At 42.1% G+C, this 288358-nt stretch overlaps 1 protein-coding gene across 3 annotated transcripts; it reads left to right on the top strand.

The window, feature by feature from the left end:
- Window positions 1–100270: 100270 nt before the first annotated feature.
- On the top strand, window positions 100271–234549 carry ATP10B (ATPase phospholipid transporting 10B (putative)). Of its 3 annotated transcripts, none has more exons than XM_068980548.1 (22): window positions 100271–100545; window positions 101943–102137; window positions 120939–121143; window positions 149418–149503; window positions 153393–153499; window positions 157476–157607; window positions 161397–161524; window positions 163838–164054; window positions 165202–165440; window positions 183364–183555; window positions 184967–185567; window positions 188272–188381; window positions 191166–191292; window positions 194368–194552; window positions 201044–201365; window positions 203657–203733; window positions 204988–205113; window positions 217514–217714; window positions 219056–219136; window positions 220422–220526; window positions 227434–227621; window positions 234105–234549. In XM_068980548.1, exons 1-22 carry the CDS (start codon window positions 100271–100273, stop codon window positions 234547–234549), a joined length of 4344 nt encoding a protein of 1447 aa, XP_068836649.1. The 3 variants fall into 3 exon arrangements, with proteins under 3 accessions (XP_068836649.1, XP_068836648.1, XP_068836650.1); XM_068980547.1 differs by having other exon boundaries at window positions 163802–164054; XM_068980549.1 differs by lacking the exons at window positions 100271–100545; window positions 101943–102137 and adding an exon at window positions 103547–103932 and having other exon boundaries at window positions 163802–164054.
- The last annotated feature ends 53809 nt before the right edge of the window (window positions 234550–288358 follow it).

Here is a 288358-nt window from a genome sequence, read left to right as displayed (position 1 = left end):
TTTCTGCATCTTGCAGACTTGCTTTGATAGGACTAGGACTGGTGACACTTGTTTCAGTGAAAGCAAGAGTGTAAATAGTGAATAGTTTTTCGTTTTTATTTCTTAGAGGATATGGATTCCTTTATGGTGTCAAGATGAGCTTTATTAAATTACCATTCCTTCCTCCAACCAATTTAAACAAATATCCATTAACTCATTGGTAAACCAGATGGCAAGCATATGCCTTAAATTTTCATATATACATATACACATGTATATATATGAAAATATGTATATATGGATATATATGTATTCCCCAGAGCAATATAGGAACTGTCAAGGTGAAAATCACTTAAGATGTATTCTTAGCCACAAGTAACAGAAAACAGATTCAAGTTGCCTTAAATAATAAGGAAAAGATTATTAGTTCTCATAGCAAGATATCCTAAAGTAGGATAGGTCTATAATTGGTTAACTGAGTAGCTCAAAATGGTCATCATGATCAGGGCTCTAAGCTTCGGTTTCTTTCATTTATATTTTTACAAACCTTTCCAGAAGTCCCCTTCAGGCTTTTACTCACATTCATGAATCGGAATTTTGTCACATAACCTTGCTTAAATCAGTCCCTGGCAAAGCAGATGGGACGACAGTGATTAGCTTAGACCAGTCATTCATCTCTTCCGGAAGCTAGAGAGGGGACCCACATGCTCTGATGTGAATGGTCATGCAGAGGAAAGTGAATATCTGAACAAAATTCAAATCCTGTTATAAAGCAGAAAGGAAGATGAATGGTTATTGTTAAGGCTACAAGGTGATACTGTGCACACCTCAGTGGTGCTTCCTCCACGATGCAAACTTTTACAGGTACCCAGTCTTCAAGGCATCATATACTCCATCACTAAAGAAAGAGCAGGCCCCCAGCCTTGGCTCACCTCCCCCCACGTCATGGATAAAACTGAAGAAATATTTAGACCTACTGTTGACTCTGGATATAAAAGCCAAGGCATTATCATTGTACCATATGCAGACTGTTTCTCCAATTTGCATAATTATAAACTCCCCCTCAAAGAGTAAACATTGCTGCCAACTTAAAAAAAAAAAAAAAACTACAAAGCAGTATTAAATATGCATTGCTAATTTGACTTTTTAATTTGTCTGGGATCTCACAGAGACATGCACAATTCTAGATACTGAGAGCTTAATAAAACCTTCCACCTGCCTGAAAGAACTCAACAGCAATAGAAAATCTAAAACTCAAAAATTTTTAGCTGAAGAATATGAGTTGATGCCTGAAAATTACAAGTAGGAGTTAATTCTATTAAATTGATTCTCAAATTCATTATTCTGGACATTGACTACCATCACTCACGTTTAGGAAATTGCTCTGTGCAGCCAGAGGAAGATAACATTCCTCAGATGTCTTCCTCTGCATTTGAGTCACTTGTGAGCTGTGTGTGGTCTTAAATTTAAACATTTATGAGAAGTGACTGAAGAGGGGCAGAAAGACTTTCCTGGCCCCAACTCTCTCTCTTATTGATCTGCCTAAAATCCCTGACTTAGATCTCAAAAGTTTTCAGCTACAGTATAGATATGCTTCCTGGTCACAATGGAATATTAAGCTATTCTTATACACCTCAATTTAAGCATATCCCTTAGCCCCAGTGACTACTGAGACACACGATACCAATGTGTTTATACATAGACAAAAGTCCTCCTGGATCTATAGTAAAAATTAAATACACACACACACACACACACACACACACATATGTGAATACTTACATACAATGGAGATACATATTATGTTTAAACACACAACGCACACACATACAATGTTACATAAGTGAGTTTCTTTCTACAAGTCATTCTATAACCTACTTTTTAAAGTCAACAATACATTATAGACATCTTTCCATTGCATTGTGCATGTGTCTACATTTTTGTTTACCACTGATGTATATTACATCTCAGGAGTGAAAGCTAAATTTTTTACTCAATCCCCTATTAAAAGATATAAGTCCCTACTTGCTAATAGTTTTACTATTTTACAGTATACCAAACATTCATGGGCACGGAGACCTTTCTCCACACAGATGGTTCTCTGTTTAGCCAAGTTTCTAAAAGGGTGATCATTGGGTCAGTGAGAGACCAGACAGCTGTGTTAGGCATCATAAAGGACTAGAATCTCAACACTGCCGTGAGTCACCAGAGCATGGGCCCTCATGGGGTCATTGGATATGCCTGTTAGGTTTGGGTTCCTACAGAAGGGGAAGGTTAAATGACAAGAGGAAGAAAATGAGGGCAAAGTGCACCAACTGTGAACTTTCCTAATGCCATATTTTTATCTTGTCCTACTATGGAACAATTAGGGGATTATTGTTATTACAGGCAATTATATTCATTTTTGTGTTTGAGTAATGGTCTGTCCATCGTCTGTCTAGACTGTAAACTCCCTATGGGTAGAAACAAAGTCTGGTTTTGTTTTGTTGTCCATGAATACATATTGAAAGCCCAACATTATTTGCAGTACATTGCTGGGTAAGTGTTTTGGGGGTTTAAGAGTGAATTAATTACATAGAAATATTTCATAATGGAAAGAAGTTCCTAAAGAGTGAAGTGTCTGGAGAATCTATGCTCTTCTTAATCTCACCTGGCCCTCACCATCACTTGTTTTATTATAATCTACATTCCAAAACAGTGGAAATGGCTATGCAACTCCAGGTATTCCTCTAGTATTTTAGAGCAAAAGACGATTCTGCCTCAGAAAGTATTGTATAAGGAGCAGATTGTAGTAAATGACCTTAGGGATCAATCTATTTTTATAACCAGCATTTGATTTATTTTTACCTTTCTCATTCTAAACAAGATGTGGTTCTATGAGGTTATGAAAAATCTAAGGGATGGACTTAGAGATGTAACTATACACACAGTTCTATCCACTGTAAAATGAATGGGTTCTGTAATGTTGTACCAGTTTGATTTGCTCCAAGACACATCAGAAAGATAAGATTTTTTTCTCTTTCCATAAATGATATTTATTTGCCTTTTCTATTTTCATAAATGTCTCCTGCCATAGAATTCAAGGCTTTATCTGAGATTCTTTTTTTCAATCTTTTACATTGGAGATAGTTGATTAACAATGTTGTATTAGTTTCAGGTATACAGCAAAGTGATTCAGTTATGCATATACATGTATCTATTCTTTTTCAAATTCTTTTCCTACTTGAAAGTGAAAGTTGCTCAGCCGTCTGACTCTTTGCGGCCCCATGGACTATATAGTTCATGGAATTCTCCAGGCCAGAACACTGCAGTGGGTAGGTAGTCTTTCCCTTCTCCAGGGGATCTTTCCAACCCAGGAACTGAACCAGGGTCTCTTGCATTGCAGGCAGATTCTTTACCAACTGAGCTATCAGGGAAGCTCCTTACGTATGATGGCAGGTGTTTTTATTTTATATACATTCATAGATCCATTCTGATAATTTATAGTCTCTCGTGATGAAAGACTTGGTTTTCCATTAAAGGCCTGTAACACAAGAGGAAGAATGAAAAGATAAGAAATATTAATCAGATCAGAGTTTGCCAAATATTTCATCTTAATTGCTCTCCAGGAGCAATTAATAGCTTCCTGGAGATCTGTTAAGAAGGATTCTGAGGCTACATTTGGGTTCATCAGAAAAAAATATTTTGTGATCAATCAGATGTCTGCTATAGTGAAGTGAGTGAATGTTGCTCAGTCGTGTCTGACTCTTTGCGCCCCATGGACTATACTGTCCATGAAATTCTCCAAGCCAGAATACTGGAGTGGGCAGCCTTTCCCTTCTCCAGGGGATATTCCCAACCCAGGGATCGAACCCAGGTCTCCCACATTGCAGGTGGATTCTTTATCAGCTGAGCCACAATCACTATTAAAATGTATGGAACACTTCCGTCACTCCAAACATAGATGTCTGCTATGGGTATGGGATAAAGCCATACATCAGCACATAATGTTCCATACCAACATTTACTAAATCTTCGTATGTCGTGTACCGTCAAGCTACTTGCGTGCTGTCTTAGTTGTCTATTGTTAAATAACTAATTGTCCCCAAATTTAATGGTTTAAAAGAATAATATTTGTTATCTCGTATTTTCTGTGCATTGTGAATCTTTGAGCAGATTTCCAAGTTTCTCTGTCTCAGGGTGTCCCACCAGGATACAATAAAGGTTTTGGCCAGGACTACAGGCTTCTCAGAGTCTTGAAGGGGAAAGGACCCACTGCCACGTTCGCACGGTAGCCTTGAGTTCTTCAGCACTGTTGCAGTAGGGTCTCGGTTCCTCAGCAGCCATTGTCCACAGGCTGTCCTCTGTTCCTTGCCTGAGTGCCCGCTCCACAGGACAAGGGTGCAAGAAGAGAGAGAGGATGCCAGCAAGAAGGAAGGCACAGTCTTTTGTCACATATCCCCTCACCTTTGCCTATTGTACTCATTAAATATCAGTCAGTTTGATCACTCAAGGGGAGGAGAGGATACACAGGGAATGAATACTAGGAAGTGGAACTAATTCCGAGCCCTCTTATAAGCAGCCTACCATACACGCTTTACTCTGTTTAATCTTCACCTTGACTTCTTAAGATAGGTACTATTATTATTCCATTTTTAAAAGTCAGGAAGCAGGCATCGAGAGGCAGTCATATTTATTCAGCATGACATAGGGACAGAGCTGGGATTTTGACCGAGGTCTATCTGGTTTGAAAGCTGATGTTATTGTCACTATGCCTTTTGCCATCTCTAGAATTATATATCGGAGAAGGCAGTGGCACCCTACTCCAGTACTCTTGCCTGGAAAATCCCGTGGACGGAGGAGCCTGGAAGGCTGCAGTCCATGGGGTCACTAAGAGTCGGACACGACTGAGCGACTTCCCTTTCACTTTTCACTTTCATCCATTGGAGAAGGAAATGGCAACCCACTCCAATGTTCTTGCCTGGAGAATCCCAGGGACGGGAGAGCCTGGTGGGCTGCTGTCTATGGGGTCGCACAGAGTCGGACACGACTGAAGTGACTTAGCAGTAGCAGAATTATGTATAGAATGGACTTCAAAATATTTTGACCGTGAACTCCTACTAGCAAAAGCTTTCAGAACACACCTTTACTATATGCATATGTATTTATAACATGCTTCATAATGTATAATTAAATATGAGTTCAGTTTACTGCAAAAAGGGATTAGAAATTTCTTTTATCCAAAAAGTTATTAAAAATACTTTTATCCACACTACAGAGCATTGTTTTGCACTCCCTGAGGTCTCGCCCACGTTGGAGACTACCAAGATAACTCTGTTCCAGCTGCGACATCCTGTGAGCCACAACTCTCTAGTGAACATCAAGGGGGTTGATGAGACACGGCTGAAAGCCTCTGCTACTCAACCACTGAAAATGGAGAAATTGGCTGTCAGCCTTCTCCTCCCCTCTCTGATGAGTGTTAGGAGGAATATTGAATGAAGGAGTTTAGACAATTCCTTCTTCTTGCTCAGTGTCATCAAATCAGTTAAGGAAGGATACTGCAGGATCTGAACAACTTTCTCCCAGCCTTGGAGCCCTAAGGCTTCATTGTGGGAGGGAAAAAAAGATGCCTTTAAATCAGCCTCCTAATCAAGCTTGAAAGTGAAAGTGAAAGTGAAGTCGCTCAGTCGTGTCCAACTCTTTGCAACCCCGTGGACTGTAACCTATGAGGCTCCTCTGTCCATGGGATTATTCCAGGCAATAGCACTGGAGTGGATTGCCATTTCCCTCTGGAGTGGATTGCCATTTCCTTCTCCAGCGGATCTTCCCAACCCAGGGATCGAACCCAGGTCTCCCGCATTGTAGACAGATGCTTTACCGTCTGAGCCACCAGGGAAGTCCAATCAAGCTTGAAGGATAGAGAAAAGTTGAGATGCAGTTTCCAAGTGAGGCTCTATATTTTATAAAGACCTATTTATTGCTGTCTAAAAATCATGTATGTGTTTATTTGAGATAGGTAATTCATGCACATAGTAAAATATGTTTAAAGCATTTTGGATATTTAGTGACAAGTAAGCTTTGGGCTTCCCTGGTGGCTCAGATGCTAAAGAATTTGCCTGCAATGCGAGAGACCTGGGTTCAATCTCTGGATCCAAAAGAATCCCTGGAGAAGCAAACAGCAGCCCATTCCAGTATTATTGCCTAGAGAAATCCCATGGAGAGAGAAACCTGGTGGGTTACAGGCTGCAGTCCACAGGGTTGCAAAGAGTCAGACAACTGAGTGATTAATGCTTTCACTTTCTTTTACAAGCTTTGTATAGAGCTTGCCTTCAATTTTTCTGCTCTCCTCTCCTTAAATAATCACTTTGCGTGTGTGTGTATCCTTCCAATGAGAATCTCTATTCAAATATACATATGAATACCCCTTATTTTTTCTTTTTGTAACTCAAAAGGTATACACACTGATCTACACCTTGGTGTTTTTTCACTTATTGTTTCTTGCTGATGGTGTTATATTGGTATACACAACACCTGCTCATTCTTCTTAATGGGCACATAACAGTTTATAGTATGAATGAATCAGAATTTATGTATCAGTCTCCTATGGGTGGATGCTTAGATTTACTTTGATCTTTTGGTCTTATAAACAAAGCCGCGATAGATACCTCATTTAGAGAACTGTTTTGGAAAGCATTTGGCTTTTAATGTTGGTGTCTAATAGCTTTTGCTGACCACTTAAGAACCATATTATCACTGTTTGAACCAGGCTGAGGGAACAACACTGAATAAGAGTGACATATAACCACCTTCTGGACTTTTCCAATGTAATTCTCTGAATTACAGTGCTCCCCTTGCTCTGATACTTAGTACCTTAGCTAAATAAGCCCACAATGCTGATAAGAGAGAAAAGTCCTATGTGACTTTCCTGAAAGACATGAGAAGCTAAGGTCCCTCTCTCCATCTCTGGATTTTGCAGTACAATCCTAGGAAACAAGGGTAAAAACTCCACTCCAGATTAGCTAATAGGGTTTTTCCAGGGAGGTATGGGTGGCCTTGAGCAGTGGCAGGACGGTGTGGTAGGAGAGCACCAGTTTCCAGGTCAGTGTGCTTGGACTGCCCAGGTGGTTTGCCCAAACCAAGATGTTTAGTGCTGGGGCATAGCCTTCTTTGGGGAACTTCCTGGGTGTAATCCAAAACCTCCTCTTCCCGTACCCCACTCCCCGGGCAGGGAGAGATAATAGAGATGGAAACCACTCCAGGTTACTAACTGGCTGTTTAAATAAGCAAAGAAACTTACTTATGAGTTTTGTCTTGAGTGGCTGCAAAACAAATGGATTTCCTTACCCATCTTCCAAATCTTAAAAGTTTATATAGAGGCCTTAACTGGATTCAGTCATGTACGCAGTCCAAATGGTCTCAACAGCATATTACTATCTCAAGGCTGTGTCCTTGGACAGCTTCTGTCAGCAGGAAGGCAAGAAGACCACACATTCCAGGGGCAGAGGTGGGGGTGATGAGCATCTGACTGCCTGTGTCCAACTCACAGATAAAACTGGTGGTCACGTCTTGTTGATAAGCTCCCCTAGCAGATACAGTCATCAGAAAATGGAGGATTGGATACTAGCCAGGCACAGACCATAGATGCCAACCCTAGGGGTTGTTTAAGCAGACCCTTCATCAGTGACCCTGTGTCAACATCCTTCCTGTAGCTCTGACTCTCTCTGCTCTCTGGTCCTCTTTTCTGAGCGAGACTAGATGACCTCTGAGGTCATCCATCTCTGGCTTTCCCCAGATTTGTGATTTGCTGTCACACATGGCGGGAGAAGTCAGGCTCAGGCATCTGCCTTTATTTTGTTGGATGCCCATCTTGTCAGATCACTCAGAATTCACCAGCTATGGAAATCTGCCCCTGTCTCTTGCCTTCCTGACCAGCTGTATATGGGAATGACTCACAGTTGCCCAACTGAAATGCCTTTTGAAGACACATGTTTGCATTGATATTCAAGTCAGTATTCTGGCCAGGGTGACAGACACATACACTGAAATCCCAGCCTCTGAGTTCTGACTGAGCAAGATTTTTCACATGTGGACAAATTGCTATAAGCATACAGATGACTAGGCTGACTGTATCCTTTCCTTCCACTGAGTGTCATGGAGGGAAAATCCTTAATAATAGCAACAGTAGCCCCTACGTTTAAGTTCCTATTTTATGAGTTTATATGAGACATGGAGCATCAGGATGGATAGTTCAGGACCTGGTGTCAGCTTAACCGATCTGGACTCTCATCTCTATTATTCAGTAGCTTATTTCACTCAGCACATTTCTTGATCACTCAGTACATCATCTGTAAAAACAAACACACACATGAAAAACACCAGTAACCATACTTACCTCGAAAGGGATAGTGTAAGGATCAAATGAGGCAGCCTATGGAAAGTACTCAGCCCAGTTTCTTGGTGCATAATAAACACACAGTACCAGTTAGCTATCTTTTTCTAGCTGTCCCTATAAAATTTGTTGTTGTTCAGTCACTCGGTTGTGTCTGACTCTATGACCCCAAGGACCACAGCATGCCAGGCCTCCCTGGCCTTCACCATCTCCCTGAGTTTGTTCAAACTCATGTCCATTGAGTCAGTGATGCCATCCAACCATCTCATCTTCTGTCGCCCCCTTCTCCTGCCCTCCATCTTTCCCAGTATCAGGATCTTCTCCAATGAGTGGGCTCTTCGCATCAGGTGGCCAAAATATTGGAGCTTCAGTTTCAGCATCAGTTCAGTGAATATTCAGGGTTGATTTCCAGGTTGATTTTCCAGGATTTGACTGGTTTGATCTCCTTGCTGTCCAAGGGACTCTCAAGAGTCTTCTCCAGCACCAGAGTTCGAAGGCATCAATTCTTCAGCACTCAAGCCTTCTTTATGGCCCAACTCTCACATCCATACATGACTACTGGAAAAACCGTATCTTTGATTATACAGACCTTCATCAGCAAAGTGGTGTCTCCGCGTTTTAATATGCTGTCTAGGTTTGTCATAGCTTTTCTTCCAAGGAGCAAGCGTCTTTTCATTTCATGGCTGCAGTCACTGTCCACAGTGATTTTGGAGCCCAAGAAAATAAAATCTGCCACTGTTTCCACATTTTCCCCATCTCTTTGCCATGGCACCAGATGCTTTAATCTTAGGTTTTTTTGAATGTTGAGTTTTAAGCCAGCCTTTTCACTCTACTTTTTCACCCTCATCAAGAAGCTCTTTAGTTCCTTTTCACTTTCTCCCTTTAAGATTGTTTCTCCCCATTTCATAAATATGCAAACCCAGAAGCAGAGAAGGTAAAAAAATGCCCAAGATAAAAGTGGCAGAACTAGAATGTAAACTTAGGTCCACCTGTCTAATTATTCAGATAGTTATAGGATGTTTGCTGTGTTCCAACCACTGGTGATAAAGCAAGAAAGGCACGGTCGTGGTCCTCATGGAGCTGAAAGTCTAAAAGGATGTGATGGATCCTTCACTGCCTCCCACCACTGCCTTTGCAAAGCTGCCCCAGGATACTCTTGACAGTAACTGCAATGGCTCGTGTTTATTGGGTGCTATTTTGCTCATTTAATCTTCTCAGTAGCTCTGGGAGGTAACTACTATTATTATCATCATTTTACAGATTAGCAATCTGTGGCTTGTAAAAAGCAGAATACCTTGTCAAGGTCATGTAGCTTAAAAATGATGCAGCTTAGATTAGAACCCAGGCAGCATCCTAGCACAGTTCATTATGTTATTTCCAAGGAGGCATTACCAACTCAATGGACATAAGTTTGCACAAACTCCAGGAGATAGCAAAGGACAGGGAAGCCTGGTGTGCTGCAGTCCACAGGGTCACAAAGAGTCAGACATGACTGAGCAACTGAACAACAAAAAGGTGACTTGACACTGGGGTGGGAGCTAGGGCTGATGTTACTGATGTTACTAGATGTTACTGATGCAGCCCACATCTAATCACATGTAAAATATATCTGCTTTTTTGTGCTCTGAGCTCCTACAGTAAAAAAAAATTCTAGATTTTTTTATGATTAGCCATGAAACATATCAAGTGCAATATAATTAAAATCAGGCAGTGGGACTTAAACCCACTTTGCTCTCTTAGGCCACCTAGTTGCATTTTCAAGGATTCTACATCAAGAGAAAAGCTCCTTTAGTTCAACCAGTGGTAGATACTGGCCATCTTCAGCATATGCAAATTGAGTTTGACTTGGGGAAATGCAGACACGCATGGAGACACCCTGAGGAGATGGGTGCAGGGGCAGGGCCTGCCGATTTCCACAGAGCTGCTGCAGATCCCAGAGAGGGCTGTGTTCAAGACTAAGCAACTTCAGTTCTGCCTCTCTGATTTGGAAGATCCATCTGAGTCTCCACAGGTACCTCATGGGTCCAGGAGCCAGTGATGCCAACAATAAGTAAAATGCTGCCAGTGTGATTTCCCCCATTGGCTCCCTTTATTTATGGCTCACAGTTACCAGCCAGCGAGGGAGGGTCTGCACACCCCGAAGGCACTGTTAAGATTGTTGACAGAAGTGAAAACAAGGCTCTCTGCAGAAAACAAAGAGGCCTTGCCCTCTACAAACAGTCACAACCAATGATAGAGCCTGAGCTCAGAGCTGAGTTACTTAAAAAAGGGAACACCCAGCCAAAACAGACTAGATTTGTAATCTTGTTCCCAATATGGAATTAAGAACCCTAAAACACCATGGGGTCTCAAAGACTCAGACACGACTGAGGGACTGAACTGAAAGCAGTGAGTCCTTCATGGACCAACCCCCAACCTGCCTCCTAGGGTGGACAGTCAGCTCAGGTATATGAAGAATGCCCCAGGGGTGCCAAGGAAGCCCAGCAGAGGTGACCAAGCCAGGTATTGGCCAAGGGTATTATCCCTTCCCGAGGCCTTGCAATTCAGGAGTCTCCTTTGAGCCTTGTGGCTCCAGGGGAGGACACAATGTTTTCACTTGTTTTATGCCCATGCAGACTCTGAATATCCAGACAGGTTATGAGATCTGCATGCAGCCATACTGTGATTTGATGAAAGAAACAGAGCCAGCTCCAATCTCTCTGCTCCTGATGCCACTTAGACCTCAGCTTCATCTTCAGGGAGATGTGAGGGTACAGGCCAGGCGCTTGGCACAGCCAGTGCAGCCTGGGAAGCCCTCAGTCCTGATTAGCTGTCATTAAGTGGCCAAGACCTTGAGTAGCTCTTCCTGTGGGGCCAAAATGAAGACCGATGTCGTTTAGTTTGTCCACCTCCTGGGGTTAGGCTGGCGAAGCTTCTAATGAATCACAGTAGAAGAACACATCCTTCTCAATTAAAACCATTAAGAAAGCCTGCTACATCATCCTACCTGCAGAGGAAAACACTGAATTGCGAGTCTGTATATGAATAAACATGAGAAAAAGTTGTATCTCTGATGATTCACAAAGCTAACAGGAGGCTTTACAATGGCAAATGGCCCAAGAGACTTCAGGCCCACCATATTGGGTTTTTCTAAAGTCATTTTCACTGTTGCTAATGGAAATACCATGTTGTGACCTAGATGGATTCTGCAATTAACCATCAAACAAACAGTGAGTTCAGGCCGCATGGGACAGGACTCTCTGACTGCCAATCACATGACTGCTCGCTCAAATAGAGGCAGATGTTTCTGGTACCCTGAAACGCCCCCACCCAGAGCTGGCGACTGCACTGGTGAACCATAAATGGTTGCAGAGAGTCAGATAGAATGGGATTGGAGGCTATGTGCCACTTTCTAGCTGTGGGACACTGGGAAAATATTAACTGTTCTGAGTCTTAAATTTCTCAACTATAGAATGGAACTTAAATGCTACCTAAAAAATGGCATATACAGTATTTAGCTGAATAAATGGGCCATCTCAGAAGCTATAGAGCTACCATTCTAATAGAGTGGTATTAGATACCATCAATACCTTTCTGGAAATAACTCCAGAAATAACCTCCCACAGAGGTTCCTAAATCTGCTTGAGCATCAGTATCAAGTGTGGTGCTTTTGAAAAATGTAAAAGTAGGCTGGACCCCAGACATTTCTATCCCATGCAGCCTGCTTTTATACTCTAGCTTTGGAGAATTCCATGGACAGAGGAGCCTGGCAGGCTACAGTCCATGGAGTTGCAAAGAGTCAGACACGACTGAGTGACTTTCACTTTACTCACTTTGTAGACCTCCCTGCTCATTTGATATGTGATGACAGAGTCTGTTTAGGACAAAAGTACAGTGTTTCCCATGAGCAAAGACTACTTTTCAAAGTCTGAGAATAGGGACCAGGCTTCTGTGTTTTGCAAAGCTTCTTCAGCAATCAGGTGAACATGAGACCTTAAGATGACCGTGGTGCACATCTGACTTAAGCCCTAGAGAGACTAAGAAACTGCTGGTCACAGAACTATTAGCTAGATAATAATAACAACAAAAACAACAAACAACCTCAGTTTTTCTGATTTCCGGCCTAATAAGCTTCTCATCAACTCAGTACAATATAATTAAGAACAAGATGGTTTTTGTGGCTGATTATCTCAGGTGTAATCCACGAGGTCCTGGTATCCACTGTGTCAGCAACTGTTGAGAGCTATCAGCCACTTCCTCACTGAGGATTCACTGGGGATTTCTGTCAGAGCCACAGACCCAGGGATATTTGAGGATCTAAGTGCTCAAGCATCACTGACTTGCACCAAGGAGGGCTGGCTGTTTAGGACACAAGGTCACAGCCCAGATATCCGAGCTCCATCTACAGATACTACTGCCAGGTGACTTCCTGGATGATAGACCATGTGCCCAGCAGGAAATGAGCCAATCAGAAGCAAAGTTGGCATGCAAACCTGTACGGGGCGGCATGTATAGCCCATATAGCCTGAGGATATGCTAAGTCACTTCAGTCCTGTCCAACTCTGTGCAACCCCATAGGCTGCAGCCCACCAGGCTCCCCCATCCCTGGGATTCTCCAGGCAAGATCACTGGAGTGGGTTGCCATTTCCTTCTCCAATGCATATTTGTTATTTTGGTGGTGGTAGAGTTTCACTGGTATGTTAAAATTGATCACATGCTGCATTTTAAATAAATTCAGTTTATGGTATATCAATTATACCTTAATAAAACTATATTTAAAAAAATATTTAAATTTAAAACCTTGAGAAAACCTACTTTTCCCTAAGGTGACCATGTGCCAAGTATCTGATATAACTTAATGAGCAGTCTTAGGAGGTGATACTCTTGATTGTCCTTTATTCTTATTTATCCTTACTTTTTTTGTGGTTTGTTTTAAATTTAAATATTTTTTAAAATATTGTTTATTAAGGTATAATTGATTTACCATAAACTGAATTTATTTAAAATGCAGCGTGTGATCAATTTTAACATACCAGTGAAACTCTACCACCATCAAAATAACAAATATATTTATAGCTTTCAGAAGTTTCTCTCACTCCGTCCCAAACCATTATACTTCTGTTATTTCTTGGTCTGACTTTTTTCATTCAGTATGATCATTTTAATTTTATCCATTTGGCTACATGCATCAATGTTTCTCTTTTTATTGCTGAATAGTTTTCCATTGTATAAGTGTACACACATTTATAGTTTATTTATCATTGGTAGACGTTTGTATTGTGCCTGAAAGAAAATGAAAGTGAAAGTCACTCAGTCGTGTCTGACTCTTTGCGACCCCATGGACTTATACAGTCCACGGAATTCTCCAGGCAAGAATACTGACGTGGGTAGCCTTTCCCTTCTCTAGGGAGATTGAACCCAGGTCTCCCACATTGCAGTCAGATTATTTACCAGCTGAGCCACCAGGAAAGCCCAAGAATACTGGAATGGGTGGCCTATCCCTTCTCCAGTGGATCTTCCTGACCAAGGAATCAAACAGGGGTTTCCTGCATTGTAGGTGGATTCTTTACCAGCTGAGCTACATGGGAAGCCCATTGTATCGTGCCTAGCTTTGGGTTATTAAAAATAGACCTGCCCATTTTATATAAATATTTGTAAGAGTATATATTTTCTTTCTTTCCTCTTTTTTTAAAAAAATAGCAATGAAATGTCTGGATTATATTATAGATGTATAAGTTTAACTTTTTAAAGAAACTGACAAACTGTTTTCCAAAGGGTTGATATCATTTTAACATTCTCACATTCCCTGGAGCATTCTAGTTCTTCCTTATTTTCGCCCAAATTGGATATCATCCTTAAATTTTAGCCTTCCTAATAGGTGTGTATTTTTATCTTGTAATTCCCACCTCCCCATCTATATGCCTTTTCTTTCTTTTCTTGCCTTAATGCAGTGCCTGAGACTTTCAGTGTAACGTTGAATAGCAGTGACGAGAGAAGACATCCTTGCTTTGTTCCTGCTTTAAAGCAAAAGCATTCAGTTTTTCTCTATCAACTGTGATAGGAGATATGTGTTTTTTTAGATATCCTTTAAAGGAGAAGGCAATGGCACCCCACTCCAGTACTCTTGCCTGGAAAGTCCATTGGATGGAGGAGCCTGGTGGGCTGCAGTCCATGGGGTCGCTAAGAGTTGGACACGACTGAGCGACTTCACTTTCATTTTTCACTTTCATGCATCAGAGAAGGCAATGGCAACCCACTCCAGTGTTCTTGCCTGGAGAATCCCAGGGATGGGGAAGCCTGGTGGGCTGCCATCTATGGGGTTGCATAGAGTTGGACACGACTGAAGGGACTTAGCAGCAGCAGCAAAGGTTAAGAGATTTTCCTTATATTGCTAGTTATTGAGAGTGTTTATTTTGAACAGATGTTATGCTTCTTTTTTGGTACCTATTGAGATGATCAAACATTTTTCTTCTTCAGTCTGTTAATGTAATGAATTGTAATGATACTGAACCAGACTTGCCTTCTTCTGATAAACCTTTCTTCATTGTGATGTATTATTACTCTTATACATTGCTAGATAAGAGTTGCTAATATTTTAGTGAAGATTTATTTATTATCATTGTAAGGATGAGGATATGTAAGCTTGGAGGTTGAGGATCACAGGTCTGAGATGAGTATAAAGGCATATAAAAAAGAAAGATGGAAGATTCCTACCTTTACTAATGTAAGCAAAATTTGTTTTTAATGCCATGACTGTTAATAATGACTTTGCCTTTAAATAATAGAATATTTGTTACCCTTGATATGTCTCTAAGCTCCAATATCCTCAATTGTAAAATATGGATTCATAATGTATCTGTGGTATGAAGACTTCTTAAGATTGTAAAGATTAAATGACTTAATACATAAAAAGCACTTAGCACAACGAATACGTCATGGTTGTTCAATGAATGTTACATATTGTTGTAATTACTGTTATACTATGGATTTGGTCTTTATAAGCAGTAAAATTTACTGAAATCTAACAGTAGAAAGCACAGTAGGTAACTATGTTGAATGCATTTATATAGAGAGTAATATCCAGACAAGAATACTGGAGAGGGTTACCATTCCCTTCTCCGGGGGATCTTCCCAACCCTAGGATAGAACCTGGGTCTCCCACATTGCATGCAGATTCTTTACCATCTGAGTCACTAGAAAAGCCCACACATAATAATAACATTACATTTATATAATATGGATACCATATAGGGCTTTACATACAGTATCCACTTAAAAAAAAAAATTCTGTGTAACACATTCCCAGAAATGTAGCCTAAAGCAGCATGTGTTTAGCATGTCACAATTTCTCTCTGTCAGAAGTCCAACAAGTCATGGCTGGGTTCTCTCCTCAGCATCGTTCAAGGTTCAATCAAGGCTTCATTTGGCTGTGTCCCTTTCCAGAGGCTCTGGGAAAGACTCTCCTTCCAAGCTTCTTCGTATTATTGGCCAAATCCAGTTGCTTGCCATTGTAGTACTGTAGTCCCCATTTCCTTGTTAATCATCAGAACTCTTAGAGGTCTCCAACATTTCTTACCCTTCTATCCATTTTCAAAGCCAGCAATGGAAAATGTCTTTCCCATCAAATCCTTCTCACACTTTGAATTTCTCTTGCCCGGAAGAGCCCAGTCCCCTTGAGGGGCTCACCTTGTCTGTCACACACCCAGGATAATCTGTCTTAACCTGTCAGCTGCTTTAGGACCTGAATTATAACTGCTGAGCCTTCTCTCTACAGTCCCTAAGATAATATTTGATTAGACAGGAGACTGCAAATGTAGACCTGCGGCCAGGAATCTTGGGCACCATCTTATAAGTCTTCATACCACAGATACATTTCTCATCAACTGTGACTTAAAATAAGATGGAACTATAAAATAATGAGAGTGACTTCCTTTTAATGTGCAGCTTGTAAAATAATTCATTAAAGATTATTCTCATTGTTTTAAAATTATACCCCATATGTGGGACATCCAAGCCCCTTGGCTGACATTTAGCAGATATGAGGGTTAAAGATGCTAATGTTAATGTTTTATTAGACCCTCTAGGAATAATCTCAATAATCTCATCACTGGCTGTCACTTAACCTTTTTATGCCTGTTTGATCACCTGTCAAAGAAAGAGATGAACATTTACCTCGCAAGGCTCATATGAGAGTTTAAGCATCTGGAGAAATGGTTATGCTGATGAACAGTTGTCATTTCCTGCAAGTTGACCAGGTGCAAGTGCTGCACACCAGGGCATTAAGGTGTAATTGAAGGTGTGTGGCCCCAGAACTGTGTGGCCCCAGACCCAGGATTCAATCCCTTCCCTATCTGCTTGGGTAAATTTTTAACCACTCAGTGCCTCAGTCACTTTAGGTTTTAAGTAGTCATAAAAAGGATGGAACATGGATGATAATAAATGACAGTGGTCCACCACACAAATGTGGACCAGTCTTGGCATCCATATATGGCAAGCGTGTAAATATGGACCTTGTGGTGATAACCATTTGCTTCCAAAACTGCACTAATTCAAGCACCACCTTCATATTTTTTGTCCTAAATGCACAGCATCTATTTGTACTACCTGCATACCATACATTCTTGTAAATCAACTTTTTTTCCTTATCCGTGAGATCATGGTTTTGATGAGCTTGTTTCAATTTTTCCCTAAGCTCATGTTAAAATAAACACATAACTGCTAAAACTGCACTGAGCAAAACTGCCATGTACATCACAAGAGATAAAAATATTGCAGGTTGAGCAGCGATGCAGCGAAGATTGAAAGGCCCCTTCTCAGGGAAAAACAGTGCCCACTGAGGCCCCTGAGAAAGAAAACGGAGAGCTACCCAGATTTTAAACAACTTGATTTTGTTTTTTGAGAGAGTCCCTTGAAATTGAATTCATCTGATGTTTAAAATATGCCTGGGGAATAGAAAAAAAAAATGTATATTTACTTAAAATGAAAATAGGCCAGGGCCAGAATTTATACTCACATCTAGTTCTAAGGTCCACTTTTTTTTTTTTTTTTTTCCCCATCACAACCAGAAATGAAGCCACTGGGACTGGGAAGGAGCTGAAGGGAGGGGCGGTGGGGGCAGGGGTTGAGGAGTGGGCACAAAAGAAGAAAGATAAAAATGCAGAAAAAGAGTGGCTTGCAAGTTAGTATTCAGAGACAGAAAAAAGAGACAGGGAACTTTAGGGAAGTGGGGGAAAGGATTTGGTAAATTATTAAGTGACTATAAACCTTTCTTGTAACTCCATATTTAGGCTCCTCTGGCTTTTAAAATGCAGTTACTATTTGTCTTTGTATGTTGTTTAGGTGATTGACAGCTCTTCAGCTTTCTTTTCTCTTAAAGACTTTAGAATCCCTTTCAGAATCCACTCAGTATGGTTGCCCACTAAGGCAAAATTGTGACCTGTACAAACATGTTCGTAATCAGGGAACCGTGACTATGGAATCTGAAAGTCAGGCTGGGATCCTAAACTCTGAATCTCTCTCCTTGATCTAAAAAAATCACCATGCTAATTATAGTATGGTAACCAACTGAAAACGCTATTGAACATGAAAATGAGATGGTTTCAGTGCTTCTTTTTACCCTTCCACTCCTTGCTAAGTGGTTCTCTGGAGGTGAATTTCTTACCGCTATTTGCTTCAACAACTGGAATTAAGCGTTCTGCCTTTGCCACTTCCTGTCCTGAGAAGTACCACAGCACTGATGGCCCAGTACCTAGGGAAGAGCACTTTTGTTTTATCTTTTAATTAGACCCTGACATCTGGTGTGGACTGTGAGTGCTTATTTGCACACCTGCTGGCTACTGGCTAGAAAGGAGCCCAGCCTATCTGGAGATTACTAGTGCAGATGGAAACTGCTGTCATTTAATTTAATAGAGCAATTGTGTGGGCCTTGTAGAACGTGGCACCCTTGTGAAATGGGGCCCGGGTCTCAATTTCAGGTACTCTGAGCAGTTCCTTCTGTAATGCACACGTCACCTCTTCTGTCAATCTCTATAACCGATACAGTCAGTTAGAAGAGGAGCTTAGCAACTGAGCCATCTTGGAAACCTTTTGGGGGAGAAGAGATGGTGGGGCTCAGGGGAAGGGATTTGACTCATAACGACAAGGAAATTTGCCAAAGATGTAAATGATCGTCATGCCTCCTCTGTTAAACAGATGTGTTGTGCGCCACTCCAGCCTCATCTAACAAGCCTCAGTCTGCCAAGACGCTGCAGGAGGGGCACAGCTGTGCTGAGACAGAGGCAGGTGTGACAGGTCTTCAGGGTGGCCTCGTGGGCACTTGTGTCTCTGTGCCTTTGCGCATGGTCCCTTACTTCCCCACGATGGAGTGCCAGCTCAAGCCTGAGGCTTCGGTTTTATGCAACCTCATCTGTAACATGTGTTTGTTTCCCGCTGTATCCCCAAGACCTGTCTCAGAGTCCAACGCAGTGTATGTGCTCATTAAGCCGTTATGGAAAGAATGAATAACAAGTCAGCTGAGATCGCATTGCCAGACCACTGAGACCCACTAACTTCCTGAATGTCTCCTCCTCAGTGTTCTCAAAGCTCTGCGCCCACCCTGGGTACCTTGCTGGAATATTCCACCTGTCAACATGGTCACTGGCTATAGGGATGTTCTTGCTTGGCTTACACTGTTTCCTAATTATCTTATGTCCCAGGGGAATCCCAAGTGGTGTTCAGTTTAATAGAAGAGACAGACCACTTGTAACTTAGTGACAAGTGATACAAAACAGAGTAATGCCTAACGTATTGGTACTAATTCAGTATTGGAGAAATTGAGAGAATTCTCTTTTTTTTAACTTATTTGTTTTTAATTGAAGGATAATTGCTTTATAGTATTGTCTTGGTTTCTAGCAAGCATCAGCATGAATCAGCCATAGGTTTAATTACCCATGTCCCCTTCTACTTGAACATCTCTCCTACCTCCTTCCCCGTTCCATCCCTCTAGGTTGTTACCAGGCCCTGGTTTTAGTTCCCTTAGTCGTACAGCAAGTTCCCATTGGCTATTTCTTTTACATAAGGTAATGTATGTTTCCATGTCACTCTCTCTACACATCCCACCCTCTCCTTCCTCCCCCACCAGCTGTGTCCGTAAGTCTGTTTTCTGTCTGTCTCCATTGCTGCTCTGCAAATAGGTTCATCAGTACCATCTTTTCCAGATCCCATATATACACATTTATTTGTCTCTTTCTGACTTCACTCTGTATAATAGGCTCCAAGTTCATCCACCTCATTAGGACTGATTCAAATGCATTCCTTTTTATGGATGAGCAATATTTCATTGTATATATGTACCACAGCTTCTTTATCCATTCATCTGTTGATGGACATCTAGGTTGCTTCCAGGTCTTCGCTATTGTAAATAGAGCTGCAATGAATATTGGGGTACATGTGTCTTTTTCAACTTTAGTTTCCTCAGAATATATGCCCAATAGTGGGATTGCAGATCATATGGTGGTTTTATTCCTGGCTTTATTCCTCTCACTCTTTGAGAAGAGAAAGAATTCTTGTGGTCCAGAAAAATGAGACCGACTTTGCTATAGGACTTGAGTGTGAGCATTCAGAGAAACTGTGGCAAGTTTTCTAGATAAAGAGGCAAGGACACATAAAGCAGTTAACAGCGTGGATTATGGACGAACGTTGCTTACATTCTCAGCTTGACCACTCACCAGTGAACTATATTTGGGTAAATAGCACAATCTATCTAAGTTTTACTCTTCTCTTTTTAAAAATGGGAATAATTGTGGCTATGCCACATACATACCAGGAAAAAAAAAATAGGATTAAAGGAGGCAATATGAATACAGGATTTAGAAAAACTCAAGAAATATAGAAAATGCTCAATATTGGGTTGACCAAAAACTTCATTCCAGTTTTTCCATAATATCCAGAAGTCCAAATGATTTTTTCTTTTTTTTTGTCCAACCCAATAAATAACAAGGATATTGAGAGGAAGGGAAAGAAGACCATAATGATGATGTCAACAATAACTAAGATCTCAAAGTTAGAAGATTTGTCTGACTGGAAACAAGGAAGGAGACAAGTGCCCGGGAAAGGAGTTTGAATGAAAGAGGGCTTGAGGAATCCAACACAAGGAAACCTGGGAACTGGGAAGGGACAGAGTACTGAGAAACAGACATTCAGGACAGGAAAGAACAAGTTTACTTGCAGGGAATGCATGGAAGCCGCTGTCAAACCGCTGAAGTTCATGTGCACTAAATGCAAAACACAAGTGTTTATAGGAAGGTATCCCCAAATCACCAAGCTAACAAGTTCACATTTGTCTGTTCAGGGTGGCAAAACAGTGACGCACGCGTGGAGTTACCATATGTAAAGAGGTCAGGACATCTCCATAGACATCAGCTTAGCAATATCTGGGATTATATTGCTTTGTGAGGGTTTCAAGGCTTACGTGAAATAATCAATGTTCTGATATATTGGGGTTCAGAAGCAGGCAGGGTAACCTGTTATTTTGGAGGTTTTCTCAGAATGAGGTCCCCCCTTCTCTCATACTAGAAAGAAGAGTGTCTAGTTTTGTTTCTACTGAAGAAGTGAAGTGAAAGTCACTCAGTCATGTCCAACTCTTTGCGACCCCATGGACTGTGCAGTCCTAGCCATTCCCTTCTCCAGAGGATCTTCCCAACCCAGGGATCAAACCCAGGTCTCCCGCATTGCAGGTGAATTCTTTACCAGCTGAGCCACCAGGGAAGCCCACTGAAGTAAGAGCTGTAATCTGTTTCATGTGCTGTGTGCTTAGTTGCTCAGTTGTGTCTGACTCTCTGTGACCCCATGGACTATACAGTCCATGGAATTCTCTAGGCCAGCATACTGGAGTGCGTAGCCTTTCTCTTTCCCAGGAGATCTTCCCAACCCAGGGATCAAACCCAGGTCTCCCACATTGCAGGCAGATTCTTTACCAGCTGAGACACAAGGGGAGCCCATCCATTTCACAGCTACAGATATTTAATTCCAAGTTAAGGATTTTGGTGTCAGACATGGGTCCAAATCTCAGAATTACTGTTATGAATTCATACAAGTTACTTAATCTCTCAGAAGCACAGTTCCTTCATTTGTTTTAAAAAAAGAATTTTTAAAAAATACCTCTCATTTCTTATTTAGAGATTAAAATATAAGTAAGGGCTCAGCACAGTGCCTGACTCAGGAATCAGAGAAAACTAGTCTTCTCACATTGCTTGAAAGCAGTGTTTCCTCAGCTTATCCTTGTACCTTAGGAAAAATTATTCAATGGTGAGAACATTGACCCAGAGGATCCTGGGGGGCACCCCGCACTTCCTGGGTTACCTTGGACAATTGCCCAGAGACTGCGGGGGTCTGGGGTGGGGGTGGCAGGTGTCCAGTTCCATCTGTCTTTTGCTCTGTGTGAATGTGTTTGCATGTATGAAACAGCACCAGTGTTGTCCTCAAATCAGTCTTCAGCAAAATGAAAAAAAATTTAAGAATATATAATACATTTTGTATAAGGTTAAATTTATTTAACTAAGGGATTATCATTTATTCTAACAGCATGTCCTTCCTAATCTTCTTAACAGAACAAAAGCATGGTAAGAGTGAAAGTAGCTTGGGTTTTTGTTTTGATTTCATTGAGAAAGTAAACACTTGACCATCATAGAAAGAAGAAAGATAGTGCCAAATCATGTCCGACTCTTGTGATCCCATGAAGGGTAGCCTGCCAGGTTCCTATTTCCATGGGATTTTCCAGGCAAGAATACTGGAGTGGATTGCAATTTCTTTCTCCAGGGGAACTTCACGACCCAGGAATTGAACCCAGGTCTCGTGCGTTGCAGGCAGATGCTTTACCGACTGAGCTATGTGGGAAGACCATCATAGATCAGCTCCCAGAATTTCTTTAGAAACGTTGTTGTATCATATACTCCAAAAGGATGGGCACGCTAGTCTGGGAAGTAGAAAATCCTCATTTGGCTGACCAGGGCAGATGAGGTGATCACAGTGTGTCTTTGGGTTTCGATAGGCAGCAAGGCTTCCTTGGGAAAGAAGGATTTTAACCTGCTCAGTTATTGATTATTTGAAGCTGCAACCACACAATTTAAAACCCAGTCACACCTCCTTTCACCAATACTGCTGTTCTAAGTGTTTGCAAAGTGCTTGTAAGCAGTAAGTAAGTAGAGATATTGACTTGTGTGCTGAAGGTAGCAGGTGCTGTGATAGCCCAATTTGCCTAGAATAAGGATGGAAGTTCATTTCTCCCTTTACATTTAAAATTTTGGAAATGTATCCTAAAACTGCTGGTACTGTCTTCTGTTATCCAAGGATGCAACTCTGAGAATGTTCATGAAAGAGCTGCAGACAAGGTCTGAATGCCTCTGGGAGTGGCCCGGATGCTGCCTCTGCAGTTGTGGGTGTGGTAGTGACGTCAGTAGATATGCAAAGATGCCAGAATTCTAATTGACAAGCAAAGTCTAGGACAGAGTCAGAGCAAGCCTGGGGATGAGTGACTGTATTCACCCCGGAAACAAAGTTGAAGAAATTGGTGCAACATGTGGATTTCCACTTCAGAAAATCACTTCTAAGAGATAAAAGAGCCTGCCTTTGGAGAGGGGGTAGGGTACAGAAGGAGGGCTCTGGCAAGAGCAGACAGTTGGATATTCCTTTTGGTGCAGACATATTGACTGTCCTTATACTGCCTATTGCCAGAGTTGTCTATAAAACATGCACTCTGATGTTTGGGAAGTCTAAATAGAAAGAACTCGAATGTTTACCCATGCTTTACTGAGTTCAGTAAAACACAAGAAATCACGATTTTAAAAAAAAAGAAAAGATTCTAACTCTGATGTATTTTCTTGTTGTACATTCAGTGAAAGATAATTAGACACATCATTCATGGGTGACAAAACTATTCTCTTATTATCATGTTTAGAGTGTTTGAATAAGCTATTTGATGCTATATAAGCTATTAGAATGCTCACCTGTGTTTCTTTCATGAAATAATTTAAAACTAAGGTGTTATTCAAGAATGAATTATCATCCCATAAGGGGTTTTGAAAAAAAAATTGTAGGTTGATCTACTAGACAGATACCAGGCAAGGTTTTTCTTATCAGGAAGAATGCAAAGTATTTGAAGGTTTCCAGGTGCCTGGGCTTCCCAGGTGGTGCTAGTGGTAAAGAACCTGTCTGCCAATGCAGGAAGCATAAGAACCGCAGGTTCAATCCCTGGGTCAGGAAGATCCCCTGGAGAAGGGCATGGCAGCCCCATTCCAGTATTCTTGCCTGGAGAATGCAGTGTACAGGGAGCCTGGCAGGCTGCAGTCCATAGGGTCGCAAAGAGTCGGACACCACTGAAGTGACTTAGCACATGCACACACATGCCTAGAACTCCATGCATGTCAGAGAAAAAGAGCTTAAAAGGACCATGTAAGGCAAGTCCAACATTCTTTCCCAGATTCTTGAATAAAAAAAAAATTTATTGGTCAAAGATACTCTAAATTATTATGGATTGAATTAATAATTTGATGGTTATTTTTCAGTCCAGAAATCTAAGAGACTCAAATCCAGCTCTACTAATCATCCTGCCACTTTATAGATTCCTCAAGAAAATTGTGTACAATGGCTAACAGTAAAAGTGTTGCAAAGTACTACATCATTGATAGCTTTGGGAGTAAAAGGAATAGGCTGAGTCACAGGGCTTACTCAGGACTTTATTTTTCTTACCTGCTTATCTCTCACTTTCTCTGTCTCTGTGTCTGTCTTTCTCTCTCTCCTTCCCATCTAAATCTTGACCTGGTATTCCAAAATATGCTGGAAGGAAAGAGAGGTGACCAGACCCAGGAGAGGTCCAAGTTCATTCACTTATTTGGGGACACCGGATCAGAAAAAGAAGAGAGGCTGGAAACCAGGGGATAGGACTGCCTACGTCTGCTTACCATGCAGAGACCAGAAGGCAAAAGTGCAAGAAAGAGGCTAAAGCTTATCAAGGTTCAGTGACCTTGACCACTAGTGTTCTCCTTGTCAGTTCTTTGATCAGTCAGGTAAGCATCTTCGCTTCCCTCCCAGAGGTCCTGGGAAGAGAAAGGACAGAGAGGCCCAAGCTTTCCCATGTAGGAAAGTACTTCTGGAGTGCAGGTGTTCCTGCCTCTATAATAATAACAACAATACTCACCATGTACTAAGCATGTACTCTGTGCTGGGTGCTACTCTATCTCACTTAATCATTACAGAGCCCTGTGGTGTGGCAGAATTTTACCCATGTTACAGAGGAGAAAACCGGGATTGAGAAAGGTCAGGCTTTACCTCCTTTGAGTATCTGCTTATTATCTAAATGCCCACTGTGATTAGCCACCTAGTGTTGACATATTTTAGAAAATTCACATTCACCACCACCTCCAGCACAGACAGCTTGCATCTCCCATGATTAATTCTGACCATAGTGAAGTCCTTTTGCTATTGAAAATGCTGTCTCCCTGCAGCTTGCTATACTGAATCCCATTTGTACCTTTTATGGCAATGGTGCTCAACCACATTGATTTTTTTCCCTCATAGACAGTTGACGATGTTGCACACATTTCTGGCTGCTACGCTTGGGAAGGGAGTGCTACAGGCAGTCCACGTAGAGTGCCAAGGTTCTTGCTAAATACTGTATACAGGATAGTCCCCCACAGCAGAGAATTGTCGGGCCTAAAAGGTCCGTAGTGCTAAGACTGAGAAATCTGATTCTGTTGCCACACAAAGCAAGCTGAACTACTTTCTGTGTTAGCCATTAGACTGTAAAGAGCAGTAACATCAGGTCTAGCCACCCCCTCACACACTAGCATCCTTACTGCACTGACTCTCAAGTCTTCTGTTACCTTCCTTTTTTTAACAATCCCCTTTGTCCAGAAATGGAGGCTTAGAAGACTAAATGAGCTACCCAGGATCAAATACTAGTGAACGACAAAGCCAGAACTAGACGCAGATGACCTGATTCCTCTTTCAACCATCTTCCAATGACATCATGTACTAATCTTTCAATTAGTTCATCGGGAATAGAGTGAATACTACCCATCCCAGTATTCTTGGGCTTCCCTTGTGGCTCAGCTGGTAAAGAATCTGCCTGCAATGTGGAGACCTGGGTTCAATCCCTGAGTTGGGAAGATCCCCTGGAGAAGGGAAAGGCCACCTGATCCAGCATTCTGGCCTGGAAGTCCATGGGGTCACGAAGAGTTGGGCACAACTGAGCAACTTTCACTTCACTTTCAATAGAGTGAAGAATACATTGTCTCCATTCTCACAAAGCTTATACTCCAGTGAACATCAGCCTAATATATTCCCTGAAAGTGTTAGTCGCTCAGTCGTGTCTGATTGTGACCCCATGGACTGCAGTCCACCAGGCTCCTCTGCCCATGGAATTCTCTAGGCAAGAATACTGGAGTGAGTAGCCATTCCCTGCTTCAGCGAATCTTCCCAATCCAAGGATCAAACCCAGGTCCCACACACTGCAGGCAGATTCTTTACCATCTGAGTTACCAGGGAAGACCGGCGTGTTCCCTACCCATTTTTAAATCATTCCCTGTTATCATTTGATTTGGTCATGTCTTCTTTTAAAATCAATAAAAAGATTCTAACAATCAAGACCCTTGGGGAAAGCATGACTGCTTTCAAGTCAAAGGTGAGTCTGTGCACATAGATTAATAAAACAGAAGAGAGAGCCCTGTCTATTTAGGTTTTCTGCCCATTGTTTGATTGAGTTGTTTGCTTTTTTTATATTGAGCTACATGAACTATTTGCATATTTTGGAGATTAATCCCTTGTCAGTTACTTCATTTGGAAAATATTTTCTCCCATTCTGTGGGTTGTCTTTTCATTTTGTTTATGGTTTCCTTTGCTGTGCAAAAGCTCTTAAGTTTATTTAGGTTCCATTTGCTTATTTTTGTTTTTATTTTCGTTAGTCTGGGAGATGGCTCCAAAAAGATATTGCTGTGATTTATATCAGAGAGTGTTCTGCCCATGTTTTCCTCTAAGACTTTATAGTATCTTGTCTTACATTTAGGTCTTTAACCATTTTGATTTAATTTTTGTGTATGGTTTTAGAGAGTATTCTGTTTTCATTATTTTAAATGTAGCTGTCCAGCTTTTCCAGCACCACTTATTGAAGAAACTGTTTTTTCTCCATATAGTTTTGCCTCCATTGTCATAGATTAGTTGACCATAGGTGCATGGGTTTCTCTCTTGGCTTTCTATCCTGTTCCTTTGATCTCTATTTCTGTTTTTGTGCCAGTACCATACTGTCTTGATGACTGTAGTTTTACAGTATAGATGCTAGAAAAAAATTGTATTGTCATATGCAAAATAATCTTTCAACCTTACTTATACCCTAAACAAAAAATCATAGTTGATTATAAACCTAAATATGAGATCTAAAATTATAAAACTTCTAGAAAAAAAATAAGAGGAAGATCTTAGTGACCTTGGGCTTGGCAAATATTTCTTAAATATGACACAAAAGCCTGAACTGTAAAAGAAGAAAATCAAGAATACAGATTTCACAAAACCTAAAGCTTTATACTTTAAAAGACACTGTTACAAAATTAAAAAGCAGTCTGTAGACTGGGTGAAGATACTTGCATGAGATATATCCAACACAGGCCTTCATCTAAAATATGTACAGAATTCCTGTAGCCTATCTTCCCTGGTAGCTCAGCTGGTAAAGAATCTGCCTGCAATGCAGGAGACCCCAGTTCAATTCCTGGGTCAGGAAGATCCTCTGGAGAAGGGATAGGCTACCCACTCCAGTATTCTTGGACTTCCCTGGTGGCTCAGCTGGTAAAGAATCCACCTGCAATGTGGGAGACCTGGGTTCAACTCCTGGGTTGGGAAGATCCCCTGGAGGAGGGCATAGCAACCCACTCTAGTATTTGTGCCTGGAGAATCCCCATAGACAGAGGAGCCTGGAGGGCTGCAGACTATGGGGTCACAAAGAGTTGGACATGACCAATCAACTAAGCATGCACCTGTAACCTGACAATGAGTCACACAATCCAGTTTTTAAAAGGGAAAAGATTTGAACTGATATCTTACCCCTTAAAAAAGTTTACTGGTGGTAAAAAGCACATGAAAAGCTGTGTAATCTTTCATCATTAAGGAATTGCTAATTAAACTGCAATGATATACCACTATGACCCACTAGAATGGTTAAAAAAAAATTTTTTTTTAAAGACTAATCATAGCAAATATTGTCCAGAATGTGGAGCAACTAGAAATCTCACACACTTCTGATAGTAATCCAAGATGGAAAAATCCCTTTGTAAAACACTCCAGCAGTTTCTCAAAAAAAAAAAGAAAAAGAAAAGAAGGAAATTAAACATACACCCACTATTCAACAAAGCTATTCCCTCCTAAGAATTTACTCAAGAGAAAAGAGAAATATATCCACACGTGTAAATAGGTGTTCAGAGCAGCTCTTATTTATAATAGCCCGAAACTGAAAACAACCCAAATGTTCATCAACAAGTAAATAAATAAGTAAATTGTGGCATATCCATGCAGTAGAAAGGGACCAATGATTGATACACACAAGATATATGAATATCAAAATAATTATGCTGAGTAAAACCTAGACACATACCCCCACCACTATCAAATACAAACAAAAATCTATACGGTGTGGTTCCGTTTATATAAAATTGTGAAGATTGTAAATCATCTATAAGACAGAAAACAAATCAATGGTTTCCTGAAGGAAATGGATGGTAAGGCATGGAGACCTATAAAGGGGCAAAAGGAAGCTTTGGGGATGGTGGACATAGTCATCATCTTGGTTGCAGTGATGCTTTCATGTATATAGACTATGTCAAATTCATTACATTGCATACCTTAAAAACACATAGTTTATTGAATATTAAATCCCAATAAAACTGTGGAAAAATTAAATAAATTAAAATGAGTATCAGTTCTATGTACTTTGGCTCTCTTTTCCCATTTGAGAGGCTGCCACCCAATAAGTCGCATCTGTTTCTGTCCCTGTAGTGCTAACAGGCTAGCAAGACTGCCTGCTTCCCTTAGGGACAGCCAAGTGTGACCTTCCGGCCTCTGTCATCTCTAGGGCAGTTCTGCTGGTGCCTTCATTCAGTGGCCAGCCAATCCACAAAGAACTGAAAATGCACACTTCCTTAGAATTTGCACATCAGTGACCTAATCTTTGTCACAGAGTACAGACTGAGTTACACCAATCATTGTAAAGTCAAGGCATAGCTTGGAGGTCACACAAGACCCAATCTGCTAAAACACAGTGTCTGAGCACATCTTTCTCTTCCACAGACACTTGCAACACATCATCCTGGAGTTTCATTTCACATCTTTATTTGTACCCCTGATTACATGTCTTTAAAAGCTTACCTGTTTTGACTTTTCATCGTCTCTTTCCTAAACTGGAAACAATAAAATCCTGAGCCAGATTAAAACCACAGATCATCAAAACATTTATTTCCTAGCAACTTTCTTCTCCGTTAAACATGCATTCAGTAATTAGGAATTGACATGATGGCATTCAGAAAGATGATGCTGATGCTCTCTGATAGATTTTTGTCATCATACCATCAGTTTCCTCCATGTCTGTATGTATATAAGAGAAAATGGCTATAAGGTATACTATACATGAGAGACTACAGTAGAAATTACCGCAAATTTTGGATTGTAATGTGAACTCAAAGCCCATTTGCATAATTTGCTAGTTACATGACTTAACGGCAAGTGTTTTATCTTTTTGTGAACTTCAATTTTCTCTTCTATAAAATGAGAGGATTGTTATAAGGGTTTAATAAGATATTTTCTTTAAAGAATTTTGTAAATTAAGCCATAGTATTTGAAACAACTTAATCTAGCATAGTTATCTTAAATTAGCAGTGATCTATGTTTAAAAAGCAACTTGTAGCAAAAGGAACTACTTGTAACAATGTTTCCTGAAAAATACCCCTTAACTTCCTAATGACTTCAGGAAAACACCATCTTTCTCACAGCACCCTGTTGTTTTTAGGCTAGTCTCTCGGACAGGGAGGCCTGGCGTGCTGCGATTCATGGGGTCACAAAGAGTCGGACATGACTGAGCAACTAAAATAAACTAATTATAATATTCAGATTTCCTGAAATTATCTATGGTAAAACTAGTTATAGAAATTTTATAATTTAAGGATAATATTTTTATCTTCAGTCTTATATAATATTGTAACTTGCTTACAGCCATCCCTAGATTTGGGGCAAAATACTCAATAATATTTCCACTGGAAATAACTGAAAGTGGAGAAAAGTTTGTTAGTTGTATAGTGTCCAGTGAAAAGCGTTACTATCTTAATTTGGCAGTATACTGTGTTTGCTGGTGCTATTTTTATACAATGAAGCAAATAGCCTTCAGGAAAATAAGAAACAGTTTAATAAAAAAATATTCAACTTCTTGAAAAACAAAAGAAACCAGAGTGCAGTCATTCAAATCACAGGATCTGAAGTCAGTCTACATTTCAACCCTGATCTTGCCACTTACTTTGTAATATCTTATGCCTTGATTCCTTCATCTGTAAAAATGAGGGTCATAAGAGCACGTATAAGGCTGGTATGTGGATTAAATTAATTAATACATAAATATAAAATGTTTACTCTAGTACTGGCACAAGAAGACTCAACAACCATTAGTTGCCATCAGCCTTATTCAGTTATTTGTGATGATCTGTTCCATTTAATAGGTGTTGCATAAATGGTAGGCATCATCCATTTAAAATCCTCTGTCTCTTTCAGTTTTCAAAACAGCTTCTCTATCCTACAGCTATTCCTGAAGTGCTCCCAAGAAAGCCTTAACATTCTCCAGATCACAGTACGAATAGCACTTTTTCTGTGTGTGTATGTGTTGCTTAGCAAAGCAAATAGAATAATAACTAATGTGAGATTTTAATTATTGTGTGTGTCAGTAGTGCTGCTTTGTAAATCAGAGTTAATTAATTCTGAGTACTTGCTACTTCTTCAATCCTCCTACCAGCTCAGGAGCAAGCGTGCTATTTTCTACGTCAATAACGAGGGTGCTTCTAGAAAGAGTATTCAGAACAAGCGGGTGCCATCTACATGAGAGCAATTTCACGACTGGGAATATAGACTTGTCATCAGTTCTACCTAATGTATGTTTCCCAGAAAAGGACAAGCTGTTTCCTCACTGTAATGTTAGATAAGGGCACAGCCTCCCCCAGCAGCTCTCTTTCACCTTTTCCTTCAGAAATTGGTCCAAAGTTTTTGAATCAATTATTTTGTCTTAACAATTCTTTAAAGCACTCCTTCATATAAATGGATCTGGTTATTTATTTGGCTGTATGTGCAATGGTACTCTCTTTTATTTACCTAAATGCATGATTTTCAAACCTACAGTGTTTACAAACAACTAAATTTTGCATGGAAACATAATTCATAAAGCAAAAAAATTGAGGAGCTAAGGAGTGTAGATTGAAAAATGAAACCAGTGGCCACCCAGCCAAACCCCACACACACTCCTGTCCCCTACAGCTGCCCCTGCAGTATTTCCAAGAAACCCCATATTCTTCATATCACACTTCAGAACTTTTCATCCTAAACTACGTTTCTTCATTAAGTTTTCAAGAAAACTTTATCGCTGTATTTGTGTATTTCATGACAAGCCCACCATTCCTTTGATTCCCTTGATCATGCTTCTGTCCATTTCAGTCAGGTTTAAAATACATAGAACCCTCCTCCTTTCCAAAATGATAAACTTTACATTTTTTCAATAAATTAAAAAAAAAAAACCTTCTTTCTATCCTACCATCATTCTTTTTACCATTGTAATGATTAAGAAAAAGAAGAGAGACTGAAGGATTCACAATTCTTCAGTATGGAAAGATACAGCAAGCAAAACTTTGGAATGACTGAAGTCTATGAAATCATCATGGATCTGAAGAGGAGGATTTTTTTTCAGCCAATTCCTCACTTGGTTAGGTTGGGGGAGAGGAGGGAAGGGTTTTCCTTGTAGCTTAACAATAAAGATCCACGGAGAGTAGAATTTATTGCTGAGGAAACTATAGCTCAAAAATAGAAATCGCTTTGCAAGAAACTGAGTGAATAAACTAAGATAAGGCTATAAATGTTCATTACTCATCAGTCTGGCAATGGCAAATCTATGGCCCGTGTGCCCCACTCTCACCTCTAATGCCCAAGGTACGGATCCCTGATGATCATGGCATAGGTCCAGCCTCAGGATCCTTCATAACACAGTGTTCCAGGCAACCACTACATATTAATTAATCAGCATCAGCATGTGGTTTGAAGTCTCTCTGCCAATACTGATCTAGTCCAACCACCAGATTTCACATATAAAAACAGAAGCCCAGAGGGTAGACAATTTGCCCAATATCACACAGCTAATTAGTGATGGATAGCTATGCCTTTCACCAGCACAACCCAGGGCCCATTACGCTGAACGTCTGAGAACAGTTGTTGAGCTCTGAGAATTCCTGTGTTCTTACCCCTTGAGTCCATACATAGGGAGCTCTCCTAATTTTTTGTTTTCAGTCCTACAGTTGTCTCACAGTGTTTGTTCCACTGTAGCCTTTCAAAACTGATGTCACTTATATCATATGTGAGAGACAAAATCTAATGAAATCCAAGAGCAGTGGCTTTGCCTGACCAACTCGAATAAGGCTGATAGTTCTGCTTTGCTATTTTACGTGCTGCATGAGCTCCAGAATGCAGTCTAACCTATTGAACCTCAGTTTCATCCTGCAGAGGATAAATATCTGCAGAGGATAAATGTCCATCTTGCAGGGATGCTCTGTGATTAAACCAGATTCTGAATGTGACAGTGCCTAGCATCAGGCCCAGAACGTGGTAGGTAAATATTTATCCATAAGAATTTTCCTTTCTCCCCTTACTCCTTCCATTTTCCCTTCTCTTCATATTTGGTTCTACACATTATTAACTCCTTGACCTTGGGCAAGGTCCTTAACCTTTTTGAGTCTCTGTATATATATTGTTAAAACAGGATTGCTTTAGTACTGACCGAACTGTCTTGCTGTGAAGACTAAATGGGGTTAGAACATCAGCAGCAAACTCAATTCACAATTTGAGTATGGACTCACAATATGAGTACAGAGAATCTTCTAGAAGACTCTAGTTTTCTTGCACTTAAATGTCTTGCCTCAGAGACTTTTCCCATGAATATTTATATTATGGCCAACGAAGGAGGTGACTACCATCAGAAGGTCCAGCTCTCTCCTGAAAGGCTGTCCTTTTATGATGGGTAAGAGTCATTGAATTTCAAATTTAAAGCCCTGAATTTTCATGGAGCCTGTCACGAGCTTGCTCTTTGACCTTCAGTAGGTCATTTAGCCTCTCTGGACATCAGGGTAATCCACCGTGCCCACCTCATTGCATCAGCAACCCAAATGTGAAATGACCCAGGGAAATCTAAAGGCCATGTGGAAGTAATCAGATTTTTCTCTTTTTCCTAGAACAAAAAAATGAGGGGGACCTGCCCCCTGGAGTTTGAACTGGCTCAAGTGAATCTTTATTTTCTTGTATGCACAAATGACTTTTTATGTAAAGATCTTTTTCTTTTTAATGTAAGATTGGAAATGTGGCTGCCCTACTTAGAGTCTAAGCTGGCTCTGAGCAGCCGTCTTTAACTCCTACACATGTAGCCAATTAGAGGATATGCACTGATCCTGGGCCTCCAAGAATCTTCTTCTGATCTTTACAGTTAAGCCTTCATGTTTAGAGAGCCCCTGAATTATTAGGTGAAATGACCTAGTTCAGCCAGGACAAAAATGCAAAACACATCTTCCCTTCTACCGGTTCCCCCAACACACACACACACACAGAGGCATGTGTGCACACACATGTACTCCTTGCTCCAGGCCCCTCTGCCAAAGAGTTCAGAATTCCCCCAGCCAAGCCTTTGAGGGGCTTCAGAGTGACAACCAAGGGGGATGGTACCAGTGACAGTATCAGTTCGGATGAATCATTCTGATCAGCAGCCAAGAGTTTCTGGAATGGAAAGGAATGAAAGCACCAGGTAATTGAGGATAAGTCCTCTGGGCTATTAGGTATCTAGTAGATGGTAAGATAAATCCTCATCTTTTGCTAGTTATGGAAAAAGAAATACAGTTTTCCCCTGCAAAGAAAGTGGAAGGACTAGACCGTAATCGGTTACCATGGCAACTCAAATCCATTACGTGCTCAGTTCATCCTGTCACTATGGAAGACTCAAGGAAAAAAGAAAACAACACTAAGCTTCTCTCTGTTTTTTGTCAAATGTTTTGAAGTGGCATGAGCCTGAAACAACTTTTTATGAGCGGAAAGGACAGGAGAACGTGAGAAGGAGATAAAGGTGGGATGGAGTCTGGAGGCCACTGGGGACATGTTGAGAGGAGCTCGCTATTGCCTGAAATGGTCAGTACCAGTGAAGCTGAGAGGGAAGGAAAAGAAAGCACTAAATATTTATTGAGTGCCCACCACATGCCTGGTGCAGGGCTTGATAATGAACAGTCTGCAGCCTCCTAGAGCTCTCTGTCTGGAAAAAAAAGACAGCTAAACAAGCAATTAAAAATGTAAGGGGCAGATTGTTCCAGGGCATAAGTACAGGGGCGATGGGAGTAGGTGGCTGATGGTGCCGACCTGGGTATTTTTGAGGGGAGAAGGGACAGTAACAGGGTTCTTCGTGTGCTGCCACTCCCAGATACTTCTTCTCCCGCATGGATAAGACAATGAATTAATAAACTCTCCCCTGTACTTTCACCATTTGTCAATCCTCTAAGGCAGCCTTGAGCACAGAACCTGAATATGTTTACTTAATTTATGCTCCCTCCAGCCAGTGCCATAAATTACTCTTGAGGAACAGAAGGAACATGGATTTGGATTCAGATTACCTGGAGTCAGCACTGATATCTACTAGGTGTGCAATCTTGGTTCAGTCATTAAACTTCTGAGAGGCTCTACTTCCTCATGTTCATTTATCTGGAAGATTGATGAGAAGCCATGATAGAGGGTTTGGGGATTTTTGTTTTGTTTTGTTTCGTTTTATTGAAGTATAGATGATTTACAATGTTGTGTTGATCTCTGCTATACAACCAAGTGACCCAGTTATACACATATATGCAATTTTTAAAATATTCTTTTCCATTATGATTTATCCCAAGTGGTTGGATACCATTTCCTGTGCTTTAAGAAAGTTTGTAGTATAATCAGAATTAAGCTGGCAACAGAGTGCAGGAAGATTCTGGAATCCAACAGTAGTAGTGGAGGGAATGAGTGAAACATAAAGACAAGAGTGTGGGTGATGGATTAGACAAGATGAGTGCCCGTGGAGAGGTATGGATGTGTTCCAGGAATTCTGTAAAGTAGAACCAAGAGAAATTATTGAGCATCAAAGGGGTAGAGTGGAAAAATGAAGCCCAAGTTGCTGGGCAACTGAGTGAATGGCAGAACCATTCACTAAGTGATGAAGGTATAGGTTTGGCACCATGTTGGTTGGTTAGAAAGAAGCCAAGTTGATTAAGTCATCTGAAGCTTTTAGAATGGCACTTGTTAAGCTTTTGTGTGAGACTGGTCTGTAAGTGTGCCCCAAGTTGGAAACAGGCCTGGAAAACTATGAGACACTGATACTTTTAGCTTAAGATATGATGAGGGATTCTAGAATGGGATTTTATGTAGACCCCACCATCAGGTTTGTAAGAGCAACCACAGCAGAGCAATTCAGAGCATCTTCTTACTCTTTCTTTAATAACAATCTACATTCCTTCTCTACCCTCCATTCGGGCTACTGGCACATAAAAGATCGGAGCTCATCTGGAGACTTGGAGGAAGAAGGAATTTAATTCCCATGTTGCTATTTGCACCGATACCCAGGAACTTAGCCTTTGTGAAGTTCAACATCCTCAGTAAGCTTTGAAGAGTGCCAAAGGCAGGGCATGTTGGAATGACATAGAATGTGTGCAAGTTGGGTTGTCTCTGGTAGTAGTCTGCCAGTTGGCTGGCTAGAGGATGCCACCTGTGACCCTCACATGTGCTCACTTATGCTGTATTCTCTCTTGCAGCAAACCCAGTGCTGAACTCATCTTCTTCCAGTGGTCAATAGCCCCATTTCAAAGCAGCACTCATTCCTTCATCCAGCTCTGCAGGATCTTGGCTTCTGCCAGGAAAGTACATGAAGTCAAAGGGTGTGGATTTGGGACCCACTGCCACAACTAGCTGAGATGTTTATCTTGAGCAACTTTCTTCATTCTCAGAGAGTATCCTTCTCTGTGTGGCAGGGATAATAGTGACAAGAGAGGGCCCCACCCCACCCAGTGGCAATGAGGAATAAATAAGGCGTGGTGCAGGAAAGAGGTGTGGAACTGAAACAGGAGTTGGGGTTTGACTCTTGTAGCATGGAGAGGGCTGCTGGATTGTAGAAAGAGAAAGATTCAACCTCCTGCCACCTCCTTCCTGCTGTCATGCAATGAGGAAAGCATTGTCTCAGGGTGACCTTGAATCTTAGGTGGAAGGGCACTGAGGTCTGAGAAGATAGAATTCTATGTAGATAGTGGGGCTACTACTCCTAGGTACTTCTTCTCCCTCGTGGATAAGACAATGAGTAAATAAACTCTCCTCGGCGCCTTCACCGTTTGTCAGTCCTCTAACGTAGCCTTGAGCACAGTCCCCAAGGCTGTGGTTAGGTACTTTGCACTCCCTCCAGGCAATGCAATATGTCACTCCTAGAGGAACAGAAAGAACATGGCTTCAGATTCACACTACCTAGATTCAGTCCTGACATTTACTAAATGTGCAGTCTTGGTTAAGTTGTTTAACTTCTGTGCATGTCTACTTCCTCATCTGTAACAAAGAGCGATTATCCTTCTCAAATGTTCTTACAAGGATTAGAGGTAATTTCTGTAAGGTTCCAAGCACAGGGTGGAGCACACAACAGACACTCAATAAGCAGTAGCTATATTCTTGTATTTATATTCATTTATAATAATTAAAAATAAGAGGATATACTTCTGCAGACCCTCAGCCCACTGTCTCTCAAACTTTCTATCAATTACTATGACTGTATAAGGATTTCTCCCTAGTCAGAGAGCAGCATCCAGATTCAGTGCTTCATGAAACCAGTTGACATCAGAGAGGCTTAGGGAAAAAATCCTGTCTCTGACTCTATCCCTGTTCATAAATCTCAGCTCTCACTGTTCCTCTGGCTTCTAGAAGTCACTCCTACCTCTCCTGGCACCTCTGCAGGAGCCATGTCCCATGAGAAGGGGCGGCATGGGATGGTCAGACAGAGATGGTCAGAGGCAGGACAGCTGGAAACTCATGTCTATCTCGACCCCGGGACCCTTGCGTACCCAGTGGCTGTGTAAAGGGTGGATGAAGGATATTTGGTTTTAATTGGGAAATGCTATCAATTATCCTAGGCTCATTTAAAAATCCATTAGTATCAGGAAGTGGACAGATTAAGTAATGAGGAAAAGGGAGAAAGCTGTCAGCACGCTGCTTTGCAGGGACCAAACAGCCTGTCTAAGCTTCACCAGCAAGGGCTGCGCTGAATGCTAAGAAGCTGCTAGAGTCGATTTTGAGATACTGTAGAGGAAGAGGTGTCGGGGCCAATTCACACAAAGTCCTGGGCAGGCCTGTTGTTCTCACAGCTTCCAAAGGTGGTACTGCAGTGATGAGTGCTGGGATTTCGGGCTCCCACAGCTGTTTCTGGCAGCCTCGAAACTGTGCCGCCCAGCAGTAACCTTATCAACACCCACAGATAGTCACTCTCCCATGTCACCTCCCCACTTGCCAAATTCAGAACTGCATCCAGGGTCTTTTCATCCTGGGAGACATGAGTCAGGTTCAGAGTCCATACTGGACCAGAGATAGACAGGGAGAAGGCGGATAGAGGTGTCTTCCTAGAGGATGGATGAGAGAGACAGGGAGGCAGAAACGAAGGAGGACAAAGATGAAAGCAGGCTCTGAGAACCGGAAGTGAACAGGATATGTGACAAGGTTGTGTATTAGTTTCTTAGGGCTGCAGTTCACAACGTGGCGGACTTAAAGCCGCAGACGCGTTACTCTCTCACACTCCTGGAGGCTAGAGGTCTAAAGTCGAGGTATTTATGGAGCTGTTCTCCCTCCAGAGCTTCTAGAGCAGAGTCCTTCCTTCCTTCTTCCAGCTTCTGGTGGCCCTAGATGTTCCTTTCAGCTTTGCATGGCCATCTGTCCTCTGAGCCTGTACCGATGTCTCTGCTCCTGTTTCTTTCTTTTTTTTTTTTTTTCCTCTTAAACTTTTTATTTTATATTGGAGTGTAGCCAATCGACAATGTTGTGATAGTTTCATGTGAACAGCAAAGGGACTCAGCCATACATATACATGAATCCATTCTCCCCCAAACTTCCCCCCATCCAGGCTGCCACATAACATTGAGCAGAGTTCCATGTGCTATACAGTAGGATCTTGTTTGTTATCCATTTTAAATAAGGACACTGGAATAGAGTCCATCCTAATTAAAGATGATCTTATCTTGATAGTATCTTCGAGGGAGATCCCTATTTCCCAAATAAGGTCACATGCAAAGGCCCTGGGGATTAGGACTTTACCATATCTATGGGGGTTGTGGGGGAGGACACAGTTCTACCCATTAGAGGCTGTTTTGTTTGATTCATTTAGTCCAGTACTCTTGAAGGCCCTGAGGAAGGCTGGAAAGACCCTGGTTGTAATTGTAGAGTCACACATTCCAGTGTAACATAATACTTAAGTACCATAATAAAATTAGTTATGCAACAGGCTGCAGAATAGGAACACTGATGGTTGTCCCTTAGCCTTGGGGTGAGGATGAACTAAAGTCCTTGCCCCAGATAAGGGTAAAGGCCCCTCGGCTCCATCCATGGTTGCTCTGTGGGACTGAGGTCCAGGGAGGCCAGACCTTCCATGGAGCCAGGAATCCAGATTTCTATGTGAAATTTTTTTTTAACTTTAACAACTTTTTTTTTTTTAATTTTGGCAAATAATTTTTTCCAAAATGTGATGCAGGCCAAACTAAGCCCATCTGCAAACTAAGGACAGTCATGAGCAGCCAGTCTGCCCACACTGGCAAAGAGCCTTAGGTTCAAGTCCCAGGCTTGTTACTTACCATGTGACCTTCAGTGATTCATCTCACATCTCTGTACCAGGTTCCTAGTGGGGCATGAGGCAGTCTCCAACACCCCATATGGTATGGTGATAGGTGATGGTGAATATTTCAAGGCATGGGGTACCAGGTGCATGCCAGAAACATACAGAGTAGTTTGAGGAACAAGCCTTAGACACTGGGAACCTGAGTGACCTCCTGAGTTGCTCTGAGGATTATGTAAGTGGATCAGTTTAAGTCCACTGGAAAGTGCCTGCCCCAGCCTCACACTGAGTAATTCCTCTTCTCATGCTATTACCCCTCTCAGGACTCCTCTCTGAGTCAGACTTAGTGGCTGCTTTAGTGGTTTTAAATGCACGCATTCCAAATGCAGAGATGTGAGGGAGATATAACTTGAGTTGCTAGGAGAGAAAGTCCTAGAGTGGAGACAGAGAGAAATATTTCAATTCCTGCTTTCATGCTGATGATAATAGCTCACTGTGCAGATTCTACATGCGAGGGCCTGTGCTCAGAGCTGCTGGGGATTATTTGCAGTCCTCATGCCAATCTTCAGAGGTAGACATTATAATGACTTCTATTTCATTGATGAGGAAACAGAAGCAGTAAGTCCAGAGTTTCGGATGAAATCTCCCAGTTCCTTTAAATTGTGGCAGCCCAGTCAAATATTTTTCCAAACTAAGCCCATCTGCAAACTGAACCGAGCCCCATGGCAGCCTTTGCAATCTTTGGTCAAGAGTCTTGGATTCCAGGTCTAGTTCTGCCATTCTCTGTGTGACCTTGGGTAAATCACATAACCACTCTGGATGATGGCTGCAAGTTATTGATGCTCAATAACTTGCAGAGGTCACAGAGCTTATAAGGGGTAAAGCTCAAGATCTGAACCCAAGCCGTTCAAGATCACAGAATGTAATCACTATAAATGTAAACAATCTTCAATATGTGTTCCTCTTACTCTTCTAAGACCCTCTACCAACCGAGCTACCAGTTCTAAGTGATGATCCAGTTCTAAGGATGATGACCTAGTTGCATTGGCTAATACCTTTAACATATTCCACTGATGGACAGTAAGAATGAAAGCGAATAAATGAAGGGTTGCAGAGACTTCTTTCAACGTGAAGGGCAAAGAAGAGGTGGGAACACTCCCGTCAGTGCCGCATCATTTGGCCTGAGATTGCATCCTTGAGTGTTTTTTTCCTCATCCACGTGACACTCTTGATTCATGCTTCAGAATAAGAAGAGTCTGGTGTTAATATTGGGTGTCATTTAGTCTTAAAAGCTCTTGATGTGAAAATGAAGCTGTCCACTGGTTTTTCAGTTTTATTTTTAGCAGAAAACCTTAAAAAAAATGAAACCTTATATAGAATGCCAGCACATAGGACAGAATCAGCTGGTGTCCATTATGTACTGCTCCAGCATAATAATGATGATGAAGGTAATAATAGCAGCAGCTAATCCTTGCTGAGAATTTGTTGTGTGCCAGGCACGATTTATTATAAGACCTGACCCTGGGGCTTACTTGGTGGTCCAGTGGCTAAGACTGTGAGCTTCCAATGCAGGGGCCCTGGGTTCAATCCCTGGTCAGGGAACTGGATCCTACATGCCGCAACTAGGAGTTCAATCAAGGATCCCACATGCCACAACCAGGACCTGGTGCAGCCAAATAAATAAATAAATTTTTTTTTTTAAAGAAAAAAGACCTGACCACAGTACCTCATCAAAGCCCTACATCATCTCTGTGAGGAACTGAGCTCCACAGATGTTCAGTAATTTGCTCAAGATCACAGAGCTCAGCCTGGGAGTTAGGCAGACTGCCTCCAAGGCTCACAGCCTTTCCCACCCTACTGCTCTGCTCTCCACCCTAGTTAACTCCAGATGCACCCAAGTAAGAAGATGCTTGTTTCAGAGGAGAGCCGCAGTGATACAGAGCCATGCCTTTGCCCTTATGATCCTGAGTCATTGAAACCCCAGCTTGATTTTACTATCCGCAGGGTCTCCATCTGTGGGAAACATTTCTCTTCATTGACAGTTACTAGGCCTGTCCTTGTATCTCAGTCTTAGCTAATTTGTCTTTGAGATGCCCCAACAGATCTTTCAAAGAGATAGTCATGTCTGCCTCAAAAAGTAAATTCGAAGTCAGAAACACAGACACAGACACAGACACACACACACACCCCTTTACTCTCCAAACTTGGTGAAAATATGTCTGGAGTGGTTAGAAACAGACAGACCCCAATCCACTCACTGGATTTATAGAAATAAAAGAGGATATGCAGTGAACGCAGGAAGAGGGTGGCCGAGAAGCCCAAGAGGCTTCTTCAGGGAACCTTGGGTTCTGGGAACACAGAACAGAAAGCCGTTAGACAGGAAGAAACAGGCTTGTCTGAACCCTGGCTTCTCTGGGACCTCCCAGAAAGTATTTAATTTACATGATTAGGCTGGGGCTGATGGCGTGATTAGTGATAGGTTAGACCTCCCTGGAGCTTTATTTTCTTTACAGTTTACTAATAAAATGGAACTTTTAAATATGGGTCTTAAACATTAAATTTCTAGACAGTTGAGCTAAAACAAATTCCTGAGTCCTAGTATTATTGATATCTAAGGCTGGATGATTCTTTGCGGTGGGAGCTGCCCTGGGCACTGGAATATCTTTAGAAGTGATTCTGGCCTCCACCCTCTCTGGGCCACTAGCATGACCCATTGGTGACCACCAAAAATTGCTCCTCACATTGCTAAATATCCCCTAGTGAAAGTGACAGTGTTAGTTGCTCACATTAGTTGTATCTGACTCTGCAACCCCATGGACTGTAGCCCACCAGTCTTCTCTGCCCATGGGATTCTCCAGGCAAGAGTACTGGAGTGGGTTGCCATTTCCTTCTCCACAGGATCTTCCCAACCCAGGGATTGAACCTCTCCTGCATTCCAGGAAGACGCTTTAACCTCTGAGCCACCAGGGAAGCCAGAACCTGAAACCAGGAAATGCCTAAAGACCCACCCAAACGTCCCCCAAATCACCCTCCCCATTTTCTTTTCTTAGGCACTTTCACAGGACCTCCCCCTACTCCCTCACCTTTCTTTTTCTAAAAATCACTCCTGCCATCATTTGAAGTGGCTACACTTGAATTCAGAATGACAGGAAAGAAAATATCTTGTTCCTTGGTGATATTTATTTGCTCAGCAGGTGAAAAGCAAAGACTTGCAAGAAAGAAGTGAATCTGTGATGCAGCTGAAGTAGCTATAACCCCTTTCTCACCACCAAGCATTAACTCTTTATTTTCTGAGTGCCCAGCATGAAGGAAACATTCCTTTGGGATTTAAGGATTCAATAGACTTACTGACCTTTTTTTCTTAATCAACAAAGATTGAAGTGTTTACCCTCAAGTCCTCTTTTTTCTGAGTAGATAACCAGCAACGAGAGGTCTGGGTAATGGTTTTTTCTAGGTACTTAGTATGACATGTAGCATCATGTTTACACCCTCAGTCTGGAAATGCACATGCCTGGATTTTCATCCCAACTCGGCTGTTTACTAACTGTGAGAAAAACATTGTCACCTCACACATACTAAGGCATTCTCTTCGCCATAAGCACAGATGGTCCCTGTGCTAGCTAAGCCTTGGGAGACCAGGAAGAGATATTATTAAATTCTGAGTCAGGTTTCCAGTGGCTTGATATTACATATCAGTTTATATTAATATGTCTTGGCTTAGAGAATAACTCTATTATCTGACCTATATGAGCTTCAGATTTCATTTCTGTATTTCTTCTTCATAGGGTTATTCTAATGATTCCATTTATAAACAATATGACAGACTGAACTCAAAGCCTAGCATCAATAAGGTACTCAATTAATAGTTGTGAAAATAATGGTTATTTAAATGAAGATAATGGGGGTCTATGCAGAGCAGTATAGCCCAGCATTAGCAATTAGGAGACCTAAGTCCCCAGATTTGTTCCTAAATATTATCTTGTACAGCTATCTCAACTGCTGAAGCACAGTTTCCAATCAGGTTAAAATGGAGTTAATATTATTTGCCTATAATTGCTTAGAAAGATGGTGAGAGGCTCAACTGAGCATTAGGGAAGAAAGAACCGTGAAAAATGTAAAATGCAAAACAGATTGAACTGCTAATAATTTTTTCATTCTTTGCATGCTGTTGTTGCTGCGGTTGCTTTTCATCCTGGTGGTGGCATTTGACAAGCTCACTACTCATAGGCACTTCTAGCACATTCCTAGACAAGGAGAGACTGCCAGAAACCATTGCTCAAGCTAACTCAAGGCTGAATCAGGATCAGGACCCAAGTCTGTGACTTCAGTCTGGTGTCTTTCTCCTTCACAGAATGAGAGTGTCCTACAGAGACTGGACCTTGTACAGAGGCTAGAATTACTGACAAGTGGCATTTACAGAATGAGAGGCATTAGACGATTCTATGTAGCTTTTCTGTTTTCTAAACTTACAGAAGCATTTCTTCAGAGCTAATTCTCTTTCCTTCCTTTTCTAGCTCTGCAAGGTAGAAGAGTATTCAACTGTTGACAGCTAGTGATGTGCTTACCCTGGGAACAGTTCATAAAGACTGACTGCTTCCAGGAGAGCCCGGGAGAGGGCTCAGTCCACTAACGGAGGCAGTCAAGATTGCCTGCAAAATAAACATGTAGCTTCTTAAAGATCATTACTAGACATTGACTAGCTCCCTGATGGAGACTGGCCAAAGGAAGTGAGGATTGGGGAGGTCATGTCATGCCAAGTCATGCCACGACTTTATTAAGACCCACTGAGGTGGGAGCCAAGTTGGTTAGAGAGCTGGCCAGAGATGGTGACCTCCCAAAGCAGATCAGTGACTTGCCAGGGATGGAGACCAAGCAAAGGTCCAGAGACTTACGCTCCTGCTACTCCTTCCTGTAGCGCTCACCTGGGAAAATGTAGCAAGTGCAAGAATTCTTGATATTTTCAGGCTTCCTATACCTGGCAATGACTAAAGTTGTTAAGTCACTTGAGGACAGGCAGTGCCAAGGGGCCTTTGTCTAATTCAGCCATGTTTGGGGTTGAGGCCACACGCCACTGCTGTACTGTTACAGAAGGGAACAAAAAAATCCCGTGCTAGAAATTGTTTCCTTGCTGCTGTTGTTGCTGTTCGGTCGCTCAGTCATGTCTGACTCTTTGTGACCCCATGGACTGCAGCACACCAAACTTCCCTATCCTTCACTGTCTCCTGGAATTTGCTCAAACTCATGTCCATTGATGTACTATGTAGAGTACATCATGAGAAATGCTGGGCTAGATGAAGTACAAGCTGGAATCAAGATAGCTGGGAGAAATACCAATAACCTCAGATATGCAGATGACACAACCCTTATGGTAGAAAGTGAGGAAGAACTGAAGAGCCTCTTGATGAAAGTGAAAGAGGAGAGTGAAAAAGTTGGCTTAAAGCTCAACATTCAGAAAATGAAGATCATGGCATCCGGTCCCATCACTTCATGGCAAATAGATGGCAAACAGTGGCTTGACTTTATTTTTCTGGGCTCCAAAATCACTGCAGATGGTGACTGCAGCCATGAAATTATAAGATACTTACTCCTTGGAAGGAAAGTTATGACCAATCTAGACAGTATATTCAAAAGCAGAGACATTACTTTGTCACCAAGGTCTGTCTAGTCAAGGCTATGGTTTTTCCAGTAGTCATGTATGGATGTGAGAGTTGAACTATAAAGAAAGCTGAGCGCTGAAGAATTGATGCTTTTGAACTGTGGTGTTGGAGAAGACTCTTGAGAGTCCTTTGGACTGCAAGGAGATCCAACCAGTTCATCCTAAAGGGATCAGTCCTGGGTATTCATTGGAAGGAGTGATGTTGAAGCTGAAACTCCAATACTTTGGCCACCTGATGCAAAGAGCTGACTCATTTGAAAAGACCTTGATGCTGGGAAAGATTGAGGGCAGGAGGAGAAGGGGATGAAAGAGGATGAGATGGCTAGATGGCATCACCGACTCAATGGGCATGAATTTGGGTAAACTCCAGGAGTTGGTGATATACAGGGAGGCCTGGTGTGCTGCATTCCATGGGGTTGCAAAGAGTTGGACACGACTGAGCGATTGAACTGAACTGATGTCCATTGAGTTAATGATGCCATCCAACCATCTCATCCTCTGTCATCCCGTTCTCCTCCTGTCCTCAATCTTTCACATTGTGAAGATCTTGTCCAGTGAGTCAGCTCTTTGTATCAGGTGGCCAAATTATTGGAGTTTCAGCTTCAATATCAGCCTTCCAATGAATATTCACTGTTGATTTCCTTTAGGATTGACTGCTTTGATCCCCTTGCTGCCGAAGGGACTCTAAAGAGTCTTCTCAAGCACCATACTTCAAAAGCATCAGTTTTTCTGTGCTCAGCCTTCTCTGTGGTCCAACTCTCACATCCATACATGACTACTGGAAAACTATAGCTTTAACTACACAGACCTTTGTCAGGAAAGTGATGTCTCTGCTTTTTAATACACGGTCTAGGTTTGTCATAGCTTTTCTTCCAAGAAGCAAGCATCTTTTAATTCTGTGGCTTCAGTCACCACCTACAGTGATTTTGGAGCCCCTCAAAATAAAATCTGTCACTGTTTCCACTGTTTCCCCATTTATTTGCCATGAAGTGATGGGACTGGATGCCATGATCTTAGTTTTTTGACTCTTGAACTTTAAGCCAGCTTTTTCACTTTCCTCCTTCACCTTCATCAAGAGGCTCTTTAGTTCCTTTTTGCTTTCTGGCATAAGGGTGGTATCATCTGCATATCTGAGGTTAGTGATATTTCTCCCAGCAATCTTGATTCCAGCTTGTGTTTCATTCAGCCTGGCATTTCACATGATATTCTCTCCCTAGAAGTTAAATAAGCAGGGTGACAATACATAGCCTTGATGGACTCCTTTCCAAATTTTGAACCAGTCCATTGTTCCATGTCTGGTTCTAACTATTGCTTCTTGACCTGCATACAGGTTTCTCATGAGGCAGGTAAGGTGGTCTGGTATTCCCATCTCTTTTAGAATTTTCCACAGTTTGTTGTGACCCACACAGTCAAAGGCTTTAGCATAGTCAATGAAGCAGAAGTAGATGCTTTTAATATTAGAAAAAGATAAATGAATAGAAGACAAGAGATGAACCTGATACCCTTCAGGTATTTGAAAGAAAGGAAAAGATGACAATTTTTTAACCTGGCTTCATAAAATAGAGCCAGGGCCAGTAAATGGAGGTCATGGCAAGGTGACCCACATTTAGAAAATTGACAGTTCAGTGGTCCAAAATGGAGTAGTTTTAGTATTAGTAAAAAATAAATAAAAAGAGATGAACCCAATACCCTTCAGGTATTTGAAAGAAAGGAAAAGATGGCATTTTTTTTAACCTGGCTCCATAAAATAGAGCCAGAGCCAGTAAGTGGAGGTCATGGCAAGATGGCCCACATTTGGAAAACTGGCAGTTCAGTGGTCCAGAATGGAGTGGAATGCTTTGTGACATGACAAGTTCCTCACTTGAGGTGTCCAGGCTTGGACTGGTACTATTCTGTGTATCCTTAGGGTTCTCTTGAGGTTCAGTAAAGTCACAGCATACCTAGAAATCAGCCTTGAAATTGGCCCTGAACCAAAATCATAGTTGGCCAGAATTACTTTTGAGAATCCTTGAAAGTGAAAGTCACTCATTTGTGTCTGACTCTGTGACCCCATGGACTGTATAGACTATATGAACTGTATGGACTATATATATGAATTCTCCAGAATACTGGAATTGGTAGCCTTTCCCTTCTCCAGGGGATCTTCCCAAACCAGAGATCGAACCAGGGTCTCCTGCATTACGGGCAGATTCTTTACCAGCTGAGCCACCAGGGAAAACCAAGAATACTGTGTTGAGTAGCCTGTCCCTTCTCCAGGGGATCTTCCCAACCCAGGAATCAATCCAGGGTCTCTTGCATTGCAGGTGGATTCTTTATCAAAAGAGCTATCAGGGAAGCCACAGCATACGTATAAATCAGCATTCAAATAGGCCCTGAACCAAGATCATAGTTGGTCAAAATTACTTTTGAAAATCCTTTAAATTGTCCATAAAAACTGTACATAAATATGATTTTAATTTTCACCCTGGACAGTTAAGTTGCCTCTAGGAACCATATTGTTCAAAAGGGATCTTCACAAACTTGAATCACTTTTAGTGGGGTTAGGTGTTTGAGGATTAGGAATTGTGGCTGTTCACCTCTTTCATCTGTTCTCGTGCTCAGTGAGTGTGTGGAAAGGCAGGGGGAACCACTCAATTATTTAAATTAATGTATATTTATGTGTACATGAGATATGGTGCTTATAGTTGATTGTGCCAATTTAAAATTAGATATGCTGCTTATTAATCTCATAGGATGAAAGCAGAGATGAAATCTGGACCCACCTGTCTTGGTGGCTGAGATGGTAAAGAATTTGCCTGCAATGCAGGAGACGTGGGTTCCATCCCTGGGTTGGATCCCTGGAGAAGGGAATGGCTACCCACTCCAGTATCCTTGCCTGGAGAGTCCATGGACAGAGGAACCTGGTGGGCTACAGTCCATAGGATTGCAAAGAGTTGGACACAACTGGATGACTCACAGTTTTGTAACCATCACCACCAACAAGACATAGAACATTTCTATCACCACCAAAAGTTTCCTTGTGCCCAGGCTCCTTTGCACTCAATCCTTTCCTCCTAACCTTAGAAACCACAGATCTGATTTCTGTCTATATAGTTTTCCTTTTTTATAAATTGCACATAAATGGAATCATATGATACCTAACAGTCTTTTGTGTTTAACTTCTTTTCAGTATGTTTTGAGATGCAATCACATTGTTGAGTTTATCAGTAGTTCCTTTTTATGACTGACAATCCATAGTATCAATACATGGCAAGCTTTGGGATGATTTTTTTGTTTTTTTACTTTATTTTGCTTTACAATACTGTATTGGTTTTGCCATACATTGACATGAATCAGCCACAGGTGTACATGAGTTCAGATGATTTTTTATTAAAGTATAGTTGACTTACAGTATGTTTCATATGTATAGCACAACTTTTCAATTATACACACACATATACATATATGTGTATATATATATACACACACATATGTTATGTATTCTTCAGCTTCTCTTCCCTTATAGGTTATTACAAATTATTGAGTATAATTTCCTGTGCTATACAGTAGGCCTGTGTTGGTTATCTATTTTATACATATTAGTGTATATATGTTAACCCCAGCATCCTCATTTATCCCTCCCCACCCTGACAACTTAATCTACTCATCTGTTGATGGACATTTCAGTGGTTCCCAGTTTTTTACTATTATAAGTAATGTTACTATAAATATGGGCTTCCCTGATAGCTCAGTTGGTGAAGAATCTGCCTGCAATGCAGGAGACTCCCGTTCAATTGCTAGGTTGGGAAAAGCCGATGGAGAAGGGATAGGCTACCCACTCCAGTATTTTTGGGCTTCCCTGGTGGCTCAGCTGGTAAAGAATCCATCTGCAATGTGGGAGACCTGGGTTAGATCCCTGGGCTGGGAAGATCACTGGAGAAGGGAAAGGCCACCCACTTCAGTATTCTGGCCTGGAGAATTCCACGGACTGTATAGTCCATAGGGTTGCAAAGAGTTAGATAGAACTGAGTGACTCTCACTATAAATATAAGCATTCAAGTATTTGAATGAACATGCGTTCTTTTTAAATTAATTTTTATTGGAGCATAGTTGATTTACAATGTTTTTAGTTTTTGCTGTACAGCATAGTGAATCAATTATACATCTGGATATATCTAGTCTTTTTTAGATCCTACTCCCGTATGGGTCATCACAGAGTAGTATTGAGTAGAGTTCCCTGTGCTATGCAACAGGTTCTTACTAGTTATGTAGTTTATGTACAGTAGTGTGTATATATCAGTTTATCCCTCCCCCCACATTCCTCCTTGGTAACCAGAAGTTTGTTTTCTACATCTGTGACTCTGTTTCTGTTTTGTAAGTAAGTTCATTGGTACCATTTTTTCAGATTCCACATATAAACAATATCATATGATATTTTTCTGGCTGAGAATAGTAATCTCTGGGTCCATCCTTGTTGTGACAAATGGCATTATTTCATTCTTTTTTATGTCTGAGTAGCATCCATTGCATATATGGACTATGTCTTCCTCATCCATTCCTCTGCCAATGGACATTTAGGTTGCTTCTGTGTCCTAGCTATTGTAAACCATGCTGCATTGAACATCGGGGTGCATGTACATTTTCAAATTATGGTTTTTTCCAGATATAATATGCCCAGGAATCGGACTAGTAGTCCTATCTTTTTTTTAACGTTTTTAAGGAAACTCCATACTGTTTCTTTATATTCCCACCAACAGTGTAGGAGGATTCCCTTTCTCCACACCCTCTCCAGCATTTATTGTTCATAGATTTTTTGATGATGGTCATCCTGACCAATGTGAGGTTATTAGTTTTGACTTGCATTCCTCTGATACTTGGGCTTCCCTGGTGGCTCAGCTGGTAAAAAGTCTGCCTGCAATGTGGGAGACCTGGGTTTGATCCCTGGGTTGGGAAGATCCCCTGAAGAAGGGAAAGGCTACCCACTCCAATATTCTGGCCTGGAGAATTCCATGGACTGTGTAATCCATGGGGTTGCAAAGAGTCAGACATGACTGAGCAACTTTCAGTTTCATTTTTCTCTGATTCTTAGTGATGTTGAACATCTTCTCATGTACTTTTTGACCATCTGTGTATCTTCCTGAGAGAAATGTCTATTTAGATCTTCTGCCCATTTTTTGATTGAGTTGATTGCTTTTTTATATTGAGCTGTATAAGTTGTTTATATATTTTTGAGGTTAATCCCTTGTTAGTCACTTTCTTTGAAAATATTTTCTCTGATTCTGTGAGTTTTCTTTTCATTTTGTTTATGATTTCTTTTGCTGTGCAAAAGTTTTCAAGTTTAACTAGGTCCCATTTGTTTATATTTGTTTTTATTTTTATTACTCTAGAAGGTAAATCCAAAAAGGTACTGCTATGATTTATGTCAGAGAGTGTTTTACCTATGTTTTCCTCTGAGACTTTTATAGTATCTGGTCTTACACTTTGTCTTTAATCCACTTTGAGTTTATTTTTGTGTATGGTGTTAGAAAGTTTTCTAATGTCGTTCTTTTACATGTTGCTGTCCAGTTTTCCCAGCACCACTTTCTGAATTCACTATCTTTTCTCCATTTTATAGTCTTGCCTCCCTTGTCAGAGGTTAGGTGACCTTAGGTGTGTGGGTTTATCTCTTGGCTTTCTATCCTGTTCCTTCAATCTCTATTTCTGTTTTTGTGCCAATACCCTACTGTTTTGATGACTGTACTGTAGTCTGAAGTCAGGGAGCCTCATTCCTCCAGTTCCATTTCTCTGTCTCTGAGTGGTGTTCAGGTCTTTTGCATTTCCATACAAATTTAGAAAGTTTTTGTTCTAGTTCTGTGAAAAGTGCCATTGGTAGTTTGATATGTATTACATTGAATCTTTAGATTGCTTTGGATAGTATAATCATTTTGACAATATTGATTCCTCCAATCCAAGAACATGGTATGTCTTGCCATCTGTTTGTGTCATCTTTGATTTTTTTCATCAGCATCTTACAGTTTTCCAAGAAAAAGTCTTTTGCCTCCATAGGTAGCTTTATTCCTAGATATTTTATTCTTTTTGATACATTGGTAAATGGGATTGTTTGTTTAATTTCTCTTTCTGATCTTTCGTTGTTAGCATAGAGAAATGCAAGGGATTTTTGTGTATGAATTTTGTATCCTGCAACCTTATCAAATTCATGGGTGAGTTCTACTAGTTTTCTGGTAGCTTCTTTAGAATTGTCTGTTTATAGTATCATGTCATCTGCAAACAGTGACAGTTTTACTTCTTTTTTTCCAATTTGGATTTATTTTTTTTTCATTCTCTGATTGTCATAGACATTTCATGTCTCTGTCAAAGCTATGTTGAATAAAAGTTGCTAGAGTGGACATCCTTGTCTTTTTTCTGATCTTATAGGAAATGTTTCAATGTTTTACTGTTGAGAATGATGTTTGCTGTGGGTTTGTCATATATGGCCTTTATTTTTTTGAGGTAGGTTCCCTCTAAGCCCACTTTCTAGAGAGTTTATATCATAGGTGAGTACTGAATTTTGTTAAAAGCTTTTCCTGTATTTATTGAGATGATCATATGATTTTTGTTCTTCATTTTGTTAATGTCATGTATCATATTGATTGATATTGAAGAATCCTTGCATCCCTGGGATAAATCCCACTTGATCATTGTGTATGAGCCTTTTACTATGTTGGTGATTTTTTTAATTTTTAATTTATTGATTTTTATCCATTCTGACAAATTCTGCATTTAGAATGTTAACTTCCTTAATATATAATATAATTTTTATATGATTGTATTTTAGCCTAGCATTTTGCTATTTTCAACATGAACCCTTTGGTTTGGCTTTGTTGTTCCTGTTTCTAGCGATTATTTTAATAATATTGAAAATTCCATTTTATTTATTTCTCTTGGGTTTTTTCCCCCACACTTCTTAATCTTTTTCATGGTTTTTTTAAGTCTTAAAATCCTTAACTTTTATTGTATTTTAATGTGTAACCTAGAGTTAATGTGTACCACTTCACGTAAAATGTACAAGCTTTGAAGTCGTGTAATTCCATTCTTCTACTTCCAGTTGTATGCTACTGTTATATTTATGACATCCACTTACATAAAAATCTCAGAAGGTACTACTGCTATTTTCCCTTTATACAGGCACTTGTATTACAAACAAATTAAGAAGAAAAGAGCCAAAAAATCATGTTTTTCACATTTACATAGATATTCACCACTTCTGATACTTTTTATTCCTTTCTGGGGATTTGAGTTTCCATCTGGCATCATTTTGCTTTAGCCTGCAGAAGTTACTTTAGTGTTTTCTTATAGTGCTTATCTGATACTAGCAAGTTCTCATAGTTTTCTCTTATCTGAAAATATCTATTTTGCCTTTATTCTTGAGGAATTATTTTTGCTGCTTGTATAATTCAGCTCTATTTTTAAAGCTCTTTAAAGATGTTTTAATATTTTCTGGCCTTTAATCAAATCAAAATTCTTATATATGTATTGTGTCATTCCTTGGCTTCTGATAGTCATGGACATATTATGACCTGATAGTCTTTTTCATATTTATTCTGGTTTAGTGAGATTAAATTTATTCTGGCTTATTGAGCATCTTGAATATGCAAATTTGTTTCTTTTTTCAAATTCAGGAAATTTGGGGCCACTATTTATTTACATATTTTTGTATACCTTCTTTGTTCCTTCTTGTCCTTCTAGGGTTTCAATAACATGTACTTTCGACATTTTTTTATATTATTCGCAGGCTTCTGAGACTCTGCTCATCTTATCTTTGTTCTTCACTTTGGATAATTTCTATTGCTCTCTCCTAAGATTCACTAACTTTTACCTCTGTCATTTTCATTTTATAGTTGTATCTGTCTAGTGAATATTTTATTGCAGATATTTTAATTTTGGTTGTAGAATATTAATTTTTATACATTTTTATTGTTCCCATATTTATGCTAAGATTTTTACTCATTGCAAGCACATATTATTTTATATCATTGAAGAGGGTTATCATAACTGTTAAATTTCATGTCTGCTAATTCTAAAATCTGGATCTTCTTGAGACTCATCTTAGTTGATGGCCTCTTCCTTTGAGAATTGGCCACATGTTCCTGGCTCATATATATTGACTATCCTGTACATCGTGAATGTTAAGCATGGAGACTCTTTTAAACTTTAGACTTTTTTTTAACATGTAGCTTCTTTTCTTTTACGAGACATTTAACTTGGTTGGAATTAGACTACAGAGTTTCCTTCTTGGGAAGCAGCTTCCATATCAGTTCAGCAATTTTTGTTTGTTTTTAGTCGATCTTCTTGGGTCTGTTCCATGTGTGCATAGTTCAAGGGTGAACCAGAGATGTGGGAAGACAGAGCTTAAGGATCCCCTCTCTGGCTCTTCCCCTTCTGGAATTACTCCTCTTTCTTTCTGTGGTGAGCATGATTTCCCCATTCTTAGTCCCTACCCATGCCACAGAAACAGAGTTTTTCTCACTAGCACCCCCACCAGCTGAACAGGTGTCTTCCAACAAAACCTCCTCCACTTCTGTACCTTATCACTTCAGTGTTAAAATTCTCTTCATTGATAGAGGAACTTGTTGACACATAAAGCTTTCTATTCGTCTTGAGTTCTCCTAAGGTTAGATTTGCCAGCACCCCATTCCTCTATCACTCACACCTTTCCCTTCGTTTCTGAGCTGCCTCTCTCTGAGCGCCTTCTTCAGTGCGTCTTTGTTATCCACATCCTACCATCTAAGTCCTAACTCAGACTCCACCATGAAACCATCATCCATTTTATTCCCAGTTAACAATCGTCGTCTTCAAGCAAAGTTTTCTTAGAATTCCAGTGGTTACATCACATATAGTGTCTTAGATCATTATTTACTTTTTGAATTAAAGATGGTTTTTTCCTCACAATTGGCTTAAACTCCATGGCCACAAGAAATATGTCTTAGGCAATTAGCTTTTACCCTCCATGATAATTAAGGGCAGACAGATCAAGATTAGATCTAGATTATGCTATGGATTTACTATATATTTCTGACACGATACCTCTGTAACTTCAGCATCCTAATATTTTAAGTATACTTAATAATACCTGATTTATGAGGCTATTTTAAGATAAAATTATTTCCCTAGCACAAACACTCTCCTGTTCTTCTTTATAAGTGTTTTATAACTTCTTTTTCCTCAAATTCCCAACTCCTTCTTCCCCTTCTTCATTTTCAACCAATGAATTTTTGCTTCTTATTTCACTAAGAAAACTGTGAACTTAGTAGCAATCAGAAGGAAACTTTCACACATTTCCCAACTAGTCTACCTCCCCACCTACATCTGTGCCCATTTTCTCTATTTTTCTTCTTGTTAAATGTCAATGCTCCTACCTAAGGCAGTTCCTTTACTTTTGTATTTAATGTCCTTTCTACTCAAGGACATTGTTTCTGCAGTATCTTACTCTCTCCTAGGTCATCAGTTTTCCACCTCTATTCAGTCATCACCATTAACATACCACCATGCTATGACAACTCCCCTGCTTAAAACAAATCAGATTTCTCCTAACCTTATATACCTTCCATTGTTCTACCCCCTATTAACAGTTTTCAAGACTTGTCTGGACTCACTCTTTCATTTCCTTGCCACCCATTTTCTACTCAGTCAGTGTAATCAGGCTCTTACATCTATCATTCAGTGAGCATATTTCTTGGTAAGAGCTCCATAATGGCAAATCCCATCCTAGTCATGAGTCTTCATTCTTAACTTCCTTCACTGGTTTTCAGAACCCTATTCTCCCTTGGTTCTCCTCTTACTTCATTGGACACTCTTTCTCAGTGTCCCAGGATTCATTTCTTAGGACACTACTCAGCACCCACTATATAGATGATCTCATATTATCCCATGGCTTTAAATGTTACCTACACATTGATTACTTGAAAATATATATCTCCAACCTAGATCTTGCTACCAGATTCCAGAGTCTATTTGAATCAGATAGTTATTAGTTAGGCACTCAGTTCTCAAAAGGTCACCTCCACTTTGATAATTAAACCTACATAATTTTTACATATGTAATTAAACCAACATAATTAAACCTCAAACCTACATATCCAAAACTGAGTTTCTGTCTTCATCTTCCAATCCAGTTCTTTTGGTAGCCTTCTCATCTCAGTGTTTAAGAACTCTATATAATTGCTTGTGACAAATACTGCCCTCTGGTCCTTGACTTTACTTTCTGTCTTACCCCACATGGAGTACATCAGGAAGTCCTTTGGGCTCTTCTGAGTATATCTGTAATCTGACCATTTGTCAGCTTGGGTTTCAGCAAGCTCTGGGAGTTAGTGATGGATAGGGAATTCTGGCGTGCTGCAGACCATGGGGTTGCAAAGAGTCAGACACAACTGCCTGTCTGAACTGAACTGAACTGACCATTTGCTATTTCCATTGCTTACTGATCTAAACCACAATAATCTCTCAAGTGGCAGTATTATTTCAGTAACCTCCAAACTCTCCTTCCTAGTTCTATTCTTCACTCCAGCTACACTGGCCTCATTTTTCTCAAAAATGCAAGCTTGCTTCTGTTTGGGGGCATTTCACTGGCATTTTCCCTTCATGGAATTCTCTTCTGTTAGGTATCCCCATGGCTTTACCCATTTACTTCTAGTCTCTGTAAATGTCACCTTGTCCTAGAGGCTTTCCTGATCTTAATGCATAAAATAGCAACCATATACCCATTACCTAGTTCTGTTACCCCACTTTATTTTGCTTCATAGCACTTATCACTGTCTGAACTATTGCATAGTTGTTTCATACACACCCACACACACACACACACATACACGCACACACACTGGAGACAGGATTTTGTTTTGCTTTGTTTTTACAGCTATAGCCCTAGCACCTAAAGCAATGCCTGACATATAACAAGAATTCAATAATTGTTATTGGGTGAATGGGTGAATAATACAAACTGAAATCTTATCACAGTAACTGGAGTATAGTTAACATTTAATAAATCACAAGTTTTATAATCAGGCACTGGATAAATATATGTTGATTGAATGAATGAGTTTGTTCAAAAGTAGCAAAAAGAATTTTATCTATATAGAGCTAAGATCAAGATCTTGATCTTGTGTCTTACCTCCTGATCGCTTCACCAGGTTCTACATCCAGATGTTATGTGTCCAGGGTTCAGAAAGCCATTGCATCATGCTCATGAAGGATTCTGACTTGGGGTAAGATTACCCTAAAAAATGATTGCAAAGGTGTCAACAACAGCTATCTGCTCACTTGACAGACAGAAAACCCTGAGCAAAGCCAAATTCACCCACAGAGGATCATTTCAGATACAGTCATTATAACAGATGGCTGGGTCAAGACCACATGGCTGCTCTGAACTTACATTAGAAGCATTTTTACTCCCCATGTTTTTCCAAGACCTACAAACAGCAAACAAGGTTGGATCATCTCAGTAGGTGACCTGGGTTTATGACCTATATTTAAAATGAACTGAAAATAATAATGAAAGAGACTAATGTCACATGAAAAAGTAGCTTCTGCATCTTCTCTGCAGATTCTGTAGTCAAAATCTTTTGGGTTTTTATTTTTGTAGGGGGGAGGCTACATTTCTTTGGTTAGCTTCCTTCAAACTAGAGAAGATGTCCAAAAGGCTTTTATAAGAACGTTCATGAGGTCTCACACAGAATCCAAAGCATGGCTGCACACAGACCTCAGGAAGGGCAGGGCCTGGGGCAGCCCAGCAGCCTCAGCAGTGGAGGTCCAGGACCCCCTCCACCAGTGTGCTGCCGTTTGAGGGACTCCCTGTCATTGCCAAGTCATGAAAGAATTTGATTGGCCTGGCTGATTTTGAGAATGCACTCAGGTCCAACCAGCTGTTCCAACCAAATGGCTAGACAGTGGTTCATATAGTAGAAACCTGAGGTGGGGGTTAGAGGGGTATAGTTTTCATAAAAGGAAGGATAATTGGAAAAACACCCTTGTAAGTGTCTAGAAGACCTAAGGGAGAGTGCAGGGCAAATTCAGCACCCTGAATATGAACTGAACTGAACCACACAGTTATGGGCACCACACAGCATGAAGGAGAAAAATGCCTTGAGGACTCACTCATCCAATTCAACAATGAAAAAAAATGTTGATTTCTCCCAGCAGCTCATTCAGACTTAAACATGCAACAGCTAGGCACGCTCTATGTAGCATGTGTCATTCCAACTACGGTCAGGTGAGAAGAAAGTGCATTATGAAGCCAAATAGATAACTTCCATTCTTGTTGTGTGGTCCTGGGCTTATGTGTGCATGTGTGGTCAGTTGAATCTGACTCTTTGCAAACCCATGGGCTGTATAGTGCTAGGTTTCTCTGTCCACTGACTCTGTGTCCCCAGTCCCTTGCTAGGCTTCTCTTCCCGACCCAGGGATTGAACCCATGTCTCTTGCATCTCCTGCATTGGAAGGCAGGTTATTTACCAACTGTGCCACCTGGGAAGCCCCTTGGGCTTATGACTTTATCTTTATTCATTTCAGGATCCTCATCTATATGGCAGGAAGAGTAGTATATCCCCACACAGGATAAGAATGAAGTGAGATAGTGGGGCAGGGCAGGAGTCGGGACAGACTTGAGTCTGAGAGATGAGGTCAAGGCTAGCCCTGCTGTCCATCAGCTGTGAGGCCCTGTGCAAGCTCACTTTCTTGGACCTGCATGCTCTGTGTCTCTAAAACAAAGACAAGTGTGCCCATCCTGGGCTTTGGCAGCATGAAATGAATTATACAAAGCACTGCATTCAGCCTAACAGTGTGAGGGCTTAACATTGTGCTTCTTAAAATCTGTTTTTAAGTAATGGTGCTTTGAAAAATGTAAAATATCTACAGGTGTACACTGTGATTTTTTTTATTTTATTAATGTCACCACTACTACCATCAGTATCACCACTGATTCAAGAAAGCACAGTAGAAATAAAGATGAATATAGTTTCAAAGGATGAGCTTACCCTTCCTTCTTCAGAAGGCTCTTCCTTGCTACCAAGTAAGGTAAAAATGCTTTGACAGACAAGACCATTCATTCTCCAGTCTCTGTCCTTCCAACCTCATCTCTTGCACTTTCTCTCTCTCTTGCTTGTTCCTGCCGCTTGCCCTGCTATACTTCATCACCCAGGCTATGAGCTGTCCCTAGACATATTCTGTACTTAAAAACTCTGTGTCTTCATTCTTGGTGCTTTCTTCTCTTGGAAAGGTCATTTAACCAGTCGCTGTCCATTGGAATTCTTCTCATTTATTTGGCTGTGCCAGTTCTTAGTTGTGGCATGTGGGATCTAACTCCCTGACTAGGGATCAAACCCAGGCCTCTTGCATTGAGAGCATGGAGTCTTAGCCACTGGACCACCAGGGAAACCCTCCACTGAAGTTCTTATTTCTAGTTTGAATAAAACTTCCTAGCAGGCCCTTATTACAGCTACTAGTCCTGTTACTTTTTGAGATATTTGTTCACCCTTTCAAATTTTGCTTGTCTGTCTACTATTTAGCCCTTATTTTATTTAGATTTTCTGTGAAGTTGTTCGTGTGACCCAACACCGCACCTTATTAAGGTTCCCTTTAGGGCAGGACTGTGTCATGATCATCTTTGGGGTCCCTGTTGGCTAGCACAGTGACTGACATAAAATTGGGACATTAGAGTTGTTAGAAGGGAGAGAGGGCAGGGAGGCAGAAAAAATGGCACTCCAATCTGCTCTCTGTGGACCTCAATCTGTGATCATGATAAGTATTAGCCCTGTATTCTAAGCAACTGAAGTTCCTAGCTTTGCAAGAATATCTAGAAATGGAAAAATAAAGTCCTCTTCTAAGCCTGCATAGAGTTGTTACTTTTTCCATGCTGTCAGACTAAAGAATCTTAGAAAATCATAAGCCTTAAGGGACCTAAGAATAACAGTGTCTCCATATTATAGTGTCTGTGACCGCCATGTCCAGACCAGCCTTTCATCAACTCCTACCTGCCATTTCCGGGTTTTTCTTAGCTTTCACTTTCTTGCACTTGACCACTGACTTCATGTCCCCAGTCCCTTGCTAGCCCAACCCAGTGTGATAGTGGCTCATTCCAGGATTTGTTGCTGAGAAAAGAGAGGAACATGGACCAAAAGAATATTGCCAATGCAAGGAGTGAGGAAATCCACAAAGTTAAAGGGAGCACAGTCCATCAGCCCACCCGCTCCTCTTATACCAACTGCAAGTTTGGAGGTTCCCAAGACCACCTTCACTGGCAGGACTCAGAGTCCACTGAAAGCTGTTACATTCAAGGTTGTAGTTGACAGCAAGGAAAGGATACTGAGGAAAATCAGCCAAGGAATCATGGGGCAGATTCCAGGGAAGTTCCAAACGCAGAGTTCCCATTGTCCTCTTCCCACGGAACTGTGGTCAGCATTACTTTCCCAGTATCGACGTATAACAACATGCACAGAGTATTGCCAACCAGAGAAGCTCCCTCCAGCCTTGTGTCCAGAGTTTTTACGGGGGCTCCATCCTGTAGATACAGCTGTCTGCCCACATGGCTGAGCTAGGCCCCTCTGGACACTGAGCTGACACTACATGACCCAAAGCGTCCACCCTAGATCATGTTGTTAGTCTCTCTGACATGACCCAACATCCCCAGGCAAACAGAAACACTCACACATGACATTCCGAGACCTTCAAGATTATTTCCCAGAAGCTGAGGACAAATAGCTGACCTCTTTGGGGCAAGGGTAAATCCTGCACTCTGCAGAGCCCAGCATAGACACCCTTCCTGACTGTCATTACCCCCACTTCAGCATGCTGGGAAATGCATGAACTTCGAACCAGACAGGCCTGTGCTGGCTGACCATTTATCCTTGCGTGACCTCACCAGTCACTCACATCTATAAGCCTCAGTTTTCTCTTTTGGAAAATGGAGGTAAAAATGCCTGTGCCTCACAGTATTTGAAAGGATTAGAACTGATGCTTTTAGGGAACTTAATATAGTTCTGATGTGTAGTAAGTACCCAACAAATGTAATAACCTTTTCCTGTTCTTCAATTCTTTTTTCATCCTCCCCCTCCTCTTTCTCTTTTTTCTCTTCCTCTCTCCCTCCTTCCTTCCCTCTGTCCCTCTCCTTCTCCCTATGCTCTCTCCTTTTCCACCCTTCCATCTTCTCTCAGGATAGCAGAATGTCACTTCAACTTGCTGTGACTAAGGAAATGCCACCTCAAGGGACCCAGGTTTGCGCAGCAGCTTTGGTATACCCTGCTGATATCTGCTGATCAAATCTAGTTGTCCTGGGCTGGAATAAATAGGACCTAACACATTGTAATGACTTAGCTCCATTCCAGATCTGGTGTAAACTGAAGATGAAAATGTGTTTTCTAAAAATACCAAGGCTGCTACAGATGTCTGGGCCTGTTTCACCTCTGGTTACACAACAGTCCTGCCTGGGCATCTCTACTGAGTTCACGTGCCAGGAAACTACCCTAAGGACAGCCCTGCCTCCTCACTAGTGTTAGCACCGCCCACCCACCACATAGAGAGGTTAAAGCACCCAAGACGGATACTAAGTGAGTTATGAAGCAAGGTCTTAGCGAGACCAGAACTTGCATCATCTGGGTTAGGCATGTGTGACTCTCAATAGCTCTCCTGATGTTGCCTGGAATTGTTCTGTGGTTTTGGAAAAGCCAGACCCTCTTCCAAACCTCTGTTCTGTGACTGAGATCATGCTTCCATGTACACTCTCCCCCCCCAGATACCTTCTCCTACAGAGCTACCATCATGAAGAAGAATGTCCTGGGTTAGGGTCTCTGTTTTCAGACTGCTGAAGATCTGAGTCACAGATCTTGCCAGTTTCTCTCCCTGCACCTCTCCCATGAACGTGGCATTGGGAATGGCCATTGATAAGCTGCCTGCACATTTGCTCCCTGAGAATCCCGTGATCAGCCTGTGACAGCCCCAGAGATTAGAGCTGCATACGATAAATGCTGCTGCATTGACCTTATTTTTCCTGCCATGTTTAGAGAGAGAAAGTCACTTGCCTGAGTTCTCAGGCATTTTTAGTGAGGAGATAGAGAGACTGATGAGGGTAATCCATGAAGACTGAACTGCAGAGCATGAAAGCAAACATTTTGCTTTCTGTACCTGCAGGCTATGTTTATGCCTGACTCTTGTTTAGTGTCAAAGTCAGCTTCCCCTGTAAATATTTCTTCCTTCCTCATCTTGTCTGCAAACATTCCTCCTATTCTTCCTCTTCTAGATCAAGCATCACTGTCCTTTTCAATCTTGATTTCTTCCTTCATTCGTTAACTCAATATTTACTAAGTGCCTCTTACATACAAAGAACTCTTCCAGGCAATCTAAAAAATGAAATGGACAGAACAGGCAAAAATCCCTGCTTTCATGTAGTTTATATTTTGGTAGTGGGGAACAAGTAATAAGTGAATAAAAATTAGTAAAAACATGTATCAATTGATGATAAATGGTTTAGAGGAAAATTGTAAGGAAAAATGATAGATTTGGGGCTTAGAGGGCTTGTGGTTTTGAATATTAGATTGGTCAGGGAAGTCCCAGTGGAAAGACGACATTTGAGTAAAAACCAGGGGAGGTGATCAAGGGAGCCCATTGGGGCTATCAAGACAGAGTCATGGTCTTTGAGATGTTCTATGGCAGGAGTGCCTAAGAACAATTAGGAGGCCAGCGTGGCTAGAGCAGAGTGAGCCATGAGGGGGAGGGGGCTGAGAAAGGTGATCAGAGGGGAGAGGAGAGGCCAGAATACACAGGGTGTGTTCAGCAGTGATGGCAGATGACTAAGGAATACAAGCACGGAGGAGTTAGTTACTTTTTTCTCTTTGTTGTTCAGTTGTCAGTGTATCTGACTCTTTGTAACTCCATGGACTGCAGCACGCCAGGCTTCCCTCTCCTTTCCTATCTCCTCAAGTTTGCTCAAGCTCATGTCCATTGGGTAGGTGATGCCATCCAACCATCTCATCCTCTGTTGCCCCCTTCTCCTACTGCCCTCAATTTTTTACTCTGGCCATATGGAAAGCCACTGAAGAGTTTTGAGTGGAGTTGTGAAATAATTTGATTTCTATTTTTCAGAATGACTATAACTATTATTTCTAGAACAGACTCCAAGGAGCCAAAGTAGAAGTGTAACAACTTAGGAGCTTATTGCAATAAGCCAATTGAGAGGTGATGGTGGCTCAGGCCAGGGTGTATCAGAGGAGATGGAGAGAAGTGGTCAGATTCTGTAAATACAGTTGACCCTTGAGTGACACAGTTTTGAACTGTGCAGATCCACTTATACATGGAATTTTTCAATAATAAATACTACAGTACTATGCCATCCACAGTTGGTTGAATCTACCAATATAGAACCACAAATACATAGGAGTCACATACCCCAGGGGCCCGTTATTTGACTGCAGGAAGGGACAGTACCCCTAACCCCTGCTTTGTTCAAAGGTCAGTTGTATATTGAGGTAGAGGTTTCCTGATTGATTGTATGTGTGTGCTCAGTTGTGTCCAACTCTTTGCAACACCATGGACTATAGCCCACTAGGCTCCTCTGTCCATAGCATTTCCCAGGAAAGAATACTGGAGTGGGTTGTCCTCTCCTTCTCTAGAGGATCTTCCTGACCCAGGGATTGAACCTTATCTTGTGTCTCTTGCATTGGCAGGCATATTCTTTACCACTATGGCCAACTAGGAAGCCCAACTGATTGTACGTGATTAGATAATAGGGTATAATAGAGACAGGAAAAAAAAAAAAAAAAGAGAAATAAGAATGGCAAGCATTTGGCCAACAACTGGAGGGATAGAGTTGTAATTTGGGAACAAATTATGGTTTGTTTTCTCATCTGCCAAATGGGTAAATTAACTAAAATGTGAAAGGTTGTTATAAGCACATGGCTTAGAATCATTCCTGGTATGTAAAACTCAAGTGTTAGCTACCAGTTTAGGATTATCCTCCTTTCCCTGCTTGCTTCCTTCAGAGAACCAAGAACAGTCTGCTAGGATCTTGTTTATTTTTCTTTGTCATCCATCCCCTCACCAGAATGGAAGCTTCATGAAAGCAAAGATCTCATCTGCCCCAAGTTCATGCCATATCATCAGCTTCTACAAGTGTTTCAACTTTAATATATGCTTGATAAATACTTACGAGTAAAAGCATGAAAGGATTCAACACTCAGACAACCTGCATTTCCCATGATATATCTTGGCATCTGTTTCTTGCATTCATACTGGTCCATTTATGACTTTAGAAAATGGCATTAAGGAAGGGTTTTCTAAAAGGTGGATCAGGGACTTTCCTGAGGCTCCAGTGGTTAAGACTTTGCTTTTCAATGCAAGGGGTGCAGGTTTGACCCCTGGTTAAGGAGCTAAGATCGAATATATCTCATAGCCAAAACACCAAAAAGCAAGACAGAAGCAGTATTGTAACAAATTCAATAAAGACTTTAAAAATGGTTCGCATCAAAAAAGAAATTTTAAAATATAAAAGAAAAATTAAAGGTGGATCATGCAAAGGTTAAATAGTTCATTCAGAAAATCCTCTCTGTACTATGCCTTGATGAAGGAAAAAGTTCTAAGTATCGCCATCAACAGGAGCTCTGAGATTCCAGACACCACAATCTATGCTCCTCCTTCGGAGGCTGAAATCAGTGCATTCCGTTCTTAATTAGCAGAGCCGCTGCCCTGCCTCCACCCCCCCGGTTCCGCTGTCAAGATGTCGCACATCTCTGGGTTGGCTGCCCATCCCAAGACAGTTCAGCTCTCTGTGCATGGCTGGAGGAAGGCAGGAAAAGGGCAAGGAGCCAATTATATTGAAATGGAATCTGGTCTTTGGAGGCCCCCTGTCAGGGTGAAGAGTTTTGGATGTTCCCAAAGATGACAGATGTTTCTTTATTTGAGCTGCTCTCAGAGGTTAGAGGTCATTTGTAAATAAGATTTGCTCCATTTGGTATGGCAAGTCATGTTCTTCGAGTCTTATTTTTTTTAATCCCTGAGTCTTTTTCTCTGTGTTTTGACATGCTCACTGCCCGCAGAAAGGCTCTTTGGTCTGGAATGAATATTTCATGTCCTTGGGAGCAGCTGAAGTAGCAATCAATTTCAGGGAGGGTACCAGTGATGAGCTGACATGGTGCTAAGACAATCCAATGGGAAGGATAAGATAGAGCAACTGGGGTGATGAATGAATAGATGAATGAGTGAAGGAGTAAATGAGTGAAGCCTCAGAATTATTTCCTCTGATTTTAGCTGGCAGGAGAAGTAAGCTAGATTCTATTGTTTAGTCTTTACTTTGATGTCCAAGAAAGTTTGTCTTTGTATAGATGATATTCCATGGAATATTATCTTCAAGTAAATAATAACCCATTCAGAATATAAATACAAATTTTAATGCAAATCAGGGAATTTTTTTAAATCGGGTCAATGGACTTATAAGTATCCATGAAATGTATGAAATATGTATACATTTATATATATTATATATATATATATGTTAACCACTTTGAAAGGAAACACTTGGTATGGGGCAGTCATTTCTCTAATATTTTTTAAACTTTTTATTTTATGTTGAAGTAGAGCCAATTAACAATGTTATGATAGTTTCAAGTGGACAGCAAAGAGACTCAGCCATGCATATACATGAATTCATTCTCCCCCAAATGCCCCTCCCATTCATGCTACCACATAACATCGATTGCTCTAATGTTTTAGAAACTGTTTTTCATGTAATCCCCACAACCCTAGGAAGGAGATGTTGTTATTAATACTACCCCCACAGAAGTAATGTTACTGAGATACTGAAAGGATAAATAGGACTCACAACTAGGGAGTGGCAGGGCTAGGGTTTTAATTTTGGTAGTCTGGCTTTAACTCTATACACAGTGTCATGGTAGGGCAAGGAGAAAGCATGGATGTGGAGTTGTTTTTTGGTTTTGATTTATTAAGGAAGTTATATTGAAAGAAATCAGAGCATCTCATAGACTCTGAGGTAAAGAAAGCAACTACCTTCACAGGAATTAGAACCAGAGGTCAAGTCATCAGGAATGTCTACAGCCATCTATCTGGTCTCTTAGATTTTCTGTGTGTTTTATCTGTAACACTGGCCTGTGAACCCATCCATCAGCATAAACATGGCCCTTTACAACTGATCAACACACAACTTGAGCTTCTTAGTCTCTTCTGTCTGGATGTCATATTTACCTCTCATCTGTGACTCTGAACATACTAATGAATAGTCTAAATGGACAGAGTTTGAAAGTTTAATCTCCAGCAGCTTCATTGGAAATTTTGAGTTGCCCTGCAGCAGCCTGTTTGGAACTCTCCATTCCATGCTCCTTCCTTCATGCCATGATACTTATGGCAATAGACTTGGGCCAAGATGGGGCAAAATTATGAGGTTTAACCCAGGGATGAATCCATTTTATATCTTGAAACCTCATTTCAATATTCAATCAATATTACAAATCAGGTCAATATCAACATAGTACCTATGAAGGCTCCTTACTCAGAAGTGTTAATATTTGGTGAGGAGAAGAATATGTCACCTCCAGAATGTGCATGAGGATTATTTTGAGTTGCAGACAACTGGAACCCACAAATTTAGAAAGAGCATTTTACCTCCCCCTTAACTGCCTGATCCACACAGTCAAAGGCTTTGGCATAGTCAATAAAGCAGAAATAGATGTTTTTATGGAACTCTCTTGTTTTTTGATGACCCAGCAGATATTGGCAATTTGATCTCTGGTTCTTCTGCCTTTTCTAAAACCAGCTTGAACATCATGGAGTTCACGGTTCACGTATTGCTGAAGCCTGGCTTGGAGAATTTTGAGCATTACTTTACTAGCATGTGAGATGAGTGCAACTATGTGGTAGTTTGAGCATTCTTTGGCATTGCTTTTCTTTGGGATTGGAATGAAAACTGACGTTTTCCAGTCCTGTGGCCACTGCTGAGTTTTCCAAATTTGCTGGCATATTGAGTGCAGCACTTTCCCAGCATCATCTTTCAGGATTTGAAATAGCTCCTCTGGAATTCCATCACCTCCACTAGCTTTGTTCGTAGTGATGCTTTCATAGTGCTTTCATAGTGATGCCCACTTAACTTCACATTCCAGGATGACTGGCTCTAGGTGAGTAATCCCACCATCGTGATTATCTGGGTCATGAAGATCTTCTTGTACATTTCTTCTGTGTATTCTTGCCACCTCTTCTTAGTATCTTCTGCTTCTGTTAGGTCCATACAATTTCTGTCCTTTATCGAGCCCATCTTTGCATGAAATGTTCCCTTGGTATCTCTCATTTCCATGAAGAGATCTCTAGTCTTTCTCGTTCTGTTGTTTTCCTCTATTTTTTTGCATTGATCACTGAGGAAGGCTTTCTTATCTCTTCTTGCTATTCTTTGGAACTCTGCATTCAGATGCTTATATCTTTCCTTTTCTTCCTTGCTTTTCACTTCTCTTCTTTTCACAGCTATTTGTAAGGCCTCCCCAGACAGCCATTTTGCTTTTTTGCATTTCTTTTCCATGGGGATGGTCTTGATCCCTGTCTCCTGTACAATGTCATGAACCTCAGTCCATAGTTCATCAGGCACTCTATCTATCAGATCTAGTCCTTTAAATCTATTTCTCACTTCCACTGTATAATATGCAAAGCCTTTGACTGTGTGGATCACAATAAACTGTGGAAAATTCTGAAAGAGATGGGAATACCAGACCACCTGACCTGCCTCTTGAGAAACCTATATGTAGGTCAGGAAGCAACAGTTAGAACTGGACATGGACAACAGACTGGTTCCAAAGAGGAAAAGGAATACGTCAAGGCTGTATATTGTCACCCTGCTTATTTAACTTCTATGCAGAGTACATCATGAGAAACACTGGGCTGGAAGAAACACAAGCTGGAATCAAGATTGCTGGGAGAAATATCAATAACCTCAGATATGCAGATGACACCACCCTTATGGCAGAAAGTGAAGAGGAACTAAAAAGCCTCTTGATGAAAGTGAAAGAGGAGAGTGAAAAAGTTGGCTTCAAGCTCAACATTCAGAAAACGAAGATCATGGCATCTGGATCCCATCACTTCATGGGAAATAGATGGAGAAACAGTGTCAGACTTTATTTTTGGGGGCTCCAAAATCGCTGCAGATGGTGACTGTAGCCATGAAATTAAAAGACGCTTACTCCTTGGAAGAAAAGTTATGACAAACCTAGATAGCATATTCAAAAGCAGAGACATTACTTTGTCAACAAAGGTCCATCTAGTCAAGGCTATGGTTTTTCCTGTGGTCATGTATGGATGTGAGAGTTGGACTGTGAAGAAAGCTGAGCACCGAAGAATTGATGCTTTTGAACTGTGGTGTTGGAGAAGACTCTTGAGAGTCCCTTGGATTGCAAGGAGATCCAACCAGTCCATTCTGAAGGAGATCAGCCCTGGGATTTCTTTGGAAGGAATGATGCTAAAGCTGAAACTCCAGTACTTTGGCCACCTCATGCGAAGAGTTGACTCATTGGAAAAGGCTCTGATGCTGGGAGGGATTGGGGGGAGGAGGAGAAGGGGACGACCCAGGATGAGATGGCTGGATGGCATCACTGACTCGATGGACATGAGTCTGAGTGAACTCCGGGAGTTGGTGATAGACAGGGAGGCCTGGCGTGCTGCCATTCATGGTGTTGCAAAGAGTCGGACACAACTGAGCGACTGAACTGAACTAACTGCCTGAAAGAATTTCTATAGGAGGCCTGTACCCAGCAGAGAGGGCTTACCTGGTGGCTCAGTGGTAAAAAATCTGCCTGCCAAGTAGGAGACATGGGTTCAGTTCCTGGGTCGGGAAGATCCCCTGGAGGAGGGCATGGCAATCCACTCCAGTATGCTTGCCTGCAAAATCCCGTGGACAGAGAAGCCTGGCGGGCTGCAGTCCATGGGGTCACAAAGAGTCCATTATGACTTAGTATCTAAACAGCAACAACCCGGAAGAGAACTATTAATATTACCAGAGATAACTTTTTTATATCAGAAAGACTCATTTGTATGGAAGGGGAAAAAATATTTGTTTACCAAACATTTGCTGTTCTCATCTTCCTGTAAATTGTCTTCCTCCCTTTTGAAAACCCAAATCCCTGCCCTCTTCTCCTTAGCTCAGGATGGTATATAAGCCTCAATTACCTGACTGCAGTGAGTCTCATTTTTATGGGCCTTTCATAAGTATAAAATTTGTTTTTCTCCTGTTAATCTGTCATATGGCAGTGCAATTATTAGACCAGCCAAACAACCTAGAAAGGAAGAAGGGGAATGTTTTCCACCCCTACACATTCCATAAGAATGAGCACCATTGTTCATGAATCCCTAGGTGTTCTGATGCATTCCTATCCTGTGATTCAACGAGAGCCCTGTGTGTGCTGTTCCTCACCTTACAAGGTCCACCTGGAAGCTTCTCACATTTATACCATTCTTATCACGTCACACACAGAAACACTTCTCAGCACCCACAACTTGCATGTTAAAGTTGGCCTGCTTGCTTACTACAACAAATGTAGGCATTCAGACCAGTTACCCACTGAGTGAATTGACACCAACAATAATTAGAAAAGGCAAAGAACCCACACACCTACAGTCAATCTTTGACAAAGGAGGCAAGAATATACAGTCAGAAAAGGATAGTCTCTTCAGCAAATAGTGTTGGGAAAGCTGGACAGCCACATGTAACTCAAAGAAGTTAAAACATTCTTTTAACAGCACACAAAAAACTAAACTCGAAAGGACTCAAAAACTTAAATTTAAGTCATGACACCATGAAATTCCTAGAAGAGGACATAGCCAAAACCCTCTGACATAAATCATCTATATTTTCTTAGGTCAGCCTCCCAAGTCAATAGAAATAAAAACAAAGTAAACAAATGGAACCTAATCAAAATTAGAAGCTTTTACACAGCAAAGAAAACCACGAGCAAAAGAAAAGACAACCTACAGACTAGGAGAAAATATTTGCAAGTGATGCAACTGACAAGGGCTTAATTTCCAAAATATACAAATAGCTCATACAACTCAATAACAAGAAAAAACAAACAACCCAATCAAAAAAATGAGCAGAAAACCTAAATAGATATTTATCCAAAGAAGACATAATCAATAGGTACCTGAAAAAATGCTCACATCACTATTAGATAAATGCAAATTGAAACTACAATGAAGTATCACCTCACATTGGTACGAATGGCCATCATTAAAGTCTACAAATAAATTCTGAAGAGAGGTTTTTTTTTTTTTTTTTCTCCTCTCTCTCTAAGAGAAGGAAACCTTCTTACACTGTTGGTCAGAATGTAAGTTGGTACAGTCACTATAGAAAACAATATGGAGGTTCCATAAAAACTAAAGATGGACTTACCATGTGATCCAGCAGTCCCAGAGAAAATTCTAATTCAAAAATATACATGCTCCCCAGTGTTCACAGCAGCACTATTTACAATAACAACTCATGGAAACAAGCTAAGTGTCCGTGGACAGATGAATAAGAAAAATATATATCTTCTTTATAGTATATATATGATGAAATACTACTCATCCATAAAAAGAATGAAATAGTATCATTTGCAGCAACATGGATGGACCTAGAGATTATCATACTAAGTGAAGACAGAAAGAGAAATACATATGCTATATGACATCACTTACATGTGGAATCTAGAAGTATAACATAAATGCACTTATTTACAAAAGAGAAACAGACTCACAGACATAGAAAACAAACTTAAAGCTATCAAAGAAGAAAGGAGATGGGGGGAAGAGGTACACTGGAGCTTGGGATTAGCAGATATGAACTATATAAATAAAACATAAACAAGGTTCTACTGTGTAGCATAAGGAACTATATTCAATATCCTGTGATAAATCATAATGGAAAAGAATATTAAAAAAGACATAATGGGCTAAGTCATTAGGTGGAATTGGAGAAGGCAATGGCACCCCATTCCAGTACTCTTGCCTGGGAAATCCCATGGATGGAGGAGCCTGGTGGGCTGCAGTCCATGGGGTCGTTAAAATTCGAACATGACTGAGTGACTTCACTTTCATTTTCAGTTTCATGCGTTGGAGAAGGAAATGGCAACCCACTCCAGTGTTCATGCCTGGAGAATCCCAGGGACGGGGGAGCCTGGTGGACTGCTGTCTATGGGGTTGCACAGATTTGGACATGACTGAAGTGACTTAGCAGCAGCAGCAGCATGAGGTGGAATAATTTTTGATCACATGGCTTTATGTGCAGATATGCAAATCATACACTTCTCCACCAAAGCTACACTTTTTTACCAAGACAACATTTCTCTGAAAAGCTGGCAGCAGATGTGATGAAATACCAAAGTTTTCAACTGGAGTTTAAGGATAGTTTGAGATGTTCAAGAAGGCCATAAACTTAGTGGTGGTTTAGTCGCCAAGTCGTGTCCAACTCTTGTGACCCCATAGACTGTAGCCTTCCAGGCTGCTCTGTCCATGGGATTTTCCAGGCAAGAATGCTGGAGTGGGTTGCCATTTCCTTCTCCAGGGGATCTTCCCAATCCAGGAATCAAACCCAGGACTGCTGCATTGCAGACAGATTCTTTACCAACTGAAACTCAGGGGAAAATAAAAATGCATAAAAGAGCTAAAACTCTTCAAGAAGACAGTCATCACAGAGGATTTTATGTCATAAAGCAAGGATCAATATTGCCTGGTCAAAGCCTGATTGCAGAAGTTTTCAGGCATATTGACTCATAGGAAAAGTTTAAGAGTTGACTTTAATCTGAATTCAGTTCAGAGGACCCTAGAGCAAAAAGAGAGTGCTTAAAAAGCTTGTTAGAGGATATTTGCCAGAAAAAGAAGCCAGCACTTTCATTTCAGACTTCATTGCTCTCAGATTTTTGTAAATTCTTTTCAATAACAGAAAGAAAGTACAATGCAGTCTTTAGATTCCCTATTTGATTTTTGCTTCTTAATAAATGTTTGCAAAACACATATTTGAAGGATGCAAAGAACCGACTCATTGGAAAAGACCCTGATGCTGAGAAAAATTGAAGGTGGGAGGAAAAGGGGACAACAGAGGATGAGATTGTTGGATGGTATCACCGACATGAGGGACACAAGTTTGAGTAATCTCCAGGAGTTGATGATGTACAGAGAAGCCTGGTGTGTTGAAGTCCATGGGTTCACAAAGAGTCAGACACGACTGAGCAACTGAACTGAACTGAAGGTTGCTTTGTCCCTCATTTATTTTTACTACTAGTGTTGGTATTTTAGGGTATGCCAAGTTTCCATAGGGTAATACCAGTTCACAGCATCCTTCCCATGGGAAATAAGGACTCACATTAAGTCAACTAGAGTTGCCAGCAGAAAACAATTAGCTTAGGAGCTGCACCTTAAGTATATTCAGAGAAGCCATAAGATCACAGTGCCTCAGGAGTAGTTACAGGATCTTTCCTCAAAAAGGAATGTAACTTTTTTCCTGCCATTCTTTGGAGCCGCAATTCAGTCTGTGAAACGGGGCAGGCTGGCCACCGCACTAGCAGAAGCACAGATTTTGAAGCCCAAGACACCCGCCTTTAAATCCTAATTGGGCTCCTTGTGATATATTTGATCTTCAATAGGTCACTTAACCTTCTGGGACTGAGTCTCTTCATTGTGAAATGGCAAGAATAATACTTCCCTTGCAGCATGATGGTAAGTTTCAGCGATAATGTACTTAACAACACCTGGCACATAGGTCAGACCAAACAAATGGTGTCCATAGTTATTTTGGTTTTGATGATGAAATTAATGAAGTTTTTATTTGAGGTATGAGATCATTTTTAAGCAGCAGTTGCCGGTATTCATTCTCTGTTCACTGGTGCCAAATAGAAACGTGGAGACAGGGTTTTGGGTGAAATAGAAAAGAGTAGCTTTTATTGCTTTGCCAGGCAAAGGTGGCCACAGTGGGCTGATACACCTCAGGGTGTGACCCACCCTGGAGGGGGTAGTAAGGAATTTTAACAGTGTTCAGGGAGCAGGGCATGATTAGCTCGTGGACAATTCTCAGACTGGTTGGCATCAAGTTGAAGTTCCAAGTATCACCAACCATCTTGTGTCAACCAATCTAGTCTATGTACTTGTGGTCAGCAGTTTTTATCTGGAGGAGGATCTGCTTCCCATAAAAACAACTCAGGAGTGTTTGTGTCGGGCCTTTATCTGTATCTTTCAGGGAACAGTGAGTTTGGCGATTCTGCTACATGGCAGATTTATAGTCTAAATTGTTACCAGTTGCCCAGTCCAGCAGCTGTTCTTTGTCTTTACATCTTCATATTTCCCGACTATTAACCCTTGCGTCTGCATTTTACTTCAGTGGACCAGCACACAGGGTCATACATGGTTTCACAACCTCCTGGCTCTTTAATCTGTGGCTCTCTGGAATACCCCCATACAATTCTAGCCCATTGTTATAAATCCCTGAATTTATTTGATCGTTCCTCTCAGTTCTGTTCAGCTCTTCAGCAAGAACTGTGTGGGCAAAGCGCTGGGGCAAGGTGTGCAAACATGAATAATGCATTGCCCTCAAGGAACTTAAGCTATATTTGTGTTTATTGTGCTGAGAGCTCAGTCCCAATTCAGAGGGCACCAGTGAAACTCAGTCCTCTTGAGGTTACTTGTTTATGTGTTCATTTGTTTTTTTAGCAGACATTTTTTTTCCTGCCGTGTGTCAGCACCGTGTCAGATCTTGCCCCAGACAGTCTCTGTCCTCAAGGAGCTCTCAGAGGGGCAGCAGAGGGAGCAGGCAACGAGCGCTGGGCCCATTTAAAGCTCAGGGAGGACTGACAGTAGGGAAGTTAGTGTCTGTACACTCTTCCTGGCCAGAATTCCACCCTGTGTGCCTGGCATATCCTAACCCCACAGGGATAACACTGAAACTACTAAAAGCTCTTTGGGAAACCCTTCTTATGTCTTTAGCTTCCAGACCAAGGCCCTGCTCTGAGAAAATTGCTTTCTCTTTTGCCTCAGTCTGGCCCTCTGTGGCCCTTCCAAACTGAGACCCCCACCAAGCATACGATAACACAGCCTGTTTTTCCATGCCTGTCCCAGCATCCCACCTTATCCTTGGCATCTTGTTTGGATACATCCCAAGGAACCCTTCTTAGAAGTTTTAGCAGGAGATGGGGCAGGGATGTCAGACACAAGTGAACAAGAGAAGAGCTGGTTACGAGCCCAGGTCCAGAGGCCAGACTCGTGTGGCTTCCCATCTGGACGGTGGGATCTTCAGAAAGATATTCAATCTCTCAGAACCCTATTCTCCTCTTCTGTCACATGGAAATAATAATTATTCTTAGATCCCAGGGCTCTTGTGAGGATTAAATAAGTTAATGCTTGCCTAGGCCATAGCTTAGCACTTGACATTTGATAAGCTCTCAACCAATTTATTCCCATTGAAGCAGGCACACTCCAAAAATGTTGCAATTTGAAACCAACTGCCTTAAGATCAGTGAGGGCTTGAGCTTTCAACAGAGGAGTTGGCTCTGGGGAACCCTTCCCTACAAAACAAGAGGAAAATGAGAAGGAGTGAATAAATCACACCAAAGAAGGAGAGCATTGAAAACACACATAACACACCCCAGAGACACACGAGGCCTTACCCTCCACCCAAATGATCACAATTTAAGTCATTTTTGCTTCAGGTTGTTTTTTAAAGTTGAGATACAGTTGAAGTTTATTGTGTAGCCCTCTCCTTCTCCAAACCTAATTATTGCTCTAAAATTGATATTATTCCAATGCACATTTTTTTATCATAATCAGTTCACATAAGTTATTCAGTAGTGTCCAGCTCTTTGCAACCCCATGAATCACAGCAGGCCAGGCCTCCCTGTCCGCCATCAACTCCCAGAGTTCACTCAACTCATGTCTATTGAGTCGGTGATACCATTCAGTCATCTCATCATCTGTCGTCCCCTTCTCCACATGTCCCCAATCCCTCCCAGCATCAGAGTCTTTTCAAATGAGTCAACTCTTCGCATGAGGTGGCCAAAGTACTGGAGTTTCAGCTTCAGCATCAGTCCTTCCTGTGAGCACCCAGGACTGATCTTCTTTAAGGTGGACTGGTTGGATCTCCTTGCAGTCCAAGGGACTCTCAGAGTCTTCTGCAACACAACAGTTCCAAAGGGTCAATTCTTCAGCGCTCAGCTTTCTTCACAGTCCAACTCTCACATCCATACATGACTACTGGAAAAAACCCATAGTCTTGACTAGAAGAACCTTTGTTGGCAAAGTAATGTCTCTGCTTTTGAATATGCTATCTAGGTTGGTGATAACTTTCCTTCCAAGGAGTAAGCGTCTTTTAATTTCATGGCTGCAGTCAACCATCTGCAGTGATTTTGGAGCCCCAAAAAATATAATCAGCCACTGTTTCCCATCTATTTCCCATGAAGTGATGGGACCAGATGCCATGATCTTCCTTTTCTGAATGTTGAGCTTTAAGCCAACTTTTTCACTCTCCTCTTTCACTTTCATCAAGAGGCTTTTTAGTTCCTCTTCACTTTCTGCCATAAGGGTGGTGTTAGCTGAATATCTGAGGTTATTGATATTTCTCCCGGCAATCTTGATTCCAGCTTGTGCTTTTTCTAGCCCAGCGTTTCTCATGATGTACTCTGCATAGAAGTTAAATAAGCAGGGTGACAGTATACAGCCTTGATGTACTCCTTTTCCTATTTGGAACCAATCTGTTGTTCCATGTCCAGTTCTACCTGTTGCTTCCTGACCTGCATATAGGTTTCTCAAGAGGCAGGTCAGGTGGTCTGGTATTCCCATCTCTTTCAGAATTTTCCACAGGTTATTGTGATTCACACAATCAAAGGCTTCAACATAGTCAATAAAGCAGAAATAGATGTTTTTCTGGAACTCTCTTGCTTTTTCCATGATCCAGTAGATGTTGGAAATTTGATCTCTGGTTCCTCTGCCTTTTCTAAAACCAGCTTGAACATCTGGAAGTTCACGGTTCATGTATTGCTGAAGCCTGGCTTGGAGAATTTTGAGCATTACTTTACTAGCGTGGGAGATGAGTGCAATTGTGCAGTAGTTTGAGCATTCTTTGGCATTGCCTTTCTTTGGAATTGGAATGAAAACTAACCTTTTCCAGTCCTGTGGCCACTGCTGAGTTTTCCAAATTTGCTGGCATATTGGGTATGGCACTTTCACAGCATCATCTTTCAGGATTTAAAATAGCTCCACTGGAATTCCATCACCTCCACTAGCTTTGTTCGTTGTAATGCTTCCTAAGTCCCACTTGACTTCACATTCCAGGATGTCTGGCTCTAGGTGAGTGATCACACCATAGTGATTATCTGGGTCGTGAAGCTCTTTTTTGTACAGTTCTCCTGTGTACTCTTGCCACCTCTTCCTAATATTTTCTACTTCTATTCAGTTCAGTTCAGTCACCCAGTCGTGTCCGACTCTTTGAGACCCCATCAACTGCAGCACGCCAGGCCTCCCTGTCCATCACCAACTCCCAGAGTTCACTCAGATTCACGTCCATCAAGTCAGTGATGCCATCCAGCCATCTCATCCTCCGTTGTCCCCTTCTCCTCCTGCCCCAAATCCCTCCTAGCATCAAAGTCTTTTCCAATGAGTCAACTCTCTGCATGAGGTGGCCAAAGTACCAGAGTCCATCTCTCACATCCATACATGACCACAGGAAAAACCAAAGCCTTGACTAGATGGACCTTTGTTGGCAAAGTAATGTCTCTGCTTTTGAATATGCTATCTAGGTTGATCATGGCTTTCCTTCCAAGGAGTAAGCGTCTTTTAATTTCATGGCTGAATTTACCATCTGCAGTGATTTTGGAGCCCCCAAAAATAAAGTCTGACACTGTTTCCACTGTTTCTCCATCTATTTCCCATGAAGTGATGGCACCGAATGCCATGATCTTCGTTTTCTGAATGTTGAGCTTGAAGCCAACTTTTTCACTCTCCTCTTTCACTTTCATCAAGAGGCTTTTGAGTTCCTCTTCACTTTCTGCCATAAGGGTGGTGTCATCTGCATATTTGAGGTTATTGATATTTCTCTCGGCAATCTTGATTCTAGCTTGTGTTTCTTCCAGTCCTGCGTTTCTCATGATGTACTCTGCATAGAAGTTAAAAAAGCAGGGTGACAATATACTTCTATTAGGTCCATACATTTCTGTCCTTTATTGAGCCCATCTTTGCATGAAATGTTCCCTTGGTATCTCTCATTTTCTTGAAGAGAACTCTACTTATTCCCATTTTGTTGTTTTCCTCTATTTCTTTGCATTAATCACTGAGAAAGGCTTTCTTATCTTTCCTTGCTATTCTTTGGAACTCTGCATTCAGATGCTTCTATCTTTCCTTTTCTTCTTTGCTTTTCACTTCTCTTCTTTTCACAGCTATTTTTAAGGCCTCCTCAGACAGCCATTTTGCTTTTTTGCATTTCTTTTTCTTGGGGATGGTCTTGATCCCTGTCTATCTCCTGTACAATGTCACGAACCTCATTCCATAGTTCATCAGGCACTCTATCAGATCTAGTTCCTTAAATCTATTTCTCACTTCCACTGTATAATCATAAGGGATTTGATTTAGTTCATACCTGAATGGTCTAGTGATTTTCCCTACTTTCTTCAATTTAAGTCTGAATTTGGCAATAAGGTGTTCATGATCTGAGCCACAGTCACCTCCCAGTCTTGTTTTTGCTGACTGTATAGAGCTTCTCCATCTTTGGTTGCAAAGAAAATAATCAATCTGATTTTGGTGTTGACCATCTGGTGATGTCCATGTGTAGAGTCTTCTCTTGTGTTGTTGAAAGATGGTGTTTTCTATGACCAGTGCGTCCTCTTGGTAAAACCCTATTAGCCTTTGCCCTGCTCATTCTGTACTCCAAGGCCGAATTTGCCTGTTACCCCAGGTGTTTCTTGACTTCCTACTTTTGCATTCCAGTCCCCTATAATGAAAAGGGCATCTTTTTTGGCTATTATTTCTGAAAGGTCTTATAGGTCTTCATAGAACCATTCAACTTCAGCTTCTTCAGCATTACTGGTTGGGGCATAGACTTGGATTACTGTGATAGTGAATGGTTTGCCTTGGAAACAAACAGAGATCATTCTGTCGTTTTGAGACTGCATCCAAGTACTGCATTTTGGACTCTTTTGTTGACCATGATGGCTACTCCATTTCTTCTAAGGGATCCTTGCCCACAGTAGTAGATATAATGGTGGTCTGAGTTAAATTCACCCATTCCAGTCCATTTTAGTTCACTGATTCCTAGAATGTCGACGTTCATTCTTGCCATCTCCTGTTTGACCACTTCCAATTTGCCTTGATTCATGCACCTGACATTCCAGGTTCCTATGCAATACTGCTCTTTACAGCATCAGACCTTGCTTCTATCACCAGTCACATCCACAACTGGGTATTGTTTTTGCTTTGGCTCCATCTGTTCATTCTTTCTGGAGTTAATTCTCCACTGATCTCCAGTAGCATGTTGGGCACCTACTGACCTGGGGAGTTCCTCTTTCAGTGTCCTATCGTTTTGCCTTTTCATACTGTTCATGGGGTTCTCAAGGCAAGAATACTGAAGTGGTTTGCCATTCCCTTCTCCAGTGGTCCACATTCTGTCAGACCTCTCCACCATGACCTGCCCATCTTGGGTGGCCCCACATGGCTTGGCTTAGTTTCACTGAGTTAGACAAGGCTGTGGTCCGTGTGATCAGACTGGCTAGTTTTCTGTAAACCCATAAATAGTATATCATATTCTTTTAAACCTTATCCAAATGGCATTTACGAGAGAAACTTCATTGCCTACTCAGTATTTGTTTATTAGCTGGCTTACTTCAATATTCTTTTCTTTGCAGAACGTGTAGTGTGTTCTGGGCAACAATGCCTCCAACTCAAGGCCTTCATTTCCCACCTTGACTTCTGCTAGAGAGGTAGCCAGTAAAACAAAGGTGAAGGTCATTGGCCAGGGCTTCTGGGCTGATCCTTTTTAGGGACTCATTTGCCAAGTGTAGCATTGTTCTTATTCCCCTTTTCCTCCCTCCTACCTGGAATATAACTGAGGTGGATGAAGCTCCAGAGGTTTTCAGTTCATGACACCCCTGGAGGTTGGACGCCAGTGGTAAGCAAGGTGGAGCACAAAGGGCTGAGTCCCTCATGACCTTAGAGCCTCTGCATCAGCCAGTCTTGCACTACCTGCCTCAAGGTGTGTCTTGTGTCATAACTAAATATTGCAGTTAAGGCATGTTTTCTTCCTGTGATTAAAAGCAGTTGAAGCTAAGCCTAAATAGTAATGAATCATACTATATGTATCATCTTCCAAAATGAATCTCTTTTCAGGATTATATTTTCATTGCTCAGCATTCTGTTTATCTTATGAGGCAGGTTAGGGCTTAAATCACCAGTGCTAGAATTAGACTGGCTGGGTCACAGCCCAACTCTGGCGTTGACAGTTATGTGAGACCTTAGATAACAGCTTAAACTTCTCTATCTTCATTGCTTGTCTATAGAATGGGGATGATCATAGTACCCCATCACAGGATTGGCAAGAGAATGAATTGGGTTAATATTCACATGTAAAATGCTTAAAGTTGTACCTGCAGCAATATCATAAGTAAACCTATAGAGACATACTATTATTTTGCTGCTTATCTGTGATGATATAGTTCCATTTTAATTGCCATATAATATTCCATTTTATAGACATGCTCTAATTTTTTTTTTTACTCTCTGTTTGATGCATTTTTGTTTCTTGTTGTTAGCTTTTACTGAATGGTGATGCACTGAACATTCTGAACATGTCTCCTTGTTTATCCCCATACGAGTTTCTCCAGGACATCTACCTAGAAGTAGAAATGTTGAGGCTAGGGGCATGTGTGCTTTCCACCTGACTCAATAAAGCTAATTTGGTTTGCAAAGTGAAACACAACAACCTGTGTAAGAAAATCCCCATTGAATCTCATTGTTCCCAAATCCCAAGGTAATTCGACTTCTTGTTTTTTGCCATTCTGATGTTGTAGCAAGGTATCACTTGTTCTTGTTTAAATTTGCATTTCCCTGATGAGTAGGGAAGCTGGAAATAATTATATGGTTTGGAGCTATTTGGATTTTGTCTTCTGTGAACAACCTGTTCCTATCAGTTCTCATTTTTCTTCAGGGTTGTTTTTCTTCCCCTTTTTGAATTTGTATCTGTAATAATGTTACAAACATCTCTTCCAAATCTGTGACTTGTCTTTTCCCATCTTTGGGGGCATAGATATTTTAATTTAGTCAAATTTATCAAACTTTAATTATTGATGTCTGTGCCTTAAAAGAGTTCCCCCTCAACCTCAAGGTCATAGGGACTTTCTCCTCTATTTTGTTTTATTTTTTTATTTCATTTTTTTTAATTTTTATTTTTACTTTATTTTAATTTATAATACTGTATTGGTTTTGCCATACATTGACATGAATCCACCACAGGTGTACATGCGATCCCAAACATGAACCCCCCTCCCACCTCCCTCCCCACAACATCCCTCTGGGTCATCCCCGTGCACCAGCCCCAAGCATGCTGTATCCTGCATCGGACATAGACTGGCGATTCGGTTCTTACATGATAGTATACAAGTTTCAATGCCATTCTCCCAAATCATCCCACCCTCTCCCTCTCCCTCTGAGTCCAAAAGTCCGCTATACACATCTGTGTCTTTTTTGCTGTTTTGCATACAGGGTCATCATTGCCATCTTTCTAAATTCCATATATATGTATTGCTGTTTTTCTTTCTGGCTTACTTCACTCTGTATAATCGCTTCTCGGACTTTTGGCTAAGATCAAGTGTAGTATTTTGTTTTAAATTTCTCTCTCCAGGAAGGAAGTCTTGACTGCAGCTGGGATATATTTTTTATGTGCAGCATGAAGTAGAAATTTGTTGTTTCTATCTGAGCTAACAGTGATCTCAACACTATGGATTGAGCAGTCCATCTGTCCACCCTGATTTGTAAGGCGACATCTGTCACATATTAAGTCCCCATATGTACACGAGTCTGTTGCCCAGCTCTCTAGTGTGTATCATTTGTCTGCTTGCTATCCTGGTGCCAACACACACTGCCTGAGTCTCAGTCTCTAAAGGGTCTTTAGTCCGTGAGAAGCTTGGTTTGTTGGCATCATGCAGATAAATCAAATCACAGGATGAGTTTTCCCCTGACCAGACAGCTCTTCCGGCATTATGTAGGACAAGTCTCAGTGCCACAGGGACATAGCAGAAGGGAGAGAGACATTTACTTCAACTTGCCTCTTCCTTCTCTTCTTACTATATGCCCTGTGGTGTTTCAGACTGCAAAACCCATGCATACATCTTGCCACCATCAAAGTTGGCTCTATGTGATGCTATCCTCAACACTGCTGAATAACAAAGCCATTTTGTCTTTCTAATGGTCCAAAGGAAGGGAAAGTTGCCTAAATGCAATATTTATAGCCTGGATAGTTATGGAAGCACTTGTGAGAGAAACCATTATATTGGAGATGTAAGAAGTCACCAAATCCCCACATGCACAACTCTAAAAAGATTGAGAAAATTAGAAATAGATTATCCACTCACCAGATGGGGTGTTATCTCCTTGGCTTGTTCATGAAAGGACAGAATGAACTGATTAGGAGGTGGGAAGGCAGCTGAGTGTAGCTACCTACATGTGTTAATTTGCTTTTATCTCAATTTTCTCTATCAGAATAATATGCTAAACAAAGGGCCCCAGAGAGAATGCTGATTTTGCTTTATTAATCAGATAACAAAGCCCCTGCAACACCCTAAGTAATGTTGAAATGGTTGCCAACCCCCTTGGGCACCAGGAAATGTCAGTGGGTCTCCCTCCACAGAATGCAATCAGAATTCAATCAGACAGAGCATAAAAAGCAAGGCCCAGTGGTTTTCTCTGAACATCCAGGAACTCTCACCAAGGACTGAAGTTTAATGAAGACAGGAGAATTGGGCCTCAGGGACCAAGTCTTCAGCACGGGTAAATTTCGTGGAGGCATGTGCAGCCCCCAAGCTCCATCAGGCAGTCCCGCCAGGGAGCATCACTCTGCCATTCTCCTTCAGGCTGACTGTGACTGATGGATTTATCATTGGGCTGCAGCTCCCCTGCCTCCCAAATGGCTCAGCAGTAAAGAATCTGTCTGCAGTGCAGGAGACACACTGATCCCTAGGTGGGAAGGATCCCCTGGAAAAGGGAATGACAGCCCACTCCAGTATTCTTGCCTGGAAAAATCCCATGGATAGAGAAAGTGAAGTCACTCAGTGGTGTCCAACTCTTTGTGACCCCATGGACTGTAGCCTGCCAGGTTCATCCAACCATGGGATTTTCCAGGCAAGAATAGTGGAGTGGGTTGCCATTTCCTTCTCCAGGGGATCTTCCCAAGCCAGGGATTGAACCCAGGTCTCCTGCATTGCAGGCAGACTTTTTACCATCTGAGCCACCAGGGAATCCCATGGATAGAGAAGCTGGCTACAATCCATGGGGTCGCAAAAAGCTGGACGTGGCTAAGCACACATGCTGCTCCCCTGTCTCCATGGGCCTTTGTCATTTAAGCCAGACAATATTTAAACATCTGTGAAGCCTGTTTTCCTCCTTTCTTCCCATTTCTCTTTTGTCTCTTTTCTCTCCTCTTCCATCTCTGGGATTGTGGTCTTACCATAGGAAACCACAGTCATAGTCTGCTTTACAATCTGTTATTTTTTTCTTTTGGCCTCGTTACACATCATGTGGGATCTTAGTTTTGACCAGGAATTGAACCCGTGCCCCTGCAGCAAAAGTGCAGAGTCTTAACCACTGGGCTGCTAGAGAACCCCCTCTGCTTTACTGTCTGGTAGACCTCCATTCAGTCATCTGATTAATGGGAAACAAACATTAACAACTGTGTCTGTTATTCTCCAGAAAGCCATATGTAGATCTGTGTGTCCCTATCCTGAAGATAAACTGTGTATATTACAAAAAAAGAAGAAGAGTATGTGATGTTGTCACGTGCCATTGTGAAGTCTCTTTCTAGAAATTTGCTTGCCTGCAGTTCAGTTGGCCATAAAACAACCAAAGAACCCTTCAGAGTCCAAAATGAGGCAAGAACCTAGTGATCCGTGATTGGCATGGGTCCAAAGTTACTGCCCTGAGGAGCCAGCCCCCTGCCCACCCACACCAGCTCAAACCTCTTCCTGAGTGAGTAAGATAGGAGTGTGGGTCACATGAGAAAGTCACTTAGTATCACTTCAAATGGGAATAAAGGACTACGAAAACAATCCACAAACCAGTGTGTAACTGATTGAGTCTCTTGCTGCCAACGATCAAGTTATTGTGGTCCTGGGGTTAGAGTCTGTACTTCTTTCTAATTTGAGATGCTTTGTGATTTGAGAAGTTTTAAAATGCCAAGGTAAAACAAAAATAAAGTTTATAGTTTAGTTAATTGTATTGGACACTAATTTCTCATTATGACAAATATTTTCTAGTTTTGTAAGGGTAGGAGAATCTCAGATGAAGGAAATCTCTGTACTACCTTTGCAACTCTTCTATAAATCTAGAATATTCCAAAATCAGATGTGTATTTTTAAACAAATAAACCAGGGCAATCACAGGTGTCTAAAATTACAGGAATAAATATAAATGGCTCACACTGACTTAGAAAAAACCAAAAGCCAAGTTCTCCACCTATACATTAGGAAACTGATGTGAACTTTACCACTGATAATTTCCGTGACCTTGAGCAAGTCACCTAACCCATCCTCATTTAATTTATTATTCCAGAGAAAAAGGGCAATCAGACTGATCTGCAAAATATGGAAAAGTTCAGAATTATCCATTGTCATACTCTCCAAGCCATGATTTCACCAAATACAAAAATTCAGTAGAAGCAGAATTACTTCTGCATATGTTCTGGTTAACCCGGGCAATTTCAATTTCAGTATATCCAATTATCATGTCATTTCTAAGAGAACAAGTAACTAAAGAGTTAGGAATGAAGATGGTATACTGGAAGTAAAGATCGGTGTGACATAATATGGAAGGATAAGGAATATTGAAAGCATATGACTTATGATCTTAGAACTGCACCCTGGGTTTGTAGGGAAAGCTTTTGCCGAGAGGTGTGAGAGCCTTTAGTTAAAAGTACTTTGATCAGAATTCCTCCTGAGCAAGGTTAAGGACATGTAACAATCTGTCATGGGAAGGAAGTTTCAGCAACACTTCCCCCAGTAATTTGCACATCTCAAAAATCCAGTCATTTAGAGTCTCTGAGATCTGAGGAGCCAGAAATCAAAAGCTCTGAGTCATAAATCAGAACAATTTTGTTTTCATGCTTCATAACAGATGTTAGTGACAAACAAAATTAATTTCAAGTTTTTCGTCTTAGGGGAGGCGAGCATTAAAAGGCTGTAGGGAGCAGATTCTGAATGAAAGTGTACTGTACCTATGGTTATTTTAAAAGGTAAATGTCCTTGATATTGACACTATGTAGTACAGTACGTTGATTGCTTTGTTCAAAATATTTTGTATTACACTCTCAAATTTGCTCACAAGGAAAGGGAACTTCTATGAGTTCTAAAGTTCCTTAACCACAGATTTACCTGAATGGGTGTATTGAGGAGCTTAACACCTACAGCTGGGGAGAACCACTGTGGTACAGACCTAGCCTACCTCAAAGAACTGTTTGAAGGTAAAAGGGAATACAGTCATGCCTCATCTTACTGCACTTCTCAAACAGTGCGTTTTTTTATAAGTTGAAAGTTTGTGGCAACCTTGCTTTGAGCAAGTCTATAGATGCCACTTTTCAAATAGCATTTGCTCACTTCATGTCTCTGTGTCACATTTTGGCAATTCTACCAGGATTTCAAACTTTTTCATTATTGTGATATTTCTTATGGTGACCTGTGATCAGTGATCTTTGATGTTACCATCATATTTGTTTTGAGGTGCCACAAACCACACCCATATAAGACTTTGAACTTGATTATTAAAATGACAACAAAGGATTTAGAACATTACATAAGCTTAGCTGATAAAGCCGTGGCAGGGTTTGATAGGATTGACTCCAACTTTGAAAGGCATTCTACTGTGGATAAAATGCTATTAAGCAGCATTTCATGCTACAGAAAAATCGTCTGTAGCAAACCTACCTCATTGTTGTCTTCTTAAATTGCCACAACCACCCCAATCTTTAGCAAGCACCACCGTGATCAGTCAGTAGCCGTAGACATACTGCAATGGCACACTTAATAGGCTGCAGTGAACTATAAACATAACTTGAAATGCCTTGGGAAACCAAAAGATTCTTGTGACTCGCTTTATTTTGCAACAACATTCACTTTATTGTGGTGGCCTGGAACTGAACCTACAATATCTCCAAGGTACACTTGTAATAGAGTTGAAGTTCTCTGAATTTTTTTTAAATATTAATAATATTGATATATAAATTTTTTATTAGAAAAATCAAGCATGTCTTGGTGCTTATTACCGCACTGGGAAAGGAGGTATAAAGTGCTGATTGCTTCCAGAGCACACTGGTGGATAAACTGGTGATGGATGACTCTATAGAGAGACTCAATGCCTACAAATACAAAAGTGTAATATACAGAACTAGGAGCTAAGATGGGATAAGGTCAGAGTACTATGAGGTGAATGAGTAGCTCATCAAATGAAATTATTTTTGAAATGTTGTATCTCAAATATACAACAAGACAAAGGATGGCTTTCTGGGGGAGGTGACATCTAAGTCCTAAAAAATGAATGGAAATTAGCTAGGCTTTGGGGGGATGGGAGCTGATGGTAACAGCACTGGTGTGACAGAGAAAGACAGACACAAGAGGAAATAAAATAATTTCCTTTGGCTAGAATAGAGCATGAACAAATGAGAGATTAGCAAAAGATGAGGCTACAAAGAGAGGCCATCTCTAGTTGATGGAGTTAAGGAGTTGTAAGTTATGTTACAGTTTTGTTCCTTATCCTGTCTGAGGGAAATTGAAGCCAGAATGGGTTTTGAGCAAGGTTATGACATAAATGAATTGACAGTTTGATGACATCTTTCTGACCTCACTGTGGAAAAACAGATTGGAGGGAAGAAAAATTGGAAGCATAAGGACAAACTGTGATAAGTAATCAAGACAAGAGATGAGAGTGGCCTGGACTGGTATTGTGGTAATCAGCCCAGGAAAGACAGGACAGAACTGACAGATGTATAGAAGTTACAACCAACAGAACTTAGTAATTAGGGACATTGAATGAGAGAAGAATCAAAAACTTGAGAAATGAAACTGTAGAATTGCCATTCCATGGAGCTAGGAAATAGGAGGTAAGAGCAGATGTAGGAGTAAAGATAATGAGTTTATTTGGAGGCAAGCTGAGCTTGATATTCTCAAGAGATGTCCAAATGGTGATGTCCAGTAGACGGATGGATCTTTCCTGAAGTTCTCCCTACTTTGAGAATCGAAGTTTGGAACATATGGAGGCCTTTTGAGAACCTTGTCCATTAATATATTAATCTAGTAACAGAGGAGAAATAATAAAAGGAGAGCATCAGTTATAATAAGAGAATATCTTTGGAAATAAGAGAATGTTCAGTCCAACACATGTACAAGAGAGTAACTCAGCCAAAGCAGATAAGAAAGCTCCATTTCTGAAAGGAGAAAAGATCAGCCACTTAACAATGATGTGCTGTGAGGTCACTTCCTTTTATGGATAGGCTGGCATCTGAGGAGGAAATAATCTGCCATCTGTCAAGATCCCTCATCAGGGTCACTCATACCCTTGACTTCAGAAAAGGCACAGTGAACTAAAGATACAGTGAAAGTGTGGGAGATATACATGGGCCATGCCATTACTGGTCCAGTTCCTCCATTTTATAGAGAAAAGAATTAAGATTCAGAGTAACTGACCTGCCCATGGTCACACAGCTGATTAGCAGGATCTGTAAGCCACATGTCAATGGCGTCTTACTTTGCCCTTTGAAACCTATGTGAGGTCAAGTTGAACCCCATCCCATATCCTATGGAAAACCCTGCACCATCACTTCCGCCCTCCCCGACTTCTGTGAATTCCTGTGGGACTGATGTTTCTCCCAGTCACCTCTAGTTATCCTTTCCAGCATTTGCTAAGTTTCTCACTCTCTTCTTTCTTATGGCTCTTTTAGCTTCTCCCCTTGTCATTGAGCCAGATATGGAGATGACTCCTCCTTGACTTCTAGACCCCTACCCACAACCAAATGATACCAATCAGTCAAGGCCACTCTGTGTTGTAAAGTTTTACTAACAATTTTAAAGTAACTTGGATGGATAGTGTATCATATTATAATATCGTACATATTTGTAAGTGAATATTGTTTAAAGTACCATTTATACAATGAAATATTATTCAGCCATAAAGAAATAAGGAAATCTTATCATTTGTAACAACATGGGTTATGCTAAGTGAAATAAGCCAGAGACAAATGCTGTATGATCTCACTTGCATGTGGAATGTAGACAGATTAGCAGTTGCTAGAGGTGGGTGTGGGGGGTGAAATGTGTTGTTGTTTAGTCACTAAGTCATGTCTGACTCTGCGACCCCATGGACTGCAGCTCGCCAGGCTTCCCTGTCTTTCATTATGTCCCAGAGTTTGCTCAAACTCAAGTCCATGGAGTCGGTGATGCCATCCAACCATCTCATCCTCTGTTGCCCTCTGAAGAGGGTCAAAAGGTACAAACTTAAATTAGGTCATGGGACTGTAACATACAGCATGGTGACTATAGTTAATAATATTGTATTGCATATTTGAAAGTTGCTGAGACTACTAGATCTTAAAAGTTCTCATCACAAGGGGGAAAAAAAACCATTTTGTTACTATATATGGTAATAGATATTAACTAGACTTCTTGTGCTGATCATTTTGCAAAGTATACAATTATAGAATCATTATGCTATACATCTGAAATATATAATGTTATTTTGATATGTCCATTATACCTCAATTTTTAAAAATAGCCTCTCTGCCTTTCTTTGACAACCAAGAACCAACCTGCTGCTAGCTTAATCTCATTTCTCATGCTTTTGCCTACTGAGTCTCGCTCCTTCCTTTTCTCTTTTCCACTTAATTCTTGTCCCCTTGCCATTAATCCCAGGTGCTAATCAGGAGATGTTCCCTCCCTAAGGAAACTCTGGAACCACTTGTTAAAATATTCATTTTTCTCACCCCACTTAACAAATCTGGTCCTACATTCTTTGCATATGCCAGATGACTAGTCCATTTGACCTTGTAGAAGGCTCCTCCCAAATTTCCCAGGTCCTGCTCCCTGTCTGCCCCCACCTCACGCTTTCCTGTGCTTGCTAGTCAGCATGCAACTCACATAAGCATGCATGTGTCTTGAGTGAAGTGAACTGAGCCCATCAATGTGTACTATTGTCTTTTAATTGCTTTTAGACCTGCAGACTTGGAACTTTCTTCACCCTTCAGCTCAGCACTGATTTATTCAGCTTCTATGAGCAATTTATTCACTTTTAATTAGATCCAAGTTAATTATTTTGTCAGTAAAACAAACCAAAAGAATCTATAAAACAACTTTTAAGTGAAATCACATTCCTGCCTGGGGGGATATAAAAAATGAAATTATGCATCTCATTTTACCTGCCTCTTGCAAAGACAAGATTGCCCACATTGTCTTTTTATTTTCCAAAACGTTTTGTCTTTCATTAAGGAAAAGACATGAGAAATCAGGCTTGGAATAGAGAGGAGAAAGTGGAAAAAGTTATTTTCAATGGAGAGCAGGTATGGGAGTGCATAAGTTAAGTGTTAGTTGCTCAGTCATATATGACTCTTTGCGATTCCATGGACTGAAGCCTTCCAGGCTCCTCTGTCCATAGAATACTCCAGGCAAGAATACCTGAGTGGGTTGCCATTCCCTTCTCCAAGGAATCTTCCCAACCTAGGGATCGAACCTGGGTCTCTTGCATTGCAAGCAGATTCTTTACCATTTAAACCACCAGAGAAGCTCCCATACATGGGAGTGCATAGGGCAGGGCTTCTCCAGATCTGCTGTTGGCCAACCCCTGTCCTAGAATGTTCTGGGAACTGTTTAAGAGAGCAGGTTTCCCACCCCAGCCACGGAGCTTCTGATTCATTAGGTCTGAGAGGTGGGGATGAGAGATGGGGCTTCTTTTTTCTTCTTTTATTAAATTTTTATTTTTACTTTATTTTACTTTACAATACTGTATTGGTTTTGCCATACATTGACATGAATCCACCACGGGTGTACATGCGTTCCCAAACCCCCCTCCCACCTCCCTCCCCATAACATCTCTCTGGGTCATCCCCATGCACCAGCCCCAAGCATGCTGTATCCTGCATCAGACATAGACTGGCGATTCGATTCTTACATGATAGTATACATGTTTCAATGTCATTCTCCCAAATCATCCCACCCTCTCCCTCTCCCTCTGAGTCCAAAAGTCCGCTATACACATCTGTGTCTTTTTTGCTGTCTTGCATACACGGTTGTCATTGCCATCTTTCTAAATTCCATATATATGTGTTAGTATACTGTATTGCTGTTTTTCTTTCTGGCTTACTTTACTCTGTATAATCGGCTCCAGTTTCATCCATCTCATCAGAACTGATTCAAATGTATTCTTTTTAATGGCTGAGTAATACTCCATTGTGTATATGTACCACAGCTTTCTTATCCATTCATCTGCTGATGGACATCTAGGTTGTTTCCATGTCCTGACTATTATAAACAGTGCTGCGATGAACATTAGGGTACGTGTGTCTCTTTCAATTCTGGTTTCCTCAGTGTGTATGCCCAGCAGTGGGATTGCTGGGTCATATTGCAAGGAAAAGAATAAAATACTTAGGAATATATCTACCTAAAGAAACTAAAGACCTATATATAGAAAACTATAAAACACTGATGAAAGAAATCAAAGAGGACACTAATAGATGGAGAAATATACCATGTTCATGGATCAGAAGAATTAATATAGTGAAAATGAGTATACTACCCAAAGCAATTTACAAATTCAATGCAATCCCTAAGGAGATGGGGCTTCTTACTTGCCTATTCTCTCAAATTCTGAACTCATGCCTGCTTCTGGACACCCAAGCCCTCATCTTCACTAACTGGCCACTTCTGCTTCTCCAGGAGGCTTTCCTTGTCCTTTCTATTCAAACAGCTTTTCTTCTATCCGTGACAACTACCACGGCTTGCTGTCTGCACTTATTCGGTTCCCTATTGATAGCCTATGCATTCCCCTGTCCTGTGTGTACTTCTCATCTCTATAATTCGTTTGTTAGGTCAGGAACTCTCATTACAGATCAGTCACTCAGCACTGAGCCCAGTCCCCTGTCTGCACTCTTGGGCTCCCACTACCACACCAGTATTTCCAACCTTCCAGAGCCCAAAGATCCCTTTTATCATCAGAGAACTTTACAACCTCTACCTGAAAATTGCTGTAATTTTAGTTTTTGTGTGACTTCCCTGTAGCACAGACAGTAAAGAATCTGCCTGCAATGCAGGAGACCTGGGTTCAATCCCTGGGCCAAGAAGATCCCCTGGAGAAGGGAAAGGCAACCTACTCCTGTATTCTTGCCTAGAAAATTCCATGGACAGAGGAGCCTGGCAGGTTACAGTTCCTGGGGTCACACACAGTCAGGCACAACTGAGCGACAAACACTTAGTAATCATGGATTGAGAAAATGCATAGTAGCAAAATCCTATTGTGAAATCAGTAATGACTTTAGACAAATTTATAATATATCTATCTTAAAAGTAACTGCCACAACTTCCCTGGTGGTCCAGTACTTAAGACTTTGCTTTCCAATGTGGGGCATTTTCGTTTGATCCCTGGTCAGGGAGCTCAAATCCCCCATGCCTCATGGCCAGAAAAACCAAAACACAAAACAGAAGCAGTATTGTAACAAATTCAATAAAGACTTTAAAATTTATCCACATCAAAAAAATCTTAAAGTAACTGCTAAACTTTAGAGACTCGCATGCAGCATAGAATGTGTTCCATCTACAGACTATGCCAGGAGGGCATTGAATACTCTGACCTTTGCGTCAGTGGCCGAGCTCAGGGGAAAGTATAAAGACAAGAGTTTAGGGGCTATCTCTTGGCCTCAAATTTGAAGTATGACACCCAAGTAAAAGGTGTCAGGGTGTTTGGAAAATGTAAACTCTGTTTTCAGCTAATAGCAGTAATGACAGGTCTGACCATGTCATGTTGTCATCTTCCACATTATTCCAATAGCCCTCACTGGATTCATCTGTTGTTTAACTCTCCGACTAAATGTCTTTTAATTTGGGACCTGGCAGAGAATGGCTAATACCCACCAAAGATTCTTTGTGCTTCCCAAGTAGCCCAGCTTCCTTTGCAGTCAGAGTGAGGCTGTGTGACTGATTCTGGCCATTTGACTCTGAGCAAACTAATGTTATTCACTTATGGTTTCTTGTTATCACTACACTTAAAGCCACATGTTGAGATCATGTTGTGGACAGGGAGTCTGGATCCATGAGTCTCTGGATGGGAGCAAGTTATATGGACCTCTAGACTCTTTGTAGGTTGTGCTAAACCACTGAGATTTGGAGCCTTATTTGTTTCACAAGCTAGTATAGCTTTTGTTGCTGTTGTTTAGTCACTAAGTCATGTCTGACTCTTTTCGACCCCATGGACTGAAGCTCACCAGGCTCCTCTGTCCATGGGATTTTCCAGGCAAGAATACTGGAGTGGGTTGCATTTCCTTCTCCAGGGGATCTTCATGACCCAGGGATTGAACCCATGTCTCCTACATTTGCAGGGGGATTCTTTACCACTGAGCCACAAGGGAAGCCCCTTGCATAGGTTAGCCTGACTAATATATAAAAGTGAAAAAAGAGCTTTTAAGGAACTGCTAAATACCTAGATCCATGCACCTAGAAATAAGAGGGAGAGAGAAGGAGAGCTTGGGTATTTCAGAATACTAAGCAGGAAGGAAAGAAGTAGGCAGGAGCTGCATCATATGAAGAAATGTAGGCCACAATGAGAAGTCTAGGTTTTGTGCAAAGGCAACCATAAAGAGCATAAGAAGAGAACTGACGTGATTTAATTTTCACTTTAGAAAAATAGCTCTGGCTGCTGTGTGAAGGCTAGATTGGAAAGGGAACAAGCAAGACTGTAGGAGCCAGTTAAAAGTTTGTTGCAATTCATCCAATACAAGGGATGCTAATGCCTTTTATTAGAAAACAGTAGAAATGTTGAGAAGCAGATGGATTTGAAGAATATTTAGAAGACAAAAATGGATATGCCAAAAAGAGATTGGCTGTAGCAAATGAAGCAAAAATCAGAGGTAATGACTAGATCCTTTGACTAGGTCCTAGTGGGAAAATCACTAGGCCATTCAGGTAAGACCTAAATCAAATCTCATACAGTTATATAGTGGAAATGGCAAATGGATTCAAAGCATTAGAACTGATAGAATGCCTGAAGAACTATGGATGGAGGTTTGTAACATTGTACAAGAGGTGGTGATCAAAATTATCCCTAAGGGAAAAAAGGCAAAATTGTCTGCAGAGGCCATACAAATGGCTGAGGAAAGAAGAGAAGCTAAAGGCAAAGGAGAAAAGGAAAGATATACCTATCTGAATGCAGAGTTCCCAAGAAAACCAAGGAGAGATAAGAAAGCCTTCCCCAGTGATCAATGCAAAGAAATAGAGGAAAACAATAGAATGGAAAAGACTAGAGATCTCTTCAAGAAAATTAGAGATACCAAGGGGACATTTCATGCAAAGATGGAAAGGACAGAAATATAGGACAGAAATGGTATGGACCTAACAGAAGCAGAAAATATTAAAAAGAGGTGGCAAGAATACACAGAAGAACTCTATAAAAAAGATCTTCACAACCCAGATAACCACACTAGCGTGATCACTTACCTAGAGCCAGACATCCTGGAATGCAAACTCAAGTGGACCTTAGGAAGCATCACTACAAACAAAGCTGGTGGAGATGATGAAATTCCAGCTGAACTATTTCAAATCTTAAAAGATGGTGTTAAAATGCTGCATTCAATATGCCAGCAAATTTGGGAAACTCGGCAGTGGCCACAGGACTGGAAAAGGTCAGTTTTCATTCCAATCCCAAAGAAGGCCCGTGCCAAGTAATGTCCAAACTACTGCACAATTGCACTCATTTCACATGCTAGCAAAGTAATGCTCAAAATTCTCCAAGCTAGGCTTCAATTGTACATGAAGCAAGAACTTTCAAATATTCAAGGTGGATTTAGAAAAGGCAGAGGAACCAGAGATCAAATTGCCAACATCCAATGGATCATACAAAAAGCAAGAGAACTCTACAAAAACATCGACTTCTGCTTCATTGACTACGCCAAAGCCTTCGACTGTGTGGATCACAACAAACTGAAAAATTCTTAAAGAAATGAGAATACCAGACCACCGGAACTGCCTCCTGAGAAATCTGTATGCAGATCAAGAAGCAACAGTTAGAACTGGACATGGTACAACAGACTGGTTTCAAATTGGGAAAGGATTACATCAAGGCTGTATATTATCAACCTGCTTATTTAATTTACAAGCAGAATACATCATACAAAATGCTGGGCTGGATGAAGTACAAGCTGGAATCAAGATTGCTGGGGGAAATATCAATACCTCAGATATGCAGATGACATCACCCTCATGGTAGAAAGCAAAGAACTAAAGAACCTCTTAATGAAAGTGAAAGAAAAGAGTGATAAAGCTGGCTTAAAAGTCAACAGTCAAGAAAACTAAGATCATGGCATCCGGTCCCACCACTTCATGGAAAATAGATGGGGAAACAATAGATATAGTGATAGACTATTGTCTTGGGATCCAAAATCACTGCATATGGTGACTGCAACCATGAAATTAAAAGATGCTTGCTCCTTGGAATAAAAGCTATGGCCAACCTAGACAGCATATTATAAAGCAGAGACATTACTTTCCTGACAAAGTTTCCACTAGTCAAAGCTATGATTTTTCCAGTAGTCATGTACAGATGTGAGAGTTGGACCATAAAGAAGGCTGAGCGCCGAAGAATTGATGCTTTTGAACTGTGGTATTGTAGAAGACTCTTGAGAGGCCCTTGGACTGCAAGGAGATCCAACCAGTCAATCTTAAAGGAAATCAGTCCTGAATATTCATTGGAAGGACTGATGCTGAAGCTGAAACCCCCGTACTTTGGCCACCAAATGCAAAGAGCTGACTCATTGGAAAAGACCCTGATGCTGGGAAAGACTGAAGACAGGAGAAGAGGATGACAGAGGATGAGATGGTTGGATGGCACCACCAACTCAAAGGACATGAGTTTGAGCAAGCTCCAGGAGATGGTGAAGGATAGAGAGGCCTGATGTGCTGCAGAACATAGGGTAGCAAAAGAGTTAGACATGACCGAATAGCAATGATCCTTTGGGTAATTGAAGGTGCTATTCATGAAAATAAGGACTGTTGTAGCCAAAATGAATTTTGGGGAGAATCCAAGACTTCTAGATATGTTAAAGTTGTGATACCCAGCAAATCAATGGAGATGGCAAGTAGGCAATGGGATTACCCCCGTCCAGTGCCCATGAATGAGGTTTGAGCTCCATATACACTGAATGGGAAATCAACTTGCCATATAACTGGTGATACCATAAACACTAATGAACTTGGAGGATAATAACGTTTAACAAGGCAGACTACAAAAATAATCTCATCTGTTTAAAAAAATAGTTATCCTTGAAAGTCTGTTGGAGTAAGGCTTTCATGGACTTAGAAGCTAACAGAAAATCAATCAGGTACAAAAGCATCAGCTAGACTTATGATGAATTCTGAGCGGGGCATGTTATGATACCTAAGTCTTGTAAAAATCTGTCTTTGATTATTCCTTTCCCACACAGGTTCATCTATAAGGATTTCATTTGTCAAGTATTTTCATTATCTTCAACAGAGTGGTCCACAACCTTTTCAGCACCAGGGACTGGTTTCATGGAAGGCAGTTTTTCCATGGACCAGGGAGATGGGGGTGGTTTTGAGATGATTCAAGGGCATTACATTTATTGTGCACTTTATTTCCATTATTATTGCATCAGCTTCCATCACAGATGGAAGATCAGGCTTTAGATCCTGGGGATTGGGGAACCCTGTTCTACAGAACTGCATCCCTTGCTTAATTTTAATATTGAAGGTGATTGCTGTTTCTTTCTCACTCCCCAACTCCTTTCATGCTGGTCCCCACTTTCACCAACCTCTAAGGCAGCCATCCCCACCCAACTCTATGCAAGGTTCTTCAGACTCAGTTCTTATTCAGTATTGCTTCCTCTCTGGAGGAAGGCAGCATCTGGCATCCTAATTATAGGACACGTTTTGTAGTCTGTGAATGAGGCACAATCACAGCTCTTGCCCTTCCCTTTGGGGAGGACAGAGCACGTCCGGTGCCTGCAGGAACTGTGAGCACACACCAGCTGTATGTAAACTCCTGTAGCTGAGTGCACGGCCAGTGAAGGCTCTGAAGTTGAGCTGTCCTCGAGGCTTCTAGCCTAGCTGAACTCTGCTGCAGGATAAGGTCTCCCTTTTGACCATTCTCCCCTTTGACCATTCCTTTCATAGGAAGCTTTACTGAACTTTCCTGGGCAGGTCCCAGAGCTAGAAAGCTTAGTGAATGGCTTTCAAACCATGATTTCTGTTTCCTGGCCTGCAACTAAACGTATTTTCTTGAATCAAAAATGCTATCAATTGAATTATATTGTAAGGATAAAAAGAAAAAAAAAAAGAAACATAACTATATATAACCATATCAATAATGTGACATAAAGAAGTCCCTGGTGGTCCAGTAGTTAAGACTTCATCTTCTAATACAGGGGGTGCAGTTTCAATCCAGGGTTGGGAAACTAAAATCCCACATGCCTTGTGGCCAAAAACCAAAACATAAAACAAAAGTAATTGTGTTGTGACAAATTCAATAAAGACTTTAAAAATGGTCTACATCATAACAAAAACTTAAAATATGACATATCCTGGGTTCAAAATACTAAAGTGTGTGTGAGAGAAGGTGAAGGGATTATATCTTGGATTCTAGTAATTGCAGGTTTTCCTGAAAAGGAGCAGAAAGAAATGACAGTTTCTATGGAGACAGTATTCTATTTCCTTTATTTTTGTTTCTTCATCTGTAAAATGGGTATGAGTAACGTAGATAGACAACTACATAGGGTGAAGGCCATTTCCTCAGGCAAATCCAATCAAAATAAATGGAAAAGGCAAAATGAATAAGAAATTCATAAGAGTATTTATTGAAAATCTTTCCTTGATCTAGCAAAATGTTTGGGGAATGGATAGGGATGTGGTCAGTAGATTTTTTCTTTAATTCAGGGCTGATGAAAAACCTTTTGTTGTTGCCTTTGTTGTTTTGAGGCTGATGAAAAACCTTTTGTTGTTGCTTTTGTTGTTTTGAGTTTTGTTCCCCAAAACTTCTATAGGGAACAAACACCTTACAAAACATATTAGCAGCCTTTCCTGCAGTAGTTGGTAAGCTTCAGATAATGAAAATGACTGATACTGAGTGATTGGTGATATTTCTGAACCTGATTCCCAGACACCAGACAGAGGTATAGATGGCCTGGAACAAATGTAGTAGTAACAGGCCAACAGTTTTCATTTTGATAAAAGTAGGTCTTAAATTAGTATCTATTAAAAAAATAATGTGTGTCAAGCCCTAATTTCTAATATTAATGTTTTAGCACAAAGCCAAAAGTGATTAAGCTTTTTAAAAGTGAGTTGACTTAAAATATACTGCATTTAATAAAACAAATAATATTACGGTACACCAAGAATCAGAAAGGTGACTCAAGAATGTTTGCAATTTGGGGAAAACTGATGTAATTAAATGATTTAAAGACACATTAACCCTAGACTATTTCTTCTATGGTGGTATTGTTTAACTCAGTGTCTAACAGGAAATTGTTTTTGTGAGTTTATACTATTTGTCCTCAGGGTGGAGTGCTTTAAAAACCCGCCAAACTTTCTTACATTCTAATTAATTCTAATGTCAGGATAGTGTACTATTTATCAAGAATCTAAGTGTAGATTTAGTTTTATAGGATCCCTCCATCCCCTGGCCCTGACCAACTGATATGCTTTATAGAGAACTGTACGTGAAGGGAAAATAATTCTCTAGTAACCAATTTTCCCGTTTATAGTCCCACTTGGGTCTTCTTTCCATTTTTAAATTCAACATGTTTTCTCTAGGTGCAGGAAGTTTGCATGTGTGACTTCTTGCTAAGTTGCTCACTTACTTCCAGACACATACACATGTATTTACACACATATAACACACGCTCACTATTTCATCCAGTTACCTGTAATCCCTAATCTCAACTCAATGAACTCTACCTGCTCAGGGACAAGGTCATATCCTTCTGTCTTGCAGTCACACAGTACCCTCTTCTCTTTTGTGGCCCTTATCCTGATTAGTGAATATGTACCTCTTTCTATCAGTGTGTGCTTAAAATCTCTCAGCTAAAGTTTAGGAATTCCCCTAAGTCAATTAAGAATATGTTCATGATATTAGAGATAGGAACAATTTCTTAAATAGAATGCAAAAAGCAGAAACCATGAAATAAAAACTGATTAATGGGTTATTAAAAATAAATAAATTAAAAAAAAATAGTAGAATAAAATCTCTCAGCCTCACTAGAATGCAAGCTCCAAGAGGAAAGGGATAGATGTCTAAGTTTTACTCACCTGGTACAAAACAAAAAGTTCAATAAGTGTTTTTTTTGTTTACTTGTTTCAATGAATAACTGTTTGAAAAGTAAAAGTGTTAATCGCTAAGTCGTGTCCGGCTCTTTGCAACCCCGTGGACTGTAGCCCACCAGGCTTCTGTTTAATTGACCCTTATAATAAAAATGGAATTTTCTAACGATGGGGTTTAGTTGAGTTCATTAAAATGTAAAAGAAAAGAACTAGAGTTAATTGAAAATGTGAGCCAAGCAGAAAGGAGTAAATTTGGGAATAAGAACAAAATTTGTTAACAATCTGTAATTAAGCCAGTATTTTAGACCCATGATCCACCATAGAAAAATGGTCCCTCCACACACCCCCATCTAGAGGAAATCCTGCCCAGTGGAAAAGTGATATTAATACCCGAGAGGATTACTGCTACAAGCAGAGGTGACCCGAGTGTTAATTAGCAAAATAAAATAATTCCCAAGTTTATTGTTAGTGGGAGGTGTCATGTTGAAAAATTAGAATGAGAGAGAGACTTTACAATTGGAAGAACCTTAGAGAGTTGCTTCAGATATGCCCCTCCCTTTCTGAAAGCAGTTAAAACCACACCTCAGATAAAAGGATTACACAACCCCCCTTTGTTTCCTGTTCTATTTTTGGAAGGAAGTAATTTATCAGGAGCAAGGGGGAAGCAGGGGGTCAAGGAGTTTGTCCATCTTGCCCCCTCCAGCCTGTTCCTTGGCGCTTCCAGCAGAGCACAGCCTGGGGCCCACAGTTCTGGTCCCTGGGTCCCTGAGGGACAGTCTCCAGGGCTTCTTCCTCTCAGCATCATAAATAGCCTTAATAGGCCACCTGGCCCTTACCATCTCTACACCCTGGCCTTTTTCTACTTGTCTCCTACTTCATGGCCTCCATGGGAGAGTCCTGTGAATTTTGTTTCTAGAACCAGTTCTACCTGGAACACCCTCTTACAACCTTCTACCTAACTAAATAGTGTCTATATATACATACACATATATGTATACACATACAGACAAACATATTTTTTTCTTAAAAAAAAACCAAAACTTTATTTTGTATCAGAGTATAGCTGATTAACAGTTAACTTCCTACCTACTTCCCCTGATCGACCTGTGCTGGTGGAGACAGGACTCTCATCCCTCCAGCCATCCAGCACCTCCGTGCCTGTTTGCATTTCCTCCCTGTGACTCTCGACTGTGCCAGCAGCCTGGACAGCTTAGAAGCTGACCTCTGGTGTCATTGCAGTTGGTAGTCAGAGAAGACAGTCTGAGGACTCTTCCCCAAAGGATGGTATTTTTTTCCTCCCCAACTTTACACTTTTTATTTTGTATTAGGGTATAGCTGATTAACAATGTTGTGATAGTTTCAAGTGAACAGCAAAGGGACTCAGCTATACATATGCATGTATCCATTCTCTCCCAAACCCCACCCCCATCCAGGCTGCCACATAACATTGAGAAGAGTTTCCTGTGCTGCACAGTAGGTCCTTGTTGGTTATCCATTTTAAATATAGCAGTTACGCGTATTGTTTTCTGAATCATTGAAATGTCTTGCCCCTTTACCCATAACTACTTTAGGATGGATTTCCTACGAACAAGAACAATTTCTTATATAAGCGCCATATATTTATCATCATCAGGAGAGTTAACATTATTAAAATCCTGTTTCTAATCCACACTTCATGTTTAAATTTTCTCCATTGTCCAGTAATGTCTTTTATATCTCTTTGATCTCCCCCTGTCCAGGAGCCAATCCAGGATCTCACATGACATTTTAACCTTCTTTAATCAGAAACTGTTCCTCTGCTTTTCTTTGACCTTTGACATTTGAAAAACCTAAGCTGGTTATTTTATAGACTAGCCCTCAGTTTGAGATTTTTCATTGTTTCCCTGTGACTTCCACAAAAGCGATGTCCTTCTCAGTATATTGTGTCAAGGGGCTTAAGATATCAAGTTATCCCCAAATAGGTGATGTTTGCTTTGATCTCTTGGAGAAGCTGGTGTCTGCCATATTTCTCTACTACAAAGTACTTCTCTTTTTTAAAACAATTGTAATTAATAATTTGAAGGAAAGAGACTTTGAAGCTATGCAGATATTCAGCTCCTCATCAAGTTTTCATCTACTAATTTGACATCCATTTTATATCTGCTTTATTTTTATGGAAGATTAGTTAACATTGTTAATAAAGAAAAAAAGGAACATGATATGAAAAATGGACTTTCTAAATTACCTTACCTAAAATACCTGCATCTCCCATATCAATCCAATCTTCCGTTATGAAGATCTTATCACATAAAACTGAGAGATGTCTCATATGTATGGCTTAGCCAAGGCAAGATTTCTCATTTGCATTTTCTATTCTATTCATGAATGATCTTTTCATTTCCTTTTCTTTTACAATAATAATATTTTATAAAAAAGAATCCACAAAAGGGACATTTATTTTAATAATGAGGAAAAAGATATATATTATTATTTCAATCTTATCAGCTGTCAAAATATTGCTTTTGGTCACATCATGATGGGCATCAGTAATTGCATTTACTTTTTCATGCTTGATACAAGGGCTCACTTAAATCTCCAAAGAGCTTCTTGTAGCCTTGGGGTCTATGAATTGGAAATCATTCGGATTGATTAAAGTCATGAGGAGAATTAGGATAAGGGTCAGATCATAGGAGCAACAGGAAGATAAAATATTACCATTTAAACGAGAAATGGAACTTTTTCTCCTTTAGTGAATCCCATTTTCAATGACAGATGGAGTTGGTCACTGTGAGATTAATAATACCTGACATTCACTCATCCATTTATTCAAAAGAAAATCATCCTGCAAGCCTACTAGGTGAGAAGAAAACTCTGTACAACTTCTAGCCTTATAAATTATGTATTTTAATAGATTCTTCTGGATCTCTAAGCAGAATATGGCCAAAAGGAACCTTGGAAGCTTGATTATAGGTTCTATTAACATGTTATTGACTGGGGGGTTTTTGCAGAAATTAACACCTATGGCTAGTCATTTGTTATTTGAGTGAATATTGAAATGTCTCTGGTCAATAATGTTCAGGTAAAAAAGATGTGTTAATATGTCTCTAGTCAATAAGTTGTTAGAAGAGCTCAGAACCTGGAATACCCTAGAAAAAGCAGCCTTCTTCCTCCATCTCAGACCAAGCACTCAATTTTAGAAACCACCAAATGGAAAGGAGAGAAAGAAACCCCCACCCCTGACAACCAAATCAGAAAAACCCCGCATGTTCATAGAAGCACATTTAGTGAAGTCCACTCACCTCAGGCCCAAATTTCCTAGAAATAAACTTTCTCCTTTGTTTCACCAATTATTCTTGTGAGGTTCTGACCACAGATGAGGTTCTCTTAAATATCATCAGTATCAAAAACTTTAGAGAGAGAGAAAACCTAAAGAATAAATATCTTTCCCCTTAAGACACATCTCCACTTACTTCATATACTGTCTAATTTGTTCCTCACAAAAAGCTTGTGAAAAAAGTCAAGTAAGACTGCTGCTGCTGCTGCTGCTGCTGCTAAGTCGCTTCAGTCATGTCCTACTCTGTGCGACCCCATAGACACCAGCCCACCAGGCTTCTCCGTCCCTGGGATTCTTCAGGCAAGAACACTGGAGTGGGTTGCCATTTCCTTCTCCAATGCATTAAAGTGAAAAGTGAAAGTGAAGTAGCTCAGTCGTGTCCGACTCTTAGCCACCCCATGGACTGCAGCCCACCAGGCTCCTCCGCCCATGGGATTTTCCAGGCAAGACTAGATCTCCTCATATTCTGGTGAGGAAACTGAACACCAGAGAGGTGAAGGGACAGTTTGGAGTCAGGGATGAATCAGAGCTAGAATTCTGATCCCTGGGGCCATAGCCCTCCTGGCTATGCTTTTGCCCCAGTGAGTATACTTACTCCCCATACCACCCACCAGCTTAAGTGCTTTCATAGTACTTTTATTTATGTGATTTTTTAAATTATTTTTTAATTTGGCTGTGATGGGTCTTTGTTACTGCTCACAGGCTTTCTCTGTTGTAGCAAGCAGGGGTTTTTCTCTAGTTGGAGTGTGCAGGCTTATCACTGCAGTGGCATTCCTTGTTACGGAGTGCAGGCTGAGTAGTTGTGGGGCATAGGCTTAGTTGTTCCCCGGCATGTGGAATCTTCCTGGACAAGGGATCGAACCTGTGTCCCCTGCATTGACAGGTGGATTCTTAACCACTGGACGACCAGGGAAATCACTATCTATGTGATTGTTTGCTGAATGTCTCTCACTCTATCATATAAGGATTATAGGAATTAAACCTATTTTTCTCACCTTATGTTCCACAGGCTATCTTGGTTTTGGATAGACACATGGATGGGCCAATATCCCACCTGTTTCTTTTAAGCATAGCCATGTCTTAAGCTGACACAACACATATTTCTCCTGACCACGGTAACCTCCTGTGTCCTTTTTCAGACCGGAGCTTGCTACCGGACATGGCCCTCTCAGTGGACTCGTCTTGGCACCGGTGGCAGCGGCGCGTCAGAGACGGCTGCCCCCAGTCTCCGTCAGAAGCCACGCCGCTGCTGCTCGCAGAGAAGGAGACGCGGAACTACAACCCCGCGCAGCAGCGCGTCGTTTTCCCCAACAATCACGCGTTTCACCAGGACTGGGCGAAGTTCTCCAGGCGATACTCCAGCAACAGAATCTGCACAACCAAGTACACCCTCTTCACCTTCCTGCCCCAGAATCTCCTAGAGCAGTTTCACAGGTACACGACCGCCTGGCTGAGCGCTGTGTGCTTTAACCTTGCATTTGCCACTTGGGTGAATTCAGAAGTGCTGCTTTCTGGGCTACCTTTCCTTTAGTATCCAGATGCATGTGCCTTGGGAGGCTTTGTCATTCGTTCACTTGCTCATGCAATGTTTATCAGTTTCTACTCGGTGTTAGACTCTGATGCTGGAAGGGATTGGGGGCAGGAGGAGAAGGGGATGACAGAGGGTGAGATGGCTGGATGGCATCACCGACTCAATGGACATGAGTCTGAGTGAACTCCGGGAGATGGTGATGGACAGGGAGGCCTGGCGTGCTGCGATTCATGGGGTCGCAAAGAGTCGGACATGACTGAGCGACTGAACTGAACTGAACTGACTCGGTGTTAGGTCTCTTGTGTTGTGTATTAGAGATATATGAGGGAGACACACACACACACACAAAGACGCATTGTCCTGACTATGTTGTCTAATGAAGAAAACCAGATGTTAATTTTAGGAATTATATGCCTGCTAAGTCACTTCAGTCATGTCTCTTTGTGACCCTGTGGACTGTAGCCTGCCAGGCTCCTCTGTCCATGGGCTTCTCCAGGCAAGAGTACTGGAGTGGGTTGCCATTTCCTACCCTGGTGGATCTTCCCAACCCAGGGGTTGAACCTGTGTCTCTTATGTCTCCTGTATTGGCAGTCAGGTTCTTTAGCACTAGTGCCACCTGGGAAGCCCAGAAGTTATATAAATTGGTGTAAGCTGTAATTCAGATAGGCACTTCCAAGGAGAGGTAGGTGTTGCTGTTAGAATGAATACAAGAGAAATCAGGCCTAGTTAGGAAAGTCAAGGAAGACTTCTAGGAGGAAGGGACAGTAGAAGTCTAATCTGAAAGAAAAGAATGCATTAACCAGGTGGAAAGAGGCAGAGAGAAGTCAGGAAAGGGAGCCGGAAGAATGTTCTTTCAGACAGACCTTTATGTGTGGAGGCCCTGTGGCTAGAGGGAGCAAGATGTACCTTGGAAAGCTTAAAACTTGCAAGTCATTGTTTTGAGATAATATAGGCAAAATTACATTTTAATTATAAAGCAAAGTATGCATCCAGACATTATCCTAAATTTTGTAATTATTAGCACCTACCATTTATCGAGCAACTACTACACTCTGGAACCCTCTATTGCATACATAGTAAATATCTTCCCATGTAATATGTATAGGAAACCTATAAAGTACATAGTACTATCTTCATTTTAGATGGATTTGACTTCAAAGCCCTTACCGTGACGTTCAAGGTGACACTGAAAGAGAATGTCATATTAGTTAGTAAGAGCTAGTAGTAGGGAAGAAATAGTGTTTCAACCATATTTTTTCTTCTCCATAGTTTTCACTCACACCTTTCTTGCCCTCTCCAGATGGGCTAACCTCTATTTCCTGTTCCTGGTGATTCTGAACTGGATGCCCACCTTGGAAGTCTTCCACAGGGAAATAACCATGTTACCATTGGCCATCGTCCTGTTCATCATCATGGTCAAAGATGGCCTGGAGGACTTCAGGAGATACCGCTTTGATAGACAGATAAACTGCTCCAACATCCAGATATACGAACGGTAAGGGCAAGTATTCCTCTGTTTTCTCTGTGGCAAATGGATTGTGTAAACTTATTAGCATCCTCCAAAAGCTGGTCTCTCTTCTCACTTTCTTTTTTTTTAATTCACTTAATTCAGTGATACTCATCCAGGGCTATTTTCCCATGCAAGGAACTTCTGAACTGTTTTGGAGACATTATTGGTTGCCATATTGGGAAGGAAGGTCCTACTGAAATCTGGTGGGTAAAACCAAGGATGATGCTAAACATTTTACAATGTACAGGAAAACCTCCCACAACAAAGATTATGATCCTGCCCAAAATTTCACTAGTGCTGAGATTTAGAAACCTTAATTTAACTCATGTAAACACCATATTAGGCCTTCCCTGGTAGCTCAGACGGTAAAGCGTCTGCCTACAATGCGAGAGATCTGGGTTCGATCCCTGGGTCGGGAAGATCCCCTGGAGAAGGAAATGGCAACCCACTCCAGTATTCATGCCTGGAAAATCCCATGGACTGAGGAGCCTGGTAGGCTACAGTCCATGGTGTTGCAAAGAGTTGGACACGACTGAGTGACTTCACTTTCTTTCTTTATAAACACCATATTATTAAACCTAGGATGTTACATTATTAAGAGGAGGATAGAAAGCTCAGGACCTAAACTCTAGGGATTTCCACTGTGGGCCATAGGCTAAGATGCCATGCTCCCAATGCAAAGGACCCAGGTTCAGTCCCTGGTCAGGGAAGTAAATCCCACATTCTCCAACTGAAGATCTTGCATGCCACATTTGAAAGTCCCAAGTGTTATATGAAGATCTCAAGTGCCTCAACTAAGACCTGGCACAGCCAAATAGTAGACAGAGAGATAGATAGTTGTGGTTGTTTTTTTTTTTTTCTTTCTTTAAGAAATAAACTCTGAAATTGACTGAATCATCTCAGGAGACCAACTTCAGGAACAGCTCTTTGAAGACTCATGAGAAATGTCTCCCAAACCAGAAAATATATACTATTTTTAGAGCATCTGTGGCTCTTGGCTGTAAATCCTTGCCTTTAGAACTTAACCAGGTAGGTTTTAGGACCCAGAGTTGGCACACCTGTTCTGGGTTGCCTGGGGTGGAAAAGGAAGCTACCTGTGAATGACGTCTGCATTCCGACAGGTGGAGTCTCAACAAGTAGAAGGAAGTAACCAGTGAATACACACCTGTTCTCTGCAAGCTCTTTCCTGTCATCCTTCTCCCTTAGTGTTTATATACCGGCTTTTTTATTTTTCGTTTTCCTTCTGAAAGTAGAGAAAAATTTTCAGCCAAGAAGGCAAGTCAAAGATGTCATCACTTGCTGGCAGCTAAACAATGGAAATGATCAGAAAAGAACCTCTTTTATGGGAAACTCGAGTGTCCTGCTATAAGAATTAGAGACAGGACTGAGCAGAAATGAGAAAGGAAGGCAAGAAAAGGCGGAAAAGGAAAGAAGACAAGAAACGAGTAGTGGTTTCCAACCTGCTCTTTGAAAGATGGGCCCACAAAGAGAACCCCAACAGACATTATCGTGGGAATCAAATCAAGACCAGCAAGTACACTGTGTTGTCCTTTATACCCAAGAACATCTTCGAGCAGCTGCACCGGTTTGCCAACTTCTATTTTGTGGGCATCGTGGTTCTGAATTTTATCCCCGTGCTCAATGCATTCCAGCCAGAGGTGAGCGTGATACCAATCTGTATCATCCTGGCGGTCACTGCCATCAAGGATGCCTGGGAAGACCTCCGGAGGTACAAATCTGATAAAGTGATCAATAGCCGAGAGTGCCTCGTCTATAGCAGGTAAAGCCAAACACCCGGGGAAGTCTTGACCCCAGCTCTGATCTTTCTGTGGCTGCTGCCACCGCAGCAGCTGTTTATGAAAGGATGGGGTAGGGAGATAGCATTATTTCATTGTAGTGAAGCTGTTTGATTCTCCACAATGGGGAAAAACAGAAAACAAAAGAAATTGAGATTTGAGTCCATCATTTGTTAAAACTAGGAGATCTTTATTTATGTGACATTTCCTTTGCTGTGTAAATGTGTTAGGTGTTTAAGAATCTTGCATAAATTCACATTCATTTTGGTTGAGTGTGGCCATGAGCATGTTGGTGCATGTTTAGAGACCCTCAGAGAAAAGTGGCATCACTGTTTTTGAGGGGAATAGTAGGCACAGTATTAGAGACTCAGCCCCGGACACACTGCCCACATTGAACTCTGTCTCCATCAGTCATTAACTCTGATTAACACCTTAGGCAAGTGACCTAACCTCTCTGAGACTCATTTTGTCATCTGTAAAACTGGAACACTTCCTGAGGTGGTCATGAGAGTTGAGTGTAATAATCCTTATAAAGTACTTAGCACTGCTCCTGTTGTATGACAGTCAGTATAGAAGCTGTCATGGCTTTATTTTTAGAATGTAAAACTCATATTAGCTTCATCAAGACTGCCCTTAAGCTCTCTCTCCAATGTCCCAGCCCAAACAAAAACGGTTCACCACTTGTCTTGCCATGCTATAGAACATAATTTTATATATGCTGTGGTTTTAGAAATACTCCATTGAGTCAATAGCCAGACTGGGTTGTTGGGAAAAGGACATGCTCCCAATCAGTAAGGGAAGATAGTTGAATTATCACGTATCTCAACTTTATGACAATTCCTGTAGTCCAGAAAGAAGCAAGGGAATGGAGTCTGGGCTTGCAGTGAGATTTCAGTGACAAAGAGTGCTTTCTGGTCTGGCAATGAGACGCCTTAGATGAGTCAGTCAATTGGAGCAGGTGAGGGCTTGACTTTCTGCCAAGTAAGAATAAAGTCCATCTCTCTTGAGAAGCACCGTCGCTCTGACTTGTTCCCTCTGATACCATGGATCCCAGTTTAGCAGAAGTTGGTACTGTCACTCTGGTCCTTCTTGGGGTGAAAGGAGCTTGCTCCAGGGTGTGCCTCACAACTATTCAGGGGCTGCTGCTTTCTAAGAAGCCCTCTTCCCTGGGGAAAAACATGTAACTTATCGACTTAGAGCTGACTGATGAGAGGGTTTAAGAGCCAGACTCCACTCAGAAAGTTGTAGCCTGGGGAAGCTTCTCAGGATATCACGTAATGCAAAGGACTCAGCTGTCCCTCGGGCACCCCTAAGAGAACCTCCATACCCTCCCCTCAGCAAAAGATGAGCTTCTGGTTCCTGTGCCCGCAGGGCCACAGTTGCATACCTAAGAATATTAACCTGAAGCCTTGATGTTCTCACCCCTTCCCCCCGGCTAGATCTAACTGTTGAATGTGATTAGCACACTGAATACCTAGAGTTGAGATTGAATCATTCCTCAGCTTTGAATAAGGAAATTATTAAGAGAGAAAAAATAGCTGTTGCAGTGTGTCACTTTTCCCAAGGAGACGTTTTTTTTAAAGAAAGCATTGTTTCTGTCTTGTCACCATTCAACACCCTTCCCTCCACTGCCCCATTACGTTTGGTTTTGGGCTTTTATTTTTTTTTTTTTTCTGTCTTTCTCCTTTGTTTCCTTTGTTGTTTTTCCCATAGAAGATGCCCTGTGAAGCAGGGACATGTGCGGACTTCAGTCAGCTTGGTCCTGCTCTCCCTGCTCTGTTCAGAGCATCCCATAAAAATGGGCCTGTTCTGGGGTAAATCAGTCAGACTGACCTGTGCTGGGTGCTGGCCTGATACAGACCAGGCTGTTGTCATTCTGCTCTCAAAATAACTTCCAGAAGAACAGCAATAAATGGAGGTGATAACAATCCAGAGAAAAAGACATTTATTCCCAGGCCACTGGTAGAGAGGGACATAAAGGTTTTTCTTTTTTATTTTTTCAAACATATAATATCATTTTATTTTTTTCTTAATAATATAATTTCAGAGATATCTTCTCAAAATTGTTATACATCAATTTTAGTAATAATAATGGGTTTGATCATTCTTAATTATTTTAGTGAATCATAGTTTAACCCAGAGAGTATTTGAAAACCAGAATCTAAGTTCAATTTATTTCAATACTTGATTATCATAGTTGTCAGGACTTAAAAATTACTTTGGGAATGCTTATATCATGCTATATGTACTGGGGAAGACTTTTTGGTTATTGATAATATAAATACAAATTCTTATTTTTTTCAACTGAACTGTAGTTAATTCACAGTCTGTTAGTTTCAAGTATACAGCAAAATGATTCAATTATACATATCTATGTATTCTTTTTCAGATTCTTTTCCATTTATAGATTATTACAAGATGTTGAGTATAGTTACTTCTGTTATATAGTAGGTTCTTATTGTTTACATAAGGGAGTTTTGTGGTAGTATTTCCCAAAGTGTGTTCAGTGGAATGATAGTGACAAGAAGTGGTCTCTGGGAAAAAAAAAAATTCATGAACAGAGAAATGTACACTGGCCCTCCTAGACCCAGGGCTCATGAAAGACTAAGAAAAGATTACAACAAATCTGTTCATCTTTGGTTAACTCAGTGTTGTTCCAAACTTGTAAAATCTTGGAAAGATTTTATAGTATCTCAATTTGGGAAATTTTAATTTTTCCAGTATTATGAAGTAATTGACTATAAGAACCAGGCAAGTGATTAAAAGGAATGGACCAGATATAAAAAAAGAAAGTAATATTATTGACATACTGATTGATGGCAACTGACACTTGACATCAATGCTAGGATGCAAGAGGGAGTGGTGGGAACTGTGGCAAACTGAGGCGGGGCATGCATTCATCTTAGGAGACAGAACTGGCCACTGAGCTCCAGCTGCTTACCATGTGGAAAAACAGGCCTAATGTTGCCAGACTGTTTGAATGATATTAGGGGGAGCTAGAATGGCACCCCACTCCAGTACTCTTGCCTGGAAAATCCCATGGACGGAGGAGCCTGGAAGGCTGCAGTCCATGGGGTCGCTGAGGGTTGGACACGACTGAGTGACTTCACTTTGACTGCATTGGAGAAGGAAATGGCGACCCACTCCAGTGTTCTTGCCTGGAGAATCCCAGGGATGGCGGAGCCTGGTGGGCTGCCATCTATGGGGTCGCACAGAGTCAGACACGACTGAAGTGACTTAGCAGCAGCAGAAATTAACAGTTTTATTTGAAATAGCCTGATTTTTTTTGGAATGGGGTCTCTCCTGTGACTTTGTTGCTTTGTGCTAAGTCTTTGTTGCTTTGCATAGGCTTTCTCTAGTTGTGCCAAGCAGGGACTACTCTTCATTTTGATGTGTGGGCTTCTCATTGCGGTGGCTTCTCCTGTTGCGAAGCACAGGTTCTAGGGGCACAGGCTTCAGTAGTTGCCGCCCACAGGCTCATAGTAGTGGCTCTGGGCCCTAGAGCGTGTGGGCTTCAGTAGTTGTGGCACACAGGCTCAGTATTTGTGGCTTGTGAGCCCTAGAGCACACAAGCTTCAGTAGCTGTGGCAGACAGACTTAGTTGCTTCTTGGCATGTGGGATCTTCCCTGACCAGGGACTGAACCTGTATCCCCTGCACTGGCAAGTGGATTCTTACCACTGTGCCTCCAGGCAAGTTCTGAAATAACCTGATTTTTTAAGTGTTGACAACTGATACATTTTTAAAAACTTCAGACCTATTTTATTTGACCTAAAATTCTTACTTTGCCTTTGAGCCCCCTAATTTGTAACTTTCACTTTATAATATTAGAGGAAGTTAGAATCGCTGCAAAAGAATAATTAGATTCTCCTTTTGAAGATTTATCTTCAGTGAGGGAACATCTCTGTAGAGAGGTGGTATGAACTTGAAGCAAGAACGCAGGCCTTGGTGTCAGAAGGCCTATACTCTAGGCCCAGATCTATATCTAACTACTAGTGGTAGCTTAGAAAAGTCCTTGAAATCTTTGGGTCTCAGCTTCTACTTTTGTAAAACCCAGAAGTCAGACTAGATCTTGTCCTGTGGGATGAACTTTGAAAGAACAGAACCCACAGCCAATTAAACCTGGAAAATAATAATTACTTTATAAATCTCTTGAGTCAAACAAATGAACGTTAATAATAAAGATTCTGGGAGAACCTTCAGTGAGGAATTATCCAACTTTATTGAACTGTTGTGTCAGCTGAGATACTCTTTACGGCAAGAAGTGGAAACCTCAGCTCAAACACTTTTAAACAATGAAGAGATTTTGTTTCTTCAGTTCAGTTCAGTCGCTCAGTCACATCCGACTCTTTGCGACCCCGTGAATCACAGCACACCAGGCCTCCCTGTCCATCACCAACTCCTGGAGTTTACTCAGACTCACGTCCATCGAGTCAGTGATGCCATCCAGCCATCTCATCCTCGGTTGTCCCCTTCTCCTCCTGCCCGCAATCCATCCCAGCATCAGAGTCGTTTCCAGTGAGTCAACACTTCGCATGAGTTGGCCAAAGTACTGGAGTTTCAGCTTTAGCATCATTCCTTCCAAAGAAATCCCAGGGCTGATCTCCTTCAGAATGGACTGGTTGGATCTCCTTGCAGTCCAAGGGACTCTCAAGAGTCTTCTCCAACACCACAGTTCAAAAGCATCAATTCTTCAGCACTCAGCTTTCTTCAGAGTCCAACTCTCACATCCATACATGACCACTGGAAAAACCATAGCCTTGACTAGAAGGGCCTTTGTTGGCAAAGTAATGTCTCTGCTTTTGAATATGCTACCTAGGTTGGTCATAAATTTTCTTCCAAGAAATAAGCGTCTTTTAATTTCATGGCTTCAGTCACCATCTGCGATGATTTTGGAGCCCCCAAAAATAAAGTCTGACACTGTTTCCACTGTTTCTCCATCTATTTCCCATGAAATGATGGGACCGGATGCCATGATCTTCATTTTCTGAATGTTGAGCTTGAAGCCAGCTTTTTCACTCTCCTCTTTCACTTTCATCAAGAGGCTTTTGAGTTCCTCTTCACTTTCTGCCATAAGGGTGGTGTCATCTGCATATCTGAGGTTATTGATATTTCTCCCGGCAATCTTGATTCCAGCTTGTGCTTCTTCAAGTCACTACAAATGTCCTGAGGTGGGCAGGTGATCAGGCATAGTTCAGCCAGTCAATCGGTGGTATGCTAGCTGCAGCACTTAGCTGTCCTTTTCATTTGGTCCCCCTCTATGCCGTCTTTACCCTCAAGCAGATTTCCCTCATGGTAATGAGATGACTGCAGCCGCTCCAGCCTTCACATCTACATAAAATAACCCACAAAGGGAGAAACAAAAGGACTTTTGGAGGCATTCTCAGAAGGTTCAGGAATTTTACTCCCCAGATCTTCTTTACCTCTTAGTACCTTCTAGAACCCGAGAGGATCACATTCCCATCCCTTAACCAATCCTTGTGAGCAGGAGCTGAGATTATTCTAAATAAGTTATACCTGAGTCACAGAGCCCAGGAAGAAGGTTCACCTCCCTGAAAGCATATGGGCTTCCCAGGGAAGGTGAAAAATCCTAACGAAAACATGAGTCATTTCCAAGAGAAGGAGGAGCAGATGTTGGAGAGGCCACCTCCATGTCCTCAATACTGTCACCTTAAAATATTTCTGAGCTTCAAGTCCTTGTGAGTTATTTTCCACATATTAACAGGAACAGACACACTTTGGAACATTCTGTAATATAAATCCCTAAAGTTCTTCCAACCCTGAAGTGGATTAATTCTATGAAAGACCCCAGAATAGCAAGCCAGAAAATGTTAGATAAATAACTGATGATGAGGAGCATTCACTTCTACCATTCGATGGTATATGACAGAATTTCAGGCAAAGAATACAAGATCTGAGAGGACATTTTTTTTCCCTGAGAAACACTATAAAAGCTTATATCTCAAGTACCAGTTCTATCTATTTTGTCTCTGATTCACACATTTGAGGAACTGATGTCAAATGTCTTCATTTTTGTGCAGTTGAATACTAGGACCTTTAGAATTTTGCTTCCCCTAATCCCATGCATCATCCAGCCTAGACTTATTTATACTGTGAGCAAATCTTTTTGCAAACAGCAGAATCCTTGTTAACAGAATTACAATCCTGTTAGAGCATTTTCTTTTAATATAGCCACTGTGCTTGTGGTCTTAAGGTGACCCATTAATCAGATTTATGGAATGACTTCAAGGAGAGATTAGCTTCAGAATTGTATTAGCTTAGTTTCTCCCAGGGCTCAATTTAATGAATCTAGAAACCATACCCAGCAAGAGATTTGTAATTTTCCATCGAGCTTAATACATTTTTATTGGTATTCAGAAAACAGGCAAGAAGGAAGCAGAAGTGGGAAGCAAAAAAATCCGTGAAGGTTTTTGTCACCATATTGTAATGCAGTAAAAGCCTTTCAGTGTTTCAGCAGCCAAGCACACACTTATTCATCTGTTCAGCAGTCTCAAGTAGGGACCAAGTGCATGCGCGTGAACATGAAGACCCTTTGAGCCTCGAAGGGCTCTCGGTCCATAGGTCATGAGGAACTGGTAAACAACTACAGTGTCCCCTGCCTGTGGATAGAGGGTCACAGTCATGCATGGGCTGCAGGGACACATCTGCCTGCCAAAAATATCAGAGCCAGCCAAGGGAAGCCTTCCCTGAAGAGGTGACATTTCAGGAGGTCACTGAAGGATGAGCAACTTTCAAACAGGCAGAGAAAACACGTCAGCTCACAGCCTGACCTATCACCCAAAAGTGGTACCTGTGACTTATTCTGGTACCAAAAGACCAGGATCAAGAGATGTCAGGAGCTTAGGTGAGAAATGGTTCCAATTAGAAAGTTTTATTTCATTTTATTGGCCACATTCATGCAAGCTCCATGATTTGGTGATGGACAGAGAAGCCTGGCGTGCTGCAGTTCATGGGGTCACAAAGAGTTAGACACGACTGAGCAACTGAGCTGAATTGGCCACACTGTGCAGCTTTTGGAATCTTAATTCCCTGACCAGAGATCAAACCTGGGCCCAGAACAGTGAAAGCTCTGAGTCCTAACCACTGGACTGCCAAAGAATTCCCTGCAAACTTTTAAATTCTGACTTTTTACCGAAACTTGGAGATGCTCTTTTCTGTCAGTTGGCTTCTATAACATAAAAAGAATTGCCAGTGCTACAGGATTGTGGCCAGTCTTCTGAAGCATGGTCATGAAGGCTCCCAGCCACGGTGAGCTCTGTTGGAGAAGGCAGATGCCTGGCCTGCAACCTGGTTTTATTTGTATGTCAGTTTCCTTCCATGCTGGAGACCCCTGGAAACCCAGAGAGTTGAGGAGACCAGAGATCCTGATCCTGGGTCTGTCACTATTAACTCCATGACCTACTTAGGCAGTCGTGGCCCCATTTGTCTCATCTCCAGTGATCATAGTCCCTCTATGGTACATTTTGTGAAAAGATGACATGTGAAAGAGTTTGAAAGTAACAGAGCTATAAAAATAACCAGACGGTGCAGTTCCAGAGGAGGGCACATAAAGTGGCCTCCACAAGATGTTTAAAATGTGACGTCTTACTGGACACTTGGAGTCAAGGACTTTGGTGTCACACCTGGGCTTGTTTCAGAACTGCCACTTCCTAAATGCATGGACATTTGTAGTTACATGATTCCTGCAGCCTCCATTTCATCTTCTGTAAAATGGGACCAGTATTAGCACCTGTCTCCCAGGGTCATGTGGATTGAATGAAATAATCCTTATAAACTGTTAACTCAATGTCTGCACTATAATTAGCACTACATTATTATTTTTTTTATTTCCAGTCACTTCAACTCTAATTTTTTCAAAGCCAGGTCCAACCTGAACCTTCATTTTCCTTGCTACATTCTCCAGCCATACAAGTGAGGAATTGCCTGTTTTATTGGCATAGGTCACAGGCATTCACTGAATCACATTTTCCATTGGGCAAGGTAACCATGTTTTAAAAGCAGAACCTGTGTTCTGTTCTCTCATTTCTCTTTTATGTGGCAGGACTTAAAATCTGAATTTGGGAAACCCTTCTAGAACCTAGACCTCTCTCTCCCAAACCCTTTCCATAGCACTCCTGAGTACACGCAGACTGAGATTTAGATTATACAAGGGATTTAGGTGAAAGAGATGGGAATACTAGACCACCTAACCTGCCTCTTGAGAAATCTGTATGCAGGTCAGGAAGCAACAGTTAGAACTGGACATGGAACAATAGACTGGTTCCAAATAGGAAAAGGAGTACGTCAAGGCTGTATACTGTCACCCTGCTTATTTAACTTCTATGCAGAGTACATCATGAGAAACGCTGGGCTGGAGGAAGCATGAGCTGGAATCAAGATTGCCGGGAGAAATATCAATAACCTCAAATATGCAGATGATACCACCCTTATGGCAGAAAGTGAAGAGGAACTAAAAAGCCTCTTGATGAAAGTGAAAGAGGAGAGCGAAAAAGTTGGCTTCAAGCTCAACATTCAGAAAACGAAGATCATAGCATCCGGTCCCATCACTTCATGGGAAATACATGGGGAAACAGTAGAAACAGTGTCAGACTTTATTTTTGGGGGCTCCAGAATCACTCAGATGGTGACTGCAGCCGTGAAATTAAAAGACGCTTACTCCTTGGAAGAAAAGTTATGACCAACCTAGATAGTATATTCAAAAGCAGAGACATTACTTTGCCAACTAGTCAAGGCTATGGTTTTTCCTGTGGTCATGTATGGATGTGAGAGTTGGACTCTGAAGAAGGCTGAGCACTGAAGAATTGATGCTTTTGAACTGTGGTGTTGGAGAAGACTATTGAGAGTCCCTTGGACTGCAAGGAGATCCAACCAGTCCATTCTGAAGGAGATCAGCCCTGGGATTTCTTTGGAAGGACTGATGCTAAAGCTGAAACTCCAGTACTTTGGCCACCTCATGTGAAGAGTTGACTCATTGGAAAAGACTCTGATGCTGGGAGGGATTGGGGGCAGGAGGAGAAGGGGACGACCGAGGATGAGATGGCTGGATGGCATCACTGACTCGATGGACGTGAGTCTGAGTGAAATCCAGGAGTTGGTGATGGACAGGGAGGCCTGGTGTGCTGCGATTCATGGGGTCCCAAAGAGTCAGACACGACTGAGTGACTGAACTGAACTGAACTGAGGTGGCTTCATCTGTCCTAGAGCCCAGGCCAGTTATCCCAATCCAATTTCTAACACATGGTATTCTATATTAGATTATCACATTCGTGTGGCTCTTAATATTAATAGCTATTTAATCCCCATGCTATTATTATTTTCCTCCATATACCATCCCTCTGGTAAACCCAAAGGTGATGGAATGATGGACAGGGTAGAACTGAGGCTTTAACAGGGCCATCCGAACATCAAAATATACTCATAAATTTTTCACCTTAAAGCTACTTTCCTGGGTTTGCTTCAAGTGTTATATGAAGTAATGCACGTAAAATGCTTAGTATAGTGGCTGGCATTCAGTAGCCATCAGCAAATGTTGGCTAAGATATTACTAAGGATAGTTCTATAACCTTGATAGCCAGGAGTCACCATAAGCTTGATCCAAGTGAAGTGAGAGTCAGTCGTGTCCAACACATTGCTACCCCCATGGACTGTATAGAATTATCCAGGCCAGAATACTAGAGTAGGTAGCTGTTCCCTTATCCAGGGGATCTTCCCAACTCAGGGATCAAACCCAGGTCTCTCACATTTCAGGCAGATTCTTTACCAGCTGAGCCACCAGCGAAGCCCAGGGGAGTAAGAAAGATGGACCATTGGCTGGGTATTTGAACTGCATGGAAGAAGACAAACTCTTTATCATAAAGCTTGAATCCAAGCTCTAATAACAAAGCAAAATAGGTCTGCAGGAAGAATCTGAAAAATGCACATAACAGAGAAACATAGTGTCATTTGAGGCATGACCATTAAACGTGCCACTGGCTGAGTTGACAGACCAGCAGACCGCTGCATCCACCCTGAGGCTCTTTGCTCTGCATTTGGCACCAGCCAAATAGACGCCCTCTCTGAAGCATTGGTTTTGCAAGGGCCCACCCCACTCCCACAGCCTCACCCTGCACTCACAGTGGGCCATAAACTATTTGGGCCAATTCAGCTTATCATGTCAGGTTTGAATGCATTAGGTTCTCCCCCAAATTCAATGGGTAGAAGAATCATAAAACAAGAATCCCAGTGTCCCCAAACCTCTGGACTCCTGTCAACAGGCATGATTTGTATCTGAGCAGATGACGATTTGTAGCCTCTGTCTCGCCATGATGGAGCTCACAATTCCAAAAGCTGAGGCTCCTGTTCTCAACCGCTGTTATTGGCTTCATTTATGCCACCAGATGCTGAGGCTTCATCTCCTTTGTATTCACTCTCCAACAGAACCAAGAGACCAGGTGGAGCCAGGAAGCCCCCACAGCTGTCATTCCTGTGTCCTGGTAGATGTACCTGTGTGACCTTACACAAGTTGGATAACCTTTCTGGGCCTAAGTTTCCTCATCTATGAAACAGAGATAGCAGTAATAATACAATAAAAGTAGGCACTTAAATGGTAATATAGGTTAAGTGCCGTAGGCCTTAGTTTTTTAGGAAACCAACAAATTGTCTATCAGAGTGGCTGTTCCATTGTACCATTCAAAATGGCTGTACCATTCCTACAAACAATGTATGAGACTGCCTGTTGCTCAGCTTCCTCACCTGGTTTTTTTTTTTTTTAAAAAAAACCTTTTTGGGCTTGGGGAAAATGTTTGGATTTTTAAAGTTTCTTTAAATGTGTTTGCACATTATGTGTCTGAACCCAATTCATGGAATGTAATCACAGACATAAAGTGGGCATCCCAGTAGCATGAAGAAGAAAATGCTGTGTTGTTAGTGTTCAGGATTTGTGTATTCAAATAGGGATGTACGATATCTCATTTTAATTTGCATTTCTCTGATGACAGATGATGTGGAGCTCTTTGTATGCTTATTTGACATCTGTATATCTTCTTTGCTGAGGTGTCTGTTTAGGTCTCTTGTCCATTTTTTAATTGGGTTGTTTGTTCTTATCGTTGAGTTTTAAGAGCTTTCCTGGTGGCTCAGATGGTAAAGAATCCGCCTGCAATGCAGGAGACCCAGGTTTGATCCCTTGAGAAAGGAATGGTTACCCACTCTAGTATTCTTGCCTGGGGAATCCCATGGACAGAGGAGCCTGGTGGGCTACAGTCCATGGGGGTTGCAAAGAGTCGGACACTGAGTGACTAACACTTAAGAGTTCTTGTATGTTTCAGATAACAATCCTTTATCAAATGTGTCTTTTGCAAAACACATATTTTGTCCCAGATAGTGGCTTGTGTTCTCATTCTCTTACCATCATTTTTCATATAACAGAAATTTTTTATTTTAATGAAATCCCAATTATCAATTACTTCTTTCATGAAAAGTGCCTATGGTGTTTACCTGAAAAGTCATCGTCATACCAAAGGTCATCTAGGTTTTCTGCTATGTTGTCTTCTTGGAGTTTTATAATTCTGCATTTTACGTTTAGGCCTGTGATCCATTTTGAGTTGATTTTTGTGAAGAGTACAAGATCTGTGTCTGGATTCTATTTTGTTCTTTTTTGTCATTTGAATGTCCACTTGTTCCAGCACCATTTGTTGAAAAGATTATCTTTGCTCAGTTGTATCGCCTTTGCTCCTTTGTCAAAGGTCAGCTGACTACAATTATGTGAATCTATTTCTGGGCTATCTATTCTGTTCTATTGATCTATTAGTCTGTTCTTTGGCCAATACTGCATTGTCATGATTACTGTAGCTTTACAGTAAGTCTTAAAGCTAGTTGGCCTTTTTTGGCTCTTGATATTTAGAACTATTCATAGTTTTTCAACATCCTCAAAAACTTGGTGGGAAGCCCTGATTTTAAGGCTATATATTTCTGAGAATTTGCTCAGTAACCAGCATTCAGAGTCCTTAGTCTTCCACAGGCTAAATTTGGCCCTTCTTTTGGGGCTTGGGGAAAATGTTTAGATTTTTAAAGTTTAAATGTGTTTGCACATTATGTGTCTGAACCCAACTCATGAAATGTAATTGCAGACATAAAGTGGGTATCCCAATAGCATGAAGAAGAAAATGCTGGGGCAACAGTGGTGGCTAGCCCTCCTCATAACATTAGCAATCATTGTCATCAGCAGCATAAAAGCAGCTTGTATTTAGTGAGTCCTTACTAAGTGCAAAACCGAGCTCTCAGTCCCTTACATGGGTCATCTCACTAATCCTTTTAAACACCCTCTGAGGCAAATACATGTATTACCTTCAACTGAAGATAGTCTCTGAAAGATTAAGTTACTTCCCCAAGGTCACACAGGTAGTAGTGGTAAACTTGAGATTCAGGCCCACTCTTAGTTCCTATACTGCACTCATTCTCACTGGCTTCCCCTTTCACCCTGGGGTAATGACACGGACTCTTTGGGGCATGACATGCCAGCTTCTTGGACAGTCCAGGTCAGCTCATCCTATACCAGGTGGGAAATCCTGCAGACAACTAAGCTTCTTGATAAATCCCCTCTACTCTAGTTCCTTAAAACATAAGACCTTCATGTGTGTGCATGCTAAGTTGCTTCAGTCACGTCCAACTCTTTGCGACCCCACCAGGCTCTTCTGTCCATGGGATTCTCCAGGCATGAATACTGGAGTGGGTTGTCATGCCCTCCTCCAGGGGATCTTCCTGACCCAGGGACTGAACTCACGTCTCTTATATCTCCTGCATTGGCAGGTGGGTTCTTTACCACTAGTGCCACCTGGGGAACCCCAAACCCAAATAGTACTTGAGAAATGGGACCTTAAACACCCTCTCCTCCTCCATTCTCCACCTTTCACCTGCTTCCCCACAGGATCTAGTTGTTTACAAACCTCTCATGCTGTTTATTTACCTCTTAATAAGCCCTAACTCCTCTCAGAAAGCCATTTAGCACTGCACCACTTAATTTCTCCCCGAGGCAGAATCTGCCAGATGGAGTCTTTGTCCGCAGCCATGTTGATTTGTCTTATTTTTAAACAGCAGTGAACATGCCACGAAACTAAAATAGCAATCAGTTCCCAGGTGTGGACTCACTGAGCATGTGGGAAAGGATCAGGAGCGTGTGGCTGTGTCCACCCAGGGGCATCTGTTCCAAATGGGCCGGATTAACCAGGGAATGACTCCCGCAGGTGGCTCCCAGCCAGCTGCTGGCCACATCTGGGCATCCCTCAGTGCAGAAGCGTACCACTTTTCTACCTCAGTGGGATTCAGCCACTCAGCACCTCCTGGGGCTGGATCCCAGGGCTGTGCACTCTTGCCTGTTCCACAGTTATATTTCTAACAGTTGAGAAGACAGAGTGGGTCCCCAGGGGATCAGAAAATCAGCACAGAATAACCCAGTGCAAGAAAGAAATGTCTCCAATGTCACTTTTTTTAATCCCCAATTTCCTATAAAATCTAACTCCATTTCTATAACATTACTATGTTTGGGTCAATCGATATAAATATAATTCAAATTCTATACCAGCTAAATTACTAAATTATGTCCCCCCCAAAAAAATTTTAAACACCCTCCCCCAAATCTGTTGCTTCCTTAGCTTCTGTGCTCCTGGACACGACAGGATATATGCCTGCAGGTGTATGAGCCTCTGTTTGAGCAGCATGACCTGGAGGTGGGCAATCTCTGTTTGGGAGAGGGTAAGCCTACAACAGGGACTGAAAGTGTTCTTCAGCACTGCGTGTCATCTTAAGGAAGAGAAGATTACATCTAAAGGAAACACAGGTGATTGTTACCAGGACAGCAGTACTGAACAGGACTTCCCTGGGATCCAAGGAATGATGGAATAAAGTTAGAGACCAGCCTGATGTGTAGCTTCTTGTGTGGTTCCATTGATCTTGCGATACCTATCATCACCATGGGAACTGACAAGACAACACTCCAGCCTAACTGACAGAAGTGACTCCTCATGATTATCTATATAGATATAGATATTTATGTTTCATAATTCATCTGCATAACCATGGAATAAAGTTAGAGACCAGCCTGATGTGTAGTGTCTTGTGTGGTTCCATTGATCTTGCGATAGCTATCATCACCATGGGAACTGACAAGACAACACTCCAGCTTAACTCACAGAAGTGACTCCTCATGATTATCTGTATAGATATAGATATTTATGTTTCATAATTCATCTGCATAACCTCCATCTTCCATTCTCTTAATAACTCACAACTCATAATAAGTAATGCATGCGTGCTCAGTTGTGTCCGACTCTCTGCGACCCTATGGACTGTAGCTCTCCAGGCTCCTCTGTCCATGGGGTTTTCCAGGCAAGAACACTGGAGTGGGTTTCCATTTCCTCCTCCAGTAATAAACAGTGGAGTCCTTTGTTAGAAGGAAGAAGAATGAGATTCAATATTGATGGGTAGAGGTGTGTTGGCCTGCCTTTGGTATGTCTATGTATATGGCACTCACTCCCAACTAGCTTTTGCAAACCTCCTGAACCATCATTCTCTGAAAGTATTGGCAGTTAGAATATTGCTCAGAGTCAGTGCTGTTCTCATGAAATCCCATCTCAAGTACCAAGCAGAGTGCTGAGGTCACCTTTGGGAGTGGGCCATTCCCAAAGGACAGAAGTCAAAGGTGGGAAGTGGAGAAGAATATAGACAAGTTGAATGGCAATCATTTGGAGCAATTTTGCTGTATTATTCAAGAATATTTTTTTTTAAGTGCCCTCTCACAAAGGGGGAAAAAAAGAAAAAACAATAGAGAAAGCCTCCCTCCTTTACCACATAAGATCCTTTTCCCATGGAAAGTATCTGCCATTCCAATTTCTTTAAGTAGCCTTAAATTTGGACATTTAACAGGTGTTCCCAAGGCTACTCTAAAGAAAAAAAGTTTTCCTGAATCAGCATATAAGTGTTTCTCTGAAATTGCAGTGAGAAACAAATCTGGGAAAACTATTCTTCATGGAAAAAAAAAATTAAAAATAACATAGAGAAGCAGGAGAGCATAAAACAAGCTGAGGGAATGAAAAGGGCTTAGAAACCTACATTTTCCATTAAAAGAATTACTGAAATGCTGCAGATACACTGCCCTTAAAATGCTCAGAAGTGGTCTCCATTGGGACAATATTGCCCACCAATTAGTTTAACCAGTGGCTGCTGCACTGTGGGCACTTCCGAAGAATTCTATGGGTCTTGAGAGTTTTAAGACTGCTCCCTAATTGCAATTCCTGATTATTTTATAGACTTTGATCAGATCTTCTCTTGGATGGCCTTCCAAAAGGCTTCCAAAGGATATACATCTATTTCAGGAAAGTGAGGGGAGTCCTTCACACAGATCTTTTATGACAAGGAAAATGCAGTCTTAGGAGGGCTTGCTCAGGGTTTTCTAGAGTCCCCCAAAGAAAGGAGAAAGCTCAAACCTTTATCTTCAGTCTGAGGAGAAAAGTGACATTCCAGTCACATCTCTCTGTCTGCGGAAGAGTGGTCTTGTCATGCTCAGGGCAGCTCAGATTTCTACAGAAACAGAAGCAACAGCATACCCAGAGGGGCTCAGCATCCATGGAGAAAAACAGCAAAGGAGAGCTGCCTTTCCAGGCCTGGCTGGGCTCAGAGATGTTCACCTGCAAGCCAGCTGAGCCTAATTCCAAAGAACCACATCTGGAATATAGGTTTGGTCCCAAATCTCACATTTAAAGAGATTTCCAAGCAGTCTTAAAAGAGCCCTCACTTCTGGACAGATCTGGAAACTATGCCACCCATAATAATTGAGAGCACTTAGAAAGTTAAATTTGACTTGGCAAGTCCAAAAGCCTTCAGAGCATGCCTGATGAATACTTCAAAATATTTCTTAAATGGCAGGAAATGGAATAAATCAGATTGCCTAGGAGAACGGAATGAGTTCAATATTTGGTTAATCAGAAGGAAGAATTTGTAAAATGAGGGTTCTTGGAGATGAAATGTATTGCCTTGGGGAATAACAAGTCTCTTTGCTGGGGTTATAATAGCTGACGCTGCCATTTCACTGGAGAAGAAAGAGGGGAATGTCTTCGAGGAGGTAGGATACCTGTGCAGCAGTGAAAACTGGGTTTGGGGTCAAGGTGGACCCAGACTCAGGGTCCAGCTCTGTTTTTGTAAAACTTTGGGAAATTTCCTCTATACCCTCCATTCCCTCTTTGTGAAATGGGTATAATAATATCTTCTTCAATAGATTATTATGCAAGCAAATGAAACACTAATTTATACCGGTGCTTAGCATGGTAGAAATGCTAGATTCACAGTTGTTGCTGCCCTGATCATTGCGTAAGCTCTGATAAACTGGATGGGAAGAGCAAGTGCATCATTTCTCAGACCTTCTTTAGCCCTCTGACCCTGTGATCGGTGTGGGGCCCATCCTGTCAATGTTCCTGGTGCCGTCTCCCTAATTCCCTGTTTCCTATTTCAGCACCCTTCGGATCTTCCTAGACAGTGGGCTATATTCTCACCTTTCTAATGCCACTCTCCACCTATAACCAGAAGCCCTATGTCCTGTGCTCCAGTCTGTTATAGCCCTGCTTTCCTCAGTGATAACTGGGTATTCTGGGAAGTGAAGTTTATAAAGAATATGATGTTAATATGCATATATGGTCCCCTTCTCCTTTAAATTTTTTCTCCTGCCAGGATGCAAGGGCTGAGCACAGCAACCAGTCAAGAGCCAGCAGTGAGTCAAAACTCCACATGGTCATCAGGAGAGATCTTTGCTAGGGGAATACTGTAGATCATGCTTAGCTTTTCTAGAGATGTTGCTAGTGGTCATTTGGGGCACGAAGAATACACAGCAGTCTCGTGACAGGTTGATTGGGGGATATTAGGTACGGGGAGGGGGACTTTTCCATTCATTCATTTATGTTCTGAGAACCTTAGCATATGCTCTGACCCCTGTCTTTCTCCCACCCCAGGAAAGAGCAGGGCTACGTGCAGAAGTGCTGGAAGGATGTACGTGTGGGGGACTTCATCCAGATGCACTGCAACGAGATCATCCCAGCCGACATACTCCTCCTCTTCTCCTCGGACCCCAGTGGGGTCTGCCATCTGGAAACTGCCAACTTGGATGGAGAGACCAACCTCAAACAGAGGCGGGTTGTGAAGGGCTTCTCACAGCAGGTAGGGCTCTTTCTAAGATAAGGTCTTTAACTGGAGGGCCAGGGGAAGATGTCAGCCAACTCTGCTTGGAAATTGGGTTCAATCTGGTGGGTAGAGGAGAAGGTAGTAGATGCCTCCTTTCCCAAGCATTTCGTTGTTGTTTTCAGTCACTGATTCATGCCCGATTCTTTCTGACCCCATGGTCTACAGCACGCCAGGGTCCACACCAGGGTTTGTATCCTTCAGCGTTTGCTCAAATTCACGTCCTTTGAGTTGGTGATGCCATCCCACTATCTCATCCTCTCAGCCCCTTCTCTTCCTGCCCTCAATCTTTCCCAGCATCAAGGTCTTTTCCAATGAGTCAGTGCTTCGCATCGGGTGGCCAAAGTATTGGAGCTTCAGCATCAGTCCCTACAATGAATATTCAGGGTTAATTTCCTTTAGGATTGACTGGTTTCATCTCCTTGCTATCCATGGAACTCTCAAGAGTCTTCTTCAGCACCATGGTTCAACAGTATCAACCCTTTGGCACTCAGCCTCCTTTATGGTCCAACTCTGACATCCATATATGACTACCATAGCTTTGACTATATGGACTTTTGTTGGCAAAGTGATGTCTCTGTTTTCTAGTATTCTGTCTAGGTTTGTCATAGCTTTTCTTCCCAGAAGCAAGTGTCCATTAATTTCAAGGCTTCAGTCACACAATCTTTCCAGCAACTCTCTAAGATAAACATCATCCCCTTCTCACAGATGGGGAAACTGAGGCTTGGGAAAGTAAATAACTTGCTGAAACCCTCAGAGTCCTTAAAAGGGGACCCGTGTGTTTAGTTGAAGAAACTGCTCTTTGCTCTAAACCAAGGAGTCTAGTATCTGCTCAGTTACTTTTGAGATCAGCCCACTTTTCTGTGCTTATCCGATCCCCACTCATCCTGTCCAGATCAGCTCCAGCAATTTCTCCCTCTATGAATTTTTTTTAGTACTCCTTTGACACCAGCATAAAAGCAGCAAGGTATCATGAATGGTTTTTCCATTTTGTATGTCTTACCTTCGTGACAGTACTGAAATCTCTTTAAGAACAGGGAATGATCATAAACATTTTAATTTAATCCCTGCTTGGACATCATGGAGAAATCATGATTGTTTTGTGGTTAAGAACCCAGGCTATAGAGTCTGGCAGAGCTGAACTCAAAACCCAACCCTACCATTTTTTAACTGCCTCACCCTTTATTCCCTCATCTGGAAAATGGACACAAAAATAGTATCCTTTCTATAGCATGCTTCTGAAGACTGAATTGTTACCGAACCAAACTTGATTCTGCTTGCCCATGTGCTGTAGAGTCAATCTACTGATGCTGGGTCATAGTGAAGGAAAACACAGCATTTATTCTAAGGCTTCATACAAGTAGTCCAGGACAGCTAGTGCTCAAAAGGCCCACATTCCCTGATGGGTTTCCGGATAACATTTTTGTTTAGTTAATTTTTATTGGTGTATAGTTGCTTTACAATGTTGTGTTAGTCTCTACTGTACCACAAAGTGAATCAGTTATACATATACATGTATCTCCTCTTTTTTAGATTGCCTTTTCATTTAGGTCACAATAGACCACTGAGTAAAGTTCCCTGTGCTATACAATAGGTTCTGATTAGTTATCTATTTTATACATAGTATCAATAGTGTGTTTGTCAATTCCAATCCCCCAGTTCATCCCACCCACCCCTTCCCCGCTTAGTTTCCAGACATTTGCTCTCTGTGCCTGTGTCTCTTTTCTGCTTTGCAAATAAGATCATCTATACCATCTTTTCTAGATTCCACATAGATGTGTTAATACCCGGTGTTTGTATGACAGTCTCTAGGTGCATCCACATCTCTGCAAATGACCCAGTTTTGTTCCTCTTTATGGCTGAGTAATATTCCATTGTATATATGTACCACATTTTATTTATCCATTCCTCTGTTGACAGACATTGAGGTTCCTTCCGTGTCCTGGCTACTGTGAATAGTGCTGCAGTGGACACTGGGCTGCATGTGTCTTATTATAGTTTTCTCTGGGTACATCCCCAGTAATAGGATTGCTGGGTCATGTGATAGTTCTATTTTTAGTTTTTTAAGGAACAGAATGGCATTTTAAAGCCTAAGTAAGGGAAGGGGGATAGGGTATGTGATCAGCTTATGCACAATTCTCTGATTGGTTGGTGGTAAGATAACAGGGCAGTATCACAAGGGTTATCAATCCACAGTCCCCTGGGCTATGTGCTGTAGACCTCAGGGCTATGTCCTCATGGTCATTAAGCAATTCACATCTTCCATTTGGTGGGGGCTTTCATGTCAACAACTCAGGAAATGTACATCAGAAACTATTATATAGGTACTTCAGTTCAGTTCAGTCGCTCAGTCATGTCCGACTCTTTGCGACCCCATGAATCTCAGCACGCCAGGCCTCCCTGTCCATCACCAACTCCCAGAGTTCACTCAAACTCACATCCATCAAGTTGGTGATACCATCCATTCATCTCATCCTCTGTCGTCCCCTTCTCCTCCTGCCCCTAGTCCCTACCAGCATCAGGGTCTTTTCCAATGAGTCAACGCTTTGCATGAGGTGACCAAAGTATTGGAGTTCCAGCTTCAGCATCAGTCCATCCAATGAACACCCAGGACTGATCTCCTTTAGGATGGACTGGTTGGATTTCCTTGCAGTCCAAGGGACTCTCAAGTGTCTTCTCCAACACCACAGTTCAAAAGCATCAATTCTTCGGTGCTCAGCTTTCTTCACAGTCCAACTCTCACATCCATACATGACCACTGGAAAAACCATAGCCTTGATTAGACAAACCTTTGTTGGAAAAGTAATGTCTCTGCTTTTGAATCGGAGAAGGCAATGGCACCCCACTCCAGTACTCTTGCCTAGAAAATCCCATGGACGGAGGAGCCTGGAAGACTGTAGTCCATGGGGTCGCTGAGAGTCAGACAGGACTGAGCGACTTCACTTTCACTTTTCACATATGCTATCTAGGCTGGTCATAACTTTCCTTCCAAGGAGTAAGCTTCTTTTAATTTCATGGCTACAGTCACCAACTGCAGTGATTTTGGAGCCCCCCAAAATAAAGTCTGACATTGTTTCCACTGTTTCCCCATCTATTTCCCATGAAGTGATGGGACCAGATGCCATGATCTTCGTTTTCTGAATGTTGAGCTTTAAGTCAACTTTTTCACTCTCCTCTTTCACTTTCATCAAGAGGCTTTTTAGTTCCTCTTCACTTTCTGCCATAAGGGTGGTGTCATCTGCATATCTGAAGTCATTGATATTTCTCCCAGCAATCTTGATTCCAGCTTGTGCTTCTTCCAGCCCAGCATTTCTCATGATGTACTCTGCATAGAAGTTAAATAAGCAGGGTGACAATATACAGCCTTGATATACTCCTTTTCCTATTTGGAACCAGTCTGTCATTCCATGTCCAGTTCCAACTGTTGCTTCCTGACCTGCATATAGGTTTCTCAGGAGGCAGGTCAGGTGGTCTGGTATTCCCATCTCTTTCAGAATTTTCCACAGTTTATTGTGGTCCACATAGTCAAAGGCTTTGGCATAGTCAATAAAGCTGAAATAGATGTTTTTCTGAAACTCTCTTGCTTTTTTGATGATCCAGCAGATGTTGGCAATTTGATCTCTGGTTCCTCTGCCTTTTCTAAAACCAGCTTGAACATCTGGAAGTTCACGGGGTACTTCAGAAAGGAACTAAAGCAGAGGATATGGTGCAAGGGTTGACGCCAGTATGACCCCATAAAGTCCTGCTCAGTTATAAAATGATAGGTACATGAATTACTTAGCATGAAGCTAGGCACATAGTAAGAGACCAATAAATAGTTGGCAGTAAATATAAGTGCCATTCATAGGCAATATGTGTTGACTAATTGAAACTAGGTGTGAAAAATTCCAATTTTCAATTAAATTCTGGGAGCAGAGCAGTAAAACTTGTATGCATTTACAAATCTCCCTTCAGGCTGCCTACCCCCACAGCCTCCCCACAAATCTGAGTCCTTTTACTCTCTTGGGTAGTTATCTAGTGTCGCTGCTTCACCCAGTTACTTCTCTTGTTTATTGTTGGCAGCAGCCCCAAGCTGTTTCTTATGTATTAATTAGTCTGATGGTTTGGGATTTGACCAGAATGAAGAGCTGGATGAAAGGGTCATTCACACTCCACTGCTATAAACCAGCCAACTCAAATTAATCACATCTCTCAAACTCTAACCCTGACTTCTCTTAGGATACTTGATGTAATGATTTACAAAAAAATAAAATTCATTTGTAAAGGGTATAAGATTTTTCTGATCTTGAAAGTTTTCAGAATTCTCTATTCTATTTCAATAACTGACTCTCCCTCTCAATTTGCTTAAGTGTGCTTTTCTATTTATATAAGAACAGTGATAATAGTACTACTAATAATGCATTCTTAAATTAATCTTTATTGGAGTATAGTTGCTTTACAATGTTGTGTAATACCTCCTGTACGGTAAAGTGAGTCAGCTATATGTATACACATATCCCCCTCCTTTTCGATTTCCTTCCCACTCAGGTCAGCCTGGGGCATTAAGCAGAGTTCCCTGTGCTCTACAGTCGGTTCTCATCAGTCATCTATTTTATACATAGTTATTCCCACAGCCCCTCCGCCTTGGTATTTATGCATTTGTTCTCTATGTCTGTGTCTATATTTCTGCTTTCTAATGCACCTTTTTAAAGTCCTTTTACACATAAGACAGATGAGGCACAGAGAAGTGAAGTAACTTATCCAAGGTCATCGAGCTGGGAAGTACTGGAATCACAATGCAAAGCCAAGTTTGTCCAGTCTCAGCTTTTAAAATGTGTAGTAGCTCTTTTCCCTGGTCCTTTGGCTCTCACTCAGCTTTTACCCAGAGTTGCTTACTTGAAAGCACACATGTGTCATTTTCAATATTTCTTTCCACTTTTAAGTAACAAGAGGCAGGAATGGTAAAAGCAGACCTAGCCAGATCCCAGGGGAGGAGGAATTTTAGCTGCTCTTTGCTCTCTTGCTTCTCCCTATGTCTTTAATGCAGAAAGATTTCTGAATATGGATAGAATTCTCTTCTAACTCTATGTATAATATGTCTCAAATATGTTGAACAAAGATGTCCATGAGAGTTGTGAGAAAAAATACATATTGCCCTGTCAAGTAAGATCAGACGATAATAGGTTTCAAGTTTTCAAATAGTGTGTATTGCAGACCTTCTCAGATACTTTAATAACCCCCAAGGAGGAGGGGTCAGGGAAGGTTCTAGTATGTAACATTTCTAATTATTTAACCACAGAAACCTTTTATTGCAAGAACCATATACCAGGACTACTGTAGGAGAGGTGGGATCACAACTTAGAGATTTGCCTTAAATGCACTGAAGGTGTTTCAGATGTATCATAGCCATCACAGGGAGAAACATTTTCATATATACATATATCCTTCCCCTTTATCATCACCAAATTATAATTCATGGGATCTGGGCATGCATACTTTTTAAATGTTCTCCCAAATGATAATATGAACCTACAACCACTTCCTTAAAAATCTATATAAGAAAAGGAAGGTGCTACTTCCAAAAAAATTTCATTGTAATAATGAAAATAAAGCCATCATCTATAGACATCTTACATGTGCTAGCATTTTTGTGCCCATTTTCTTTTGTCCTCGTGACCACTCTGTGAGGTAGCCGTTTCTCCATCTGATGATGAAAATCTGGGGGTACAGAAAAGGCAAATTGCACCACTTGTCTCAGAGAAGACTTTGAACCTGCAAAAGTGGTTTGTTTGGAAATTTAAGTAATTAAAGTCTTCTGTTAGCTTCTTATTCCTATTGGCTATGAGACTTTTATCTTTTCAAAAGGGAGTGTTTACTAATTGCAAAGATTTCTAGAAACTCCCAACTCTACATCATATACTTACACCCATTTTCACCACTGAGTTCGGTTAATTCAAAGTCAGTAAGACAAACTTTGTCCCAGCTGCCCTAGATCAGCATTTCTCAAGGTGGAGTCTGCCAAACCCTATCTCAGACAGTTCTTAAAAAACAAGGTCCATGGTCAAATCTGATTGAGCGGCCCATGTCCTGTCAACCCCTCGTAGAGGTTCCATTGTCCAGAATATGTTAAGATCTCAGAGAAGGCCTGGAGGGAGGAGGTCAATTAATCTTTCTTTAACTCTGAGCTTTCCAAACTAATTTAACCTCAGAACCATTTGGGGCACAATAATTTTTCTCCTTCCTATGGAAGCTGGAGGAAAATATTAATCTGCAGTGTGGGGAACCACATGATCACATCAGCTGAAGAGTGACACAGAGGCCAACCATCGTCACAGCTTAGGCAGCTCATCCTTGCCTTTCCTGTCTAGGTTCAGAGAAATTATAAACATGAAAGAGCTTCTCTAAAGGATCTTCCTTCTGTGACACAACACGTCATCCTCAAGCCTGCCAGAGAGTTAGTTTCAAAATCCTTTTCTCAGAATGCAACTTGGACCAACCAAGTCAGGGTATATAGAACATTTACCAAAGCCAAGGAATCGGAAATGAATTCTTCCAATTAGTATTTCGAGCAATTTCCTAGTTATCCTTTATCCAAACCACTGAAGACCAAAGTCCGACTGAAGTGCCTGTGAGATCATTTCCCAGTGACACAGAACTTACGAAACCCAGTAGACAGGAATCAGCCTCTTCAGCACTGCCTGAAAGCCTGCCAGATGCAAAATTTCAGGCCCCATCCCAAACTGAACCAGAATCTGGAGTTTAAGAATTTCTAGGTGATTCACGCGCACATTAAAGTCTGAAAGCAGTGGCCTAGGGCATCACTGATTAATGTAATTAATAATTGTGCTTATCTTTTTCATTGCCCAGGTAAAGATTCATGACTGAGTGACTTTCACTTCACTTTCATCTTTTTTATGCCTAAAATAGTGGCTGCTGTGTCCATGCTCTAGTCGTGTCTGACTCTTTGCAACCCCATGAACTGTAACCCACCAGGTTCTTCTGTCCATGGGATTTCCCAGGCAAGAATACTGGAGTGGGTTGCCATTTCCTTCTCTGGGGGATCTTTCTGGCCCAGGGATGTGATCAAACCCACATCTCTTGTGTCTCCTGCACTGCAGGAAGATTCTTTTCCACTGGGCCACCTGAGAAGCCCAAAATAGTAGCAATAATTCCTTAATCTCAACTTTTAAGTCAGTGTTCAGTATTTTCAGTTTGCTTGAACAAGGATCAAAATAAGGTCAAATACTAAGATTACTTTCTTAAATCTTTTACTTTATAGTTTCTCTTCCCAGCTTTCTCTTTTTTTCCCCCTTGCATATTTAGTTTTTACTGCTGAATAAACCAAGATGTTTGCCCTGTAAAATTTCCCAGTCTGGATTTTGCTGATCTGCTTGTGATTTCATTTAATATTTTTCTGTCCGCTATATTTCTATAAACTGGTGGTTGAATTTAGTCCCTAAATCAGACTCAGTTTAGACTTGTGTTTGTGTGCGTGTTTATGTCAACATTACATTATAGGGAAAAAAATGTGCTACCATCTTGAGGCACAAAATGTCTAATTGTCTTTTTTCAATGTAAGTAGTCATTGATGATTATTGTCTATATCCATGAACTCAATGGGATTTGCAAAATGGTATTACCCTAAGTCATGCATAAAAAGGAATTTCCCCTCATGAAGTATTCAGTTACTCCCATGGCTGATTCATGTCAATGTATGGCAAAACCACCACAATATTGTAAAGTAGTTAGCCTCCAATTAAAATTAATTAATTAATTTAAAAAATATTTGGTTGCTATGCGGTTGTTGCTGTTGTTCAGTCATGTCCAACTCTTTGCAACCCCATGGACTGGAGCATGCCAGGCTCCTCTGTCCTCCACTGTCACTAACAGTTTGCTCAAATTCATGTCCATTGAGTCAGTGATGCCATCCAACCATCTCATCTTCTGTCGCCGCCTTCTCTTCCTGTCCTCAATCTTTCCCAGCATCAGGGCCTTTTCCATTGAGTCAGAGCTTCACCTCAGGTTGTTGTTCAGTTGCTCAGTCCTGTCCAACTCTTTGCAACCCCATGGACTGCAGCATGTCAGGCTTCCCTGTCCTTCACCATCTCCTGAGCCTGCTCAAATTCATGTCCATTGAGTCAGTGATGCCATCCAACCATCTCATCTTCTGTCATCCCCTTTTCCTGCTTTCAATGTTTCCCAGCATGAGGGTCTTTTCTAATGAATTGGCCCTTCACATCAGGTGGCCAAAGTATTGGAGCTCCAGCTTCAACATCAGTCCTTCCAATGCATAATCAGGGTTGATTTCCTTTAGGATTGACTGGTTTGAACTCCTTGCTGTCCTTAAGAGTCTCCCCCAGCACCAGAGTTTGAAAGCATCAATTCTTCATTTCTCAGTCTTCTTTATGATCTAACTCTCCCATCTATACCTGACTACTGAAAAACACATAGCTTTGACTATACAGACCTTTGTTGGCAAAGTGATGTCTCTGCTTTTTAATACACTGTCTAGGTTTGTCATAGCTTTTCTTCTAAGGAGTGTCTTTTAATTTCATGGCTGCAGTCACCATCTGCAGTGATTTTGGAGTCCAAGGAAATAAAATCTGCCACTGTTTCCACTTTTTAAATGCAAGATAAGTGTTTGACCATTTCCTTTTATTTACCAGTTTTAAAATAATGAGTGATTCCTAAACATTCTGCAAAGTTGACCAATGAGATTTTCTTTTCTAGTATCAATATGAGCTCTTGGATCTAAGCATATTTGATGTATATCAAATCAGTGCAGTTATTATATTATCTTTATTGATTATCCCACCTTTAGCCAGTGGGAACTTCTTCGAATAAGCTTCCAAGTTCTTTGGCCATGACCTCAGTAGTCCTAGATTGATCTGGTCCTTTTTGATAGAAAATGGCATTTAGAAATCATGATAAGTACATGCTAGAGGTACTTTTTGCTATCGGATTGATCATTGTTTGTAAGCCATTTAAGTAAACAGAACTAGGACTTTTTTTTTTTTAAGAGTCTGTCATACAGATTGAATCAAATCAGAGAAAAACAAATATAGTATATTAATGAATATATATATATGAAATCTATAAAAATGGTACAGATGAACCTTTTTACAGGGCAGGAATTGAGATGCAGACATAGAAACATATGGACATGGAGGGAAGGAGAGGGTGGGACAAATTGGGAGATTAGGGTTGATATACGTGCCCTACCATGTGTAAAATAGCCAGTGGGAAGTTGCTGTGTATCACAGGGAGCTCAGCTCAGTGCTCCGTGATGACCTAGAGGGAAGGGTTGGAAGGGTGAAGAAGATCCAAAGGGGGGGGGGGGGGCGGAATATATGTATGCATATATCTAATTCACTTCATTGCACAGCAGAAACTAATGCAACATTATAAAGCAGTTACACTCAAAGATTAAATACATCAGAAATTATGCTGATACTTCAAATTCAGAACTAGAGTTTTGTTCAATCTCATCAATATTAAACATATAAATCCTTCTGCCACATGAAGCAAAGTCCTTAACCACTGTACTACACAGCTCCCTTTTGATAGTTGACAGTCAATATTAGATCAGAAGTGGAATTGGCAACATTTTCAAGATGAAGAAACAATTTCAGAGCGATTGAATCTTATCAAAGATAACTGAGCTAATAAATACAGTGTGGAGACAGAAGTGGAGCTCAATTCTGATGTACCTGATTATTTTTCCTATGGTTAAAGTAAATTTTAAATTCCTTTATGTGTATTTTCCATTTCTCAAGTGATTATAATTTTTATATATGTGAAAATATTGAAGTGTTATAAGTTTTAGTTAGAATTATTTATAATAATACTTAATTTGACTATGACAGACACAACCCTACAAAAGAACTGTTGCTTTCATTTTTATAGCCCTCAGACTTCCTTTCGGTGACCCTCTCCTCCATAGTCCTGCTAGGGCATGAGTACCCACACACACACACACACACACACCCCACAGACATAGGATCCCCCCTTCCAATGTTAAAAGCACTGTTTGCACATTTCTATTACAATTCTTTTTCCATTTTTATCTCTGTAGGGCCCCATGAGGAAGCTCTGCTAGGTTGTGTGTGAAAAATATAACTTCATTTAGGTGTTTCCTGGTGGCTCAGATGGTAAAGAATCCACCTGTAATATGGGAGACCTGGGTTCAATCCCTGGGTCAGGAAGATCCCCTGGAAAAAAGAATGGCAACCCACTCCAGTACTCTTGCCTGGAGAATCCCATGGACAGAGGAGCCTGGCGGCTACAGTCCATGGTGTCACAAAGAGTTGGACACGACTGAAACTCTCTTTCAAGGTGTTAACAGATGAAAGCTTAAAGGTTTTCTCCCTCTCACTCTCTCCATACCCTATGATAACATATTTATATTGTAATAGTGGCCTTCCCTGCCTTAACCAGTATGGATAATTGTGGGTATTTTAGGCCAATGTGAAAAGTATTTAGTTTCTTAAAGGAAAGACATTCTAATCTAGTATATGGATTAGTCAAGACTCCTGGTTACATGTGAGAGAACTCCAATTTGAAGTAGCTTGGACAAAAAGGGATCTTATTGGAAGGATATGGGATGAGATGCACCTTAGACTCAGGTGGAACTGGAAATTTCGATTCATCTCTACAGTCCCCATCTCTTTTGTTTGCATTTCTCTCTGCATTTGGTTTCAATCTCTCAAAGCAGTTTCCTTCATGTGGAAGAAAAACTGGTACCAATAAACCTACCTTTATGCCCCACCCCCAAAAGGGACTAGGGACCTTCCCTGTTGTCCAGTTTGAAAAGCATGCCAGGGACAAGGAGTGATCAGTCTGGCTGGAATCATGTGTGCACAACCCTCGACCAATTCACTCTGGCCAGTGGCGAAGGATTCTGTCCTTGGCATCCTCTAATTCACCTTCATGGGTGAAACTGCCCTGTGAGGCAGGAGAGTACTGAGCAGCACAGCAATAAATAGCCATTGCATCTATTCTACATCAGGGCTAGATAAGCTAACTTAGGTACAACCAGGGTCATCTATGCTGAAGGAGAGGGGCCCAGTGTCCTCTCTCCTAAATGTCTCAGTGGCATTCTCTCTTCCCCGAAAGCCCTTTCCTGCCTGCCCTTTCTCTGCCAGGCAGCCTTCTCTGTCCAGGCAGTATCTGGGACAAATCCCTCCTTTCTTTGTGCTCCCACAGACTTCAGTCTTCTCACTGTCAACCACTGCACATACCTCTTTGTGCTTCATTTAATAAATTCATTTACTCAGTCAACACACGATACATTATGGTCATATCTTCCGTGAATAACTGAACATGGACTTTCTCAAACTGGAATTCATACTCTCTTCTTTGTGACCTCTTTTGCGCAAAACATGAGGTACCGAATTTTGGATCTCACGTCATTTTCTCACATCTCAGTTATCCACAGTGAGAAAAATGTGTACAGAAAAGAGTTTTTCTTTGCAGCACTCCCTTAAGGCACCACTGCCCATCTGGTGGCAGCTGCCCGTGTTTCCCGCATCATGCACTCATGCTTTTGTTCACCAAATATTGACTGGATGCCTTCTGTGTGCCAAGTGCTATTGTGTACTCTGGGGGTCGAGGTGTAAATAAGAGAGATACAGGTTTAAGGGGGAATCAGACAGACAATTGTTAACAATTCCACAAACAATTGATTCCTTTTAGGAATAATAGGAGAAATCATCGATTTTTCAGGACTTGCTTCACACACCAAACTCATGCCTTTTTCGTTGGAAAATGTCATGGGAAGGTTTCAAGAAGAAATTTAATCTTAACCCTGAATAAAAACCAGAGAATTTATTCACTTTAAAAAAGGGAACATAGACCATAAAGAACTCTTAACAGTCCTGTTCCCACAGCCCTCTAGCCTGTTCTGTGTGGGAATCACTGGGGCAGGCAGGGAGCCCCGGGTGCTTGTACGTGCAGAGCATATCTTCATCCAGAGTTAGAGACGAAAGTATCTGCCAGTCACTCTGTTGCAGATTATCTTGAAAAGAACACTGACCAGGAAGCAGCAAGGTTATCAAGCACTGGTAAATGTCATTAGTTTTCAGATAGAATTCTCAGCAAGCACAGGGCTAATTTGCATGCCAGAGGGTAAATCTTTATCACCTGACTCAGCAGCTGGGGCATAAAGGACATTTAAGTCTACCATTTATCCAAGCTAGTTTGCTTAAAAAAAAAAAGAAAAATTAACCACTTTAAGAAGTACCCTTCTAAGGTTGCAGTGTATCTCTTGTGTAGCTGCCCAGGTTGATGTGGTTTGTGTAGCCCATAACTGCCAGCCCTTGCAGAGTCCCTGTGAGCCCGTGAGTCCTCGCAGAGAACAGAAATGAATTACTGATGCTGCTTTGTCATTCTCCCTCCCCGTGTGGAGTGGGACTGACTCTTCTAGTCATCTAACCTAAGGGTTGTATAAAAACACACTCTGAGAGCATCACAGAAGCTTGATGATCCCTAGTTCAACTCTTCTTTTTCACATACATCTCTGGCTTATGGTAAAAGCTCAATATATAAATGCATTCTGTGTTGGAGGAAAGAAATTAGCTGTTTCTCTTTCTGCAATTAACAGAATGTTTATTTTTTAATGCACTTAGATCTTTATTTTTTGTCTTTTATTTTCTTTTTCTTTGAGTTTTATTGAGATATAGTTGATATACAGCACTTTTTTTCAGTTTAATGTGTAGAGTGTAATGATTTGACTGACACACAAAATGGAATGATTACCACAATGAGTTTAGTGATCATCCATCATCTCATACAGATACAAAATTTTTAAAAATATATGTTTTTCCTTATGATGAGGACTCTTACACCTTACTGTCTTAACAACTTTCATATATAACATACAGCAATGATATTCATGTCAGCAATGTTAATCATATTGTACATTCCATGCTTAGTGCTTCTTTATCTTATAACTGGATATTTGTGCCTTTTATTGCCTTCATTCAATTGTCCCACCTCCTACCTCTGGTAACTATAAGTCTGATTTCTCTTTCTATGAGTTTGTTTGATTGGTAAGCTGGTATTAAAATAGAATTGACCAATAACACTATGTTAGTTCTGGTGTAAAACATAGTGATTTGATTTTCTGTACATGACAAAATGATCACACCATCTGACATCATACAAAATATTACATTATTAATGACTCTACTCCCTAAACTGTGTGTTTCATCCCAATAGCTCATATATTTTTTAACTGGGAGTTTGCTTTTGTTTCTTTTTCCTGAGGAACCAGATCCAAAATAGTACTGCTAAGGCTGATGTTAAAGAGTATACTGGCTCTGTTTTCTTCTAGGAGCTTTATGACTCAATCTTAAGAGATTGTGTGTTGCTAGGAGTTTATCCATTTCTTCTGTCTTATCTCTTTTATTGGCATATAATTCTTCATAGTAATCTCTTCTGATCTTACATTTAAGTTTTTAATTCATTTTAAATGTATTTTTGTATGTAGTGTGATAAAATAGTATAGTTTATTTCACATGCAGCTGTCTAATTTTCCCAGCACCGTTTATTAAAGAGACTGTCTTTCCCCATTACATATTCTTGCTTCCTTTGTCATAGATTAATTGACCATATAAACATGAGTTTATTTCTGGTCTCTCTATTCTGTTTCATGGATCTATGTGTCTGTTTTTATGCCAGTGGCATACTGTTTTGATGACTGTAGCTCTGTAGTATAGTTTTAAATCAGAGAGTATGATACTTCTAGTTTTCTTCTTCCTTCTCAACATTATTTTCAATATTCTGTGTCATTTGTGCTTCCAATCAAATTTTAGAATTATTTGTTCTAGTCCTATGAAATTTAACACTGGTGTTTTAATAGGGATTACATTGAATCTATAAATTGCACTGGGTAGTCTGGTCATTTTAACAATATTATTTCTTCCAATCCATGAGAATGGTGTATTTTCCATTTGTTTGTGTTGTCTTTGATTTCTTTTATCAGTGTCTTATAATTTCCCAAACACAGGTCTTTAATCTCCTTAAATTTATTCCTAGGTATGATTCTTTTTGGTGCAGTTGTTAAATGAAATTGTTTTCTTAATTTCTCTTTCTGTTAGTTCATTGCTAGTGTACAGAAATACAACAGGTTTCTATGTATTAATTTGTATCCTGCAACTTCATGAAATTCAGTGATGGGTTCTAGTAATTTTTCTGGTGACATCTTTAGGATTTTCTGTGAACAGTATTATGTAATCTGCAAATAGTGACCTTTTACTTCTTCCTTCCCTATTTCAATGCTCTTTACTCCTTTCTCATGTCGTGCTGCTATAGCTGCTGCTGCTGCTAAGTCGCATCAGTCATGTCTGACTCTATAGCTAGGACTTCCAATAAAAATGGTAATAGTGGGCATTCTTGTCTAGTTCCTGATCTTAGAGGAAATGATTTCAGCTTTTCACTGTTGAGTATGATGTTGGCTGCAGGTTTGTCTTACATGGCCTTTATTATGTTTAGATGTATTCCCTGTATGCCCACTTTGTTGAGAGTTTTTACCATAAAAGAATGTTGAATTTTGTCCAAAGATTTTTATGCATCTATTGAGATGGTCATATGATTTTTTCTTCTTCAGTTTGCTAGTGTGGTATGTCACATTGATTTGAAGATATTGAATGATTCCTGCATCCCTGGAATAAACCCCACTTGATCGTAGTATATGATCTTTTTAATATATTATTAGACTTGGTTTGCTAATATTTTGTTGAGGATTTTTCCATTTATATTTATCATTGATATTGGGCTGTAATTTTTTTGTGGTGTCTTTGGGTTTGGAATCAGGGTGATGCTGGCCTCATAGAATGAATTTGTAAGCATTTGTTTTCAATTTTTAGGATTAGTTGAGAAGTGTAGAAGTTAATTCTTCTTTAAGTGTCTAGTAGAATTTACCTGTGAAGGCATCTGGCCCTGGACTTTGGCTTATAAGTAGATTTTTGGCTACTGACTCAATTTAATTAGTGTTATTGGTCTGCTTATATTTTGTATTTCTTTCTGACTGAGTCTTGAGAGATTGTATGTTTCTAGGAGTTTATCCATTTCTTATGTCTTGTCCATTTTATTGGCATATAATTGTTCATAGTAATCTCTTCTGATCCTTTGTATTTCTTTGGTGTCAGCTATAGCTTCTTTTGTTTCTGGTTTATTTTATTTGAGTTTTCTCTCTTTTTCTTGATGAGTCTGGCTAAAGGTTTATCAGTTTTATCTTTTCAAAGAACCAGCTCTTAATCTCATTGGTCTTTCTTTCTTTTTTTTTTTTTAGTCTCTCTCATTTATTTTCACTCTGATATTTGTTTCTTTTCTTCCACTCACTTTTAACTTTGTTTGTTCTTCTTTTTCTTGTTACCTTAACTGTAAGGTTATGTTGGTTATTTTGAGAATTTTCTTGTTTCCTGAAGTAAGCGTGTATCTCTATAGCTTTACTCTTAAAATTGCTTTTGAACATAATGATTCAAAATCTATAGAATACAGCAAATGCAGTTTTAAGAGCAGTGTCCTCTTTCATGAGGGGCCAGGGCCCAGGTCCCAGCTCTAAGAGGCTAGAAGGAGGACTCCAAACTGGCAGTTGCCAACACCAGCCTCATCACGGTAGAATGAGCTTCTAAAAATGACTGCCACCAGCCTCTCCCAGAGGGAGTCCCAGCTGTCTCTTGCCACTCTGGAAGGGTCTCCAAGGTTAGTAAGTTGGTCTGATCCAGGTTCCTTTCAAATGACAACCTTTGTTCTGGGTCTCGGAGTGCATGAGATTTTGCATGTGCCTTTTAAGAATGAAGTGTTTGTTTCCTTCAGCTCTCCCATACACAAGCCCCACTAGCCTTCAAAACCAGATATTCTGGGGGCTTGTCTTCCTGGTGCAGAACTCCTGGGCTGGGAAGCCTGATGTGAGGCTCAGACCCTTACACCCTGGGGAGAACCTCTGCAATTGTGACTCTCCCATTTGTGAGTTTCTTACCTGTAGGTGTGGATCTTGACTATGACTACATCTCTACATCTCTGTACCTCCTACTCAACAACTTGTGGTTCCTTCATTATATCCTTCATTTTGAAAAATCTCTTCCTCTAGTCTTAAGATCATTCTCATTCATAGTTTCTCTGTAAACAGTTATAATTTGATATGCCCATGGGAGAAGGTGAGCTCAAGGTCTTCCTACTCTGCCATCTTGCTAGGAGAATCTTTCTTCAATATTTCCTAATGGCCCTTGAGGGGTTTCAAAGTGGTTTAAGACATACTTCCTGTCCTTTAAGAACGTAGGACTATGGGTCCCTATTTTTCTTTAACATAAAGACTCTCAGTGACAATCAAAAAATTTTTATTAAGAAATATTTTGATAATCCTTGTGCCCCAGTCCCTTTTCTCTGAAAGTAGTTGTCTTTTCAGCATCTATTAGTTGAGAAAATAAATTAAAATTAAAATCTATGAATTTGGTGACCTTTAAAAATAAATTTGTATTTATTGACCTCCGAAATTCCTACAGAAAATTGAAAACCGCGTATGTGTGAGAGTTATTTTTACTCTGTCCACAGACAGCATTTTGGTACACATGGGGATTTATAGACAAGTTGCTATGTTTCGTCTACCAGTTGGCTTATAGAAATAACTTGGTATTTGACAATTAAAAGTATAATATACTTCAAGTTCTAAATGGGGGTATGGATATTGCAAATTGTCTAGAATCAAAGAAAGGAGAAATTGCTGTTATCTGTGGTGATAGATGGGTCTTTAAGAGGTAAAACCCTTGAGCTTGGCAATGAAGGTTTAAGAGAATTGGAAATATGAAAAACTTGCAAAGAAAGCATGAAAAAGGCCCAGAGGGTTTGTTGTGTAAGAAGACAGCAATAAGTGCTTACATCCAGCAAAGAACAAGTACACACTTTAGAATGAGACAAAACTGGATGCTCACGAGCTATGTGACCTGGAGCAAGCTACTTAGCATTACCAACACTCAGTTTTCTCTCCTAGAAAATGAGACTAACCTGTCCGGAACACTTTACAGGAGAGTTGGAAAGATCAAATAAGATTAAGCAAATGAGGGACAGCATTTTGTGAAGTGTGATTTTACCAAGTAAGTAAACATCGTTATTTTTTAAAGGCTCAGAGATACCCAATAGATTGAGCAGACCACTGTGTTGACTAGAAGTCTTAGTTTTCAAGGAACAGAAATGACTCTGGCTCACTTAAGCAAAACAAGATTATTACAAAAATGTGCTGGGAGGTGAAATAGAAGGAGTGAAGTACACGGTGTGATTCATAGAATCTAAGGAAATATGAAGTTCAGTTCAGTCGCTTAGTTGTGTCCAACTCTTTGCAACCCCATGAACTGCAGCACGCCAGGCCTCCCTGTTCATCACCAACTCCCGGAGTCCACCCAAACCCATGTCCATTGAGTCGGTGATGCCATCCAACCATCTCATCCTCTGTTGTCCCCTTCTCCTCCTGCCCTCAATCTTTCCCAGTGTCAGGGTCTTTTCAAATGAGTCAGCTCTTTGCATCAGGTGGCCCAAGTATTGGAGTTTCAGCTTTATATGAAGACCCAGGCACAAAAACAAGAACTAGTGCAGCAGGAGAATACTGGTAGCAGCAATTACTTAATAGTCTCCTGTGTTTTTCCTTCCCTGAGTTATTCTACTCAAGTCAAAGTCCCACAGTGAGATAGGCTAGTGGGCAGGGCATCTTGATTTATAGTCCCATGAAGATTATGAGCCAGGGAGAAAAGGTAATTTTCCAAAAGGAAGTTAAAGGATTGTTTAAAAAAAAAAAAAGGAGAACAGGACAGAGAGTGAGAGAACAGAAAACAAATTTCAAAAGAGCATTCATACATTTATATAATCACATTTATTGATCAACATGAAGAATACTGAAAAAATAAGCCTAAGAAAGTAAAAGTTGAGGCTAATTCAAGGGGAATAGCCTCTTCTGGATATAGGAATATATCTCAACCTCTTTGCTTCACCTTGACTTTCCTGGTGGCCCCAGGAGGCTTATTGTATATAAGGCATAGGTCAACGAGAGTACCTTAATCCCAGAGTCATTACACTCTTAACTCTTGGCTCACTTTCCTTTGCTTTCACAGATACCACAATTGACACACCAGACTAACCTGGGAACTTTGAGCTGTTTTATGGCTGCAATAATTGAGTCGTGTCAATAACCTTTTCCTTCTCTCTGATTCTCTCTCGCTTCTTCCATGGCTCATACATTATGAATATTCAATAAATGCTTGAATATGTGGATGGATAGGAGACTAGTCTGTTGGGATCTAGGCCCATGTTGGGATCTAGGACCTTGACTCCTTTTGCTTTTTTATTAGTTGAGCCAAAGAATTAGATTTTCTTTTCTTAGTTGAACCACATTTCCTTGCAAGAGCAATCTTATTCCCATGAATCAAAGTTAACATTTGTACCTGGACCTTTTACAGGTCTTTACAGAGGTTTTCATTGTTATCTTCTCATCCATCACCTTTCAGTATTTAATGGCCTAATATTCATCTCTCCAGCTAACCTTACCTTTGCAAATCTTTATGTTGTTGTTATTCAGTTGCTAAGTCATTTCCAACTCTTTGTGACCCAATGGACTACAGCACACCAGGCCTCCCTGTCCTTCACTGTCTCCTGGAGTTTGCTTAGATTCATGTCCATTGAGTCAGTGATGTTATCTAATCATCTCATCCTCTGCCATCCCCTTATCTTTTTGCCTTCAGTCTTTCCCAGCATCTGGGTCTTTTCCAGTGAGTCAGCTCTTCACATCAGATGTCCTTCCAATGAATATTCACAGGTTTCCTTCAACCCTGAATATTCATTGGAAGAATGAATCCTGAAGCTGAAGCTCCAAATCTTTATAGTATGCCTGTTAACACAAGGATTCATGAGAGGTGCTGTAGAGGAAGCTGACAGTTTACTTAAAAACACAGAGACCTAGATACACCAGTGTTAAATGGAGGCATGAGAGTTTATGTGGAAACATGTTAAAAGAACAGTTCTTATTGACTGAGGTGAAACTGTTTTTTGGATAGGTTTCATAGAAGAGGTGGCAAATTAAAAAATCTCAAATGTTAAAAATATGTGTATAAAATTAATAATTCTCAAAGAATATTCTGTATCTAGGCAGTTTTGTGTCTTAACCTCTACTCTTTGAAAGTACCCTACTTTAAATTGCAAATATACTTGGAAGAAGTAACACACTGCATTGTTTATTATTTGTAGTAATTTTCATATATTTTCTGTGTGTGTGCATGTATGCTTATTTACTCCATCTACTCTTTGCAACCCCATGGACTGTAGCCCACCAGGCTCCTTTGTCCATGGGGATTCTCTAGGCAAGAATACTGGAGTGGATTGCCATGCCCTCCTCTAGGGGTTCTTCCAAACTGAAGGATCAAACCCAGGTCTCCCACATTACAGGCAGATTCTTTACCATCTGAGCCACCAGGGAAGCCCATGAAAACTGAAATGGGTAGCCTATCCCTTTTCTAGGGTATCTTCCCCACCCAGGAATGAACCTGAGTCTCCTGAATTGCAGGCGGATTCTTTACTAGCTGAGCTACTAGGGAAATCCCATAAATTTTCTACAATATATAAAAAATATATTCTTTTTTTCCCTAATCAATCTCCTTTTATCTTTAACCATAGGATAGTACACATATTACAAGTGGCCCAGCCATGCTTATACAGTAGCTTTTATAGTATAGAATGATATATACAGATTTCTCTTATTACAAGTTATTATAACCTAGACCCCCACCATGCTTATATAATAGTTTCTATTATATAGCATGATATATATGGATTTCTATTATTATAAGTCATTATGACCTCCAGGCATAAAGCCTAATATTTTTTTCCAATAGATGAGAAAGAAAATAGAAAAATTCAGATCATGTCCTTTCTTAATGGACGGATAGGATAGAGAATCCTTGTAACTGCACCTCGTGTTAACTTGGAACTTCTTTGAGAACAATGTTTAGTTCTTTCCCCACTCCCCAAGGGACATTTGGAAATGTCTGTGAACATTTTTGGTTGTCACAACTGAGGGGGAGAAAGGGAGGGTGCTACTGGCATCAAGTTGGTAAAGGCCAGGGATTCTGCTAAACATCAATCATCCAGCCCGAAATGTCAAGAGCGACAAGGTCTTAGAAACACCTTGACCTGCCAACCAACCGGGTATCTGTGTAGATACTAGAAAAAACAATGAGTGCAAAACCTTTCATGAAACATAAAAGTAAATCTTTTAGAAACAGAGTAATACAAAAATGTTAATAGCAGTAAGTCAAAGGTCAGCATGACAATATTATGTATTTTAGCTTTTGATTCTTCCTTATTTGACCCAAGTTAAGAAGGGTGGTAGTGATGGTGGTAATGATGATGATTTCTAGACATTGGAGTTTGCTTATATTTTTATTAAGATATAACTGACATATAACCTTACATTCAGTCTAGATATATAGCATAATGACTTTTTATCTGTATATATTGTGGAATGATCACAAGTCTAAACAAATACTGATCACCATACATATTTACTTTCTTTTCTTTTGATCAGAACTTTTAAAATCTACTCTCTTAACAACTTTCAAATATGCACTGTAGTAAATATTAATATAGTTTCCATGTTTACATTATATTTCTTGACTTATTTATCTTTTAACTGGAAGCTTCTAACTTTTGACTTCCTTCACCCATTTCACCCACCCACTACTCCCTGACTCTGGCAATAGCTTTTTATTAAAATTTAGATTCCACATATAGTTACCCCTGAATAACACAGAGGTCAGGGATGCTGACCATCCACACAGTGGATGGTTGTATATATTTGTATATAACTGACTATTTATAATTTATAGTCAGTCCTCTGTAGTCACAGTTCCACATCTACCAATTCAACTGACCACAGATCAGGTAGTACCATAGTGTTTATTTAAAAAAAAAAAAAACCTGTATAAGTGGATCCACACAGTTCAAACCCATGTTGTTCAAGGGTCAACTACATGTTGACCTCATTCATCACATCGGGTACTTTGATCATAGGAAGTGGAAAAGGAACATAGAAAAGGAAACAGGACCAAAAGGAGTTAAATGATCATATTTCCTTTGTGCGTCAAAATATCACTGTGGTGTAAGAGGGTGGGGTGTATGGCATCAGAAATTCTGAGGTTGAAGCCTGTCTTCTGCTCTGCTAACTGTGTGCCATCGGGAAAATTCACTGACTCTCCCTAAGCCTCAGTTCCTTCTTCTGTATAATACAATAGGGTAATAACAGTGCCCATCTGATCAGTTTATTGTGTGACTTCAAGAGAGGAGCATGTGTGAAATATTTAGCTGTTCTTGACACTTAGTAAGCATCCAATAAGTGCTGTAATAATAATCATAGAAAGAGAAAGTGGAATAGATGTACTGTATTGATGATGATGGTGACAGTGATAACAATGACTGTGGTGATAATGATGACTGGCTTTAGATTCCGATGTTGTAGCTTGCAGGGCTGGCTCTGTTACTTACCAACCATAAGACAAGTGCTTTATTGATCTGCACTTCTATCCACACCTCTTAAGGTTACTGTGAAAACTTAAGGACTGAAACACAGTAAATGCCCCACATCATTGGGTCTGACCTGAAGAACCACACACGATGCTGTCCTCTACAGAAGGGGTTTATCTTTTCCTGTACCCTGATGGCTATTACTTTCCTCAAGGGTGGTGCCTTTAGTAATAGGCTGGGTCAGCAAGAAAAGGTGGTTAGTGAGCTTTATCCCCAAGGTAAGAAAAGCTAAGTGAGCCAGAAGTGGATCAGAAACTCTAGTAGGGAGCTGCTGTGTAGCTCAGGAAACTCAACTCAGTGCTCTGTGAAGACCTAGGAGGGTGGGATGGGGTGAGGGGAGAGGGAGGGTGGTCCAAGAGAGAAGGGATATATATATACATACAGCTGATTCACTTTGTTGTACAGCAGAAACTAACACATCATAAAGCAATTATACTCCAATAAGTAAATTTTACAAGCTCAAAAAAGTAAATAAAGGCCCCTGACAGATTTGTGGGGCTTGACAGTCCCCCACCTCTGCGGTCCTTGGGTTCTCCTAGCAGCTGCCTGGAGTGAGTTACAGCAAACCCAGGGAAAGCAGCAATCCTGAGGGGCTGTCTGGTAATAGTGGGGCCCGTGTGTCCTTCTCCACAGCCATCTAGGGAAGAATGGAAGGAGCCCAGGAGACAGGGAGCTAGGAAGGGCAAAGTCACCTCTCCCTGTGGAGAAGGAGACACAGCGAGCACCCAAGACAAGTGCCCAGAAGAATAAAAGAACACGGGACACTTCAGAAGGAAGGTCACCGGGAAGCCCCGCTGAGGGACAAGACAGCCGGGGATCCCTGGGGATGATTAAACAGGCGACGGGCTCACTGCAGTGTGATCATTAGCTTTCAGACCCGCTGCTGCAGACATCTGAAATGAGTTCGAATTCCAAAAGCCAGCAGTGAGGCAAGTGGTATGGATCCAGAGGGAAGCACATGGCTTAATCAGGACCGGGAAGGCAGCTGACAAATCACGGGGTTATTTGTCATCATCTCAGAACTCAGCAAGTGTTTGTCCCTGAAAAAATCAATACCTGGAGGGGAAAGGGCTGTATTTTTAGAAACTCCTGGATGGGTAATTTATTTCAAGTGAGCAGAGAGTTTATTTATGTTGGCATCCCCACAGAACCAATGGACAGTATATTTACACCAAGCCAGAAGATGCTGTCATTTCTTCTAATCAATTTACCCCTTTGAACAGTTGTACCTTGCAGCTTGGAGTGATAAATTCACTACTCAGGCTAAAAGCTCTACCCAGGGAACCAGTTCCAACACCACCGTTAGCGCCACTTCCTTCTATCGCATGGCCTGTTACATCTTTCAAAACTTTCCCACACAAATTCTGTCTTCTGAGGCACAATGGTGTTCAGTTCAGTTCAGTTCAGTTCAGTCGCTCAGTCATGTCCGACTCTTTGCGAGCCCATGAATCGCAGCACACCAGGCCTCCCTGTCCATCACCAACTCCCAGAGTTCACTCAGATTCACGTCCATTGAGTCAGTGATGCCATCCAGCCATCTCATCCTCGGTCATCCCCTTCTCCTCCTGCCCTCAATCCCTCCCAGCATCAGAGTCTTTTTTCCAATGAGGCAACTCTTCGCATGAGGTGGCCAAAGTACTGGAGTTTCAGCTTTAGCATCATTCCTTCCAAAGAAATCCCAGGGCTGATCTCCTTCAGAATGGACTGGTTGGATCTCCTTGCAGTTCAAGGGACTCTCAAGAGTCTTCTCCAACACCACAGTTCAAATGCATCAATTCTTCGGTGCTCAGCCTTCTTCACAGTCCAACTCTCACATCCATACATGACCACAGGAAAAACCATAGCCATGGTGTTAGCCCCATGCTATAGATGAGAAAACCGAGGCTCAAGGATTGAATGTACTTTTAGCCAATGTAGGGTAGAATTAAAAAGCAAGACCTCCTCACCCCTAGTTGTATTTTCCTCAGGTTGGACTTTAAGAGATTGTAAACTAAAATACCTAACAAGAGAGAAAAAATAAAGAGTCAAGAGTGTGTTTTATGCTTGGCTACAAGAATGTTTGTAGGGGTAGGGGGTGGGGGGCAGTGTGTTGTACAAGTAAGAACAAAGGGTCGGCAGTCAGACTTGGATTCAAATCCTAATCCTGATATGACCACAGGCAGCCTCTTAACTCTTTTGAATCATAGTTTTCCCATCTCTCAGTTCAGTTCAGTTCAGTCGTTCAGTCGTGTCCGACTCTGTCCGACCCCATGAATCGAAGCACGCCAGGCCTCCCTGTCCATCACCAACTCCCAGAGTTCCCTCAGACTCACGTCCATCGAGTCAGTGATGCCATCCAGCCATCTCATCCTCAGTCGTCCCCTTCTCCTCCTGCCCCCAATCCCTCCCAGCATCAGAGTCTTTTCCAATGAGTCAACTCTTCGCATGAGGTGGCCAAAGTACTGGAGTTTCAGCTTCAGCATCATTCCTTCCAAAGAAATCCCAGGGCTGATCTCCTTCAGAATGGACTGGTTGGATCTCCTTGCAGTCCAAGGGACTCTCAAGAGTCTTCTCCAACACCACACTTCAAAAGCATCAATTCTTCGGCACTCAGCTTTCTTCACAGTCCAACTCTCACATCCATACATGACCACTGGAAAAACCATAGCCTTGACTAGACGGACTTTTGTTGGCAAAGTAATGTCTCTGCTTTTCAATATGCTATCTAGGTTAGTCATCACTTTCCTTCCAAGGAGGAAGCATCTTTTAATTTCATGGCTGAATTTACCATCTGCAGTGATTTTGGAGCCCAAAAAAATAAAGTCTGACACTGTTTCCACTGTTTCCCCATCTATTTCCTGTGACGTGATGGGACCAGATGCCATGATCTTTATTTTCTGAATGTTGAGCTTTAAGCCAGCTTTTTCACTGTCCTTTTTCACTTTCATGAAGAGGCTTTTTAGCTGCTCTTCACTTTCTGCCATAACGGTGGTGTCATCTGCATATCTGAGGTTATTGATATTTCTCCCGGCAATCTTGATTCCAGCTTGTGCTTCTTCCAGCCCAGTCTTTCTCATGATGTACTTTGCATAACAGTTAAATAAGCAGGGTGACAGTATACAGTCTTGACGTACTCCTTTTCCTATTTGGAACCAGTCTGTTGTTCCATGTGCAGTTCTAACGGCTGCTTCCTGACCTGTATATAGGTTTCTCAAGAGGCAGGTTAGGTGGTCTGGTGTTCCCATCTCTTTCATAATTTTCAACATTTTATTGTGATCCACAGAGTCAAAGGCTTCAACATAGTCAATAAAGCAGAAATAGATGTTTTTCTGGAACTCTCTTGCTTTTTTGATGATCCAGCAGATGTTGGCACTTTGATCTCTGGTTCCTCTGCCATTTCTAAAACCAGCTTGAACATCTGAAGTTCATGGTTCACGTATTGCTGAAGCCTGGCTTGGAGAATTTTGAGCATGACTTTGCTAGTGTGTAAGATGAGTGCAATTGTGCAGTAGTTTGAGCATTCTTTAGCATTGCCTTTCTTTGCGATTGGAATGAAAACTGACCTTTTCCAGTCCTGTGGCCACTGCTGAGTTTTCCCAATTTGTTGGCATATTGAGTGCAGCACTTTCACAGCATCATCTTTCAGGATTTGAAATAGCTCTACTGGAAATTCCATCACCTCCACTAGCTTTGTTCATAGTGATGCTTTCTAAGGCCCACTTGACTTCACATTCCAGGATGTCTGGCTCTAGGTGAGTGATCACACCATCGTGATTATCTTGGTCGTGAAGATCTTTTTTTGTACAGTTCTGTGTGTTCTTGCCACCTCTTAATATCTTCTGCTTTTGTTAGGTCCATACCATTTCTGTCCTTTATTGAGCCCATCTTTGCATGAAATGTTCCCTTGGTATCTCTAATTTTCTTGAAGAGATCTCTAGTCTTTCCCATTCTGTTGTTTTCCTCTGTTTCTTTGCATTGATCACTGAGGAAGGCTTTCTTATCTCTCCTTGCTATTCTTTGGAACTCTGCATTCAGATGCCTACATCTTTCCTTTTCTCCTCTGCTTTTTGCTTCTCTTCTTTTCAAAGCTCTTTGTAAGGCCTCCCCAGACAGCCATTTTGCTTTCTTGCATTTCTTTTCCTTGGGGATGGTCTTGATCCCTGTCCCCTATACAAGGTCATGGACCTCTGTCCATAGTTTATCAGACACTCTATCAGATCTAGTCCTTTAAATCTATTTCTCACTTCCACTGTATAATCATAAGGGATTTGATTTAGGTCATACCTGAATGGTCTAGTGGTTTTCCCTACTTTCTTCAATTTAAGTCTGAATTTGGCAATAAGGAGTTCATGATCTGAGCCACAGTCAGATCCTGGTCTTGTTTTTGTTGACTGTATAGAGCTTCTCCATCTTTGGCTGCAAAGAACACAATCAATCTGATTTCGGTGTTGACCATCTGGTGATGTCCATGTGTAGAGTCTTCTCTTGTGTTGTTGGAAGAGGATGTTTGCTATGACCAGTGCGTTCTCTTGGCAAAACTCTATTAGCCTTTGCCCTGCTTCATTCCACATTCCAAGGCCAAATTTCCCTGTTACTCCTGGTGTTTCTTGACTTCCTACTTTTGCATTCCAGTCCCCTATAATGAAAAGGACATCTTTTTTGAATGTTAGTTCTAAAAGGTCTTGTAGGTCTTCATAGAACCATTCAACTTCAGCTTCTTCAGCATTACTGGTTGAGGCATACACTTGGATTAGTGTGATACTGAACAGTTTTCCTTGGAAACGAACAGAGATCATTCTGTCATTTTTGAGATTGCATCCAAGTACTGCATTTTGGACTCTTTTGTTGACCATGATGGCTACTCCATTTCTTCTAAGGGATTCCTGCCCCCAGTAGTAGATATAATGGTCATCTGAGTTAAATTCACCCATTCCAGTCCATTTTAGTTTGCTGATTCCTAGAATGTCGACGTTCATTCTTGCCATCTCCTGTTTGACCACTTCCAAATTGCCTTGATTCATGCACCTGACATTCCAGGTTCCTATGCAATATTGCTCTTTACAGCATCGGACCTTGCTTCTATCACCAGTCACATCCACAACTGGGTATTGTTTTTGCTTTGGCTCCATCCCTTCATTCTTTCTGGAGTTATTTCTCCACTGATCTCCAGTAGCATGTTGGGCACCTACTGACCTGGGGAGTTCCTCTTTCAGTATCCTATCGTTTTGCCTTTTCATACTGTTCACGGGATTCTCAAGGCAAGAATACTGAAGTGGTTTGCCATTCCCTTCTCCAGTGGACCACATTCTGTCAGACCTCTCCACCATGACCCGCCCATCTTGGGTGGCCCCACGGGCCTGGCTTAGTTTCATTGAGTTAGACAAGGCTGTGGTCTGTGTGATTAGATTGACTAGTTTTCTGTGATTATGGTTTCATTGTGTCTGCCCTCTGATGCCCTCTCGCAACACCTACCATCTTACTTGGGTTTCTCTTACCTTGGACCTAGGGTATCTCTCCACAGCTGCTCCAGCAAAGCACAGCCACTGCTCCTTACCTTGGACAAGGGGTATCTCCTCACAGCCACCTCTCCTGACCTTGAATGTGGAATAGCTCCTCTAGGCCCTCCTGCGCCCACGCAGCCACTGCTCCTTGGACGGGGGTGGCTCCTCCCGGCCACCGCCCTGTCCTTTGGCGGGGGGTAGCTCCTCCCGGCCGCTGCCCCTGACCTCGGAAGCGGGTAGCTCCTCTCGGCTGCCGCCCCTCGGTCATGGGGTCCTCCCGGCTTCTCCCCCTGACCTCGGACGTGGGGAAGCTCCTCTCTAGAGAGGCGATAATCAAGTTCTTACTTCATAGAAGAATTGTAAGCTGGAAGAAAAAATAGCACTTCTAAAGTTCTCATCACAGCATCTGACAGAAGTAAGAGTCCAGTAAATGCTACTTATTTTGTTTTATAAGCTATTATTTTCACAGCATTTTTGCAACAGCCAACAGTTGAAACCAGGTCAGTGTTCAGTAGTGAAATATGGTGGCATTTATACAATAGGTTTCTATCCTGGTGTTTAAAAAGATGTAGAAAAATGTAATAATGCGTAAAAATGTTCACTGTATATGACCACTAAGTCTCATTTTTGAAATGCATAAACGTGGGTGTGTGTCCACACATAAATGTATGTAGGTGTATGTACATACTTATTTAAACTCTGGAAATTCTAAATACACAAGAACATTGGCTAGCTGTAGGTGGTGTGATTTATAATTTCTTCTTTTTGATCATCTTTTTCTGTACTGCCCAGTTTGGTAGCCACTAACCCCAGGTAGCTGTGTAATTAAAATTAAATAAAAGTTAAAAATCAGTTCCTCAATCATACTACCATATTTCCACAGCCACACGTGATGTGTGGCTTCCACTTTAGACAGTGCAGACATAGAACATGTCCATCATGGCAGTAAGTTCTACGGGGCAACCTGAGTCTAGAGACTGAAATCCAGGCCAGAAAAAAATAGTCAGGGCAGGGCCCTCCCTTGGCCAAGCACTCAAGGTCTCATCTGTATCTACTTCTTCCTCCTTAATGAGGATGTTAGCTGTGTTTTCTAACACATTACAATTATCACGGTGCAACAAAGCGGGGACTACCTTATTTGCAATGGTTCTAACTGTGATTAGCTCTCCCAGTGATCCTATTAAAACGAGATCTCTCTGACTTCATAACCTCACAGCATTCCCTCTCTCACAGGAGGTACAGTTCCAACCAGAACATTTCCACAACACCATCGTGTGTGAGAAGCCCAACGACCACCTCAACAAATTTAAGGGTTATATGTAAGTATTTGCCACCCGTGTGTTGCTTATAAACATTGACTCTGCAGCTAGAAGTTTTGTCTCAAAATGGCCAAACAGATAAGCATCTGGGTCCTAAGAAAGTTTATTTCTTTTTATCTTAAGAAAAGGCTAGAGAAACCTAACTAAATTGAGAAACCTTTTCCAGTCTTTGTTGCTGACGGAGTGACATTTAATTATCTTGCAGGTTTAAATTCACTAATAGTTTTTTCAGAACTCTGTGAAACAGCATCAAAATCGAGACCACACTCTGATTCAGGGAAAGCAAGTATGATTAAATTTAGACCAGATTTCTGAAGGAGCCTTTATTGCACTGTAGGTAAAAATGGGGACTTTGGAGTTTGATAGACCTAGATTCAAAACCAGGCTCTATCGCTTACAAGCTGTGTGACCTTCAGTAAATTAATTAACCCCTCTGGGCCTTCATTGCCACTTCTGTAAAATAAAGATTACATCACAGGAATTTTCTTGTCTGAGAGTTGATCATATATAAAGCATGGAAACAGGCAGAATAGATAGTTCATGGTGTTACTGCTGTTGCAATTACTATTGTTATTATTTCAGTTTTGATTCAGCCTGAGAGTTTTGCTGTAATTTTGCTCCCACATTTGACAACCGGTCTTAATGCAAAAGACCAAAAAAAAGAGCAGTGGTAAAAGATGTGAATAAAGGCCCTATTCAGGGCTTTAAGACTTTCAGAGGACTTTCTCAGAACATCATCTCATTTAATCTGCAAAACAACCCAGGGAAGTGAGAATTCTGATTCCCAGTTTTCAGATGGGGATCTGATGATAAAATTTTTCAGGATTCCCTCAGAGGCATACAGCAGCTACAAGGCAGGGCCAGGACTTCCATCCTGTCTTTTCACTCTAACCCCTGAGTTTTGCATTGTGTGCACACAGACAATGAGCGCAGACACGTTATGGCAGCTTCTCTACCAATAGGCTTGCAATGAGACTTCAGAAATTTTCTCAGGAGGCAGGTGTTAGGGCTTTCCCTCCAACCACTGTTTCCCAGGCCATATTAGATGTCTTGAGGAGCAAGATAAGAGGGGGGAAAAGCAAGAACAATGCAAAAGAAATGGCAGATTTTCAGTGCAAATTACTTTTTAAAAAATTAAAGAGCACAGATGGAGACAGACAGAGAAGGGCGCAAGTTCCTGGAGGAGAAGAGGATTCATAGCAGGCATCTGGCAAAGTGGAGCTTGCCACCTGCCTGGGCAAGAAGTCCTCCCCTCATGCACAAGTTTTATGGATTTGGTTCATCCCAAGGCTCCCATGCCTTGAGTCATTCTCCATCCTCTTGAAGAACAGCCTCATTGCTGGGTTTCTATTTGTAATCCTTTCTCCCTAAAACAGCTCATGCCAGCAGCCAGCCTTTCTAAGCTTCAGCCTGGGCTCTTCTCAGAGAGAACTTTCCCAGCTCCATTCAACCCCCAGAACCTCCTCTTCCTGGTCACTGCCTCTAAAGGCAACTTCCCCCACCTGCCCAGGGCTCCTGGGTGAGCCTGGAAAGTCCAGTTGGTCAGTCTAGCAGCCAGCCCATGGGATGCTGGCAAGTTCTCCACCATGCTCCCACATCTCTGCTGAGGCCCACCACCCACAGATGATCTAAGCTCTCTTGCTGAACAAACCACAGGTCTGATGCCTCCAGGTGTCCAGAAGCTTCTTTGGGCCTCCTTAATGTAGGAACTCTCTTGGGGCTACCCAAGCTGGCTAGAAACTGAGTAGTTTTTAATGCTTTGAATATTAGGAATGTCAGATTTGATGATGCAATTTTTAAGCAATAAGATCAGTCCAAAGCAGTGGTTCTCAAACCCCTTTCCCTCCTCTATCAGAGGACCTTTATGGTGTCTGACACGTCGTTGATTATCACAACTGAGACGAGGTGCTGAAGGCATCTGGTGGGTAGGGATCAGAGATGCTGCTCAGCATCCTATAAGGCACAGAACAGACCCACAACAAAGACTAATCCCACCCAAATAGTCAGTAGTATCAAGGTGGAGAAATACTGCCATGAGTCAGTTAAATAAAGCATCCCTGTAAACAGTGCACTAAATAGAAGGGCTATGAGATCTCAGTCCCTTTGTACTGAAAAAGGAACATTATGACCGGGAGACAAGGAAGATGCTGTCATAGCTTATCACCTTAGAGCATCATAAAAATGCCCTTTAAACCACTAGCTACTAACAGTGAATCATTCAATATTCTATCTGCATCAGCTCCCTCCATAAGGACAGGTGGGTCTTCAACTTCAGCCATTCTCAGAGCACCTTTATGATCTGTATCACACTCATAAACACTATATATTAGAAAATTTTAACTGGCTTAATTTTCTCTTAATTCATTTCAGAAAAAAAAGTTATGTTACTGGCACTATGGGCAACTGGAATCGCTGCTATATATAGCTTGCCATAGATTTATGGCAGTATTACTTTCCATATATAAATTTTATAACAGTAAAATTAGTAAAATGAAATCAAAACTGTTATTTTACTCTAACTACAGACTATTGCCAAAACCTCCTCTGTTAAAAAACTAGATAAATAAGTGCTAGAAAGTATTAATAGAGATAAACTAAGATATTGCCTTGTTAAATTCAAAAGAATTGCAAATGGAAATGACTGATTCTATGTAAATTAATGGGGTGCTACTTTAAGAACTCCAGTGTAGTGAAAATCACATGAGGTTTGGTGTTGGGAACTGGGTTCTCAAGTCCTGGGATGTCCTATGTCCTGGAAGTGTGTCCTTGGAAAGATCTCTCACCCTCTCTGAGTTTCAACTTTCTCATAAGCAAGGATAATCACCCCGCTAACTTCCCAGAGCTGTGAATAGTCAAATAAAATCATGTAAGTAATATAGTTTATAAACACAGTAAAAATTATTCTGAGTGTATTGAGTGGTATTGTAGCATTCTGGAGCCAGACTTCCTGGATTTGAATCCCCTTCTGCCATGTACTATGATTGCCTCAGTTTCCCTATTTTTAAAATGGGTATGAAACATGACCTACCTTCTAAGGTTGTCATGACCATTATTTAATACATAGGAAACATAACTGGACCTAGAGAGATGAAGTATGAAAGAGTTAGAAGGAGAGAAAATCCATTAGGGTTCAGATGATTACTGTTCTGTTCTCCCCAATGTTGTGAGGAAGTTATATTTAAAGTTCCTATAAATGCCAGAGGGGGAGGGCATCAGGACTGAATGAGGACTAGACACCAAGTCAACCCTGGTGTGGGTTGTCTCAGAAGTGTCTAGAGTGCAGTGGGAAATTGTGATGCCTCCTGAGTCTAGAAGAAGGGAAGAACTCTGCGGATCTCCCATTTGAGAAGCTGCCTCCCAGGATGTTGCACAAAGGCAACTGGTCCTCCTGCTGTGAGGTCTGTTTATTTTATGAGGATGGAGCAAGAGAAGGATAGCACAGGAGAGAGGCCAAGAGGGGAGCCTCTGGGCTGCCCTTCCTCATCATCTCATGATAAGAGAGGTGTGTGGGTGCAGACCCAGCAGCTGGTGATAGTGGGTGTGTGAACACTGCCTCAGGGAGCACAGCACCTATCCTTGCAGAGTCAGAAGCCAGGTCCCCCACATTTTGTCCCTAAAACCATTTTGAATCTTCCTCATCGGAGTTCTGACTTTTAGGCCAAATCACATCCTTAGGGATGGGTAATTCCCCTCTAATGGTCCAGTCCGCATTAGGTGTCCTAGGACCAATGAAGTCTTGCATTTAAACATGGGAATTAGTTTCCAAGTTAATATTGCTCTTCTGAAGAAGAGGGAGAAGAGGGATCGTGTTCACTCACCACTTCTGAGACATTAACCAGTGAAAGTGTGGAGATGCCATCAAACCGTTCCTGTCTTTCATCATCTCCAGGGAACATCCCGATCAGACCAGGACAGGCTTTGGCAGTGAGAGTCTTCTGCTTCGAGGCTGCACCATCAGAAACACTGAAGTGGCTGTTGGCATTGTCATCTACACAGGTTATTGTCCCTGGACACTTTCCTACATCCCTGCCCTTTCTCCTCCTTCCTCCAAAACCTCCTCCAAATTCATCTTTAGTTGGTGGGAGCTCACATCTAAGGGTAGAGGCATGTGATTTCCTGTTTCTCAGCTAAGCAAACTGAGGCTGAAATCACAGCAGCTCACTTGGTCCATAGGAGACATAATTCAATTCCGAGTCGCTGTCACTCATCTGGATAACACAGGGAGGGGGGCTCATGCATCCCTAATGGTTTTGTGACACTAACCGTAGGTGGGATGAAGAGCATCTTCTTGAGCTTGAGGAGTAACCTCACCAAACTTAGCAACATCACCATGTTGTGCCTCAGTGTCCTCATCTGTACAGTGGGAATAACATCTGTGTCTGCCTCATAAAGCACTCATGAGAGTACAGTGACCCAGACATAGAAAGCACCCAGTGCCGTGTGTAGCACATGAGGGCACGGTGAGTCTTGGTGGTTGTTTTTGCAGTTGTTTTTATTATAAGCTTTATTCATTTTGTGGATCTCTATATGGTGGTCTGTCTCTTCTTTGCACTTTGATTTTGCTTCCCCTTGAAAAAAGGTAACAGCAGCACTTCTCATAATGAGATTTGGAGGGAGTCTTGGGACGGCTGAACCCCCAGTACCTAGTACCTGGCGCTCCATGGGTGCTCAATACATATCCGTTTTCACTTGAACAACTGCAAACATCTATGGAGGTAACACAGTCTCCCTGGAGTGTCTACCTTCCCTGGAACTCTCCAGAAGAAGTTTCCCTGGCTCTTGCACTCACTGGGACACCTTGTAATATTTTGTTTACTTTTAGTTGGTATGTTTTGGTGCATAGAATCCAAACTTTGTTAGACTTGGAAGAGCACTAACACATCAGTCTACCCTATGACTCCCTTTGGCAGACTGTGAGAGAAAAGTAGGGTTTTTTTTTGAATAGTGTCACAATCTAGCTGGCTTTCCCTAATTTGGGGGAGCAATGTTATATTTGTCAACACAGGTCACTGCTTTCAAGGGTCTTTGACAGTGGAGTTCAGTGCTGTTTGACAGACTTACTAAACACGACCCCTTCAGTAATCCCTGCCCCACCAAAAAACCCTCATAAACATTGAGTTTTCTTCTCTGCCTGAGCAGAAACAAAGCTCTGAGTGGGTGACGAAAGTGGCTTATGAGAGGGAAGACAGAGAGGGAGTTAATCATGGTTCCGGGAGTCAGACTGCCTGGGGCTAAACCAGCCCTAGGCTTCCCTAGAAGCTCAGCTGGTAAAGAATCTGCCTGCAATGCAGGAGACATGAGTTCAGTCCCTGGGTTGGGAAAATCCCCTGGAGAAGGGAACAGCTACCCACTTCAGTATTCTGGCCTGGAGAATTCCATAGACTGTGTAGTCCATACAGTCGCAAAGAGTCGGACATGACTGAGCGACTTTCACACACACTAAACCAGCCCTTGGCTGCAAGTTCCTGAAAAGCTGGTCAAGCTTTCCACACAAAAGGCACTGCTAACCTGTTCTCATAGGACTGTAGGTTTCAAACGAGATGATCTTTGAAAAGGGCTTAACACTAGCCTGGCACACATCAGGATCTCAAAAACTGTGAGCAAAATGGTACTAATGGTGTTAAGTGTTGTCATCTAGAGCAGGGGTTCTCAACCTCAACACTGGTGACCTTTGTCCCAGATTGTTCTTTGTCGGGGGAGTGTTTAGCAGCAGCTCTGGCTTCTGCCAACTAGATGTCATTAGTGCCACCTCCTCAAAGATGATAACCAAAAATTTCTGAAGACTTTGCCAAATGTCCCCTGGGGAACAAAGTCCCCTGTAGAGAATGACTGGTCTGGAGCTGTACTCTCTGCCTTGGTGGTATAGATGGACACAACAGGAGCACCTCAGGATCAAAGCCAATAAAAGCCAAGTCGAGTTTTCCAAGAGGAAGAAATTCCACGTGGAGGTGTATGCTTCTCACTGCAGACATTTATTGAGGCCCTACTGTGTACCAGAAACTAGTTTAGGTACTTTATATGTATCAGTTCATTCCCTTATGCCAGAGCACACAACCATAACATCTCATTTTGCAGATGACGAATTGAGATACAAAAGGATTAATTCCACCAGGGTCACATGTCTCCTGAAATTAATTCCCTCCAGCCCAAGGTCAAGTGCCTGAGAGCCAAGCTCTGTCAGACACTGGAGCCCACATTCTATCCACCACACCATGATGCCTCCCCGATGAGACCACATTTTGCCAAAGGGACAGAAGAGTCTTAGGAAGTGAGGAGTGGGTGAAGGGGGTGGTCCCAGGACCCGTTGTATGGGGTGAGCCCAGGGCAGGCAGGGACCCCAGCTGTGGCAGCCCTTGAACAACTGCAGCGACTGGAGTCTGACATGATGAGCCCAGAGCGTGCTCACTCCTTCGGTTTCACTGCCACTTTAAATCCACAAGGCCACCAGCTCAACAGCATTAAACCACTCGCTGCTAGAGCTGATGTATTGGTTCTCTTTCATTTTGCACAGGAAACATGTGACTGGTGTCTTTTAATTTGTCTTCTGAGGGGTATGGCACAGTAATTAAAATTTAGCAGCCCCAAAGGAAAGGCTCTGTTTAAAGACAAGGCTTAGTTAGACTGTCAGCTCTTAGCTGGGTGACTTGGGTACCAGGGGTCAGTGGAAGGAGAAATAGAGTGGGAATCAGCATCCTGGGTTCTCCACGCGGCTCTGAGGTTCATGTATCCTTTCACTTGGAACAAGTCCCTTCTATGCTTCTGTCATGGGATTCTCCAACTGGAGAAAAGGGGCAAGCGACTGGATAAGATCAGTAGTTTTAAAATTTTATTATTTTTTCTTTGAACAAAATTTTATGCAGAACTCCAAGACAGGAGAGGAGCTGCCCAGAGTTAATGCTGGGGTGGAGGCCTTTGGCCACTACACTCTTGCACAAGCAACAAACACCTTAGCAAAGAAGCAAGCATGAAAATGACTGGCCTCAAGTACAGTGCTGCCACAGGGCCTTGGCAAGCACTGTTCTCCAGCCCAAAGCCCTTTTCTACCAACTTTTCTCTCTCCATTCATGTCTCCTTTAACGTCACCTCCTCTGAGAAACCTTCCATGACCATGCTCTCTAACGGCATCTCTTATTTTGTTAGCCCTTATTTGTAGTTTACTTCATGGGACTTATCACCAACTGTAATGACCTTGTTTGCTTGTGTATTTTCACCAGCATGTGAATCATCTGTCTTAACTACTGTATCCCACCACTAACCCACAACAGCCCCTTTGAGCAAATTAGAAGACAGCCTCCTGTCATTTGCTAGAAATGTGTCCTAAGAGGCTTACAAATTGATGACAGCTACAAAGTGAGGGCTATCTCTTGAGTTGTGTAGGACACAGCCTGTGCACAGGGGCCTAGTCTACGCCCCCTGGCCCCCCATGTCCAGCAGGTAGGAGGTGTTCCGTAAAAACCTGCTGACCAATTGTGTGAGGTCTCTCCAGCTGCTCCCAGAGCCTCCCTATGCCAGGACACATCCAGGTTAGAGAATGAAGCCTCTCTTGTTTTTTTAAGTTTTTTTTTCAGTTGGAGTAGAATTGCTTTTACAGTGTTGTGTTAATTTCTGCTATACAATAACATGAATCAGCCATTTGTATCCACATATATTGTATAATATATCCCCTCCTTGAGCCCCCCCTCACCCCCCCACATCCCACCCCTCTAAGGTCATCACAGAGCACTGAGCCGAGTTCCCTGTGCTGCACAGCAGCTTCCCACTAGCGATCTTGTTTACACACGGTAGTGTATACATATCAATCTTATTCTCCTGTTTCATCCCACCACCACCCCAAGTCCCTTCCCGTGTCCACACATCCATTCTGTCTGTCTGCACTCTGTCCCTGCCCTGCACGGAGGTAAATCTCCTGCGGGAAGAGCCAGAGGCAAATGGGGGGCGGCCAACGACTGACGATCTTATTTCTCCCGCAAAGGCCATGAGACGAAAGCCATGCTGAACAACAGCGGCCCGCGGTACAAACGCAGCCAGATCGAGCGGCGCATGAACAGAGACATCTTCTCCTGCATCGGCATCCTCTTCCTCATGTGCCTCATTGGAGCTGTAGGTATGGAATGTTCTGGAAAGAACAACCCCACAGGCAGCTTCTGTTTCTTTTGTGCCAGTTGCCTCAACACAGAGCCTCAGTTTCCTTATCTACGAAAAGAAGTTAATAAATGAAAGCAAGCCTGCTCTGTATTTAACAGGGGGCCCATTCAGCCAAAAATGCAAGTGACATTGTTCTGAAAGTTGTATGTGCCCTAAATCGTAGGAAGAGCATCTGTTATGTGTCTATTCAGGAAATACTACCTGAACCCAGGCCCCCCCTTACCCAGAGAGGGTAACAGATGAATCAATCACAGGACTGTCCTCAGAGAGCAGGAAGGTCCTCAGAGTCCAGCAGGAACAAGTCCAGCCTGAGAACAGAATCAATAACACCATCTGTCGCATTCAGTGAGGGTGGCACCAGGTACTGTGTTCGTTTCCTAGGGCTGCTGTAAAAGGTTAATGCAAATCGAGTGGTTTAAAAAAACACTAGCTGATTCTGCTACATATCCGGGGTTCAGAAGTCCAAAATCAGTTTCACTGGATTAAGACCAGGGTGCCTGCAGGACTGGCTCCTTCCTGAGACCCTGGGCAGGGAAAGTGGCCCCTTGTCTTTTTGGTTTCTACTGGCTACCTGGGTTTCTGCATTTGTGGCATTGGGGGATTTTCAGGACTTCCAGGTGGCAAAGAATCCGCCTGCCAATGCAGGAGTCGTAGGAGACTCGAGCTCCGTTCCTGGGTCAGGAAGATCCCCTGGAGAAGGAAATGGCTCCAGTATTCTTGCCTGGAGAATCCCACGTACAGAGGAGCCTGAAGGGCTACAGTGCAGAGGGGTCACGAAGAGTCAGACACAACTAAGTGAATGAGCACACACACACACACACGCCTTCGTTTTCAAAGTGCCTTACTTCACATCTCCCTCTCCTTGTCTGTGGGCATATCTCCCTGTGCCTCCTTTTTATAAGGTCATTGGTAATACCATCATCAGGCCCACCCGGATAATCCAGGCTCCTCTTCGCCATCTCAGGGCCCTTCACTCAATCCTGTATGCAAAGCCCATCTGCATATTCACAGGGCCCCCGGGTCGAGTACACAGACGCCTTAGGGGACATCATTCAGCCTGCTGTGGGTGTTATGGGAGCATCAAGGAAGGAAGTCTTGCTGAAGCTTATTCTCACCGGAAGAGGGAGGTGGCAGGGACAGGATGGGGCCGGCAGATGTGAAAGAAAAGAGAGGACGCTTTACCCCAAGGACAGCACAGACAAAGCAGAGCGGCAGGAGGGAAAATCATCCTTTTGCAGAGGAGAGTTTGGCTGTTTGGCAAGAGCAAGGCCAGGAATGGAACCCTGAACAGAAGCAGGCTGAGGCCAGGGTCTACTACAGCAAGTGTAGACCGCTGTGGGAGGAGTGATCCAGAGTTATTTCAGTCGATCCTTGGAGGGTAGGCAGGGCAGTGAGTACGATGCTCATTCTTACTCTCCCCCTCTATGGCTTAACACTAAGGATGGTTCCTGGCACCCTAAAGGAGGCCTTAAAAGAAGCAGGGAGGATCAAATTGAAGGACTTATATGCTGAGTCCAGAGCCCCCTGCTGACTCTGCACCAGGGAGCAGCTGTCTCGTTTGCTCTTCACTTGCTTCTATCAGAAATCGCACCCATCACTGTTGTTATACTTTATTTTTTAGAAACTATTTCTTTTTAATATTTATTTATATGTATTTATTTGACTGTGCCAGGTCTTAGTTGCAGCATGTGGAATCTAGTTCTCTGACCAGGGATCTAACCCAGGCCCCCTGCAATTGGGAGCACAGAATCTTAGACACTGCACCACCAGGGAAGTCCTCATCACTGTTTTTAAAAGACAGCTTCCGAGGCCTAAAGCATTGCTCAGCCCACAAAGTTCTTATGTGTCACCACAGTGAAGACAGTGGGGGTTAGTCTTGTGCATGGCCTGGAGTTTTGAATGAATGCACTTCCCAGGTATATCTCACGGCAGTCCAAGAGTGGCTCAAAGCTGGAAGGGCAGTACCTGAAGCCAGCAAACAAGAAAACCACCCATTGGTTTTCTGGTCCATCTGTGTCCCCAGAGATGCTGCAAAACTCTTGGCTCTGTTTGGGGAAGGATTTTTAGGGACCATCAAACCTGGAAAGGACACTGAAGATCATGTCATTGTGTCTCTAGAGAAAGGAAGCTAATGATTAAAGGGTCACAGAGTTAGACAAGATTTAGGCAAACCAGAAGCAGCTTGGTAGATTGCCCCAAATACGAAATACTTTGAGAAAGTAATGGGGAGGGGCAGGATTCTCTTGTCTGAGAATAACAACTCATAGAGTGACAGGCCTCTGTTGGCACCTAACTAAAGTATAGCTCCTGTAGGAGGTGAGGGCTCCCAGATGAGCACCATTCCAGGGTTATTTATCACACATTTCTTTACCAGGTTTCCCTGGTGGCTCTGCTGATAAAGAATTTGTCTATAATGTGGAAGATCTGGGTTTGATCCCTGGGTTGGGAAAATCCCCTGGAGGAGGAAATGGCAACCACTCCAGTATTCTTGCCTGGAGAATCCCATGGACAGAGGAGCCTGGCAAGAGAACAGCTACCCACTCCAGTATTCTGGCCTGGAGAATTCCAAAGACTGTATAGTCCATGGGGTCACAAAGAGTCGGACACGACTGAGCGACTTTCACTTCACTACTTTAATGTATGAAGATGGAATTTCTTTTTTATTTGTCTGGATTGTCTTCCCCAGGCCTTTCTGATCACCCAGTACCCACCTGGGCTTCAGAATCCTTCTAGGCCTCCTCTTCCAGGCAGCCTGTTCTGATTTCTTTTATGATCTCTAGCTCCTCTGAAAGCCAGTGATCCTTACTCTGTACCATATATTTGGCCCTTAACCTCACATCTATAAGTCTCCTTTATTCTGCTGTGTATGATGGTATTTGGCCCAACCTCTTGGGCAAAGAAGTATCTTAGGGGCAGGGTGGCATCCTTTTTGCCTTCTATTCTCTATAGTTTCTATCCTGGAGCCAAGAGCATTATACACATAGGGTGATCCTGTTCTCACAATAACTCCATGGGGAAGGTACTATTACTAATTGATAGATAAGGATGCTGAGATTCAGAGAGCTCAGAGCCAGTTTCACTTATCAATCTGCACTTGATGGGTGTTGCTATCCCCATTTATAATTAGAGAAACAGAGGGTTCAGTCCGTATCTGAGGCTGTTGCTATGGGCTCTTATAACATTCCAGGATCTAGCTCATGCCAGGTGAGGTCTGTATCTTTACATCAGACTCCATGAGTTGGTAGGGAACTCCTCAAAGACAAGAAGTAGGACCAACTCCTTTTTGAATTAATAAATTTTGGATAAAGAGAGGGAAGGCGAGAGGCAAGGAGGAGTGAGTAAACAGAGTTGATGGAGGGGTGGGTGGGTGGAGGGATGGATTGAGGGATGGATGATTGGATGGGTGGGTGCATGAGGGAGAAAAGAAACAAACTCTAGCCCCCTTTTTCTATTTCCAACTCCTGTATAATAGGACTTAAACAAGATCTAAATAATCACCATGCTAGTTTCCTCTGCTAGGAGGAGAGATTGAAATGTAGGGTATGTGAAAGACCACCTTAGAGCTAAATGAATACATACACAGTGTTATGAATATATAAATGAATATATAACAGTGTTATACAGAACAAGGACATGCTCCTCCAAAGCACTCTGATTTCTGGCAGTAGGTCAGGGATGGGCTGATGTAATTGACCAATTTAAGATTAAGTGGCGATTTTGTCTCATGCTTGGCTTTGCCTCCTCTCAGGTCACGGCCTCTGGAATGGAACCTTCACAGAGCACCCTCCCTTTGACGTGCCAGACGCCAAGGGCAACTACCTTCCCCTTGCTCTTGGGGGCTTCTACATGTTCCTCACCATGATCATCCTGCTCCAGGTAGGAGGTCCTCCCCAATCGGGGCTCAAAAGACCTACAGCCAACACCTATACAACTTTGCAGGAAAAGAAAAAGAAAACTCAGTACTGACCTTGAGAAAGAACTAACTGGACTGAGATGAGGAAACATTTAGTGCTTCTTATGGGTCTTTGAAAGTATTCGTATCTGGTATAATGTCAGGACCAGCCCTGCCTTGAGGAGAGGACCTTGGCCTCAGATAATAACAGAGGGAAATATTTATCAGACTCTTGTATTTAAAAGTAAGATTGCAGCAGAGACCCACGGGTGCCTGTCCTGCTGCCAGATCTAGAACTGGTGCGCCTTCTGACCTGCGAACCACAAAGATAACACAGCGCAAAGGATGACAGAAAACTTTCAAGCCCCAAGCATTCAGAGAAAGAAACACAAGTTAGCGTTTTCATATTTGCTAGACTGAAGAAGAACCAGCACCGTACATAGGAGAAAAGAAGGCAAAAGACAGAGCACCTGTAAGAGAGAGGTAAGAAAGGCCCCTACTTATAGGTGAACACCTACAGTGAGGTATAAAGAGATTTAAAAAAAACCTCAGGCCCAGTAAGAATTACGGTCTATGAAAAGATAGGGGAAGTTGTAGTTTTGTTTTGACAAAACCCCGTCTGTTTGAGATCTTACAGTACTTGAGCATGTTTCTTGGTCCTCCAACTGGCAACTTTTTTCATTCATTAGTTCATTCACTCATGGAGCAAAGTAACCCTTTTTAAATGTGAGGAGGAAGTCATGCTCTTCCTCTGCCCTGAACCTTCTGATGGTTTCATAACCAAAAGTGAAATGAATACAAAGGGAAATACAAAGTTCTGAGGCAACCAACAAGGCCTAAGTGATCTGGGCCCCGCTCCCTCGGGGACCACATCTCTGAGCTGTCTCCCACACACTGGCACACACGCCTGCTGACTCTCACCCCGGCCCTGCAGACACCCAGCTGCTGGCCCGTGCCCTGCCTGGAACATGCCTCCTCCCACAGATAACCTCAGGCTCACACCCTCATTTCTTCAGGTCTCAGCACAAAGGTTGTGGTTTCTGAAATACGCCCTCCCAGCCTTCACTTTTCATTTTATTCTTTTTTTTTCCATGAGATTTGCCACCACTCAATATAGATTTTTTGTTTGTTTACTGGACTGGGAGGTCTTCAAGGCCAGGGCTTTTGTTCTACTCATTACCATTTGAAGGACCTAAAACAGCACTCAGTATGTGTGTGTGTGTGTGTTAGTCGCTCAGTCATGTCTGACTCTTTGCGACCCCATGTCTGTAGCCCACCGGGCTCCTCTATCCATGGAATTCTCCAGGCAAGAATACTGGAGTGGGTTGCCATTTCCTTCTCCAGGGGATCTTCCTGACGCATGGATTGAACACAGGTCTCCTACATTGCAGGCAGATTGTTTACCATCTGAGCTACATCAGTGGGCAGTGATCAACAATAAATCTGAATAGAAAACAGATTTAGGATTACCAAAGGGAAAAGAGAGGGAGAGACATAAATAAGGAGTCTGGGATTAGCAGAAACACACTATCATATATCAGAGAAGGCAATGTCACCCCACTCCAGTACTCTTGCCTGGAAACTCCCATGGATGGAGGAGCCTGGTAGGCTGCAGTCCATGGGGTCCCAAAGAGTCTGACACAACTGAGCGACTTCACTTTCACTTTTCACTTTCATGCATTGGAGAAGGAAATGGCAACCCACTCCAGTGTTCTTGCCTGGAGAATCCCAGGGGTGAGGGAGCCTGGTGGGCTGCCATCTATGGGGTCGCACAGAGTCGGACACAACTGAAGTGACTTAGCAGCAGCAGCAACTATCATATATAAAGCAGATAACAAGAATCTACTGTATAAAGTATTATCAATGTCTTGTAATAAACTGTAATGGAAAAGAACATGAAAAAGTATATACAATGTTATATAGAGAGAATGAAATCACGTTTCTGCACACCTGAACCCACCATGACTCTGTAAATTAACTAGAGCTCCTTACTCCTTCCAGCTCAGTCATTAAACAAGCAGTAGTGAGTGTCTACCCCATATCAAATATTCCTGGCTCAGGAAGGCCTGTTTTCTTCAGATTCTCCTAAGGATCCCAAGGCAGGCATGAGGTCACTGAGCTTTGATTTCTCAGAGAAAACCCACTGCGAGAGCTGACCTGAGCTTTTCATGAAATGCTTTTGCTAATCCATCACTCAGGAAGGTCCTGAGATGGCAGACCAGCCTCTTTTTCTGACACAGTGGGACTCCATCTCCCCACAGATACTGATCCCAATCTCCCTGTACGTGTCCATTGAGCTGGTGAAGCTCGGGCAAGTCTTCTTCCTGCACAACGACCTTGACCTGTATGATGAAGAGACCGACTTGTCCATTCAGTGTCGAGCCCTCAACATCACTGAGGACTTGGGTCAGATCCAGTACATCTTCTCCGACAAGACAGGAACGCTGACCGAGAACAAGATGGTGTTCCGGCGTTGTACCATCATGGGCCACGAGTATTCTCACCAAGAAAATGGTACGAGGGGACTCCTGGGGGCCCCATCCTTCTTATAAAGAAATCACCCCTGCTCTCCTAAGAGAGTGGTGATTAAAACCCATTCTCCTGGCTCTTGCAAAGGCTTAGTGGCTCTGTGGGAAGTAGCTTCCTGTATCCCTGCAGCCTCCTTGTCACAGATCAATGCTGTTCTTATCACTTGTAAACTTTCATTTGTTCCTGAAGGCTATGGGTAATCTCCTGTGTGGTAGCCCTCCAGCTGGTTGATCTTTGTCCTCAGTGGATCTTTGCCTGGTGTAATTGACACAGAGGATTTTTATCTGTCAGGAATGCACTGAGAAGATGTCCAAATTATGTTCCAGTCCTGCAACCAAAGCTTAGGAATTTTTCAGGTTACCTTACCTGACAGGACAGGCCCAGGTGGAAGCGCATGGTGGGATGGGATACAATCAGGAAATGCCCTCCATGCTAACTGACCTCTTGGGGTTCACTGACACAGAGCTTTGCCTTAGGGGATGTGGCTAGGAAATGCCCGGATTGTCATCTTGCATAGACTGAAGGTGGCTGATACAGCTGACTGATCCCCTCAGTTCCTTCCCCCCACAGCACACATGCGCGCGCACACACACACTCCCACACACACACGCACACACACACACCACTTCCTTCATTCTTCATTCTTTTGTGGGAGGGATTAAGAAAGAGAAAAGAGAAGGTACTATAGGCAGTCCGATCCCCTTTGCCACAGTGATAACCAGGTACATGGGAGTTTCTAATCTTAATAATTACAACTACCATTACCAGTACTTAGAGTATGCTTATCACTTTTATATCGTTATATATTAAGTCTTTTATACATACCATTATATCATTAAGTCTTCAAAACAATGAGTTGGATAGTTTTTATAAATCCTAATTGAGGAAGTAGAGGCGTGGGTTATGCGAAGCTCAAAGTCACATAGATAGGAGGTAGGAGGGCCAGGATTTGAACCTGTGTGACCAAGTTGCACCCCACTTTCACCAGTCAGGGTAACCAGCTGTCTGGTATCTAGAGCAGCATAATGTTCTTACACCATGCTCTTTTAGCTTCACCCCCAAAGTCTAGCATCTCCCAACCATGATCTGGCCAAGGTATGACTGATACAATAACCAGATTCCTTTCTTGCAGCTAAGCGACTAGAGACCCCAAAGGAGCTAGACTCAGACAGTGAAGAGTGGACCCAGTACCGGTGCTTGTCCTTCCCAGCCCGAAGGGACCAGGGCCCAGCAGCAATGAGGGGCCAAGGAGGGTCCCAGCCTCTGAGGAGGAGCCAGAGCGCTCGTGTACCCATCCAAGGCCACTCGCGACAGCGGTCTATGGGGCGCTGTGAAATCTCACAGCCCTCTGTGGCCTTCAGCAGCTCCATAGTAAGTGCCTGCCTTTCCCTCTTTGAATTGCAAGTGACCTTTCTTGAGGAGACATATGGGATGGTTCCATGACATGAAAGAGAAGGGTATATAAACCCTGAATTGCTCTCAAAATGGCAGCCCTTGGTCTTGTTTGTAATCTGAATGGGTTTTGTTAGGCATGTACGAGTCTGTTAATTTCAAATGTTCAATGACTTAAAATTGAGAGATTTCGAAATGGAATTAGAAGTCTCCCCACTAAGCCAGTGTTTTCCTGTGGTGATAACTGGTTTGAATTAAGAAGTCCGCGCTCCCCAGGCTGGGTGTGCCATCCTCAGCTCAGCATGTCCCCCACTCCCTCTCTCTATACCCATCCCTGTGCTGAGGCCCAGCAGCAAGTTCACTATGTACATTTTTCTAAAATACAGTTGATAGGAAAGAAAGATATCTGACATGTCCATGTTTCTATAAAGTAGAAAAATGGAAGATGAACCTATAAGGCTTACAGGTTTCAAGAAAAATGGGAGAATGTATTTATTGTGCTAATCAGAGAGTCTTAAGTTGTTATGAAGCAGAGGACATCTCTGTCAAATTTACCCAGTCCACCTCCGTCCCTTAGGCTCACTGCTTGGCTCCTAGGATGTTGAACTTTGCAAATTTGGGGTTTTCTGCTTATGGTCCCTACACATTTGATCCACTGAGAGAGTTACCATTAAACATCTAGGTAGCAGGTGAAGAAACTGAGTTTGTTCCCGAAGATGAGACAGCATGCCCTAGAAGCCAAGGCCAGAGCCACGGCCTCTGACTCCTGTCCCATTGCACTGTCCTCGGCATCAAGCTCTTCCTCTAGAGAACACATCATTCAGGGTCTTCTAAAGTGCTGCATTCAATATGCCAGCAAATTTGGAAAACTCAGCAGTGGCCACAGGACTGGAAAAGGTCCATTTTCATTCCAATCCCAAAGAAAGGCAATGCCAAAGAGTGTTCAAACTACTGTGCAATTGCACTTACCTCACACGCTAGTAAAGTAATGCTCAAAATTCTCCAAGCCAGGCTTCAGCAATACATGAACTTCCAGATGTTCAAGCTGGTTTTAGAAAAGGCAGAGGAACCAGAGATCAAATTGCCAATATCCGCTGGATCATCAAAAAAGCAAGAGAGTTCCAGAAAAACATCTATTTCTGCTTTATTGACTATGCCAAAGCCTTTGACTGTGTGGATCACAATAAATTGTGGAAAATTCTTCAAGAGATGGGAATACCAGACCACCTGACCTGTCTCTTGAGAAACCTATATGTAGGTCAGGAAGCAACAGTTAGAACTGGACATGGAACAACAAAGTGGTTCCAAATAGGAAAAGGAGTATGTCAAGGCTGTATACTGTCACCCTGCTTATTTAACTTCTACGCAGATTACATCATGAGAAACGCTGGGCTGGAAGAAGTACAAGCTGGAATCAAGATTGCCAGGAGAAATATCAATAACCTCAGATATGCAGATGACACCACCCTTATGGCAGAAAGTGAAGAGGAACTAAAAAGCCTCTTGATGAAAGTGAAAGAGGAGAGTGAAAAGTTGGCTTAAAGCTCAACATTCAGAAAACAAAGATCATGGCATCTGGTCCCATCACTTCATGGAAAATAGATGGGGTAACAGTGGAAACAATGTCAGACTTTATTTTTTGGGGCTCCAAAATCACTGCAGATGGTGACTGCAGCCATGAAATTAAAAGATGCTTCCTCCTTGGAAGAAAAGTTATGACCAACCTAGATAGCATATTCAAAAGCAGAGAGATTACTTTGCCAACAAAGGTCCGTCTAGTCAAGGCTATGGTTTCTCCAGTGGTCATGTATGGATGTGCAGAGAAGGCAATGGCACCCCACTCCAGTACCCTTGCCTGGAAAATCCCATGGATGGAGGAGCCTGGTAGGCTGCAGTCCATGAGGTCGCTAAGAGTCGGACATGACTGAGCAACTTCACTTTGACTTTTCACTTTCATGCACTGGAGAAGGAAATGGCAACCCACTCCAGCGTTCTTGCCTGGAGAATCCCAGGGACAGTGGAGCCTGATGGGCTGCCGTCTATGGGGTCGCACAGAGTCGGACACAACTGAAGCGACTTAGTAGCAGTAGCAGCAGCAGCACGTATGGATGTGAGATTTGGACTGTGAAGAAAACTGAGCGCTGAAGAATAGATGCTTTTGAACCATGGTGTTGGAGAAGACTCTTGAGAGTCCCTTGGACTGCAAGGAGATCCAACCAGTCCATTCTGAAGGAGATCAGCCCTGGGATTTCTTTGGAAGAATGATGCTGAAGCTGAAACTCCAGCACTTTGGCCTCATGCGAAGAGCTGACTCATTGGAAAAGACTCTGATGCTGGGAGGGATTGGGGGCAGGAAGAGAAGGGGACGACAGAGGATGAGATGGCTGGATGGCATCACTGACTCGATGGATGTGAGTTTCAGTGAACTCTGGGAGTTGGTGATGGACAGGGAGGCCTGGCGTGCTACAATTCATGGGGTCGCAAAGAGTTGGACACAACTGAGCGACTAAACTGACTGACTGATACTTACAGAGAAAGCCTCAGGGACCCCCTGGTAGCTTGAACAAGACACATATACTCACAGAGGGACCGAAAGTGCTATCATCCTGTTATTAGAAGATTAGATTTTCAAAATGACCATTTTGGTGAATTTCATTTCAGTCTTTTCATTTCCCTCATTATACACACACACATACTCACACACACAAACTCCATGTGTTAACATTTTTTGCAGTCATCATGCACATAAATTATAGCTGCTGCTTTTTTGGATTCTGACATGATATCAAAAGCCTTTTCTACATTGCTACCTAGTATTCATTACCCAGGACTGTGTTTTCTGACTGTGACAAGAAATTCTGTGAGTCTGTATCTTCTGGGTTGTTGTTTATCTAATTTAAGTATGTACAAAGTTAACTCACGTACTTATATACTGCATGTAATAATGTACATTCTGTACATGTATATTATTATGCACATAAACACAACAATAGCAAGCATAAAAAATAGCAATGTGTTAAGACATTTGATACTTACAAACCTACAAGAATAATGATCCAAGGATGACTCTGGGAATATTCTGGTTTTTATTTTTATTTTTGATTTTCCCGAAAGAAGTCACAATAGGATATGCATATTGTCAAGTCTTTCTCTGATTTTATTCCGTCCCCTCTCAATGGAATGCTCTTCCCCCAGCTCTTTACCTAAATGTTTGGACAATGAATTCAGTGAGTTCTCTTTGGGCACGGGGACTAAATCTTGCGCTGCTGGTGTCTTTTGGTTTCTTCCAGTTCTGGATACCACAGGTATCCTGTGTATCTGAGAATGTCTCCTCCAGGAGAAAAAGGAGGCTTTCCTGTGTAGATATCAGTTGGGATACACAGATTCATTGGTCCCTGTTCAGTCTGACAAATTTCAGAGCCCAGGGAAAACTGCGGCCCTGATTCACTCAGTATAACTTTTATTCAGGGCCCTTAGCTGATGGTCACTGAAAGGGACACATGCACCTATGAGCTATTTCCAGCTCTTGAATGTCATCGATTTGCCCTGGCTGGCACATTTGAAGTCCAGTTCTAGCTAAATTCATTCAGGAAGAATAAGGAAATTGACACAGTAATATCCAATTCCTGTTGCCTGGGCAGGGGAAGATGGTAATGTGTTCCTTCTATGAAATGCTAAATTTTCAGACTGAAAATCTGGGGTTAGTCAGTCAATAGCACCTCAGCTATTTGTTTGGGGGGTGTGGGCACCGGGCCTAGAGTCCAGAAACGTGGGCTCCGGTTTCAACTCTGCCGAGGTTTGCTGGGTGGTCTTAAGCAATATGCTCAACCTCTTTCTGTCCCTGTTTCATCTCTCACTGGCTCTTCTAAAAGTCAAAGAATATGACACTTGTGCTGACCACCAAGGTCGCTTCCAGCTGTGAATTAGGCACGTTTGGGGTCACATGCCCCCAGGTGTTCATCTCAGCTCCCCTGTGTATCAGATCTGTGGCTTTGGTCAGTTCACTGGGTGGAAACCTCAATATTCTTACCTCAAGAAAGGATTACTGTTATGCCTCATGAGTTGGTTTTGAGGATTTAATTCTTAAAATACTGTGTTCTAGACAGAGAGATAAGTAATAGAAGTTTTAAATGACATTTTAAAGGAAAGCTGTCTGCCTTGGACAAATGTTCACCTAAGTGATGACAGGGAGAAGAAATGGGAGTTTTCAAAAAATACGTGGCATCCTCCCCCCTGGTATTCTGGACTATTTGGTCTAGGGTGGGGCCTGAGTATTTATATTTTGATTTCTAATGATTCTACTGAGCAGCCACTAAGAACCTCTCTAAGCACACTATCACCCCACTCAGAAATATTCATTTGGTTCAAATAGGTGCCTTCTACAACTTGGGAGGCATTGGCTGAAGGGGGTGATTTAAGCTGCCTTAAAGGGGTCTGATACTAACCTGTATACTCTCTGTGGCTGGAATATCAGATCCTTGAATTTGTCTGTGGAGAACGTCTGTGGCAGCCCCAGGAAGATGCCCTGGCTCCTAGCTCCTGACTCCCACCCCCACCCACTCTTGGCAAACTCTATGCTGTCTCCTCTTCCACCTGCCCATCTGGCATCCAGTCTAGTCGGACAATCTCTTGGCACCAACAGTGCTTTACCTTCCCTTTGTAAACCCAGCCAGAACTTGCCTCTGAAGCCCTAGAGATGCCAGGTCATGGAGGAACACCCAACCGCCTTCAAAGAAGCCCATTGTTGGCCTCCACGGCCCTTTGCTCTAAACTGAAAATAAAATATGCATCAATAATAACCACCACCACAACAAAAGCTTACTTTTTTCTTTTACTACAAAGAACAAGGTAGCATTGGTAATTGTTGTCTAATTGGCTGCCATCATATCTGTGACTTTAGGGTGGGGTAATATATCAATACTTAGGAAAGTAAGGAGTCCTTAGCCAGTATTTAAGAATCCTGGTAGATGGGAAATGAAATACCCTCCCCGCCTACCCCACCCCCACCCCCAGTCTGTGAGCAGCCAAGATTGGAGTACAAAGTCTTTGTTTAGACATGCCACTTGAAATATGTTTTCCAGTCATCAGACCAAACACTATCTTCCTAATCATAAAGTTTTCATCAGGGTGGGTTAGGCTTCATACTTCACCACCTCTCCCTTCTGTGGGCACAGCCTCACCCATCTGTCTGGAAAGAATTCAATGGAGGAAAGTAAAGAAGGCTGTCTTTGGCCCTCTGCCTTCTTTTTTGAAACTTGGTCTTCCTTTCCTTCCTGGGAAGATACTTGTGCCACACTTGTCTGCTCTGGGACAGCCCACATGCGCACACTCCCACAGCAAGGTTAGATAAGAGTCTGGATTTAACTAACCTAGCGTGCAAAATCCTTTAGGAAGTGACATGACTACACAGGGCAATAAATGGATGAGGCCTGTCTCAGCTTAGCTTCCCTTAGCTCCCAGGGTCCCAAATGGGGGCCCACAGCCCCATTCATAAGAACTGGGTCTTACCAGCAAAAGAGACACAGATATAAAGAACAGGCTTTTGGACTCTGTGGGAGAAGGCAAGGGTGGGGTGATTTGAGAGAATAGCATTGAAACATGCATATTACCATATGTGAAATAGATAACCAGTCCAAGTTCAAAGCATGAATCAGGGCACTCAAAGCTGGTGCACTGGGATAACCCAGAGGGGTGGGTTGAGATGGGAGGTGGGAGGAGGGTTCAGGACGGCAGGGGGGATACATGTACACCCGTGGCTGATTTGTGTCAATGTATGGCAAAACCACCACAATCTTGTAAAGTAATTAGCCTCCAATTAAAATAAATAAGGAAATGGCAACCCACTCCAGTATTCTTGCCTGGAAAATTCCATGGACAGAGGAGCCTGGTAGGCTAAAGTCCATGGGGTTGCAAAGAGTTGGACAAGACTGAGCAACTTCACTTTCACTTTTCAAAATAAAGAAAGAACTGGATCTTGCAAGATCAAGGAAACTCCCTTCCTTTAAAAAACAATCATTGAAGTATAGATTTTTGAATTTTATTATTGGAATATAATTGCTTTACAATGTTGTGTTAATTTCAGCTCTATAACAAAGTGAATCAGCTATGTGTGTACATATATCCCCTCCCTCTTGAGCCTCCCTCCCACCCCATCCCTGCCGCATCCTGCCTCTCTCGGAGTCAACACAGAGCACGGGGCTGAGCTCCCATTGTTTTCAGGGAACGCCCACTGGCTCTGTGTTGCCCACGGTAGGGTACGTATGTCAGCGCCTCTCTCAGTGCATCCTACCTCCCTGTCCCTCTAGGTGCCCGCATGTCTGTCCTCTGCATCTGCGTCTCTATTGCTGCCCTACAGAGAGGTTCATCGGTGCCATTTTTCTAGATTCCACATATATTTGTTAATATATGATATTTTTCTCTATGGTGAAGACCAGTTGATTTACAATGTTGTGTTAATTTCTAGTGTGGAGCAGTGATTCATGTATACACATATATATATATATTCTTTTTCACATTTTTTTCCATTTCAGTTCATTACAGAATAATGAATATAGTTCCTTTGCTACACAGTAAGACCTTGTTGTTTATTTCATATATAGTAGTTTGTCTGTGTTAATCCCAAACTCTTAATTTATCCCTCCCTACCCCTCCTTTCCCCTTTGGTGACCGTACATTAGAGTTCTGTACCTGTGAAGCTAACACTGTTATGTAAATAGTTCATTTTTATCACTTTTTTTTTTTTTACTGCATGGTGTATCATATTTTAGATTCTACCTATAAGTGATAACATATGGTATTTGTCTTTCTGTTTCTGACTTACTTTGCTTCATATGCCAATCTCTAGGTCTATCCATGTTGCTGCAAGTGGTGTTCTTTTGTTCTTTTTAATGACTGAGTAGTATTCCATTTACACCACATCTTTATCCATTCATCTGTCAGTGGGTATTTAGGTTGCTTCCATGTTTTGTCTATTGTAAACAGTGTTGCTATAAACATCGGGGTGCATGTATCTTTTTGAATTAGTTTTCTCAGGATATATGCCCAAAAGTGGGATTACTGGATCACTTGGCAACAGTATTTTTAATTTTTAAAGGAACCTCCATACTGTTTTCCATAGTGGCTGCACCAACTTACATTTCCACCAACAGGTAGGAGGGTTCCCTTCTCTCTGCACCCTCTCCAGCCTTTGTTACTTGTAGTCTTTTTAATGATGGCCCTTCTGACTGGTGTGAGGTGATAGCTTATTATAGTTTTGGCTTGTATGTCTCTAATAATTAGTGTCTTTGAGCATATTTTCATGTGCTTATTGGCCATCTTAATGTCTTTGGAGAAATGTCTTTTTAAGTCTTCTGCCCATTTTTTGATTGGATTGTTTCTTTTTTGTTGTACAAACTGTTAATACATTTTAGAAATTAAGACCTTGCCAGTCACATCATTTGCAAATATTTTCTCCAAGTCCATAGGGTATCTTTTTGTATTTCCTTCTGCACAGATTTGCTGTGCAAAAGCTTGTAAGTTTGATTAGGTCTCATTTGTTTATTTTTACTTTTATTTCTATTGCCTTGGAAGACTGACCTAAAAAAATATTGTTATGATTTATGTCAGAGAGTGTTTTTCCTATGTCCTCTTCTAGGATTTTTATGATGCCATGTCTTATATTTAAGTCTTTAAGCCATTTTGAGTTTATGTTTGTGTGTCTTGTGAGGAGTGTTCTAACTTCATTGATTTACATGCAGTTGTCCAGTTTTCCCAACACTACTTGCTGAAGAGACTGTCTTTTCTGCATTGCATATTCTTGCCTCCATTGTTGAAGCTTAATTGACTGTAGGTGTGTGGGTTTATTTCTGGGACCTCTGTCCTGTTCTATTGATCCATATGTCTGTTTCTATGACAATTCTATGTTGTTTTTATTATTATAACGTTATAGTATTTTCTGAAGTCTGGGAGAGTTATGCCTTCAGCTTTGTCCTTTTTCCTCAGGATTGTTTTGGCAATTCTTGGTCTTTTATGATTCCTATAAATTTTAGTATTATTTGTTCTAGTTCTGTGGAAAGTGTCACTGGTAATTTGATAGAGATTGTTTTACATCTGTGGATTGCTTTGGGTAATATGGCCACTTTAACAGTATTAATTCTTCCAATCCAAGAGCATGGACTTCCTCTGTTTCTTTGTATCATCTTCAATTTCCTATATCAATGCATTATAGTTCTCAGAATATAAATCTTTCACCTCCTTGGTCTGGTTTATTCCTAAATATTTTTTGATGTGATTTTTAAAGGGATTTTTTTTTAATTTTTCCTTTCTGATACTTCATTGTTTGTTCTAAAGAAATACAACCAATTTCTGAATGTTAATCTTGTATTCTGCCACCTTGCAATTCTAGTAGTTTTTGTGTGGAATCTTTAGGGTTTTATACATATATTACCATGCTATCAACATACAGTGACAATTTTATCTGTTTCCTTCCAATTTGGATGCCTTTCCTTTTTCTTATCTGATGTTTGTGGCTAGGACTTCCAATACTATGTTGAGTAGAAATGGTGAGAATGGGCATCCTTGTCTTGCTCTAGATTTTAGTTCGGAAGGCTTTCAGTCTTTCACCATTGAATATTATGTTGACTGTGGGTTTGTCATAGATGGTTTTTATTATGTTCAGACATGTACCCTCTATACCCACTTTGGAAAGGGTTTTTATAATGAATCAATATTGTAGGGAACTCTCTTTTTGCCAGTCCACTGAGTTTTCCCCTTGGAGTTTCTGTCCCATTTGGGAAAAGCTCACCTTAACAATCCATGTGCTTTTATTTAAGCAAATATTTACTAACATTCAGTTCAGTTCTCCAGTTCTCTTGTCTGGAAAATCCCATGGATGGAGGAGCCTGGTGGGCTGCAGTCCATGGGGTTTCGAAGAGTCGGACACAACTGAGCGAGTTCACTTTCACTTTTCACTTTCATGCATTGGAGAAGGAAATGTCAACCCACTCCAGTGTTCTTGCCTGGAGGATCTGAGGGACAGAGAAGCCTGGTGGGCTGCCGTCTATAGGGTCACACAGAGTCGGACACGACTGAAATGACTTAGCAGCAGCAGTTCAGTTTAGTCACTCAGTCGTGCCCAACTCTTTGCAACCCCATGTTCTATAGCACACCAGGCTTTCCTGTCCATCACCAACTCCCAGAGCTTGCTCAAACTCATGTCCATTGAGTCGGTGATGCCATCCAACCATCTCATCCTCTGTTGTCCCCTTCTCCTCCTGCCTTTAATCTTTCCCAGAATCAGGGTCTTTTCCAATGAGTCAGTTCTTTGCATCAGGTGGCCAGAGTATCAGTCCTTCCAATGAATATTCAGGACTGATTTCCTTTAGGATTGACTGGTTTTATCTCCTTGCAGTCCAAGGGACTCTCAAGAGTCTTCTCCAACACCACAGTTCGAAAACATCAATTCTTCAGTGCTCAGCTTTCTGTATGGTCCAACTCTCACATCCATACATGACTACTGGAAAAACCATAGCTTTGACTAGACAGACCTTTGTCAGCAAAATAATGTCTCTGCTTTTTAATGTGCTCTCTAGGTTGGTCATAGCTTTTATTCCAAGGAACAAGTATCTTTTAATTTCATGGATGCAATTACTAACACTGGACTCTCCCTATTCTTCACCCAAACTCAATATCAAAACCACAACCTCAGCAAGGGCAAAAACATCACTACCCTAAATAGTACTTCAGCCTTCAACTCCCCAGCAACCGAGAAAGTTTATGTCCACAATAGGATACAACCACATGGCTAAATACTCATAAGGAACCAAAGGGCAGATGGAAGAGTAAGCCTCCTTCCCTCCTCTGTTCCCCACCACTCAAAGACAACCATTATTTGAACTTTCCTGTGTCCTTCCCACAGGTGCTTGTAGCTATATCTTGCTGCTGCTACTGCTGCTAAGTTGCTTCAGTCGTGTCCGACTCTGTGCGACCCCATAGATGACAGCCCATGAGGCTCCCCTGTCCCTGGGATTCTCCAGGCAATAACACTGGAGTGGGTTGACATTTCCTTCTCCAATGCATGAAAGTGAAAAGTGAAAGTGAACTCGCTCAGTCGTGTCCGACTCTTCGAAACCCCATGGACTGCAGCCCACCAGGCTCCTCCATCCATGAGATTTTCCAGGCAAGAGTACTGGAGTGGGATGCTATTGCCTTCTTCAAGCTATATCTTAGGTTGGCCAAAAAGTTTGTTTGGGTTCTCATATGCTCTTATGGAAAAACCTAAAGGAACTTTTTGGAAAACCCAATAAAAGCATGCAAGTGGAATATACACATAAGCACACCCTTTCCCACAAATAAAAGTGCACCATGCACTGTCTTGGACTCGGAACTTCTCTTCAGCCTAATGAATCTTGAGGAATATTGCATGCATATAGACAAATGGACAGATATTCAGTGGAGAGCTGCCTTGTCACTTTTTAAATGGCTGTTAAAATCTGTTGACTGGTTGAGCCATCATCTGTTTCTACAGGTATATAAGGTTTTTTTTATAGATTCTTAGAGCATGACTGCTAAATTGAGATTTTGTGCATGTTTAAAATTTGGAGTGATACTACCCCAGTGGTTGTACCAGTCCAGACACTCACCAATAGCAAATGGAAGGGTCTGCTTCCTCTTCATCTGTCAATTCTATATATTCTCAGTATCTACATTTCTTGGACTAGCCTTTCATTTATTGTCAGTCAGCCAACAAATACAAAACAAGCATCTACACTATGGCAAGTACCATTCTAGCCACTGGGGATATAAAGTCTAATGGGGCATCATCCCTGATTTCAGGCATTTGCAGTCCAATGAAGGGGCAAGAAGAACCCCAGTGACACTGCTCTCAGGCTGGGACGTAAGGGGGCAGAGGTGCATAGAAGCCCAAAGGAAATGCACTTATATCAAACTAGGAGTCAGGGGAGCTTCCTGAAAGGGTTAGCATCAGAGCTGAATTTGAGACAAAATTAAAGGTTAACCAGAGCAAAAAGAAGAAACCATCTAGTGGTGGGATTGCAGGTTTTTGTAGGTTAGACATTCCATACAAGCCAATGGAGACTTGCAGTTCTAAACAGTAGCTGGAATAAGAGGCACAGGTCATAGAGAGGGGAAGAGGAAATGGAGGCATGTGAGGAACGAGGCCGCAGTTTGTTCCAGGCCTGCACACCAGGGCTCCTGTTCATTTCCACCGCTGGCTCTGCGGGTTCCCACAGCGGCAATCTGCTGCACTCAGTCAATGATTGTCAGCAAGGTGACTGTGAATGAACTGTCACTTAAAGTGAGAGGAGAGTAGTGGATTGGAGCTTGGCCACCTCCTCACAGCTTTCAATGTCGAATGCTCCCAGCCAGAGAGGAAATGGGAGCAATAGGGCAGCCATATCGCCTAGAACCTTGTACTCAAACTGTGGTCCTCAGGCCCACAGCAGGCAGGAGCCCCCCTTGGGAGCTTATAGAAATGCAGATGCTTAGGCCTCACTCCAGACTTGCTGAATCAGCATCTGTGTTTAAACAAGATGCCTAGCTGATTCAGGTACCTGTTAGAGTTTGGGAAGTACTGGCATCATTTTTAAGGGTTTGGGTCTAGCATCAGCAGAACTGGGTTCAGGACTGAGCTCTTTTATTGATTTTGAGACCTTAGACAATTTACTTATTTGCAGTGAGCCTCATTCACTTCACTAATAAAATGGGGGAATGATAATAGCTATTTAATGCTGTTATAATGACATAATATACATGGAAGCCAGGCTTCCCAGGTGACATTTGTGGTAAAGAACTTGCCAGACAATACAGGAGACATTAGAGACGCGGGTTCAATCCCTAGGTTGGGAAGATCCCCTGGAGAAGGCAACCCACTCCAGTATTCTTGCCTGGAGAATCCCATGGACAGAGGAGCCTGGCAAGCTACGTGGGATCGCAAAAAGTCAGACACAACTAAAGTGACTTATCACACACATGCAACCACTTAGCATAGCATTCACTTTGTTGTTAGTTGTCAACAGACACAATCCAGTGATAATAACAGGATCCTTGAGGGTGTGGTGTGAGATCAGCGAGCACCTTCTTCAAAGAGGAAGCCTTGGGGGTTTTGCTATAGAAAGAAATCCAACTGATTGGGTGCCTGGTTGCCACAAAGCTCTAATTGGAACAACCAGTAGCCCCACAGATGTGTATTTCTTTTCCTTCAGAGAAATAGACTAGCCAAAGGGCCCAGAGGTGGGTAAGGGGCGCTGCTTTCTTGCTAAGTGTCCTACATGCCAAGTTCCTAATGTTAACAAACCAGATAGGAAACCAATGGGCTGTGGGCAAAGGGAACCAGGAAGAAGCTGCCCTGCAGAAACAAGTCTGTGTGAATGGATAAAGCTGCTGTGACATCTGCCGTTGACACCTGCAGCCTGGGCCTGCTGCCAGTGCCAGAGACAAGTAGGCCCTTAGCCGAACTTCTTTTAATACATTGCTGTATGATTGGAAGGAAATACTAAGAAACAGTTTTAACAAAGAGCCCCTGTGAGTTCTTCAGTGGTGAGGTAGTGTCTTGCCCTAGATAGGAGTCAGGCAACAAAGGTTTGAGCGAGTGCCCGCAGGCTGCCAGGCACCGGGACACATCGCAGTCTCTGCCCTTATGGCACTTAGAGACTAGAGAGTAAATGGACATGCAATAAATACCCATTAAACCATTTTATCTGTGTCACCGTTTGGAAATACATAATGCATAGCTTGGAGCAAAGCAGTGTGTTGTTGGGCTGGAGTCAGGTGGTGTGAAATCTGTCCTAGTTCTGACCCTGATTCAATGTGCAGTCTTGAAAAGTTCACTTCCCTCCTCCCTGGCACCCAGTTTTATCATCAGGAAAAGAGGGGATTTGGCTGTGATGACATCCAAGCTTGTTCCCAAGTCTGGGTATCTGTGGTAAGGGTTAAAAGCATCCCATTTAGGTACCCTCACCAAAAAAAAAAAAGATAAAATATTTTCTGGAAAAGATCCCCATAATCCCCTTTATAATCTTGTGGACTGTCTGCTGAGCCCTAAGGATTAGATATACAAGCTCACTGAGATGCCAGACACTAAAAATGCCAGCAGTCAGCAAGCAAGAATCAAAGGCTACTTCTTTCTCATGGGGGATCTTGCCTGGCATGGGGGTTAAAGCGCAAAAATTCTAGAGTTGAACTTTCTTGAATCAACTGACTATATGACCTGGACAAGATGCCTAGTCTCCCTGGGCAGCAGTTTCTTCATTTGAAATGCAGAGGTAACTGGGAGAATAGTAGTTGTTCAGTCACTCAGTCGTGTCCAACTCTTCGACCCCATGAACTGTAGCACATCAGGCTTCACTGTCCTTTATCATCTATCTCCCAGAGATTGCTCAAACTCATGTTCATTGAGTCCATGATGCCATCCAACCATCTCCTCCTCTTTTGTCCCCTTCTCTTCCTGCTTTCAATCTTTCCCAGCATCAAGGTCTTTTCTAATGAATCAGTTCTTCTCATCATGTGGCCAAACTATTGGAACTTCAGCTTCAGCATCAGTCCTTCCAATGAATATTCAGGACTGATTTCCTTTAGGATTGACTGGTTGGATCTCCTTGCAGTCCAAGGGACTCTCAAGAGTCTTCTCCAACACCACAGTTCAAAAGCATCAACTCTTCAACACTCAGTCTTCTTTATGGTCCCTCTCACATCCATACATGACTACTGCAAAATCATAGCTTTGACTAGATGGAACTTTGTCAGCAAATAATGTCTCTGATTTTTAATATGCTGTCTAGTTTGGTCATAGATTTTCTTCCAAGGGGCAAGCATCTTTTGACTTCATGGATGCAGTCACCATCTGTGGTGATTTTTGGAGCCCAAGGAAATAAAGTCTGTCACTGTTTCCATTGTTTCCCCATCTATTTGCCATGAAATGATGGGACCTAAACAGCATATTAAGAAGCAGAAACATTACCTTGCCAACAAAAGTCCATCTAGTCAAGGCTATGGTTTTTCCAGTAGTCACATATGGATGTGAGAGTTGGACTGAACTGAGTGCCGAAGAATTGATGCTTTTGAACTGTGGTGTTGGAGAATACTCTTGAGAATCCCTTGGACTGCAAAGGGATCCAACCAGTCCATCCTAAAAGAGATCAGTCCTGGGTGTTCATTGGAAGGACTGATGTTGAGGCTGAAACTCCAATACCATGGCCACCTGATGTGAAGAGCTGACTCATTTGAAAAGACCCTGATGCTGGGAAAGATTGAGGGTGGGGGAAGAAGGGGACAACAGAGGATGAGATGGTTGGATGGCATCACTGACACAATGGACATGAGTTTGGGTAACCTCCAGGAGTTGATGATGGACAGGGAGGCCTGGCATGCTGCAGTCCATGGGAAAGAATCAGACACAACCAAGCAACTGAACTGAAGTGATGGGACCAGATGCCATGATCTTAGTTTTCTGAATGTTGAGCTTTAAGCCAGCTTTTTCACTCTCCTCTTTCACTTTCATCAAGAGGCTCTTTAGTTCCTCTTCACTTTCTGCCTTAAGAGTAGTATCATCTGCATGTCTGAGGTTGTTGATATTTCTCCAGCAATCTTGATTCCAGCTTGTGCCTCATCCAGCCCAGCATTTTGCATGATGTACTCTGCATATAAGTTAAATAAGCAGGGTGACAATATGCAGGCCTTGACACGCTCCTTTCCCAATTTTGCACCAGTCCATTGTTCCATGTCTGGTTCGAACTGTTGCTTCTTGACCTGCATACAGTTTTCTCAGCAGGCAAGTAAGTGGTCTGGTGTTGCCATCTCTTTAAGAATTTTCCACAGTTTGTTGTGCTCCATGCAGTCAAAGGCTTTAGCATAGTCAATGAAGCAGATGTTTTTTTCTGGAATTCTCTTGCTTTTTCTGTGACCCAACAGATGTTGGCAATTTGATCTCTGGTTCCTCTGCCTTTTCTAAGTCCAGCTTGAACATCTGGGATATAGGTAACATGCTCCAGGGATGCAGTGAGATGACAGATGTACAGACCACCAGAAACACTCCACAGATAAGCACTCTCATTACTGTTAGGGTAAATCGGCTCAGAGTTCTTTGAACAGTGTTGTAAACTGATGGCAGGTACTGGAGGGACCCTGAAATAAGGTTAGAGGACTCAGCATGGGAGTATTGGGAAGGGAGCATACTACTTTACTATGACCACAGAAAGGAAGACCCTAGCCTCACAATCAAGGGGTCTGATGTGCACTTCTGGCTTACACTGACTCCTTGAGTGGCACTGGTCAAGTCAGCCCATCCTTCTGGCTTTCAGCTGAGATGAGTTTCATCTCTGGTTGGGGCTGTGAGAACCCAGTGAGATGCATAAATGACCCTGTTGGAGAGGTAGGATGAGCTCCATCACTGTGAGCTCCTGCTGTGACAGCTGCTCTCAAAGGCACAGAGGGCGGGTGGTCCTCGCTCCTTCCTAAGCTTTCTGAAAGCGCAGACACCATATGGTGCGGATGGCCCACCGTTACTCACTACAGGGCCATGAGAGGAGATGCAGGTGATGCAGTGTTACTAGCACTCTTCCTTTTCATAAACAGGTTCTTTGCAGGAAACTCTCCTCTTAATATGGGATGAACAAGATGGAAGTGTAGGTGCTGACTCTGTGAGAGTCCTCCAAATGAAGGTTAGAGCTCTTTGGAGCGTGTGCTCCACGTCCTATCCACTTCCCCTGATCAACTGTGCAGGTGGAGACCAGAATCTCATCCCTCCAGTACCTCCACGCCCGTCTGTGTTTCCTCCCTGTGACTCTCCCTGTGACCTATGCCAGCAGACCAGGGAGCTTAGAATCTGATCTCTGGGGTAATTGCAGTTGGTAGTCAGAGAAGACACAGTCCGAGGACACTTCCCTACAGGATTTTTTTTTTAATTTTTCATTTTGCATTGAAGTATAGCCTATTAACAATGTTGTGGTAGTTTCAGGTGAGCAGCACTGGGACTCAGCTGTACGTACATGTATCCATTCTCCCCCAGTCTTCCTTCCCATCCAGCCTGGCACATAACATTGAATAGAGTTCTATGTGCTACAGTAAGACCTTGTTGATTATCCATTTTGAATATAGTAGTGTGTACATGACCTTCCCAGACTCCCTAACTATCCCTTCCCTCTGGCAACCATAAGTTCATTTTCTAAGTCTGCCCCACGGGATGTTTTTAATTTCAACTTGGGTTCTAGTTTGTAAAACTTGCCGGCTTATTGGCCCCTCAGTCTTCTCTCTGCATGTATCAGTCAAAATTCCTTCAGTGCATCTTTTTCAATCATTGACTCTTCTAAACTTGAATGAACCTGTGAACTCTGAGCATTGATAGAAATGGCTGTATGTAACAATGTCTTTACAGAATGGCTTTTGTCATATCTATGAAGAGCTGGTGTTTATTGAACTTCTGCTTCACATCAGGCAGACGTGAAGTTCCAGAAGAAACTTTGGAGTTCCAGAAGATACAACTTCATAGAAAAGGCAGTCCATCTTTCAGGCTCTTGGTTTATCTCTAGGGAGATCAAACATGGACATAAGAAAATTTAATTTAGAATATAGGCAATATGTAGTGAATTCTAGAGGGATGGAAGAAGTGGCAGTTTCAACAAAGATGTGAAAAAATTGGAAATCCATGAGTCAGATCCAGTCCGCAGAGTTTCTTAAAAAGAAATTTAAAAAAACACCAAAAACAGTCCTTACATCATTCTCTACTTTATCTTGAAAAATGCAGAGATTTAGCAAAATGCACCAGCCTTGGAGCAGTTTACTAGCAGAAGAGTCACCTCCTTTTCGATGGGGTGGGACTTGCCGGGTCTCACGGCCCCACTCCCCCAGCCCATAGTGTCCTCATCTGTAACTCGGCCATCTTCCCTCATTCACCTTACCTGCCTGACTCCTGTGGATATTCTCAGCTCGAGAAGCTGCTGCCGAAGCTTCTGCCTCAGAAGGCAGATTACTCACTGTGGCTGAGTCAGATCTCATGAACCCATGGAGTTGTTATGGTTATGAAGTCCAGGTAGGGTTTGGGTAGACGGGAGAGGACTTCCAAAAGAGTGTGATCAGAGGCCTAGCAGGGGAGTATACCCCCAAGAGGCAGCCACCAGACCACCTGGCTGAGCTGAAGGACCACGCACAGAGTGGTGGGAATCAACAGGAGAAATGCAAACTGGGAAATAATTTAGATGCCAGACTGAAATGATCATGTTCACAGTGAAGATCTGAAGATTTTTTAGTCTCAAGAATACCTTGAGGGAAATGGTGTCTTAGAAGGATGTATGGGAGATATACATATGAAGGGTTCGAACTAAACCAGGTGAAAGGCAGTCACCTCACTTTAAAGGCTGAATTGGAAATCCAGAGGGCTTCCTGGGGGACTCAGTGGTAAAGAATCCACCTACAATGTAAGAGATGTGGATTCGATCCCTGGGTTGGAAAGATCCCCTGGAGGAGGGCATGGCAACCCACTCCAGTATTCTTCGCTGGAAAATCCCATGGACAGAGGAGCCTGGTGGGCTACAGTCCATGGGGTTGCAAGAGTCAGACATGACTGAAGCAACTGAGCATGCATGCACAGATGCATGCATGTGGAAACCCAGGCTGGAGGGCTAGAGGGTCTGAGCCTGGCTGGAAGCATCAGGAATGAGGGGTAAATGGTGGGAAGATGCTACGGGGGCAGAACCGCCAGAGCCTGTATAACTGATGGACACATGGGCTTGAGGGAAGGGAAGGAACCAAATCAGACTCTGAGGTGAGCAGGCCCAGGTTAGGGGAGGCATGCTGGGTGCAGGATGCAGGAAGGACTGTATCAGCCTTGACCGGGCATGAGCGAATCTGCTGCAGGGGGCCTTCCTCCCCAGTCCCTTCAGGAAAGACTCTGACCCTAGCCTTTCTCTCCCAGGAGAAAGACGTGACTCCAGATAAAAATCTCCTGTCCAAGGTGCGAGACGCAGCTCTGTGGCTGGAGACCCTGTCAGATGGCAGAACCCCCAAGCCTTCCCCTGCCACCGCCTCCTCCATTGCTGACTTCTTCCTTGCCTTAACCATCTGCAACTCCGTCATGGTCTCCACGACTACCGAGCCCCGGCAGAGGGTAAGGACCAGTGATGGTGTGGCTGGGATGGATGGGAGGAGCAAAGCCATGAAGGGGGTGCCCTGCACAATAGCACAAAACACTTGGGTCCTTGTCACACTGTCACCGTGTCATCACTGTGAGACCTTGAACAAAGCTCTTGTCCTCTCTGGGCCTCAATCTCCTTATGTTTTAAATACAATATAAGAAGTTTCATATGAGTTTTCTGTGTAGATTTCACATTTTGTGTCTGTCTGCAGGGTAGACGTTAAAAGTTAACATTTACTGAGCGCTTGCTATGTGCAGGACTCTATGCCAAACGTCGCCTGCACTATCATTTAATCTTGATGGCCCAACAATCCTGTGGGTCTTTGGATTTAGCAAGTGAAGAAACAGTGGCTCAGAGAACTTGAGTAACTTAATGAAGGACATATGGTGAATACATGGAAGAACCATCTGTATGATTCTATCATAATATCACAGTTTACTGGTATCTGATTTTTAAACGGGGGGTTAAAAAAATGAACACCTTGTGTGCGGTTTTGCTAAGTTAGAGATAACACAGCTGGGTGGCCATTTATAAAAGATTATACTTGGAGTTATTTTTCAGTACTGAAGATCGATTTATTTTGATTATCCACATACTTTCACCCAAGCTCTCTTGTAAGTGATGAATAAGAATAATGGGTGTTACAACACTTGGCCACAAAAATCAAGAAAAAGAGGGTTCATCCAGGCACCAAACCAGAGCCCCTATTATTGCACCCAGGTTCTAAACTACCCTGAAAAGTCATCAAGTAATCAGAGGTCTGCAGGGAACTTTGGGAGGCAGGAAGCTTTATGTGAGAAGTTCTATGTTCAAGAAAGAAAGAGGTATACCTTCCAGTTCTCAGTTTTCAAGCTAATGGAAGGCTGCAGCTGGCAGGTAGCTCAGAAGCCTCTGGAGTCAGACAGACCCAGATGTGAGAGCCAGCTCTGCCACCTACAAGCTGGGTGATCACAGCCCACTTAATCTCTTTATGCCTTGGTTTCCTCATCCAGAGGTTGGGATAATGATAGGATCCCATAGCCCTGTTGCTGGGAGGATGAAGTGAGATGCTGCATGCAGAAATAAAGCAGGCAAGGTGATGATAAGGGTTCAGGGCCCGTGAACTGCAACCCTGAGTCTGGCTTTTGTCTCCTTTGCTTTGCTTGGTCCATGATCAAAGTGTGATGTCACCACCAATCCCTAGGAAGTCAGGGCTGGAAGGAAACCAGTGGCCTAACCCTCTCACGTTTTAGTTGGGTAACCCGAGGCTCACAGAAGGGGGAAGGCTTGCCCACCATCATTGAAGTGGATGACTGCAAAATGAGCTTCACATTCTGCCATAAGGCAGCTGGATAGTTTTCCCAACCTGGAGAGACATGTTCTCCTTTCCTCTTTTGCTTCAAGGTCACCATGCCACCCTCAACCAAGGCTCTGGGGACATCCCTGGAGAAGATCCAGCAGCTGTTCCACAGGTTGAAGCTTTCAAGCCTCAGTCAGTCCTTCTCATCCACTGCACCCTCCGACATGGACCTAGGGGAGAGCTTGGGGGCCAACATCCCCACCACGGACTCGGAAGAGAGAGATGATGGGTCAGTGTGCAGTGGTGGCTATTCCACTGATGGCGGCTACAAGAGCAGCACGTGGGAGCAGGGCGACATCCTGGGGGCAGGGCCGGGGGCCTCCCTGGAGGAGGTGCTGCAGGCCCCAGCCCTCAGCCTGGCTAGTCCCGAGCTCTGTTATGAGGCTGAGAGCCCTGACGAGGCCGCCCTAGTGCATGCTGCCCATGCCTACAGCTTCACACTGGTGTCCCGGACACCCGAGCAAGTGACCGTGCGCTTGCCCCAGGGCACCTGCCTCACCTTTGATGTCCTCTGCACCCTGGAGTTCGACTCTGTCAGGAAGAGGATGTCTGTGGTCGTGAGGCACCCACTGACCGGTGAGATTATCGTCTATACCAAGGGCGCCGACTGCGTTATCATGGACCTGCTGGAAGACCCAGGCTGCAGTGAGTCTGTCTTATCGGGGTCTAAGAAGAGAGGGTTCTGGTATTTAACTGGTGGCATGGAATGGTAACTGGGGGGCTTGAGTTACGGTGTCCCTCAGTCCAGCAGGTCCCAGCTGGATCACAAGCCCTTGAGATGTTTTCCTCATAGTATCTTCCTTAACACACATTGCTCCCCACATCTCCATGACCTGGAGAATTACAGAGCTTGTTAAAGGCATTTAAAAAAGAGGATCCTCTTTATTTATCCCAGTTTCTAATTTTCCAAGCTCAATTAAACATGGGTGCTCCATACACAAATTCCTCCCCACCCCAGGACATCCGTCAATATACCCTAGAAAATACTGTGGTCCTAACTCTTAGTTTTGGGGACAGGCCAACTGAACCTGAAGAGGGAAGTGACGTAAAAGAAGAAGCTCAGCCAACTAGTGGTGAATCCTAGTGGAGGTGTCCTAAATCCTGGTTCAGAGCTTTTGTCACACCACCAGAATTCTCCACTGGGCTCGATTTGCTCTGGGAAACCTCAGGGGATGCTCTTTATCATCCCTTTCCCCAGCCTCCCCAACATGGATTTTCATTAGCTTGCTCCAAGCCAGAAAAATGTTCCAAAGTCCCTACATTATCAGTGTCCAATTTTGGAGCAGCATGAATTAGTGTGTAGCCACTTCCTGACTGCTAACAAGGAGAAGACAGTTATGGGGCTATGATTCTCCCAGGACAGGAGATTCCAGCCAAGTTTCAGAATTGCCCAGGCAGCCCTGTGCCTCCTGCATTGTCAGCTATGGATCAGAGCCAATAGGTTCATGGGGATTGATGAGTGTTTAGAATGGGAAGGGAGCTAATTAAGTGTCTTCATCCCCAGACTCTGGCAGGCAAGTGGATTCAGTATTTCAGAGTCAGGGGAGCCACAGCATTCCGTTCCTGAACAACAGCTTTCCACACTGCCCTGGAGATATTTCTTTGTTCCTCACCTGATTCCAAAACGGATGAGAGATGCCTCCAATAAAAGATACATATACGATGTTACCATGAGATTTAAGAAGCAAAGATTTCAAAAGCAGGGGGGAAAATAACCTCAGGTTTAGCATATGTACAATGTTAGAACAGTCAATTTGACCCTGAGGTCCCTGGTAGCCTGAGCAGTAAAGTAAACTCAGAAGTACACAGGTAGAAGGCAAAAGGTGTTTTTAATCTCAGGAGCAGATGTCTTTGAATATAAAACATCGTAGATAGTGCTCCAAAAGACAAGGCACCAAGATTGTGCTTAAGGCATCTGGAAACCAGTAACATCTGAAAAATAAGGAAATCATCTTTGAAGGGATTTTATACTGCGTTAAAGCAGGCTTAGAGTAGTATTGGGAAAAAAAATCAGAGCTTTGTTGGACTTCCTCATGCTTGTCTTACTGTAAAGAATTGTACTTTTAATTTTGCTTTATATGGAGGGATGGATACAGGACATGAAATTTGTTTACTGTTTAGGGTTACTAAAGATCTCAAGCCAGTCCTGGTAAAGAAGAATTCTGATGCGTTTTTCAAGCTTAGACTTACAAAGTGCTGCCACTGATTAGGGATGTCTGTGATATCTCAGATGAAGGAAGTGGTGATGGCATCGATCCCGTCCCGTAAACCGCCAGCCCAGGCTGAAAAAATCTTTTTTATCTGATAGATAAAAGTACTGGAATTTCAAACGAAAAAGATAAATTTCTTCTAAGAGAAATGTATTATATAGGACTTCAAACGGGGGACTTTGAGCTATACAATGAAATATTTTTCACACTAGATTTACAGGAATCCAAAAAATATTTTTTTGAAGCCTACCTCAGCAAACCCAGTATCGTAAGGAACTTAGCAGTGAGATTTAGGTCTCTCTTCATCTTGGAAGCAACTTGCCATAAGGACTAAAGTAGATTACAGAGCATTTTTAAGACTTAGCAAACAGCTGGTTGGAGCTTCCCAGGTGATGCTAGTAGTAAAGAACCCTCTTCCCAATGCAGGAGACTGGAGTTTGATCCCTGGATTTAGGAAGGTTCCCTGGAGTAGGAAATGGCAACTCACTCCAGTACCCTTGCCTAGAGAAGTCCATGGACAGAGGAACCCAATTGGCTATAGTTCGCAGGGTCCCAAAAAGTCATACACGACTGAAGCAACTTAGCACACATGTAAACAGCTGGTTATTCAGGGCTAAACAAGTCACAGGGAAGACTTCTTATTCTTTGATTCAGCAGGCCTTCAACTGGCCCTTCAAGTCTCTACTATTTAAGTTCCCAGGTGATTCTGATGCAAACAGGTATTTGAGTTTTCCATGCTTTGTTTTTCCTGCACAGTATATAGGATCTTAGCTTCCCAACCAGGGATGGAACATAGGCCCCTGCATTGGAAGCACAGAGTCTTAACCACTGGACAGTCAGGGAATTTCAACAAACAAGCATTTGGGAATAATACTTGAAGCCACCTAACTTCCCTAAATAGTACTTCTCTCAGCCAGACTTTTGATGATCGGATATAGAGAGCGGACAGTTTAAGGACCCATGGAGTTACCACTTTGCAGGGCAGCCTGGAAGAGCAGCTTCGTGCTTGTGACAGGGGTATGTGTGTGGGGGTGGGGGTGGTATAAGGGAATTCCTCCTCTAAAGACTGCAGGGTGTTAGAAACAGGATCCCTGAGCATTTTGTCCATGACCTCATGGGGAACAATGACTATTTGACAGTGACTGACTCTGATGTGGAAAAGAAGATGAGGAAAATCCGAGCCCGGACCCAGAGGCATCTAGACTTGTATGCGAGAGACGGCCTTCGAACACTGTGTATCGCCAAGAAGGTAAGAATAAATTCTGCGTTTAGTGTCCAAAAGGCTCCGACCCTGCTTGTGTCTTTTCTGTTTCTTGTTAGATGATCCTCAATATTGGTTCTTCTAGTATTTTCAAAATTGGCTATCCTGACCACACAGACCCACAACTCTTGACAATCTTGCTGGGACAGAAATCTGAGTGGTAAGGTTCCTTATCAGTGTGGCCTTGTGGTTCCCTGCTTTTCATTGTCTATGTAATTGTTAACCTATAACTCATGATTTTTTAATGTTGTAATTTTGCCTTTAAATATCCTCTTACCTTTTCCATCATTTGCTGAGACCTAGAAGTTGGGAGATTTTATGTGATCACATACAAAGCTAGATTTCTGGTTTCTCTTGAAAATGTAGAGGATCTGGAAAACTGGATTACCATTCTTGGATAGTTTCAAATACTATAGCCAGGTAGCAGCAGATTCCTGCTGAGGAATACATTCTTCTGCGTTCCGGGGTTGGTCACAGTTCCTACCACTCTCTATCGCATTGCCCTCGGCCCAGCTAGATTCAAGAAGGTTACCTTCCCTGGGCCCTGCAGATCTTTCAGTCTGAAGCCCCTACAGGAAAGGCAAGCCAAGAGCTATGAATCCCAGAGCTGGAGTACCTAAAATCAGATAGGGGAGCTACAATGGGCATGCATTTCAAGATGGTTAAAAGTGACTTATGCGTTTGAACTGTGGTGTTGGAGAAGACTCTTGAGAGTCCCTTGGACCGCAAGGAGATCCAACCAGTCCATCCTAAAGGAGATCAGCCCTGGGATTTCTTGGAAGGGATGATGCTAAAGCTGAAACTCCAGTACTTTGGCCACCTCATGTGAAGAGTTGCCTCATTGGAAAAGACTCTGATGCTGAGAGGGATTGAGGGCAGGAGGAAAAGGGGACGACAGAGGATGAGATGGCTGGATGGCATCACTGACTCAATGGACGTGAGTCTGAGTGAACTCCAGGAGATGGTGATGGACAGGGAGGCCGGGCGTGCTGTGATTCATGGGGTTGCAAAGAGTCGGACACGACTGAGCGACTGAACTGACTGAACTGATAATTGATTTATAATGTTGTTAGTTTCAGGTGGACAATGAATCAGTTATACATATACATATATCCCTTTTTTTTTTAGATTCTTTTCAAACTTAATGGTTATCAGGGGGTAATGGGGGAAGGATAAACTAGGAGATTGGGATTGATATACACACTACTATATATAAAATAGATAACTAATAAGGACCTACTGTATAGCACAGGGAACTCTACTCAGTATTCTGTAATGGCCTATATGGGAAAAGAATCTAAAAGAGAATAGAAGTGGTTTCTTCTCCATAAACCCCAGAGCTCTTCATCTCTTTTGTGATGCTTAGCGCACCATAAAGTTCAAAAGCACCCACTTTAAAGCCAGGCCTGGGGCAAGTCCCATTCTCACCGTTATCAGTGATGTGACCTTGGGCAAGTTTCTTCACCCCTCTCGGCTTTAGAATGTTCTTATCTGTAAAACAGTGTGAGTGTTCACTACTTCATACAGTTGTCATGGAGATTCACTAAGATAACACAAGTAATGCTGGGACATTGACTAGCACTTTCTGCTCTATAGATTGTAATTAAAACCTTACCACTTTCTGTATTTTATTGAAATTATCTATTTCTATTTCGCCTCCTCTGATAAGACTGTTCTTCCTCAAAAGTAAAAGACCTACCTGTATCCCCTTTGTTTTCCCCACAGTGCCATGCATGGGTGGGAAATCAAAGAATATCTGATGCTTAGACAAAGGAATCATTTATTACTATAACAGACAGTGTGCATATAATGCCAACAGAGAGGTCTAAAATGCTATGGACTCCAGAAGAAGAACTATATCCTCTGGTGGTGGTTTAGTCTCTAAGTCATGTCTGACTCTTTCAACGCCATGGGCTGTAGCCCACCAGGCTCCTCTGTCTATAGGATTTTCCAAGCAGGAATACTAGAGTGGGTGCCATTTCCTTCTCCAGGGGATCTTCCCAACCCAGGGATTGAATCCAGGTCTCCTGCACTGTAGGCAGATTCTTTACCAACTGAGCTACCAGGGAAGCCCCCTGTGTCCCCTAGTTGGATTTTTTCAGCCATTGGACACCTCCAGGAGCTAGTGGAATAGTCTACCAGGCTACACAAGACCTGTCTGCTACTTACTTTTCCAGCCTCATCTCTGGTCCTCTCCATCTGGCTCTCCATCCTTAAGCCAACTGCTGTGTTCAGGGAACAGAAAGAAAGCCAAGTTCACTGCTGTTTCACGGCCTTTGAACTTGCCTCTCCCCATGACTGAACACTTCTCATCATTGGATTTCAGCCTGTACATCACCTTGTCTAAGGGTCCTGGCGACCCAAATAAAAATAACCCCTCTTCCCACAGCTATCCCCCTACCCAGTCGCATGCTGTTTGTCTTCCGTATAGTCCTTGGGATGGTCCATTCTTTTAAATTATTCACTTAGATAGTGTCTCTCACCCTCTACTAGCACATCAGCCCAGGTCTGTAGGGCTCTTGTCTTTCTTGATCTCTACTATATCTACAGTACCCAGAGCACCACAGAGGGCAACAGACATTTGATGATAATGGAACATGAAGATCAATCCTTCATCAATTCAAGAATATTAAAAAAAAATTTTAAAAATCATTGAGGGGAAAGCCCCATCTAATTGTATAGTGAAGCTCAAGTTGGCCTGTAGGAGGTCCAGCACGTGGGCAGGGGAAGGAGACACCCAGAGTTGTGAACAAGCCTCTTCCCATCTCATAGGTCTTGAGTGAAGAGGACTTCAGGCGATGGGCCAGTTTCCGGCGTGAGGCTGAGGCATCCCTCAACAACAGAGATGAGCTTCTCATGGAGACAGCACAGCATCTGGAGAATCAACTCACCTTACTCGGTAGCTAAAAATAAGTTTATTGTTACATTTTTTAAAAGGAATGCTACAAGCATTCACAGCCTTGATTCTGACACTATTACAAATGTGTCTCAATTAGGAGCCTCCCTGGGGTGCCCTTCCAGGCATTTGGCGCCAGTGAGCTGTGCCGACATCCTACCAGACTCCACACCCTGCTTCCCGAGGATGCCCAGGAGCATTCCTGCACTCCCTGCTGGAGGAAGCCAGGTTGCTTCTCCTCCAGTCATTCAAATGTTTATTGAGCACCTACTGTATGCCAAGTAGCACGCTAGGTATTATGGCTACAAGAGCCACGGACGCTGCCCTTGATGATTAAATAAGTAATTTCATCAGAGTGTGGCAAGAGTGGGACTGGGAGATGTAGCTGGTGGGATGGAAGCACAAAGGAGAAGGTGGCAACCTAGTGCAGAGCCAAGGAGGGCACAGGAGGGCTTGAGCTGATTGGAGAAAGGGAGCTCATCAAAGCGGGAGGGTGTTCCATGAGAGGGAAGGGCCTGAATGAAGGTCTGGAGGTGAGAAAGCCTGGCTAGCCGGAGACTTAGAGGTCTGCCTTGGCTGGCCCATGGAGTGTGAGGGAGACACTTGAGGTAAGAGAGGTCAGGAGGATGTAGATTAGGAAGGGCCATGTAAATCGTATGCTAAAGGTTTGGAAAAGGGGAGTTAAAGCAGGGACAGATTTATGTTTTACAAAAATCACTCTGACTGCTGCTATATAGACATTAGATGGCTACCCTGGGGGAAAGATGGAAAGCACCAGCTAAGAGACAGCAGTGGATTTCTGTTGAAGGAAAAGCGTTGCCAAGGGAGAAGGGAGAAATTCCTTTTTCAGATTGATCTCCTCACAGCTTGGGAACAAGATCTAGGAAAGGCAATGCCTGCACAGCATGCACATACTGGCCACGTGGCCACGTGGAAACAGCCTCCTTTGGGAGGCAGTGCTGACCTGGGGATGAAGGCCACCTCTTGGCCCCCGCACCTCTCTGAGCCTCTCTGCCTCCTCTAGATAAATGACACTCCATCTAGCTCAGCAGGCCGGGGTGAAGGGGAAGACCTAGGGTGTTGCTGTAAGAAGATGGTAAAATCTCTTTATACTTAAAACATGGCAGCAAGATTTAGTGGGATGAGTGGCGAGCCAGGGGAGGCAGTTTTGCACCATACCTCCTTCAGCCTTTTGTTTCCTGTGTTTGGACTGCAGAGGCCTTTGTCTGCTGTCTCACCAGGCTCCCTGGAAAGCTGGTCTGGAGAACTCACTCTAACAGGAACCAGGGGGTAGCTAGTCCAGACAGCTCCAAGTACACCAGGCCACGACCGGAATGTCATCCCATTAGGGCCCCTGACTCCTGCACACCTTTCCCCTTGTTCCAGGGGAGCCTTCTGGCCCCAGCTGGTGAGAAGCGCCCCTGAGCCAGTTCGGCATAAAAGAGAACACATTTGTTAGGACCTGTCGGCTTCCCTGGCTGAGAAAGGCTCTCACCACCTGTTCCATTTTCTCTCTCACACCACTAAATGTGTTTTTCCTCCTCTCTCGACTCTTCCTCCCTGTGATACACATCAGCTTCAGTCTCTCACCTTCCAGGTTAATGCTTGGAGGAAAAGATGAGGGTCAGGCGTCATTTGTCATGGGATTGTTCTCCAGTGCACTTGGGCCTGAAATACAAAATGGGCCCATTTCAGGATGGAGAGGTTTATTTTTCTTCCCTCACAGTGGCTTAGGATAGAGCAGACTGGGGCTGGAAAGAGACTTCATCCTGCCACCAAGAAACTGCCTTGCCATTCAGAAGCTGCACTGCATTCACACCGGCTCTCCCAGTACAAAATGATCTTTTCAATATGCATCCAGTGTGACTGCTTTGCCAACCTATTGTCACTCGGGATTATTAAAAGAAACGGCATGCTTCACTCCTGCCCAGAGTGAAACGGACAGCCATTAGTCTGTGGTCTGAAACGAATCTCAATTAAAATGCAGATTTATTTTTGCTTAATCACTTGGCAATCATTACATGTTTGGGTATAATTCATCAAGGTTGGCTCAAAGCTTGAGACCATTCAAAAAATGATGTAACTCACATCTTTAATTCCCTCTAAGAATAGTATTTTTAAAACCCAGCTCTATTAATTCTGTGGTGAGCACTTGCAGAGGAAAGACTTTAGTGCCCCCGTGTCTTTCCACTCCTATTGCGGCTATGCCGGTCCAGCCACACCCGCTTTCCTCTGACTCTTAGCCCTGAGCTTCATCCTGCTTCCTCCACCCTCCAATCCAGTCTCTAGAATGATCTTTTAAAAATTCAAAACTGTCCATCACTCTCCAACTTAACCCCCTTTAATTTGCTACCAAGTCAATGCCAAATCCCTTCAAGCCCTGATGGGCTCCCCATGACCCAGCACCCCCCCTCCCTGCCTCATCTCTCACCCACTCGGCCTCCCTTTTTGTGTCATCTTCAACTCTGACCTCTGGACTTTCACTCATTCTGCTTTCTCTGCCTGGAATTCTCCTCCTTCCCCACCTTCAGGGTTTATCTTCCACGTCTGAGATTGAATGGCACTTCCAACTTCCCTGGTGGCTCAGACGGTAAAGAATCTGCCTGCAATGCAGGAGAATCTGGGTCAGGAAGATCCTCTGGAGAAGAGAATGCCAACCAACTCCAGTATTCTTGCCTGGAGAATCCCTTGGACAGAGGAGACTGGTGGGCTACAGTCCATGGAGTCGCAAAGAGTCAGACACGACTGAGCGACTAACACTTTCACTTGTTTTTCTCCCTCAGCAAGGCCTCCCCTGATCTTCTAGATGAAGTTCAAGTCTCCGGGTATATGGTTGCCTGGCACTCTGGGCTTCTCTCCTCCCATCACTCGGTTATAAATCCTTATTCAACAGGGCTTTGAGTGCAGAGAGGGTGGGGACCAGCTCTGTCTCTGTTACTGCTGGATCCTGGGTGCTTAGCACAGCCTAGAACATGGAGATAATCAATAATCACTGCCTGGTTTGATAGGGCCTTGGGGAGATTAAGCAGCTCCTTTTTCCAACAGAAATGTGAGCTATGCTGTCTTTCCTCATTCCAGGAGCCACTGGGGTTGAAGACCGGCTGCAGGAAGGTGTTCCAGACACCATCGCTGCTCTGCGGGAGGCTGGCATCCAGCTCTGGGTCTTGACTGGAGATAAGCAGGAGACTGCGGTCAACATCGCCTATGCATGCAGACTCTTAGACCAGACGGACACCGTTTACTCCATTAACACAGAGAGTCAGGTGAGGCCAAAGTAGAGCCCAGATGTCCAGGTGCAGAGCGGTACCTAGGCCAACAGGAGACAGGATTACGGGTACCCAGGGGCAGCACCACCACCCCCCGCCCAAATCTTGGCCCTCCAGCAGTCCTGGTCCTCTGCTTCATCCCCACACATGGTTGACAGGTCTATTTATATTCGTCTAGCAAAACATAGTAGCAAGGTGCGGCTCTCCCAAATCCCACCCTTCGCCAGTCTCCCCATTCTGAATATGAGAAACTGAGGCCCACAGAGGGGCTGAGTCACTGCCCAGGGCCACCATCTGGTCTCTATAGACAGACTAAGCTTCGAGCGCCCTTCTCTGGCCAGGCAGTGCTGTTTGCATCATTCCAGACTGTCTGCTCACAGAGTCTCAGTTGTTAATTTCTTATACTTTGGATTAACTCATCCATTGAAAAACCCTACCTAAATTGACATGGTTCTGAGTTTAAATTTTCGGCTCCAATTTGTAATATCAAACTGGTTGCCACAGAATGAAATCTGAAGAAAGTACACAAGACCCGTATGCTTTGATGGGATGGGAGAGAGAGAAAGATAGGCCAAGTTCAAAAATTGCAATTTTCAGCCTAATAGGTTGTGAGTGGCAGGGAACAATGTTTGGAGAAAAAGGGCTGTATGACGTCTAAGGAAGTGTATTTAAAGTTGCAATGGTTTTTCTATTTAGGAGGAAAACATCTATTTTCAGGAAGTAAACTGAAGAAAGTAAAATTTCACTAGCTCCTTGGCCGATGAACATGGGAAGCAGGTGTTGGCTCAGTCGCCCCTATCAAAGAGAGTAGTACTGGAATAGATGTGGAGTTGGAACAAGAAAGACACTGGGTTGTGGGGGTGGTAGGTGGAGGGCACTGGAGACCTAGAACATTCCATGGGGAGAAGGATGGAGAGAAGGAGGAAGATGAGAGACGAGAAGAACAGCACAGAGAGGCAGGAAGGATGACGGAATCTCACTCCTTCGCTTTTGCCTGAGGCTGATCTGGACCTGAAACAGATGCTTACAAGTTTCAGTTTGGTTTTCATTCAATGAAGAATCCATGTAATTTTTTAAAAAGAAGTGGTGTATCCTAATAAAAAGTGCCAGAGACCCTAAAGTGGCCTAAAGATGAATTAGGAAAATCACTTACTTTCTTGTCAGGTGCACAGACTATGCTATGATTAGATGAAACCCGGGTGAATTTTCAAGATGAAAATAATCTCAGGGAAATCTTGGCATTAATATTATGCTCAAGAAAGAAAGCAATTTGCATCTCGCTTGAGTGCTTGATCCCTGTAACAGTGTGGATGTCTGCCTGCCCAGCTTGCAACGGCAATTCCATTTGCAGTGATCATTTCACTTCCAGGAGGAGGACATCAACATGCCTATGAGTCCTCCTGAGAGGGGTGGAGTGGCTTTCTGTGGATTCTGTTGAATGCAATGCCTTCCTGTAAGAAGCTGAGGATGTTTGTTGATTAATTAGCCGAAGTTCCCAAGAAACAGCAGCTCACATCCAAATTGAGCTCAGTCACTGTCAACCATTTTAAAGATGTCCATGACCCTCCAAGATGGTACCTGAATGTTGAGCATTGCCCACACCCCTAGGCCCACTAAAGCTGAAAGATTAGGCTTTCTCATCCTGTTGAAAAAGTCATGGGTACAGAGATAGCACAGAGTCGGCATCACTAACTCAAAGGACATGAGTTTGAGCAAACTCCAGGACATAGTGAAAGACAGGAAAGCCTGGCATGCTGCAGTCCATGGGGTCGCAAAGAGCTAGACACGACTTATGACTGACCAACAGCAACAGAGAGATGTTAAGACAGAAATGGGGGAAATCCATTCTAAATCTGATTTATTTAAATCCCAGTTTAATGTAATTACATATTCTGTAGGCATTTTTTCCAATAGTTTTAATCTGTTTGATTCTATATACATTGATTTAGGACTGTTGTTTCTTTGTTATGTATCTTAAAGCAATAAGCAAGTTACGAGACCTTTCAAAACTTCAGGGTTCTCATCCATAAAACGAGAGAATTACCAACCCATCACTGGAAGTGTTAATCTGTCAAGGAATTTTAGAAGGGCCTATATAGTATTAGATGTTGTTGCTTAGTCACTCAGCCACGTCCAACTCTTTTGTGACCCCATGGGCTGTAGCCCACCAGGCTTCTCTGTCCATGGAATTCTCCAGGCAAGAATTATCGAGTGGTTGCCATTCCCTTCTCCAGGATCTTCTTGACCCAGGGATCAAACTTGTGTCTCCTGCACTGGCAGGCAGATTCTTTACCACCGAGCCACCAGAGGAACCCATAGTGTTAATAGGAACTAGTAATAGCAACTATTATTATTATAACTGACAACATATATTGGAGACTTATTATGGTCCAGATACCATATTTCGCCAAACTTCAGTCTTCTCATCTGTAAGATGGGGAATTAAAAAGTTTTATTTCAGAGGCTATTGGGGGGATTAGATAAGATCATAGAAGAAAAATATTTATTAACACAGGATGTGTATGAGCTAACAAATTACCCCTAAACTTAGTAGCTGAAAACAGTGGACACTTATTATCCCACAGTGTTTATGGGTTAGGAGTCCAGGAGCACTTAGCTGGCTACCTCTGGTTCACGATCTCTCTTGAGGTTGCAGTCAGGGATGTGAGCTCATCTAAAGGCTCAGTGGGATGGGTCATTTGGGGATGGGGAGTCCTCCTCCTTCCAAGTTCATGGAAATGATTTTAAGTAGGCTTCAGTTCCTCTCCATGGGAGCCTCTCCATAGAGATGCTTCACAACATGGCAGCTGGTTTCCCCCAGGGTAAGCCATTCAAGAGAGAGAATGAGAAAGAGTGCCAAATTGTAGCCACAGTCTTTTGATAGACTGATCTGGGAAGTGACAATCCATCACTTTTGCAAAATTTTCTTCCTTAGAAAGGAAATATTAGTCATAATGACAGTCAAGGGTTGGAGATTACACAAAGAAGGACATGACTCTCAGGAGGTATAGGGATCACTGAGAACCATCTTATAGACTGCCTGTCTCCACACCTGACAGATACTAAAGGGTAAATGAATGGTAACAATTGTGATTATTATGTAGACAGTTTGAAGGAAGTACATTCAGAGACTTTATTTTGAAGCTTCTGTTTCTAATGATTTGCTGCAGTCATATGTTGGAGGAATTTATAGGCATACCTCATTTTATTGCACTTCACAGATACTGTGTTTTTTACAAATTGAAGTTTCATGGAATTGAGCAAGTCTGTTAATGCCTTCTTTCCAAAAGCATTTGGTCACTCTTGGTCTCTGTGTCACATTTTAGTAATTCTCACAGTACTTCAAGCTCTTTCATTATTATTGTATTTGTCATGGTGATCTGTGATCAGTGATCTTGCTGTTTTAGGGTGCCACAAACTATGCCTGTATTAGACGGTGAACTTAATCAATAAGTGTTGTGTGTGTTCCGAGTGCTCTACCATCCAACTGTTCTCTGTCTCTCTCCCTTTCTTCAAGCCTCCTTATTCCCTAAGACACAACAGTATTGAAATTAGGCCAGTTAATAACCTTCCAGTGGCCTCCAGGTGTTTAAGTGAGAGGGAAAGTACATCTCTAGCTTTAAACCAAATGCTAAAGATGGTAAACCGTCTGCCTACAATGCAGGAGACCTGGGTTCGATCCCTGCATGGGGAAGATCCCCTGGAGAAGGAAATGGCAACCCACTCCAGTACTCTTGCCTGGAAAATCCCATGGAGCAAGGAGCCTGGTAGGCTACAGTCCATGGGGTCACAAAGAGTCAGACATGACTGAGCGACTTCACTTCATTTCACAATGAAGAAGGCATGAAGAAAGCCAACAGAGACCAAAACTAGGCCTCTTGTGCCAAACAGTCAGCTAAGTTCTGAATGCAAAGGAAAAGTTCTTGAAGGAAATTAAAAGTGCCACTCCAGCGAACACACAAATGATAAGAAAGAGAAACAGCCTTATTGCTGATAAAGAGAACGTTTCAGTGATCTAGAGAGATCAAGCCAGCCACAACGTTGCCTTAAGCCAAAGCCCAAGCTAGAGCAAGGCTTTAACTTTCTTCAGTTCTATGAAGGCTGAGAAAGGTAAAAACCTGCAGAAGAAAAATCTGAAGCTAGCAGTGGTTGGTCCATGAGGTTTAAGGAAAGAAGTCATCTTTGTCACAAGGTGGAGCACTGAGTGTAGAAGCTGCAGCAAGTTATCCAGACAGTCCAGCTAAGACCATTAATGAAGGTGGCTGCCCTAAAGAACAGATTTTCAGTGTAGAGAAAGCAGCCATATATTGGGGAAAATGTGCTGTCTAGGACTCTAGTTAGAAAAAACTCAATGCCTGGCTTCAAAGGACAGACTGACTCTCTTGGACTAATGTGTCTCCTGACTTTAAGTTGAACCCAGTGCTCACTTACCATTCCAAAAATTATAGAACCCTTAAAAATTACGTTAGATCTACTCTACCTGTGCTCCATAAAAGGGATAACAAAAGACCAGATGACAGCACATCTGGTTTACTGAATTCAGTAAACATGGTTTACTGAATATTTTAAGCCCGCTATTGAGATGGACTGCTCAGAAAAAAGATTCCTTTCAAAATATTACCACTCATTGACAATGCACCTGGTCATCCAAGAGCTCTGATGGAGATGTACAATGACATTAATTTTGTTTTCATGCCTGCTGACACAACACTCATTCTGTGCATACCTGTACACTTTTTTAGATGTGATGTTACTGTGTGCTTAATAGACTGCAATATAAACATAACTTTTATTTGGCCTGGGAAACCAAAAAATTCATGTGACTCACTTTATTGCAGTAGTCTAGAACCAAACCCACAATATCTCCAAGGTATGCCTGTATATAAATTGTGCTAACCCCAGCTTCCAGCAAGGACTACTTTGCTCTCTTTCCCAGAGAAATGCTTCAGCTGTAATCACCTACTTCTGAACTACTTCCTGTGGCCCCTCTGGGTCCTATGCATGCCCTATTGCTTGCAATGCTCAGTTTAGCATCCTCTAAAGGAAGGCTCCAGAATAATGAACTGCAGTTCTACTCACTTCAGAAGAAATTATTCCAAATAGTCTTAGAAGCTCCTAGATCAATGGTCTTCAAACTTTCCATTTCAGAACAAACCACAATTTTTGCCTAAATCCATATAATACCTATACTGTTATTTATTTAATAAGTTCATTTAAATAGACTAAAAATTTTTAAATTTCTTTTTAGAAGAATTTTTTAGCAGCACAATGAATGAAATATCATCTCTTGCCACGGATAAAAGAACACTGCTAAATAAAGACCCTATGAACAAAACAATGCAATTTAAATTGGTATTCCAGCTGACTGTCACAACTTTTCTCTATCTTTATTTAAAAGTGATGTTTACATAAGTGAAAGAGGTATTAAGGATATGTTTAGGTCCAAATCTGTCTTTATCTTTGATACAATCAAAAGTAGTGGAGAAGAATTGATAAGAGGAAATAGCTTCTTCCCCATATTTCAAGATAAACATCAGAAAAAATAAGTTTCTTTAAACCAATAAGACTCATCAGTTCAGTTCAGTTTAGTCACTCAGTCACGTCCAACTCTTTGAGACCCGATGAATCACAGCACGCCAGGCCTCCCTGTCCATCACTAACTCCCAGAGTTCACTCAAACTCATGTGCATCGAGTTGGTGATGCCATCCAGCCATCTCGTCCTCTGTCATCCCCTTCTCCTCCTGCCCCCAATCCCTCCCAGCATCAGGGTCTTTTCCAGTGAGTCAACTCTTCGCATGAGGTGGCCAAAGTATTGGAGTTTCAGCTTTAGCATCAGTCCTTCCAATGAACACCCAGGACTGATCTCTTTTAGGATGGTATACATGGTCAGTTTCAACCAGTGTGACCAATACATTTGTACCAATGATAAATAAACAATGTATTTTTTCAATTACAAAGCCACAAGTCGAATCATAATGATCTGCCTCCACTACTAAATTGGATGACTTTAAACAACTTACTAAGGATTTCAGTTTCAATTTCCTCATCTCTAAGCTAAAGTCAGTAATACCCACCCTACCTACCACACAGGTATGTTCTGAGGCACAAAAGAGAAGGGAAATGATTTGTAAGAAATGAAAAGCCCAATACCAGCCTGACGCATCACCATCATTTACCATCTCATCAGTATCATTTATAAATGATACCATCCCTGTATCAGTCCCCATCTTACTGAGCTCTCTTCACTCTCATTCCCAAGCTCACCCTCTCTTTGGGCCATTAATGTGGTTCCAAGTTATTCTTGCTCTGATGCTGTTTGAAATACTGCAGAGAAATGTCAAAATCAGAGAGTGATTCCCAGGCCATCTCTATGGTAGTGGAGTTTTATAACTCTTTTTCCAGAGGATAAAGTGAGGCTTTTAACCTATGTTCCCAGTGTTGCTTACTAACACCAAACTGATTATTCTGCTCTTTATACTCTTTACAGGAAACGTGCGACTCCATCCTCAACTTGGCACTGGAAGAGGTAAAGCAATGCCATGGACCTCTGAAGCCAGGCGGCAAGCTCTCTGGGTTCCGGCTACCTTCTGCGACACCACCCCCCGCCTCAGGAGCTCCGGCTCCAGATGTTGGATTGGTCATCGACGGGAAGACGCTAAATGCCATTTTCCAGGGGAAACTGGAGGAGAAATTTCTGGAGTTGACCCGGTATTGCCGCTCTGTCCTGTGCTGCCGCTCCACCCCACTGCAGAAGAGCATGTTGGTCAAGCTGGTGCGGGACAGGCTGAAAGCCATGACCCTTTCCATAGGTACCTGGCATGTAGAGATGGGGGAGGGGGAGGGGGACTGGGCAAGGCCACTCTGACATGACACCTGGACCAGAGCCGGGAGGTCAGGCATCACAGTCAGGATGCTGAGGCTGAGGGTGCTGTCAAAGTGACAGTCAAGACATGACAGCAGACAGACAGGCTAAGCAGAACGGGAGAGCGAACCCAGGTTCTCTGCTAAGGAAACGTCAGGATTTGGATGGAGGCCAAAGCCAAGTTCAGAACATCCAGGTAGATCAGTATACACTCAGGCCCCCTCAATTCTGGGATGCAGATCATGCCCCCTTCAATTCTAATACCATGCACCACCGGTGTCTGTGGACTTGATATTCTGCTGAGTGTTGGGAGATTTTAAAAGTGGAGCCTGCCCACATTTAAATGAATGTATATCCATTCATTTCTAAATACAAGACTCCACATAAAGCATACCCTCAATAAATGGTGGCTTGTAGGTTGATGAAAAATTCCTTATAGGAGATTAAATTTTAGTCGTGGTTGAAGCAGAGAAATTAAAACTGTCCTTACTTCAAACCTTCCAGAAACATCCAAACCTGGATTATTAGAATCTTTGTGATCTGGATTCCATTACCTCTCCAGCTACCTGCCTCCCCCAACATTCAGCCATAGGAAGCTGCTTACCATTACTCCAGGATCCTCATTCTCTCTCACCTCCTGGCCTTTGCTCAAGTCATTTCCTCTGTAAAACCTCCTCTAATCACACCAACGTTCCTTTACTGTGCACTCTGCTGGCTCCGCAGCACTGTTATGACTTGGCGATGGGCTGCCCAGGAGACCACGAGTTCCTTGAATGGAGGGCCAGTGTCAGTCTTACTTAATTCCATCCTGTACTCAGCGCACACCAAGCACATGGTAAACATTGCTTTCATTTAGGGACATCCTAACAGATGGTTCAGGTTTTCTTCCTCCTACACAGATATGGAAAGAAATTTTCTTTCCTGGCATTTCAAATAAGAGACCTACTTTACATGGTTATTGGTTTTTTGTTTTTTCACAGGGGTACAGGGTTGGTTTTTGGTTTTTTCCCCTCTTGGTCTTCAGGTAAAAGCAGTTCAAAACCAGGAGGAAAAAAAAAAAAGAAAGGAGGGGATAGGCAGAAAGAATACAGCGAGCAGAGTTTTACCAACTGCATCCTAATTTCAGTCCCTAAATTGTCCTCTTGAAAGCTTCAGACACATTTAAGGCAATAGCCCAGGATTACTCCCTGAAGTAAAGGGCTGGCTTCAGTGCCACCACAGCAGAAACAAAACCAGCAGGGCGAAAAATAGAATTCCACACCTCTACTTCCCCTGGCTTGCCAACAGAAGAGGTTAAAGGGCAGGTTTGTTCTGCCCCGGGGAAGAGGAAAAGTATGCACTGCTATGCTAGCAAGGAAAACATCCTTAGAAGAGTAACAGCTAGTTACAATGGCAGCATTTTTAAGATTAATAAATTTTGTTGCTAGACAATTAGGAGAAAATTCTCTCTCTCAATTGCGTATTCCTTATAATATCATATATTTCCACACTATTATGAGACCCTACTAGAAAAACAGGTGGGGCCAGGAGAGAAAGGAAGTCATTTCAGTCTACAAATTGTGGCCCTCGGGCTGAGTTTAGCCCACTGCAAGTTTCTGTAGAGATGCTAAGAATGGATTTTGTGTTTTTACTGGTAAAATGTGTAAAAATCTGTTTGTCATTCAGAAAGAACAGTTGTTCAGTATTGCATCTTGGCCCACAAAGCCTAAAATATTTATCATTTGGCCCTTTACAGAAAAAGTTTGCTTAACTTTAGTCTGAAGGATAAGGCATTGGAAAAAGCCAGGCTTGTGAAAAAGATCTCACGGTTGACAGAGTTGTTCTGTCCAAAATGGTTGCCACCTGCTATGTGTGGCTATTCAGTGTGACACTTCAAACTAAACAGAAATTCACCATTCACATTTCAGCGTTCATAGGAGGCTAATGGTTTTCAAATTGGACAATAAAGAACAGGACATTTCTATCACACAAAAATCCATTTGACAATGCTGGTATGAAAGGTGGCATGTGAATGTATGTATTTGTTGAACGATAAAAGAAAAGTAGGATTTCTTGTCCAAAGAGGAAGACATCTCTCAGGCTAAGTGACTGTAAGGATGGCTTTTCCAGAGGACTATTCAAAGCAACATTAAAAGGATTCAATGATGTGCAAATGGAGACAATCGAGAGCCACTTGTATAAAGCTTCTCATTGTCTCACAGCAGTTGGACCAGGATCTCACGACTACTTTCCTTTCAGGTGATGGAGCAAATGATGTAAGCATGATTCAAGCTGCCGATATTGGGATTGGAATATCTGGACAGGAAGGCATGCAGGTATCAGTGCCTTCAACTCTTCTTGTTACTTTCTTACTCTCCTTTATCCTTATTGGTGAATTATTCCCCTTATTATAGGGGGCTTCCCTGCCTATACATAACCTCTATCACCACATCCCTTACTGGCCAGTCCTTCAGAATAGAGATCAAAAGATGCTTGGCTTTTTACAGACAGCTGACTATACCTGTATTCTAAAGCCAAATAGTACTCAGCCATTCAGGAAAAACTAAGTTTCCCCCTGATTCCATGTTTCCTCCCTGCAACCCCTACCCACATCAAGGTTGCAATAGCCTTTGTGAGCAACTGGAAAACAATTTTCAATTGCCCATTTTAGCTGTGATGGCTAGATGGACCTACACATTGCTTGTACCAAAATTACTCAAAATTCAGCCTGGAACAAGCATACCAACTTGAGCTGCTGTGTTCCCCATTAAGACAGACCCCACTTTGTAGTTTTGAACCATTAACAACTGTGTTCCCACCACCAGCACAGACATTAGGTGTTACCTAAATTTGTTGGTGAGGAGGAATGAACATTGTCACTTTTTGAGTGTCTGTCATAGGCTAGCACTCTATTTGCACTTCACATTTATTACCCCAGTATCAACAGTCACTACCACCCTGTGTGTTAGGGATTGTTATTCCACTTTTTTGTGATGAGGAAACAGGTTGAGAGAGGTTAAACACCTTGACCAAGACTCTGACTAGGATTTATAACCAGGCATGTCCAAACCTCCTACTCTGAAAAGTAATATGAACTGGGTCTAGTTCTGAGTCATCCCAAGGGCAGAAGATACATTTTGGCTCTGCAGAAAGAAACAGCTATCCAACCAGCACCTGAGACTGGAGTGGAAGGCCTGCCTCGGGAGGTGGCCAAGGGTATTGAGAGGTTTGAGGATAATTTGCACGGAAGCCCCCAGTCTCTGCTCAACCATCACATGCCTAGCATGGTGCTCAACACACACTGGTTCATAGTAAATGCTTGTTGGATAAGTGGAAGGAGGGGAAGAGCCAGACCAGACCACTGGTCCCTTCTGGCCGCCCTCCTTGGATTCTAGTAAGATCCAGATTTCCCAGAGGAGGGGCAGGGGAGTGTCAGAGTCCAAAAAGTCATCCAAGGGTGCTATATGTGACAAAGGGTCTTTCAGGCCTTACCTACTGCAGACCTTAGAACAGAGCACCACCCTCAGGGGAGCCTCTTTGGTCCATTAGCAGCTGTGGACGGAAGCCGATATGTCTGCTCTGCCTCTCAGGCTGTCATGTCCAGCGACTTTGCCATCTCCCGCTTCAGACACCTCAAGAAGCTGCTGCTCGTGCATGGCCACTGGTGTTACTCGCGCCTGGCCAGGATGGTGGTATACTACTTCTACAAGAATGTGGTAAGTAGCCCAGCTGCAACCTCCCACCCTGCTCCCAGGCAGACAGAGCATCTCAGCATAAGGGAATGAGTCAGGCTGACCGGGATTTTGAATCCTGCAACTGTCCCTTAGCAGCTCAGTGACCTTGTTTTTATGAAGTCTCTCAGTCATGTTCGACTCTTTGCAACCCCATGGACTGAGGCCTACCAGGCTCCTCCATCCATGGGATTTTCCAGGCAAGAGTACTGGAGTGGGTTGCCATTTCCTTCTCCCAGAGATCTTCCCGACCCAGGGATCGAACCCAGGTCTCCCATATTGCAGGCAGACACTTTACCATCTGAGCCACCAGGGAACCTTGGGCAAGACAATTCAGTTCTCTGGGCCTCAATTTCTTCTTTGATAAAATGGGGCTAGTACTATTCAGTGAGGTTATTGTGACTAGCAATGCTATCTGGAAAGCATGTGGCGCATAGACAGTACTGTGAGTAGTTCCAAGCATGCACTGGAGTCAGATCAGATTTGATTCAAATAGAGGTTCCTATATTCAGCAATGGCTTCATACCTTCGTTTCCCCATCTGAAAAATGGGGATGGTGATAGTAGCTTTCTCATATGCTTGCTATGAAGATGAAATGACAGCTTGTGTAGAAAGTGATTGGCATGTAGTGATCACCTCTAAAATTAGCCATTCTTTTTTATCATTGGTACTGCTATTGTAACTCTCAGAGGGACTCCATAATTGAGCTTTCTGACTGCAAGGAGGAAGGACTGGAAGATCAGCTAGTGTGTCTTGTAGCTTAGGTTTCCTCCCCAGATAGAGACAGACCAATGCAAGAGCCCCATTCTGCCTCTTGGGAGAGTGAAGAGAAAGCTTTAGGACTGGAATCCTGGGCTTCCACCCAAGACCCTACATATCACTTCAGCATTGCCAGCCTTCCCAGCCAGGACTTGTCATTTCTTTAGTGGTCCAGTGATTAAAACTCTGTACTTCCAGTGCAGAGAACATGGGTTCAATCCCTGATCAAAGAACTGAGATTCCCCCATACTGTGTGGTACAGCCAAAAATAATTTTAAGTATCTATTTGCAAAAATACTTAGAGTACAGTGATCATCTGGGTTTTAGTCTGGCCTGACTTTAATATGCTGTGTAAACTTGAGTTACTTAACTTCTCTGAGCCTTGATTCCCTCATCAATAACATAGGGGACTAGGACTCTATCTGTCCTCAGAGACCATTATCAAGAGGCTTTATCATCAGAGCTCTGGTAGCATGTAGCACTATATAAATAGTCATTATGAGCTATTATTGATTCTCTTAAAAAAACGTGTATTTCTGTCTTGTTGATAAGGGCCCAAAGCAGGCACACACCAACTGAGGTATTAAAACTGTCAGAGGTTGTTGTTTGCAAAGCACATGATTAACAATGGGCATAGGAAGAAGCCAGAGCACTGCCTTACTAAGTGAGGAAACAGGGTCTGCGTTTCCCATTACCCAGTTCAGGGACCTTTAAATAATTCCCAGGAGACTCCAGATAGAATCCTGTTTGCATAAGGAAAAGGGGAGGATTAAGACCAGAGTGATGGAAGGGAAACATATCAGGCCAATAGAAATTACAAAATGGCATATATCTGTCTCCCAGTCCTGCTTTCAGGCACCGTCATAGTTACCCTGACTCGGGAATAAGCATTTCTGTGCAGAGTTCAATGTATATGTAAATAAGCAGCATGACAACTAATAATGTAAATTTGAGAAACTGTATGGCACCATGATTTCAACAAGTCTATGCAAACAAGTCTCTGACTTGAAAGACTGCTTATTTAGAATTTTAAATGCCCCCATTTAATGTTTTTTTCTCCTTGTCTCCAAAAGAATCATTCTTTTGAATAAGCACAACTTCTCTGCATTAAATTTGTGAAATAGAAAAGGAAACGTTTCCAGCCAGCCATGCTTTCAAAGCTTAAATGATATTTATTTCCAGCCCCATGCCGTGCTTGAAATTTCAATACCGATGCCGTATTATCTCCCCTTTGCAATTAGAGGGTGGAGAACTATGACTTCCACATCCGAAACCAATTTCAGAGGGGATTAAAACCCTGCTTGCTCTGAAATGTGAACAATGAATTAATTATGCACTGTAGCTTCTTGGGAGGAAAAGCAGACACCCAATCTCTGCCATGCCATCTGCCATCACGGAGTTCAGCACTCTCCCCTCGGGGTGCAGAGATTTCAGCCAGGCAGAGCAAGTAGAATCAAGCAAGGTCCTAACATGACCTGTGGGGGAAGGAAACACACTTTCATGTTCAAACTCCAGGTTGGCTGTTAGGACAATAGAACTACCAAGATGTAATTCGTTTATTCAGAGAATTATTGAACAGTATCAGGCATTGGATATGGAGCACATCTAGATAGATATGTTCCCTGCTCTCGTGAGGTGTATGGTCTAAATCAAGGCTTAGCAAACTTTTTCTAAAAGGGTCTAATCATCAATATGATCTGCTTGGTGGAAGTACAGCCTCTGTCACTCTGTTACACCAGCTCAGCTCCACTCTAGCTGCTACAGACAATATGCAAATGAATCACTGTGACTGTCCCAGTAAAACTTCATTTATGGCTGGACTTGACAAGCAGAATGTAGTTTGTCACCGCCTGGTTTCAATAAATCTTCTCAAAATGTGGTTCTTGGATCAGCAGCATTAGCATCATATTGATGCTTGTTAAAAATGGGATCCTTGGGCTGCACTCCAGGCCATCTACCTTGGAATCTGCATTGTCAGAAAGATCCCTGAGTGATCCATAGGAACCTTAAAGCTTGACAAGCACTGGAACAGGGGGAAAGAAATGAAAACTTTTAAAACATTTTCTTGGTGTATCTCCCCTAGAGGAAGATCAGGGTGCCATGAACATATTGCCAGAAGACTTTAACCCAATCAATCCAGAAGAAAGTAGCATTTAAGCTATTGCCTGAAAGACAAGATGCAACTATGAGTTACTCCATTCCCTGACAAAGGAGGAGACGTTTGACAACCTCAGTCCTTACAGGAAATATTTCAGGAAGTTTACTCATCAATTTATAACATATGTTATATCTAATTCCAAAACCAAGCGTAAGTGACTTTCAGTAAAAAACACAAGGCAGTAAGGAAGTTATAAAGGAAGTATAAGAGTGTAGATCAGGAACCATACAGGGAGGAGTTTGGTCACACCTGTAACCTGGGATACTGTGCCGAGTATTTAAACACATGTTCAAATTGTTTGTTACATTCAACAGACATGAACGACTCTGTCAGATTGCTTATAAGTTTCTAAAAGCTGACTTTCAATTTTGTATCATGGGCTGGTAACAGACATTCCTGGGTCAACACAGGCCCAGCACGGAAGCAGCACTGGTGCGCTGTGCAGACGTGCACGTGCGCTCAGTCGTGTTGGACTCCGTGTGACCCCATGGATTGCAGCCCCCCGGGCTCCTTGGTCCATGGGACTTCCCAGGCAAGCATACTGGAGTGGGTTGCCATTTCCTACTCCAAGGGGTCTTCCCAACCCAGGGATTGAACCCGTGTCTCCTGCATGGCAGCTGGATGCTTTACCACTGAGCTATATGGGTGTACTGTGCATATGTCTCTAATTGAAAATCCCTGGTGGAGCAGTAAAATGATATGGTAGTAAAAGTCCAAGACAAAAGGTCAGAAATCTTGAATTTTTTTTATTTTTAGATTTAATACAGCTTCACTTTTTTATATTAGATTCAGTTCAGTTCAGGCGCTCAGTTGTGTCTGACTCTTTGCGACCCCATGAATCCCAGCACGCTAGGCCTCCCTGTCCATCACCAACTCCCGGAGTTCACTCAAACTCATGTGCATCAAGTCGGTGATGCCATCCAGCCATCTCATCCTCTGTCGTCCCCTTCTCCTCCTGCCCCCAAAACCTCCCAGCATCAGAGTCTGTGCCAATGAGTCAACTCTTCATGTAAGGTGGCCAAGTATTGGAGTTTCAGCTTTAGCATCAGTCCTTCCAAAGAACACCCAGGACCGATCTCCTTCAGAATGGACTGGTTGGATCTCCTTGCAGTCCAAGTGACTCTCAAGAGTCTTCTCCAACACCACAGTTCAAAAGCATCAATTCTTCGGTGCCCAGCTTGCTTCACAGTCCAAATTTCATATCCATACATGACAACTGGAAAAACCATAGCCTTGACTAGATGGACCTTAGTTGGCAAAGTAATGTCTCTGCTTTTGAATATGCTATCTTGGTTGGTCATAACTTTCCTTCCAAGGAGTAAGTGTCTTTTAATTTCATGGCTGCAGTCACCATCTGTAGTGATTTTGGAGCCCCCCAAAATAAAGTCTGACACTGTTTCCACTGTTACCCCATCTATTTCCCATGAAGTGATGGGACCAGATGCCATGATCTTCGTTTTCTGAATGTTGAGCTTTAAGCCAACTTTTCACTCTCCTCTTTCACTTTCATCAAGAGGCTTTTTAGTTCCTCTTCACTTTCTGCCATAAGGGTGGTGTCATCTGCATATCTGAGGTTATTGATATTTCTCCTGGCAATCTTGATTCCAGCTTGTACTTCTTCCAGCCCAGCGTTTCTCATGATGTAATCTGCGTAGAAGTTAAATAAGCAGGGTGACAGTATACAGCCTTGACATACTCCTTTTCCCATTCGGAACCAGTCTGTTGTTCCATGTCCAGTTCTAACTGTTGCTTCCTGAACTGCATATAGGTTTCTCAAGAGGCAGGTCAGGTGGTCTGGTATTCCCATCTCTTTCAGAATTTTCCAGTTTATTGTGAACCACACAGTCAAAGGCTTTGGCATAGTCAATAAAGCAGAAATAGATGTTTTTCTGGAACTCTCTTGCTTTTTCCATGATCCAGCGGATGTTGGCAATTTGATCTCTGGTTCCTCCTCCTTTCCTAAAACCAGCTTGAACATCTGGAAGTTTACGGTTCACGTACTGCTAAAGCCTGGCTTGGAGAATTTTGAGCATTACTTTACTAGCATGTGAGATGAGTGCAATGGTGCGGTAGTTTGAACGTTCTTTGGCATTGCCTTTCTTTGGGCTTGGTATGAAAACTGACCTTTTCCAGTCCTGTGGCCACTGCTGAGTTTTCCAAATTTGCTGGCATATTGAGTGCAGCACTTTCACAGCATCATCTTTCAGGATTTGAAATAGCTCAACTGAAATTCCGTCACCTCCACTAGCTTTGTTCATAGTGATGTTTTCTAAGGACCACTTGACTTCAGATCCCAGGACATCTGGCTGTAGGTGAGTGATAACACCATCATGATTATCTGGGTTGTGAAGATATTTTTTGTGCAGTTCTTCCGTGTATTCTTGCCACCTCTTCTTAACATCTTCTACTTCTATTAGGTCCATACCATTTCTGTCCTTTATTGAGCCCATCTTTGCATGAAATATTCCCTTGGTATTTCTAATTTTCTTGAAGAGATCTCTAGTCTTTCCCTTTCTGTTGTTTTCCTCTATTTGCATTGATCGCTGAGGAAGGCTTTCTTATCTCTCCTTGCTATTCTTTGGAACTCTGCATTCAGATGCTTACATCTTTCCTTTTCTCCTTTGCTTTTTGCTTCTCTTCTTTTCAAAGCTATTTGTAAGGCCTCCTCAGACAACCATTGTACCTTTTTGCCTTTTCCATGGGGATGGTCTTGATCCCTGTCTCCTGTACAACGTCATGAACCTCCGTTCATAGTTCATCAGGACATTCATAGTTCAATCTGTCTATCAGATCTAGTCCCTTAAATCTCTTTCTCACTTCCACTTTATAATCATAAGGGATTTTAGGTCATACCTGAATGGTCTAGTGGTTTTCCCTACTTTCCTCAATTTAAGTCTGAATTTGGCAATAAGGAGTTCATGATGTGAGCCACAGTCAGCTCCCAGTTGTTTTTGCTGACTGTATAGAGCTTCTCCATCTATGGCTGCAAAGAATACAATCAATCTGATTTCGGTGTTGACCATCTGGTGATGTCCATGTGTAGAGTCTTCTCTTGTGTTGTTGGAAGAAGGTGTTTGCTATGACCAGTGCATTCTCTTGGCAAAACTCTATTAGTCTTTGCCCTGCTTCATTCTGCATTCCAAGGCCAAATTTGCCTGTTACTCCAGGGGTTTCTTGACTTCCTACTTTTGCATTCCAGTCCCCTATAATGGAAAGGACATCTTTTTGGGGTGTTAGTTCTAAAAGGTCTTGTAGGTCTTCATAGAACCATTCAACTTCAGCTTCTTCAGTGTTACTGGTTGGAGCATAGGCTTGGATTACTGTGATACTGAATGGTTTGCCTTGGAAACGAACAGAGATTATTCTGTTGTTTTTGAGATTGCATCCAAGTACTGCATTTCAGACTCTTGTTGACCATGATGGCTACTCCATTTCTTCTGAGGTATTCCTGCCTGCAGTAGTAGATATAATGGTCATCTGAGTTAAATTCACCCATTCCAGTCCATCTTAGTTCGCTGATTACTAAAATGTCAGCCTTCACTCTTGCCATCTCCTGTTTGACCACTTCCAATTTGTCTTGATTCATGGACCTGACATTCCAGGTTCCTATGCAATATAGCTCTTTATAGCATCGGACCTTGCTTCTATCACCAGTCACATCCACAGCTGGGTATTGTTTTTGCTTTGGCTCCATCCCTTCATTCTTTCTAGAGTTATTTCTCCACTGATCTCCAGTAGCATATTGGGCACCTACTGACCTGGGGAGTTCCTCCTTCAGTATCCTATCATTTTGCCTTTTCATACTGTTCATGGGGTTCTCAAGGCAAGAATACTGAAGTGGTTTGCCATTCCCTTCTCCAGTGGTCCACATTCTGTCAGACCTCTCCACCATGACCCACCCATCTTGGGTGGCCCCACATGGCATGGCTTAGTTTCATTGAGTTAGACAAGGCTGTGGTCCATGTGATTAGATTGACTAGTTTTCTGTGATTATGGTTTCAGTGTGTCTGCCCTCTGATGCCCTCTAGCAACACCTATCGTCTCACTTGGGTTTCTCTTACCTTGGACGTGGGGTATCTCTTCAGGGCTGCTCCAGCAAAGCACAGATGCTGCTCCTTACCTTGGACAAGGTCACGCCTCCTGACCTTGAATGTGGAGTAGCTCCCTTGGCCCTCCTGCACCAAGATAATCTAATAATGTAGTATATTATTTCTTTTTAATTTTTGAGTATAGTTGATTTATAATGTTTGTAATTTTATGTTTATAAATGTAAAATTATGTCATTAGTTTCTGTTGTACAACAGTGATTCAGACATATACATATATCCTATCCACTCCTTCCCAAATTTTCTTATATATATTGCTGACTATTGAGCAGAGTTCCCTGTGCTATACAATAGGTCCTTGTTGATTATGGATTTTATATAGAGTGTACATGTTAATCCCAATCTCCCCCCACCTTTCCCCTTTGATAACCTTTCATTTTCAAAATCCATAGTTCTATTTCTCTTTTGTAAATAAGTTCATTTGTATCATTTTTTAGGTTCCACATATAAGTGATACTATATGATATTTATCTTTCTCTCTGACTTTATTTAGTATGATTATCTCTATTACCATGTTGCTGTAAATGGCATTATATCATTGTTTTTATGGCTGGGGAAACATTCCATTGTGTATGTATATACACCTCATCTTCTGTATCCATTCATCTGTTGATGGACATTGAGGTTGCTTCCATGTCTTGGCTATTGTAAATTGTGCTGCAATGAATATTGAATGCATGTATCTTTTCAAGTTATTTTCTCTGGCTGTATACCCAGGAGTTGGCTTGCTGGATCATATAGTAAGTTCTATTTTTTGTTTTTTAAGGAACTTCCATACTGTTCCCCATAACAATTGTACTGATTTACATTCTCACCAACACTATTGGAGGTTCCCTTTTCTCCACACCCTCTCCAGCGTTTATTGTTTGTAGACTTTTTGATGATGGTAATTCTGACTGCTATGAAAGTGAAAGTGAAGTCACTCAGTCACTGCTATAAGGTGAAACCTTATTATAGTTTTGACTTGCATTTCTCTAATAACTAGTGATGTTGAGCATATTTTCCTGTGCTTTTTGACCATCTGTATGTCTTCCTTGGAGAAATGTCTATTTATATCTGCCAATTTTTTGACTGAGTGATTTGTTTTTTTCATATATATTGAGTTGAGTTTCATGTATTTGTATATTTTGGAGATTAATCCCCTATTGGTTGCTTCATTTGCAATATTTTCTTTCAGTTCATAGGTTGTCTTTTCGTTTTATGGTTTCTTTTACTGTGCAGAAGCCTGTAAGTTTGATTAGGTCCCAGTTGTTTAGTTTTGCTTTTATTTCTAGAGCCTTGACCTAAGAAAACATTGGTATGATTTATGTCAGAAAATGCTTTACCTATGTTCTCTTCTAGGAGTTTTATGGTGTCATGTTTTATATTTAAGTCTTTAAACCATTTTGAGTTTATTTTTGTACATGGTATTAGAGAATGTTCTAGTCTCATCCTTTTACGTGTAGTTGTCTAGTTTTCCCAGCACCACTTATTAGAGAGACTGTCTTCTCTCCATTGTATACTCTTGCATTTTTTTGTCATAGGTTGACCATAGGTGTGTGGGGTTATGTTGAGGTATGTTCCTTCTATGCCCACTTTCTGGAGAATTTTTATATTAAAAGGGTGTTGAATTTTGTCAAAAGCTTTTCTGCATCTATTGAGATGATCATATGGTTTTTATTCTTCAATTTGTTAATGTGCTATAATGCACTGATTAGCAGATCTTGAAAAATCCTTGCATCCCTGGAATAAATCCAACTGATCATGATCCTTTTAATGTGTTGTTGGATTTGGTTTGCTAGTCTTTTGTTGATGATTTTTGCATCTTTAGTATTCTTGCCTGGAGAATCCCAGGAATGGGGGAATCCCAGGAATGGGGGAGCCTGGTGGGCTGCCGACTATGGGGCTGCACAGAGTTGGACACAACTGAAGTGACTTAGCAGCAGCAATAGCAGTAGGGCTTCCCTGGTGGCTCAGAGGTTAAAGCGTCTGCCTACAATGCAGGAGACCTGGGTTTGATCCCTGGATCGGGAAGATCCCCTGGAGAAGGAAATGGCAACCCACCCCAGTATTCTTCCCTGGAGAATCCCATGGGCGGAGGCGCCTGGTAGGCTACAGTCCACGGCGTCGCAAAGAGTCAGACATGACTGAGCGACTTAACTTTTCTATTTTCATCAGTGATATTGGCCTGTAATTTGTGTGGGTGGTATCTTTGTCTGATTTTAGTATCAGAGTGATGATGGTCTCATAGAATGAGTTTGGGAGTGTTCCAATTATTTACAACGGGTTCAGAAGGATAGGTGTTAGCTCTTCTCTAAGTGTTTGATGGGATTCGCCTGTGGAGCCATCTTGGGAGATTGTACCTTTCTAAGCATCTGTCCATTTCATTGGCATATAGTTGCTTGTAGTAGTCTTCCATGATCCTTTGTGTTTCTGTGGTGTCTGTTGTAACAGGTATCCTTCTTCATTTCTAATTTTATTGATTTGAGCCCTCCCTTTTGTTCTTGAGAGTCTGGCTAAAGGTTTATCAATTTTTTTATCTTTTCAAAGAACAAGCTTTTAGTTTCATTGATCATTTTTATTGCTTTCATCTCTATTTCATTATCTCTACCCTAATCTTTAAGATTTCTTTCCTTCTATCCTTGGGTTTTGTTTGTTCTTCTTTCTCTAGTTGCTTTAGACATAAAGTTAGGTTGTTTCTTTGTGATTTTTCTGGTTTCCTGAGTTAAAATTGTGCATGTATGTTTGTGCTCAGTCATGTCCAACTCTTTGGGACCCCATTGACTGTGGCCCACCATGCTCCTCTGTCCGTGGGATTTCCCAAGCAAGAATACTGGCGTGGAAATGAATACATTTCCTGCTCTCAGGAATCTTACCAACTCAGAGATTGAACCCATGTCTCCTACATTGGTAGGCAGATTCTTTACCACTGCACCAGATTGGAAGCCCAAGATAAGATTGTATTGCTATAAACTTACCTCTTAGAACTGCTTTTGCTACATCCCATAGGATTTGGATCATTGTGTTTTCATTGTCATTTGTCTCTATGTATTGATTTCCTCTTTGATTTCTTCAGTGATCCATTGGTGTTTTAGCAGCATATTGTTTAGCCTGAACATCTAGGTCTTGTACTTTGTTACTTACTAGTCTGTAACCCTAGCTGCATGACTTGACCTCTCTGAAGCTCAGTTTCCTCATTTGTAAAATGAGGATAGCAGTACTGCCTCATAAGGCTTGTAAGTGGACTGAATGGGTCAGTACAGAGCCTGGCACCTAAGAAGTGCTTTAGGAGTCTCTGTTGTTATTGCTGCCATTGCTATTCTTGGCCTCGTCTGTAGATGGGTCACTTCCAGCCCCGGCATCCTAAGATTCTACAACCTCAAGTCACAATTCCAGCCCCAACTGGCTGAGGAACTTTAGTGTAGTCAGTCACCCCATCTGAGCCATTCAAGCCACCTGTGTGTACATGGAACTAAGAGTGAGTGTCTTTCTCAGTCAGCTGGAGAGAGAGAAGCAAGGTAAGGTGCTCAAAGAGCCAAGAGACAAAAACCAAAGCCCCATACAATTGCTAAACACTAGTATCAGGGAGACTTTACCACTTTGGTTCTTCTTAAAGCCACCCTGTCAAGGGTATAAATGGTTGATGTTGTTTTGGGGACTCAGAGTCTGCCCAGGAAACAGAGCACTCTCTGTTGAGGGCTTTCCTTCCCAAATCTCCTTCTCTGAGAAATAACTTCATCAAAAACTGATAGCAGAAAAGCCCTTTAAGTATCATGGGACTAGAGTGGGAAGAGGTGACCTGAAGCCCCAGAGCAGCAATGGAGGGGACCCTAGCCCTCAGAGAAATGCAAGGTCCAGTGTGTCTAAGAGCACCAGGGTCTCTTTCAGACTCCCCACTAGTCATCTGGGCAGAAAAGCCAAAGGTTGGAGCTTCTTGGATGAAAGAATCTGGGTCAGCATTGTTACGGCATTATCCAAAGATGGGACTAAGGGCTTGGAGTGGTTGAGGAAGAAGCTTTGAAAACTCAGGGGCTAGTTGTGCCACTTCCTAGCTCCGAACATAGGCAAGGGATAAGTGAGTATATCAGAGCCTCAAATTCCTCGTCTGTAAGTAATGTTAAATATTATTTAATAATACATAATATAGTACTATTATATTATTAGCAATAACATTATCTTGCTAGGTTGTTGGGACAAATTATGTATATTGCATATCTACTACTGTGCTGTGTGCATGCTGAGTCATATCCAATTCTTTATGACCCCATGGACAGTACCTTGCCAGGCTCCTCTGTCCATGGAATTTTCCAGACAAGAATACTGGAATGAGTTGCCATTTCCTTCTCCAGGGAATCTTCCCAACCCAGGGATTGACCTCCTGTCTCTTTCGTCTCCTGCATTGGCAGGTGGCTCCTTTACCACTGTGCCATCTAATGTGCTTTATACCAATATACTGTTACCACACACCCATCACAAACAGAAGCTCAAATAATAATTGTAGTATTAATAATATGAATGTTAATATTACTACTAGTAGTATAATAATAAACGGAGAGCCTCTTAAAAGTAATGCTGGCCCAGTAGTTAGTGGATGAGAATACTAGCTTGAACACAAACCTGCAGAATGATTCCTTACATTAAAAACCCTTTACCCCTCTGTGCCTCAGCCACATGGAGCTGAGTTCTAGTTCTAACGCCAGGACCAGCTGTTATCGTGACTTCGGTCAAGTCACCAAATCGTATCACAATATGTTAGACAATACTTGTGACCCAGCCCTTCTCCAGTGAGGAGGTCTTGAGTGGAAAGATGTTTAGAAAGCATAAAGCAACACTTCAGCATAAGATTTTATTCTTCACCCTCAGAGTTGTGTGATCGTTAGAAAAGGGTTTTGAGGTCAACCTCCTCATGAAGTTCTCCTCCCACCAGCCGTCCTGCCCACGCTCCAGTCTTTCCTCTTACTGCACTACTAACCACAGCTACTTGCTGCCTTTTGGTTTCACGGGCCATGGTCTATATACTACTATTCCCATATGAAAGGTGGCAAGATGACATTCAGAAAGGTTAAACAATTTGTCCTAGGTCACACAGCTAGTACATGACAGAACTGAGGATTCAAAGCCAGTCCTCCCTGCCTCCAAAAACCACCATAGTATACTCTACAAGTTGATGGAATTCCCTTCAGGTCCTGAAGAAGGCTAGTAGTAATAGTAATAGCAGAATCTAAGGATGAGAATTACCTCTAATCCTTAGACAACCCTGCATGTAACAAGTGAGGGAACTGAAGCTCCAAGTCCGAGCAGTTATTTGTCAGCGCTCCTAAGCAGCGTCTGGTGATGGCTGCCCTCGGGTCCTCACTTCCAAGACCACGCTCTCTGCCCACAGTGCTACGTCAACTTGCTCTTCTGGTACCAGTTCTTCTGTGGCTTCTCTGGCTCCACCATGGTTGACTACTGGCAGCTGATCTTCTTCAACCTCTTCTTCACTTCCTTGCCTCCTCTTGTCTTCGGAGTCCTGGATAAAGACATCTCTATGGAAACACTCTTGGCATTGCCCGAACTGTACAAGAGCGGCCAGAACTCCGAGGTAAGGGGATCGGGCGGGCAGGGGGACTGGGAGGTGACCCTCAGCTCGTCCCTGGAGGTGTCAGAGAAGGAGTGCTGGGCCGGAAATCCTGTGTTCTGGTCTCCACTCTGCCACTTACTCCCATGTGACCCAGGAAGTCTGCTCCCTGCTCCTGGCCTGTTTCTCATTTGCTGTTTAAGGTGATGGACCAGGTGGATATTTTTCTTTTTAGTTATTTCTTAATTATATCACACATTAATATGGGGCTGTGCTAGTTAAAGGGGAGGAGGGCTTACAGAAAGACTGCATCACTTTTACCTGATCTTCGCAGGCCTTCAACAGAACCCTCAATGCTTGGTTTGGGAATCCCTGGGGGCTAAAAGCCACCAAAATAGTTTCTTAGAAGGCACAGAGGCCACGCTGATGGCCTAAAGGATTTGGGAAGGTCCTACAGCAGGCAGTCTGACCAGCACAGACAGGCTGGGAACCTGGATGCAGGAGGCAGAGAGGGAACCTGATGGCCTCCAAGGAGGAGCTCTGGGAAAAGGGATGTCGCTATGCACTAGGGTAGCTCTACACCTCAGATAAGGAGGGCAAAGCCAGATGTGGTGCTTGAGAGCTGGTGAAACTTTGTGGCCAACCAGCGAAGAACCAAGCCCTATATTCACCCAGAGATAGGTGGAGAATAACTTAGCAACCCCAGCCCTTCAGGAGAGGGAGATGTGGAGATGACTACATCCTGGGCCCTTCTCATTGTCCCCTTCCCATAGGTGAGTTGGCTGCATAATGTATCCCTTTAGTATCTAACATTAAAAAAAGTTAATGTAGCAGAAACATACACTGTAAATGGTTTCACTGTTCCCAGGGAAGGAAGCACAAAATGAGAATGCTCATCTCCGAAGCCACTGAGCTGTCTCTTGGGAACTCATGATCCTGGGCTGTGATTTAGAGTTCCTTTTCATATGCTATTCAGAATCTCTAAACTTATTAAGTTTGTGTTAGCACTAGTATTAATGATCATTATCAGCCGAGCCCTTTCTAGGTACCAAAGCACAGATGTATTTAGACCTCTTGAAACTCAAGGAAATCTAGCCGGTGTTGTTTTTATCTACTTCCTATGGAAGAAGAAACAATTCCCAAAGTGGTTTAGCGACTTTCACTAAGGTCGCACAGGCCTGGAACTTGACTTGAGGTCCTGTCACTCCCAGGTCTATGCTCTTGATCATTCCATTGTATTGCCTCTAGGGTAAGAAACATTGTAAGTGCCACGTTGTCTGGCCCAGCCATGCACAGGAAAGCTGCTTACAAGGAACAGAGGCTTGCTCAGATGGTGGTAACTGTCGATGTGTTCTTTCCTGGCAGTGCTATAACCTGCTGACTTTCTGGATCTCCATGGCGGATGCGTTCTACCAGAGCCTCGTCTGTTTCTTTATCCCCTACCTGGTAAGGTGTAGGGTCCCATTCTAACCATACAAACAGCAGGGTAGAACTGGTCCCGTTAATATGAAATCCCAGACAAATAGTAGCTTTCTGGGCACTTCACAGCAGAGGCTCCAAATAGGAGGCCTGCAGACTCCACCCTACCCAGCATATTCAGAAAGTCAGAATACTGTACCAAAACATCTTAATTTCTGCCAGCTTCAGAAAAATTAAAAGCAGTTATTACACTGGGTCATGGCAAAATCCAGAGCTGACTCACCACCCTGCTTAGATAGGGCCCCTGTTCTCTAGTTTGTCATAGTCCCCACCATGCCCTTTTGTGTCATGCCTAGCCATCTTCACTCGCTCATTTACTGCTTCTTACTTGAACATTGAAGGTATTTGAGTTTACACCTCTTGATTTGTATTTACATTTGTGCTTCCAAGTTCTGATAATAAAACAAGAATACAGAGAGCACAGGATACAAGCCCCGTCTCAATTCAGTTCCCCAGTTTAAAGAGTGAGAATGTATGTAGCATAGGACATCTGTATTCTTCCCAGACAAGGAGTTCAGATGTAGAGTAATTTGTGCCAGAAAAACAGTGGTATCTGCCTAGTCTCCAGATCACATTCTTTTGCAAACAGCAACATGATGGATATTGAGGAGGCAAGTATTTTGTGCTTTCTCAGAATTTCCTGGCTTACAATACCCTCCCTAGTCAGGCCTCTTTTGCCCTTACTATATGATCAACAGACTTACCGTTTAGGACTATTCCATCTAGGATGATTTGGACTTTTCACCCTCAGTTCTGGCCTCTGCCTGATCTGCCTTTTCTCTCTCCTTTCAAGAAAACAATTCCCCTTACTACAGTCTCAGCTGATTTCTCATCTCTACTCCCAAAGTGCCTTGTACTTGGTTCCATTTTAGCATTTACACCCTTAAACTGTACCACATTTGTCCTGCCTAGCAGACTCTAAACTCCTTGAAAGTAGACACAGGAGTATCTTTAGCAGTTGGCATTGTGCCTGGTAGGTACTCAATTTTTTGTTTACTCATTCTGCAGAGCTCTGGGATACTCTTCATGGCTTCCTCTGCAAATGCATTTTGAAGAGTTTAGTCCTACCAACTCACTCCTCCTCCTGTCTGTCCCTGCAGTCAGTTCCACATGACGGTAGCTGGACAGCTTCTCCCCATTCCGTCCCCTCCCTTGACACCTGCCTTCATTGATGGTTTACAATCACTTGGCCAAACTAAGGCCTTCAGTCCATGGGCGCAGCTGACACTGCCTGTTTGTTTCTACTCCACAGACCTACAAGGACTCTGATATCGACGTTTTTACCTTTGGGACACCCATCAACACCATCTCCCTTGCCACAATCCTCTTGCACCAGGCAATGGAAATGAAGACCTGGGTAAGTGTCCCCCAAGCCCTTTGGGCCTAAAAATTGTGTTCCTCTCCATCAACTGCATTCAGATTTGAGCTGCTTTTCTCCTTATCATTTTCCACCGAATACACACATGCTGAACTCGTACCTATGGTCCACTTTGATAGGGATAAAGTAGAGAAGATAAAATTGCTGGCCTCAACTTGCTCACCATCTAGTCAGGATGAAAAAACTAAGACATATAATACAATGAGGCAGTGTATTGCCAAAACAGGTACTTTCAATTTCAAAATTCATGGGTGTTTGAGAGACAAGGAAAACATCTGACTGACCATACTTGAGGCAATGTTACAGAGGAGTGCTGTCCATTTAATTTGGGGGTAAAAGATTAGAAGATTGTCTCCACATATCTTGAGTATGTCCAAATATCACTTTTTAGTAATTCAAAATGGTAATGCTAGCTTTCTTATTAAATTCAACCAGTCAATGATAATTATAAGAAACATAGAGCTTAAAATTACATGCCAGGTACACACCTGTATGATTTTAATATACTTTCTTACTTAACTTCCCAAAGCCCTTTAGATAGGATTTTTAGTTAGATATGATTGACACTGATTGACACAGCACTGGATAAGTTTAAGCTGTACAACATAATGACTTGACATACACAGTTGATCCTTGAACAATTTAGGGTTTAGGAGCACCAATCCTCCACACAAGGGAAAATCCACATGCATCTTGACAATTGTCCCACCATATCTGAAGTTCCATATCTGCAGAGTCAAGCAACAGTGTATCATGCAGTACTGTAGTATGTATTTAGTGGGAAAAAAAATCTGTGTATAAGTGAACTTATGCTGTTCAAACCTGTGTTGTTCAAGAGTCAACTGTATTGCAAAGTGATGGATGTTTACTAAACTTATTGTGGAAATCATTTTGCAACATATGCATGTGTTAGGTTTTTTTTTTTAATTCCCATCGTACAGATACAGAAATGAGTATAAAGAGGTTAAACTTTCCCCAAGCAGTGCAAGACAGAAGCAAGCCTAAACCCTAGCTGGCTGACTCTTGACCTTTTAACCTCTGTGCCAATAGTGTGACGAGGTAAGATTGATGGGTGCAGGGGGACCACTTTACGGAAAGAACCATTTCAGCTTGGCAAAAACCAAATCTTTCTGAAAGCATTTGTATTAAATGTTTAGAAACTTCCCTAAGTAGGTTCAGGGTATTCCCAACCTTCTACAGTGGAACTCCTTCCCTTCCCCCTACTGTCACAAGCTAGACCAAGCAGTGGCTGATAACAGCCACCCAAGGGGGCTTCCAGATCACAGAGTTCCCATCTTGAAAACCCCTTAGTTCCAATCCATGCCATGACAGATAGAACTAAGTGATAAAAACAAAAAGGCCTAGTCAAGCTTAAATAAATTTCTTTCAGAACCACCGGAGAAACCAGAAACTGTGACGAAGGCAGTCATAATTTTAATACTAGGAACTGAACCAAGCTAAGGAAATATTTAGAACTCTTGAAATGCAAAAAGCTTGTCACTGAAACTAAAAATGCAATTTGTGGAATCCATTCTAGACTGGACACTGGCTAAGAGTACACTACCAAAATTGGAAAGTATTGTGTACTATAGTATATAGTATAGTATATACTATAGTATGATATGTAGTATAATAGTACTGTAGTAGTATGAGTTAATACTACTTCATTAAAGATAGTAAAGCCTAACCTAGGAACTTGCATACTCTGTTGGTAAACTGTAAACTGATAGCACCACTTTGGAGAAGCAATTTGAAAACAGCTAGAAGAATATGTTAGAAGAGTTAGCTAGAAGTATTCACATGCTGTGACACAATTCCACTTCTAACTATGCAACCTGGATGATCCTTTTACACATGTAACATAGACATAAATAGACATATATAAGATATTACATCATTATTCTTTAAAGCAAAATTTAAAAAGTGGAAACAGCCTAAATGTTCACCAACAGGAAAACACATAGTAGCACAGTCATACACTAGAACAGTTAAAATGAATAGAACAGCATTTAGCAACAAAAATAAACCTCCAAAGCATACTGTCTAGTAAAAGAATTCAAGATATCTACATGATAAAATTTTAAAAGTATCCACTAACACGGATGCATAAACATGTACATATAAAATACACATAAAAATGATGAACATGATTTATTTTCAAGATGAAAGAAAATGCATTTGCAAGGGATACATGGTGGTTGAATTGTATCTGTAAGTCTCCTTTTAATAGAATCTGAGGCAAATGTGTGTAGAGGAAGAAAAACTAATTTTCCCTCTATCCTTCTAGGTCTCAGCTTAGACACTCCTGTAATAAATGACAGATTAATGGGAGAAAAACAAACAAAAGTTTAATCAGTATTTCCTATACACATGAGAGAGACCAGGAAACTATGGCCCTAGCCACCGCCTTAAATATTATCACTAACTAAAGACAAAAGAAGCTTTGGGGTTAGGGGAGGCCAGATGTGGAAGTTGATAAAGATTTTCTAGAAATTTAGAATGTTTCTTTTTCCTGGTACAGAGAGGGAGACACCCTTACAAATGGAGATTTCCCTTATAAGTATAAACGTCTCTTACAAAAAGGAAACATCTATTCAGTTTTCAGAGCTTCTCCTCTGTCTGCTGTTTCTTAAAAAGCAACCAGCTCAAGGTAATCCTGATGCCAGAGACACATTTTGGAGTGACAGATTCTGCTCCCATACATATGGCATAAGGTTAAAACTGGTAAAGCTGGACATCGCATGCATGAGATTTGTTGTCTGTGTGCTTGAAATATTTCACAGTAATTACATTCTTTTTTAAACAGTAGCACAAGATATTTCACAAGAGGGACTCTTCTCTCCATGACCTTCTTAACCATTAGATATTTTTTTAACCTTTCAAAAATGCCCTGTAAATAATCAGACCGCAATGTATATTAAGTGAGTAATGATTGGTTATTCCACCTTCTTTCTCAGAGCACTGCATGTTTTAAAACACAGAACTTGTTCCTTTCACTCACCATTCAGCACTATTAATCAACCTAATGCATCTCTAGACCAGGTATCCTGGTAGTCACTGGTGATTTTTGTTGCTACAAAAAAAAGGAGGGAAAGGAGTCAGCTACTACCATCATTATGAAGAAAGTATTTCCCTTTTTCAAGTGCTGGAAGCAGAGAGAGAGAGTCTTTCTTCCATGGGTAGAAATCAAAAATGAGGTTTTTTTTTGGCTGGGCCGTGCAGGATCGTAGTTCCACAAACCTCTGCCCTCTGCATTGGGAGCAGAGAGTCTTAACCACTAAATAGCTAGGGAAGTCTTAAAATCGAACATGAATTTTAATAGCTGTGTCAGCTTTCACAGTCCTCACCTAAGTGACTGAAAAATGTTAGCTGTTTTCTTCTCTAGGAACAAGGGCTAGGATATTTCAAAACATCTCTTCCACTGAAAAAAAATAAATTTGTGTATATATACATTTTAATATATTATATATATAAACACATACAAACAAAGAGTATGTGTGTGTGTATATATATATATGTATATGTATATATGTATACATACTCGAAAAGTATAAAAAGGCTGATAGGATAATTAAAGACCAAAACCTCTGGAAAAGTGGGATTATAGTGAAGCAAGCGATGCCAAAGTCTACGTTTTCTTGAGAGTGTTTGCAACCCTGCCTAAAATGAACTTTTTGGCAGACTTCATTGAACATAATATTTAGAAATTAAAACCCAGGCTCCTGCAGTGACAGTCTAATAAGAGATCACATTACATTAGGGCCCCAAATGCTCTACCTTCAGAGTAAGGGTACACTTACCTGCACTCCTCTCCCCAGCAGGGACTGTAGGGATTGTCCCCACTGTGCTGAACAGATCAGGGAGACTCAATATGAAGGACTCATCTTGGGAAATGGACGATATATATGTGACTAAATCACTGTGCTGTACACCTGAAGCTAACACAATACTGTAAATCAACTCTACCTCAATTATAATAATGTCTACTGTTGGTTAAGATATTTGCACTATACAACAACTGATTGTATTAAGAAATTTAAGTAACTCTAAAATTTTTTCTTAACTCATTTGAAACACACACACAAATAATGAAGTTCAAATGAAACAAGGATTCATCACTACGGATCACAAGCACATACATCAGTAACAAATATTTAAGGTATTGAAATTATCAGAAATAACTCATAGAAAAGGTCGGTTTGCTATGTTTAATGACAAATAAGCTTTAAAATATCTCCAAGAATGTATAGTAAGCCATACAAAGAAACCTAGAAGATTTTCTTTAAAGACCAAGTAAAAGTTTTAAAAATTAAAAAATCCAATAACTAATTTAAATTTCAATGGCTGGCTTAACTGCAGATTAGGCAGAGCTGAGGAGGAAATTAGTGAATTGGTCAAATCATCCAGAATATAAAACAAAAGTAGAATAATGAAAATTATGGAAGAGATATATAAAAGATAAGGTGGATATCTTAAAATATCTAACATACATTTGATTAGAGTCTTGGAGGAGAAAGAGAGACCGAGGTTATATTTGAAAAGATAGTGACTTGAGAATTTTGCAAAAGTAACAAAAGACATCAAGCCACAATGTCAAGAAGTTTAGTAAAACTCAAGCAAGATAATATTTTTTTAAAACACCACGCTTATAAGTAAACTATAGAACACTAAAGACAAAAATAAAGATCATAAAGCAGCCAGATTTCGACGTAAATGTTTCCTTCTAAGGAACAACATTTTGCTAACATCTCAGTAGCAAAACTAGAAGCCAGAAATTAGTGAAAGTTGGTCCCTCAGAAATGTCTGACTCTTTGTGACCCCGTGGACTATATAGCCCACCAGGCCCCTCTGTCCATGGAATTCTCCAGGTAAGAAAACTGGAGTGGGTAGCCATTCCCTTCTTTAGGGGACCTTCCCGATCCAGGGATCGAACCCAAGTCTCTCACATTGCAGGTATATTCTTTATCATCTAAGCCACCAGGGAAGCCTCAAGAATACTGAAGTGGGAGCCGTTCTCTTCTCCAGGGGATCTTCCCAACCCAGAGATTGAACCTCGGTCTCCTGCATTGCAGGCAGGTTCTTTACTGTCTGAGCCACCTGGGAAGCCCAGAATACAGTAAAATGCTGATTTAACTATACTAAAAGAAAATAACTTCCAAAAAAGATCAAAAATGTCTTTTAAGAAGGAGGATGAAATAATGAATCAGAAAATATAACATCAGCAGACTTCCACTAAAGAAAAATTCTGAAGGATGTATAGCCATCCTCAGTATCCACTGGGGACTGGTTCCAAGACCCAATGCAAATACCAGATTCTGTGGATGCTCAAGTTCCATAATCAGTCCTCTGTATCTGTGGATTCAACCAACCATGGATCAGGCAATACTGCAGTATTTTTGAGAAAAATCCACATGTAAGTGGACCCACATAGTTGATCTTTGAACAACAGGGGTTTGAACTAAAAGTACAAGGAAAGATACCCCAATGTTCACTGCAGTGCTCTTTACAATAGCCAAGACATGGCTATTGTCTTGATTGAATAGACATGTCCAGTGAATGTCTGAATAGAGGAATGGATGAAGAAGATGAGGTACATATATACAATGGAATGTTACTCAGCCATTAAAGAGAGTAAAATAATGCCATTTGCAACAACATGGATGGACCTGGAGATTATCACACTAAGTGAAGTCAGGCAGAGAAAGGCAAAGATCATGTGATATCACTTACATGCAGAATCTTTTAAAAATGATACAAATGAACTTATTTACAAAACAGAAGCACAGACTTAGGAGAACAAATTTGTGGTTACCAGGGGAAAAAGGGTAGGTGATAGACTAGAAGTTTTGGATTGATGTGTACACAGTATTATATTTAAAATAGATAACCAACAAGGACCTACTATATAGCACAGGGAACTCTGCTCAATATTCTGTAGTAACCTAAATGGGAAAAGAATTTGAAAATGAATAGATACTTGTATATATATAACTGAATCACTCTGCTATACCCCTGAAACTAATGCAACATCGTTAATCAATTACACTTCAATATAAAATTTAAAAAGTATAAGAAAATACAGTTCAGATGGAAAACCCAAAATGCAAGAGATAATGAAGGCATAGAAAGTGTCAAGCATGTAAGTAAATCTTAAAGACTATTGGCCATATTAAACTGGTATAATAACTGGTGTGATTTACAAAGATGATAGAATTTAAATATACAGTAGCAATAAGATATAAATCAGGAAGAAGGTAAACAGAGTTAATTTATTCTAAAGCCCTTGCATAATTTAGGAGGAGGGAAACATATAAACTTTATACTACAGTAAGTTAAGATTGCTTACTGTCATTTATTGAGTAATCACTGAAAGAATAGAAATGAAATATATAACTTTCAAACTAGCAGAGGTGGAAATGAAATTATATGAAATCATCAGTAAGTTTACAAGAGGACAGGAATTGGAAGAAGCATAAAAGAGGCAGGACAAAATGAGATCAGACTACAGAAGACTGCGCTGCTTAGAAATGAATAACTGACAGCCACATGTGGAAGAGACTGATTCATCACACAAGCATAACATTAAGGAAAAAAGACAAGTCACACAAAATTTAACTTTTTTTAAGATTAAGGAATATCACGAAAATTATCACAAAAGTCAAGGTGATTTAGGGGTGTCTGGAGTATCCGTGTGCAAATTCTGGGTGGTAGCAACATAGGTATTTACTTTATAATAAGCCATTAAATGGCACACTTTTAAAAACAGTTTATATGTATGTTGCATTTCCAAAAAAGAAAAGTTTAAAACAAAGTTAAAGTAGCATGAGTGCATACCCCCCTGATCTAAACCATCCTCTCAGCAGTGTTTACTTCTTTCCTTCCACAGACCATCATCCACGGGCTTGTTCTCGCAGGCAGCTTCCTGATGTACTTTGTGGTGTCCCTTCTGTACAATGCCATCTGCGTCACCTGCAACAGCCCCACCAATCCCTACTGGGTGATGGAAGGCCAGCTCTCAGACTCCACGTTCTACCTTGTCTGCTTCCTCACACCGGCTGTGGCTCTTCTCCCAAGGTTTGAGCAGGGGGTGCTGTTTCCTTCCTAGAACTACCACTCTCCTCCATCAGCCATTCTCATAGCCTAAGAGTCAGGAGTTTGATCCCACCTGGGATGCTTGAGGTTCTTGTTCCAAAGGGAGGGAGCTAGGACAGAAAGAACCATAAACTTGGAGGCAGATAGCATGGAATCTGGTCCCAGGTCAGCCACAGAGCAGCAAAGTCACCGAATCTGGCATGGCCTTTGTTATGACACCTGTAAAATGAGGGTACTAATTTCTCCCCTCCTGCCATACAAATCTTGTTGTGTATAAAGAATCATTTTGAAAAGCTCTTGTAGTCCTTTATTCATCAGCCCAGGAGTCTCACTTTCAAATGCCTTCAACGGCAGCAAGCCAGGTAAAGTACAGGCATCGGGGAAGGAACTTCTAAGCTTCAGCCTATCACTGCCACAAGGAAAAATCAAGACGAGCATTTCAGAGCTTTAGATTTTTCCCACAAATTTTAGAAATATCCAAGTTTTAAATACTACTCAAATTTGTTAAAGCACACACAGACTCATACACATACATACACCCTATATTAGCCAAATAAATCACTTCCACAGAGCGACAGTTTCTAACATTTCTAGTCTATAGCCTCTACAGTCAGCTTTTCAAAACAAAATGGCAACAACAATGCCTCACATGTCCTTGGAGTTTACACGTGCTTTTCTATCTAGTTCATTATTATTTTGCTTTTTCAAAATCACCTAAGAAATTAGACAGAGCTGTGGTTGTAGTCCCAACTTGCTCATGGGACTGCTGAGGTCCCAAGAGGAACCAGAATGTGTCCACCAGCTCACCACCAATCACAGGGGGAGTCTGTCCTCCCAACTCAGAGGCCAATGTTCTGTTCTCCAGCCCACACTCTATAGTCAGAGTATTTGGTGAACTTAATGATGCTGTACCCAAAGGCAAGACCTAGCCCCTCTCCATCCTCAGGATCTTGTCACTGTGAATCTTTGAAATTCAGCTACTTTACCATTATAAGCCATAGTCAAGAGGCCATCGCAACACTGTGGAGAACTTTTTCTAATCCAAAATTAAGCAGAAAGACATTAGCACACTTTGGTTCCTTTAATGAGTTTGGCAGGATGCTTAACCTAGTTTGGGCTCCCTTTCTTCTTCCTAAGACACCTCAGAACCTTGACATCTGATGCAGGGTTTAGAGGCTGAACATATCAAGATGACAAACACTCCTGTAAACTCAACCGATGGTTGGGTTCTAAGTATACACAGTCTCCCTGCTTGGCCCTTCCTGGTCTCCACAGCCTTATCTCCCTAGTCCCTGCCTCAAACTTTGGGCTCCACATCACCGTGCTTCTTGGACTTCCCTAAAGTCTGCATGCCCTCTCGTCTTCCTGCCTGTGTTCATGCTGACCCTTCTACTCAAAACGTCCTTCCTGTTACCAGACCTCCTCATCCTTTGACATCATTCCAGGTGTGACCAATTCCTGAACCCTTCTGTGACTTCACCTACCACCCTCAAGCCGAAACAGACCATGTGTTCCCGTTACCTGGTTGTATCTGTCACTACCTTTATCCCACGTATTATCTGTTTTATCTGTTTGTCATGAACTTCTAGAAAGAAGTTTCCTCCTTGTTATCATTATATAACCCACAGTTAGCATAGTTCTCATCACAAAGGCTGCCCTCGGAGATAAATGAGGAAAAAAGATGCTAAAGAAACAGAAAGATGAAAGACTTCTTTCTCTCAAGAAGTCTACCATCCAGTAGACAGCTCAGACATATAATACAGGTAAGAGTGAGCAGCACGAATCAAGGGCCCTGAGACTGAAGACTAGGAGGCAAGTAAGCACAAGCCTCAGAGGACATATTTCCCACCCCGTCTTGGGAGACAGATCCTGGGAAAGACCTTGAAGGTCCTGCCCTCGTTGGAAAAGGATATCAGGTGTCTGTGTTAAATGCTTTCATGCACACTTTGGGGGTTAAATATGGCTGTGATCACCTCTGACCAAGGACTGACCTCTTCTGTTCGGTGTCTTATTTGGGGTAGAGGAAGAGTTCATCGTCTACAAAGAGTTCTGGTTCTTTGTCTTATTCTTGATTAGATGACACGCTGTAGCCAGAGGCTACCAGCTTGATAAGGATGGTTGAAAAGCACGGACATTCTTGGAAAAGACAAACACTCACCATTATATCTTGCTAAACAGATGAGGGACAAGCTAGGGAAAGTTAGCAAATATTTTCTTGCCAGTTACCATAGCATGCAAGTTAAATCTCTGCTTATTCTAGATCATCATAAACTTGAATTCTGTCTTAATTCTGTTTACTAAAAAAGGCAGAGATTTCCTTTGACAGAGAAAGGATTATTTTAATAGCTCCAAGGACTGTTAACTTATAACCTTGGAACGATTAATTTTTGTTACAGAAATCTACATGGCAGAATGTTTGCTGTAAAAAACTGTATTTGTTCACTTAAAGATGCAAGCTGTGTTTATAAGATTGATTTCACTCACCAAGCCTGTGATAATTAGCCACTAACCATGACCTCACTAATCGTAGTCTAATTAATTCAACCAGTATAAAGGAACTGTATGATTCTCTTAAACTGAGAGCAAACTTCTTTTATCTGTAAAATTACTAACACACAAACTTTAAAACACAATGCAGCATAATTAGCTACACTAGGCCCCAACAGTCCTTGTACATTTCATTTGGCTTCAGTAACGCAACTCTCTCTTGGTTTTTCTCCTACCTCTTGTTTCCTCTGCTGGTTCAAAGATGACGTGGTGTACGTCCTAGGTTCTTTTGTCTTCTAACTTTAGTTCTTTCCATAGACACAGCAACCATTATTGTGAAGTTAAATGTCATTTTTCACAGATGTATCTCTAACAAACTCCCCGCCCAGATCTTTCTCCAGAATCCCAGATACATCCTTCTAGCTACCTGTGCCTCACCAGCACTGGACAGGCCACATCTGAGAAAAGTGGCAGACATCTATAACTTAATTCCTGATCCACCTTCTATCACCACCACCCTCCCAGAAACATGGCTCTCTTCCAAATTCCTTCCATCCACTGTTACTCACTGAGGATCAAGGCAGGCCCATGAGAATTATCCTTGACACCACCCACCACCACATGGCCCTCTCTTATCCACTGCCAAGACCTGATAGTTTGATCTTGTTAAATAGAATCCATCTGCTCCATTTCTACAGCCACCATCATAGTGAATGAAAGTGAAGTCGTTCAGTCGTGTCCGACTCTTTGCGACCCCATGGACTGTAGCCTACCAGGCTCCTCGGTCCATGGGATTCTCCAGGCAAGAATACTGGAGTGGGTTGCCATTTCCTTCTCCAGGGGATCTTCCTGACCCAGGGATTGAACCCAGGTGTCCCACATTGCAGGCTGACTCTTTAACCTCTGAGCCACCAGGGAAGCTACCACCACAGACAGGTTATAATTCTTTCATTGCAAATCATTTCAATAGTCTCCTATTGGGTTTACTCCAATCCATCATCATCGTGTCAAAGCGTGATCATGTCATGTTTGTAACTTTCTAAGGGCTTGCCAAGGTCTTTACAATAATGTACAAAACCCAAGACATTCCCCACGGTCCTTGCTTGCTCTGGCCTTACCGACACCTGTGACCTCTCACCCCACTCCTGCCCTCAGTCTCCACATGGCAGCTATCGTGCCCAGAATCTGGCTCTCACCCCCTCTTTGCCTGGCTCCCTCCTGTGCATCCCTCAGCCCTCAGCTTTATTGTTTCCTCCTCAAGGAAGGTCTCTAAATCAGATCGTGTGTGTGACACACTCACTGTTCCCGTGGCTTCTAACTCTGGTTCCTGTGCTTTCTGACAGCTAGAATCCTGTCAGTCTGGTTCACAGCTTAATCTCTTGGGGCTTGGCCCATTGTAAGAACTTGACAGTTATTTGTTCACTCAATGCACAGAAAGGAAATTCATGGCTTGGGGGAAATGTTTAAACTGTGGAAATTCTAGTTTCCGGGCAAAAGTTGAGTCTTTCCTAAGAAACATAGGCATGGCCACCTGTACTGCCTCCCTGAGTGAGATGAGAAAGAGTGAGGGAAAGTTTCTGATTCCATAGGATCTATTGTGGTCTTCAGAAACCCCTGCTCACATTGAGGTCATCCAGAATCTTTTAGACATAATAGAAGGATAAGAGCGTCTCTGATTGTAAGGCTCTTAGAAGGTTTAAAAAAAATTAAGGATTATTTTTGGAAAAGACCTTAGATGTCCTCTGGACCAGTTAGATTACTTTTTATTTTTTAATTGAACTATAATTGCATTCAGTTCAGTTCAGTCTCTCAGCCATGAACTGATGGGACCAGATGACATGATCTTAGTTTTCTGAATGTTGAGCTTTAAGCCAACTTTTCACTCCCCTCTTTCACTTTCATCAAGAGGCTCTTTAGTTCTTCTTCACTTTCTGCCATAAGGGTGGTGTCATCTGCATATCTGACGTTATTGATATTTCTCCCGGCAACCTTGATTCCAGCTTGTGCTTCATCCAGCCCAGCGTTTCTCATGATGTACTCTGCATAGAAGTTAAATAAGCAGGGTGACAATATACAGCCTTGACGCATTCCTTTTCCTTTTTGGAACCAGTCTGTTGTTCCATGTCCAGTTCTAACTGTTTCTTCCTGACCTGCATACAGATTTCTCAAGAGGCAGGTCAGGTGGTCTGGTATTCCCATCTCTTTCAGAATTTTCCACAGTTTAAATACATGTTTTTCTGGAACTCTTTTGCTTTTTCCATGATCCAGCAGATGTTGGTAATTTGACCTGTGGTTCCTCTGCCTTTTCTAAAACCAGCTTGAACATCTGGAAGTTCACAGTTCACGTACTGCTGAAGCCTGGCTTGGAGAATTTTGAGCATTACTTTACTAGCATGTGAGATGAGTGCAGTTGTGTGGTAGTTTGAACATTCTTTGCCTTTCTTTTGGATTGGAATGAAAACTGACCTTTTCCAGTCCTGTGGCCACTGCTGAGTTTTCCAAATTTGCTGGCATATTGAGTGTAGCACTTTCACAACATCATCTTTTATGATTTGAAATAGTTCAACTGGAATTCCATCACCTCCACTAGCTTTGTTCATAGTGATGCTTCCTAAGGCCCACTTGACTTCACATTCCAGGATGTCTGGCTCTAGGTGAGTGATCACACCATCGTGATTATCTGGGTCATGAAGATCTTTTTTGTACAGTTCTGTGTATTCTTGCCACCTCTTCTTAATATCTTCTACTTCTGTTAGGTCCATACCATTTCTGTCCTTTATTGAACCCATCTTTGCATGAAATGTTCCTTTGGTATCTCTAATTTTCTTGAAGAGATCTCTAGTCTTTCCCATTCTATTGTTTTCCTCTATTTCTTTGCATTGATCACTGAAGAAAACTTTGTTATCTCTCCTTGCTATTCTTTGCAACTCTGCATTCACATGGGTATATCTGTCCTTTTCTCCTTTGCTTTTTTCTTCTCTTTTCACAGCTGTTTGTAAGGCCTCCTCAGACAGCCATTTTGCTTTTTTGCATTTGTTTTTCTTGGGGATGATCTTGATCCCTGTCTCCTGTACAATGTCACAAACCTCCATCCATTGTTCATCAGGCACTCTGTCTAACAGATCTAATCCCTTGAATCTATTTGTCACTTCTACTGTATAATCGTAAGGGATTTGATTTAGGTCATACCTGAATGGTCTAGTGGTTTTCCCTACTTTCTTCAATTTAAGTCTGAATTTGGCAGTAAGGAGTTCATGATCTGAGCCACATATAGAGACTTCTATTCCAGAGTCCACTACAGGCAGCTTGGCAGGAGAGAGGAACCATGAGTTAACCATCAGGGAGATCTGTCAACTTCTCAGGAGACCTTAGGAAATCCAGCTCATCATTTGGGGCCTCGATGGTATTGTCATCTACCAAATAGTGATAATGTACTGATGCTGTGAAGTTGGCATAGCCCATGGATTCAAGAAAAGAATATGTATTGGGAAACTACTTAAAAATTATTAAGTCCCACAAAGATTTGACACTTCAAAGCAAGTAAATTTGTCTAAATTAGAACAGCCCAGAAATAGAATGGCCACGTGCATTGTAGGTGAGAGGAAAGCATCAGAATCCAGGGCACTGGGTCCTGACCACACCTCAACCACTGTATGGCTCTGGACAAATCATTCAGTCTCTTAGTGCCTCCAGTTCCATGTCTGTACATAGTAGGAAACAAAAGTACCAACTGTTTGTGATTTGGGGGAGAATAACATGAGTTATGTGTACAGTACATAACAAATGTTTGCTGTTAGATTTTGTTGCTGAACTCCCCCAGTACCAGAAGTGCCTGGACATAGATTTGATCCATCAGTTAACAGAGCAGCAAAGGGGATCCTCCGCTGGCTGGGGACTTGGATTCTAAGGGTCCTTTCAATGCTGAAATTCGAGACATCAGAAGTCACAAAATATCTTTATTCTGTTATTTCCCACCAGGTACTTTTTCCTGTCTCTTCAAGGGACATATGGGAAGTCTCCAATCCTAAGAGCTCAGAAAATTGACAGACTCCCTGTGGACAAAAGAGAGCTGGAAATCCAGAGCTGGAGAAGCCGCCAGAGGCCGGCCACCATCCCTGGAGAGGCCCATCCCACCAACCGTCTGGGGTCACCTGCCTCAGGTCAGAGCTTCAGAAGCAGCACCCCAAAGAATTTGAGCCCCGCCGAGCGGAAGTACAAGGAGGACTGGGTACTGCCTGGAGAAAGATGCAGCAGAGACCACACAAGGGACGACCCATACTCAGGGGACTCCTGGGCTAAATTCTCATCTGGGGAGCACCTGCTCTTGGAGCCTAGTAGGATGATGGCATCCGGACAGACTAACTCAAACCGGCCCTTCAGCCGGGGCAGCCACCGCCGATCCCAGAGCTCACTGACCATATGAGGGGCCTACAGACATCTGTACACACTCAGAGGAGGCCACCTGATCAGTGGCTTAATTAACCATGACTCTTCCTCAAGGAGGAAAGAATGTGCCAGTCTTACTCTCTTCTCCCCACCCTTAGAGGACGTGCTGGCCCAAGGAGTTTAACAAAAAAGAACTGGAAATCAGTCAACCTCTAGTTTTGTCCTGCTGCCAGGCAGCACATCTTGTAAATGGTTTTTTATAAGGAGATTATATTTCTATTGCATTGAGTTTTTTCATTCTTTAGCCCGGAGAGATTCTCTGACCCTCTGGATAATGACAGCCTACAACCCAATGCAACTGGGTTGCATCAGATTCCAAGATGCCAAGAAGTGTCTTGACCCAGCCGATCTCTCAAGATCTGGAAGTTTCTGGCCTTCTCAAACCATCACCTCGTCCCTTAGTGCCAAGAGTCCAAGTTTCAGAAGAGTCTCATACACACAAGTGCCTCATCTCAAGAGTATCGCAGGAACGGTCATGTCAGGGTTAACATCTCTTCCATCCTCAGAGTTGGGCCTGCTCTAAGCCAAAGAAAAGGACATCTGAAGATTACAACCAGATTTGAACTCAGAGCCACAGACACTTCCAAAGGTGGTAAGGCCACAGCTAGTGTAGGAGCAGCAAGAAAACAAGCACGTGAAAGTGAACAGGGGCACCGGTAACCCCATGCTTTAGCTAATAGGCCACATGTCCCACAGTCTGGGGAATCCACCAAGAGGACATAGGCAGCACTCTTCTTTAAGATATGTATTTTATTTATTTTTAAATAAATATCCCCAAGTTCTCCAAAGTCTGCCTTACACCATTTCCCTTTAAGGAAAAACCTATAGTAGTACCGATTGTTGCTAACCAAAAGAAATCCAAAGAGAATTTTTCCTCTCCAAAACAAAGGCAAAAAGAGCATTCAGCATTCGTTTTGCAGCCAGTGGTTAGAGGTGCAGGCTACCTCTACCCAAGCATTCGGTGGCGCTGCCAACCTCCTTCCCTGGGAACTGCACAGCACCTCAAAATCAAACTGCCATAGCTTTGAACTCTGTCTGAGTATCTGTGCCTTATCTCAATTTATTTTGTACATCTGTTAGCAAGATGTATCCTAAGGTAACTGCTTCTTTGTTTATACCATTTCAGCTTATAAAATTTTTCATAGTAATGCTCTACTTTCAGACTGCAGGGGAAACCTGTACCCATCCTCATTCTGCTCTCAGAAAAGGCAAACTCCAAGATCAAACTTTTGCACAGCTGCACCCAGAATAGACAACCCAGATGAGAGAGCAACTCTAAGCCCAAATAACAGCATCTGAAAGAGTAGAACCAATGTTAAACCCCATTCATCCAGAACATCACAGGCTTCAGCTGAACAAGGGAGAGCCAGGGGAAGTCTCACTTCACAGGAAAAAGAAGAATTACATAGACGACTTGTATGGAAAACAGTGTTGGGATAAAAGAATGGATGATAATATTCTAATGCATTGTCAAGAGAAGCAAGCTCTACAATGGGCAAGGATAGCCTGTCCAAGGATAGCCCAGCCTTTTAAGGTGAGTACTCGCCTTAAGGTGGTACCTAGATACTGATCAAAAAGTATTGATACAAGGGTGGAAACAATTGTGGCAAGTCACAGCCACCCCATGAATTGACATCACTTGAATAACTTCTTAGCAAAAGCACCCAAAAAGAGCTCAACAATCAAGCCAACAGATGGCAGAGTGAGCTGGTCTCCTGACCATCCTGCTGGCAAACCTTAACTGGAAGGGCCATTTGGGGCATCATCCTGAGTCAATACACTGGATCTCTCTCACTGACTTTGCCACATAATGGCGCCAGCTCTGGCCAGCTGGTGGGGCTTCAGGGGAATCCTTCATGAGGACGGCTCGAGGAGGAGCAGGTGAATGTATCAGGCAAAGCAGTAATAACATAAATAGTCCCAAATGAGGGGACTGAGCCAAAGCTTGGATCTCAGGATCCTTCCTTTTCCTTTATGATTCCTGTCTACTCCTGAAAGCCAGATGAGACAGGTGGGACATTTCAGAAAAAAACAGAGTAGTGAAAAGAGCACTGCCCTCAGGAGATGGAGATGTGAGCCGTTTCTCTGCCCCATATTCGCTAGGCGCCAGGAGCATTGACGTAGCATGCTTACCCTGCCCTGCCTCCCAGACTCGGCGTAAGGATCAAGTAAAAATTACATGGGGTTGTTCAAACCCTTCGAAAGCTGTAACATCCTTGATAATAACACAGGGATTTTTATTTGAGAGCTAAGAGGAAGAAAAATCATGGAGAAAAGTTGAGAAAATATCACCTGTACATAAATGCCAAAGCACACCTGACATTCTCATCCTGCTCTCTCTCTTGCATGACCAAGCATCCCAGTTTGCCTGGGCTTTTCCCAGTTTTAGCACTGAAGGCCCCACAGCCTGGGAAATTCCTCCGTCCTGGGCCGACCAGGCCAACTGGTCACCTACTCTTACCCTTTTTCGTGAAGCAAACCAACTGTGTCCGTCCAAGTGCCATCGTAGGGGAAAAGGTTATAACAACTATTTCTCTGTAACATAATGCTAATGATGGTAATTAATACATTTTTATACATTCATGACCTTTTACAGATTGACTGGGAATATATTATCCTTTATTAAAAGAAAAAAATAAATATGGTTTCCCATCATTGCCTACAGTCTGAGTACTACTGCCCCTCCATCTTTCTTGACATCCACTCATTCATCCATCCATTTATTGATCCAATAAACCTCTGTTAAGCCCCTACTAGATGCCTGACAATGCACTTGGGGTTGTGAGAAACCCATCTCTTTCTTAAAGAAGCCCATATCCTTGTTGGACATAGGGTATCAGGAAGATAATTGATCCAACAAAGACTGTGACACAAACCTAAACAGCTGTAAGAATTAGAAGCAGTATACACAATCCCGCCCCAACCCCCCACCCCTACCCCCACCCCCCACCCCCCGCAACCTCTGAAACTCCAACCTAGATCATCTCCTCTTCCTGGAAGCCTGACACCAACCTCAAACTCATACTGATTAGGTGCCTCTTTTCACCCATTCATTCAACAAACACCAAATGAGTTCCCACTGTACACAGCAGTGTGGTGGGTAGCAAGCATACAGGCCTAGCCCCTGCCCTCAAGGGATTTAGTCTAGAAGGGGAACCAAACAATATTCAAGGAATCAATAAATGTGATAATGACGCACAATGAAATGAAACAAGAATGGAAAGGATGGGAGGCAGGAGGTCTCAGGGTAACCAGAGAAGGCTTTTTCAAGGAGGAGACCCTAACCATGAAAACAAGGTACCAGGGAAGGACCATTCTGAATGGAGAGAATTAAGTATGAAAGCCCTGAAAAAGGTGCAGTTTGATATGTAATGAAGGAGGAGGAAGGAGCCGGGGAAGGAAGAGGGAGAAGAAGAGGAGGAGGAAGAAGAGAAAGGAGGTCACTGGGACTAGAACCCAGAAAGCAAGAGGAAGTGCCCCATGATGATGTTGATGGTAACAACTGTATTCACTTATTGTGTGCTAGGCGCAGATCTAAGTGCATATTATCACATAAACCTCACTGCAACCCTACAACGTAGATACAGCAGTCCCCCCTTACTCAAGGGGATTATATTCTAAGACCTGCAGTAGATGCCTGAAGCCACATATAACAGTGAAATATAAATATATGTTTATAAAATATATAATATAAAATATAAATACACACACACACACACACACACTTTCCTGGTGGCTCAGCTGGTAAAGAATCTGCCTGCAATGCAGGAGACCTGGGTTCAGTCTTGGGTTGGGAAGATCCCCTGGAGAAGGGAAAGGCTGCCCACTCTAGTATTCTGGCCTGGAGAATTCCATGGGCTGTATAGTCCATGGCGTCATAAAGAGTCAGACATGGCTGAGTGACTTTCAGTTTCACTTTGTACATACACACTCAATGTTTTTACCTATACACACTTACCTATGATAAAATGTATAAATCAGGTTCAATAAGAGAATATCCAGATTTCTGGCATCACTACTGGTGTGTGCTGAAGCCATTATTAAGTAAAGTAAGGGTGACTTTGGCGACAAGCACTGTGATACTGCGACCACTGATCTGAAAACCAAGACCAGAGCATGCTGAGCAGTGGGGTTGCACATGCTATATGGACATGCTGGACAAAGAGATGATTCATGTCCCAGTGGGAGGTATAAGATTTCATCAAACCACTCACAAAAGCATGCAATTTAAAACTTATAAGTTATTTCTAGAATTTTCTAGTATTTTTGGACCAAGATTGACGACAGGAAACTGAAACTATGGACAGGAAAATCATGGATAAGGAGAGGCTACTGCGCTGTTCTCTCCTATTTCAATCAGCTTCTGCAACATAACCACCCCAAAACTGACTCACATACTCACGATGCTGCAAGTGGGCAATTTGGGCTGGGTGGCTGGGGTCTCCTTCCACACTGCCTCACATCCTCAGTGACATCAGCCAGCCTTGTTGCCCGGCAACAATGTCCTGAAAGAACAGAAACCACAAAGAACTTGGCTCAGAACTCAGCAGAGTAGTTGGAAAGATCACCCAGCAGAACTTTCCATTCTGCACAGAGAGCCCCCAAAAGAAATCAATCACACAGGAGTGAATTCTTCCAGGTAGCCAGCAAACCGATCCCCAAGGCATCTGGGATGGGTTCCCTGGATGAAGGAGATGGGACTGGGATCTGGGGTGGCCCCCCAGGCAGGCAGGCCTCAGGAGGGCCTTAGGAGAGGAGAGCGCTCAGCCAGGACTCCAGGCCGCCCACACTGAGGATTCAAACATTTTCAGATAGAAGCTAGACGGGAGCCTTTCTGTTCCAAGGCGTGCTGGTGCCACCTAGCATCTAGCGTTGGCGGAGGAGCTGCTGCACCTGAGGCACGGCTGAATTCCTCAGGAATAACAGGACCTGGGGGAGCTGAGCCGGAAGTCAGAGGACAGACCTACCACTCCAGCTCTGCCCACAGTTTCTGCTGTGACTCTGGACAAAGCTTTCCCAAGTTTCAACCTCAAAGTGAGGTTCGCTCAGACTACCCAAACGCTCAGGACAGGAACTGGACTGGTTCCAACATCCTGTGATTCTAAAAACTACTTTGGGGAGGCTGGTTACAGTAAGGGAAGGACCCCTGGTAAATCAATTTACTACTAGTGAAGTTGTTTGAGTCTTGTGCGTGTGCACCACACACACACACACACACGAAGATACAACAGGGAAGCAGTCTGTGATCTTCTCTGATGCAATCCCAGGGCTTGGCACATGGCAGAGCCCAGCAATATGGTAACTCTTGCTGTTGAGGAAAATCATAGATGGGGACTGGTCTCGGGGTGAGTGTCAAAGCAGGAGGGCAGCAACCATTTGGGACAATAATGGATACCCTAAGCCTCACTGAGGCCCCAGGTTGCCTTTCTCAGCTAAGTAGGTACTAAAGACTTGCAAACACCCAAGGAAGGGGCAGGGCAGCGCCATTTCAGCTGTCAGGAGGGAGCCCGAGGCAGGACGCCTCTCCTCACCGCTGTCAGCTCACTCCAAGCGCTAACGGATGGACAGAAAGGAGCTTCACTCTCCTGGAACTTCCATCGGTACCTCCATGCTTCTCCATAAACACAACTGCTTACTATATAAAATAAAACACCAGACAAGCTCCAGTACCATGCGCACCACTGCCCCATGCCCCTCCTCTGCCCACATTTAAACAGCCACCAGCTCTCCCCTGACTCTCAGGCTGCAAGAGGAGCCAGCTCCTCGCAGGTCAGGCTTGGGGAAAGGTGATCTCAGGTGTGTGAGGGATGCTGACCTGGGAGGCACCTCAGAGCCTTCTTCAGATCCCAGTGCAACAGAAGGAGACTGCCTGACAGACACTTGACTCAACTTTGAGGAAGAGTGATTTTTCTTCCATGTCATGAGCCCTTCCTATCCGAGCTCACCTATGTTCCCACACGATGAGGTGGGAGAGATTCCTGTAGATATGCGGATGACAAAACTCAGATGATTGATAAGTGGCTCTCCCCAGGGTCACCCCGTAATTTGGAGTTAGAACAGAGACTGGAATTGGGGTTTCCATTCTGAAGGAGATCAGCCCTGGGATTTCTTTGAAAGAAATGATGCTAAAGCTGAAGCTCCAGCACTTTGGCCACCTCATGCGAAGAGCTGACTCATTGGAAAAGACTCTGATGCTGGGAGGGATTGGGGGTAGGAGGAGAAGGGGATGACAGAGGATGAGATGGCTGGATGGCATCACGGACTCGATGGACGTGAGTCTGAGTGAACTCCGGGAGTTGGTGATGGACAGGAAGGCCTGGCGTGCTGCGATTCATGGGGTCGCAAAGAGTCGGACATGACTGAGCGACTGAACTGAACTGACACTCCCCAAGGAGGACTCTTCAACCAACAGCAAGAGATTAACTGGCAGTCCTTTCTGGAATGCTTGGACATTTAAAAAAGAGAAGAGTAACCCTAAAGGGTAAAATTTTAAAAAATCAGACCACACAGCAGGTGAGCCAGCCTAGATCCGTTTGACTATGGAATCAGTTCAGAACTCTCCATATCACCGTGTTTGTGAAAGGGCAGCCTGGGGTGAAGGGTGGGCCTCTTCCAGTGAGAAGGCACCTCTGAGTTCTCTGGTCCTCTGAAGCCCCGCCAACTGCAGCTTCTGAGTCTCAAATCTTGCCTTTAAAAGAACTCACATTCCCCTCCCCGTCCGCCCAACACACACACAAAGTAGCATTTGTCCCTTTTACTGGATGCAAAAGACAAAAGTGTAAAGAGAAGCGCACGTTTGCTTTCCCCATTTGTAACAGATTAGCAGGACTTCCCTTGTGGTCCAGTGGTTAAGAATCTGCCTTCCACTGCAGGGGATGAGGGTTCGACCCCTGGTTGGGGGAACTAAGATGCCACATGCCTCAGGGCAAATAAGCCTGCACACCACAACTGCTGAGCTTGCACGGCTAAGCCTGCAACACCACAACTCTGCTCTGGAGCCTGCATGCCATGCGCCACAACGGAAGAGCCCACACGCCACAACGAGGATCGCACACGCCACAACCAAGACCCAGTGCAGCAAATAAATACATAAATATTTACAAAGACTATCAGGGAGACTGAGCTTTCAAGAAGAGAGTACAGGGAACTTAATGCTTGCTAGGTTTCTAGCGAAGTCGTCCTCTTTTTAAAGAGCACAGAACCAGAGAGGGATACAAGGCTGAAAGAAGAAATGTGAACTTGCTAGAGGTTGAGAGTCACCTCTGCTGCCCTCAATTGCCCCTGGTGGCTGGAGGACAGTGACTAGAAGATCTGTTCCATGTTGAAAATGGAACCTCTCAGGTACCCGTGTAACCTCAATGGGTGATTTACCAAATGGGTCCATGGTGCCCTTCCAACCAGGTCCTCAGGTCACCCTCCTAGCCTCACCATCCATCAATTGGCTCAGGATAAATCGGAGGATGTCATTCAGACCACAGTATTAATGAACATCATGACCTAATGTGAGATCCTGTCTTGTTAATTCATCTATTTTAACAGCAGTTTGGGGTTAAAACAGAAGAAGCAACAGACACAGGAGTTCTTCATGCAGGGTGGTAAGGCACAGGGGGAGATGAATACCTTTGGCCAAGAGGCTGTTTCTTTAAAAGACCCTTACATCAACCCTTGCCTACACATCAGACAGCTCTTGTACAATAGAACAAGTGGAATATATACCCTTTTTCTTTTTGTCCCTGCAGATAACAAATTGGCTTTCTTGTCCCATTTTAAAGGTGGATAAACTGAGGCTCTCCCCAAAGTCAACAGGCAATTATGTGGCCAAGAGCCAAGATTCAAACCCAAGACGCCCAATTCCAGGGCCCAAAATGTTAGCCTCTAGGCTACATTCCTTCTACAACCCACTGCAAACGCCCTGAATGAATTTAGAGACAAGAGATCTGGTTCCGAAAACTACAAGTTTCTTACTGGGAAACTTTCTTTCCTCTTATTCTCTGTGTATGAAATAAAGAGGTTGGCCAGGAGATTTCTCAGGTCTTTACATATTTCCAAATAGGTGATTCTCTTCTGGAAGAACAGGTACTCATTTGACTCCTAAATGCTCTTGAAGCTTTCACTCAAGCTATCAATAAGAAATCTTTTTTTGAGTTGATGTGTTTGAAACCAGGCCAATCAGCTCTTCAAAAGGATAATTAAAGGGCTTCCCTTGTGGCTCAGTGGTAAGGAATCCACCTGCCAAAGTAGGGGACTTGGGTTTGATCCCTGGTCCAGGAAGACCCCACGTGCCTCAGAGCAAATAAGCCCATGAGCCACAACTTCTGAGTCTGTGATCAGGAATCTGGGAGTGTAGTGACTGAAGCCCGCAAGACTAGAGACTGTGTTCCACAACAAGAGAAGCCATGGCAATGTAAGACTGAAACCTCAACTAGAGAAAAAGTCCGCACAGCAGTGAAGACCCAGCACAGGCAAAAATAAATTAATTAATTAAATTAATTTTTTTAATGGATTGAAAACCTACTGACTAGCTAAGTATTAGCAAACCACAAACATAGTTGGAAGGAGGGGGACAGGGAAAGTAAGCAGGTGGCAGGGAAGGAATCTGAAGGATAAGATACTAAAGTCTTTGACTATGGATCACAACAAACTGGAAAATTCTGAAAGAGATGGGAATACTAGACCACCTGACCTGCCTCCTGAGAAACCTGTATTCACATCAATAAACAACAGCTAGAATCAGACATGGAACAATGGACTGGTTTAAAATTGGAAAAGGAGTACATCAAGGCTATATATTGTCACCCTGCTTATTTAACTTATATGCAGAGTACATCATCCAAAATGCCAGGCTGAATGAAGCACAAGCTAGAATCAAGATTGCTGGGAGAAATATTAATAACCTCAGATATACAGATGATACCACCCGTATGGCAGAAGCAAAGAACTAAAGAGCCTCTTGATGAAGAGGAGAGTGAAAAAGCTGGCTTAAAACTACACAGCATTCAAAAACCTAAGATCATGGCACCAAGTATCATCACTTTATGGCAAATAGACGGGGAAACAATGGAAATGAAAGACTTTATTTTCTTGGGTTCCAAAATCACTGCAGATCGTGACTGCAGCCATGAAATGAAAATACATTTGCTCCTTGGAAGAAAAGCTATGACAAATCTACATAGCAAATTAAAAATCAGAGACACTACTTTGCCAACAAAGGTTCCTATAGTCAAAGCTATGGTTTTTCCAGTAGTCATGTACAAATGTGAGAGTTGAACCATAAAGAAGGCTGAGCACTGAAGAATTTATTCTTTTGAACTGTGGTGTTGAAGAAGGCTCTTGAAAGTCCCTTGGACTGTAAGGAGATCAAACCAGTCAATCCTGAAGAAATCAGTCCTGAATATTCATTGGAAGGACCGATGCTGAAGCTGAGGCTCCAATACTTTGGCCACCTGATGTAAAGAGCTGACTCATTGGAAAAGATCCTGATGCTGGGAAAGATCGAAGGCAGGAAGAAAAGGGGACGACAGAGGATGAGATGGTTGGACGGCACCACCAAATCAATGGACACGAGTTTGAGCAAGCTCTGGGAGATGGTGAAGGACAGGGAAGGCTGTCATGCCGCAGTCCATGGGGTCACAAAAAGTCACACACAACTGAGCGACTGAACAACAAAGGAGATAAGAAAGAGCCTTGTGCTCAATTTATGCCCCAACTCCCGAGCTAGGCATTCACTGTGCCCCCATTGCCTGCCCATGACCTTCCTCACCAAGCTCAGAGCCTGCGACTGAGGCAAACAGGTTTCTTGCCATCCTAGACACCCTCTGTGCCTTTGGCCAGGCCACATTCTCTACCTAGAACACCTGCTCAAAACCCGAAGTTCAAATTCAGATCTCTCAACCACTTCTTCCATAAAGATTTCCCTAGTCATGGCACTTTCAAATCTCTTTGCATACCACTTACAGAACTCAATCCAGACTCACCTCTAGGTTCTCAAGGTTTTCTTTTTTCTTTTTTCTTTTTCCAATCATTCCTGACAGAATATCCGAGCCTGATAGCAGAGGTCATGAAGGATTCAACTTTAGGTCATTCTAGGGTCAGTGACAGTAGCAGACTAGCTCATAAGAATGTTCTACCTCCTAATCCTGACTATAAATCTAGGATGCAGAGAGAGAGGGAGTATTTCTTCTGCCTCTCCCATACCATGAGGTCTCTGGCTTGTCTTCCCACTCTTTCTTTCCCTATAGGTAAAGACCAGAGGATGATCCAAATGTCAAAGTGCCAGAAAAATCAGTGGTTCTTGAGGGCCTATGTCCTAAAGGAGATGCAGTCTCTCTCTTGCATTTCCTCCTTCCATGAGATCAGCCAGCACACTAAATTGAGGCTCACCTCATGGAGAAAGCCAGCCTCTCATTTATTCCCTTTTCTTTCTCCTACTTTGGCTCACGGGGCTCAGTTATGAATAAGTTATCCTTGTTCCCATCCTGCTAATGCTCCTCGTGGCACTAGACTAGGAGAGCAGAGTAAGGGAATTGGGAAGTGGAGGCCCACAAAGGGTAGAAGTGATTGCCCATGTGGGATGCAGGCATTCCTGATTTCTATGTCCATTATACCAAAATACCCAACTTAATTTGTATTTTTATCCCCATTTTATAGATAAACAAACTGAGGCTCAGAAAAGTTAAGCCGTCTCCCCAAAGACGCACTGTTAACAAGAGACACAACTAAGTATTCCAAACCCAGATCAGATTCCCAGTGCACTGTAATTAATAACCAAGATAACCTGGTCTCTGGGAATGTGACATGCAGGGCATAAGATTTTCCAGAACACTCCTGTCTCACAAACTCCCTCAGAGTCTCAGGTTGTACCTCCAGCTACTTAAACTTTCCAGCCTCCTCCCCTTCCAGTTCCTCCACAGGCACCCCGTCCAAACACTGACACAGAGCCTAGGAGAAGAACTGGCTGCCACGCTGCCACTGGCCCCACTCTAATTATACCTAAACAGCCTGCATCAAGCCTGTAGCCAGACCATACCAGAGGCACATCAATCTCTGCCCTAGCTGGCTCCCACCATGGGCACGTTCACACTACTGTGCCCAAAGGGGCCCTACCTGAACCCCTGATGTGGGAGGAATGCACCCAGCCCCGTCTCACTGCTTATTTTTAATTAGAAGTTCTATTAAAACCACTACAGCAATGAGGTGCACCCCAGGCTACACACTTCAGAACAATTAGCACACCCCTTGGTGGCTAAAATGGCCTCAGCCCTGGTCCAGGCAACATAATTGCACCAAAACATACAGCCTACCAGGAGGCTCCCAATTTAAGTGGAAGAAACAATTAGCTACACAATCTATGGGGCAGTTAGAGCTGTAGGAAATTCTTCAGTATACATAGTTTAAAAGTTTACCGGGGTGGGATAAGATATATGGACATTATCTATTGCCTATGGCTCAGTCAGCAAACCTCTATTCCCCATGCCATTAATGCTGTGCGTGTTGGGGTGGAGGCGGGAGGGAGGCTAAGACACCTGATGCATTAAAGGGACCTGTTATATTGGGTTGGCCAAAAAGTTCATTTGGGTTTTCCTGTAACATGCTATGGAAGAACTTGAATAAATTTTTGGCCAGCCCAATAATTCCATGTCTTGTTCACTGTGGACCCGAACATCCCATTCCTGGAATGTGGGAAATAATCAGTAGGGCAAAGAGGTTAGAGAGTCCCCACCTACATTACTGCCACTTTCAGAATCCCCAAGTCACTAATTAAAACCTACCCCTAAGATACCTCCTGGCTGAGTCATCCTGGTGAGTCTAAGGAATAAATAAAATGAGCAAATGAGAAGACCATAAAGACCTCTCTGAACACCAGGAGAGCTACGGAAAACCAACAGAGGCTCCCCGGTCTCTGTGTGAAACCACACTTGGATTCCATAGCCAGAAGCATCTCATCTGCATTGCGCCTTCCTCTGGCCGGCACTGCCGCTATAATTAATATTCAACTGGCGTCTCCACTGCACACTCAAAGCCTGTTCTCTCAGCTTTTTCAAATCCAATTCAGACCAAAGTCATCTTTGCCCTTGCATTTCAGTTTGGGCGGCAGTGATAGGATTCCCGCTTATGGTTTATTAGCATTTATTGAACAGCCAAGGAGCCCTGCATGAGAGCAGTTGTCATAGGTCTCCGACTCCCAAACTAAAATTAACAAGCCAGCAGGACACCAATTCTGGGGCAGGAAGGAGGCCGTTTCAGTGAGAATTATTATTTATGATTTTTTCATGCAAAATTATGGATGCAGTGGAGGCTTCGGAGGCTTTGAAAAAAGGGGCAGTCAGACTAATAGCAGGCAGCCACTGTTTGATCACTCACTTGAAAGTCTCCACAACCACCCTCCAGGTTTCACCATTTGTGGATCTAGAGGCAGCAGTAAAGTATAAGGAGGACTTGATAAGAGTCCTGAACTAATCCACTACACAACCTTCTGCAAATTATTCCCCCTCTCGGGGACTCAGCCTCTTACATTCAAGAGGAGAGTTAAATGGGATCATGGGTGGTCAGTCCATCACCCTGGGGAGATGTGGTCAGGATGGGGACGGCAGAGTCTCTCGCCTGCATTACCCACAACAGCTATCATTCTACCTGATTCATGTGGCAGCCTCTCCCCCAAGATTCTGTTGAAAGAAAATTCTTTTTGATCTGTAGACTACAAATTTGAAGCTACTAGGTGATACCTAAAATCCTTCATAGCTGTGGAGCCTATAAAGTAGGAAGAACTGAAATGGTGTAAGGAAACTGCTACGCTAGAATAGAGCAGCTGTACGTTTTGAGTGATGAAAGAGACATGAGGGCCAAGGAAAAGGATCAACATGGCGCCCCAGAGAGCAGAGAAAACACCCAGAGATGATATTAATGACTGCAGATACAGAAACTCAGAGCGCAGGGGAGCTGAGAACTGATTTGAGTGATGTGCAAGTGCTCTTTAATAACTAAGATAGCTCAGCATCATTCTATGGCAGATTTCCTGGGCAGATGGAAGGCCCCCTGGTCCAGGCTGACAAGTCCAGACTAATAAGACTTTCTACCCCTTCTCTCTTGAACGGGTGCATTGCTCACACGTGCAAGCATTGAAAATAGGGAAAGTGTCAGCTGCTTGACTGAAAATCTTCTAAAGACAAAATCTGAAACCTAAAAGAAATCTCTATAGGTCCTCCAGGATGAAAATAAATGATTCTGGTTAATGAAAGCCTGATAGACCCACATAACCAATGACGACAGACAGTTATTTAACTTTTGAAACATAAAAAGAGAATATCAGCTCAACTTCCAATTAAATGAGATGGATTGACATACATATTTATCTCCACTTTCTCCTAAATTCCCACTAGAGTATGAGTTAAGAGAGTAGAAAGGTATAAATCCTCAAGAACAAATCAAAAGGGAGAGAAATAAAGCCAAATAACAGTCAACAAAACTTAAGGAAATGGAAAGGAAATAAGGGAAGGGTAACTGGATTACATTTCAGCTTTCTTCTTTCTGCTAAGGACCTGCAGGGTGAGAAACCAACATAAATCCAGGCAGTATCTACTAATAGCCCTCAGAGGCTTGGGACTCAAAGGCACCAAGTAACTCTGAAAACGGGGGTCCACAGAGTAGAGCTGAAAACAAGGTGTTGCAAAGTCTGAGCCAGGTCCCCTCCCACAACCAGTGCAGACATGAAACTTCCATTCCCAAACCAGGTAGGAGTTGAAGATTCTGCAAGAGGTAACATGAGCAGAGAACAGGCTGAGAACAAGGTCCTCCCTCATCAAAAGTTTAGGCTCTTAGCTCTTAGAATATAGGCAGCTCCAAAACCAAGCATGAGACCAGAGAACTCTTTTTTTGGAAAGCTGATTAGTCCAAGAGAAGAGATTCTTCAGGTACTACCTCAAAAGAAACCAGGCAGAAGATATGGAAGCAACATAAGTGTCCATCAACAGATGACTGGGTAAAGATCATGTGGGGGATATATATACATCTGATCCTTTGTGGCCCCATGGACTGTGGCCTACCAGGTTCCTCTGTCCATAGAATTTTCCAGGCAAGAATACTAGAGTGGGTGGCCACTTCCTACTCCAGGGATCTTCCTGATCCAGAAATCAAACCTGTGTCTCTGGTGTCTGTTGCATTGGCAAGCAGATTCTTTATCACAAGCACCACCTGGGAAGCCCCATACACACATACACACACCCACAATGTAATACTACTCAGCCGTAAAAAAAAAAAGAACAAAATTTTGTCATTTACAGCAATGTGTACGGATTTGGAGGGCATTAGGCTGTATATTGTCACCCTGCTTATTTAACTTCTATGCAGAGTACATCATGAGAAACGCTGGACTGGAAAAAACACAAGCTGGAATCAAGATTGCCCGGAGAAATATCAATAACCTTAGATATGCAGATGACACCACCCTTATGGCAGAAAGTGAAGAGGAACTAAAAAGCCTCTTAATGAAAGTGAAAGTGGAGAGTGAAAAAGTTGGCCTAAAGCTCAACATTCAGAAAACGAAGATTATGGCATCCGGTCCCATCACTTCATGGGAAATAGATAGGGAAACAGTGGAAACAGTGTCAGACTTTATTTTGGGGAGCTCCAAAACCACTGTAGATGGTGATTGCAGCCATGAAATTAAAAGACCCTTACTCCTTGGAAGAAAAGTTATGACCAACCTAGATAGCATATTAAAAAGCAGAGACATTACTTTGCCAACTAAGGTCCATCTAGTCAAGGCTACGGTTTTTCCAGTAGTCATGTATGGATGTGAGAGTTGGACTGTGAAGAAGGCTGAGCACTGAAGAATTGATGCTTTTGAACTGTGGTGTTGGAGAAGACTCTTGAGAGTCCCTTGGACTGCAAGGAGATCCAACCAGTCCATTCTGAAGGAGATCAGCCCTGGGATTTCTTTGGAAGGAATGATGCTAAAGCTGAAACTCCAGTACTTTGGCCACCTCATGCAAAGAGTTGACTCATTGGAAAAGACTGATGCTAGGAGGGATGGGGGGCAGGAGGAGAAGGGGACGACAGAGGATGAGATGGCTGGATGGCATCACGGACTCGATGGACGTGAATCTGAGTGAACTCCAGGAGATGATGATGGACAGGGAGGCCTGGTGTGCTGCGGTTCATGGGGTCGCAAAGAGTCAGACAGGACTGAGCAACTGAACCGAACTGAACTGATGCTGATAAAGGTCCATATAGTCAAAGCTTGGTTTTTCCAGTAGTCATGTACGGATATGAGAGTTGGACCATAATGAAGGCTGAGCACCAAAGAATTGATGGTTTCTAACTGTGGTGCTGGATAAGACTCTTGGGACTGCAAAGAGATCAAACCAGTCAATCCTGAAGGAAACAACCCTGTCATTGGAAGGACTAACGCTGATGCTGAAGGTCCAATCCTTTGGCCACCTGATGCCAAGAGCTGACTCATTGGAAAAGACCATGATGCTGGGAAAGATTGAGCACAGGAAGAGAAGAGGCTGAGAGAGGGATGTGATGGTGGTATGGCATCACCAACTCAACGGACATGAGTTTGAGAAAACCCCAGGAAATAGCGAAGAACAGGGAACCTTGTATGCTGCAGTCCATGGGGTCACAAAGAGCTGGACACAACTGAGTGACTGAACTGCATGCTACGTGAAGTAAGTTAGAGGAAGACAAACACTATGTGGTATCACTTCTATGTGGAATCTAAAAGACACAACAAACTAGTGAATCAAGCAAAAAAAGCAGCAGACTCACAGATATAGAGAACAAACTAGTGGTTACCAGAGAAATGGCAGGGGGTGGGGGGGAACAGAGGGGGTTAGAAAGTACAAACTGTTGGGTGTAAGACAGGCTCAAGGATCTAGGTACAACACAGAGAATATAATAACTGTAAATGGAAAGTAACGTTTAAAATTGTATAAAATAGCTTAATTTTAAAAAAAAGAAACAGGCAGGTCATAATTTTAAAAGCCCACTGTGTTTAAGACCCACTGTTTCCCTCTGCCCTAGAGAGTCATAACCCAACCCCTTTCTATTTGGAATTCCACCACCATCACCAGCTGGACTCCACCAGGAATATGGTAAATGGAGTCTACCCCCATCTCGTTGGCAGGGGAGGATGAGGGAAACCAGTAACACATGTTACTATGCTAGGTTTTGCTGAATGTAGCTGCACAAGTTTGCCTGGAAAATCCCATGGATGGAGGGGCCTGGTAGGCTGCAGTCCATGGGGTCGCAAAGAGTCGGACACGACTGAGTGACTTCACTTTCACTTTTCACTTTCATGCTTTGGAGAAGGAAATGGCAACCCACTCCAGTGTTCTTGCCTGGAGAATCCCAGGGATGGGGGAGCCTGGTGGGCTGCCATCTATGGGGTCGCACAGAGACATGACTGACGCGACTTAGCAGCAGCAGCAGCTGTACAAGTACAGAGTGAGGGAGAAATGTTACAGAGTAAGAGTCTTTTTTTTTTTTTTAATATTGGAGATTTGTGGTTTAAAAAAAGATACAAAAGGTGGTTTTCAAGGAAGAATTACTCTAGGGAGAAGAACAAGATGTATAAAGGCATGTCTCCCTTCTAACAGTCTTCAGTTAAATGTCACTTCTCCTGGACACTCCCTGGAGCTGTATCTACTCGGGAAATGGACCAAACTTCCATGTCCTTCCTCAAAGGGGCCTCAGGAAAGAAGAGAGGCTGCCATATCCAGAATACCCAGTTATTTGTCTGTATCCCACCAGCATGTCTTAGTTGAGAATTGCTCTTTTTTAAAATGGTCAGGGACTTCCCCAGTGGTCTAGGGGCTGATAGTCCATGCTCTCCAAACAGGGGACATGAATTTGATCCTTGGCCAAGAAACTAGAACTCACATGCCACAGCTGAGAGTTTGCATGCCACAGCTAAAGATCTTACGTGTCACAACAGAGACTGAAGATCCTGCATGCAACAGTTAAGACCTGGCACAGCCAAGCAGACAAACAAATAGATTTCAATGGCCAAAATGACTACCTTCCCATGAATGGAACCACTTGCCAATAACCACCATGGACACACCAGGGCCTTGGCATGCAGTGTAACAACTCTCTGTGGCATTCTATGAGGAGACAATTGTACCCCTTTTCTTGCATTTTAAATTAGGACTAGGCAACAAATGTTTGTGAGGATGTGGAGAAAAGGGAACTCTCACTGGTGAAAATGTAAATTGGCAGAGCCAGCACTTGCCTGGTGGCTCAGTGGTAAAGAACCCACCTGCCAATTCAGGAGGCTTGGGTTTGATCCCTGGTCCAGGAAGATCCCACGCACCGTGGGGCAACTAAATTCGTGCACCACAACTGAGTCTGTGCTCTAGAGCCCAGAAGCCACAAATACTGAGCCCCCATGTGCAGCTACTGAAGCCCATGAGTCCCAGAGCCTATGCTCCGCAACAAGAGAAGCCGCTGTAATGAGAAGCCGAGCACCAAAACTAGAGAGTAGCCCCCACTCACTGCAGCTAGAGAAAGCCCATGGAGCAATAAAGACCGAGCAAAGCTGAAAATACATACATAAAATTATGGGGGGAAAAGATTGGCACAGCCACAGTGGAATACAGTAGGGAGATTTCTCAACTAAAAATAGTACTACCATCAGTTCAGTTCATTCGCTCAGTCGTGTCTAAGTCTTTGCGACCCCATGGGCTGCAGCATGCCAGGATTTCCTGTCCATCACCAGCTCCTGAAGCTTGGTCAAACTCATATCCACTGAGTCAGCGATGCCATCCAACCATCCCCATGAACAGCACTACCATATGACCCACCAATTTCTCTCCATGATATATATCAAAAAAAAAACACATTAATTTGAAAAGATACATGCACCCCAATGTTCATAGCAGCACTATTTACAATAGTCAAGATAAGGAAGCAACCTAAATGTCGAGTGATGGGGAATGAATAAGGAAGATGTAGGAAACCTGAAGGAAAAGAACAAAGCAGAAGGCATAACCTTCCCAGACTTCACACAACACTACAAATCTATACTAATGAAAACAGTGTGGTATGGCCACAAAAACAGACATGTGATCTATGAAACAGAATACAGAGTGCAAAAATAAACCTGCACACCTGGAGCCAATTAATCTTTAACAAAGGAGATGAAAATATACAATGGGGTTAAGACAGTTGCTTCAGTAAGTGGTGTTGGAAAAGTTGGGCAGATGCATGTAAATTAATGAAGTTAGAACACACCAGCCACCTCTTCATGGATGACAGCCTTTTCATGGTGAAGGGGCTTGGGCAATGAAATGAAGCTGTGAACGATGCTGTGCAGGGCCTCCCAAGATGGATGGGTCACAGTGAAGGGCTTTGAAAAACATGAACCAATGAAACTGGAGCCTATTATACAGAGTGAAGTAAGACAGAAAGAAAAGCACCAATACAGTATACTAATGCATATATATGGAATTTAGAAAGAAGGTAATGATAACCCTGTATGCGAGACAGCAAAAGAGACACAGATGTATTGAACAGTCTTTTGGATTCTGTGGGAGGGGGCGAGGGTAGGATGATTTGGAAGAATGGCATTGAAACATGTATATTATCATATGTGAAACAAATCACCAGTCCAGGTTTGATGCATGATACAGGGTGCTTGGGGCTGGTGCACTGGGATGACCCAGAGGGATGGGATGGGGAGGGAGGTGGGTGGGGCGGGAGGGGTGGATAGGATGGGGAACACACGTACACTCATGGTGGATTCAAGTCAATGTATGGCAAAACCAATACAATATGGTAAAGTAAAATTAATTAGTTTTTTTTAAAAACATGATCCAAGAACCCCATAAACAGTATGAAAAGGCAAAAAGATATAACACTGGAATATGAGTCCCCAGGTTGAAAAGTGTCCAATAGGCTACTGGGGAAGAGCAGAGGGCAATTACTAGTAACTCCAGAAAGAATGAATAGGCTGGGTCAAAGCGGAAATGACACCCAGTGTCTGGTGGTGAAAGCAAAGTCTGATGCTGTAAAGAACAATACTGTATAGGAACCTGAAATGTCAGGCCCATGAATCAATGCAAATTGGACATAGTCAAGCAGAAGACAATAGTGAACATCAACATTTGGAAGGAATGATACTAAAGCTGAAGCTCCAGTACTTTGGACACCTCATGTGAAGAATTGACTCATTGGAAAAGACTCTGAGGCTGGGAGAGATTGGGGGCAGGAGGAGAAGGGGACAACCCAGGATGAGATAGCTGGATGGTATCACAGACTCGATGGACGTGAGTCTGAGTGAACTCCAGGAGATGGTGATAGACAGGGAGGCCTGGCGTGCTGTGATTCATGGGGTCGCAAAGAGTTGAACATGACTGAGCGACTGAACTGAACTGAACTGAACATCTTAGGAATCAGTGAACCAAAATGGGCAGGAATGGATGAATTTACTTTGGGCAAGGATCCCTTAGAAGAAATGGAATAGCCCTCATAGTAAACAAAAGAATCTGAAATGTAGTACTTGGGTGCAATCACACAAAGGACAGAATGATCTCAATTCATTTCTAAGGCAAACCATTCAACGTTACAATAAACCAAGCCTATACCCCAACCACTAGTGCCAAAGAAGCTGAAGTTTAACTGTTCCATGAAGACCTATAAGATCTTCTAGTGTACATGCATACTAAGTCACTTCAGTCATGTCCGACTCTTTGTGACCCCATGGACTGTAGCCTGCCAGGCTTTTCTGTCCATGGAATTCTCCAGGCAAGAATACTGGAATGGGTTGTCATGCCCTCCTTTAGGGAATCTCCCTGACCCAGAGATTGCACTTCTACCTCTTGTATCCCCTTCATTGGCAGGCAGGTTCTTTACCATTAGAACAATCTATGGAGTTAACAGGCAAGTTTGGCCTTGGAGTACAAAATAAAGCAAAGCAAAGGCTAACAGAATTTGGTCAAGAGAACACACTGGTCACAGTAAACACCCCTTTCCAACAACTCAAGAGATGACTCTACACATGGACATCATCAATACCAAAATCAGACTGATTATATTCTTTGCAGCTGAAGATGGAGAAGCTCTACACAGTTAAGTGAGGGAACTCAGCCCCACCTATCAGCAGAAATTTGGATTAAAGATTTACTGAGTATGGCCTTTCCCACAAGAGCAAGACCCAGTTTTGCCACAGACAGTCCCTCCCATCAGGAAACTTGCACAAGCCTCTTATCCTCATCCATCAGATAGCAGACAAAATGAAAACCACAGTGAAAAAAAAAAATGATCACATGGATCACACCTTTGTGTAACTTAATGAAACTATGAGCTATGCCATGTAGCACCACCCAAGACAATGGGTCATGGTGGAGGGTTCTGACAAAATGTGTTCCACTGGAGAAGAGAATGGCAAAGCACTTCAGCATTCTTGCCTTCAGAACCCTAGTAACTGTATGAAAAGGCAAAAAGAAACAACACTGAAAGATGAACTTCCCAGGTTGGTAAATGTCTGATATGCTTCTGGGGAGGAACAGAGAAATAGCTCCAGAAGGAATAAACAGGCTGAGCCAAAGTGGAAATGACACCCAGCTGTGGATGTGTCTGGTGGTGAAAGCAAAGTCCAATGCTGTAAAGAACAATATTGCATTAGGAACCTGAAATGTTAGCTCCGTGAATCAAGGCAAATTGGATGTAGTCAAGCAGGAGATGGCAAGAGTGAACATCGATATTTTAGGAATCAGTGAACTAAAATGGACTGGAACGGGTGAATTTAAATCAGACGACCATTATACCTACTACTGTGGGCAAGAATACCTTAGGAGAAATGGAGTTGCCCTCAAAGCCAACAAAAGAGTCCAAAATGCAGTTCTTGGGTACAATCTCAAAAATGATAGAATGCTCTCAATCCATTTCCAAGCCAAACCATTCAATATCACAGTAATCCAAGTCCTTGCCCCAACCACTAATGCTGAAGAAGCTGAAGTTGAACCTTTCTATGAAGACCTATAAGGACTTCTAGAACCCACACCAAAAAAAAAAAAGAAGTATTTTCATGATAGGGGACTAGAATGCAAAGGTAGGAAGTCAAGATACCTAGAGTAACAGGCAAGTTTGGCATTGGAATACAAAATGAAGCAGGGCAAAGGCTAACAGTTTCATCAAGAGAATGCATGAGTCACAGCAAACACCTCTTCCAACAACACAAGAGATGACTCTACCCATGGAAATCAACAGATGGCCAATACCAAAATCAGATTGATCATATTCTTTGCAGCTGAAAATGGAGAAGCTCTATACAGTCAGCAACAACAGGACCTGGAGCTGACTGTGCTCAAATCATAAACTCCTTACTGCAAATTCACACTTAAATTGAAGAAAGTAGGGAAAACCACTAGACCATTCAGGTATGACCTAAATCAAATCCCTTATGATTATACAGTGTAAGTGACAAATAGATTCAAGGGATAGATCTCATAGACAGATTGCCTGAAGAACTATGGATGGAACTTTGTAACACTATATAGGAGGCGGTAACCAAAACCATCCCCAAGAAAAAGAAAAGCAGCAAGACAAAATGGTTGTGTTAGGAGGCCTTACAAATAGCTGAGAAAAGACGAGAAGTGAAAGGCAAAGGAGAAAGGAAAGATACACCCATCTCAATGCAGAGTTCTGAAGAGTAGCAAGGAGAGATAAAGTCTTCCTCGGTGATCAGTGCAAAGAAATAGAGGGAAACAATAGAATGATAAAGACTAAATAAATCTTCAAGAAAATTGGTGATTCCAAGGGAATATTTCCTGCAAAGATGGGCACAATAAAGGAGAGTAACTGTAAGGACCTAAGAGAAGCAGAAGAGATTAAGAAGAGGTAACAAAAATACACAGAAGAATTGTACAAAAAAGGTCATAATGACCTGGATAACCACGATGAAATGATCACTCACCTAGAGCCAGACAGACCAGAGAGTGAAGTCAAGTGGCCCTTAGGAAGAATTACTATGAACAAAGCTAGTGGAGGTGACAGAATTACAGCTGAGCCATTTCAAATTCTTAAAGATGAAGCTGCTAAAGTGCTACATTCAATATGCCAGCAACTTTGAGAAACTCAGCAGTGGCCACAGGACTGGAAAAGGTTAGTTTTCACTCCAAAAGAGCAATGTCAAAGAATGTTCAAACTACTGCACAACTGCACACATTTCATATGCTACCAAGGTAACAGTCAAAATCCTTCAAGTTAGGCTTCAACAATACATGAACCAAGGACTTCCAGATGTACAAGCTGCATTTAGAAAAGTCAGAGGAACCAGAGATCAAACTGCCAACATCATTTGGATCATAGAAAAAGCAAGAGAGTTCCAGAAAAACATTTACTTCTTCATCAACTATGCTAAAGCCTTTGACTGTGTGGTTCACAACAAACTGTGGAAAATTCTTAGAGAGATAGGAATACCAGACCACCTAACTTGGAGAAATATCAATAACCTCAGATATGCAGATGACACCACCCTTATGGCAGAAAGTGAAGAGGAACTAAAAAGCTTCTTGAAGAAAGTGAAATAGAGTGAAAAAGTTGGCTTCAAGCTCAACATTCAGAAAACGAAGATCATGGCATCCGGTCCCATCACTTCATGGGAAATAGATGGGGGAACAGTGGAAACAGTGTCAGACTTTATCTTGGGGGGCTCCAAAATCACTGCAGATGGTGATTGCAGCCATGAAATTAAAAGATGTTTACTCCTTGGAAGGAAAGTTATGACCTACCTAGATAGCATATTGAAAAGCAGAGACATTACTTTGCCAACAAAGGTCCATCTAGTCAAGGCTAATGTTTCTCCAGTGGTCATGTATGGGTGTGAGAGTTGGACTGTGAAGAAAGGTGTGCCGAAGAATTCATGCTTTTGAACTGTGGTGTTGGAGAAGACTCTTGAAAGTCCCTTGGACTGCAAGGAGATCCAACCAGTCCATTCTGAAGGAGATCAACCCTGGGTGTTTATTGGAAGGACTGATGCTAAAGCTGAAACTCCAATACTCTGGCCACTTCATGTGAAGAGTTGACTCACTGGAAAAGACTCTGATGCTGGTAGGGATTGGGGGCAGGAGGAGAAGGGAATGACAGAGGAAGAGATGGCTGGATGGCATCACCAACTCAATGGACTCGAGTTTGAGTGAACTCCAGGAGTTGGTGATGGACAGGGAGGCCTGACGTGCTGCAATTCATGGGGTTGCAAGGAATTGGACACGACTGAGCAACTGAACTGAACTGAACCTGTCTCCTGAGAATTTTGTATACAGGTCAAGAAGCAACAGTTATAAGCGAACACGGAACAAAGGACTGGTTTAAAACTGGAAAAAAGATACGTCATGGAACAAAGGACTGGTTTAAAACTGGAAAAAATATACGTCAAGGCTGTACATTGTCACCCTGCTTAGTTAACTTATATGCAGAGTGCATCATGCAAAATGCCAGGCTGGATGAAGCCTGAGTTGGAATCAAGAATGCTAGGAGAAACATTAACAACCACAGATATGCAGATGACACCACTTTAATGGCAGAAGGTGAAGAAGGCGATAACACAGGAAAGATGGTTGAATGGCGTCATTGACTCAATGGACATGAGTTTGAGCAAACTTCAGGAGATAGAGAAGGAAGGGAAGGCTGATGTGCTGTAGTCCATGGGGTTGCAGAGTCAGACATGACGGGGTGAACGAACAACAAGATCTGGTAGACAGAGTGTCTGAAAAACCATGGACAGAGGTTCATCACACTGTACAGAATGAGGTGACAAAAACCATCCCAAAGGAAAAGAAATGCAAGAAGGCAAAGGGGTTATCTGAGGAGAATTTAAAAATAGCTGACAAAAGAAAAGAAATAAAAGGCAAGAGAGAAAGAGAAAGATATGCCCAACTGAATGCAGAGTTCCAGAGAGTAGTAAGGAGATATAAGACCACCTTCTTACGTGAACAATGCAAAGAAATACAGGAAAACAACAAAATAGGAAAGACTAGAGATCTCTTCAAGAAAATTGGAGATATCAACAGAACATTTCATGGAAGGATCGGAGAGATAGCAACAACCTCAGAAATGCAGATGATACCACTCTAATGGCAAAAAGTGAAGAAGAACTAAAGAACTTCCTGATGAGGGTGAAAGAGGAGAGTGAAAAAGCTATCTTGAAACTCAACATTCAAAAAGCTAAGATCAAGGCATCTAGACCCATAACTTCATGGCAAATGGAAGGTGAAAAAGTGAAAAAAAATGACATTTTTTTCCTTAGCTTCAAAATTACAGCACTTGCAGCCATAAAATTAAGAGACACTTGTTTCTTGAAGGAAAACTATGATAAACCTAAATAATGTATTAAAAAGCAGAGACAGAACTTTGTCAACAAGAGTCCATATAGCCAAACCTGTGGTTTATCCAGTAGTCTTATATGGACATAAGGGCTGGACTATAGGAAGGCTGAGTGCCAAAGAATTAATGCTTTCAAATTGCAGTGCTGGAGACAACTCTTGAGAGTCCCTTAGAATGCAACATCAAACCAGTCATCCTAAAGGAAATCAACTCTGAACATTCATTGGAAGGACAGATGCTGACGGTGAAGCTCCAATACTGTGACCACCTGATGCGAAGGGTCAACTCATTCGAAAAAACCTTAATGCTAGAAAGGACTAAAAGCAAAAGGAGAAGAGGGCAGCAGAGGATGAGATAGGTAGATAGCATCACTGACTCAATGGACATGAATTTCAGCAAACTCCAGGAAATAGTGAAGGACAGGGGAACATGTTGTGCTATAGTCCATGGCATCGCAGAGTCAGACAAAACTTAGTGAGTGAACAAGAGCAGCAACACACTCCACTCACTATACAAAAAAAAAATAATAAACTCAAAATGGCTTAAAATGTTAAATGTAAGATATGACACCATAAAACTCCTAGAAGAGCTCATAGGCAATACATTCTCTAACATAAATCCTACTGATATTTTCTTATGTCAGTCTTCCCAGGCAATAGAAATGAAATCAAAAACAAATTCAGGGTGAAGGGAGGCAAGATAGCAGAGGAATAGGTGGACATCGAGTTCATCTCTCTCCATAAATGCATCAAGAATACATCTACAGATGGAACAGTTCTCACAGGGCACCAGCTGAACACTAGCCAAAGACCTTGGACACTAGAGAGGACAAAAAATATCCCCAAGTGACCAGGTAGGACTGAATGAAGATAAAGGGGGAAAGAGGAGGAGAGGAAGTGAGATGGGCCTCACACCCCTGGGGGGTTGATGGGACCTGAAGAAGTGGAGAGGTTCCCACATGCCAAGGAACCCACTCACCAACAGGGAGATCAGCTGGGGCAGAAGGAGAACATCTGGGGCTGTTGGAAGAGAGTGAAACAGCTGGTCTGTGGCCGGCAGGACAGACAATCCATGCCAATATCTGTGCACCCCAGCCCACATGTGTCTGCCATTATGCATAGGGGCTGGGTGCTGGAACATGAGGACTGGAGAGCAAACCCAGGGAAAGGACAGCTGCTGGATGTGAGGAAGCAGCCTGAGGGGACGGGAGTGAGGAAATCCACAACCAGAAATGCTAGTGGAGGAAACCTGACTGGCCGTAGAAGGAAGGCATCATTACTGACCAACATGCAAGGGCTAGAGCCACCATTTTAACCTCACTCCCAAGCACCAACCCTGCCCTTTCCCCAGGGGCTAGGAAAGGCCACTACTGAGGCTAGGTCTCTAATGCTTGTGGCCAGAAGCTAAGAAAGACTTCCACAAGGGTCAAATCTCTCATACCCACAGCCACTTCCCTATATGTCTTGCCACCTGCAGGAATACCTCTCTTGCAGCTGCTGACTCCTCAATGCACCAGTAGCCACTAGGGCTCTCAAGACTCCAGCAGCTTTGCTATCTCTATGCCCTGTCCTCACCAGGGCAGGCCCAGGTAATCCATGGAAGCCTCAAGAGCAGACCCCTGTGGGTGGCCTCCTACAGAGGTGGAGGTAAAAGCACCCCTGAGCCCTAGAGGCCATGCAACTAAGGAAGAAGAGCTGAAATCTCTACTTGCAGCTGCACAAACCACGAATTGATACCCTCATGATCAGCTTACTAAAAACTCAGCACCTACGAAATATATGAATGAATGAGTACTCTAGCAGTACTTACTGTGTACATTGTGGGGCCATATACATGGGGGTTGGGCCAGGCTAAAGTCACATCCGCCTCCATAAGACCTACAATAGATCCAGATCCGTGGTTACTGCAATCTTGGGACCTGACTTCAGGATCTACTCAGGTGGCCAAGTGAAAGCAGAGTCTGGCAGATACCAGGGCAAGTAACAGACATACCAACAGCTAAGGTGTGGCAAGAGCAGTGCCAAAGTCAGCATGATCTGAAAGCTCACACAGAGGGTGAAAGGTGACACAACAGAGCACTCCCACAAGTGAACAGCTCCAGAGGAGGAATACTCAGTAGCTTCCCTCCCAGCAGGAGTGCTCTAATCCCACCTACCTCACACTGTTGTCAGAACCACAGCTAAGAAGCAGATCTACGGGTCTCTACTCCAACAACTAGGGAGCAGACCCTGCCCTAACAGGGCAGTGAAAGCCACAGAGTAAAGGGAAGGTCCTGCTCAATATCCAGAGCAGGCTCTGGTCACCACAACACCACTCAAAACCCGTCACAGATCTGGCTTTAATAACTGTGGATTCTGTTATCACAAAACATGGGGGTAGGGCCAGACCAGAGTTTGAGCTGCCTATAAAGCTCCCATAGAGGGTCCAGATGCACAATCACCCCATTACTGAGACCTAACCTCAGCAGACCTGCATCAGTGGCTGATTGATAACAACAAATGAGAGTCACCAGGGCCCATTACCAGTATGTGTTTGCTAAGTCACTTCAGTCATGTCCAACTCTTTGTGACCCTATGGATGAAATGCACCAGGCTGCTCTGTCCATGGGATTTCCCAAGCAAGAATACTGGAGTGGGTTGTCATTTTCTTAACCAGGGGATCTTTCTGACTCATGGATTAAATCCATGTCTCCTGTGGCTATTGCATTGCAGACAGGTTCATTACCACTTAGCCACCGGAAACCCGCAGTTAATGCAGGACCAAAAGCAGTTCCAAAAACAGTATAGTTTTTGAGGCTTCACAACAGTTCACAAAGGGGAGACTACTGAGCACAATCACAGGTGAACAGCTCCAGTGGAGGAAAACTCAGTGGTTGATCTCCCAGTGGGAGTGCTCCAACCCCTCCTACATCACACTACAGGTCAAAATCACAGCTAAGAAACAGATCTGGGGGACTCTACTCCAAAAACCAGGGAGGAGACTGCACCCCTCACAAGGCAAACACAACCGCAGAGCAAAGGGAAGGTTCCACTCAATATCTATGGCAGCTCTGATCAACACAACACCAATCAAACCCCCTTTCAGAGGGATAATACCACAAGGGTCTGGACAAATCTCATCCACCAGGGGACAGACACCAGAAGCAACAGAAACTATGATCCTAGAGCATGTGGAAAAGAGACCACAACACAATAAATCTGACAGAATGAGAAAACTAAGAAATACATTGCAAATGATGGAGCAAGAGAAAACCTACAAGAACAACCAAATGAAGAGGAGATAAGCAATATATCTGAAAAAGAATTCAAGTAACGTTAGTAGAGATGATTCAAGATCTTGGAAATAGAAAAGTCATACATTCAGAAGATATAAGAAAAGTTGAGCAAAGACCTAGAAAAACTAAAGAACAAGCAAACAGAGATGAACAAGACAATAACCCAAATGAAAAATATACTAGAAGTAATCAATAACAGAATAAGTAAGGCAGAATCAAGGATAAGGGACTGGGAAGACAGAATGGTGGAAATCTCTGCTGCCGAACAGAATAAATAATAAAAAGAAATGGTAGCACTGTCATAGAACTCTGAGACAACATTAAATGCACCAACATTCAAATTATAGGGGTTCCAGAAGAAGAGGAAAAGAGAAACAGCCTGAGAAAATATTTGAAGAGATCACAGTCAAAAACATCTCTAAAGTGGAAAAGGAAAAAGTCAGCAAAGTCCAGGAAGCATAGAAATTTTCATACAGGATAAACCAAAGGAGGAACACACTGAGACAAATATGAATTAAACTAACAAAAATTAAATTTAAAAAATATTGAAAGAAACCAGGGAAGGGCAACAAATAACATACAAGGGAAACCCTATAAAATTATCAGCTGGCTTCTCAGCAGAAGCTGCAGGACAAAAGGGAGTGGCAGGACATATTTAAAGTGATGAAAGGGAAGAACATAAAGCAAAAGTACTCTACCCATCAAGGCTCTCATTCATATTCAATGGAAAAATCAAACACTTTACAGACAAGCAAAAAGTGCAGAGTTCAGCACCACCAAACCAGCTTTACAACAACTGTTAAAGGAACTTCTCTAGGCCAAAAAAGAGAATAGAGAGAGAGAATAAAAGAGAATGCACTCATCATAGCAAACATCCTCTTCCAAAGACACCAGAGAGGACTCTGCCCATGGGCATCAACAGATAGTCCTACTGAAATCAGATTGATTATATTCTTTGCAGTCAAAGATGGAGAATATCTATACAATCAGCAAAAATAAGACCTGGAGCTGACTGTGGGTCAGATCATGAACTCTTTATTGCAAAATTCAGGTTTAAATTGAAGAAACTAGGGGAAATCACTTGGCCATTAAGGTATGACCTAAATCAAAGCCCTTATGATTATACAGTGGAAGTGACAAATAGATTCAAGTGATTAGATCTGGTAAACAGAATGCCTGAAAACTGGGACGAAGGTTCATAACACTGTACAGGAGGTGATGACCAAAACTATTCCCAAGAAAAATAAATGCTAGAAGACAAAGTGGTTGTCTGAGGAGGCCTTAAAAATAGCTGAGGAAAGAAGAGAAGCAAAAGGCAAAGGAGGAAGTGAAAGATATACTCAACTGAATGCAGAGTTACAGAGAATAGCAAGGAGAGGTAACAAAGCCTTCTTTAGTGAAAATGCAAATAAAGAGACAAAAATGATAGAATGGGAAAGAATAGAGCTTTCTTTAAGAAAATTCGAGATACCAAAGGAACATTTCCTGCAAAAATGGGCACACTAAAGGACAGAAATGATAAGGACCTAACAGAAGCAGAATAGATTAAGAAAAGGTGGCAAGAATGCATAGAAGAACTGTTAAAAAAAAAAAAAAAGAGAGAGAGAGAGAGAGAAGGTTTTATTGACTCAGATAACCACAATGGTGTGCTCGCTCACCTAAAGCAAAACTTTTTGGACCGAGAAGTCAAAAGAGCCTTAGGAAGCATTACTATAAACCCAGATAAAGGAGGTGGTAGAATTCCAGCTGAGCTGTTTCAAATCCTAAAACAGGATTCTGTTAAAGTACTGCACTCAATATGCCAGCAAATTTGGGAAACTCAGCAGTGGCCACAGGACTGTAAAATGTCAATTTTCATTCCAATCCCAAAGAAAGGTAATGCCAAAGAATTTCAAACTACCATACAATTGCACTTATTTCACATGCTAACAAGATTGTGCTCAAAATCTTTCAAGCTAGGCTTCAGCAGTACTTGAACCAAGAACTTCCAGATATACAAGCTGGATTTAGCAAAGGTAGAAGAACCAGAGATCAAATTGCCAACATCAGCTGGATCATAGAAAAACATCTACTTCTGTTTCATTAACCAATCTAAAGCCTTTGACTGTGTGGATCACAACCAATTGTGAAAAGTTCTTAAAGAGATGGAAGTTCCAGACCATGTTACCTGTCTCCTGAGAAGCCTACATGCAGGTCAAGAAGCAACAGTTAGAACCAGACAGGGAACGATGGACTGGTTCAAAACTGGGAAAGGAATACATCAAAGCTGTATATTGTCACCCTGCTTATTTAACTTATATGTAGAGTATATCATGCTAAATGCTGGGCTGGATGAATCACTAACTAGAATAAAGATTGATGGGAGAAATATCAACAACCTCAGAAATGCATATTATACCACTCTATTGGCAAAAAGTGAAGAGGACCTAGAGAGGCTCTTGGTAAGGGTGAAAGAAGACAGTGAAAAGACTAATTTGAAACTCCAAATTCAAAAAATGAATATCATGGCATACAGCCCCATAACTTCATGTCCAATAGAAGAGGCAAAGCAGAGACAGTGACAGATCTTATTTTCTTGGGTTCCAAAATCAGTGACTGCTGCCATGAAATTAAAAGACACTTGTTTCTTGGAAGGAAAGCTATGATAAACCTAGACAATGAATTAAAAAGCAGAGACTTCACTTTGCCAACTAAGATCCATATAGTAAATCTATGGTTTTTCTAGTAGATGTATACAGATGTGAAAAGTGGTCCATAAAGAAGGCTGACGGCCAACAAACTGATGCTTTCAAATTGTGGGGCTGGAGAAGACTCTTGAGAGACCCTTGGCTGGCAAGGAGATCAAACCAGTCAATACTGAAAGAAATCAACCCTGAACATTCACTGGAAGGAAAGATGCTGATGCTCCAATACTGTGACCACCTGGCATGAAGGACTGACTCATTGGAAAAGAACTGGTGCTGGGAAAGCTTAAAGGCAGAAGAAGTGGGCAGCAGAGGATGAGATGATTAGATAACATCACTAACTCAATGGACATAAATTTGAGCAAGCCCCGGGAAATCATGAAGGACAGGGAGGCCTGGCATGCTACAGTCCATGGGATTGCAGAATCAGACAAGAATTCAGGACAGAACAACACACCCCTCTCGCCATACACCAAAATAAACTCAAAATGGCTTAAAGAATTAAATATAAGCTATGACACCATAGAAGTGGGACTTCCCTCGTGGCCCATTGGTTAAGTTTCATGCTTCCAATGCAGGGGGCAAGGATTGGATTCCTAATCTGGAAATTAGGATCCCACATACAGCATAGTACAGCCAAAAAATATTAAAAAAAAAAAAATTCCTAAAAGAGATCACAGGCAATACATTCTCTAACATAAATCCTACCAATATTTTCTTAGGTTATGGATGGAGGAGCCGCGTAGGCTACAGTCCATGGGGCCGCAAAAAGTCAGACACTACTAAGCGACTTCACTTTCACTTTCAGCCTCCCAAGGCAATACAAATAAAATAACAAATAACAAATTGGAGGTGGGAGGAGGAAAGATGGCAGAGGAGTAGGAGGACATCGAGTTTCATCTCTCTCCATAAATGCATCAAGAATACATCTACAGACGGAAACGTTCTCACAAAGCACCAGCTGAACATTAGCTGAAGACCTTGGATGCTGGAGAGTACAAAAAAGATCCTTGATGACCAGGTAGGACAGAAGAAAGAAGAAAGGGGGGAAAAAAGAAGAGAGGAAGTGGGATGGGACCCATGCCCCTTGGGTTTGAGGGGACCTGAAGGAAACAGAGATGTTCCCACATCCAAAGGAACCCCCTTACCAACAGGGAGATCAGCTGGGCAGAAGAACATCTGGAGCTGTTAGAGGAGAGTGAAATAGCTGGTCTGTGGCAGGCAGGACAGATGGTCGGGACCACATCCCTCTATGCTCTAGCCTGGGACATGTGTCTGCAGGTACACACAGGGACTGGGAGGGACTGTGTGCTGGAACATGGAGACTGGAGAGCAAACCCAGGGAGAGGACTGCTACTGGATGTGAGGAAGCAGCCTGAAGGAACTGGAATGAGGAAACCCAAAAATGTTTGGTGCAGGATACTCAGACTGCAGTAGAAGAAAGGCACCATTACTGACCAATGTGCAGGGGCTGGACCCACCTTTGCAACCTCTCTCCCCAAGCACCAGCCCCTGCCCTCCACCCAGGGGCTAGGAAAGGTCTCTGCTGGGGCTGACCCTCTGGTACCTGCTCTCTGGCATTAGAAAAGGCCCCCACCAGAGCTAGCCATCTCATGCTGGTGGTCAGGAGCTAGGAAATGCCTCCACCAGGGCCAGATCTCCCATACCTGTGACCAAACACTAGAAGAAGGCCCCACACACACATGCTGCCAGGAACAAGGAAAGAGCTGACACTTACATGCCTGCTTCCAGATGCTAGAATAGAAAAGGCCCCCACCAAGGCTGGCTCTGACATGCTGGTCATTAGGAGCTAGGAAAGGCTCCTACTAGGGTCAAATCTCTCATGCCCATGGCCACTTCCCCACATCTTGCCACCAACAGGAGCAGGAGCAGCTCTCTCGTGGCCACTGACTCCTTGCATGCATCTGGGGCTGCCAGGGCTCCTGAGACTCCAGCAGTCTTGCTATCTCTGTGCCCTATTCTCACTGGGGCAGCCTGAGTTCTCCAGGGCAGTCTCAAGAGCAGACTGCTATGGCTGGCCCCTCACAGAGGTGGGGGTAAAAGCACCCCTGAGCCCTAGGGGCCATGCAACTAAGGAGGAAGAATTGAAATCTCTCCTTGCAGCTGCACAAACCATGAATTAATACCCTCATGACCGACTTGATAAAAACTCAGCACCTACCAAATACATGAACTCCTGTAGCCAAGACGGACCTAGCTTTAGCAACTGTAGACTTTGTAGGCCCATACACATGGGGGTTGGTCCAGGCTAAAGTCAAATATGCCTCCATAACACCTGCAACAAGTCCATATCCATGGTTACTGCAATCTTGGGACCTGACTTCAGTTCATCTACTCTGGTGGCCTAGTGAAAGCAATATCAAAGTTAGTTATAGGCACACCCACAGTTACAGTGTGGCCAAAAGCAGTGTCAATATCATCATGATCTGAGAGCTCACACACTGGATACAAGATGACACAACAGAGCACACCCACAGATGAACAGCTCCAGAGGAGGAATACTCAGTAGTTTCCCTCCCAGTGGAAGTGCTCCCATCCCACCTACCTCACAATGCGGGTCAGAACCACAGCTAAGAAGCAGATCTGGGGGGTCTCTACTCTAACAACTAGGGAGCAAACTCTGCCCCTGAAGGGCAGTGGCACCTACAGAGCAAAGGGGGAAGTCCCGCTAGATATCCAGAGCAGGGTCTGGTCACCATAATACCACTCAAGTCCCCTTTACAAGTCTAGCTTTAGTAACTGTGGGTTCTGTTAGCCTGTAACATAAGGATAGGGCCAGACCAGAGTTTGAGGAGCCCTACAGATCTCTCTCAGAGGGTCCAGATGCACAATTACTGCATTACTGGGACCTAACCTTGGTGAACCTGCATCAGTGGCTGGGTGATAACAACTAAGAGTCACCAGGGCCCATTGCCAGCATACCCACAGGTAAGCAGGGCCAAGAGCATTTCCAAAAATCGTATACTTTATGACCTTTTACAATAGGTGATATGGGACAAAACTGAGCACAATCACAGGTGAACAGCTCCAGTGGAGGAAAACTCAGTGGCTAACCTCCCAGTGGGAGTGCTCCAATCTCACCTACCTCACACTACAGATCAGAATCACAGCCAAGAAACATACCTGGGGCCTCTACTCCAACTACCAGGGAACAGACCCCACCCCTCAAAAGGTAGCAACAACCACAGAGCAAAACAAGTCTCTACTCAACATTCAGGGCAGTTCTGATCCACGTAACACCAACCAAACCCGTATCAATGGGATAATAGCACAAGCATCTGAATCAACCTCACCCACCAGGTGACAGACACCAAAAGCAAGAGTAACTATGATCCTATAGCATGTGGAAAAGAGACCACAAACACAGTAGGTCTGACAAAATTAGACAACTAAGAAATATGTTGCAGAGGAAGGAGCAATATGAAAACCTACAAGAGGATTTCTGGTTCACGATGGTAGAGTAAAATGACATATGCTCATCTCCTCCAGCAACAGCACCAAAATAACAACTAGCTATTGAACAGCCATCACATAAGAATGTTGGAACCCATCCAAAAAAAGATACCCCATGTCCAAAGACAAAGAACCCACAGCAAGATGGTAGGAGAGGCACAATCATGACACAGTCAAATCCCATACCCACCGGGTGGGTGATCCACAAACTGGTGAACAATAATACCAGAGAAGTTCTCTCACTGTTGTGAAGGTTCTGAACCCCATGTCAGGCTTCCTAGCCCAGAGATCCAACAAAGGGACAGGGAATCCCCAGGAAATCTGACCTTGAAGACCAGTGGAATTTGATTATAGGACTTCCACAGGACTGGGGGAAACACAGACTACAGTCTTAGAGGGCACAAACAAAATCTTGCACAAACCAAGACCCAGAGGAAAGGAGCAGTGACCCCACAGAAGACTGAACCAAAACTACCTGCTAGTGTTGGAGGGTCTCCCGTGGAGATGTAGGTCAGCAGGGGCTCATCACAGGGATGGGAACACTGGCAACAGCAGTGCTGGAAAGTCCCCCTTGGTTTAAGCCCCCGTCAAGTCTCCATTAACCCTACCATAGAGTCTGTAGACTCCAGATCTGGGTCACCTCAGGCCAAACAACTACCAGGGAGGGAGCACAACCCCAACCCATCAGCAGGTAATTAGAGTAAAGCTTTACTGAGCAAGGCCCTGACCACAAGAGCAAGACTCAGTTTTTCCCACCACCAGTCCCTCCCATCAGGAAGCTTACACAAGCCTCTTAGCTTCCTCCATCAGATGGCAGACAGAAGAAGAACCACAATCCCACAGTGGCTAGAACAAAAACCACATTACAGAAAGTATATCAGGATGAAAAGGCAGAAAGTTATGTCCCAGATTAAGGGACAAGATAAAACCCCAGGAAAACAACTAAATGAAGTGGAGATAGGCAACCTTCCAGAAAAGAATTCACAATAATGATAGTGAAGGTGATCCAGAATCTTGGGAAAACAATGGAGAAGATGCAAGAAATCTTTACCAAAGAACTAGAAGAATTATAAACAAACAAGTAGAGATGAATGATACACTAGAAGGAATCAATAGCAAATTAACTAAGAAAGAAGAATGAAAAAAAAAAAAAAAAGGCAACCTAAGGAACCTCTGGGACAACATTAAATACACCAACGTTCACACTATAGGGGTCCCAGAAAGAGGAGAGAGAGAGAAAGGACCCAAGAAAACATTTGAAGAGATAATAGCTGAAAACTTCCCTAACATGGGAAAGGAAATAGTCAACCAAGTCCAGGAAGCACAGAGAGTACCAGGCAAGATAAACCTCAAGAAGAACACACGAAGACACACAGTAATCAAACTGACAACAATTAAAGACAAAGATTAAAAACAAGGGGAAAAGGACAAATAACATACCAGGGAACTCCCATCAGACTATCAGCTGATTTCTCAACAGGAATTCTACAAGCCAGAAAGGAATGGCATGATATATTTAAAATGGTGAAAAGGAAGAGCCTACTACCAAGAGTACTCTTCCCAACAAGACTTTCATTCAGATTTGATGGAAAAATCAAAAGCATTCCAGACAAGTAAAAGTTAAGAGAATTCAGCACCACCAAACCAGCTTTACAACAAATGCTAAAGGAACTTCTCTAGGCAGGAAACTCAAGTGAAGGAAAATATCTACAGAAAACAAACCCAAAACAATTAAGAAAACGGTAATAGGATCACGTGTGCATGTTAGTCGCTTCAGTGGTGTCTGATTCTCTGTGACCCCATAGACTGTAGCCCACCAAGTTCCTCCATCCATGGGATTTTCCAGGCAAGAATACTGGAGTGGGTTGCCATTCCCTTCTCTAGGGGATCTTCCCCACCCAAACCTGGGTCTCCTGCATTGCAGGCAGATTCTTTACCACTGAGCCACCAGGGAAGCCACGGTGATATGTATGGTAGGATCATACATCACTGCAGATGGTGACTGCAGCCATGAAATTAAAAGACGCTTACTCCTTGGAAGGAAAGTTATGACCAACCTAGATAGCATATTCAAAAGCAGAGACATTACTTTGCCGACTAAGGTCCATCTAGTCAAGGCTATGGTTTTTCCTGTGGTCATGTATGGATGTGAGAGTTGGACTGTGAAGAAGGCTGAGCACTGAAGAATTGATGCTTTTGAACTGTGGTGTTGGAGAAGACTCTTGAGAGTCCCTTGGACTGCAAGGAGATCCAACCAGTCCATTCTGAAGGAGATCAACCCTGGGATTTCTTTGAAAGAATGATGCTAAAGCTGAAGCTCCAGTACTTTGGCCACCTCATGAGAAGAGTTGACTCATTGGAAAAGACTCTGATGCTGGTAGGGATTGGGGGCAGGAGAAGGGGACGACCGAGGATGAGAAGGCTGGATGGCATCACGGACTCGATGGACGTGAGTCTGAGTGAACTCTGGGAGATGGTGATGGACAGGGAGGCCTGGTGTGCTGCAATTCATGGGGTCGCAAAGAGTTGGACACGACTGAGCGACTGAAATGAACTGAACCTTAAGTGTAAATGGATGAAATGCTCCAACCAAAAGACAAAGGCTGGCTGGGTAGGTGAAAACATGTGCATGTATGCACTTCCACTTACCACATCACTCTGCTTGACCCCCTAGATTGTATGCATTTCGTATTGTTAGGTTAATCATGTTCCTATTATGGCTTGCAATTGTAAGTATCTTTTTTTTTTTGGTCTGGATATTGATTGTGAAAACTGATAAATATCTTTTACTATCATGATTATGTAACCATTGAACCACTGAACCTAATACCATTGTATCATGATTGGTCAACAGAAAAATAATAGAATTCTATATCACAAAAACTACCATTTTATAGAAAAACTTGTAATCACTTTTTAAAATCCAGAAGCATATCAAAATTATCTCGGAATTTTTTGAAAAATACAAATCCCCAGGTATTGCTGTTTTTCTCCAAAGCTCCAGATATGCTTCTAATGAGCAGCCATGTTTAAAAACAACTGGACTATATGATAATCTTTTACTTTTATCTTGTTTGTTTCACTTTATCTGTTTCATATTCAGTGCTCCCATTTCATTTATGTTTTCCAGTTTCTCCGTTTCTTTTTCTTCTGATGTTCTTTCTCAAGCTTTTATCAAGTGTAATAGAAAAGCTTTTATATACATATATATAAAGAGTAAGTATAACAAATATTTTAGAAAATTTATGAATATTTGCCTAACCAAAAAAAAAATGACATTTTGATTCCATTTATTTGGCTTAGCATAGATAAAATGCTAGATTTCTAATTTTAAAAAGTAGATATGCAACAAGCAACAAAGGTTTACTGTATAGCACAGGGACCTATAGTCAGTATCTAATAATAACCTATAATGTAAAATAATCTGAAAAATAATATGAGTATGTATATAACTGAATCACCTTGCTGTGCACCTGAAACATTGTAAGTCAACTGTAATTCAGTAACACATATATTAAGGAAAAAATACACACAAGATACTAAATGAAGAGAAAATAAGCAATATATCTGAAAAAGAATTCAAGCAGTGATAGTAAAGATGATCCAAGATTTCAGAAACAGAAGCAGCATGGATCCACAAGATAAAAGAAAAGCTGAGCAAAGACCTAGAAGAACTAAAGAACAAGCAAACAGAGATGAATAAGACAATAACTGAAATGAAAAACATATTAGAAGGAATCAATAGCAGAATAACTGAGGCAGAATAATGGATCAGTGACCAGGAAGACTACGGTGGAAATCTCTGCTGCAGAACAGAATAAAGAAAAAAGAATGAAAAGAAATGAGAGTAGTCTTAGATGCCTCTGAGACAACATTAAATGCTCCAACATTCAAATTATAGGGGTCTCAGAAGAAGAAGAAAAGGGGAAAGGGCCTAAAAAAATACTTGAAGAGATCATAGTCAAAAAATTCCCTAACATGGGAAAGGAAATAGTCACCAAAGTCCAGGAAGCACAGAGTTTTGCACAGGATAAACCAAGGGAGGAACACACTGAGAAAATTATTAATCACACTAACAAAAATTAAATACAAAGAAAAATATTAAAAGCAATGAGGGACCTACACTGTTGGTGGGATTGCAAACTAGTACAGCCACTATGGAGAACAGTGTGGAGATTCCTTAAAAAATTGCAAATAGAACTACCTTATGACCCAGCAATCCCACTGCTGGGTATACACACCAAGGAAACCAGAATTGAAAGAGACACATGTACCCCAATGTTCATCGCAGCACTGTTTATAATAGCCAGGACATGGAAACAACCTAGATGTCCATCAACAGATGAATGGATAAGAAAGCTGTGGTACATGTACACAATGGAGTATTACTCAGCCGTTAAAAAGAATTCATTTGAATCAGTTCTGATGAGATGGATGAAACTGGAGCCGATTATACAGAGTGAAGTAAGCCAGAAAGAAAAACACCAATACAGTATACTAACACATATATATGGAATTTAGAAAGATGGCAATGACGACCCTGTATGCAAGACAGGAAAAAAGACACAGCTGTGTATAACGGACTTTTGGACTCAGAGAGAGAGGGAGAGGGCGGGATGATTTGGGAGAATGGCATTCTATCATGTATACTATCATGTAAGAATTGAATCGCCAGTCTATGTCTGACGCAGGATACAGCATGCTTGGGGCTGGTGCATGGGGATGACCCACAGAGATGTTATGGGGAGGGAGGTGGGAGGGGGTTTCATGTTTGGGAACACATGTAAGAATTAAAGATTTTAAAATTAAAAAAAAATTTAAAAAAATAAATAAAAAAAATAAAAAAAAAAAAAAGCAATGAGGGAAAAACAACAAATAACATGCAAGGGAAATCCCTCAAGGTTATCAGCTAACTCCTCAGCAGAAACTCTGCAGGCAAGAAGGGAGTGGCAGAATATGTTTAAAGTGATAAAACAGAAAAACATACAACAAAGAATACTCTATCCACCCAGGCTCTCATTCAGATTTGATGGTGACATCAAAAACTTTACAGACAAGCAGAAGCTCTGAGAGTTCAGCACCACCACACCAGCTTTACAATAATTACTAAAGGAACTTATAGGCCAAAAAAAAAAAAAAAAAAATCATGAGAGAAGAGAACAGAAGAGGAAGGAAGGAAAAAAAAAAAAGACACACAAAAGCAAACCAAAAATAATCACAAAAATAACAATAGGAATATACATATCAATAACTACCTTAAACATAAATGGGATAAATACCCCAACCAAAAGACAGACAGGCTGAATGGATAAAAACAAGACTCATATATATGCTGTCTACAAGAGACCAACTTCAAATACTGGAGTGGGTTGCCATGCCCTCCTCTGGGGGATCTTCCCAACCCAGGGATTGAACCCAGGTCTCCCACATCGCAAGCAGATTCTTTGCTGCCTGAGCCACCAAGTAAACCTGAATGCCCAACCAAAAGACATCAGACCTACTAAATGGATAAAAAATAAGACTCATATATATGCTGTGTAAGAGACCCACTTCAGACCTAGTGATACAAACAGACTAAAAGTGAGGGGATGGAAAGATATTCCATACAAATGGAAATCAAAAAAGAGCTAGAGAAGCAATACTTATATCAGACAAAATAGACTTTAAAATAGACTGTTACAAGAGACAAGGATGTAAACTGCATAATGATCAAGGGATCAATCCAAGAAGAATATATAACTATTGTAAATATTTATATACCCAACATAGGAGTACCTCAACACATAAGGCAAATGCTAATAGCCATAAGAGAGGAAATATACAGTAACACAGTAATAGGGGTGGACTTTAACATCCCAATTATACCAGTGGACAGATCATCCAGACAGAAAATAAGGAAACACAAGCTTTAAATGACACATTAGACATAATAACTGATATTTAATAGGATATACCATCCAAAAGAAGCAAAATACACTTTCTTCTCAAGTGTACTCAGAGCATTCTCCAATTTAGATCATATTTCAGCTCATAAATCAAGCCTCAGTAAATTTAAGAAAACTGAAATCATACCAAACATGTTTGCTGACTACAGCACTAAGACTAGAAATCAATTACAGCGGGGGGAAGAAAAACTATAAAAAACACAAGCACATGAAGGCTAACCAATATGCTACTAAATAACCAATGGATCACCGAAGGAAAAAAAAAAATACCTAGAGACAAATAACAGCAAAAACACAATGACTCAAAATCTAGGGAATGCAGTAAAAGCAGTTCTAAGTGGGACGCTTATAGCAATACAATCCCACCTCAAGAAACAAGAAATATATCAAATAAATAGTCTTACCTTATACCTGAAGCAATGAGAGAAAGAACAAAGCCCCAAGTGAGTATAAGGAAAGAAATAATAAAGATCAAAGCAAAAATAAATGAAATAGGAATGAAGAAAGCAATAGAAAAGATCAATTAAACTAAAAGCTGGTTTTTTGAAAAGAAATAAAATTGATAAGATTTTAATTGATAAAATTGATAAAGAAAAAATAGACTCAAATTAGTAAAATTAGAAATGAAAAAGGAAAGTTGCAACAGACACCACAGAAAAACAAAGGATCATAAGAGACTACTACAAGCCACTATTGGAGAAGGAAATGGCAAGAAAGCAACCCACTCCAGTATTCTTGCCTGGGAAATCCCATGGACAGAGGAGCCTGACGGGCTACAGTCCATGGGGAAGCAGAGAGTCAGATACCACTGAGCGACTTCACTTCTTCAAAAAACAAGCAACTATATGTGAACAAAATGGACAACCTGGAAGAAATGGAAAAACTTTTAGAAAGGTACAATTTTCCAAGACTAAACAGGAAGAAACAGAAAACAGATCATAAGCAGCATGATATTGCTGCTGCTGCTGCTGCTGCTGCTAAATCCCTTCAGTCGTGTGCGACTCTGCAACCTCATAGATGGCAGCCCACCAGCCTTCTCTGACTCTGGGATTCTCCAGGCAAGAATACTGGAGTGGGTTGCCATTTCCTTCTCCAATGCATGCATGCATGCTAAGTCGCTTCAGTCGTGTCCTACTCTGTGTGACCCTATGGACAGCAGCCCTCCAGGCTCCTCTGTCCACAGGATTCTTCAGGCAAGTATACTGAAGTGGGTTGCCATGTCCTTCTCCCACTGATATATTTAAACTGTGATTAAAAATCTTCCAACAAACAGAAGTCCAGGACCAGATGGCTTCATAAGCGAATTCTATCAAGCACTTAGAGAATAGCTAACACCTATTCTTCTCAGACTCTTGAAAATATTGCAGAGGGAGGAACACTCCCAAGGTCATTCTGTGAGCCTAGCATCACCCTGATACCAAAAGCAAACACAGATATCATACCAAAAAAATTATGGGCCAATATCACAAATGAACACACACCAAAAGTCCTCAACAAAATATTAGCAAACCAAAACCCACAACACTTTAAAAGGATCATACACCATGATCAAGTGGAATTTATCCCAGGGATGCAAGGATTCTTTAATATACACAATTCAATTAATAGGATACACCATATTAACACACTGAAGAGTAAAATTGTACGATCATTTCAATAGATGCAGAAAAAGCTTTTGCTAAAATTCAATACCCATTTATGATTTTTAAAAAAACTCTCTAGAAAGTGGGCATGCAGGGAACCTATCACCACATAATAAAGACAGTATATGACAAACCAATAGCAAACATCTGTCTCGATGAAAAACTGAAAGCATTTCCTCTAAGATCAAGAATAAGACAAGGACGCCTACTCTCACTACTACTATTCAACATAGTTTTTTAAGTCCTAGCTACAGCAATCAGAGACGAAAATAAATAAAAGTAATCCAAACTGGAAAAGAAGTAGTAAACCTGTCACTGTTTGCAGATGACATGATACTATACATAGAAAATCCTTAAAAGGCCACCAGAAAACTACTAGAGCTTATCAATGAATTTGGTAAAGTTTCAGGACACAAAATTAACACACAGACATCTCTTGCATTCCTATAACAACAAAAGACAGAAACAGAAATTCAGGAAACAGTCCCATTTACCATTGCAACCAAAAGAATAAAATATCAAGAAATAAACCTACCTAGACAAAAAACCTGTACTCAGAAAACTATAAGATACTGATGAAAGAAATCAAATACAACACAAAGAGATGGAGAGAGACATACCATGTTCTTGGACTGGAAGAATCAATATTGTGAAAATAACGATACTACCCAAAGCAATCTACAGATTCAATGCAATCTTTATCAAATTATCAATGGCATTTTTCACAGAATTAGAACAAAAACTTTTCACAATTTGTATGGAAATAAAGACGTGGAATAGCCAAAGAAATCTTGAAAAAGAAACATGGAGTTAGAGGAAGCAGGCTCCCCAACTTCAGGATATACTACAAAGCTATAGTCATCAATACAGTATGATACTATGGAAGACATTAGTTTTATCGCTGGTCCAGGAAGATTCCACATGCCACAGACCAACTAAGCCCCTTGTATCACAACTACTGAGCCAGCACTCAGAGCCCATGAGCCACAACTACATAACCTATGTGCCACAACTATCGAAGCCTACATGTCTAGAGCCTACATGCCCCAACAAGAGAAGCCATCCAATGGGAAGCCCACACACCTTAATAAGAGTAGCCCCTACTGGCTGCAACTAGACAAAGCCCATGGATAGCAACAAAGACACAATGCAACCAAAAATAGAATTTAAAAAATTTTATTTTTTTTCTTTTTTTTTTTTAAAAACTTTACATGTGTTCCCAAACATGAACCCCCCCCACCTTTAAAAAAAATTTTAAAGCAAGTGACAACTTTTAAAACACTGATGAAACAAATCAAAGATGACACAAATAGATGGAGAAATATGCCATGTTCGTGGATTGTCACAATCAATATAGTGAAAATGAGTAGACTACCCAAAGCTGAAATGTTGTTGTTGAATTACGACGCTGAGAGTCTTGGCCCCTGGAGGAGAAGAATTCAATCCAGGGCCAGAGACGAGGCTTGATCGCTCAGAGCTTTTGTGTAAGAAAGTTTTATTAAAGTATACAGGAGCTAGAGAAAGCTTCTGACATAGGCATCAGAAGGGGGCAGAAAGAGTACCCCCCTGCTAGTCTTTAGCTGGATGTTATATAGTCACCAGCAGTCTGTTAATGAAAGAAAGGAATGTCTCAAAACTTAGAATGGCACCAGGCCCCTCACCCATAAGATATATTTTGGGATAATCTTGGCTCCAAATGGTTCATCTTGGGCCATAAAAGGATTAACTTGAATCTTGAAGAAGGGCAGAGCACCATACAAATAGTGTCATTTACATAGATTAGAGGAACAATATCGGAGTATAACATACTGGTTTATCGAGTAGGTTCTGAGTCCAAGAGGTGAACCAACTTGAAGACAGAGTTTGGGGTAAATGCATAGTACATTAGCATAGTTTAAGATAAACATTTCCATAAGAAAAAGGCATTGGTTAACTTCAGGTGAAACCAGGTGTCATGGCAACACAGAATTTTAAGAGAAATCTCCTTTTAAATTTGTATAGAGAAAGAAAAAATATCCCTAGTTTGTTTCCTCTTGCTAGTTTGTTTCCTTTTGCTGCTTAAGAGAGATAAAAATGTCTGACACTTGCAGGCTATTTCCTCCATTTGGAGACCCCTGGCCTTCCTGCCTGTTACCCTCTCAAAGCAATCTATAGATTCAATGTAATCCCTATCAAGCTACCAACAGTATTTTTCACAGAACCAGAACAAATAATTTCACAATCTGTATGGAAACAAACAAACAAACAAACAAAAAAAAAAAACTCAAATAGCCAAAGCAATCTTGAGAAAGAAGATTGGAACTGGAGGGATCAACCTTCCTGATTTCAGACTATACTACAAAGTTACAGTCAAGACAGTATGGTACTGGTACAAAGACAGAAATATAGATCAATGGGAAAAAAAAGAAAGCCCAAAGATAAATCCATGCACCTATGGATACTTTTATCTTTGACAAAGGAGGCAATACAATGGAGAAAACATAATCTCTTTTAATAAGTGGTGCTGGGAGAACTGGTCAACCACCTGTAAAAGAATGAAACTAGAATATTTCTAACATCATACACAAAACTATACTCAAAATGGATTAAAGATCTAAATGTTAAGACCATAAACTATAAAACTCTTAGAGGAAAACATCGGCAGAACACTCTCTGACATAAACCACATCAAGATCGTCTATGACACACTTCCCAGAGTAATGGAAATAAAAACAAAAAGTAAACAAATGGAACCTAATTAAACTTAAAAGCTTTTGCACAATAAAGGAAACTATAAGCAAGGTGAAAAGGAAGCCTTCAAAATGGGAGAAAATAATAGTAAATGAAGCAACTGACAAAGAATTAATCTCCAAAATATACAAGCAGCTCAATACAGGAAAAATAAACAACCCAGTCAAAAAGTGAGCCAAAGAACTAAACAGACATTTCTCCAAAGAAAACATACACATGGCTAATAAACACATGAAAAGATGCTCAATATCATTCATTATTAGAGAAATCCAAATCAAAACCACAATGAGGTATCATCTCACACCAGTCAGAATGGACACCATCAAAAAGTCTACAAACAATAAATTCTGGAGAGGGTGCACAGAAAAGGGAACCAGCTTACACTGTTGGTGGGAATGCAAACTGGTACAGCCACTATGGAGAACAGTGTGGAGATTTCTTAAAAAACTGGAAACAGAACTGCCATATGACCTAGCAATCACACTGCTGGGCATACACACTGAAGAAACCAGAATTGAAAGAGACACACATACCCCAGTGTTCACTGCAGCATTGTTTACATTAGCTAGGGCATGGAAGCAACCTAGATGTCCATTGGCAGACGAATGGATAAGAAAGCTGTGGTACATATACACAATGGAATATTAGCTATAAAAAAAGAATACATTTGAGTCCGTTCTAATAAGGTGAATAGAGCCTATTATACAGAGTGAAGTAATTCAGAAAGAGAAACACCAATACAGTATATTATTTATGCATATATATGGAATTTAGAAAGACGGTAACAATGATCCTATATGTAAGGCAGCAAAAGAGACACAGAAGTAAAGAACAGATTTTAGACTATGTGGGAGAAGGTAAGGGGGGGATGATTTGAGAGAATAGCATTGAAACATGTATATTACAATATGTAAAATAGATAACCAGTGCAAGTTCGATGCATGAAGCCGGGCACTCAAAGCCAGTGCTCTCGGACAACACAGAGGGGTAGGGTGGGAAAGGAGGTGGCAGAGGGGTGAGGTTCAGCATGGGGGAGGGGGGGAGTATGTGCACCCATGGTTTATTCATGTCAATGAATTGTAAAAACCACAGTATTATAATTATCCTCCAATTAAAATAAATAAATTCTTTTAAAAAAGAATGAGTTAAAAAAAAAAACTTACAAATAATAAATGCTGGAGAGGATGCAGAGAAGAGAGACTCTCCTACACTATTGATGGGAATTGGTACGGCCACTATGGAAAACAGTAAGGAGGTCCCTCAAAAAATATACTACTATGTATAAAATAGATAACTAATGACCTGGATAATCACAATGGTGTGGAGCCAGACATCCTAGACTGTGGAAGTCAAGTGGGGCTTAGGAAGCATTACTATCAACAAAACTAGTGGAGGTGATGGAATCCCGTCAAAGCTATTTCAAATCCTAAAAGATGATGCTGTTAAAGTACTATACTCAACATGCCAGCAAATTTGGAAAACTTAGCAATGGCCACAGGACTGGAAAAGTTCAGTTTTCATTCCAATCCCAAAGTAGGGCAATGTCAAAGAATGTTCAAACTACTGCACAGTTGCACTCATTTCACATTCTAGCAAGGCAGTGGTCAAAATCCTTCAAGTTAGGCTTCAACAATACATGAACCAAAGACTTCCAGCTGGATTTAGTGAAGGCAGAGGAACCAGAGATCAAATTGCCAACATTCGTTGGATCATAGAAAAAGCAAGAGAATTTCAGAAAAAAACATCTACTTCTGTTTCATTGACTACACTAAGGCCTTTGTGTGGATTACAACAAACTGTGGAAGAGTCTGAAAGAGATGGGAATACCAGACCACTTTACTCACCTCCCAAGAAATCTGTATGTAGGTCAAGAAGCAACAGTTAGAACCAGACATAGAACAACAGACTAGTTCAAAATTGGGAAAGGAGCAAGTCAAGGCTGTATATTGTCACCCTGCTTATTTAACTTCTATGCAGAGTACATCATGAGAAATGCTAGGCTGGATGACTCACAAGCTGGAATCAAGATTGCCAGGAGAAATACCAATGACCTCAGACATGCAGATGTTATCACCCCAATGGCAGAAACTGGAGAATTAAAGAGCCTCTTGATAAAAGTAAAAGAGGAGTAAAAAAGCTGACTTCAAACTCAACATGCAAAACAGAAGATCATGGCATCCAGTCCCATCACCTCCTAGCAAATAGACAGGGGAAAATGGAAACAGTGACAGAAGTCATTTTCTTGGGCTCCAAAATCAATGTGGACAGTGACTGCAGCCATGAAATCAAAAGTTGCTTGCTCCTTGGAAATAAGCCATGACAACCTAGACAGCATTAAAAAGCAGAGATATAATTTTGCCCACAAAGGTCCATCTAGTCAAAGTTATCTATGGTTTTCCAGTAGTCATGTACAGATGTGAAAGTTGGACCATAAAGAAGGTTGAGCGCCAAAGAATTGATGCTTTTGAATTGTGGTGCTGGAAAAGACGCTTGAGAATTCCTTGGACAGCAGTAGCAAACCAGTCAATTCTGAAGGAAATCAACCCTGAACATTCATTAGGACTGATGATGAAGCTGAAGCTCCAATACTTTGGCTACTGATGCAAAGAACTGACTCATTGGAAAAGACCCTGATGCTGGGAGAAATTGAAGGCAGGAGAAGGGGATGACAGAGGATGAGATGGTTAGATGGCATCATTGACTCAATGGACATGAGTTTGAGCAAACTCCAGGAGATGGTGAAGGACAGGGAAGCCTGGTGTGCTGCAGTCCATGGGGTCACAAAGAGTCGGACATCACTTAGTGACTGAATAGCAACGAGAACCTACTGTATAGCACAATGAATTCTACTCAATGCTCTATGATAGCTCAAATGGGAAGGAAATCTAAAAAAGAAGGGATATATGTATACATATAGCTGATTCACTTTGCTGTGTAGCAGAAACTAATACAACATTGTAATGCAATTATACTCCAATAGAAATTATTTTTTAATATAAATTCATTTATTTTAATTGGAGGCTAATTACTTTACAATATTGTATTGGTTTTACTGTACATCAACATGAATCCGCCCTGGGTGTACACATGTTCCCCATCCTGAATCCCCCCCCTCCCATTGCCCTTCCCATCCCATCCCTCTGGATCATCCCAGTGCACCAGCCCCAAGCACCCTGTATCATGCATCAAACCTGGACTGGCAATTTATTTCACATATGATATTATACATGTTTCAATGCCATTCTCCCAAATCATCCCACCCTCGCCCTCTCCCACAGAGTCCAAAAGACTGTTCTATACATCTGCATCTCTTTTGCTGTCTTGCATACAGGGTTATCATTACAATCTTTCTAAATTCCATATATATGTGTTAGTATATTGTATTGGTGTTTTTCTTTCTGGCTTACTTCACTGTGTATAATAGACTGCAGTGTCATCCACCTCATTAGAACTGATTCAAATGTATTCTTTTTAATGGCTGAGTAATACTCCATTGTGTATATGTACCACAACTTCCTTATCCATTCATCTGATGGACATCTAGGTTGCTTCCATGTCCTGGCTATTATAAACAGTGCTGCAATGAACATTGGGGTATGTGTCTCTTTCAATTCTGGTTTCCTCAGTGTGTATCCCCAGCAGTGGGATTGCTGGGTTGTAAGGCAGTTCTATTTCCAGTTTTTTAAGGAATCTCCACACTGTTCTCCATAGTGGCTGTACTAGTTTGCATTCCCACCAACAGTGTAAGAGGCTTCCCTTTTCTCCATACCCTCTCCAGTATTTATTGCTTGTAGACTTTTGGATCACAGCCATCCTGACTGGCGTGAAATGGTACCTCATTGTGGTTTTGATTTGCATGTCTCTGATAATGAGTGATGTTGAGCATCTTTTCATGTGTTTGTTAGCCATCTGTATGTCTTCTTTGGAGAAATATCTATTTAGTTCTTTGGCCCATTTTTTGATTGGGTCATTTATTTTTCTGGAATTGAGCTGCATAAGTTGCTTGTATATTTTTGAAACTAATTCTTTGTCAGTTGCTTCATTTGCTATTATTTTCTCCCATTCTGAAGGCTGTCTTTTCACCTTGCTTATAGTTTCCTTTGTTGTGCAGAAGCTTTTAATTTTAATTAGGTCCCATTTGTTTATTTTTGCTTTTATTTCCAATACTCTGGGAGGTGGGTCATAGAGGATTCTGCTGTGATTTATGTCAGAGAGTGTTTTGCCTATGTTCTCCTCTAGGATTTTTATAATTTCTGGTCTTATGTTTAAATCTTTAGTCCATTTTGAGTTTATTTTTGTGTATGATGTTAAAAAGTGTTCTAGTTTCATTTTTTTTTTTTACAAGTGGTTGAGCAGTTTTCCCAGCACCACTTGTTAAAGAGATTGTCTTTTCTCCTTTGTATATTCTTGCCTCCTTTGTCAAAGATAAGGTGTCCATAGGTGCATGGATTTATCTCTGGGCTTTCTATTTTGTTCCATTGATCTATATTTCTGTCTTTGTGCCAGTACCATACTGTCTTGATGACTGTGGCTTTGTAGCAGAGCCTGAAGTCAGACAGGTTGATTGCTCCAGTTCCATTTTTCTTTCTTAAGATTGCTTTGGCTATTCGAGGTTTTTTGTATTTCATACAAATTGTGAAATTATTTGTTCTAGCTCTGTGAAAAATACCATTGGTAGCTTGACAGGGATTGCATTGAATCTATAGATTGCTTTGGGTAGTATACTCATTTTCACTATATTGATTCTTCCAATCCATGAACACGGTATATTTCTCCATTAGTGACCTCTCTGATTTCTTTCACCAGTGTTTTATAGTTTTCTATATACAGGTCTTTTGTTTCTTTAGGTAGATATATTCCTAAATAAATGCAAAAGAAACAAAAGAGATCTTAGCAAAATTCAACAAAGCCAAAAGCTGGTTCTTTGAGAGGATAAATAATATTTACAAACCATTAGCCAGACTCATCAAGAAACAAAGGGAGAAAAATCAAATCAATAAAATTAGAAATGAAAATAGAGAGATCACAACAGACAACACAGAAATACAAAGGATCATAAGAGACTACTATCATCAATTATATGCCAATAAAATGGACAACGTGGAAGAAATGGACAAATTCTTATAAAAGTACAACTTTCCAAAACTGAACCAGGAAGAAATAGAAAATTTTAACAGACCCATCACAAGCACAGAAATTGAAACTGTAATCAGAAATCTTCCAGCAAACAAAAGCTCAGGTCCAGACGGCTTCACAGCTGAATTCTACCAAAAATTTAGAGAAGAGCTATCACCTATCCTACTCAAACTCTTCCAGAAAATTTCAGAGGAAGGTAAACTTCCAAACCCATTCTATGAGGCCACCATCACCCTAATACCAAAACCTAACAAAGATGCCCCCAAAAATGAAAACTACAGGCCAATATTACTGATGAACATAGATGCAAAAATCTTTAACAAAATTCTGGCAATCAGAATCCAACAACACATTAAGAATATCATACATCATGACCAAGTGGGCTTTATCCCAGGGATGCAAGGATTCTTCAATATCTGCAAATCAATGTAATACACCACACATTAACAAATTGAAAAATAAAAGCCATATGATTATCTCAATAGATGCAGAGAAAGCCTTTGACAAAATTCAACATCCATTTATGATAAAAACTCTCCAGAAAGCAGGAATAAAAGGAACATACCTCAACATAATAAAGGCTATATATGACAAACCCACAGCAAACATTATCCTCAATGGTGGAAAATTGAAAGCATTTCCCCTAAAGACAGAAACAAGACAAGGGTGCCCACTCTCACCACTACTACTCAACATAGTTTTGGAAGTTTTGGCCACAGCAATCAGAGCAGAAAAAGAAATCCAAATTGGAAAAGAAGAAGTAAAACTCTCACTGTTTGCAGATGACATGATCCTCTACATAGAAAACCCTAAAGGCTCCACCAGAAAATTACTAGAGCTAATCAATGCATATAGTAAAGTGGCAGGATATAAAATCAACACACAGAAATCCCTTGCATTCCTATACACTAATAATGAGAAAATAGAGAAATTAAGGAAACAATTCCATTCACCATTGCAATGAATAGAAATTATTTCTTAAAATAAGTAAATTTAAAAGGGGGGACCTAATCAAATTTACAAGCTTTTGCACAGCAAAGGAAACCATAAAACAAAAAGACAACCTATGGAATGGGAGAAAATATCTACAAATGATATGACCAACAAAGGCTTAATTTTCGTAATATACAACTTATATAACTCGATAACAACAACAACAAAATCCAAAAGAAGGGCAGAAGGTCTAAATCTATATTTCTCCCAAGACATGTGCTGTGTTCAGTTGTGTCTAACTTTGGGACTGTATGGACTGTAGCTTGCCAGGCTCCTCTATTTATGGGATTTTCCAGGGAAGAATACTGGAGTGGATTGCCAGTCCCTTCTTCAGGGGATCCTCCCAACCCAGAGATCAAACCCACATCTCCTGCATTGGCAGGCCAATTCTTTATCACTGAGCCACCTGGTCAGAATGGCCATCATCAAAAAGTCTACAAATAACAAATGCTGAAAATGGTGTGCATAAAAGGGAACCCTTCTAACTGTTGGTGGGAATGGAAGTTGGTGCAGCCATTGTGGAAAATAGTATGTTATGTTACTCAAAAAACTTAAACTGGAATTGCCATATGATCCAGCAATCCTATTCCTGAGCATATATCCAGACAAAACTAATTCAAAAAGACACATGCACCCCTATATTCATACAGCACTATTCGCAATAGTCAAGACATAGCAGCAAACTAAATATCCACTGACAGATGAATGAACATAGATGTAGTGTGTATATATACACAACAGAAAACTACTCAGTGATTTTAAAAAAAGTAATGCCATTTGCAGCAACATGGATGCAACCAGAGATAATCAACCAAGTAAAGTAAGTGGTAAAGAGAAAAACAAGTACCATATGATATCACTTATATAGAGAATCTAAACTATGACACAAATGAACATGTCTATGAAACAGACTCATAGGTATAAAGACTAGACTTGTGATTGCCAACGGGGAGGGATGGAGTGGGAGGTTGGGGTTAGCGTATGCATAGTTATATATAGGGGTAGTTAGGGACTTTGGGAAGGTTATGTACACACTGTTATATATATCATAGGATATTGAATATAGTTCCATGTATACATAATAGCTTATATATAGGATGCATAAGAGCTTATATATAGGAAGGGTAAACAATATCTTATTGTATAATACATGGAACTATATTCAATATCCTATACTAAATATCTCATTGTGTACATGACCTTCCCAAAGTCCCTAACTATCCCTATATATAACTATATTTAAAGTGGATAACCAACAAAGACTTATTGCATAGCACATGGAACTCTGCTTAATGTTATGTTCCAGCCTGAAAAGGAGAGGTGTTTAGAGGAGAATGGATACATGTATATATATGGCTAGGTCCCTTTGCTGTTCACCTGGAACTACCACAATATTCTTAATCAGCTATACTCCAATATGTTTTTTTAATTTTAAAAAATCTATGTTAAACTATAATTTAAAAACATTAAAAAAGATAGATATATATATGTTTAGCTGAATCACATTGCTATACAGCAGAAATTGACATTGCAAATCAACTATACTTTGTCAAAATAATTAAGAAACATGATATAAATGCAGATATATACATGCACAATAGAATACTACTCAGCCACAAAAAAAGAATGAAATTTTGTCATTTGCAGCAACATGGCTAGACTTGGAGGGTATTATGTGAAGTGAAATAAGTCTGACAGAAAAAGACAAATAGTTTATATCGCATGTATATAGAATATAAAAACACACCATAATAAACTAGTGAATATAACAAAAAGTAAGCAGACTCACAGAACAAACTAGTGTTTATCAGTAGGGAGAGGGAAGGAGGGTGGGACAATATAGGATTATCAGAGTAAGAGATAAAAACTATTAGGTATAAAGTAAGCTACAAGAATATAGTGTACAGCATAGGAAATATAGACAATGCTTCATAATTATAAACGGAACATAATCTTTAAAAATTGTGAATCATTGTGTTGTACACCTGTAATATATACTGTACATTAGTTCAGTTCAGTCACTCAGTCGTGTCCGACTCTTTGCGACCCCATGAATCGCAGCACGCCAGGCCTCCCTGTCCATCACCAACTCCCAAAGTTCACTCAGACTCATGTCCATCGAGTCAGTGATGCCATCCAGCCATCTCATCCTCGGTCGTCCCCTTCTCCTCCTGCCCCCAATCCCTATCAGCATCAGAGTCTTTTCCAATGAGTCAACTCTTTGTATGAGGTGGCCAAAGTACTGGAGTTTCAGCTTTAGCATCATTCCTTCCAAAGAAATCAAAGGGCTGATCTCCTTCAGAATGGACTGGTTGGATCTCCTTGCAGTCCAAGGGACTCTCAAGAGTCTTCTCCAACACCACAGTTCAAACACATCAATTCTTCGGTGCTCAGCCTTCTTCACAGTCCAGCTCTCACATCCATACATGACTACTGGAAAAACCATAGCCTTGACTAAATGGACCTTAGTCGGCAAAGTAATGTCTCTGCTTTTGAATATGCTATCTAGGTTGGTCATAACTTTTCTTCCAAGGAGTAAGCATCAAATATAGATAGAATTACCAAGTAAACTTTACCCAAGTAAAATTACCCAAAGAATTCAGCTGGACATTAGTACTACAATGTTGTAACTCTTATACATCCATAACGTTTGCGATAATCTAAAAAATTCTACCTCAAATTGTTAAGCCAGTTTTTTATCTCACTGTGTGTCAGGATCTGTGTGAGTCACTCTGAATCCAGAGGTGAAGGAGACAGTCACAGTCCCTAGCTTTGAAGGTTAACTGACTAATGAGATATCAGTTCAGGTTTTCTGGTCACAAGCAACAAATGTGAGCCTGAGTAATTTAAAATGAAATGTGTTGGCAAAATGCTGAAATGCTGATAGGACTGAAAGACCAAGAGGTCAGCCATTCTTCAGAAAGGCTGGAAACCAGAATACGTACCCCAAGAGATGCCAAGCTCAAGTTCACCCTCTGAATTCTTGTAACTCTGTCCTGGATGGAGCTCTGGCTTAGGCAGTTTTTAAAACTTCCCCACATAACGGACCTAGAGATTGTTATACTGAATGAAGTAAGTCAGAGAAGGAGAAACAACATATGATATCCCTTATATGTGGAATCTAAAAAGAAATGATACAATTGAACTTACATACAAAATAGAAGTAGACTCACAGACTTACAGAATGAACTTATGGCTGCCAGGCGGGGGAGGATGGCAGGGGGAGGAATAGTTAGAGAGATGGAGATTGACATGTGCACACTGCTTTACTTAAAATGGATAACCTACAAGGTCCTACTGTATAGCACAGGGAAGTGCTCAATATTATGTGGCAGCCTGGATGTGAAACAGCAGTTTCGGAAAGAATGGATACATGTACATGTATGGCTGAGTCTCTTTGCTGCCCACCTGAAACTACTGCCAATATGTTAAGCTGGCTATACTCCAGTATAAAATAAAAATTTTTTTAAAACTTCCCTTATGTTTCTAATTTATAAGCATGGCTGAGAACTACTGCCCTGGTCTCTTCAACAGAGTTGTTTAACCTTTCAGTGTCATGCTGGTTTTTAGTAGATCACTAGCT

Source organism: Capricornis sumatraensis, chromosome 9, assembly GCF_032405125.1.
Source record: "Capricornis sumatraensis isolate serow.1 chromosome 9, serow.2, whole genome shotgun sequence".
Lineage (NCBI taxonomy): Eukaryota > Metazoa > Chordata > Mammalia > Artiodactyla > Bovidae > Capricornis > Capricornis sumatraensis.
The sequence above is the reverse complement of the archived record's forward strand: the minus strand, read 5'-3'. Positions and strand labels throughout refer to the sequence as shown.

Excerpts from the sequence above, each read along its gene's own strand:
- ATP10B (XM_068980547.1), top strand. The coding sequence starts at position 100,271 with ATGGCCCTCTCAGTGGACTCGTCTTGGCACCGGTGGCAGCGGCGCGTC. Across the intron at positions 157,608-161,396 it reads GTGCCTCATTGGAGCTGTAG|GTCACGGCCTCTGGAATGGA; the intron begins GTATGGAATGTT and ends GCCTCCTCTCAG. Across the intron at positions 161,525-163,801 it reads CCATGATCATCCTGCTCCAG|ATACTGATCCCAATCTCCCT; the intron begins GTAGGAGGTCCT and ends ATCTCCCCACAG.